General features: G+C 40.3%; 12 protein-coding genes across 20 annotated transcripts; 5 read left to right on the top strand and 7 right to left on the bottom strand.

The window, feature by feature from the left end:
- Positions 1-4,719: 4,719 nt before the first annotated feature.
- Positions 4,720-25,898, top strand: abcf3 (ATP binding cassette subfamily F member 3). The gene is given in 21 exon segments (NM_001127070.1): positions 4,720-4,816; positions 6,132-6,279; positions 8,219-8,298; positions 8,458-8,510; positions 9,111-9,208; positions 9,666-9,788; positions 9,905-10,171; positions 11,725-11,805; positions 11,925-11,984; positions 12,079-12,135; positions 12,219-12,241; positions 12,409-12,464; positions 13,270-13,470; positions 14,450-14,526; positions 14,793-14,837; positions 14,938-15,070; positions 17,162-17,250; positions 18,186-18,277; positions 24,718-24,850; positions 25,166-25,253; positions 25,366-25,898. Coding segments are annotated over 21 exon segments (2,136 nt in total). The 5' UTR covers positions 4,720-4,743; the 3' UTR covers positions 25,525-25,898.
- Positions 25,899-28,887: 2,989 nt separating this feature from the next.
- Positions 28,888-37,475, bottom strand: LOC100490020. Its single transcript, XM_002935153.5, has 2 exons — positions 36,835-37,475; positions 28,888-30,653 (listed from the first exon to the last, which is right to left on the bottom strand). The coding sequence occupies exon 2, from the start codon at positions 30,624-30,626 to the stop codon at positions 29,427-29,429; it is 1,200 nt and encodes a 399-aa protein (XP_002935199.3). The 5' UTR covers positions 30,627-30,653; positions 36,835-37,475; the 3' UTR covers positions 28,888-29,426.
- A 4,023-nt stretch (positions 37,476-41,498) lies between these two features.
- Positions 41,499-47,466, bottom strand: LOC101732574. 2 transcript variants are annotated; one of them, XM_012963367.3, is made up of 2 exons: positions 47,284-47,466; positions 41,499-44,119 (listed from the first exon to the last, which is right to left on the bottom strand). In XM_012963367.3, exon 2 carries the CDS (start codon positions 43,959-43,961, stop codon positions 41,730-41,732), a length of 2,232 nt encoding a protein of 743 aa, XP_012818821.2. In that variant the 5' UTR covers positions 43,962-44,119; positions 47,284-47,466; the 3' UTR covers positions 41,499-41,729. The 2 variants fall into 2 exon arrangements, with proteins under 2 accessions (XP_012818821.2, XP_004914452.2); XM_004914395.4 differs by having other exon boundaries at positions 41,499-44,040.
- Positions 47,467-51,598: 4,132 nt separating this feature from the next.
- Positions 51,599-90,173, top strand: ccdc150 (coiled-coil domain containing 150). Of its 3 annotated transcripts, none has more exons than XM_018094407.2 (28): positions 51,599-52,014; positions 53,316-53,464; positions 54,644-54,864; positions 57,152-57,330; positions 59,025-59,093; positions 59,913-60,029; positions 60,120-60,249; positions 61,489-61,532; positions 61,685-61,777; positions 62,311-62,418; positions 62,551-62,675; positions 63,449-63,626; positions 70,725-70,793; positions 73,290-73,382; positions 74,904-74,987; positions 75,622-75,729; positions 75,813-75,875; positions 76,043-76,171; positions 76,683-76,849; positions 78,146-78,239; positions 80,650-80,810; positions 81,781-81,907; positions 85,516-85,707; positions 87,102-87,170; positions 87,434-87,568; positions 87,661-87,747; positions 87,922-88,044; positions 89,068-90,173. In XM_018094407.2, the coding sequence occupies exons 2-28, from the start codon at positions 53,316-53,318 to the stop codon at positions 89,182-89,184; spliced, it is 3,231 nt and encodes a 1,076-aa protein (XP_017949896.2). In that variant the 5' UTR covers positions 51,599-52,014; the 3' UTR covers positions 89,185-90,173. The 3 variants fall into 3 exon arrangements, with proteins under 3 accessions (XP_017949896.2, XP_031758259.1, XP_031758258.1); XM_031902399.1 differs by lacking the exon at positions 51,599-52,014 and adding an exon at positions 52,941-53,033 and having other exon boundaries at positions 80,749-80,810; XM_031902398.1 differs by lacking the exon at positions 51,599-52,014 and adding an exon at positions 52,941-53,033.
- A 9,134-nt stretch (positions 90,174-99,307) lies between these two features.
- vwa5b2 (von Willebrand factor A domain containing 5B2) lies at positions 99,308-122,456 on the top strand. Of its 4 annotated transcripts, none has more exons than XM_012963369.3 (23): positions 99,308-99,805; positions 100,789-100,860; positions 103,191-103,336; positions 104,325-104,483; positions 106,708-106,939; positions 107,331-107,524; positions 108,201-108,332; positions 108,503-108,627; positions 109,379-109,552; positions 110,683-110,793; positions 111,066-111,268; positions 112,367-112,481; positions 112,569-112,754; positions 112,863-113,052; positions 114,797-115,092; positions 116,733-116,925; positions 117,122-117,457; positions 117,592-117,726; positions 117,828-117,926; positions 118,809-118,886; positions 121,258-121,315; positions 121,397-121,523; positions 121,608-122,456. In XM_012963369.3, exons 3-23 carry the CDS (start codon positions 103,198-103,200, stop codon positions 122,214-122,216), a joined length of 3,891 nt encoding a protein of 1,296 aa, XP_012818823.1. In that variant the 5' UTR covers positions 99,308-99,805; positions 100,789-100,860; positions 103,191-103,197; the 3' UTR covers positions 122,217-122,456. The 4 variants fall into 4 exon arrangements, with proteins under 4 accessions (XP_012818823.1, XP_031758022.1, XP_012818822.1 ...); XM_031902162.1 differs by having other exon boundaries at positions 99,308-99,829; positions 106,708-106,927; XM_012963368.3 differs by having other exon boundaries at positions 99,308-99,829.
- On the bottom strand, positions 122,381-129,886 carry alg3 (ALG3, alpha-1,3- mannosyltransferase). 3 transcript variants are annotated; one of them, NM_001113083.1, is made up of 9 exons: positions 129,528-129,744; positions 128,400-128,499; positions 127,485-127,632; positions 126,483-126,643; positions 125,622-125,742; positions 123,900-124,105; positions 123,624-123,700; positions 122,810-122,954; positions 122,381-122,726 (listed from the first exon to the last, which is right to left on the bottom strand). In NM_001113083.1, exons 1-9 carry the CDS (start codon positions 129,727-129,729, stop codon positions 122,546-122,548), a joined length of 1,341 nt encoding a protein of 446 aa, NP_001106554.1. In that variant the 5' UTR covers positions 129,730-129,744; the 3' UTR covers positions 122,381-122,545. The 3 variants fall into 3 exon arrangements, with proteins under 3 accessions (NP_001106554.1, XP_012818114.1, XP_031757344.1); XM_012962660.3 differs by lacking the exon at positions 129,528-129,744 and adding an exon at positions 129,358-129,447; XM_031901484.1 differs by lacking the exon at positions 122,381-122,726 and having other exon boundaries at positions 122,827-122,952; positions 129,528-129,886.
- Positions 129,887-134,288: 4,402 nt separating this feature from the next.
- On the bottom strand, positions 134,289-146,804 carry ttc16 (tetratricopeptide repeat domain 16). Its single transcript, XM_031902587.1, has 16 exons — positions 146,500-146,804; positions 145,858-146,159; positions 144,852-144,975; positions 144,478-144,631; positions 142,399-142,574; positions 141,225-141,315; positions 140,888-141,121; positions 140,465-140,565; positions 139,716-139,845; positions 139,192-139,406; positions 138,056-138,309; positions 137,238-137,379; positions 136,993-137,158; positions 136,264-136,397; positions 136,069-136,186; positions 134,289-134,551 (listed from the first exon to the last, which is right to left on the bottom strand). The coding sequence occupies exons 1-16, from the start codon at positions 146,592-146,594 to the stop codon at positions 134,414-134,416; spliced, it is 2,574 nt and encodes an 857-aa protein (XP_031758447.1). The 5' UTR covers positions 146,595-146,804; the 3' UTR covers positions 134,289-134,413.
- Positions 146,805-149,980: 3,176 nt separating this feature from the next.
- Positions 149,981-158,327, top strand: eef1akmt4 (EEF1A lysine methyltransferase 4). Its single transcript, XM_002935142.5, has 3 exons — positions 149,981-150,191; positions 152,043-152,326; positions 157,363-158,327. Exons 1-3 carry the CDS (start codon positions 150,047-150,049, stop codon positions 157,648-157,650), a joined length of 717 nt encoding a protein of 238 aa, XP_002935188.4. The 5' UTR covers positions 149,981-150,046; the 3' UTR covers positions 157,651-158,327.
- Positions 158,328-158,548: 221 nt separating this feature from the next.
- camk2n2 (calcium/calmodulin-dependent protein kinase II inhibitor 2) lies at positions 158,549-165,464 on the bottom strand. The gene is given in 2 exon segments (NM_001171604.1): positions 158,549-160,631; positions 164,856-165,464. Coding segments are annotated over 2 exon segments (240 nt in total). The 5' UTR covers positions 165,025-165,464; the 3' UTR covers positions 158,549-160,560.
- Positions 165,465-179,228: 13,764 nt separating this feature from the next.
- On the bottom strand, positions 179,229-184,229 carry mul1a (mitochondrial E3 ubiquitin protein ligase 1a). The gene is given in 5 exon segments (XM_031902527.1): positions 179,229-179,374; positions 179,377-179,663; positions 180,567-180,687; positions 183,297-183,384; positions 183,922-184,229. Coding segments are annotated over 5 exon segments (663 nt in total). The 5' UTR covers positions 184,036-184,229; the 3' UTR covers positions 179,229-179,321.
- Positions 184,230-185,590: 1,361 nt separating this feature from the next.
- Positions 185,591-215,274, bottom strand: ece2 (endothelin converting enzyme 2). The gene is made up of 19 exons (XM_002935143.5): positions 214,984-215,274; positions 213,344-213,430; positions 209,493-209,637; positions 206,684-206,899; positions 201,982-202,106; positions 200,880-201,026; positions 200,505-200,570; positions 200,108-200,296; positions 199,326-199,468; positions 198,987-199,101; positions 198,491-198,601; positions 198,248-198,346; positions 196,803-196,880; positions 194,516-194,619; positions 193,368-193,478; positions 192,446-192,513; positions 190,590-190,780; positions 188,607-188,702; positions 185,591-188,491 (listed from the first exon to the last, which is right to left on the bottom strand). The coding sequence occupies exons 1-19, from the start codon at positions 215,014-215,016 to the stop codon at positions 188,315-188,317; spliced, it is 2,301 nt and encodes a 766-aa protein (XP_002935189.1). The 5' UTR covers positions 215,017-215,274; the 3' UTR covers positions 185,591-188,314.
- A 9,610-nt stretch (positions 215,275-224,884) lies between these two features.
- Positions 224,885-237,723, top strand: psmd2 (proteasome 26S subunit, non-ATPase 2). The gene is given in 21 exon segments (NM_001015819.1): positions 224,885-225,003; positions 226,852-226,908; positions 227,063-227,227; positions 227,864-227,985; positions 229,748-229,972; positions 230,177-230,335; positions 230,431-230,575; positions 231,714-231,774; positions 232,023-232,169; positions 232,257-232,363; positions 232,854-232,981; positions 233,684-233,771; positions 233,976-234,138; positions 234,247-234,348; positions 234,459-234,592; positions 235,034-235,117; positions 235,755-235,923; positions 236,030-236,124; positions 236,209-236,335; positions 236,426-236,544; positions 237,413-237,723. Coding segments are annotated over 21 exon segments (2,694 nt in total). The 5' UTR covers positions 224,885-224,889; the 3' UTR covers positions 237,596-237,723.
- The last annotated feature ends 20,142 nt before the right edge of the window (positions 237,724-257,865 follow it).

Here is a 257,865-nt window from a genome sequence, read left to right as displayed (position 1 = left end):
CTTTCTGCTGCAGGTCTAGCCCTTGCTACCTCAGTTTACACATGAATTTTTATGGGAGGGGGAGCGGGAAAGGGGAGAAAGGAGAGAACTGCGCAGACACCGGGAAAGAAGGATTTTTCTGAGAGAGGAAGTCAGAACATGTTTACAAAAATAGGAGACAAGAAATGCTGTGTTTCTTTTCAAAGAGGACTCAATGCAGCTTTTCTGTAAGTGCCTTAGTTTTTACCTTTTCTCCTCCTTTAAGGGATGAGAGATGTTAAACTATGAAGTTGAAGTTTCAATCATGATGCATCATTTAATTTGAGTTACTAGCCAAGCTACCAGGAAATGTACTGCCCATTTAGAATAAATGGATTACATCTTGAATGTTTAGATTTAAAACCTCCTGAAGCTCTAAAAATTAGTAATCAGAATAAAAAGATCCGCTGTTTCTGGAACATAGCAGCATCCTTGCTTTTCCAAGAGTTGCAAAATATTATTGTAAATAACTTACTTAAGATACATTGCCAGATTCACTTGTTTGGGCCATTTTACACAATTTTTAATTAATTTATATTGTGAAGTTGATAAACTTAAATATGCTTTTCTAATGTGAAATGCTACATTTGGATTTACAACATCTTCAAACCCTATTTGTACCAGAATAAATTCTGCTCTAAATTCTGGCCATTCACACACCATTCACTTTGGGTTGAACATTGCTCACAAGGCCTAATAATATATCAGGGTATGGGTTCAATAGACATGTGTATGAAGGCATAGCAGATTGAATCTTAGACCCCCTTGCCTTCTTGTTTCACCCCTGGCCATTTATATCTCAAATTCTCTTACAGATGAAAATGTGTTATTAAATATATATATCTCATGCTAATGTGAGGTCCTACAACAGTATTGGGAGAGGATTTCCTTCAGTTGGCAAGAAATGCTCCATTAAAGGCTGCAGAAAAAGAAAAAATATATACTTTTGTTCAGGACACTACAGTCAGGACATGCATAAAGATTTTTAAAAACACAGTTCACAACTGCAAAATGTAAGTAGTTTCCAATAGCAACCCATCAAATAACAAACAAAATAAAAAACAAATTGTTGCAAGCCAAATATATGGAAATCAGTGGATAAATGAATTCCCCAATCTCTGTATTTAACAAAACATATCAAAACATAGACAAGTTAATGGTAAATACAATAAATATTTGTCCTAATTAAAGGAGAAAGAAAGGCATTTAAGCATTTTATTGCCAATAGATTAGTCACCATAATGCAAGCTACAAAACTATATTTATTCTGTAGAAAGCTTAATCACACATGAGTGAGTTAACAGCCCTAGAAGCAACCTGTGTTGAGGATAGCAGCTGCCATTTTAGCTCGGTCTCAGTAACTTCCATGCTGCAGCTCTGGCTGGGGAGAGGAGCAAGCAAACTAAGTGGACTTGTGCTGGTACCTGAAGGATATTTCTGAGGGAAGGAAGTCTGATACAGAAGAAAATGTGTACACAAAAGAAGATAATAAATCATGTGTTTCTTTTGAAAGAGGATTCAGAGCAGCTTTTCTTTGAGTGTTTATGGCTGTATTTATATAGACCTTACTGATAAAGCCTTAGTTTCCTTCTCCTTTAAAATGTGATTTCCCTCTAAAGATCCCTATCAACCTAAAGATATAATACAAACGGATACACAAAGGGGCTGATTTACTAATCCACGAATCCGAATGGGAAAAATTTGGATTGGAAAACGAACATTTTGCGACCTTTTTGTATTTTTTGCGACTTTTTCGTAGCCGTTACGACTTGCACGAATTGTCGTGACTTTTTCATAGCCATTGCAAATTTTGTGAATTGTCGCGACTTTTTCATAGCCATTATGACTTTCGTGAATTGTCGCGACTTTTTCGTATTGAGCGCTCGAAAAAGTCGCAAAATACCGATCATTATGAAAAAACGCATTCGGACGCTTTTCAGATGTTCGTGGATTAGTAAATGTGCCCCAAAGAGTAGGGAGTATTGAAAATGAACCATTATATCCTACATATTGTAACATATGAAGGAACATGGGTATCTCTGTGCCAGAAAGATGAGGGAGATCCCTCCTAAATAATAGCATTTGGCTCCACATATAAAATAGCTAACAAACTATTCCACATCTCATGAAGACAACAAACTATAAACATAAATATCTCCAAAAATCAAACTGTGGCAACATAACAGGGGCAAGTGAAATTTAACACCATTTCCTAAAGGGACAGCTCTTTACTTTGTTGTCTCCTCTCCATTTTCTCCTGATGACAATCCTTTCTTCTTTTCTTCAATCTCTTACCTTAATGCACCTCTCTATCCCCTTCTATTCCACTCCTAGAGCATAGGCAGATTTTCAATATAGCTAGGGGAGGCTAAGCTTCCCTAAACCTGCTTGGCTCTTTAAAAATATATTATAGAGATATTACAAACTGAAGGCATTGCAGAAATGAAGACTGATAAGGAGGATCTGCAGGCTGTAAACTTTACCTAAGAACCTCCCCAACTCTGAACTTTTGCTGTAGATTTCATCCCACTCTCACAGGTACTAGATTCTTTAAGCTGAATCACTAGCTGAAATTAAATAGCTGCTGTTATCTGGCATCTATAATATTGGAGTGCTTTACCTGTGAAGTAGGGTGCTAAACAGTAAAGCAACCATCTGCCACAATTCATGTGATATATCAGTAGAACAAGAAGTACTGTAGCACACCAGACAAAAGGAGTTAGTGCTTTAAAGGTGCTTTAATGGTTCCATATGTAGATGCACACGCCTTGTGAAGCACTAACTCCTTTTGTCTGGTGTGCTACAGTACTTCTTGTTCTACCAATTTATTAAGGTAAATCCAACCTTTTGGCTGTAGCCAAACAAATGCCATCTGAAACACTTCTTACTGTGTGACAAAATAGTGGAAAGGTGCCATATTTTCCAACTGTCCCACTTTTAGCGGGAATCATTATACCACTTTTAGCGGGACAATCCCGTTTTCCGCAGCCCATCCCGCTGTTCCGGAAAGTTTCTTAAAGGAAAACCATTTGTTATTTTGAATGCTTTAGAAGAAAATACCTGTTAAACTCGGCTTCCTGTCATTTGAAGTCAGGCTAGGCTCGATCAATCGATCGCCGCATAGTTGATGCATCTCCTGATACTTTCCCTGGCATCGCCATATCGCCTTTGTTCAAATGACAGGAAGCCAAGTTTTTTACAGGTATTTTATACTAAAGCATTCAAAATAACAAATGGTTTTCAGGATAGGACAGTTATTGGGGGAGGGTAGAATAGATTTTTTAGTTAAAATTTTTTAGTGTTACTTTTCCTTTAAATGTCCTGCAGCACCTTTAACTGTCCCACTTGCCTCTCGACTCCTTCTGTCCGCCTTACGAAAATCTGCAAAATGTGAGTGATGTAATGCAACGATTGACTTCGGGTCTTCCCGGCTCCTTCCGGCGCACACTGCAAAAGCCCGAAAAGAGAGTTTCTAGTGCCCTGGGAGAAGGTGCTGCTGTGTAGAGTCCCTGGTTGGATCTTTGATCACTGCTCTGTTCTTTATACCCTGGGTGAGCATACCCCCCCAGCTGTACTGCTTTTAGCGTTAACGTTATGTTAAATGGTTATTTAGAGTTTGCATTTATTTCTATACATTGATAAAGTAATGAATTTTAGTTAGTATATACTGTACATATATGTAAATATTGCTTTTTGACAGCTTGTCCCTTGAGCCACCATTTCACAATTGTACCACAACTGTACCACTTTTTCACAGGACATTCCCAATTTATGTATGTCATCCCGCAGTCCCAGTCAGTCAGTTATAAATGCCATGGTCCTGCTGCTCCCTCTTGCCCACATAATAATCGTGGCCACTGAGTCTGTCTAAAAAGGCTAGTGCTAATTTTGCATCTGATCTTGCCATTTCAACCATGGAAAAAGGCGGTCACTAAGTTGATGTGGTCGAAAAATTGCTGCACTACATGCGCCATATTTTTTTTGTCCTTCCTTCATTTTTCAAATGTTGGGAGGTATTTGGTGCAAGTATTGATACCGCAACCCACCAAAACCACATCTTGTTACTAATAAATACATAAGTGGCTGGACATAGTGATTGTGTACCTCACAAAGACCAAACACAGGGAAGCTTCAATCTCCCTCCCTATTTGCTCAAGAAATAACATAAACCATTGATATTGTATGATTAAAACAATAAGCATAAAGCATATTTTGCACAAGCCCTGTCGCATTCATGCTGAAAGGAGGTAGGGTTGCACCTTGCCTTTGACAACTCTGGGCAGGAGTGGTGTTATTGGCAGAGCCTATTTTGGATTCCAGTTCAGACTTGACTTACATGATCCCAAACTTAATCACATTATAGAATGTAGGCATTGCACATTACTCCCTGCCCCAGTTTTATGCATCTCTGGCACGGACGGAACAAAATCACAGCAAGTAATATCAGCTATTGGGAACCACGTCTCCTACTTTTCCAATGAAAGTTGCTGATGTTAAAAAGTATGGAAAACACGCAAGTCGAATTAATTTAAATCACAACTCTTTTTCCCACAATCCTAAGAACGACGCGTAATTAATGCCAGCGCAGCAGGCTTAACGCGCATGCGCCAAATATTCAGGATCAGCGCATGCTCAGTCACCATGGCGAACTGCAGACTCCTGTAGCCTTGCCGCTTCCGGTGAGTGGCAACTTCCTTTACGCAAGCGCGTTGCCGGCCGGCCAACATGGCGACCTTCGTGGACATTCTAAGGAATGAGTTCCCGCAGCTGGATGCAGAGCTGTTGCAATACGTAACAGGTTTGGACATGAGGTTTAAATGTTAGAGATGCCCTGGGGTAAACTGGGCAGCAAAGTGCCAAGTAGCTTGGCATCCGCATGTCTGAATGGACCGGTCTGTGTCTCTTATGGCATTTACTGATGCATTTGGTACCATTCGGGTATACTTAATAAAGTCTGGTCAGATGCCTTTATAAATAGACATTTCAGGCAATCTTTGCTTTTATGTCTTTTTTAATTTTTTGAGCCGGTCATTTCTTGTACTACTCCAATATCAAGTTTGTCTTCCTGGAATGATCAGTGCCAGCTAAATGTATCCAAATTGTAACTTGTCAGGTTTCTGTTCCTTAACTTTTTTTCTAGAGATTAGGGAAAGCTTGAGGATTGCTTCTAGTTTCTCTGTACACAGACCCTGTTTATATTGACAGAAGAAGACATTAAAGGAAAGCCGGTTAAAATATATGCTCATGTTTGCTCGGGGAACAAATAATTCATTTTGTTTTAATTTTTGGCAGCCAAGTAGATTGAGCCTTGTGGACTCTGTTACTCCCTTCTTCCACTCAACTTCAGTGTGGATACCTGCCCCTCATATTACAGACCAAAGGAGCCATATGTCTCTAGCTGTCCAAATACTCTTTTCATACAGTTCCCCTGCTGGTACAATGGCCCTGCACCCAGCATTTCATTATTAGTAGCTTGCAAAGCTGCCTCCTGTTCTGTGTCGATTCATTGCAAACTCCCCTATGCACCACCAACATTATTGTGCAGATGAACCCACATCTCCTGCTCTTTAATAGTTATGTTTGTTGTCACTGTTCTTTTCTCTACTAATATAATAAGGCATTATATTTAGCTATATTTGTTAGTGGGCAGTTCACAATTAAGTTTAAGTATGATGTAGACAGTGAGTGATATTATCAGACATTTTGCAGTTGCTCTTCATTTTTTTTTTTTTTGTAGTTTTTAGATTTAGATTTTTATTTAGCAGCTCTCCATTTTGGAATTTCAACAGCAGTTTGGTCTCTAGGGTCCATCATACCCATTAGCCAGGCAGCGGTTTGAATGGAAAACTGGAAAATGAATATGAGAGTTCTGAATGAAGAAAAGTAGTGGTCAGTGACCAATTGAAAAGTTGATAAGAATAAGGCAATATATAACATACTAAAAGTTAATTGAAAGGTGAAGGTGGAGGAAGTCTTTTTTTTAATCTTTAGGGTGAGGTGTTTTATTATAGACTTATTAATAAGATAGAATAGAAACATAAAGTGCTTATAGATACTTTTCCCCAAACTATAACATCCATATAGTGCTTTCTTTCTTTCATTTATTTTGCCAGATATCCTTGACAGTGGCCGTGCAGACTTTGAATCAGAGACTGATTTGTTTGAAGCTGTGGGTGAGCTGCTGCAGGATGTTTCCAGGGATACCAAGGATGATGATGATATCCGAGATATTTGTCAGCGCATATACAGAGCCATGCACCTGTGAGTTCAGCATGATATAAGGAGTATATTTTGTGTCAGAGGTGCAGTGTTGTTTGATAAGGAGGCAGTGGAATTGGCAGGGCTCACAGAAGAAATTGGAGCATAAAATTTCTTTTTTCTGCATAAGGGAAGGCTAAGCATGGAAATGGGGGCATATGAATAGGATTTTAATGGTTGAATGACAAGCACTAATATAGGAACTGAGTATCTATATGTACAAAGAGGGGATTAGGATTTCAACAGAAATGGAGAAACTTTTTAGGAATAAATGGAATAGTAAGAATATATGGTGTTCTTAGGCACTATTTACCTGGTTAGTCTGAGCATTTTGTCATCACTTGCTAAGTCAGTTTTTTTTTTTTTTTTTAAAGGTAAATTTTTAATTGGTTTTATAACATCACAAAACAATACAATACAAAACAGTGTTTAATATATTGACATTGGAACGGTGTTGAGTCAGGGTTAGGCCAATAAAAGCAAGGATACTATTGCTAGGCATTGCAGTTGTCACAGTGTAGGTGGCTGTGTTTAGTTCTTTCTGGTCAGTCATACTTAATATAAGGGGGTAAGCTATGTGTCCAGATTATCTTGGTTGTACCAGTTTCTCCAGAGCTTATCAAACTTATCATATGCACGCCTTGTTTCGTAGGTTAATTTAATAAGGGAAGCGCTCCATCCACCAGCCTTCTCCAGAATGTTAGGGAGCTGAGGGTGTCTCCCATCCAGCGTAGAACATGAGCGTGCGTAACCTAACTCTGGCCGCGTTGGTGGATAGTGTTTTGTCTGTGACTCCTAACAAGCAAGTTATTGGGTCTACTATTTGCGGTATACCCAGTTCACTTGCTAGTGTTTCCATTATTTTGGACCAGAATTAATGTATTGGGGGACAGGACCAAATCATGTGAAGGAAGTTGGGCCTGGGGGAATTACATCTTGGGCATAGGTCATCCTGTCTCCTCCCAAATCAGTTTGAGGGTTATGTAGGTTTGCTGCAGAAATTTGTACTGTATCAGCCTATCCTTTATTGAGATTAGGAAGTTATAGGCATTGTCTGTGACTTCCTCCCATTGTTCATGTTCTAGCTCTGGTATGTCCTGTGTCCAAAGACGATAGGCTTGATCAAAGGGTGGCTTAACTGTTTTCATAATCTCTTTATATAGCCTGGTTAGAAGTTTGGCTAGAGATGGGGAGAGAAGGATGTCCTCTAAGGTTACCGTGGTTATTGTGGGGGAAAGGGTGTGGAATTGTGAGTGAAAGGCGTGCCTAAGTTGGAGGTACCTATAGAATTGTATCTGCTGGCCCAAGGCTCTGTCTTGCAGGTCTTGGTATGTGGGAAACTGAGGACCAAGTGTGAGGTCGCCAAGTTTCTTAAAACCCAATCGTGGCCAATAGATGTAGTCTTGTAGTTCCTGTAGGTGGGGTAGGAGCGAGTTGGCCCAGAGTGGGAGTTGAGGTGCAAGAAGTGGCCAAGGATGGTGCAGAGTTTTCAAGGCTGTGGTCCATGCTTTGTGTGGGGTCAGTAGAGTATGTGGTAGGTTGGTCATATCTGTGTGGTGTCTATAGGGATAGGTACTCGCTGAGTCAGTTTAAATGGAAAGCTGTTATTAAAAGTGAAGGGTGGGATAATAATCCATGATCTGACATCAGTTTAGCAGGTATATGTATTGTTCATATGGAACATGCTTTCAAAATACAGTTCATTTAGCTTATTTAATGATTTCTGATACAGGTCAAATTTGTTTTTGCAGTAGTTATGCTATTAAAGGTAATGCATGGGCTAATTCCTTTTATACTTTGCTAACTTGGAATGAGAAACTGAATGTATAATTATCCTAGATTCTGATAAATTACAGAAACACGGATTCTGAACATAGCAGGGTATGACTGATGTTCTTGTTCATTTGATTTACCAGATGTTCCACTGTTTCATTTTACATAGGGAGAATCATCAGTTACCTGCACAGGACCAAGTCCTTCTGCAGGCCCCCATTCAGCTCTCCAAGATTTCTGACAGTTATGGTGAGAGAACAATAAGCATTGTATTCTTTTTCCTGATTTTATTCTGTTGAATCAATCTCCCTTACAGACTATTTAAAAAAATGTCTTAGTGTTGCTCATCCCTAAATTTAGGTGCCTATTTTTCTAATTGCTTATTATTTCTCTGTATTTTCTTTTTAGAGGTCGATGAAAAGATCCAGAATGTTATGTTGCTGAAGAAGGATCAATCATCGGTATGGTATTTCGTTCCTTGCTACCAAAAGACAAATTTTCACACAATGTGGGGGCCATAAAATGTGAATATTCTAAAGTTTAGTGGGGTTTGCAACTTTAGTAACAATGCTAACAATGTATTTCAGAGCACTAATTTTTGTTCATCAGTAAAGTTAGACCTTTAATGCCTTAGCCTTTGGGGGTAGCCAGTTTGTAGGCACCCCCACAAACTCTAATCTCTTACCTTATACCCCGTGTCAGTTCTCCTACTTCAAAATGTTCACCCTAGCCTCCCAGGTATCCCTTGCACACCTTAGTTAGAATTGATTAACAAATGTGCAGTACTAAACTTTTCTATGCTGTTGTCCCTCCAAGTCTGATTTCATGGGATACCTGGGAGTCTGTGGAAGGACAACAGTGGCATGCCCTGGAAAAACTACCATAGGCAGTGCACTTCTTAAAGGACAGTAGCCCCAGCCCAGCATAATAGATAAGTGACTGAGGCTTCTCTTATTTAGTTGGACACTTTATCGTTTTGTTTATATTCTGCCATAACTTTCTTTATATAAAGAAGGTATGTACTGATTTAGAGGTTTTGTGGTAATATCCTATATTCACAGACAGTGGATGTGAAGAGGCTGGAGAAAGCAGAAGCAAAATTGAAGTCTAAGCAAGAGAAACGGTCTGAGCGAGATTTACAAAAATCAACTGGAAATGTGTAAGTATGAGAAAAATTATAGGTCTGTTTTACATATATGGGCTTTGGTATTTTTTCAACCCAACTTAACTATGCAACAAACAAAACATAGATGTTAATTTTGATGTGTGGTCATCAGGTCTTTCCTGTCATTTTCCAACTTTTAGTAGACTGTTCAAACTAATTACTGATTTGTTGCCTTTGGCATCTGCACTTGTTCAGTTTACAATCCAAGTTGCACTTGTGCAATTTTCCACCCATATTTGTAAATCATCAACAATGTTGGGATTAAGAAAGAGACAATATACATAGTAGGGAGGGTTATTGAGGAATCAAAAAAAGTACACTTGGCAGAAATAAGAATAACAGAATAAAGGTGCAAAATGAAGAAAATGAAGTACATATGCTTGCTTACCTTATCTATTTCTGTAACCTGCTTAGTACTGTGGACTCATCATGGTGCGTTTCTCATTTCTAGGGTAATGGAGGAAGCCTCTGCCAGTCAAGCTGCAAGTAAGAAGGAGAACCGGATAGAATCTAGTGGAAAAAACAAATCATATGACATAAGGATTGAAAACTTTGATGTGTCATTTGGAGAAAGGTTGGTCTGAAGTCATAGCAATTACTGCAATATTACAAGCATATTATTTGGCCAACATCTTGCACTGTATCATACGTACATGTTAGTGACCCCATTTTTTTTTTTTTTTTTTGCAGAGTTTTGTTGACTGGAGCAGAGCTGCATTTGGCCACTGGCCGTCGATATGGATTGGTTGGGCGAAATGGTTTGGGTAAGACTACCCTGTTAAAAATGCTTGCAGGGCGCAGTCTTCGTGTCCCGTCACACATCAGCATCCTACACGTGGAACAGGAAGTGGCTGGTGATGAAACACCTGCATTACAGAGTGTTCTGGAGTGTGACACACTTCGGGAAAGACTTTTACAGGAGGAGAAGGAACTTAACACAAAGATTAGTGCAGGCAGGTAAGGCAACTTGAGATTATTAGTTAACAATGCATTTTAGGAAAGGTTCGCCCTTTTTTTTTAATTGTTTTATTTATGCATGTTTAATGGTTCATAATTGTAACTTGTACCATTCATTTATATAAATTGTTATAATAATCAGACTGTAATAACAAAGGGTCACAATTCTTTTATTAAAGTGAGTTTTTTTTTTCATATAGTTTCATCTTTAAAACTGTATTTGCTAGTTCAGAATAGTGTGGCCCGCGGATTTGGGCCAACCTCGGCAAACCATTTGCGGGTTGCGAGCAGGTTCGGGTTGAGCTCTTGTGCCCACGTCCTTACACTGCTGGCTTTCAGTTCTGGCTTCCGGCTCTAAAGACTCTTGTCCCCTGCCACTCTGCTTTTTTTGTGACATCATTGGCGAGGTGGCCATGGGTCTGTAAATAGAGGGGAGAAGCCGGGTCTGGTAGGGTTCAGGTTGGGAGCAGGTGTGGGTCAAGTTTTTCTCTATGTGCACTACTGCATAAGTAAAGTTGTAATTCACCTTTAAGTTACTTTTAGTATGTTATAGAATGGACAGTTCTTAGCAACTTTTCAACTGGTTTTCATTTTTTTTTTTTTGTTATTTGCCTTTTTCCAGCTTTCAAGTGGCGATTGCTGACCCTAGCAGTCAAAAATCTATTTTTTTTTAGACAAACAGGGATTGATTTGGCTCAGCACAACCCCACAAACGTCTGTTTTTACAATGCTGTTATTGAGTCTGTTTTGTAGAGCAGTCTTATGGAGCTACATTATGTGTATTGTACTGATTTGGTGCAGGGTGGTGCTATTTCTAGACATGCAACGGCTGTGGGACAAATGATGAAACAATGTTTTGTACGATTTTCAGACCATGAGTGGGCTTCGAATTATGAACCCCTGAAAACATTTTTTTTACCATGGCAATCGGTCGTTCGGACAGGTTCGAAATTTCTGCCGGATAACAATAATATCTATGAATGTATTGCATATCTGACAATATCCTTGGCTGACATAACTTTCGCACGAATGTCTGCCAATTATTAATGGACAAAACATCCTCAGATTTGTTACTTTTAGGAGTTTAATCCTACAGTTTCAGAATTCAGTGAATTCAGATTGATATCAAAGTATTTGTAATAATGCAACTAAAATATAAACATGTATAACCGGCTGTATCATATCTGGGAGAACGAGGGGGTTAATGTGTCCCTGTATGTACTTAATTGACCAATTGCAGTTGTCCATAGCAACCAATAATTAATTAGCTATAAGTCCACTTCAAGTTAAGAAAACCTAAGCAAAGATCTGATTGGTTGCTGTAGGTAAATACAGTGGTGCATTTCAGTACCTATGTTGGTAAATAGGCCCATTAATGTTATGATTATAGGTTTTATTTGTAAATCCAGTATGCTTTATGTTTTGTTTGTTAGACAAGCCTTATTGGATCTTTGTCCAACCAATGCTCATTACTTTCTTTTTGCACATTTAGGTATGAGTTACTTGCTTTCTTATCTTGAGGCTTCTAATGGAATTTCATATTGCATCCACAGGGGTGATGGATCAGAAAGTTTGCGTCTCTCTGAGATCTACAGCAAACTGGAAGAAATTGAAGCTGACAAAGCTCCAGCAAGGTTAGTTAATGTCTGTAAATCTTGTTGCGAATGAAACACACAAGTTTACATGTTCATTGTAAACTAAACCTTTCCTCCCTTGCCTTTTTTCTCTACCATCACCCCACCTATGTGCACAGAGCCTCTGTTATCCTTGCTGGTTTGGGATTCAAGCACTCGATGCAGCAGCAAATGACCAAGTGAGTAGATAAAACTGATTTAGAAGTTAAAGAAATGAGGTGACAGTTACAGTTATGCTTGCAGAACAGTTAATTACATGATTTTTCCCCTTAGGGAATTTTCTGGAGGGTGGCGCATGAGGTTGGCCTTGGCTCGGGCCCTCTTTGCCAGGTTGGTGTTGGTGGTTGTTATTGTTGAGATTTTATAGCTCCTACTATGTTTTTTAATGTATTTTTCTGTATTTCCCACATCAGGCCAGACCTCCTGTTGCTGGATGGTGAGTTTTCATTGAGCTATTCCTTTTGCACCCTCTCATCAGACTTTCATTTCACTTTACGCTCTTATTTCTATTGAGAAACCAAACTACTGTGGGCACATCTAATGCTGTGAAGCAGTGAGAGCTTGTTTTATTCGCTTGCAAAACTCTTATTTCTATTATCCTAGAACCGACAAACATGTTGGACGTGCGAGCCATCTTGTGGTTAGAGTGTTACCTTCAGGTGAGCTCTGTCTGTTATTTTTATCAATATAGACATCATATTAGATAATGGAGGACACCTGACACTGCAGGGCTTTGCTGCAATTAGTGTTTATTAGTGTTTTCACTACATGTTTCGGGCAAAGCCCTTTTTCAAGGGTTCACTTGAACACTAATTGCAGCAAAGCCTTGCAGTGTCAGGTGTCCTGCATTATCTAATATGATGTCTACATGCAATTAGTGCTACAACAGGAGCACAGGAGTGATAGCCTGCTTGAATGAGGTAGCTGAACTGGAATACTGGATTTGGAAAGATTTTGTTATTTTTATCAACCTGACTCTTAAACTACCTCAAAAACCCTTCTACAGTTTTTTTCGTCCAGCCACTACTGAATATTCCTGCACCGTAGCTCTGATTTACAAGTATGGGATCTAATATCTGGAATGCTAAGGGCTTGTGTATCTTTCCTTAATTCAAAGAAACATTTTTTAATCTACTAAAAATAATGTAAACAAATTAAAAAGTTATGCAAAAAAAATGTCAATTTGGTTAAATGGGACTTTACCAAAAATTGTATTCCTGTGTTATTGAGCTTTCTAAATAACTGGTTTCAGGATTAAAGATCACTAGAACAGTTTCCAAAATGTATCCGTGCACTAGACAGCAAATAATCACATATTTGCATTCATTATATAAAGTGTAGACTAAAAAGCTAATTGCTTTCCTGTCCCTAGCTAAATTTTTCACTTTGTCCCCAATTTCTTTCCCTATCACTTCTTGCTCTGTGTCTAAATTCTATCATCACTCTGGTGCCTGTTTCAAACAGACTTGGCCCTCTACAATCCTTGTTGTTTCCCATGACCGGAACTTCTTGAATGCTGTGGCCACCGATATAGTGCATCTGCACAGCCAGCGTCTGGAGGCTTACCGGGGAAACTTTGAGAGTTTTTTGAAAACCAAGGAAGAACGTCTTAAAAACCAGCAGCGGGAGTATGAGGCACAGCAGCAATACCGAGAACATATACAGGTAATGCTATGAAAATTTGCTATGAAAATTTCAGATACCAAAAGTCGTTTGAGGTAAATAGGTAAGATTTATTTGGCAAGTACCTGGGTTCTGAACAAAGCCAAGAGTCAGAACTACAGAACAAAGAGAGCACAGGGTTGTTATAGACTTTGTGACATAATAGCTTATGTCATAAAAAATGTATGGGCATAAGCTTTACCAGTGTATGAGCATAGAAAACAAGTAGCTGCTCTTTGCCAAATAGCTAAGGCTAGCCTGAAAACAGAGTCCATCCGAGTCTGGGGGGCCTGTGGGTAAAATACTTAACAAAAACATTTAGTAAGGTGATTTATAATCTTAAATAGATTAAATCTATCCTGCATTGGTAGGGGGTGACTCATTTGTACTGAAGTTGCGGCTCTCAATTATTCTACTGGGTAATTTTTTTGTTTTGCCCTTGATGTAAGGATACATGAACAGAGGCCATTTTTCCTAAGTGTTTAACTGATTGTTTAAGACCACCTGAATCCACAGAGTGATCAGGTCTTAGAATTGATAGTTCTGTTAGGTCCCTTTTTGGATCACCTTCTTTATTAGCAAGTAGAGAACTGTAGATTGGATATATGGAATCGACATACACTTATTTTTACACTTTGCAAACACTAATGGATAATTATTTTGAGTATAAATGAGCCCCTCTTGCCCTACCTACATCCTATGTCACAGGTTTACGCATAGAGAGGAGTTTATTATACAGAGGGTTTATCTGGGAAAAGTAACTTCATTAACAACCTGCTCCTCTATCCACAATTGCTCTGAGGGACCAAGTAAATGGGATCAAATTAAAGTGCTTTCTGTTTCACTGTTCTTTGCTTAATAGTGAAAAAATAAAATCCATAGATATTTTCAATTAAAACAATAGGCAGAATGCATTCATAACACAACCCCTATTTATGGTCTCATGTTGAAGTTTACAACAACAATGTTCTTTTCTGTGCAGGTTTTCATTGATCGTTTTCGATACAATGCAAACAGAGCCTCACAGGTTCAAAGTAAACTCAAACTTCTAGAGAAACTGTAAGTAATTTTACTCCATCTCTGTTCTGTTTATTAGGTCTCATACATGTGGATGCTTCTTTTGCTCAATAGCCATAACTATTTAAATTCACAGGCAACAACTGGAGGCTGAAACAGTATGTTTTCGGCAGCCTTCAGTCTGTCTGCAGCCGAGCAACTAAAATAGAACACAGACTCATAAGAAGCATTCATATGTAATGAGCCATTAGAGATGTATCTCAGACCACTTAATTTATGTCTTCTTTTCTGCCCTCTCCCCATAACAGACCAGAATTAAAGCCAGTAGAGAAAGATACAGAAGTGATATTAAGGTGAGACTTTGTCTTTCTGCTTTGAAGGCCTACATTACTTTTGTTTTTTGGGAGTTTTTTTATTTGGTCCTTATTTATATGCCTCTCCATTTTCTCCCAGGTTTCCTGATGGGTTTGAGAAGTTCTCTCCTCCTATCCTTCAGTTGGATGAAATTGGTTTCTGGTATTCCTCAGATCAGCCAGTCTTTAAGAATCTTTCTGTATCTGCAGACCTTGATTCTCGAATCTGCGTGGTGAGAACAGTTTGCAATAAACTCATAGTTTGGTAGGATAGGGCGTGGGATTATACACCACACATTGTTTGCCATATCCAGCATCTACTTGGTGCCTGGAAATCTACAGATGCTCACTATTAATATTTGTAAATATATAAGCATGCCACTTGGGTCACTCAGGAGAAAATTCCAAAGAGATTTGAACATGTAAACAGAAGTTCATGACAGGATCATATTCATCCCAGGTTATTAAATGAGCTTAGCTCTGTGATTGCCAAACCTCTTCACTTAATTTTTCAGGATTCACTGAGGTCTGGCGTAGTTCTGAATGACTGCCGAAGGGATCCCATTCTCAGCCTGAAAACTATAGGCCTGTTAGTCTGATATTAGCGGTAGGAAGCTTCTGGAAGGGGTAATAAGGGATTAAAGGATTCTTGAGTTTTTGCCAGCATGGTTTTATGCATAATTGATTGTGCCAGACTAATTTAATTGCCTTTTATGAGGAGGTGAGCAGGAATCTCAACTCTGGCATGGCAGTGGCTGTCATCTACTTGGACTTTGCTAAAGCATTTTTTAGACAGTACCACACAGAAAGTTAATGTTTAAATTAAGGAATATTGACCTAGAACATAATATTTGAACCTGGATAGAGAACTGGCTGGTAGAGAGATGAAAACATAATGTTGCGTCTTTATAGGTCCCTGGTAAGGCCTCACCTTGAATATGCAGTGCAGTTCTGGGCTCCAGTCCTTAAGACGGATATTAATGAGCTGGAGAGAGTGCAGAGACGTGCAACTAAACTGGTAAAGGGCATGAAAGATTTAAGCTATGAGGTTAGACTGTCGAGGTTGGGGTTGTTTTCTCTGGAAAAGAGGCGCTTGCGAGGGGACATGATTACTCTGTACAAGTACATTAGAGGGGATTATAGGCAGATAGGGGATGTTTTTTTCCCATAAAAATGATCAGCGCACCAGAGGCCTCCCTTTTAGATTAGAGGAACAGAACTTTTTTGAACCATTTGAAGCAGCGTAGGTGGTTTTTCACGGTGAGGGCAGTGAGGTTGTGGAATGTCCTTCCTAGTGATGTTGTGATGGCAGATTCTGTTAATGTCTTTAAGAGGGGCCTCAATGAATTCTTGATCCAAGGCTATAATACTGAAATCTACAAATAGTTTTGATGTTGGTATGTATAGGTTATGTAAAGGGCTTTGCTAAATTCACACCCCTTGGCATTTTTCATGTTTTGTTACATTCAAACCTGTAATTTAAATGGTTCTTAAATTCTTATTTTATGTGATGGATATGCACAAATTAGTCTAATTTGGTGCAGTGAAATGAGAAAAAAAAAAAAAAAATTATATATATATATATATATAATGAAAATTGGCATGGGCATACGTATTCATCCCGTTTTCCATGAAGCCCCTAAAAAGTTTTGGTACAACCAGTTACCTTCAAAAGTCATATAATAGTGAAATGAAGTCCACCTGTGTGCAATCCAAGTGTCACATGATCTGTCAGTATAAACACACCTCTTCTGAAAGGCCCTAGAGGCTTCAACACCACTAAGCAAGAGGCATCACACCATGAAGACCAAGGAGCTCTCCAAAGAAATCAGGGAAAAAGTTGTTGAGAACTACAAGTCAGGGTGCCAAGGGGATGAATACTTTAGCAAAGCATTGTATATTTGTGTATAGATAGGTCAGAATGGGTCTGTGTGTGTACACTGGAGTTTGCTTGGAAGGGTTGAACTTGATGGTCTTTTTTTGAACTCCCCCTTAAGTATGTATCTTTATATAGTGTATTTTCTGCAAGGTATAAAAGTACCACCACAAATGTCCCCCATAAACTCCAGGTGCTGCTTCCCTAATAGTGCTGGCGCAAATGAGTGCAGCAACACCTCCTTTATACAATATCTACCTATCTATCTGGGCACTACAGTAAAAAGCAGTGTGTAAAATTTGGGTGTTGTGAAGACACATGAGCTAAATCAATCACTGCATTAGTGCTTCACACATTCATATTGGCCTACTAATTAATCATATTAAACAGCTGTTACTATGCCCAGTATGATTCATGGAATGTTTTTTTTCCCCTGTTTGTTTTACAGGTGGGGGAGAATGGAGCTGGGAAATCAACTATGTTAAAGCTGCTTATGGGGGAACTGTCTCCAGTACAGGGAATTCGGAATGCACATAGGTAGGTAGGGTATTATACCCAAAAATCTATGATTTCTTAAACATTCTATTTGCGACTTAGTGGCCATAAGAAGCACTGCCTTAATTAAAGGAACTAGGGGTTAAACTGGCCTGTAACACCCCATATTACTGGTTTATAGGTCTTTTAGGAATCCAACAAAAAAGGCAAAGAGGGAAGGGGTTATTTAGAATTGGGGCTCATTTAGCCACCCTGGGTAAATTTACACCTGGCCAGTAACCAACAGCAACCAATTAAATGTTTGCTTTCATTGTTCTTACAGCAGACTGAAAATATCTAATCAGTGATTGGTTGCTATGAGTTAGGGCTCTGGCACACGGGGAGATTAGTCGCCCGCGACAAATCTCCCTGTTCGCGGGCGACTAATCTCCCCGAGTTGCCATCAGTTGCCATCCCACCGGCGAAAATGTAAGTCGCCGGTGGGATGGCACACGCGGCGCGATTTAGGCAAATCACCGAAAATGCCTCGCGAGGCAACTTCGGCGATTTGCCGAAATCGTCTGCGCAGCGTGTGCCATCCCACCGGTGTTTTACATTTTTGCAGGTGGGATGTCAATTCGGGGAGATTAGTCGCCCGCGAACAGAGAGATTTGTCGCAGGCGACTAATCTCCCTGTGTGCCAGAGCCCTTACTGCCCAACTGCAAATTTGCCAAGGCTTGATAAATGAATTCTTCTTCTTGGGGTATCTGTGTCCAGAGTGTATAAAAAAAATCATTCCTTGATTTCCAAAAGCTCTTCCTCCCACCCATGTGTTGACATCACTACTGACAATAGAAAGCTAAGAAAGAGTTTGTGCTGCTTTTGTGGATCATTCTTAAAGCAGACAGTGTTACAGGGCCTTGAATATAAATATATTTAAATTTGGGCTACAATTGATGTCACTCCCTGCCATTTTTAATCCCATATTTATTTTCAGGAATTTGAAGATTGGTTATTTTAGTCAGCATCATGTTGATCAGCTGGATCTGAACATCAGTGCTGTGGAGCTTCTAGCAAAGCGATTCTCTGGTATGGCTGCACATAACACTTACCACAACCCTTTATGCCCCTCTCTATTTTGCACACCCACCAACTAAATAACGTTTTCAGGTGAACCTTCTAATTTCTTTTGTCCATCTCTGTTACAAAATCTGATCAACCCTTTCTTTTTACCATCATAACAACGATACTCTTCCTGCACGTTCTATGTTCCTGCAGCTACAGTTTGTCTTGTATCTACATTGGCTTGCAAAAGTATTTAGAACCTTGACTAACTGTCTGTGAATGTACTAAAACACAGGATTTGTTAATTGGTAACATGAGAGAATGGGACAGGGGGGTGGATACTTTTATAAACACACACCTTTTACCTTCATTACAGAGTCACTTTAAAAATAAAAATATACCCCGAAGCAGAGAAGGCTAGATCATCCATTGCTGGCCATGGGTTTTTCAGCCATGATCATGATCAGCCTTATTTTTTGATAAATGATAAAATCTGCCTCTAGTTTTGGCCTCCTCTTCCATCTCATTACAGATGCCATAGGACGGTATTTAAAGCAGTGTAAAAAATGTAATATATAACTGATAATTTTCTTTGACTAGGCATTATTTGTATTTTTAATCACAATGATTCCTTTTAAGAATAATAGCACACACACAGGGCATCTTGTCACCTACATGAGATCATGTTTTGGGCAGGCACCCTTCCCCCACACTATCTTTGCATTAAAGAGAATTTGAATTGCTGTATCCTTACCAATAGTATTGCATTAGCACAAGAAAAGAATTCAGCAATGCCTCTTTCTCTTGCATCCTGGGGGACACAGGCACCATGGGGTTAAATCCCCTCCCATCAGGAGGCAGGACACTGTATAATTTTGGTTTCTCTCCCCTATATAACCTCTTCTCCCACCCAGGTACCTCAGTTTTTTTAGTGTCCTCGCAAACAGGAGGTTGGACAGAAGAGTCTCTAGGAGACACAACTTGAAAAGATTGCTACGGTTCAGGGCTTAGCCCTAACACCCGGGGTGGTACCTGAGGCAGCCTAGGCTGCACTCGCTGCGTCAGCCCCCTACGCTGGACGGCTCCTTGAGCCTGCTGCCTAGAAAAGGCAACGTACCCGACGGCCCTCCCTACAACGGGGGCCCACGGCACAAACCCGGGAATACAGAGGAGCATGAGGTCACCTCTAGTCTCCTCTAACCCTCCGCACCGATCACAGGTAGTGAGAGTGAACAGGGGTTACAGCCCCTCCTCACACACGGGAGATCCCAACCTCTCCCCCATACCTACACCTGGCAAGCGGAGGGTCAGGGTATCCTCCAGCAACCACCCCTACACTCTCACACGGCGCGCCTGCTATGGCGCAGCCGGCGAGAGAGTGAGGCAGAGTGAGCCCGGCGGGTAAATGGATGGTACGCGCCTTCCGCACCCTCAATAGCCGCAACGAGACTTCCGGCTGTACCGCCGGAAGTGCTCGCGGCTCACGTGACCTCCCCACATTCGCGCCCTCATTCGGCTCCTCCCCTTCCGGCATCCGACAGAGCGCGCGCTCGCGCAGACAGAACGCCCAGGTCTCTCGCCCTCCATCTCTCCTCTTCCCTCTACCAGGCAGATACGGTAAAAGGGTCACTAAGCCAACATGGCTGAGGGGTCAGGGGATGCACTATTCCTCAGAGGGGGAAAACAGGCGTCCAAAGTAACTTTCTTTGCATGTACTCAATGCAAGAAAAAGTTTAAGGTGGCACAAAAAGACCCAGTTTGTAAAGCTTGCACCACTGCTACCACAGATGCAGAGCAACCCACGCCACAATTAACAGACCAGGGGGAGAATGTACAGGCAGCACTACCCTCAACATCGGGCAATGTGGCTACAGAAGCCCCTGAGGCTCCGGCCTGGGCAGTTTCACTATCTAATTCCCTAGCTAATCTGCAGGGAATCCCACTATTAGCATCATCTCTGGATAAAATCCTAGACAAACTAGCATCACCTAATGTAGTTAAGAGCACAACTAAACGCAAGTGCCCATTACCTAATGACTCTACTGCACCCTCCTCACCTGAGTCCTACTCGGACCAGGAAGGGCTCAGCAAAGGGGAATTATCCCACTCCGCATCAGAGGGCGACTCTGCCTCAACCGCCCAGGACTCTGCCAGGTCACCAAATGACCTGATTGTGGCAGTCCTTCAGGCCCTTAACATTGAGGATGCTGACAAGGGGGCTAAGACCTCTAAGGGTCTATTCCGCAGAACGGCCTCACACGAAATAAATTTCCCAGCCCATGAACAACTCCAAGCCATCATCCAGGAGGAATGGAACCTCCCGGAACACAAGTTCCAAGTCACCCGAAAATTCTCAAAACTTTATCCCTTTCCAAAGGAGGATCTGGGAAAATGGAGCACCCCACCTCTAGTGGATGCTCCGGTATCGCGTTTGTCAAAAGCCACCGCCTTACCCGTTCCAGACGCATCTGCTTTTAAGGACGCCACCGACAAGAAACTGGAAGGCTTCCTTAAAGCTATCTTTACCTCTGCAGGTACAGCCTTTAGACCCATTCTTGCCATGGCATGGGTAAGTCGGGCTCTGGAAGTGTGGTCCGACGCCATCCTCACCGGTCTACAGAGCGAAACCGCCATCGAGGACGTTGAGTCCGTCGCACTACACATCCAAGAGGCGAGTTCCTTCCTCAGTGAGGCTTCACTGGACGCCCTGAAGCTGCTGGCCCGCACATCTGCTCTCTCAGTAGCCGCACGCCGCTCCCTGTGGCTTCGACTATGGTCGGCTGACCTTAGCTCAAAAAAGTCACTTACCTCTCTTCCCTCAAAAGGTTCCCGCCTTTTCGGTGAAGAACTAGAAAAAATTATCTCACAAGCAACGGGGGGCAAAAGTACACTGTTGCCCCAGCAAAAACCCAAGAGCAGACCCTCTACTACATCTTACAAGAGACAGCGCTTTTTTCGACGCGTTTCTCCAAAGGATCACCTCCATCCAGATCCTCCTCTTCTGCCAGAGGTGGGCCCACCTCCAGAGGCAGAACAACCTGGCAGTCTCGCAAGACATTTACCAAGAACTCTAACGAGAAGAGCTCCACAGAGGTTCTTCATGTCTCGGGTTCCCATAGAACCCCAAAAACAAACCGCCTTCTTATCCATCGTACAGGAACTGGCACGGGCCGGAGTAATAACTCCGGTTCCTCCACCTCAAAGGTTCCAAGGGTTCTACTCGAACCTCTTCGTGGTCCCCAAGAAAGACGGCTCATACCGTCCTATCTTGGACCTCAAACTTCTCAACAAATGGGTGTACTACCGACGATTCAAGATGGAATCACTGAGATCGGTAATCCGGGCACTAGAACCCCGGGAGTTCCTGACATCCCTGGACATGAAGGACGCATACCTTCATGTCCCAATCCATCCTCTTCACCAAAGGTTCCTGCGATTTGCTTACCACAATCACCACTACCAGTTTGCGGCCCTCCCCTTCGGCCTATCATCGGCCCCACGTATCTTCACGAAAATAATGGCCACCATGGCAGCCTTTCTCCGAGTCCGTGGGGTGTATATCACTCCATACTTGGACGACCTCTTGATCAAGGCGCCCTCACTGCACCAGGCACAAGAGGACCTGGACCTGTCCATCCGGGTCCTTCAGAGCTTCGGTTGGACGATCAACATGACCAAGTCATGCCTTTTCCCATCACAACGAATTCAGTTCCTCGGGCTTCTCCTCGACACCCACCTAGGGAGAATTCTCCTACCAGAGGAAAAGGTCCACAAGACACACTTGCTGGTCCGACAACTCAGATCTATCCCCAAACCATCCCTCAGGTTTGGCATGAAGGTTTTGGGGGTCATGGTCGCTTCCACAGAAGCGGTCCCATTTGCACAATTCCATCTGAGGCCCCTTCAAAGGACCATTATCTCAGAATGGCGACGACATCACCTTCTCAACCAGAGGATCTCCCTACCGACTCAGACGATCGACTCTCTGAATTGGTGGCTGACCCCACCTCACCTAACACAAGGAAGACCCTTTGCTGACCCGGACTGGCAAATCATCACAACCGATGCCAGTCTGTCGGGCTGGGGAGCCACCTTCCAGAATCTTTCGGCACAAGGCCTATGGACAACAGCGGAATCCAGACTGCCGATAAACATATTAGAGATCAGAGCCATTTTCAAAGCCCTGACCCACTGGGAAACCCGACTGACAGGACTAGCCATCAGAATCCAGTCCGACAACGCCACAGCCGTGGCGTACCTCAATCGCCAAGGGGGAACCAAGAGTGTGGCGGCAGCAGGCGAAATCAGCAAGATCCTTCGCTGGGCAGAGAACAACGTCCCACAGATCTCCGCAGTCCACATTCCCGGCCTTCTGAACTGGGAAGCGGACTATCTCAGTCGCTACAGACTAGACCCGACGGAATGGGAGCTGAATTCCGAGGTTTTCGACATTATAGCGAAACAATGGGGCACACCAGACTTAGACTTAATGGCGTCTCGCCACAACAAAAAGGTTCCACTATTCATCTCCAAGACCAGGGACCATCTAGCAGCAGGGGTGGATGCCCTGACTGCACCGTGGGGGGTCCCGCTGGCCTACGCCTTTCCCCCCCTTGCCATGCTACCACGCCTCATCAAGAGGATGAGGAAGGAGAGCGGCACGTTCATCATAATCGCTCCAAATTGGCCACGGAGGTCGTGGTTCACAGACCTGGTAAACCTCTCCATCGATCCGCCCATGGCACTTCCCGTTCGGGCAGACTTGCTTCACCAAGGCCCAATCCTCCACCACAACCCTCAAATGTTCCATTTGATGGCGTGGCATTTGAGACCGCTATTCTGACCCGGAAAGGGTTTTCGACAGGAGTGGCTCAGACTATGATTAGGGCCAGGAAGGCGGTATCCTCCAAGGTATACCATAGAATCTGGAACCTCTTCATCCACTGGTGCGCACAAAAGCAAGTAGTTTATCAGAGTGCAAACGTTCCTCTGATCCTCCAATTCCTGCAAGACGGCCTGGACAAGGGCTTGAGCCTAGGGTCCCTTAAAGTCCAGGTATCAGCCTTGTCCATCTTACTACAGAAGAAACTGGCAAGGCTAGGAGACGTAAGAACATTCTTACAGGGAGTAGCTCACCTGGCACCGGCCTGGAGACCCCCGGTGCCACCCTGGGACCTCAATCTCGTCTTGTCGGCACTCTTGGAGGCCCCCTTTGAACCTATCCACACCATTGAGCTCCCCTGGCTTACCTGGAAAGTAGTATTCCTCACGGCCATTTCTTCAGCAAGACGCACTGTCGTGCGACTCTCCTCACTTAATTTTCCACGAGGAAAAAGCAGTCCTGCGCACAGTTCCTTCCTTCCTACCGAAAGTGGTATCACCCTTTCACCTAAACGAGGAGATAGTTCTCCCTTCCTTCTGTAGCTCGCCCAAAAATCCCAAAGAAGCCAAACTACACAAACTAGATGTAGTTAGATCAATGAAAGTCTATGTAGACAGGACAGCTCACTTCCGCAAAACCAGGAATCTCTTCGTGATTCCGTCGGGCAGCCGTAAGGGCTGTTCAGCTTCTAAAGCCACAATTGCTCGCTGGATCAGGGTGACTGTTCGCCGGGCGTACATATCCCTGGGAAAAACACCCCCCTTCGGGATAAAAGCACATTCCACCAGAGCACTAGGGGCATCCTGGGCATGCAGGAACCGGGCTTCTGCGGAGCAGCTGTGCAAAGCGGCAACCTGGTCTTCCGCGCACACCTTTGCAAAATTCTATCGCTTCGATACCTTCGCCTCGGCCGAGGCAGCCTTCGGGCGTAAAGTTCTGCAGTCGGTAGTTCAAAGCTAGACTGCAATAAATTCTAGTTCAGTTTCCTCCCTCCCAGTGGGGACGGCTTTGGTATGTCCCCATGGTGCCTGTGTCCCCCAGGACGCAAGAGAAAAGGAGATTTATACTTACCGTTACATCCTTTTCTCTTAGTCCTATAGGGGACACAGGCCACCCTCCCTGGAAACTTAGGGATCATGCATACCTTCTCACTCAGCTGTGTTATAGCTTATAGTTATTAAGTTAAGAGCACTGTTTGCTCGGTCTTGTTACATAACTGAGGTACCTGGGTGGGGTAAGAGGTTATATAGGGGAGAGAAACCAAAATTATACAGTGTCCTGCCTCCTGATGGGAGGGGATTTAACCCCATGGTGCCTGTGTCCCCTATAGGACTAAGAGAAAAGGATGTAACGGTAAGTATAAATCTCCTTTTTCAATACAATGGTATTTTCAGTTGTTTTGGTGCCCCCTCTCCCTGCCTAAAAGGCCCAAACTGCCTCCGTGCCATTACATTAAAGCAAGATGGATTGATTAATTAATTAAGCAGTTGTCTAACATGAATTGTGGTGAAAATATGGATCACTCATGTTGCTTTTTCTGGTCTTCCATACTGCTTTGTTTTAATTACTCTGTGTCTTGTAGGTAAAACTGAGGAGGAATATCGCCACCAGCTGGGAAGTTATGGGATATCTGGCGAATTGGCAGTGAGACCAGTTGCTAGTCTTTCTGGGGGCCAGAAGAGCCGAGTGGCATTTGCACAAATGACCATGCCCTGGTGAGTTCATGTGCTCAATGAACATATTGCGAAATGGAACTTATTAATTATACAAGATTCTGGCTGTTTTCAGTGGAACATTTTGATGGAAAACTCAAAAGGATTTAAAGTTTATCAAACATTCCTGCACTTAATATCCATCTGTGTGTGAGTTGCTGCTCTGCTTTTTAGAGAAGCGTTTGCATAGACATTACTATTGTAGACATGCATAGCAGTTTCTTATTCTGTAGAATAAAATGGAATGCTTGTGTGCATATTCCTCTTCATTAAATTATTTTTCCTTTAAGAGTTCTTCCTCTCATGTTTTTCTTTTAGTCCCAACTTTTATATTTTGGATGAACCAACAAATCATTTGGATATGGAGACCATTGAAGCTTTGGGGAGAGCCTTGAACAAATTCAAGGTATTGTTCTTTTTGCACTTTAGCTTTCTATAGCAGAACTCCTTGTAATAAGCAGCTCCACTTGTCACTGGGCTCTGCCTCGTATCTCCTAATATTTTATTCTCTGTTACAGGGTGGAGTGATCTTGGTATCTCACGATGAACGTTTCATCAGACTCGTGTGCCAAGAACTCTGGGTTTGTGAAAACGGTGGTGTGACACGAATTGAAGGTGGCTTTGATGAGTACAGAAATATCTTACAAGAGCAGTTTCGCCGTGAGGGATTCCTATAGAGTGGACTCGGTGGGATCCTGGCCTTGCTGCTGTCTGCCTACCGAGCCCTATGCTGCGCCATGAGCGTTGCCATGGTAAAATGTTGGGGAGCAGAGGACTGAACGTTAAATGGAGCAAGTTGCTACATTGAACTCAGATACTCCAGCTGTTTGATCTGAGCCATTACTTGTGAGATATAAGGGACTGTATTTATTTTCAGACTTTAAAGAGGAATAACAAAAACAGCTGTTTGTAAGAAGTGATTCTGTTTTATGCAGTAAAGGCTGGGGCTGCTACCTTTGCTAATCACAGTGCTCTGTGTATCTGGTCCCTGCTACTGAAATGAATCTGAATACCAATCACATTTTTCATATAAAAGCTGCCCTTACATTAACAACACATTGCCTTTCTATATAATTATTATATTTTCTGTTTTAAATACATTTCTATTGTTATGCACAGATCTCCAGGTAATGTAAGCTCAGCTATTTCCCTGTCTTTGTTTTCTGCTGTGGCAACTAATGGCTTAACAAATGTTGTCACAATACTCAAATGGCTGCTTTATAATGTGTAAGTCCTGTTAAATTGGCCATAAAATTGAATATTTTATCCATTGAAACCTTCTAAATTTTTTAGCAAACTGTAGGTTACTATTGATTTTTAAAAGATGCCAGTTGTTAGTTAGCAGGATTGGATACACCCAGTACTTCATCATTAGACATTGTAACCAGCCAAATGAATTGTGGAACTATTGCCAAACACAGAGCACACAGCTTCCCTTAAGTTATTGACAGTGTTGAGAGATGTGAAACTAACATGTTGTAAATAAAGAGCGGAATCCCCCTTTCTGTCTTGTATCGAATTCCATCTAACCACCACACCATGTGTTTCCTGCACTAACTTCTCGATCTATATTGTAAGTGGAATATTTTAAATAAAACAGGGTTCCTTAGCTTTTTTCTCAAGAGGACCCAGATTAAATCTGGCAATTAGCTTTGCAACCCAAAATGCATTATTCACACTACAACATCCTTTGTGGGAAGATAATTCACCTTATTAAAAATTTCATGAAGGTCCAACATAAACAGTTAGGGACTCAAAATTGGGTCCCCACCCACAGGTCAGTTAAGAATCTCTAAAATAAACAGATGAATTATATGCTAATGTACATCTCATTTTATTTCATTACTTTGTATTATGAGACATAGGCTTGGGATACATGGACAGATATTGGCCTCAGGTTTATGATCACAGCCTGCAAGTTCTAGTTCCTCAACAGCTACATCAGCCCTTTAGGTGTGGGGCCCCAGTGTAATTTAATTGGTGACCCAAGGGTTTTGCCCACTAACTGTTCTTGAACTGTTTGCCAAACTTTAGTCTATTCCTTACACTTGTGTGTTTGGGCTTGTGGAGTCATTCCAAAGAGGAATTACTTCCTCAGTACATTAGTTGTTCCTTTTTAAGAACCACTTTTACCCAAGATTTATTTTGATAGTTATCAGCTTAGAGACTATTTCTGCAGGGAGCCTGCAAAAGAGTTACATTGTATGTAGCAGCATTATACCGATCAGCAGGAATTAATATACAGCTATGGGATCTGTTATCCAGAATGCTCTTTCTTTTTAAACATTTTATTGAAGTTTTGCAATAAACATATAGGATAAATAATGACAAATTATTTAATAATCGGTTGTACAACAATAGTCATGTTTGTCCTTCAAAAAGATAAGATATGAAGAAAATAGAATGCTTACAGAGAAACAAAATAAGTAATTTAAAAAGAGAAAAAAAACAAATTAACTATGCCCAGTGGATAAGCTATAAAAAGTAAAGAAAAATTACCATGTATTTTTAAAACATCCAGAATGCTCATTACCTGGATAAAGGGTTTTTCTTTATTTTGTATCTCTATACCTTATAAATCATTTCAACATTAAATAAACCAATAGGATTGTTCTACCTTCAAAAAGGATTAATTATATCATAGTTGGGACTGAGTACAATGAACTGTTTTATTATTAAAGAGAAAAGGGTAGAGGGAAATGACCTTTCCATAAATAGGAGCTTACTGGGTAATGGGTTTCCAGATAATGGATGCCATACCATTCAAAGTGCTGAAGTTACGATCAGACCTGACTCAAATAACTGGGATCCCAAGTGGGATGGGCTGAAGTAGCTGTGGGTCCCGCATTATATAGTGGTATCATTCCCTGTAGATGTTGAATCGGGGTCAGTGAGTCCATTTCAGTCACTAGTCACTGTGAGGTAGTGAATGCCATTAAGAAGGTTTTAGAATAGATTCTCACAGTAGTCAGATGGGAAGGTGTTTGCCCTAGGTAGTATATAGAAGGGGTAAAATAGTGGGCCAGTTACCCTTTGGTTGATGTAAGAAGATAAGAGTGAATGACTCCATAGAGCCTGAGGTCTGCTACCTCAGAGAGCAGTTAGCGATTTCTGTAAGCCCATATAGATACAGAATATCTTATAATTGGTAAAGACCAATACATGCATCTGAAACCCGCGCTCGAAGTACCACCCCTGAAGTTCAGAGAATCACACAAACATCAATCACAGAATCACAGGGTGCACTCTGGAACTTGCACATGCATATACTTACAATGATTTTAGCAGACTTAAAGTATGATGATTCAGACTAAGGAAAGATATATATATATATATATATATATATATATATATACAGGTATGGGACCCATTATCCAGAATGTTCAGGACCTGGAGTTTTACAGATAAAGGACCTTTCTGTAATTTGGATCTCCATACATTAAGTGCCCAAATCATAACAGGTCCTTACCTGATGGCAGATCCAGCTGTTTGTGCCTGTCACTGTTTATAGTTTTAGAGAGACCACTCAGTGTCTGTCCCCTGCTAAAGCACAGGTGTATGTCAGTCTGGTCTCACACACTGAGCTTTCTCTCCTATATCTGTTTTGTTTTCCCTATGAGTAAGGTTCTGTCCTTCCCAATTTTCAAACCTGTCACCTATCTACCAATATGCGTTAGGTCGGAGTTTTCAAAAAGAAACACACCTAAAAATAAAAGTCACTTAATCTTAAAGGAAAACAAAACCCATTTATATTTTATTTTATTACAGAGAGGCCTCCCTCCAAAGCATACTACACACAACAGCCAATAGTGCCCCATTTACCCCTGCCAGTTAAAGAAATGCAGTTGTACAGAAAGCTGGTGGCTGCTATCTCTGACAACTTTTCACATCTCTGGGGTCAATCAGCTACCAGGAGCAGGCGCATTTAAAGTCAGGACCCCTTCAAATAAGCATTTTGTTAATCGCCACAGATCTTGCAATAGAATGCCAACCTGTTTGCACTACTTTACACCTTATTAACAGGTGCAGGCAAAGGCAGCAATATAGGGGGTCATGTGAGGTGCAGTTCAGGGGGGGCCTCGGCAAGTTTTACACAGTAAAATAATGACTAATGATGTTTTTAATCTTCTGTACTATAAACATTTATTGATCAAAGGGGTATGAATGTATGTATATTTTTATTTATATAGCTACTACAATAAATTAATACAACAAACAGGTTCCCTGTCAACATGTAGACATATTAAAGGAGCAGTTCAGCTTTGATTTTACTTGACTGGCTCAGCAGAATGACACTGTTGCGCAGAGCACATATCACAAACAGAAAGAACAGCAATTTAGGGGACAATATTGAGCAAAACACAGAGTTATGGGAAAATGAGTGCATTCACTGAATAGCAGGTGCTTTATGTTGGGGAGCTGTTTTGTAGGAGCTAAAGCCATCGCTAACAAATCTGAGCTCAAATATATTCTTACCCATGTGTTGGGCAACTAACACTGGCAAATATCTCTTATAGTATGAAGTGATTGCGAGACGTTTGCTGAACAACACCCTGGATACAAACAATTACTGGTAAATCTACTCTTCAGCTGCCCTCACTGCTTTTCCATTAACTTCTTCTCTGTTGGCACTTTGCTTTTGTAACTTGGGGAGCACAGCCTCAATGTAGAATCTTTCTAACTTTGTCTCAGTGCTTTCCCAAAACTCAGGATTGAAATGCACAGGAACAATTGCTGTTTCCTTAGTTGTGTGCACCACAAAATCTGCATTTTTAAGCTGAGTAGCTGCCAGCTGGCACTGCACCTGTGTGTAATAGGCATGATCTTGCCGCAGCATGTACGAGTCTCCATTTAATTGAAGGCAAAAATTTCGATCTTCGCAAGCCTCACGTATTGTATGTTCTTTGTGTTTATACGGACACTTCACTTCCAAGAGGCGCAAGGTCTCCCCTGTGCACCCATCTTTCACTATCCCATCTGGGCTAGCTGCCAGCCAGTTCTTTGTGGGGTGTATGAACAGGCCACAGTCCTCCACCTTCACCTTTTTCCCATCTCTCTTTGATGCCAGCTTCTCATAAGCCAGTACAGCATTTTTCTCATTCTGAATGCCCCAGTACATGGCGGTTGTTTGTACTCTGGGCCCTGTTCCAAGAACTGCCTTCAGATAGGATTTGGGAATCTCCTCAGTTTTATGATTTGCAAATCTGCTATGTGATATCTGGTGTGCTATAGATGCTGTGATGCGGTTTTTGCGCCAATTGTGCCAATTCAAATTACTCCTCTGCCCACGGGTTTCTTTCTCTATTCGGTTTATATCTTCATTCAAGAACTTTGGATGTGGGTGAAACAAAGGTGACTCCCCTTGGTCTATGTCTTCCTCAGAGAGTAGTGGGTATCGACGAGATACAGGTGACTTCCCAGGAGTAATGGAGCTTGGATGGGGTTCTGATATGCACTTGTCCTTTCCAGCACTCAGTGCGGAGCCCACAGAGTTTTTCCCAGCTACTCCAGTTCTAGCACTAGCTCTGCCTTTGCCTGTGTTTGATTTACTACCTATCACAGCAGTGACTGGTGTTTTTGGCAGATTTGGAGAAGCACTGGCAAGTAATGTATTTGGTGTATTTCCAGCAGCTTTAGTTCCATACCTTGCTGTGCCTTGCTTTGATTTACTTGTACTTGGCAGCCTGGCAGGGGGTGCTTTGTGCATATGACTGCTGCTGTTCCTGGGAGATGCAGATTTAATTTCTGAAGTGTTCGGCTCATTTTCTGGAAGCCCCATTTTTTAATATTGAAGCAAAAAAAATAACTGTAAGGAAAAGAAGAGAGAAAATATTATTTCATCACAGCAACATAATTATCATATTAAGGGTATAAGGTCTCTGTCAATGATCTTATTCAAATCAAATTAAATCTGTTCAAATTAAATAGTTAGCTATCTGTAATATTTGGCTTTAAATGAGGTCACATGGTAGTGATGTCTATTAGTCAAACCTTTATGCTCTTGGTCAGTTCTGTCCAGTTTCTTAGGTATGTATTTATTTATATAGCACCACAGTTGTACACAGTGCTTTACAAGGTTTGAACACAAACAGGAGTACAAATATATTAAGTAATACAGTAACAATAGATAAATCAATGCTAAGTGCTAAGAGCTAATGATTTCAGTACACAGTTTGGAAGAGGTCCCTGTCCCAAGGAGCTTACATTCTATTTTGAAACAGAAACAAAAAGGGGGTGGGGTATAAGTACATAGAATAAGGGTGTGTTGCTGCAGAGGAAGGCAAGTGAAATGCTTCATTCAGTATGTGGCTTTTAAGGAGCTTAGAGAAAAGTGTTAGTGTGGGAGTTTTCCTGATGCAAGATGGTAGAGCATTCCAAAGGCGGGTGCAATCAGCAGGAAAAAAAATGTATGCACCACTTAGCAGTTGTGAACTGTATGGTCAGTAGATTGTCCTAAGTTGAGCACAAGGCCCAGGAGAGCGTGTATGGGGTGATAAGAGCTGATATATACACAGGAGCAAAAAAAATGAATGGCTCTAAAAGACAGGATAAGAATTTTGTATTTAATGCGCCACTTGACCGGAAGCCAGGAAACAGATTTTAGTAGTGAGGTGGAGGGGAGAGATTTAGATGAGGGAGTGATTATGCGGGCAGCAGCAGTGAGAATTCAGTGGGTAGAGATGTGATTCAGGGAGACCAGCCAGTATTATGTTGCAGTAGTCTATCTTGGAGAGTATTAGAGGCTGAACCAGTGTTTTAGTAGTGGAAGGGGCATATTTTTGCAGTGTTTTTTTTTTTTTTTTTTACAAAGAAGCAGCATGTTTGTGAGAGATCAGTCTAAGGGCTCTGGCACACAGGGAGATTAGTCGCCCGCAACAATGGGGTGGGATGGTATTTTGGGGAGATTAGTCGCCCGCGAACAGGGAGATTTGTCGCGGGCGACCAGGGCCGCCATCAGGGGGGCACAGGGGGTACAGTCGTCCCGGGCCCGGACGATTTTTTAAAAGGGGCCCAGCCATGCTAAAGTTTTCTTAGTAGCTCAGGCCCCCTTTAATCAGTTCCGGGCCCTGTCATTGGTGGTCAGCGGGTGATCCTATTGGTCGCACCCCGTGCGTACATGCACGTCAGTACGCACGGGGCGCAACCTTATAAAAGGGCCTGTCTTCTTTCGGCACTCAGAAGTGCAGAGGTGTTGTCCAGGAAGGACCTCGCCGGGGGAGTCCGAAGCCGCCGCCGCTGAAGACGCCAGAGGAGCCGAAGTAGACACGGAGGGCTGTGCTGTGCTGGCTACCAATGTACTGGGGGGGGCACTACTGGCTACCAATGCATTAGGGGGGCCCTGCTGGCTACCAATGTACTAGGGGGGCACTGCTGGCTACCAATGTACTAGGGGGGCACTGCTGGCTACCAATGTACTAGGGGGGGCACTGCTGGCTACCAATGCATTAGGGGGGCCCTACTGGCTACCAATGTACTGGGGGGGCACTGTTGGCTACCAATGTACTAGGGGGGGCACTGCTGGCTACCAATGCATTACGAGGGCCCTGCTGACTAACAATGTACTGGGGGGGGCACTGCTGGCTACCATGTATTAGGGGGGCCCTGATGGCTACCAATGTCTCATGTCTGTGAGTCCTTTGTACTGGTGGGAAGGGGGCCCAGAAAATTTTGTTGTGAGGGGCCCCGTGATTTCTGATGGTGGCCCTGCAGGCGACTAATCTCCCCGTGTGCCAGAGCCCTAAGGTGACACCCAGACACCTGCCTTGGGGGAGGGGATGTAGGGTGACATTTTCAACTGTAATGTTAAACAGCAGGAGGGGGGCAGGTTTTGGTTGGAATTTAAGTAGTTCAGTCTTGCACATATTAAGCTTAAGGTGGCAAGCAGCCATCCATGATGCAATGGCAGTAAGGCATCTCGTGATTTTTGCCTGAACAGCAGGGTTGAGATCAGGGCAGGAGAGGAAGATCTGTGTCATCGGCATAAAGGTGTTAGGAGAAGTAAAAAAATGTGATGAGGGCACCAAGAGAGTGAAGGGAAGAGAGAGGGAACGAGGCCCTAGGACAGACCCTTGGGGAACCCCAACAGGGAGATTAACAGGTGAAGGGGTAATCTCAGAAACTGTTACACTGAAGGTGCGCAATGAGACATAGGATGCCAACCATGATAAAGCAGAACCTCTGTTAACAGGCATTTGGAGATATTTTAAAAGAAGACAATAGTCAACTGTATCGAAATGCTGCAGAGAGATCCCAGTGTATTAGGATGGAATAGTGTCTCTGGTCCTTAGCAGCAAGGATATCATTGATGAACTTTGCTACAACTGTTTCAGTAGAGTGATCTGTGCAGAAACCTGACTGAAAGGGGTCAAGAAGATGGTTGGTTCAGCAACCACTCTGAGACAATCTGCTCAAGGAGCTTGGGCCGGAAAGGCAGGAATGAGATTGGATCAGTGGAGGGTTCTTGAGTATAGATGTGACAAAAGCATGTTTGAAGGTGGACAGAAATATACCAGTTGAGATAGAGGAGTTGAAAATGTGAGTTAGTGCAGGAACAACAGTGCAGGACAATCTTTTAAGAAGTGTGATGGAATAGGATCAAGAGAGCAGGTGGTGGCTGGGGAGGAGGACGGCAGCTTTGACACTTCATCTTCAGTCACTAGGTGGCAGGAGTCAAGGGTGCTTTATGAAGCTTTATACTGAGTAGGAGAAAGTCACATGAAGAGATGGGGGCTAATGCTTTTATGGATCAGGTCACTTTATTGATTGTGCTACAGTCTGGGGTTTGAGCAGTGAACTGAACAGAGAATAGAGGTGCCATGGGTTAGTTTTATGCATGATAATTAATTGGTAAAAGTAGGATTGTTTGGCCTGAAAAAGAGTTGAAGCAAGAGAGGATAAACTTGTAGTGAAGAAAGCGTGTGAGATTTTCTCCATTGTAATTCAGATGAGCGAGTACAGGAGTGAAGCGGGTGGGTGGTGCCATTTAACCAGGGTCTAGGATTTAAAGCTCGTTGTTGGTGTGGGAGGAGAGGGGCATGAAGATCCAGGGAGGAAGTCACAGCAGTGTTGTGGACAAAATAATCAGCATCAGAGGAGGAAGTGTGCAAGGAGAGTGAAAGATTGAGTGTGGATGCCGCGGATGGAAGTATAGAAGGGTAAAGCTTTCTCCGCAATACTCTTTTAGTGGTGGGAACAGGAGACATGTCATGAGAAAGTGAGAATGAGATTAGATGATGGACAGAGAGTGGAAAAAGAGATATTATGAATAGCAGGCAGGGTGCAGTGTTTGGTAGAGGAAGACGGGAGGCCCAGGATAGATTGGGATAGATTGGGCAGTAGATTACTGCCATCTGGAGTCTGATGGGGGAGTAGATATGAGAAGTATGTACAGTATGTATTTCAAAAGAGAAGATTGATAAGAAAGATGGAATTGAAGTGGTTTTGAATTTGCAGAGTAAGGAGAGAAGGAGATCAACTCATCCACCGCTGCCCTCTATGCATGGGTTTTGGGTAAAACAGAGGCCACCATAACAAAGAGCAGGGCAGAGTCTGAAGAGTGTAGCCAGGTTTCAGTTATAGCAAGCAGGCGAAGAGAGAGTGAGAAAAAGAGATTATGCATAGTAATTATTTTGTTAGAGAGCGTGGGCATTCCATAGTGCACAGGAGAAGGGGGGAGACATAAGATGTGGGAAACATGGGATTTGTACCAAGTTGCTACAGTTCCTCCTCTGTGGGCAGGAGCCTATAGTGGGGTATGGGTGGCAGCAGATAGGGATAGAGGAAGGCCCAGGATTGGGATTGATATCCCCTGAGACTAGAAGTAGGAGCAAGGTGAGATAGCGCAGATGAGAAAAAGGTCCGTAACCATTTGATTTCCTGGAGGCTGTATTAGATATGGTTAGTTTTTGAAGATAGGAAAGTAGCTCATGAGTAAATATATGTGGGGAGGCCGGAAAGGAATGGAAAAAATGCAGTAGATGAGACCTAGGGGGCTGTGTAAAGTGGTTGAGGTTCTGACCAGCCAAGTAAAGCAATAATAATTACACCGCACACATTAACAGCTCAGAAGGGTAACACAGTGACAGGCTAAAAAATCAGCAATTAAACTGTCAGGTGCAGAGCAGTTAACTCAGGTATGAAAGGCCATGATTTTCCCAGTCTACATGATACAGGGCTGAATGCTGGCAACATTTACTGTTTTTCACACCCATTTTAAGACAACCAATCTACTGTCTCTCATTTAAAATGCAGTCTGCTGGAACACCTGGGCCCCTACAAAGTTAAAGAATAATACCCAATATTTATATATATTTCTATATTTTTACTTTGATATTCTATCCTTTTCTACTCCTTGCATTGCTTAAATTTTAGTGCTTCTCTTTTCCTCCTTAGTGTCATTGTCCTCTTCCATTTTACCTTTCATACACACAGTTTTATTCTCAGACAACCCTCTCAAGTGTTCCTTAGAATTAATTTAAAGAACACAGAATAGTGAATATATCCTAAAGAAAACTGCTGTCTAATTTTTTACTACCTAGTCCCATAGGGATATCACATAGCTAGAAGAGTGAGGACAACCAGGACTGTGGTCTCTAATGAACCTTCCATATCTCCCAATTACAGTGGCTTATAAAACATACAAACCCAGATCACGTTAGTGATAGAGAAAGTTTAGTAGATTCTTAAAATTATAATAAGTGAATTAACCAGTAGAAAAGCCAAACGTTCACCTAGTATTCGAGTCTTTATCAAAGGTCTTTCATTTCATCCTAGTTTTGTTATAGTTCAACTACACCCCTCAAAAGGCATCTAGGTTCTTTAAATTTAAATTAATGCTGAGTAGGTAGAACTTTTTCTATTCTCTGATATTCTGTTGCTATATTTATCCTTCTTTTGCTGTTCCTATGTGCTCTCTTACTGTTACATTTGCCTCTTTTCTTTACTTTCCTCCTTTTTAAACTATAATTTCTATGTTAAAACTTATATCCCCACCTTGGCCTTTCATCCCATGCACCTTTTCCCATTTCTGTTTACTTTTGTCCCACTCTACTTGTTGTTATGCTCTGCCCCCTTTACTGTTCCCATCTTTTGTCCAGTTTTTTCTCTCTCCTCTTTAATTCCCCAAATTCCCCAAACAGCCTTCCGCCTCTGTTCCCTGATTTTAGCTGCAGTTGTGCTCCCTTACTTAGGTCACACAAATACAAACCATTCACTATGCAGGAGAAATAATAACTCTCATTCTGGCAGCCACTTGTTAGGAATCACAAAGTGCTTACTAGAAGTGCTAAGCGCTATTTCAGACAATGTTTGTTCATTAATAAACTAGTTATTAGTGCCCAGATTTCTTCTGAAAGTGTGAGAGGTATAGTTCAATTTGGAGACCCTTTACCTATGCCTGGAGTAGCCCACCTGATAGATAAAGTCACACGTAGCACTGCTCTAACTGGAGAGCAGCAGGTGTTACAAAATTCTGATATATAGTTAGGTAAGTATGGCATTACTGTTACTTTCAGGACGCAAAATGGGACAGGCTAAGGAATGCAGAAGCTTGTTGTGAGTCAGGGGATACAAAGCAGCATGATTGCCTGTGGCTGTCATGCCCAGACTAGCTGGATGGGGATACTGAATCAGCAAAGTGAGTCACCCAAATAAATATACAGCAACAAGCAGCCTGTAAGCATTCAGCACGCTCTCAAATCCAGCCCTGTACAAATGTTTACTTGATCCCTCCACATCTCTGCTGGTTTCAGAGTCTGGCTATAAGACCCCAATACATTGTTTACTTGTAGGTCTTGCCAGATTTTGTCATATCATGAACATGGGCTCAGCAGAAACATATCGAGTATAGTGATTGCTGCGGGACCTGGGGTATACAACACAAATGATCATGTATTTCTTCCAGTGTATATTCCATATAACATGTAAAAGGGCTATCTATTAACCTGTATTCTCATACATGGATTCTGTATCATAAAGTATTTCCTTACCTGCTGGCTGCTGTTTCTGTCTGTCTGTCGCTGTTGTTTTAGTTTCTCAGAGACCTCTGTCAGTCTGTCCGCTGCACAGGAACTGTGTCACTCCTGCCCCACACACTGAGCTTTCTGTTCTTGATATCACTTTCACTTCCCTGCTGTAAGATTTTGTCCCTCCCATGGTAAAGTTCTGTCCTTCCCTGTCACCCCCTCACCTCCTCCTCTGCTAGCGTGTGATCAACCACTTATGAATTTATTAGTATTGTTATGTGTTTGTGGTGGGTTGCCAAGGCAATGTTTGCATCTTTGCACTATTTTGTCACACAGTAACGGGTATTTCACATGGGATTTGTTTGGCTGCATTGAACAGCAAAAATGTTGGATTTTCTTAATAAATTGCTGATATTTTGTACTTGTCAGTGCGGTACTTGGACTACTATATACAGTATATTTATACTGTGATTGTTCCTAGATTGTGGTTATTTGGCTCTATGTATGTGGAGCCTAATGTTATTAGGGATCCCCCTCATCTTTTAGGCTAAGGCAACACAGGGCGAGTTAGTCGCCCCCCAATAGCAGACTAACCACTCTGAAATGGCTTTCCACAGGCAACAATTGGAGTTGCTGGGGGAAAGGCCTACGCATCGCTTCGGCTTTCAGAAGTCACACAAAGTTGCCCGCAGGGGGAAACTTTGCGCTACTGCAATAGAAGACCCACATTCATAGGTGGAGGGTGACTTCTTTGTTTGGGGAGGCTAAATAAGGGCCATACATATACTGACCTAAAGCTAATGTGAGACTTAGTGGATTCGCTGCTGGTGTAAAAAATTAACCTCCCAACTACCTCTTGCCATTCCCACTGACTTCCAGGCATACTGTGCAAAAGTGCGGGTGGGGGTGCTTTTTTTTACCCTAAAATGCTTAGGATGTAAACGTATTTATACATGCACTTCTGTGAGGGGTTCTCCATACATTTGTGTTTGTGATCAGTTAGCTTACAGGGGTTGATATTCTGAGACAATTTGCAATTGGTCCTCTTTTATTTAATGGCTTTTCAGATATTTACCTTTTTGTTCAGAAGGTCTCCATTTGGTATTTCAGCAGCTGTCTGGTTGCTAGGGTCTTATTTACCCAAGCAACCAGGTAGTGGTTTAAACAAGAGATGGGAATATGAATAGTTAAGGGGCCTACATAGAAAAATAAAATTGTACCCTCGCAGAGCAATCCTTTTTGGCTTTTGAAAGCTGGAAAGAGGCAGAAGAGAAAGGCAAATTATTCAAGAACTATGAAAACATAATAACATAATTATCAATATCAATTGCATCGTTGCTAGGAATAGGCCATTCTATAACATGCTAAAACTTAACTTAAATGTGAACCACCCCTTTAGATGTGTTTAAGTTAGTTTTATAGAGAGAGAGGCAGAAGAGAAAGGCAAATACAGTGAGTGTGTATTGTACCTGTGTATAGCACCTGTGTATAGTACCTGTGTATGGTACCTGTGTATAGTGCCTGTGTATAGCGCCTGTGTATAGCGCCTGTGTATAGCACCTATGTATTGTACCTGTGTATAGCGCCTGTGTATAGCGCCTGTGTATAGCGCCTGTGTATAGCGCCTGTGTATTGTACCTGTGTATAGTGCCTGTGTATAGTGCCTGTGTATAGCGCCTGTGTATAGCGCCTGTGTTTAGCGCCTGTGTATAGCGCCTGTGTATAGTACCTATGTATAGCACCTGTGTATAGTACCTGTGTATTGTAGATGTGTATAGTAGTTGTGTATAGCGCCTGTGCATAGCTCCTGTGTATAGCACCTGTGTATTGCACCTGTGTATAGTACCTGTGTATAGCACCTGTGTATAGTACCTGTGTATTGTACATGTGTATAGTACCTGTGTATAGTACCTGTGTATTGTATCTGTGTATAGTGCCTGTGTATTGTACCTGTGTATAGTGCCTGTGTATAGTAGCTGTGTATTGTACCTGTTTATTGTGCCTGTGTATTGTACCTGTGTATAATACCTGTATATAGTACCTGTGTATTGTACCTGTGTATAGTGCCTGTGTATAGTACCTGTGTATTGTACCTGTGTATAGTACCTGTATATTGTACCTGTGTATAGTACCTGTGTATAATGCCTGTGTATAGTACCTGTGTATAATGCCTGTGTATAGTACCTGTGTATAATGCCTGTGTATAGTACCTGTGTATAATGCCTGTGTATTGTACCTGTATATTGTACCTGTGTATAGTACCTGTGTATAATGCCTGTGTATTGTACCTGTGTATTGTACCTGTGTATAATGTCTGTGTATTGTACCTGTGTATAGTACCTGTGTATAATGCATGTGCATTGTACTTGTATATTGTACCTGTGTATTGTACCTGTGTATAGTACCTGTGTATAGTATCTGTGTATAGTACCTGTTTATTGTACCTGTGTATTGTACCTGTGTATAGTACCTATGTATAGTACCTGTGTATAGTGCCTGTGTATAGTACGGTACCTGTGTATAGTGCCTGTGTATAGTACCTGTGTATAGTACCTATGTATAGTATCTGTGGGACGGGGATGAAATCTGCAGCAAAAGTTGAGTTAGATAAAGTTTACAGCGTGCAGATTCTTATTAGTCTTCATTTCTGCAATGCCTTCAGTTTGTAATAGCTACCTAGCATCTGTGCCTTGATTGGTCAATTTTACTGTCTGTCAAGAAAGCTGTGCTCTGATTGGAGAATCTACAAGAAGAAAGATCCAATCAGATCACAGCAGAACCGGAGTTTGTGGGAACAGGAGAAGCTTTCAAGACAGTGCAGAAACAAGTGAGGTTTTTTTAAGGTGCCAAGCAGGTTTGGGGAAGCTTAGACTAGTTGGCCTATGTCACTGAAGCAGTGGGTGGATCCAGGAGTGTTCCGGTCCCTTGTGCCGCCCTGAGGTGGCCAGTGGAACTCGATCTCTGCAGAAGCAAAGTTTAGAAAAAAAATCTAAATTGTTTATACCAGCTGGTTAATTCCAACCGAGCGCTGGCACAAGGGTGTTTCTAGCAGCTGGTCAATGCTACAGTGTGGGTTAATCCGAGCACTAGTGATATCTTTCTGTGTTATTTCCTACAAGACAACAAGAATTTTTCTATGTATCCCGGTTTACTACATGGTATATGTCTGAGGAGCTAGTGGGGAGAAATCCTTTAATAACTCTAAATATAAGTGGATGTCTATAAATGCCCTGATTCATTCTTGGGTGAAATAGTAGGGGAAATGAGAATTCTTTAATATCTTGGGTAATTCAGTGTTTTCTATATGATTTTGGTTACTGGGGTGGATCAAAGAAATCATGTAGACACATCCTAATCTATGTAAGTAATCCTACCCAGATTATTTTGGCACATCTTATTGGTGCAAATTCAAAAAAAGCAAGCATGACATATTCTACATGCATTTTTTAATAAGACTAACATATCTAAAAAAAAAAACAAGTGTGGCTATCTGTTGCTGGTCTCTGCCACTGAGGACTATAGGATTAGAACTACAAAGTCTGGTTTACTTTCTGCCACAGATGTTTTCTGATTAAAACAAAAAGTATGTTCAGTTCCTAATCATTGCACTCATGTTAAGAGGGTATACCGCCCCTTTAATGGGTACTAACAGGCCCAGAGCAGCAATCTTTAGATTGGGATCAGACAAATGCCAGAGGGGCTGCTGTAAAATGCCATCTAAATAAATATAATAATAATAATATGAATAATATAAAAAAAATTCAATAAATCTCTATTTATTGGGTTTGGTAGGGGGCCGTTTGGGCCACTCTGTACGTGAAATGCTGGGGTCTACTAAGGTGGGTTCACATGGGAACTTATTAAGCCCTTAAATTGTGAAAATATTTGTACTTATTGCTTTTGCTTTATAATATATTCAGTTTCATGTTCACAAAAATAGGATATAGAAAATAACTTTTACCTTGGAATTAGGTGTTTAAGTGTCCTGTGTAGAGACCATGCACTTGTCATTATTTTACAGAGAGAGATTACACAATTGTTTCATCCAGATAGACTGTGAGACAGAACTGAACTCAGATCTATAAGACCTACAATACTAACTCAGCACTATCAGACAGCAGTACTAACCAATGAGCCACTTGTTCAAGCGGGGGGGGGGGGGGGGGGAATTAACCCAAGACATGCCATTATAATTACTAGTGAAAATGGACAATCTGCATAGTAACCCAAAAGGTGCCAGCATCATTGCTACAGAAAATGGATAATCAGCATATTAACCCAAGATGTGCCAGAATAATACAGATAATGGAAAATCTGCATATTAACCCCCAGAGGAGCCAGTATAATTACTAAATAAAATAGATAATGGGCATTTTAACCCCAGACATGCCAGAATAATTACTATGGAAAATGAATAGATAGATAAAAAATCTAAGATACCCATGTATTCCACAGTGAAGAGACTCCTCTTACCCCTATTTGCAGACACCCATGGAGTGTGCCTATCTATAATAGCGGGGTGCTGGTTGGCAGGTGCTAGGTTGACATATTTATTGGGCATGTATGTATGATGTGCCTGTGAGTCTGATATCTGGCTGAAAAGTGGCCATATATGAATTGGGAAGGCTTGAAGGACATGCAAACCCTACACTCTACAGACTACATCTTTAAAACCAAATAGCCCAATCTCAGGATATTAACAAAGGCAACTTTATTATGACACATACATACACAAATACAAATGATTATAATACCAAATATTAAATAAAGTGAATCCTTATTTTACCATCCGCCTAAATTTTTGTGGTCCCACCAATATATAATTCATAATTGAATTTCCTGAATTTATATTTTCCTTGGTTTTACAACTTTCTTCCCCCCCCTATTAAAACATAAAATGTGCATTCTACTGAAATGCATCATGAAAGTTCTTTGTGATGCTGGGACTTCATCTTGCAACCTCCACTCTTTAGTAGATAGGGTAAAACAATGTCTGTGTAGAATCTCTCTAGTTTTTTCTCTGCCTCTTCCAAGAAGTCAAAGTCAATCCATACTGGGACTATAGCAGTCTCCTTATTTGTATGCACTAGTAGCTCTGCATACACATTGTCTGTTATATCCATAAGGAATTGCAGCTGAGTGTAGTAGGCATGATCTTTGCGCAGGGTATAAATGTAACCTTCTTTTTTGAGACAAAAACAGCGATGCTTAGTAGCCTGTACCAGTGTACTATCTGGGTGTTTGTGTAAGCACTTTACTAGCAGTGGCCAGCTGTCTTTGCTGCCCCTGTTACTCACTGTTCTGCAGACTCCAGCCAACCAGCTCTTCTCTGAGTTGGTTAGAAAATCATAATCACTAACCTGAACTTTCTGATTGTCATTTTCTAATTTCAAGTTTTTATAAGTCTTTATGGCCTCCTCTTCCATACGCACAGCCCATGGCTGAGCTGTGCTCCAAATCTTAAAATCACAGTTTAGGAGCTTATTAAGCAGTGCTGGTGGCACACAGCTACTTGCATTCTTCACAAATGGGCTGTTGATAATCTCATGTACATTTGAGGCCATAATATGATTTCTGCATCTGTTACTACAAGTTGGTTTTACAATTTGACGATGTTGGTGGATCTTGTGGTGTCTAGATCTTCGATTAAAGGGTTTTATAAAGCTCCAAATAATTGGATAACTTTTCTTACACCTCCTCAATGGATGTGAATTGGATTGTCTATTTGGTGCTTCTTGTATGCTACGTATGTTTTGTGCCTGTCTGTGTTTTTTCTTTTTAGATTTTTTTCTTGGTTTGGTTTTTTTGGTTGGTGTAGTTTTTTTCTGGGAGGACAGGACATTTTTGCGTAGGGGAACAGTGGTCTTTTCAATAAGTGAATTGGCAGGCTTGGGCATGGCTGGTTTATGTAAATTTATTTTTACACACTCGGCATATGTGAGCGAGCCAAATTTTCTCTGGTTGCTTGGGGCAAAATAACTTTTTGTGCTTTTAGAAAGATATTGCTGAAGAGTCTGAGCAGATTTTGTCTTGACTGGTGGGGTAGGTTTGTCTATGACATGTTCTGTATTTTTGCTGTTGATCTCTCTGGTAGGTATGCTCTTCATGGATGTAGCTTCATTAACTGACAAGCCCAGGGAATATTTAGACCTTTTAGTATATGTATCAAATGTTATTTGGGAGTTTTGGACAGAAAAACCTGGAAGAGGTAGGCTAGATTTAATTTTAATTGGTGTGCTAGGTCTTTCTGCAGTTTTGCTCTTGGAGTGAATGGTAGGTTTGATCTTGGGTGTAGCTGTATTAAGTGCCAAGCCCAGGGACGATTTAGACTTGCATTTAGTGCCCTTGACAACTTTGTCTGTAACAGAATTACACTGAAGAAGTAGGGAAGATTCTACTTGGATTGCCAGGGAAGGTCCATCTGTGGCACTCTTTTTAGTTTTGCTCTTGGCACTTCTGGCAGGTGTAAGCTTGATGCTTCTTGTGTTTATAGAAACTCTTTCTTGGATGTGTGCAATAGAATTACTTCCGGTGTCTGGCAAAAGATTACCGTGAAGAGGTAAGCCAGATTCTGTCTGGACTTGTGGAATAGGTTTGCCAATGGCACATGCTGTAGGTTTTGTTTTTGAATTTTTAGCACATCTTCCCTTTGCTATTATTGCCTCCTTTTTAACCATATTAACTTGCAAGCTTTGTGAAAATTTGCTTTCAGTGTCTGTTGCAGGTACTGCAAGTTTGTTATTGAGGGTTTTGATGTGTTTGCTCTCCATGCAAGAAAATGTAGCAGTTTTTTTATGGGTGGAAGATTCTAGATAACAACTGTGGAATGATGAATCATACGGCAACCGTGCAGTGGGGGACTCTGAATGTTGAAAAGTAGACTGGTTTGTGCCAGGCATAAGTAATGGTAGGCTACCTGTATTCATTCGGAAAAAACTCCCTGTTGTCAGATGATATAAATATCCCATTTCATGGCAGTATAGGTTTATTGTTTCTAAACCAGATGGGTTTGTTTTAAATATCAGTGGTTCAACTAATTCTTGCTGGTATAGAGAGACTTCCCTCTGTGGATTTCTCTGGTTTGGGGCTATTAGGTTGTGGTTTAACTGGTCAGAAGGCGACCCATGTAGTGGTTGTGAGCTTAAATCCATGGTAATCACTTTATATTGATATCTCTCTTAAACTGTGCTGGGCCTCACAGGGGCTTTAGTTTCTTATATTTCATGATCTCTATAGAGATGAAGTTGGGGGAAAAGAAAAATATGATTATATTTGGTTTCAAGCAGAAGCCTAAATGAAAAGTTGAGTCCTATAAAAAAAAAGATGAAACAGTTGAAACACACATAAATAACAAAAGTTTATACCAGCTGAAAATTGTGCTTAGTGCAGGGAAATCCTATGTTGATTAAGACTTATGTTATCTCTCTTTTAGGGTCCAGTTCAGCCAATGACATCATGCCATGCACATACATCCCAACTGTGCCGATATTTACTGGACAGTCCCAATTTAAACAGCTCAGCATGCAGTCCCAAATTCTTTCTGAAAAGCCCCTCATTTTCCTTTAATCTCCTGCACTGAATGCTAAAAAAGATACAATGTTTCTCAAAATTAATTAACAAAGTAACTTTTGACAGAGAGCCCAGAAAAGTTAAAACGCTACACCTGCACTTAGATAAAATTGTAACTAATAAGCTAAACAGGTCTCCATATCTCCCAACATTTGAAAAGTAGAAGGAGGAATAAAAATGTCTGCCGCGCATAGAGCGGCAAAAATTGTTCAGGCCATGCCCCCAAAACAGGCCCATTTTACAAAACCACACCTGAAAAGCATAACACGCACAAAGTGCACCAGAAGACAGACACGGTGGCCACAATCATTTTATGACATATTGTGGCCCTAAGGATTTCATTATGCACTGTGGCACCTGTATATCATGACAGACATCGGTAGCCAGGGCCCCATAAAACATTGGTAGCCAGGTGTTACGTTTTGCATTGGTGCCAGAGCAGGGACCCCCTAAAACATTGCTAGCCAAGCCAGCCCAGGGCCCCCTAAAACACTGCTGGTTCTCCCCCAGTGTCCCCATACTATGGGCTGCTCCCCACTGCCGCATCCTCCATCTCCCCCCAACATCTTCCAGCTCCCTCCCAGCGTCCTCCAGCTCCATTCCAGCATCTTTCCCAGCATCCTCCAGCTCCCTCCCAGTGTCCTCCCCAACATCCTTCAGCTCCCCCCTAGTATCCTCCAGCTCCCCCCAGCGTCCTCCCCAACATCCTTCAGCTCCCCCCTAGTATCCCCAAGCTCCCACCAAGCGTCCTCCTCAACATACTTCAGCTCCCCCACAATGTCCTCCCCAGTTCCCTCCCAGTGTCCTCCCCAACATCCTTCAGCTCCCCCGGAACATCCTCCCCAGCTCCCCCTTAGCTTCCTCCAGCTCCCTCCCAGTGTCCTCCCCAACATCTTTCCGCTCCCCCCTAGTATCCTCTAGCTCCCCCCAGCGTCCTCCCCAACATCTTTCAGCTTCCCGGCAACGTCCTCCCCAGCGTCCCCCAGCTTCCTGCGGCTCTCCCTGCTCCTCCCACCACCCGCCTGCTTCCTCCGGCTGCGTCCCCTGGCTCTTCTTCTCCCTATAACGTCACACGTCTCTCGGGAACCGCTTCTTCTGCACCGCGGGACATTTACAAGTCAATCCGGGACAGCAGGACTTTGTGGCGAAAATCTGGACTGTCCCGCGTAAAGCGGGACAGTTGGGAGGTATGGGTCTCTTGGGGGAACTAAGACTTGCAGCTTAAAGGGCAATTTCACCTTTTTTAGAAAAACTGTAATAACACATAAAACAAGACTCTAAAAACCCCAGAAAGGTGTTCAAACTTTAAATAACCTGCCAAATTTTGTACAATGGAAGTGGTATATAGGGGGTGTGGTCGCAAAATGGGCGTGGTCAAAACATTTTGGCTGTATTTCTTTTTGTTCCTCTTTCCATTTTTCAAATGTTGGGAGGTATGCTTGCCCCCTTGGCCAATAGGTCACTTAGCCACTGGCTTTTTATAATAGAAACAATAGGAAATATGTTTTATGTAAAGGAGCTAGTAAAAACTTGGGTGGGTGTATAGTAAAGGAAGTGAAATATTCTTGGACAAGAAAAGGTAAATTTACTAGAGGGTACCAATATGTTGAGTTTCTTTTCTGTTTTTCCCTGGGGCAAATGCTTTTAGGGGAAAAAAGTAAAGTAAAAGTAACACAGAACAGCAAACTTGAGTATAAAAGTATGAGTGTATGCGAGTATGTGGATATGAGTGTATGACAGTTTGATAGTATAAGAATACAAGATTATAAGAGTATGAATTGATGAGGTTATTAGTATTAGAGTATAAGAATATGGAAGTATGAGTGCATAAAAGTATGCAAGTATAAGAGTATTTTTTTTTCTGATCTATCCTATTGGGTTTATTTAATGATTCAATTATTTCTAAGTAGATTTAAAGTATAGAGATCCAAATTACAGAAAGATCCCTTATCCAGAAAACCCCAGGTCTTCAGCATTCTGGATAACAGGTCCTATCCTGTAATATGTTTGCTTTTAAACAAGTGACCAGCAAATGTCACCTGCTGAGTGGTTAAGTAACTAGTACTGCTGTTTATAATACATAAGCATACATTAGAAAAACATATAGAAAATATAGCAATACATTAGAAAAACATGATGTTGCCCTAACAAATTAAGTATAAAAAAAATACTTTTTACTTCAGACACAGCATTCCCTGAAAGGAGTTATTGAAAGTTGTCGTAGCCCTAGAATCTGTACATGGTTGCCTAAGGCGCTTATCACTGCCCCCCTGCGTGCATGCATGGTGGCACAATGGGGTATTGGGTGGCTGTTGGGAAAGTGGTGCCTAAAAAATGCTAGTGGTGCCTAAAAATGTCAGTAGGACCTGCATTGCACACACCCAGTGCTCGAATTAGGGGTAGTAGACAGGCGGTATGTACCTAGAACCCCCTCGCTCTTGTACCTTAGGCACATGCCTTGTATGCCTACCCCTTGCTCTGACCCTGCTGCCAGGGCCCATAGACAAAAGGCAAAATGAGTACAGACTACTGTCTGGCTTTCATGAATACTGCAGGTATAACAGACCTATTTAACTTGTGAATCTCCCTGCTGATTTCAAACATCAACAGTGCCCCCCTAAGATCTCAGGTCCTGGATGAACACAAGTAATATTTATAAATAGTAAGACAGTAACTAAGACTGAAAAATTACAAATGTTTATTAACTTGTGCCCCTTGCCCAAATAATCCATGCCTTGCTCTTATCAGAGTGTCAGTGTTCCATTTCATGCAGTTAAAACACTTCTCTGATTACTGCTTCCTCTCCGTTACTATGTCCCATGCATTTATCCCCCCCATTTAGCTCATTGTTTGTGCCATTTCACATTCCTTCCCAATATAATTTGCTCATCTGATCTTTCTCACCGTTCACTGTTGCCTTCTCTTTAGTCTGCTTAGTTTACACTCAAATTTCTGTGGCTCTCTTTAGTTTCGTTTCCTTTTCTGTGACGCCACTGCTTACATTGATGTCTCCTCCTAGCTGCTATAAATACCCTGCAGCCTAGCAACATCGGTTTCTCCACTTACAATCTATTACATGAACTGAAATGACTGCAGCTTTACAGAGTTTATGCAATTTATACATGATTTAAAGGATAAAGCATAATAATAATAATACATGTTTCCATAAATGAAATGAGCAAGACACACAAGAGTTAACAAACGTTTGTTTATGCCAAAAAATCATTAACAATCATTTACTCCACTATTTTACAAATGTTTTTCACAAAAAGTTGAACTAATGCAATTTTACTAGTTTAGCACAATATTTCTGAATTTGTCCTTATTAACTCCAGCAAAACATTAGTTATTAACTCCAGAAACCTTACACCAAAGTCAGATTGATCTATGCTGTACTATAGCTGTTTCAGTGTGTTCCTGAATTCACTGGTTAACTGGTAACCCTACTGTAAGCTTTAATGGAACAATACGAGAAAGAAGCAAAGAAAAAATTTGAATCTGTATTAGAACTTGTTCCTATGCCAGGTGTGAACATAAAGGAGGAAAAGGATTGTAGCCGACCAAGTGCAGCGGTCACAGTGGGACGAGAATGTGACTGGAATAAGGACTGGCTGTTTACTGAGAAAAGTGGTGCAGATCACAGAGAAGAGTAAGGAGTCCGATTGTAAAAAGGAGCAAGTTTACCCTCTCAACTAAATTGTAATTTTCTCTTTTATCCTTAAGGTGCCCATACACCTTAAAGGAGAAGGAAAGGCAAAGTCACTTGGGGGTGCCAAAATGTTAGGCACCCCCAAGTGACTTCAATCGCCTACCTTTTACCCTGGGCTGGTGCCCCTGTTGGGAGAGAACAGCACCAGCCCGGGGTACCTGCAGCGCTTCCTCCTTCCTGTCTCGGCACACGCACATGCGCAGTAGAGTGAAAAGCCGAACTTTAACAGAGAAGTCTGCTTTTCACTTCACTGCGCATGCGATTGTCCGGGACATTTGGCAGCAGCGCGAGTAGGAAGGAGGAAGCGCTCTCGACAGGTACCCCAGGCTGGTGCTGTTTTCTCCTAACAAGGGCACCAGCCCGGGGTACAAGGTAGGCTATTTAAGTCACTTGGGGGTGCCTAACATTTTGGCACCCCCAAGTGACTGCCTTTCCTTCTCCTTTAAAGGAGAAGGAAAGTCAAAACCTATTAAGCACACTATTAAATAGTACTACTATTGCTGTGTAAAAATGATATATTTCTGGCTTGCCTAGAGAAAGATTTACAGAGATACACATACTAGAACCTACATACTTGTTTCAGTGAACGGTGCCGCTAAAAAGCACAAGCCAGCCCCCCCTCCGCTCCCCGCTCCTGCCACAAACTCTCCGCCGCTCGCCGCACCTGCCCCCCCTGCTCCCCCCACCTGCGTGTCACAGAGTTCTCCAATGCTGCATCACCATGGCAACGGGACGCTCCTGCTGTGTGCACATGCGTAGCCTACAGTAATAAGTCGCCAAGTCTGGAAGGAGCGATGCATTATGGGAATCTTCTTCCTGTTTGGCTTCTGATCTTCTGAACAGGTGAAATATGGGGAGACTTAAGGGCACTTTTGAGACAACTGAAGGTATGCCTGCAGCTTGAGATTAACTCTTTATTAGCCTTTCCTTCTCCTTTAAGATCCGCTCGCTTGGAGATGTCGCCAATTAAACGGATCTTCTCCCGATATCCCCCACCTACGGGTGGGAGATATCGGGAGAACCCAGGCTAATTTGATCGTTTGGCCCCAGGGATCGATTTACAATTATTGCTTGACTCACCCAGTGGTTGTACATCACTGCCTGCTGCTGACATAAGTGAAACTATGATGCTTAGCACAACTGGGATTGGTGATGTGGGTACTGTAGACATTGATGGGTGTTTGCTGTCCTTCAGCTGTTTATCCTTCCAGTTCTGACTTGTATTTTTTGCATACTTCTGTGTTTTTTACCTTCTTCATGCCAACCAACATTCTTTCTCAACTCTATTCCTAAAAAAGTAAGCTTGGCACATAATTAGACTCATGGTAGTGGACATTTTGGTGTTACGCCATTATATGACCATTGAAAAAAAACACACCTTTTCCACGTTTGGAATGGCACCGTCAGAAGCACAAAATTCATCATAAGACAGACACAGTGGCCCTCACAGTGCCCCCCAAGCCCACAACACCTGTGGTACCTGCATTTCAAGTCAGTAAGATCACTTCAGAAAAGGCAATTGAGCACTCCATTAACACCAGATATGCTAGTAATTTCACTGCAGAAACAGCCAATGAGCATGCCATTAACCCCAGACATGTCAGTAGAAGCACTGCATAAATGGATAGATTGAAGACATTACCTCACCTAAGCAAAATATCACAAACTCTTCTTCTTTTCCATTGCTGCTTTTCTCTCTCTGCCTAGCTGAAACTTTAGTAAAAAAAAAAAAAAAACCCAAAGTGAAACACATGACCATCTTTAATTTATTCCAATCAACCTGGGATCTGCAAGCATCATCGGCTGGCAGGTGAGAACCTTGTCTCAGGCGGCAAGGAGTGGCCAGTTACCAGGGCCCAGGGGCAGCAAAAAGCTGCCTCTGGTAACTTAAAGAGGCAAATTTGTTTTTTTTTTTACTACTACTGATGTGGCCCAACTGGACCCACTGCGACATTAAAGTTTTTAGTCCAGGATCGGAACAGCAGGTGGGGATGAGCTGTAAGGTCCCTTCAGACCCTGATGGTGGCGACCCCCCCCCCCACGCTATGAGGGCGTTAAAAAGTCATATTCATAAACATCCCCATCTTCCTTTTACTCATCATTATGCATGTAATGCTGCTGTGTACCATAGAAAGGTGGCTGAGCCTCTATGTATTCAGGATATACAGAGAATAGTCTCCTTTACAGGCTCTGTTGCCTTAGTGAAGGGACCGTAGTAGTGAAAAGGGTATCAGACTTAGATCTGTTCTTCCTGATCCAGGCCTGCTTTATGGGATCCACACCACTAGAGGTACAAGTCCTAAGGACTTTGTTTACTACCATGCTACTCGCCACAGTGGTGCATCATTATTTCTCTTGCTCTGCATTGAACCTGCCAATTCATTTGCTCCACCTTCTGCATTGTGAGTATTTTGTGCTTATTCCTGTGGATCACTTGTTTTGGACAATAAAACCAATTCTGTTTTGAGTTTGCTGCAAGAACCTTCTGGCATCTTATTTCTTATATTTGTGAGTTGTAGTTGCAGTAGTCCAATGTACCCCATGCTCTAACCCAGTGATCCCCAACCAGTGGCTCAGAAGTAACATGTTACTCACGACCCTCTTTGATGTTGCTCCCAGTGGCCTTAAAGTAGGTGCCAATTTTTACATTTCTGGCTTGGAGGCAAGTTTTGGAAGCACAGGGACACAGTTTTACTTCAAGCAGAGCTTCCTGCAGGCTAGCAATCCACATGGGGCTACCAAATAGCCAATCACAGTCCTTATTTGGTACCACCAAAGAACTTTTTTCATGCTTGTGTGGCTCACCAACACTTGCGAGCATGGCATATAAGTAAAAAGGTTGGGGATCCCTGCTCTAACCTAACTAGATGGACATGGTCTACTATATCCAAAAAGGGGTTACATGTAGTTTGATAATTATTAACATTTACACTTTTTTTTGTACAACAGGTTCACTTTGATTATAGCAGAGAGTGAGTGTTGTAGGACCCTGTAAGGAAGGACATGGCTTTTGAGCTACTGTGACTGTAGTAGCTTCCAAAGCAATGTAGGAACAAAGCTCTATTAGGGCTGATATGCGGGTAGGCAGGGGCCCCTCCTTCCTCCAGGAGTTACACAGTCTCTGGCAGCCCCCAGCCACCTGTTCAGGAACAATAGAAGCAGTGGAGGGGGGGTTTGTCTAGTAGAGGGAACAATTAGGGTGGGTTCGGGGGCTGGGTTTATCTATACAAGACGTCTGGGCTGACCTACTTACTGTTAACCCATATGGTGCTGAGGGATGGATGTAAATAAAATATAAACAGACTGATCTGAAAGGATAATAATTCATTAAACCAAGACAGACAGCACACTCAGTACTTAGCCAGAGCTGCTAATCCTCCAGCAAAATTAGCAACAGAATTGTTATTCCTACCTGGACAGCTAAAACTGCTAACGAATGGTGAAAACTACATTTCCCTTAAGGCTATGCGGTATCCGGGCGACCAATAATGTTATGGCTTTCCCAAGTGCTTCTCCTACTCAGGTTGCACATGCGCAGTGTAACATTCAACAGAGGAGGGCAGTTTAAAGGTAGTAACTAAAGCCATGTAGTTATGGTTACAACTTGAGGCTGGGTATAGTCTAATACCGATGAGAGAATATCTGAAAATATAATTATAATGAGCATATTGCTTTGAACAAAGCTGACAGGAAGGACTTAAACTGCACATGCTTTTATGGAACAATACGTGAGGGAAGCTAAAAGGAAATTGAATCTGAATGAAATCCAATCTGAATACAAGCAAAAAAGAAGCAAAGGATTGCAGCAGTCACAGTGGGACGCACGACAGGGAAAGGACCGGCTGTTTACTGATAGAATTGTTACAGAACATAGAGAAGATCAAGGAGTCTGATAACAGGTGCATGTCTACTCTCTCAACTAAACTGTAAGTTCACAGTTCTAGTACATAATTACATTATACTATATTAAACTATATTCATCAGAAGCATAAAGAGTATCTGTCTCTCTAAAAATATTTGTCTGTTGCAGTTCTGGTCCATAATTATATTTTTTTGGATCTGTTGCTGCTGCTCTATCTAGAATCTGAGATTTATGTTTGTGTGTACCCTGCACTAGTAAAAATAATGCACCTGCGTGTTTGCTTTGGATGCACTACTGTAGACTGTCCTCAGGAGCTCTAAAGTCTTTTTCTTCCCTAAGGGGTCCTACCTCAATCACTCTTTGCCTTAATTAAAATGTACCTTTCATAATTATACACATCAATTAGGATACATACTGTGCAGGCATTAAATACATGCTGGTTTATTGTACAACAACGGAAGTGTTGGTTTCAGCTGTGGGAGAGGTCAGCGCTGTGGGAGGGGTCAGCAGTAGTGATGTGCGGGTTGAAAAAAATTTGACCCACACCTGATCCTAATCTGCTCTCTAGCTACCTGCACCTTACCTGGGCTGCCTGCTATAGACTTCGGCATCCCAGGTTTACTAGCAGTGACAGGTGACATTCCCTTCAATGGCAGGCATTTCAAAAAAGTTTTTGAATCCCTGTTGGTGTAATTTCTGGTGTTCGGCGAGAGAGTGGTGCATATGCCCAATTCTCTAGACACGAGTGTGCTTTTGCTGTTGACGCAGGGCACTGAGAAAACCCTTGAGCTACATCCAGGTCCCAATGTGGCAGTAGCTTCAGGGTTCCCCTGTGCAGCAGCACTTGATTCAGAAAAGGAAGCAGGAGGAAGTTAGCGGCTGTTAGTGGAGTGAAACTATAGGCAGTGCAAGGAGCATATAATGTTTTATTTTATATGCAACTAATGTGGAGGAATTTGCCTTTGTTTTTTCCCCTTGCCCAAGTAGGAGTTTTGAGCAGACAAAAAAAAAAACTGAAAGCGCATGCCTGTGGACTATCATGCCCTGAAAACTGAGACTGTCCCACAAAAAGCAGGACAGTTGGTAAGTATGTCATAGAAGCAGAATTATGATGCCTATGACTGATGATAAGCCCCCTCAGAGAGTCCCAGTAGAGACTCCTGTGTGGTAGTGCAAATTGCTAAATTTGTAGGGTTGACATAAAGGCCAACAAAAATAGTAAACTATTGACACTATCCTCCACTATCCTGCATTATTAGTGTCTTTCGTTTACTATTTTTGTCCATCTAATGGTTAAAACAGGGATTGTTTTCAGGCCCATTGTACATTGCTCTTTTGTGTACTCTTGTGTTTTTTTCTTGACAGATGATGGATCGAACAGTGATCTCTCCTCTCAATATCCACCCCACAGCCCCTGAGACATTCTCTGTACTGCAGCAGAGAATGTGTGTGGCAGAAGAGCAGACAGAAGCATTAATTAGTGACTTGAGAGCACTTGGTGTTAGCAGTGAGAGGTCAGTGTCTGTCCTATAACAAGACCATAAAGTCAAACTCACTATATACTATATAGTTAATGTGTGGTTTTATCAGTACACTCTAAGTTCATTTGTAATTGTATAGGAAGGCTGATATATATAAAATACCCTTTATAAAGTTACTTAGAATTGGTTGATTTGTAACATACTAAAAAATTATTTAAAGAAGAATCTCACCTTTAAAGCTTTCTCACATTGGAGCTCATTTAACAAGAGTGGGCAAATTTGCCCATGGGCAGTAACCCATAGCAACCCATCAGTGATTACCTTTTTTCAGCCAGCTGCAGGTAGAACAATGAATGTAATAATTTGGTTGCCATGGATTACTGCCCATGGGCAAATTTGCCCACTGTTGATAAATTACCCCCATTGTCTTTTAAGGGCATGCTAACACGATATTCCTACCTGTCCTTATTCCTTTTAAAGGAACAGTAACACCAAAAAATGAAAGTGTATAAAAATAATTAATATATTATATACTATTGCTCTGCACTGGTAAAAGTTGTGTGTTTTCTTCATAAACACTACTACAGTTTATATAAATACCCTGCTGTGTAGCCATGGGGCAGCCATTTAAATTGAAAAAAGGAGAAAAGGCACAGGTTACTAAGCAGATAACAGATAAGTAGCATAGATTCCCATTGTATTGTACACAGTTTATCTGGTATCTTCTTATGTAACCTGTGCCTTTTCTCCTTTTTTCAATTTAAATGGCTGCCCCCATGGCTACACAGCAGCTATTTCTATTAACTACAGTAGTCTTTCTGAAGCAAACACGCAACTTTTACCAGTGCAGGGCAACAGTACATTATATTTTAATTATTTTAAAACATTTTTATTTTTTAGTGTTACTGTTCCTTTAAGTTACTAGCTCATTGAGAGAATTTCAGGCCCGCACATCACTAGTTTGTGCACAGTTTTTTGGCGTACTGCACAGTGCCAACACAGCCCTATTAGCAGCTTGGGTTACTATGCTGTTCTGTATGTTCTCAAAGAACAGAAGGTAGAGAATGAATGTAACTAGAATGATTTTCTAATAACATCCTAGGATACATAGGCAGCAGTTAAAATACATATTATGACACAGAAAAAGCAAGCTCAAAATAGCACAGTTCTTCCTTTTCACTTCAGCACTGCAGTGTATATTATTTGTTGCAGATTTGAGAGTAAAGACTTTGCAAATCAAAAGCCTGCTCACATCATGCGGCCAGTCAGTCCTCTAAAGGCAAGGTTAGCATTTACAGGGGACAATGATACATTGTGGAAGAACTGCGAGAATCTGGTAAATCGCATGTGCCATATTGAAAGCGTAATGCAGACACTAAAGCTCAGTGTCTTTCGAATGCAGACTGAGCTGAAACTGAATCCAAAGCACACAGGTAAGTAGTTATTTGTTTCCAATAACCACAAAAAGGTCAATGACAATTTTACAAATGCTTTGGGTTGAAAAACCCAACATACTGTTCTTCCACTTCAGTTTATTCTTCCGCTTTTTCTTCTTCTTCTTAACGCCCCCATTTTCTAAACACTACTCCTCCTACAGTTTTAGGGGTACAACACCCAAACTCTCCACACTTCTTTGTCCTCTAGGGGAGCAGGTTGCTTATGCTTTTCTAAGAGATCCCGGCCCCCGAATTTTTGTGAACACCCCAATTTTCCCCTTGACTTTGACAGGAAAGATTTTCAAACTGCTGCCACCCTTACAGCTTTGAAGCGACACCCCCCAAACTTGAATAACATAATCATGGGGTCACCCCAAACGAAACAGCGACATTTGTTGGATGACCCAAAGTGGGAGGGGCCAACAACAGCCAATCAAATTTCACCCATTGACTTTAATGGGGAAATTTAAACTGCTGCCACTCACACTTACAGCTTTGAGGCTGCACCTCCCAAACTTGAATCACATAGTCATGGGGTCAGCCTGAATGAAAATATGATGATTGTTGGATGCCCAAAAGAGGGCGGAGCTGGGATAAGCCAATCAGATTTTACCTATTGACTTGGCGGAAATTCAACCTGCTGCCATTCTCACAGTAATAACACCAGGGTCCCCAAACTTTGCAGAGTTAGGCACCAGGTAACTGCGGTTCAAGGTTAGAAAAAGTGGGCAGACCACCAACAGCCAATCAGATTTTACCTATTGACTTTCAATTGGGAAATTCAACCTGCTGCCATTCTCACAGTATTAACAACAGGGTTCCCAAACTTTTCACAGTTGGTCACTAGGGGACTGTAGTCCCACAATTTTTATGCCTGAGTCCCCAAACTTGCAAAGTTGGTCACTGGGGGACTGCAGTTCAAAAACTGCCACTAACAGCCAATCAGATTTCATCAATTGAATTTTATTGGTTTAAATTTAAAATGCTGTCATTCTCAAACTATTTATGCCAGGGTGCCCACTGTTTGTCACTGGGTGACTTTGACTCAAGGTTAGAAAAAGTGGGCACATCCACCAACCACCAATCACAATTTACCTACTGACTTTTATTGGTTTAAATTTAAACTGCTGCCTTTCTTTAACTATTAATCCTAAGGTCCCTAAACTTTGCAGAGTGAGTCACTGGGTAACTGTAGTTCCAGGTTAAAAAAAGTGGGCGGAGCCACCAACCGCCAATCAGATGGGGAAATTTAAATTGCTGCCATTCAAACACTATTAAAACCAGGGTCCCTAAACTATGCACAGTTTGTTCTCAAACTTCCCTTTCTAGTTCAACATGAGTTTAATGAATGGGGGCCTGGGCTGAACATACTTTTTGCCTATTGCTTTAATCATAAAAAACAGTCACAACAAAGGGCAAAGAGATTTGTTTCTAGTTTCAACTAGACAAGTAGCAAGTTTAAGACCACTTATTACATTACCCCTATATTTCAAAATTTCTCTCTAGTATTACAGTAATTACACTTTTTTATTTTACATTCTCCTTTAAATGCCATTTGGTAGAAGACTAAATATCTGGGTACTTCTTGATTTAAAGCAGGTTTAAATTTAGGTTTTCCATAATTTCTTATTGTGGATTAAAAAGAATTAATTTTCATAATTCGTCATAAATCACATGTGGGTGTGTGCTTTAATAAGCTGGCCAGATCACCCCTATAACTAGAAATGCTTATGTATAGAAAACCAAAGGAATAAGTAGAAAACACAAGAATGCATTAAAATAAATTAAAATCGAATTAGGGAATTTTAGATTATAAATCAGCCATTTCTTTCTGAGATCTGTAATCTTATGTGTACAGTATAGAGTGAAAGATGTACTTCCCGTTGTAAAATATGAGGATTTTCTATGTCGCCCTTATACAGGTGACATTTAATATCCTCACATTAAACAACAGGGGGTACATTAACTTTTTGTAATACACAATTTTGAGTTGTTTGCATGGCTCATGTCTCTTGTGAGTTATATATAATATATTGCACCAAACAGGCAATTAAGGGAATAAGTGGGTTATGTTATTATGAAATGCTTATTTATAAGAATATAGTGCAGAGATATTTTGTCAGTATTACTAAAAAGAGGATTATTTGAACCCGCCCCCCCTTTTATTTATGTGCTGGCATATTCAGTTTTCACGGATATTAACCATTATTGGGCAGAAGAAGGCATTCAATACGTAAATTAACTATACAATGGTCAATGTAGACATGAGCGCTGTCTTCCTTAGCTGAGCTGGAACAGCGACTGAATGAAGTTCAGGAGGAGCACTCTGAAGAAATAAGAGATGCACAGCTGGAAATCATGAGGCTACGGCAAAGACTTAGTAGTGAGACAGAGAAGCGGGAGAGAGAAGAGGCAGCGAAGGAGAGGCTGAGCGCTGCCCTGGAAATCGCAACAGCGACTAAGGTGGAGATTGTGTTACAGCCCCTGTGTACCATGCAAGGTTATTGCTAAGCTATGTGCTTGTGCTCACGCACACAAATTTTGATAAAAAAATTAATTAAAGGTAACAGCCATAATACAGGCACTGAGTTATCAAATGCAATAATCAAGATATGTGATGCCATTTCTCAAAAAAATTGTTGTGAGTTAAAAGGAGATGAAAAGGTAAAAATCACTGGGGGGTTCCCAAATCTTAGACACCGCCGGTGATTGTAATCATGTACCATTTACCCCAGGCTGGTGTTCCTGGTCCTGGAGAAAACCGCACAAGCCCAGGTAACTGCGAGCCAGCAATCCTGTTCCTTCTCTTTTCTAACCTCGGCATCCCGGGGCCCATGCATGCACAGCAGAGTGAAAAAGCCGGCTTTTTTGTTAAAGTTTGGATTTTCACTCTTCTGCGCTTGTGCAAGCAAGCGGCGCAAAGAAAGAAGAAGGAGGATGATTGCTGGCTTACAGCTACCCTGCAATAATCACACTGTTATTTTACATTCTCCTTTAAATGCCATTTTGCAGAAGACTAAATATCTGGGTTATTGATTTTAAGCAGGTTTAAATTAGATTGGCAGGTTTAAATTGATTTTAAGCAGGTTTAAATTAGATTGGCAGTTTTCACTTAAGGGCTCTGGTACACGGGGAGATTAGTCGCCCGCGGCAAAACTCCCTGCTCGCGGGCGACTAATCTCCCCGTGTACCAGAGCCCTAACAGGAGCATCAGCCTGGGATAAAAGGTAAGTGATTACAAGCACTAGGGGTGCCTAACATTTGGCAAACCCCCCAGTGATTTTTAACTTCCCTTCTCCTTTAAAGGGAAACTATACCCCCAAACAAAGTAGAACTCTATAAAATTATATTGCATAAAACAGCCCATATGTAAAACCCTGCTTCATCTAAATAAATAATTTGTCAAATATACTTGATGCTATTGGGTAATCACAATATGTTGTCTCAAACTAAAAGATATAAAAGAGCAATATTTACTGATATATATTCTAGTTTGGTAAGATTCTTTAATAGGTCACCTAATTATGATATAAACTTTCCAGTTACGTATTCATTCTGGGGGTATAGTTTCCTTAAAGCACATAGCATGTTATACACTGAATATAATTGCTGCACAGCTAGACAGATTATAGGGAAAATGTACAATTTGCCATTAGTACAATAATAATGTTGAAGCAGAAAAATGTCCCTATATTTTTTACAGAAAAAAAATTAAGGTGGCCATACACACTAAGATCCGCTCGCTTGGGGAGGTCGCCAAGAGAGTGGAGCTTCCCCCTATATCTTCACCTATGGGTGGGCGATATCGGGCTAATTAAATTAGAATGACGGGTATAGGCATCTGTCGGTTCGGGGACCGCATCAACGAGCCGATGCGGTCCCCGATCCAACTAAAAATCAAAGCTGTCCGATCGAGATCTGCCCGATTTCAGCCCAGATGTTGCCCAGGCATGCCTGTCGTTAGTGCCCATACACAGGCCGATAAGCTGCCAAATCGGTCTAAGGGACCGATATAGGCAACTAGAATCGGTCCATGTATGGCCACCTTTAAAGACAATTCAGACTGGGAAAATTAGGCAACATCTGTTCAGTCTGTCTGTTTACACTTTTTTCTTTCCATCTGTATTTATCATTGTACAATTTATCTTAATTCTCAGACTGATGTGTCAATAGCTGCTGAGGAGATGAAAGCTACAAAACTTCGTATGAACCAAAGACTGAGAGAGGTAAAATAATAAAAAAAAAAAAATTACATATATATTATAGCCATTAAAACACTTGTAGTTTTGTTGAAATACAAAAAAAACCCCATTTGTAGTTTAATATATTTTACTACATTTATTAGTTCCACTTTTGTGCAGCCTGAGCCATTTGGATCAGATTTTGATTTGGCACTTATACTGCTTTTATATGCAGGAATTTGTTATTAATAGGTGTTTTTCAGTCATTCAGAGTTGGGTGGGGTGACTGTTATCCTTTGGAGCAGTGTAAAAAAGTATTATTTTTTGTGTTTAAGAAGAGCATTTGTAAAATCATGAACACTTTCATAGCAATGAGTTGAAATTTTTAGATTATCGTTAATTATTGTGACACTGATGCAGTGTTCTGCTCTGAAAATTTTTACACTCGTCTTCTTTTGGCTCTTTGTTTTATTGGGCTTTTTTGGTTTAAGTCTCTGCACCATACACTTAAAACTGTGTCAATTATAATGCATAATACAATTATTTATAGCCCTTAATTTGTATTCCATTTAGATTAATCAAGGCAGGGCTGTGATAGGCTGCAAACCTTTAAAATGATATTGCCACAAACGTGCAGTGAAATTTTCTATACTGACTATGAAACATAAACTATATCTGTGTTACTAGGGGTTAAGTTATATCAAATTATCTTTTCAGACTTCTTTTCAGACAATGCTAGTGCCCTGTGGTCCTGTATGTCAGACGTAGAAAATAACTCTCTGTTTGGAAACATACAAAACTACCATTTATTTTAGTTGTAATGTATTTTATTGTCTTTTATGCTATCTTATGTTTTCCTTTTAGTTACAGGAGCAGCTTTCAGAGGAAATTGCTTTACGTTCTATATTAGAGGAGGAACAAGCAGTTATGCTGAAAAATGTGCATGACATGAAGCAAGTTGTGGAAGATGAACGAGCTCAGGTGAATGCAAGTGTGTTCGTATATCTGAGTGGTTTGTACTAATACTCTGTTGCTGTACTAATGCCTTCTGTATGTGCTACTGCATGGCAGGTGCAAGAACTCCAGCAGGACTGTCAGAAATTGCGCAGCGATGGGCAGGAAGTGAAACAAAGGCTGTATCAGCAGGAGGAGAAAATAGTCAAACTGGAACAATTAAAAATGCAGCTCCAGGAAGACCTAGGTGGGTAGCCAGTTGTGTTGTGTGTGTCCATATCATTCATTGTACAATTATTCATGATTTATACTGTGTATGCAAGTACACTGGTTATCAAATGGGTAGGAAGACAATGTAGGAATCAGTGGGTATCTATTATGCAAAATGCTTGGAACCTGGGGCTTCTGGATGTTGTTTACTGTAATTTGGATCAATGTATCAAATAGATTTTAATATGAAATAACCCGGATTGTTTTGCTACCAATATGAATTTATGCAAGCTTTAAATCAAGTACAAGGTACTTATTACTACAGCTATTATTAAAAAGGAAATAACTAAAAAAAAAATAGAATTGTTGGCTTACAATGGGAGTCTAATTTCAGTCTTTTTCCAACTAAGCACTCCCTGCAGCCATATATCTAAACTACTTCCACCTGCCACTCCCACCCCACTAACCTTTTGAGGGTAAAAACTCTTGTGAGAAGGGTACTCATAACTATTGTTTTTCTTTGCCTTTTTATTTTTGTATTGTTTTGTATCTGAACTTATGTCTTGCAACTTATTTCATCTTAATTGTTTTGATATATTGGATGCGTTTATATTATTATGCCTTGTTATGCGCTTAAAGGAGAAGGAAAGACTAATAAAGTTTTAATCTCAAGCTGCAGGCATACCTTCAGTTCTCTCAATAGTGCCCTTAAATCTCCCCATATTTCTCCCATTCAGATGATCAGAAGCCTCATAGGAAAAAAAAATGCTGAGCTCTGTAAAGAAAGTTCCCATAATGACATGCTCCTGAACCAAGACCGGTGTACATGCTCAGTTAGTAAGACTATGAGGAAGCTTCCTGTTGATTGGCTCAGATCACACATTCCTTAGGGGGGGAAGGGAGTTCTTAGCATTCTTGAGGGAGGGGGGAGCAGGAGAGAGGAGAGAGAAAGAAATCCTGTTTCTTTTGAAAGAGAACTCATTTCTGCGAGTGCTTATAGCTGTATTTACATAGACCTTTTTGATAAAGCTTACTTAGTTTTTACCTTTCCTTCTCCATTAAATTGGCCATGCATACTTCGTTATTGGCTGCTGACTTACCAATCTTGACTGATGCAAAAGCTTACTGGCCACTGCCATGGGCCAAAAACTGACCAAAGGCTGTATAACTGATGCCTGAAGTGAATCTCCCATTACTCTGTATAGTCCTGGAGTGGCGGTGGTGTCCTGTAAATAAATGATCATGACTGTAAATGTGTTGTCATTTCCTTCTCCAGAAAAAAGAGACTCTGTCATCAGCCAACTACTTGAGGAGGTGAAGGTAAAAAGACTGAAATTCTCAAAAGAAAAGTAGAAAGTTTGTGGAATTGTTTGCTTTTGTTGTAGCAACATATAAATATAAAAAAAATTTTTGGTCTGTGAAATGTGTTATTTGTTATTGCATGCATGCTATTTTATATCTTTTTATTGAAGAACAACCAGAAGTGTTGTGATGCACAGCAGGCTGAGCTTGCAGTAATAAAAGCTGATTCGGTGGCTCTACGGGAAGCAGCGGAAAAAGTTCAGGTACTGACAAAGTTCTCTCAAAATAAATAAATAAATACATTTGCAAGGTGTTACGCTTTTTATTGCACAAGAGACGGGTTTGTTATACAGACTATGCTTTTGTGTCTTGTGTGCAAAAATAAATTAAGGATTTGATGAAGCACAATAACAGATTAACAAGAACATTGATTGGGTTAAATGTAATTATTTTAACATAGAATTCAGGAGTTTAATGTACAGTATAAGTCTGCATCAACAAATTGACATAGAATATCATAGACTGGCGGTGTTAAAAAAAAAAAAAAAAAAAAGCTGCATCTTCCTTTCATTGGATTGTTGAGCTTTTAGCATATAGTTGTATGCAGGAGTGCACTTGTTTGAACTAGTGATGAAATTGAGCTCACAATTTGTTCTCTCTGTTTGGGTTGCAGTATATGCCCACATCAGCAATGTTTTTTTCCGATAACTAATTCTTGGTTTGATATACCTATACCATATATGCCTTTACAGTGTCTGTTTTGTGCTAATGGTATTCTTTTCCTGTCTTTAAACAGTCTTTGAACCAACAACTGGAAATCCAGTGCTCAGAACTCACAGCCGCCATGCAAACACTTACAACAGAGAATATCCAGCTTCAGGACAAACATGAGCAAGAAATCAAGGTTATTACACCACCCTGGAAAGGAGTATTAATTTGCCTTGTAATAAACAGTGTAACCTTGCTTCTTGTACTTCTACAAAATACCTATCTATTCTCTTTTTAACCTAGTCTTTTTTATGGTCTCTGTATACAGACACAAAAGGAGACTATGACCCTCAAAATGCAGGAACAGAAAGTGTTGCTGACTGCTGCCAAGAAAGCCCTAAAAGCAGAGGTTCGGGAGCTGCAGAATCACAGGACCCAACTTGAGAGAGAGTTGTATGTCTCTTGTCTTATATGCACCACCATTTGTTTATGTCAGTACATCTATATGTAAACCTTTTAGGGTGGTTGTATTTTGTAGTGCTCCCCAAACTAATTAATATTAGGATTTATATGAGGTGTAAACCCAAAAAATAAAATTTGGCTAATGAAAAATATTATAACTTTAAGCAACTTATATATAATGTAATTGCAATGTGGCTGCCCCTTGCTATTCTTTGCATTGTTGGTTCTGACTATTGAAAAAAAAAAAAAAAAAAAAAAATTAGTAGAAGCCAGCTGATTATCAGACATGTGAAAAACATAGAAGGCATTTTGGGAAATTGAGTCTTGGCTCGAGTAGAGCTTACTTCTAAATTGTTTTAAAAAAAATGAGAACCAGCAGAGCAGAAATGGATAGATGGATAGTGTTCTCAATTACATTTACAAACATCTTCAAAAACTTAAAACCTTTGATTTATCCATTTGGAAAAGTTGTTTGCAAGGCTTAAAATAAAAAAGTTAAAACAACACCAATCAGACTTCAGAAATCTTTTATAATACTATGAAAAGCAGTAGACTCTTGGTCACAGCTGGTTATGTCTTTTTAATCCAACCCCAATGTGCACTTAGGGGAATTTATGACAGCATGGCACCATTTGCCACTGATACTGGTGCCAATCTTATGTTAAGATGTTGATCTTTAACTCCAAAAGCAGTAGCACCTTGCCATTTTACATTCCTTCATTATCCCTATAATTGTTAACTGCAGTAATGCAATTCTCATATAGGGAAGTGCTTCGAGCTGACCACTCAGCATGTCAGAAGAAGGCAATACATGCAGAACAGAAAACAGCCACACAGAGGGAGTTGCAGGAGTCAACAATTGCCTGTCTGAGGGGTGACCTGGACTCAGCCCTGAAAGAAAAAATAAGTTTAGAGAATGAGAGGGATTCATTACAAGCTAAGGTATGGAGATGCTTACTGTGTCAAACTACAAATTGCTTTAACAATAGTGTTCAATCCAGATATTGGTTATCCCAGAAACTGCATGTGCAAACACTACACTCAGTAGTCAGTGAGTCTGTTTCTCAAGGCATCGTGTTTTTCTCTAGCTACAAATAAACCTGAATTTGTACAGCGTTAATTTTACCGCGTTGCGTTAATTCTCACCCAGAAATAATACTAACGCATGATTCACAAACACTTAGACACGCTAAATATCGCATTAGTCTGTGCGAAAATGAACACCTACTTGGAGCAGGCGGTAATTATAGAAAAGTACAGTTCATGAGCTTTTGGCAACACAATATGGACTTTGCAGTGTGATTTATTCAAGTATGCGTTGGCCCTAGAGCAGGGGTCGGGAAACTTTTTGTCTGAGAGAGCCATAAACACCACATATTTTAAAATGTAATTCCGTGAGAGCCATACAATATGTTTGGCCATGGATGCTGCGGGGCAAGGTAGGGTGGGTCGCAAGGATGTCGGATATGATGCAGAGGAGGATGTGGCCTGCACTCGGCGGATAGAAGATGTGTTATAAGGCTTAGAGCACGTCTTCTATCGGCCGATCGCAGGCCACGCCCCCCATTGTTTTTTTTATTAAAGATTTGGCAGCGAGCCAGATGCAGCCCTCAAAAGAGCCACATCTGGCTCCCAAGCCATAGGTTCCCTACCCCTGCCCTAGAGTAATGTAGCCTCCAGTTTGCAGGGAAAATGGTCATTTTCAAAAAAAGTAGTTTTAACGAATGTAATGGTGTGTATGGCTAATATGGCGTGCGCGCGATAAGTAGTGCATGTGCGTTAATTAGTGCGCGCAACAAGTAGCGTGCTGTGTTAATTAGCGCGCGTTGCGTCGAATACCGCACGGAAATAGTCTTCGTGACTTAAATAACACAAACAGCATCGCGTCTAAATTAACGCAAATATACTTTTAGTGAATCGTGCGTTAAAACACGCTAAAATGTTATAGCGCTAGTTTTATCGCACTTTAGTGAATTAACCCTTATGTGTGAGGTTGCACAGTTTCTGTATGTGGTTCTGTATCATAAGTAATGTAAACTAAAGCACATATATACCTAAGAGATTCTCAGACAGTATATTAATTTAAAGTATCCATTGTCTGTGTGTGTCTAGTGGTTCTAGCTAATTCTTGGATATGTCAAGAATTTGGGATATATTATTGTTATTTTGACAACTTTAATAACAGCCATTAAACTTGGGAGCAGAGTATTCCCACTGAAAATAAAATCATAGTGTTGCCATAATTGCCAAATTAGGCCTTTAATATTGCACCACATCAGGCCTAAGTAAATACTGTACTGTTCTAATGGCTTATTTATACCTGTAAATATGCTGCAGTAATACCTGCTGTTTGTGCAGCCTTTCTTGGCCCCCTTCTAGCAGTGAGCAGGGAGACCACTAGTGGTGTATGATGATGTATGATGTTTTTTTTATTTCCTTTAAAGGACAAGGAAAATCTATTAAGCACACTATTAAATAGTACTACTATTGCTATGTAAAAACGCTATATTTCTGGCTTGCCTAATGAAAGATCTACAGAGATACACCTGCTACATTCTATATACTTGTTTCAGTGAACGGCGCCGCCATCTTTAACAAGGGATGCCCACTCCCTTTCCTCACTGTCTCTACTGCGCATGCGTCCCCCGCTCCCCCCTGTGTCCTTCTGTGTCTCCCCCCCTCAGCTCACACACCAACTTGTCCAACTCAACTCATTGTCACCCCCCCTTGCTTTGCTCCGCTCCCCTCCCTGCTTGCCTCTCCCACCCCCCAGCACCTGCCTGCCGGCTGCATCCTCTTGTCACTGTCACCACCACCCTCCTCCACTCAGCTCCGCTTTGCTTCCCTCCCTGCTTCCCTGCCGCCATCTTGGTGATCAGCAAGCAGCACATGCACACTAGCACCCAGACTGGGATATTGGGGTACAAGGTTGGATTGGCCCCCAACAGGCACTGGATAAAAACCCAGTGGACCCTAGTCCTGTTGGGCCCCTTTTCGCCGGGAATGTTGGTGTCTGGGCCAGATTGCTGTTGACCAGTAATGAGTAGGGGCTAGAGAAGTAGTGCAGGGGGTGGACCCTTGATTCACTTTTTCCCCTCGAAGAAGGTATTTAGACCCTTACATCTCATTACAGAAGTGGAATTACACAGAAATATAGTATAGACAACATTAGAAAGCCCAGCTGGTCCTAAAAAAATGATGTATAGTTTTCCTAGGCAAAGTAAAATAACCCTTCAGGAAATGCCTCTAAAGTGAAATGGCATATGAAATGCAAAATCCTGCTGGTAAAATCATTATTCCAAGGCTCATGTAGATGTGGGACTGGGTTTGGTGGCACACTGACAGATTTACTAAGAGCTAAAGGCAAATTCATAAAAAAATGTCGGTAAAATGACAAAATCTGAAAACTGTCTGTTTAAAACACAAAGTCACAAAAGTGGAGATAGAGAATTGTGAATTAAGTGGTAAATCCGACAAATCTATCTCCACTTTTATTTTGTCTCAATATCATCACTTTTTGTGAATTCTTGTCATGCTGAAAGATGAAGTTCCTCCTCATGTTCAGCTTTCTAGCAGAAGCCTAAAGGTTTTGTGCCAATATTGACTGGTATTTTGAACTGGTCATAATTCCCTCTATCTTAACTAAGGCCCCAGTTCCAGCTGAAGAATAAGGCCCCAAAGCATGATGCTGCCACCACCATGTTTCACTGTGGGTATGGTGTTCTTTTGCTGATGTGCAGTATAGTTTTTGTGCCAAACATATTTTTTGGAATTATGGCCAAAAAGTTTAACCTTGGTTTCATCAGACCATAACACCTTTTCCCACATGCTTTTGGGAGACTTCAGATATGTTTTTGCAAATTGTAGCCTGGCTTGGATGTTTTTCTTCGTAAGAAAGGGCTTTCGTCTTGCCACTCTACCCCATAGCCCAGACATATGAAGAATACGGGAGATTGTTGTCTCATGTACCACACAGCCAGTACTTGCCAGATATTCCTGCTGCTCCTTTAGTGATGCTGTAGGCCTCTTGGTAGCCTCCCTGACCAGTTTTCTTCTCGTCTTTTTTTTATCAATTTTGGAGGGTCCAGTTCTTGGTAATGTCACTGTTGTGCCATATTTTCTCCACTTGATGATGACTGTCTTCACTGTGTTCCATGGTATATTTAATGCCTTGGAAATTCTTTTGTACCCTTCTCCTGACTGATATCTTTTAACAATGAGATCCCTCTGATGCTTTGGAAGCTCTCTGGGGACCATGGCTTTTGCTGTGGGATGCGACTAAAAAGATGTCAGGATCTATCGGCTGCATTTGATACGGTTGACCACTCCCTCCTAATGCAAATTCTGCATTCGATTGGTCTCCGTAGTCAGGCTGCATCCTGGATCTCTTCCTACCTCTCTAACCGTTCATTCACTGTCTCCTATGCTAACAAAATCTCATCTCTTAATGTGGGGGTACCCCAAGGCTCTGTACTTGGGCCGTTGTTGTTCTCCCTTTACACGCTGTCTTTGGGAGATCTTATCCGTTCATTTGGCTTCAAATACCATCTGTATGCTGATGATACCCAAATTTACTTTTTGACCCCTTCATTAACAGTTGAAAACTGAGACTCAAATCTCTAACTGCCTCCTGGCTATCTCCAATTGGATGAACCAACGCCACCTCAAACTGAACCTAACAAAAACTGAACTAATGATCTTTCCGCCTAAGCCTGGTCCTACTCCCCCTTTTTCTATCTCTATTGAAGGCACCCTCATCAACCCTGTCAATTCCATGCTTTGTTTGGGGGGTGATCTTTGACTCCAGTCTCTCCTTCTCTGACCAAACTAACACCACTGTCAAAACCTGTCACTTTTTCTTACGCAATATTGCCAAAATCCGGCCCTTTCTTTCTACTGTAACAGCTAGGCTGCTCATGCACGCGCTCATCCTATCCCGACTTGACTACTGTAACCTGCTGCTAACCGGCCTCCCTAACTCCCATCTTTCCCCCCTACAGTCTATATTAAACACCGCTGCCAGAATTCTCCTCCTCTCATCCAGGAGAGTTCAGGCCCTTCCCCTGCTAAAGGCCTTATCATGGCTTCCTGTTAAACAAAGAATAGTTTACAAACTCCTTCTCTTAACCTTCAAAGCCCTCCATTCCTCTGCTCCTCACTACATCTCTTCCCTGGTGTCTCCATACGTTCCTGGCCGACTCCTTCGTTCCTCGCAGAGCAACCGTTTGGTTGCGCCCCCCACTGCTACTGCGGTTTCCCGCCTTAAACCCTTCTGCCTTGCTGCCCCTTACATTTGGAATTCCCTCCCTGATGTCCTCCGGAGAGAATCCTCCCTCAGTCTTTTTAAAACTAAACTTAGAGACTAACTTTTGGAGCACTCACCCAGCACCTGATCTGGAAACTGGCACTTATACTGTAATGTCACCCACTGTGACCTATAGCACTTACATTTGCCCATTTGTGTCTGTTAGTTACACCTCCCATATAGATTGTAAGCTCTACGGGGCAGGGACCTCCTTCATCTTGTGTTTCTGACTCTTATTGCAACTGCACCTTGCATTTATTGTATTTATTGTTGTACTTTGTATTTATCCATTATCTTTTGTATTTATCCATTATCTTTAACCCCCTGTCTGTATTAATGAATTCTACTGTACAGCGCTGCGTACATAAGTAGCGCTTTATAAATAAAGATATACATACATACATACATACATACAAAGACCAGCTAGAGCAGCTGAACTTTATTTGGGGTTAATCAGAGGCACTTTAAATGATGGCAGGTGTATGCTGACTCCTATTTAACATGATTTGCTTAATTCTGAACACAGCTACATCCCCAGTTAGAAGAGGGTGTGCACACTTATGCAACCACATTATTTTAGTTTTTTTGGTTTTCTTCCCTCCACTGAAAAGATTTCAGTTTGTTTTTCAATCGAGTGGTACAGTTTATAGGTCACATTAAAGGTGGAAAAAGTTCTGAAATGATTTATCTTTGTCTCATTTTTGTACAGCACAGGAACCTGACATTTTACCAGAATTTTTATATCCACTGTATCTAATTAAGTTTGAGAAACTTCATATTTTTTTTTGGCGTTCAGTGCAGGAGATCAAAGGGAAATGAGGGACCTTACAACAAGAATCCGGATCAGCGGGCTGAGCTGTTAAAAACGTGACTGTCTGACGAAAATTGGGACAGTTGGGCTGTATGAGCTGCATGAACTGATAGTGCCTCCATGGGCTAATAGCATTGCTAGTACTGTCCTGAATTGTAGCAAGTGGGTAAACAGGCAAAACTGTTTATACTGCTCCATAGTAATTTAGGGTGACTTCAGGTATTTCTCTGCCAGCAAAAATACACCGGGGGAAAAACAGACCCATGTGCCATTAGCCTCAATTAACGTTTATAGTAAAGGATATATACATACAGTATGCACTTGTAAAATATGATACATTGATTTCTATGAAAACTAACTCCAAATCCTAAATACATTATACATTGAGGGGCAGAAGCAGTGGCACCCAAAATACATTGAATACAAGGTGAGTCAGGGGGCAGTGGCACCACAAATACATTAAATACAGTGAGAAGCAGAGTGAACGTTAGCCCCAAATACATTAAACACAATGAGAGGCAATAATTTCTGCCAGCATATAATTACACACCTTAGGGACCATTTAATGGCTATTTCCAACTGCTAATAAACTCCCAGAACAAACCCCCTGCCATGTTCACCTCCCACAGGCAGCATAGGGCAGGCAGAGTATGGCACACACAGGCAGCACTCTGCCTGTCCTATGCTGCCTGTGTCTGCCATACCCTCCCTGCCCTATGCTGCCTATGTGTGCCATACTCTGCCTGCCCTATGCTGCCTGTGTGTGCCATACTTTGCCTGCCCTACCCTGCCTGTGTGTGCCATACTCTGCCTGCCCTACGCTACCTGTGTGTACCATACTCTGCCTGCCCTACCCTGCATATGTGTGCCATACTCTGCCTGCCCTACCCTACCTGGGTGTGCCATACTTTAACTGCCCAAACTGCCTGTGTGTGCCATACTCTAAATGCCCTGTGCTGCCTGTGTGTTCCATACTCTGCCTGCCCTATCCTGCCTGTGTGTGCCATACTCTGCCTGCCCTACCCTGCCTGTGTGTGCCATACTCTGCCTGCCCTACCCTGCCTGTGTGTGCCATACTCTGCCTGCCCTACCCTGCCTGTGTGTGCCATACTCTGCCTGCCCTACCCTGCTTGTGTGTGCCATACCCTCCCTGCCCTATGCTGCCTGTGTGTGCCATACACTGCCTGCCCTACCCTGCCTGGGTGTGCCATACCCTCCCTGCCCTACCCTGCCTGGGTGTGCCATACCCTCCCTGCCCTATGCTGCCTTTGTGTGCCATACCCTCCCTGCCCTATGCTGCCTGTGTGTGCCATACCCTCCCTGCCCTATGCTGCCTATGTGCCATAATGTGCCTACCCTATGCTCCCTGTGTGTGCCATACACACAGGCAGCATAGTCCAGGCAGTACCTACAATGTCTGAGGTGTGAACAATGTGGATGATTACAGCCTGAGCCTGAGGTTTGAACAATGCAAGGATTAAAAGGTGTGAACAACACAGGGGATTACATTTTTAAACAATACAGAGGGATTACAGCCTGAATCTGAGGTGAAAACCATGCAGGGGGCCAGTTAAGATAAGTACTGATACCATTTAAAGCTTACTCATAGGTAAGAAATCAAAGCAGCCAGACAGGTGGGGGGGGGGCCACACAGAGGGGGCCCGCGGGCCACCAGTTGGACAGCACTGCATTATATAATATACCAGAGCCATGAATATCCTGTAAATTACATCTTTTTAAACAGCGCATAGTGATGTCATCAGTTACAATAGGTACTTAGTAATGTCATTTCTGTCACATGACTCACTGAAGCTTTTCATTTAACAGTAGCTACTTTTCAATCATAAAGGGGTGCATTATTCACTATATCATTGGTTTTACCATTTGTAAGCCAAATCCTCACTGACTCTCTTCCTTTTTGCAGCTGGGTAAAGCTCTAAATGAATTCAAAGAGAAGAAACAAAACCTAGAGGTTGAATTGGCTGAAAAAAAGGTAAAGTCTGAGGAACTGAGTAATTTATTCCTGACTAAACAGAGCAATCCTCTAAAGAGAGGCAGTTACCAGCAATGCAAAGGTAAAACCTGTAGATTTGCTTAGCTGCTTTCAGCCGATGACAGCATGTAAGTAGAACTGATAAACTGCTTATTTGGGTTAATTTATAGGTGTCTGTACCATGCTAAAGTGCAGCTGCACAGGTGCAAAACATGCCCTGCTGATCTTCAAAGCTGCTCTCTAAATAGAGAATTTTGTGTCAACCTTGTTTTGGTTTACACATGTGTACTCCTGCCTCAGTATAAACTATAACACTCAACTCCAGGGAAAACTAGCAGTGGTAGGATTTATAGACAATTGAATTTATAGGGGCTACTACCCCTCCCCTTTAGCTCCACCACCAGATTTCACAGCAAGTATCTGCCAATGGGTTGAGTGCTTCTATAAAAGCACCCAAGGGTGTCTGTACCCCTGAACATTACAGGTCTCTCTAAAAATATACCTTATAAAAGAGCTTATATGTAACAAGACAGTTTCATATTAAAAAAACTTTTTTCTATTAAAAAATATTTTTCTAATTGTGTGTGCCATTAGTAAATCCCATATTTAAAACACTGTAATTTTATACCTAAAATTGGTCCCTCCAACACTTTTGAGGCACTAGGGCTCATTTATCAACACTGAGCAGTAAACCATAGCAATAAAAAGTTGTTTTCACTGCTCTGCCTGCAGGTCACTGAAAAAAACCTTATAGGGTTACTGATTTTTTTGCAGTGTTGATGCATGAGCCCCTCTACATTCACACAAACCAAGGGCGCACACACATGCAAGGATCTGTCAGTCACTGAATGGCCAGAGCTGTATCTTTTACTTCCACATTTTTTCCTGTTACAGTTAAAACTTTAAAACCTACATTATTTCTTGTCAGAAAATCAGTAAGTGCTGTATAGAACATTACAAAATGGTGACTTAAGTTAATATATGTACAAGGGCTAAATGTCCTAATATGTTTATGCCTCTATGACTCTTTAATGGATAATATTTCATTAAAAGTTATCTGTTGAATATGGTTTTTGATCATCATAGTTCTCAATAGTTGTCATTTAAAAGAATACGTCATGGGAAAAAATGTTTTTTTTCAGTTAATAGAGATTCTCCAGCAGAATCCTGCATTGAAATCCATTTTTAAACAAGTGCAAACATATTTTTATGTTTAATTTTGAAATATTACATATGGCTATTCCTTATTTCCCAGGGTGCCACAACCATGTGAATTGTGTTCTGATAAACTTCAGTCACTCTTTACTGTTGCACTGCTGATATCAACCCCCTCACAAAACTTCACACATTGGCAGTGCACTCCAGTAAGTGCTGTCATGAAACGCGTAAGACCTCAAGCTGTGTTTTTTAGATGTGCAAATAAAGGTTGATCGATTTTAATACCAACTGTTGCGGCTTTTTATGCTGCCAATGTGTGAAGTTTTGTGACGAGATTTGTCCCCTGGCTACGGACTCGGGCAGGAGCACCCGGGTCAACAGGACTGTTTGGTAAGCATAATGCTTTCTTGTTTGGAAGTGGGTTCTCCCTGGCCGTGAGTTTTTTCACCTGAGGGCAGGGTCTGGGGCATGCTGAACCTGGACCAGAGGATTTAAGCGGTGAGCAGTTTTTGATATCAACCCCCTCCCTTTCCCCCCCATCAGCCCATTAGCAAAACAATGGGAAGGTAACAAGATAGTAGCTTCCATAAGATATCAGAATAGCACTCAATAATAAGAAATCTGGCTCATGACTTTGAGTAGGAGAAACAATAGCTTAACTGAAAGCAGTTCTAATGTGTAGCACTGGCTCTTTCTGGAAGCTCAGACTCAGGTACAATGCACTGCGATGGCTGCCTACACACCAATATTACAACTAAAAAAATGCATTAGTTGGTTCAAGAATAGAGTGAGTAGAGTGAATTATTTGCTGTGTAAACAGTGTGATTTAGAAATAAAAATTACTCCATAAAAATCAAGGCAGAATCCCTTTAAGGGCAATTGAACATATTTCATAATATTCTCTCATTTAAACCTAATGTATAACAAACTCTTTATATTTTTTGCTTAAAATATGGCTAACTCTAATGACAGAAAACTTGTGTTAAACATAAGTAGAGAAGTAAATGTTATAATATCAGTACTAGGTGTTGAGTTTAAGTTTATCTCTTGTGTGTAAATTAATTGATAATGTTAATTATGGGTAGTCTTGCATATTGTTCATGTAGTTGCAAACCCACAAAAACAACAGTGAGTAAAAGGTATGACACTTAAAAAACATGAATAAATCCCGTTGGATCATTGATTTTTGTGCTGCAAACATCTCAATTCCCAGTCCCTAAATTATTCTTCTGAGTAATTTATCTTAACCTACTGTGATCTATTATTGACCTTATCTGTATAATCGCTTACCACTGTGTTTTGGCTCTTACTCATAGTCATCTGTGTTTTTTGTTGTAGCTAGAGTTGGAATCTGTGCAAACCACATTGCTATCTCAGGAGCAAGAGAACAGGAAACTTCTGGATCGTACGGCAACACTTGAGCAGACTCAGGTAGTTTATACTCTGCAGTAGTCCCTGCTGTGGAAGAAAGCGGTCATATATGTTGTTTCTGGCCACTTTTCAGTCGTAAGTGACAGCATTTGCGTTGGACCTTGAGGTCCAACATATGCCCATTGCCATCTCTTGCTTCATAACAATGTTACAGATATCCTGCTACAATTATTAAGTTGCCATCTATAATTTGACTAAATCAGGCCTTCATTCTGTACTTCAAAGAATTAATAAAAAAAACCAAACTAGATCTGCTCAGTGGTGTAATGATATGCCACTGGGCCCCCCTGCAAAAAATCTTTGAAGGGGCCAACGCATAACGAAGCATACCCTCCCCCAAGGTGCTGTGGGCAGACACATGTGCATCTGCTAACACTGGCCACACAATCTTTCAGTGGATATAGAGGAAGCAAACTACGCAGTTCAGGCTCCCCTGCAGGACTGCTGGGTCTGCTTCCTCTACAGTTACACCACTGAATCTGCTACTGTCTGCTCCTGTGTGTAGCTCCGCTGACAGGCACAGTGCCTGCCTGAGTGCAGCTACACTCGGCAAAAGCATGCATTTTTGCGCTGATCTCTGCTCTGTGTAGCCGATGATGTTTTGGGATGCTTAGGACAGCCTCACAGTTTTGGAATCTATGCCCCTTAAAAAAAAAAAATTTTTGCCCATCCCTTTCAGCATATGTTTAATTCCACACTTAATCCCTTTCAGCATATGGTTAATTCCACACATAATGTTTTTCCCAGTAGTGGCCAAACTCCTATGTAAAGCTCCCAAATCAGAAATCCTTTAGTGCACTTTTTTTTGAGGAGTTGTTGCTGCTTCCACGGTCCGCCAGGCAGGCTAATACCAACTGCTTGTTCTACAAGCACCTATTTTTATATGTGAGATTGATTTATGTAAGACCGTAGCTTTATACCTGAACATAGCTGGATTAATGTATGAAGTTATAGGTGTATGTCACGTTTAATAGTAAATCGGCAGTGTACGAAAGGGAGTTTCTTAGCTGACATTCACTTGTGCTTTACTTTCACAAACAACCATTGATGATTTCCAGCTTATTAATATGGTAAAACAGTACTTTTGTGCAGTAGTTCCGGGTCCCCCCTGCAAAAAAATATTTGGAGGGGCCCATCGCATACAGAAAAAATAGGCTTACACAGCATTTATTGCACACAGTTCATGCTTAAGTCAGGATTAACAGAGTTTGCTTTTACTGATTAGATTGGTAACCAAGCCAGTAGTTGACATAACTATCTTGAAGGGAGCATATGAGTAATTATTTTATATAGTATCATCTGCCATCACCATTTTTATAAATCAGAATGTGAGAATGTATAAAATGAAAGATCATTCAGTCATGCTGCAGACAATGATCTGTACAACATATAAGTATAAAAGCAATATGCAACTCCATTTATTGGTATAATGTTAAAAGCAGATGTATATTACCACTTTAAGAAGACACCTCAGCTGCTCTGCTTCAGTGATATACATAATTATTATTTTTTTATCTCCAGAATGCTCAGAGTCAGGTTGAAGTGTTAATTCATGAACTGATGGACAGCAAAAATAAGCTGGCATATGAAAAAGGGAAATTACAGGTAAATGTGATCACCTTCTCTTGTAAAAAACTATAATAAAGGTTTGTTTTTGGAGATGTGTTTAGAAAAACTGTTTTTCAGTACAGAGCGATGAACTAGGTAAAAACTCATGGGCTAAGAATCATTTAACTGGGGTGAGCTTAGGGTTCTAATGCGCCCCCCCCCCCTCGCTTACCTTAACAGCGCCAGAGGGGGTCTGGGGGGCGCATTACTAATGTAGAGAGCGGAATTGCAGTCTCTGCACTAGCAGAGCCAAATTTCCATTTTAAAAACCTGAAATTTGGCTCTTAAAGTTACCAGAAGTGACTTTTTGCCGACCCTGGTAACTTTGGGGGCGCTGCTGTCTGAGGCATTATTCTCAACTCGCCTCATGGCAATAGCACCCCTGGTTCTAGCTGGCCAATGGTGTAGGTCATCCCTGGCTTGGACTGGTCTTAATATAATGATATGTGTGAGCGCAGAGGATACTTGATTTTGCCTTGTGTTTGTCTGTATGCACTGTCATACAGACAGTTGTTAGCCTCATTGCACCCCAACATAATAATTTTAAATTGTTCCCTTTTGCTGAAGTTACCATTTATATTCAGGTGTTTGTGTTCAGCTTACTTACCGTTATTAGTATGGCTTTCCACAGAGCACAGTAACACAGTTAAAGTCAGAGTTGCAATCTATCTGTGATGCCCAGTCAGAAAACTCTCAGCTCTGTAAGCTCAACACTGCTCTTGAAACAAAGTACACTCAGGTAATCCACACTTGTAAGACTTTTTAAAATTCTATTACCAAATATATTGATTGTTTGTAATGATGACTTTGGGATTTTCCCAGGTAAACAGAGATTTAGGCTCATGTCGAATTCAGCTGCAAAGGATGGAATCCAAACTCAAGCAGGTATTTTGGCCAAATACTAACATTTCCCTAGCTGCTGTGTGACAAGGTTGTCCAGATAATTTAAACCTTACAGTGCTCCTATGGAATTATGTATATCATATAACGTATGAAAACCCTGTTGTAATGGGCTCCAGTTCCTTATTTTTTTTATCCTACCCACATTTCAGACTCAAAGTTTTCTTCTGCGTAAGGAGAATGACTTTAAACTAGCTGTTAAGGCTAAAGACGAAGCACTGAAAGAGGAAAAAAAGCTAAGAACACTTTTAGAAGCTGCGGAAGAAAGAGAGAAGCAAAATGTAAGTAAAAAATCTTGGTATCTGTCATTTATGTCCTCCATAATATTTTTTATATATATTTACACTTATATTTATATGGATTGTTGTAATGTTGGGCTTAAGAAGTTCTATGTATGGGTGGCAAGGGAGTATAAGTAGTAAAATACTTTTTCAACTTAATTGTATCTTTCTTATTTAAAACACCTTGGTAATAACAGTAGATGGATTTATGGCTCCTTACAGTACAATAAGTCACACTGTTAGACCTTGAATAAATTAACCAAATAGTATTTTAGAAATATGGTTACACAGTAGTATACAGTGTAAACTGCCAGGCATTATCTAGAGAAATTACTGTATGTGATACACATCCCAAGCCAGGAGCACTCATGCTCTAGCTTTTCTTTCGTAACTAACTGGAACCACAGTGCCATGCAAACAATTAATTTATGGCGCTAGTGATTTATATTTAAATGATGCATTTGACCTAACTATTATATAGCTGATTTCTTCTTTCCTCTTATATATACAGAGAATATCTATGCAGCAGATTTGTGATATACGAGAGGAAAGGAACAGAATATCAAGTACACTGGAGAAAGTACTGTCTTCCCATACACAGCTTCAGCAAGACCTTGAGAAATTACAGACAGAACTTGGAAGGAAAGACTGTGAGATTGCAGGGCTGCTAAAGGATAGGTATTGTACCACTGTAGTTAATGTTAAGCTGGCCATACATGGGCAGATTTAAGAGTCGGCAGCTTATCTGCCCATGTATGGACCTTCCATCCTGAGATATCTCGACCAGATATCTGTTGGGCAGGTTAAAAAATCATATTGGGATGAGAACTGCAGCAAAGTACACTAGGATATCATTTAGATCACAAACTAATTGACCTTCACAAGTGGAGTTGCATGCAATTTCCCTGCAGTCAGTTACATGTACAACCACTTTCATTAAAGGTATTTGAGTAAAATGCTCCTTGCATTTCTGTATAGTTGTGATTGGCACCACTCTGTTTCTCCTGTCTTCCATTCTGAACTGAGAGCTGCTGAGACCATTGACATATGGGGAACCCTGGAGCTACCGCCACCTCCTGACCAGGAAGTAGCTCTAAGGTTTTCTTCATATTCAGTCTCAATAGGCACAGCCCACTTGCGCCTAAAGAATCCAAATAAGACATTACTCACATGCAGAACACCGGAAATCAAGCAACATGCAATTGCATCTAATTTGCAACAAATTGCACAAAATAATGTTTCCGAATCAGCTGCAGGTGCAGTAGGTGCAGTGCAGTAGTGCCAAGCGAGTCGCCCTTTGCGATCGCAATTATGCTGGAAATTCTTGGTGGGAAAACCCTTCACTGTGGGGAAAAAATGGCAATTGTGCCTTGTAGACTTGTCAGCTCCTTCCTCTTTTGTATACACAGTATTATATCCCAAAAAACCCTCTACCTATGGCTACAAAAAGCTGAACCAGTGAGACATGGGACTATTGTCTCATATCAAGTTTCTTGAGACAATACTAGTCTAGGCATGATTGGCTATTATTTCCCGGCCACAAATTAGAAACTTGAATTTTCTGGTACAAAAATAAATAAATAAATAAATAAATAAATAAAAATCACTTTTTTGTGCAATTCAGTGCATTTGGCAGAGTCACCATTTGGGTAGCTAGGAACATGGTTTCAGAGGAGCAAGGCAAGACAACCACCTGATTGGAAGACTTATAATGTCAGCTTTAGACAGGATTATGCTAAAGACAACAGTATAATGCCAACAAGTCCACTCAGGCCTCTTTTTGGGTGATTAAACACAAAAGTAATAAATAAATTATAAATAATCTGTTTCTTTAAGAGCAAAAAAATTTTACTTAGTCTGGCTTTACACAATGAAAAATATACAACTCATAACCTGTTAGAAAGGCTACATCTATCGTATTTGAATTCTTTCCTCATTCAATTTCTAGTTGCTTTTTCATATGCATCTTTTCAGAACCCAAAGTCAAAAAGAGATACAGAGACTACAAGCTGAACTTTCTGAGTGCCAAACCAGACTTCTCTCTATTGACATCCAACAACGTGGTCAGGTACATGGGGAAGATGTGTATGTTAAATCGAAACTTACATAACACAATTTTGCTGCAAATCTGGATTTTACACAGTGATCTAATTCTATCCCTATTCATCTTTAAGATACAGTGCAACAATGGATAAAACAATTTTTACAACATATATTCTTCTATAAAGCATAACTGCAGGCTGAATATTAACTCACAGTGAGGCTTATTTATCAACAATGGGCAATACTGCACCTGGGAAGTAACTTATGGCAATCAGGTGCTAATTCCAGCGTTCTCATGTTCATGCGCTACAAGGGAATGCTGAGAAAGTTGTTCTACTATATTCTGGGATTTAAAAACCACTTTTTAATTCAGAGATAAAATCCGTGCAGAGGTACTATCTAGCTCAAATAATCTTTCCTTTTACCCTCATCTTTTTCTTATTGTGGCTTCCAGTAACAGTTTTGTTGCATGAATGTTCACAAATAGGTTATGTCTCTCTTTCAAGTCTAATAGCCCTCTCAGTCTCCACTTTTACCTACTCCCCCCCACCACCAGGAAATTTTCTGCAGACACTTATGTTTCTATCCTCATGCTTTCTATTTTGTGTTATAAATAAAGAAAAAGATAGTAAAATGTCCTTCAGTAGTTAGTAATACATTTCACTGGTTCTCTGGAATATATTATTTGCTAGCTTAAAGTTGTCTTTTTACTACCACTTTGCACTAACCCCCACACCTCTTGCAATCACCTCCCTGTTTTGCAACACCTTTCCTGCTTATTCCGCTGCCAACTTTCCCTCTCCTTACCACTTGCCTGTAGATCCTGATTTGCAGGGCTACAGTTAGGGGAGGCAGCAGAGGTATTTGTTTAGGGTCCCAGCACCCTCCCCCCACCCCCGTCAAGCTTGGGTCCTAGGCACATGCATCTCCTGCCTACCCGTATTTCCAGCTTGGCTGTCATGCTTATCATGGAACACCAAAGTGCTGGCACAGAATGCACATTTATTTGAGGCAAGGTACAGCATGGAAAAAACAGGGAACTTTGCAACCTGCCCCATTTTTTGAAAATGAGCTAAATACCCGTATTGCTTAGTCCAATCCATTGGTGCAGTTACTTCATAATGAAGTTACTTATGACCCATGAAGATAATTTTTTTATGTTCCAAGATGCTCACATTACAATTGATTATTTTATTCACTTTGATTCTCCCTTGAATGGGTCTGTAATCTACATACATTTAGAAGGAATGCACTAGTTCAGATGACTCCTTACATGCTCCTTACATAAGGTTTTGTATAGCTAAACTGACACAGTGCACTGTACAACCTGTTTTTACCATATTGCTACACTTCAGAGGTGATTACTGCATTAGGATATTATTATGCTTGATTCCTACTAAATTCATTACCCTTAACTCCCTTACTACCCCTCCCTATTAAAGTCACCTTTTTATAAGCAATTATGAAGTACTTAATTTCACAGTGCTTAATTCAGCGGTTCTCAACCTGGGGGTCGCGACCCCTTTGGGGGTCGAATGACCCTTTCACAGGGGTCGCAACAGTCCCGGTTTTTACAGCGCGTCCCGCTGTCCCGGATTGTTCAATGAATGTCCCGCATTACGGAAATGCAGAACATTCATTAAACAATCCGGGACAGCGGGACGCACTGGCTGCAGCCGACCGCTCCGGCACCGTCTCTTCTTGCGGCTCCTGCTTCTTATTCGGCTCCTCGTACGGCGGCGACAGTTCCTTTTATAAGGTTGCGCCCGTGCGTACGTGTGACGTCACACGTACGCACGGGCGCAACCTTATAAAAGGTCCTGTCGCCGCCGTACAAGGAGCCGAATAAGGAGCAGGAGCCGCAAGAAGTCTGTGGGGGAATTTTCTATTGCAGGTACTCTCTATGGGGGCAATTGGGGGGGGTACTGTGTATGGGGGGCACTGTATGGGGGGACACTGTAAGGAGGGCTACTGTGTATGGGGGGGGCTCGGTGTATGGGGGGGGCTCGGTGTATGGGGGGGCTCTGTGTAAGGAGGGCTACTGTGTATGGGGGGCACTGTGTATGGGGGCATTGTGTATGGAGGGTACTTTCTATGGGGGCTACTGTCTGTGGGGCAATTGAGGGCATGGTCTATGGGGTCAATTGGGGGCACTGTCTATGGGGGGGTACTGTTTACGGGGGCAAATGAGGCACTGTGTATGGGGGGCACTGTATGGGGGTGCTGTCTATTGGGCCATCGTGGGTACTATTTTCAAAATGGGGTGTGGCAATTGGGGCGTGGCCACAAAGTGGGCGTGGTCACAAAAATTCGCGCACCAGGTCTTTTTTGTGGGGATCACCACAACATGAGGAAATGTATTAAAGGGTCGCGGCATTAGGAAGGTTGAGAACCACTGGCTTAATTTGTTTCCCTTTTTTAAATTTGTTGCTCAGCTGGAGTCTTTGCATCATGCAGTAGAGGCAGCTTGCAAAGATAATCGCACCCTTGCACATAGTCTGGACCAAGCTCTACAAGAGAATTTCATCTTACAGGGCCATGTGAAAGGACTGAAAAGGAAACTACAGAGTAAGATGGAAGAGATGGGCAGGTTAAGGTACATAAATCTCTGTAGCAAGAACATTTAAAGGAGAACTATATCCCTAAACAATGTAGATCTCTATAAAAAATATATTACATAAACAAAACTCATATGTAAAACCCCACTTCATCAAAATAAACCATTTTAGTAGAATGTGCTATTGGGTACTCCTAAATAGAAAATTGTCATTTTAAGAATCAAGGGCCAGTCTTTTGTTTTCATACAGCCCATAACTAAATGGTGGCTCAAGGGAAAGGATGTAAAAGGGTAATATTTACTAATATATATATAGTCCAGTTTGGTGAGATTCTTTAATAGGTCACTTAACATAATATAAACTATCTTTTGGTTAAGTATTTATTCTAGGGTATAGTTTTCCTTTAAGGAAAAATGCAAAATCAAGCTACATTAGACGATTGCAATGATTAAAAGTTTTTTTGGAAGTCATGTTATGGAATTGCCTTATGAGCAATGTGATGATAGGGCATTTGTTGGTTATTTGGAAAGCCAAAATCCACTGTGACCTACTTGTATTTTCATAGTGTTTTAAATTATTTAACTCAGAACCTTTACTTTTCCTTGCAAAGTGCTTCCACTTTTGGGTTTTGAAATCTGAGATCAACTATAATAAAAAAAAAGAGCAGGTCTAGGTGCTAAACTGTATCTAGAATCTAGGGACATACGACTTACATTATATTTGTCTATACTATGAAAAATACTTATGTTTTCAATGTTTAGAACTATAGATCTTGTTACAGAAGGGCAATTGCACGGAAAATGTCAAAAAGTTGATACTGGCCTGAAAAAAATATGTAAAAAATGCTGCACAGGAAACGAAAAGATTTCAAAATGTTGAAAAATGTCAGTTAGTACAAGAGAAAAATTGCCTGACAGTAAAATAGTGTTTTCAATGTCAGGTAATTTTTGGCAAACTCTATAATAAAGAACCTTTTAGGGTTACAGTATTTGTTTGCTTTTACTTCAGGGCTCACACTGAGGAAAGTGCCAGAGAAAAAGCGCATATATTTGAAGAGAAGGTGGCAGCCCTTAAAAAGCAGCACCAGATTAATCTTACAGCATTAAAAAGAGCATCACGGAAGGAGTTTACAGAGGTAAGTAGCAATAAAACCCCTGCAAGCTCTATGTGTATTGCAGGACAAGTGACCCAAGTAGATGCTGTAAGAAAGTGCAAGAGAAGGTTGGAATAAAAATATTATTTTTGGGCTTATGTCACATTTAGCACAATTAAAAAATTGCAATTCTAGGCAACTTTCAAATATACATTAATTACAGATTTTCAAGCTTCTACTGAAAACAGCATCTGTTTGCCCCTTTCTATTCTCTGCACTTTCAGTTCTAACGTTGTAGCAGAAGATAGCAGATTATTAAACCTGTGAAGAAGCATGCAGGGCTGGATTATGCTACATTGTTTCAAAGGAACCAAACCAGCAGTGCAAAAAGCAACAAAAATAATGCTTATATCTGCAATCATATTTATAAACAATAAATATAAAGAAACTGCAGTGGTTAAAAAAGTGTACTTACAACAGAAGTGCCTCTATTCTAATATCAGTCCTTTATTCACACTATGCAGACATGAAACAGTGCCTTTGTTCTGACTTAACATTCAAATAGAGTTACTGTGTATATATTGTGTCAAAATAAAAGTAAAAAGAACAAATAAGACAGCCCATTTGGCTATGTATAAATTGAGAAATTTTCACATGTAACCCCAAAGGACATATGTAATGAATCATTTGTAAAAATTTGCAAGCCTATCAAGAGAGTAAATAGATATACTGTAAATACAAGTTATAAAAAGTCATTTCAGGTATAGGACCCATTATCTGGAAACCCATTATCCAGAAAGCTCCAAATTACGGGAATGCAATATCTCCATTATAATCAAATAATTAAACTTTTAAATATGATTTCCTTTTTCTCTGCATCCCAACTAAGATAAAAACAATTCTTATTTGGTGAAAAGCAATCCTATTGGGTTTATTTAATGTTATAATGATTTTTAGTAACCCCAGGTCCCGAGCATTCTGGATAACAGGTCCCATACCTGTACTTTTATATGGACATGAAAAGTAGCATAATCATTTTGTGCTTGATTGGGCACTTACTTATAGGCTGACATATCACAAATGTGCCCATGGCAGAGGTGCCCTTTGTGCTTACACAAGATTCCCATATGCACACTGTACCCATCGAATCAGTGCCTCTCTTCTGACATAACACTCCCCTATGCCCACTGTATTTACTGAAGCAGTGCTTCTGTTCTGACATAGGATTCCCATATGCACACTGTATCCACTGTACAAAAACCTTCTTTTATGCAAATATGCTAATAATAGCAGCAGCAGCAGCAGCGCCTGTTCTGTCAAAACATTCTCCTATGCACACATGAACCTACACACTGCAGGAGCTCTCACAGATGCACTGTATATAGATCAGTTCCTGGATGAATCAAGACATATATTATTCAGAACATCCTACTACAGTTGGCCTCTAAAGAATTTGATCAACTGTATTTCTAACAGTCTGGACATTAAGGGGTTTATGAAAACATTTAGGGGCAGATTTACTAAAACTCTAACTTTTCCCATTTTTTTTCTTTTAAAAAAATTTGAATAAACGATTTTCCACCAATGTCTGACATTTACTAAAAAAGTACGTGCAGGAAAAAGTCGAAGACAAGTTGCAAAACTTTTTCTAATTGTTGCACTGAAACCTCTACTTTTTCAAATCATCGCATAAAAAATCACTACCCAAAAACCTCTAAAGTTTCGAACCAAACAAGGATGCTCCAAGGAAGGGAAGAGAAGAACAGGAGACCTTCCTCGCACACCCTTAGCTCTCCAGAAAATTTTTTTTGCGCTCGGTGCACACTGCTGGAGGAATCGGCACCCGCCCAGGACACAATAGCAACAAAAAAGCACTGGCACTCAGAGCTGCAGAACGGGACAAGTCCTTTAAAAATATTTTTGCAGAGGTGCAACGTTTCGGGGCAAAAGTAATTGCTTGATAAAGGGTTTACTTTGCCCTGAAACGTTGCACTTCCGCAATAAAGATTTTTAAAGGGCTTGTACCGCTCTGCAGCTCTGAGTGCTAGTGCTTTTTTGTTGCCAAGGAAGGGAAGAGACATCTGCCAGTGACTTCTACGTGATCTCGACAAGTTTTAGCTCTCAAATTGTCCGATTTGGATTTTTAGCCGTTTAGACAAGTAAATCTTGAAAAAGTTGTGACTTTTTTTCTGTGACTTTTAGGGGCACATTTACTAAGACACGAATTCGAATCCGAATTGGGAAAATTCCGATTGGAAAATGAACATTTTGCGACTTTTTCGTATTTTTTGCGAATTTTCGGCGCCTTTACGACTATGCGGAAATTGTCGCGACTTTTTCGTTACCAATACGATTTGTGCGAAAAAACGCGAGTTTTTCGTAGCCATTACGATGCGCTCTTATCTTGTCGCGACTTTTTTGTATTGAGTGCTCGTAAACGGCGGGCGAAACTTTCAGACTTAGCATGATTTTGGAAGCCTCCCATAGGACTCAATGGCACCCTGCAGCTCCAACCTGGCCCAAGAAAAGTCACCATACTGAAGCTTGAATGAATCCGAATCTTTCGTACTCGGCGCGAAAGCTGCGAAAAAGTCGCGACTTTTCGCGCAAGTATTAACGCTATGAAAAAAATCGCCAGATTTTGCACAACATTCGGAATGGCAACGAAAAAGTCGTGACAATTAGCCGAAAAATCGCAAAATACCGATCATTACGAAAAAAACGCAATCGGACGCATTCGGCCAGTTCGTGAGTAAGTAAATGGGCCCCTTAGGGGCTGATTTACTAAGACACGATTTCGAATCCGAATTGGAAAAATTCCGATTGGAAACGAACATTTTGCGACTTTTTCGGTAATTTTGCGATTTTTTCGTATTTTTTGCGATTTTTTCGGCGTCTTTACGATTTTTGCGTAAAAACGCGAGTTTTTCGTAGCCATTACGAAAGTTGAGCAAAGTCGCGATTTTTTCGTAGCGTTAACACTTGCGTGCAAAGTCGCGCCTTTTTCGTATCGTTAAAACTTAAAAGGCGCGACGTTTCGCGCAAGTTTTAACACTACAAAAAAAATCGCGACTTTGCGCAACTTTCGTAATGGCTACGAAAAACTTGCGTTTTTACGCAAAAATCGTAAAGACGCCGAAAAAAATCGCGAAAAACATTGCAAAATTACCGATCATTACGAAAAAAACGCAATCGGACGCATTCGGCCCGTTCGTGGGTTAGTAAATGTGCTAAAAAATCTGAATCGGAGAAAAAAAATCTGACCATTAGTAAATGGCCGCCAAAGTCATACATGGATATGTAAAATCTATATTGAGTTCTAACCCTAATGAATGGTGCACAATTTGATAGATATTTTAGGCCATACCTCCCAAATGTCCCGATTTCCGTGGGACAGGCCCCCTTTTTTTAGCAGCTCAACCTGCCGTCCCTAATTCTTACTGAAAAGTCCCTCATTTTCCCTCATTTGATCTCCTGCACTGAATGCTAAAAAAGATACAAACTAAATTAAAAAGTAGCTTTTGGCAGGGAGCCCAGAAATCATAACAAGCTACAATTGCACTTAGATACATTGTTTCTCAGAAAAGTGGTCCCAGATAATTTAAGCAGATTTATAGTAACTAATCATTTTTCTTCAAATGTCTCCATAGATAAGAAATGCCTTAGACAGCGCTACTGCAAAATCAGCAGAGCTTTCCCAAACAAACAGAGAACTTCGACATAGACAGTCTGCACTGGAAAAATCAGCAGTAGAACAGAAGGAGCAGATCCACAGCCTAAAAACAGAGCTATCATCTCACATAGAAATCAAGGCATGTCACAAACAGTCTGAAAAAATACAAGTAAGTTCAAAATGGGATTTCTGCATAAAATATAAAGTAAAGTAAAATATCTTCAAGATAAAATAAAAAAAAAGTGAGGAGCTGGACACGTAATTGACAGTAGGGAAAAAACAGATGTGAAACCTTATTGAAATCCGCTACCGATTGTTCACATACCTTGTTATTAGAGTTAGATGTTCAAAATAATCCGTGAATAAATCTCAAACATGCAGTGCATTCATGGTGACCTGCAAATATTTCTTAAAGGAAATGTAAACCCTCAAAACAGTTTTTTAAAAATGATTTAGCAATTAGGTTAGCAGCTCTCCAGTTTGGAATTTCAGCAATTTCCAATTTAATTAAGCAACTAGGCATTGATTTCAATAAGATATTCTAATATTCATTGGAGAGAGCCTGAACAGAAATATAAGTAATGAAGAGTAACAATAAAAGTGAATCCTCACTGAGAACTTGTTTTGGCTGTATATTTGAATCCTGAAAATAGGCAGAATAGGAAAAAAAATTGAGAAAATGGCATTCTATAACAATACAAAAACAACTTGATCTACATCTTTAAAGATGTTCCAGACAAACATATGTGAGTGTATATGAGAGGGATCTGTAGGTTCCCTCCCTTCAGCAAATGTTATATTTCAATACTAAAACGTTTTTTTAAACTGTCCCCTTCTTTGGGTTCTACTCACTGAATTATCTTAGAAACAGTTATCTCAAAAGTGCCTTTTTTCCTTGTTCTTTTAAACCTTTTGATTATTTTGTAAAGGGCAGAGTGATTACAGTTTCAATAACAGTTGTGAGACAGATGTTAAAAATGACACTCAGTAAGCAAATATCATTTGCTGAACATACTACTGGGCAAATCTGGTTACCTTTTGTTTACAGATCAAAGTACATCAGTGAACAACACCACTTTACATTATTCAGTATTCCTTAGTAAGTGTTGTGCCATCATGTTGAAAAGCACTAAAATACTTTTTTTTTCCCCTTGATAATGTTTCCCAGAAGTGTAGATTATTCTGTGAAGGTAAAAAATGGCACCAGTTATGCTGCTGTTTGAGAGCTGGGTTTTATTTAAGCTACCAACCTAAAATAGGATAGAAGAAATTTGCATTGTATAAGGGCTGAGGCACACCATGAGACCCCAGCTGTGTTCTCACCCCTCATTAACTTGAGACAGAAAAAAAGAATGTCATGCTGTTTAGGATGTGTCAGAGCAATATATTAGTGATATATTGAGATATTTATAATAATTTTAGTTTGTATACTAGAGTAATAAAAAAAGAGGTGCTGTACACTATTCTTTATAAAATGGATCCAGATGTGAACCTGAGCATTCTGTTCCTAAAAAGGTGCATTTTTTCCCCTTGTATTTATATGGCTTATTTTTTCTTTTTTAGGAGATGCAGACTCAACTGAAACACTTAGAACAAGTAAAGGAGGAATATGAGAAGCAGAATAAGGAACAGGTGGGTGAGAGAAGATCAATGAAAATATTTCCAGAAATTCCCAACAGTTACAACAATAATGCTTATGTCCACATTAATTAGATCAATTTAGGGCCTAAGCACCTATAATAAAGGGGATGTTGCAGTGACAATGCTGCCAGCATTCAGGAGTCTGAGAGCCGTGTGGTGTAATTAAGTGCGTGCAAAAGACCGGTGACATCGGTGAGCTTCTAAATAAGATAGAAACGTGTTTAAATCCATATTTTTGATCTCTGTTTCTGTAGGCCCAACGTATTCAAGGGTTTCTCGCTGAAGTGAGCAGTCTGCGGGCAGATTCTCAGAAAAAACAGGACTCTTTGCTGTGCAGTCATTTGGAGAAGGAGATGCAACTCAGAAAAGAGCTTGATGATAAGTGTGAGGTAATAATTGCAAACTTTTTATTATGCATCCATGCAAGTATGATGCATAGATTCTCTATTACACACACATTTTTTGTGACATTGTTTTCCAGGGACTGGAAGAGAAAGTGCGAGTACTGCAAGAGGAAAAAGAGATAATGAAGCAGAAACTGCGGGATGCTAGTGCTGAATCTGAACAAGTGAGTAGTATGTACATTCGAATATTACTTTGAATTGTTTAATGCTGTAATTTTATATCTGTACAGTGGTTTATATACTGTGGCTTAAACTCTCTCTATCATTATATGCTGTATCTAGGCTGTATATTTGTGAGGATGCCAATTTAGTCTCTCAGTATGTCTCCCTTACATTAGATCAGCCTTTATCTTGAAGAGGCTCGCAACTGGTTCCACTCCAGATTTAAGGAACAGCAGATGGAGCTTGTAAACAACAAACAGAAAAAGAGTAGCCAGCCTTTAATATGGGACACTGAAGAGGTAAGTGGATAGTACCATTTTTTTTCAGCATAAAGTAAATAACGCACAAAACATATGGGTTAAAACAGAGTTTTTAATACTTTCTGAAGTCAGATTTCCCCTTATTGGCACTTCAGCATTGTGTTAAGCCTGATATATAGGAACATAGTTGTAGCAGTGAATCTGCCATAGCATAAACACAATGTTCAGCTGCTGAGAGCAGGCAGAAGAAATGGGGCCCTGCCAGGTATCAGTCATTGCACATATATTTGATGTCAACTTCTAGCCATAAGACACATCAGAGGCCCTCTAGTGTTAATACATTCAGAACTGCACTCAGAGATATACATGTGTTGTATTCAACCAGAGAACTATGTGCATTTGAACTGTATTTAGAAAGAATTTTGGTTCCGGACCCGTATCTAATATCCATTTACATTATTAATATTATTTGCAGTTAATATAGAGCTTTTTACCCAGCTTTTTTTTTTGTGCTATAAATCAGAAAATAAGTTTTCCCTCTATCACTTCAACTAGTATCTTGCCAATATCCCCAAAGACAACCAGGAGTGGTTACCCATTTCCATGTTGTTCAAGGCTCTTCTTACTTTCTAGTTTCTCTGGTCTGCTGATGATAAATTAACAATGCAGACTTAGTTTTTATCACTAGTGGGCTGACTACATAAGATTAAATTATATGGGAAACAATGTCAAGAGACACCGGTGCTTCCATGCTGGTATATATGCCAGTGCATATATATCGTTTATAAAGCCTACTTCTTTGGAAACTTTAATAACTGTTCCCCATAAATGTTCCCTTCTGTTATTCTACACTACTTTTCATATCTATGGCACGCAAAACAGGAGTCATTTTGCGAAACAGATCTGATACTGTATATGAATGTCAACACTAAACTTTGTGTGGGGTAATTTGGTTTCTCTGGTAAAACATTGTATAAATGTAAAAAATTTACTTTTTACCAAAGAATGTATAAGGTTATGGCTGGTTGAATTTGATCTTAGAAACTTTTGTACCCCTATTAGGTAAAATTTACGGATCAGACTCTCGTCCCAGCCGTGAACCTTTGGAAGACCAAACAGGAGCTAAAACTGATGTCAAGATGTAATGTCACTGGAGTAAAACATGGAGAAAGTAACTAAAATTAAGGGACAATCATTGTATTATGCTTTTCTTTTAAAGGAACATAAAGCCAAAAATTAGCAACAAATGACATAGCCAGTGTAATATACTAAGGGCAAAACTACAAGATATAGAGAATAAAGGAAGTAGACAGTGAAAAGCTTAAAAAGAAAAAGGCAGTATATACCTGACTGGTGAATGTCATTTTTCAATATAAATATATTTTGTGCTATGTGTATTATATTCTTAGCTTCATTTACCTATTTTGTTGATGTCAGGATACGTTATTTGCCTGTATGACATGTTACGGGATATGGACTGGCAGCAATACAGAAAAACACTGATTATTAGCAAGAAGTTTGAAAAAGCATTTTTGGACCAAACAAATATTTTATTGCTCACTTTAACCCTTTAGCTGCCAGGATCTATGTTGCCTTAATATAAAGTGCCATTAATATAAATTTTACATTTCCACATTTCATTTAAATTAATAGAAAACTTGTTAGGCAAAGTGTGGCACCACAGTGCCTGTGGCCGCTGGCAGCCAAAGGGTTAGATCACCGACACTGCATTAGTTCGGTGTGTGGGAGGCTGCAGAAGTCACACAGTAGATAGAAATAAAGAGGATATTTAACCAGATCTCGGTTATTGTTTACATTTTGTCACATAATGTCTACTTTGAAAATGGAAATAACCTATATTTTGGCAATAGATTTTAACGTAATCTCAAACTAAGGCAAAGTGTAAATATCTGATTAGCTAATGCTAAATAATAATGACAATAGAAAAAATACTTATTGGTGTATATATATGTATATATTTTTTTTTTTTTTCAATTAGGTTAAATGTACCGTTTTTTATTTCAGTTCTATATATTTTGTGTGCTTTTGAGTATTTATAGATATTTTATTTATTATTTTACAGAATGTAAATGTAAATGTGCTAGTATTATTGGTTAGCAACCTTTTTTTATGTTGCTATACATTAAATATCAAGACTTTACAGATAAAATTGTGTGCCTATTTTCTACTGAACGAATTGTATTGATTTTCTAACAAAAACATTTTTTAAACATATACATATAGTTTTAGGTTATGTTAAACAAAGGATAAAACTTAGAACTCTTTTTAAATTCTAAAGGTGTTCTAAAATACAGTAGAGTTCAATTGTTGTTGTTGTGTCCCTTAAAATCGTAATCCTATTCAGGAATAGGATAGTCCATGCCAGTAACACACCTCTTTTGTCCAAATTAGTAATTGAACAAAATGGACTTATTAACAAAAAACAATGTCAATAGGTGACAGCTTCTAATGGCTATTAAGGCCTAATATGGTAATTAGGGTCATGAACATTGGGGGGAAATTATAGAAAAAGGCTGAGACACGCACTTATAGGGAAATTATATACTTTAATTTCAACCACAGTCATTTATTTCCATTGCACAGTGATTGGAAATAAAGAAATTATTTACATTATCTTAAAGTACGCAGATCCATGAATGGATATTTAATTCATTTTATCCAACACGCATACTATATACAGGGAAACTGTATAATAAAGCACATCCAATTCTCTGTGTTAAAAAAAGCAAAATGAGCCTGAAGCAAAATTAAATGATTATTACCCCTTCCTGAAAAGTCAAATTACAGCTTGTTTTTTTGCTTCAGGGGTGGCATTTGCTATCTACCTTTAGGCTGTAATCAAAGAATAGGGGGGTATATTAACTAAAGGGTGAATTTTCCATTCACCTAACTGTAAAAATGCATCTCAATTTGCCAGACATAGGGGCCTATTCATTACGAGTCCAAATACTAAAATTTGTATTTTTTCTAAGTTTTAGAACTGTGAGTATTTTCTACAATATTTTTGTTAATTTCCGCAACTTTTTCGTACTTTGCGACAATTTGTGTGACAAAATGGTATTTGTTGCAACGAGTATGAAAGTTTCATTATTCATTCAAGCTTTGGTATCATGACTTTCCTTGGGCCAGGCTGGGGCTGCAGAAAGCCATGGAGTCCTATGGGAGGCTTCCAAAAACATGCACTAAAGGTTCAAAGTCAGAAATTTTTTTGCGCTGTTTACAATCGTTCGGATACGAAAATTTCAGAACTTTAGGATTGTACCACAATCTTTTCGTAACTTTCGTGCTATTAGCGCACATCACAAATTATCGGATTTAATACGAATTTTTCCTATCGTGCTTTTAAATGTTTGAAATTTGGACTTTGATAAATGAGCCCCATAATTTCACAGCTATAGTTCATATTTAAGTAAGTATGCCATTGCAAATGCATTGTGGCAGAATTTTGGTTGTGAACATTTTCTAGCTAATTTTCTCCATACAGTTATAGTGGAGAAAACCCACAAGATAATCTATGCCATAGAGAAATGCCGTATGTTGGATATTAACAGTGAGAAGATAAGATAGAGAATCAGATGCTAAAGTGTCTACACTATCTTTATAATGGCAGTTTGCTAGCCTGAACCTGGTGAAATATCTTTTGACAAAACGATGAATAAGGAGTGTCAATTTTTCTTCCTGATTTCCTAAACATTTGATATCAACACATAATACTAATTGGAGCATTTTACTAAAATTAACTTTAGCTTAACTAAACTTTGTAAAAGAATGACAGCAAAGAATGCTAAAATAATTTGTAAATATATGGTTTTAAAGTTTAATCACAAAGGGAGTAATGATGTGCTGACAAAAGTGTAAAACATCATGCTGGTGCCCATTTTGGTTAAAGTAACTCCAAAAAATACAGCTGCACCTGAATCTAAAATGTAAAAGTGAGCTTGTTGCAGCCATTGCCTAATATTGCCTGAGTAACATACAGGTGCTATTTTAGAGCATATTAGCATTTGTAAGTAACAGATGATGGAAGAGAAGGGGGCAATGGAAATGTGTGCTACATTATAGCCTTATCCAGATGGTAAATAACTTAATCGCTCTCTCGTCACACATCCAACCTTAGATAGATGAACTTTGAGCACTCCATATCACCTAGGTAGCAAGAGTGCAAAAAGGAACATGGTGCAACAGGACTCAAGAGAGAAATGGAAAAGCATAATAGACATAAAACCATATTAGTGCAGGGAAAATAAACAGAAAGGTCTTTGTAAAACTATAAAGCTAGTGGTTAACCCTAAGCAGAATGCAATGAAGCCAAACACACAGGCAAGCATGATAAAGAGAACAGAGAAACTAGAAATGACAAATTAGTGCCTAACAGGTCACTTGTAATATTTAAATCCACTCCAGATTTTCATTGACCCTTATTACCCTATAAACATAAAATGGCATACATACGACTACAGAAAGTCATATCATTAATATAAATGCATGGTAGCAGCAGAGACTTTCACAGATGGTCTAAAAAGTTTTTAGCCCTCACTCTACTTTGCTGGTAAAAGGTATACTGTTTAGAAAATAGTGGCTTTAGTAAGTAAAGGTTAGCACACACGGCAGATTTAAGTTGCCGATTCGGGTCCTTCAGACAATTTCGGCAGCTTATCTGCCCTTTTATGGAGCCCTTTGATGGGCCTCCCTGATCAACATCTGGCCTAAAATAGTCTCTTTCAGGAGATTTTTTATATCTCCTTGTGTGCCATTTGGCCTTATAGGCCTGTGGAGATTGCTTTTACTTAGCTCAGTGCTGTCCAACTTCTGCGGTGCCCAGGGCCGGAATTTCTCTAGCATCCATAGTGGAGGTCCGCTAATGAAAGCTATTCTTGGCCACTCCCCTTTTTTTTAAACTGCACCCACTTCAAACCACACCCATGTTATCACAAGAGCTTTTAAGACCATGCCCACATTACCACATTAATGGTGGTAGCGCAGCTAAAACCCAAATGCTTGGTGCTCACTACTGGGATATCAACCTTCATTCATATGTGAAAGAATTCTATTATGTCATATTAAGACACACCCTTAAATCCATATGCCGCCTCCTCCTCCCCTGTGGATAGCACAGCAACCCCCAGCACAAAATTACACACCTTAGGGACCATTTAATGGCTATTTCCAACTGCTAACATCCCCTGCCAGGTTCATCTCCTCAGGCAGCATAGGGCAGGCAGAGTATGGCACACACAGGCAGTACTCGCCTGCCCTATGCTGCCTGTGTGTGCCATACCCTTCCTGCCCTATGCTTCCTGTGTGTGCCATAATCTACCTGCCCTATGCTGCCTGTGTGTGTCATACTCTGCCTGCCTTATGCTGCCTGTGTGTGCCATAATCTACCTGCCCTACCCTGCCTGTGTCATACAGAGTATGGCACACACAGGCAGTACTCAGCCTGCCCTATGCTGCCTGTGTGTGCCATACCCTTGCTGCCCTATGCTGCCTGTGTGTGCCATACTCTGCCTGCCTTATGCTGCCGTGTGTGCCATAATCAACCTGCCCTACCCTGCCTGTGTGCCATACTCTGCCTGTTCTATGCTGTCTGTATGTGCAATACTGTGCCTGCCCTACCCCACCTGTGTGTGCCATACTCTGCCTGCACTTAGCTACCCCAGTACAGGGGATTATATGTTTAAACAATACAGGGGGATTACAGCCTGAATCTGAGGTGTGAGCAATGCAGGGGGCTAGTTAATCTCAGTATTAATAACATTTAAAGCTTACACAAAGGTAAACCATCAAAGCAGCCAGACAAGTGGGGGGCCACACAGAGGGGGGTCGCAGGCCGCCAGTCGGACAGCACTAACTTAGCTCATTGGTATATTGAAGTGCCAAACTTCTCTTTAAGCCAAATTAATTATGAACATTACATGCCCCACTATTCTACCTGGCGAATTACATATGAGTTTTCAAAAGAGCTAAGCTTCAATCTGCCATCAGTTTACCCCAAAATACCTGCCTATCTGCCCAATTACATAGTGAAATAGTTATTTTGGGTGGAGGACTGGAATAAGTAAGTAAGATGGTGGTGCTGTGCCACCTTACTTTTTTTTCCTCCAGGCCAGTGATTTTTTCCTAAAAGGAGCACCACCTGGGGAACAACTAGAAAGGGCCTAACATGGGCAGTCCCTGACCCCCCCCCCCCCCAGAGAATTTGTTTCCTTGTCCTTTAATTTACAGCTGCTCAATGCACACAGATTGCTCTCCTTAATTAAAAAGCAGAATGATTCTCATGCTTGTGAAAAAGGTGTTCCTGAATGTCATTAATTTGAAATTCTGTTTCACATGGAATTAGCAGAGGTCCATGATAAACCAGGACACCTTGTTCTGCTCATGTGTTTGACCTCAGTGCTGCCAGAAGCAGTGATGTGCTTTAACTGAAGCTGGTAAATCACCATGTCTTTTTATTCATCCTGTAACTGGAGTCTTTCACCTGCCAGCAGATGTTCATCTTACTAAGAGGGACATTCAGGGAAATGAAGCAGGTGGAGGGGGTGCATTTATATTCTACAATTTAACCCTTTCTTATGCAATCCTGCATAAAAAAAGCATGTAACCAAATAATCAAGAAGCTATGCACTTGGCAATATAGATACAAAATTAAAAAGCTGAATGATGGTGCCAAGTGGCCTTTGTAAATCAATCACACAACAAACATGTAGCTGACTACTTCTAGCAGGTTGAAATGCAAGTTCACATACAAGTTCATGAAAACAGTGCTAGTAATACAATATAATAATCTTTTTGGACGCTGCCATACTGGTTGCTGTGATATGTCTATGTATAAAATATTTGCTATATACTTCATTAAAATGGCACCTAGCAGGTAAATTGTTTTCAAAATAGTGCCTTTTTAGCCTTGTTATATTTAAACATTGACGCTCTCAAATGTGGATATTTTAATATACACACAGCCCTCTCTAGTAGTGCTGCCATTGATGTGTTAGGTTTAGTAGTGCAGGGGCCCACCAATGAGATCTTTGCCTTGGTCATTAGTGGTGATAAATAAAAAATAAAATATAAATATTATATCCTTTTAACTCATTTTGTCAACAACTTAATGAATTTCAAACTAAGTATGAGTTGAGTCGGAAACAGTTAATTGCTTTTAACATTAGTACTGGTGGAACTAATAGCTAAACTACACAGGAAATGTTGTAGGATGGTGTTGGATAGACAGATGGCATCCTAGTTGGATGTAGTTGCACAGGTCAAAATATAATGGGACTGAAAAAAATCTGATGTATAAAATACATGGAAGCTTTGCCATCCAACACGACATGCCATTCGGAATGGAACGCTGCATCTGCATCCAATGAGATAAAATCTGATGCTGTCTGAAAGACTTTTACTTCTCATTGGATGTAGATACATGAACAAAACACCATTTGACTTTATCTGATCTGACCTACATTACAGCAAGAGAGAGGGAGGATCAGTTTTTGTAGCAACCAACAAAATATTATGAAAAGTGTGACCCATAAAATCTAATCAAAATCTCCAGAGTAGTTTAGCCTTAGGGCAGTGGCACACGGGGAGATTAGTAGCCTGCAATAAATTTTCGCTAGCGTGGGTGACTTATCTCCCCGAAATGCCATCCCACCAGCAAGTCAAGCAATGGCATAAGCACCACTTCAGTTTCCCAAAGTTGCCTGTCAAGGAGAGGACTTCGGAAAACTGAAGCGACACATATGTCATCCCACCGGCAATTTACATTCTTGCCGGTGGGATGACAGGGAGATTAGTCACCTGTGGTAGTGAAGATTTATCTCGAGTGACTAATTTCCCAGCGTACCACTGCCCTTAGAGCAAAACTACATGGGAAATTTTGTAGGATGGTGTCAGAACTCCCTCCCCACTCCAGCGCTAAAGTTGTAAGTGTGAAGTGGGAGAAGGGGACAGCATCCCCCAGAATCGGCACAAACAAAAAACTTTGGTACAATTTCCCTTGGACTGATTATAGTTTAAAATAAAAGAAATGCAAAGTTTGGTCTCTGTAAGGAAGCCACCCTTAAATTATTTGTCCAAACTAATAATTGAAATCACACTACAGCTGGTTGCCCAAAATGTGAAATGTTGGCCAATAGCTTTCATTAGTAAAAACATGGGAATTATTGGGGCCACATTTCAGTGCTGTTATCAGACTGATTACCTTGCAGGCCTCCAGCCCACACCCAAAAATGATATATATCTGAGGTAGTTCCCATTTACATGAGTTCATGTAGGATGATCAAACAATGTTTTGGGGTGAACCATAGCTTCCTTTCATCATTGTTTTTTCCCCTCCTTGCCTGTCAGTAAGTCAGGTGAGTATGACTAAAAAGATTTATTGTGAAAGATTCTTTGTTGTGCACAAAAATGCTATTTCAAGGAAAATAGGCCTTTTGTACGGCTAGTTTTATATTTGTTACAAAAAGCGACTTGTATTTCAAATCTACTGTCCAATTAAACATATCTGCTTTTTCTTTTCTGTTTGGGTGGAGGTCCAGGTATGGGATCCCTTATCCCGAAACCCGTTATTCAGAAAGTTTCGAATTACGGAAAGGCCATCTCCCATAGACTCCATTGTAATCGAATAATTCACATTTTTAAAAATGATTACCTTTTTCTCTGTAATAATAAAACAGTACCTTGTACTTTATCCCAACTTAGATATAATTAATCCTTATTGGAGGCAAAAAAGCCAATTGGGTTTATTCAATATTTAAATGATTTTTAGCAGATTTAAGTTATGAAGATCCAAATTACAGAAAGATCCCTTATCCGGAAAAAACCCAGGTCCTGAGCATTCTGGATAACAGGACCCATACCTGTACTGTGCATTGCAGCTCTGCTCTCTACTGACTAAAAGAACACCGCCATTCAATTACAACCTTGCATTCATAAATATGCTTCCCAAGCAACTTGCTTAGCACAGAATATCCTCAGAGACACTTTATGATAGCTTTAGCTTTCAGGAAGCCTAGTCTTTTCTAAAAGCATTTTGTACTGTGGGAAAATGTAGGAATGATTAATTAACTTATACAGATTAGGAACCATTGGGGGAACTACTGGGGGGGGGGGCTGCTGGACGATCACATCTGTGCAAATTTGGCACAAAAAACGTAACCCATTTAGGCTGATGTCACACGTTGCGTGTTTACGCTGCTTATTTTCTCAGCCTAAAGACGCTGCACAAGCCACACAGCCCCTGACTATGGCGTTTTTCAGCTTAGTGCTGGTGACGTAGCAAATCCCATTTCCATGGTGCTAACAGTGCGAAATAGTAAAAAACGCTACGTATTTCAGCTAGGTCTGGCAGCTGCCTTTGTGTATACATAGGAATAGCTTGCTGTGCAAATACTGGCCTATTTCGGCAAACGCTTGAAAAATCCGTGGTAAGGCGTTTTCTGGCGTATTTACGCATTGTGTGGTTTGTGAGTCTTTTCAAGTTATTTCTATGGATGATGATATTGTGTGTTTTTCAGCTGCCAAGAGAATTAGAAAATACGCAGCGTAAAAATGCCTCGTCTGGCATCAGCCTTAACATACCACTCCCTACCACCCTAATACATTTGTAGGCCTCCAGGCAACCCTTTTTTTTAAGAGATTTGATGTGGGGGACAGAGCAATGGTGCTAAAACTAAACATTTTCTAGGAGGTTTATGTTTAGAAGATAATACCTATGGTAAGGTGATCACATTTCTTGAAAATTCTGGGACACATCTAAAAAAATACATGATTGCAGTTTATTTAAAATGCAATAATAGAGCTGCCCTGTAACATGTATTTATTATGTCCCTGAATTTTTAAGAGATCTGGTTACCCCAACCCTTTTAGATACAACTCGTACTGAGAGATGAGGTAATAATGCAGGTGTTATATAATTAATGCATTTTTCTCCATTGCTACCACACCCAATTCAACAAAATCTGTGGATCTCCTGCAAGGAATCTCCTAGTGACCAGGATATAACTCACACATAACTTGGATTCTAACTAAAAAAGTTTCCCTTACTGTTAGCATCCCACCCCCTATTCCTTGTTTTATTCCAGCATTTCCGCTTGCCGAAAATATACGCCATATGCCTTGTGTGGCATCAGCCTAAACTGCATGAAGAAATGTATGTAAGGCTGATGCCAGACGTGGCGTAGGGCTGATATTTTCGGCAAGCGGAAAAAACGCTTGCCGAAAATACAGCCCTACGCCTGCTACTTGTGCCTGCACCCGAATGAATGAGATACGCTCTGGTGCAGGCACAAGTAGGCGATATACGCATGTAAACGCGAGACTTTGTGTTCTCTCGCATTTTCATGCGTATATTGGCTACATAGCGTATCTCATTCATTCGGGTGCAGGCACAAGTAGCAGGAGTAGGGCTGTATTTTCGCCAAGCGTTTTTCCGCTTGCCGAAAATATCAGCCCTACGCCACATCTGGCATCAGCCTAAGAGCTTTGAGTCTGTATAGAATAACCAGGTGTTAAGGTGCTGGCAGGTGCGAGAGATGATTTGTAGGAAATTAGCACATCAAGCAGCCCACAGTTCACATACATTCAGAAATGCATCACACAATTATTATTTCCATATGCTCAGAAATCACAATAAATGGCATTACCTTGCATTTGGCCTAACTGCACCTAGCAGTTCCACCCTAATAACCATTATAGCCAAAAGTCCTATAAATCAGCATTGTTCTTTTTTTTTTTTTTTTTTTATAAAAAAAGGTCCTGTCTGCATCCTTTAGTAACACACACGCTGGGACTTAATATACATACAAAAGTTTTATTGGAGCACAAACAGTGCTCTTCCTCAGTGACATTTATACATATAAACATTTTATATTGAGAGAATTATTAGAATCGTTTAGAAGCAGGAGTGGTAAACAGGAACATAACTGCCAATTAATGTGGAAACTGAGATCATAATATGAAGTCCCATAAATCAGCATTGTTCTTTTAAAAAAAAAAAAAAAAAAAAAAAAAAAGTCCTGTCTGCATCATTTAGTACCACACAAGCTGGGACTTAATATACATAAAAATGTTTTATTGGAGCACAAACAGTGCTCTTCCTAAAGGACATATATATATAACATTTTATATTGAGAGAATTCTTAGAATAGTTTAGAAGCAGGAGTGGTAAACAGGAACATAAATGCCAATTAATGGGGAAACTGAGTCAGAACATAATATGTAGCCTCTTTACCTCACACTAAGGCAGAGTCATTTTCAAACAAACACACATACACACTCTTGCACACACAGCATCATGTGACCAGGCGCTCAATTCGGGATGAAATTAAGGTAACAATTATCAGCACCGCTTCAGCTGTCAGACAGACCTGCAATGCTATCAGAATAGAGACATAGAATCAGCAGTTACTGAGATCTTAAACTGTTTTATGGAGACCCAGGGCACTTGCTCTTGCCCTGCCTAAGGGGAAAACTGCACGGGGGGGACAAGTGTTTTCCCCTGCGGACGCCTATACAGGAGAGTAAACCTGGGACTGAGATGCTCATTGCTCTTTGCGGTTCTCACTGCAGCTCAGTGGGAGGGTGAGAAGGAGGAGGCGGCAGGAGCAGCAGCACCCAGAGCACCCTGAGGGCAGGGAGAAAAAGACAGGAGAGATGAACCACCACACAAGAGAGTGCAAGACAAGTAAGCAGCAGGCAAGGAGCCCGTAGAAGACCGCACCCTCAGCAGAACACGACTGCAGTGCTGGCTGAGACCCAGATAAAGCGCGGAGGAGATCTGTAGGTGCGTGAGGGACATACATTTGTGGTTAGTACTTTCTCTAAATGTAATCATAAGCCTCAATCATGTACCTCTTACTTACCCCATGCTTGTTTTCTCTCTTTCATACCCTCATGTGTTTCTCTGTCTCCTGCTACTTCAGCAATTCCCATACTAATACCATGCATCTAGTGCAGGGTCATAGGTCATTGCCACACAGGAAGTGTCACTTGCAGTAAGTGTGTTACACAAGATGCCAAACTCATTATGGGCTCCCAAGTGAACTGCCACAGTTGTACCCCTAATGCAGATCTGTGTAAGTTCTCTCAGAGGCAAATCTGGCATTTAGGTAGATAAGAGCTTACTTTAAGTTTAGTGCCAGCTTCATTTTCTGAGGGAGAAGGAGGCAGACAATATATTTGCCCACAAACAGGTCTAGAATCCAAAGGACTGAATGCCACTTCTTAGGCAGGTGTACGTAAGTTCTGTCTGTCATAACTTTCTTACCTGTAGCCATGGGCATCCAGAGGCGAACACTTGGAGTTTCCCCCTCACACAGGACAGGAACAAGTGCCCCAGGTCCCCACAATGGAGTTTAAGATCTCTGTGACTGATTCTTTGCGTCTCTCCTGATAACATTGCAGGTCTCTCTGGCAGGGGCAGTGGGTCTGATACTTGAAACTCATGAATTGAGGCACAGCCTGCTCACATGGATTTTCATATAGTTGCCTTTTTAGACTGAAATGATTGTTTACTACTTGTATATCGGGTGTTAAAATGTAGTCCATTCTTCCTCTATTGTGTTTTCTGTTAAAAAGCTGTCTCTCCTCCAAAGGAGACTTTCTGTGTGTTGTAGTTCAACAGTATTCTGAGGATGTGGGGTGGGATATTTTTTTTTCTTGCATGCATTTATACTGATCTGTAGGCCTCTGGCTGTAATGGGTACTTGTGGGTGGAACAGCAGTTGGGCTGAATGCAATGTAATGTAATTTATTCTGCTTTCGTAGATCTTTGAGGCCCACCAGGTTCTGCCTGGAAGTCACACACTTCTGGGAGTTGTAGATCAGCAAAAGGCACAGGTAGGGCATTTTATATATTTTTTTCAGATTTAATGGCCCTATAGCAATGCAGGGTACTTTGTTGAGTACAGCTGAGCTGCAGACAATACAATGTAATAAATTCTGCTTTCTGTGGATCTGGGAATTGTAGGTATAAAATATACATATTAAACATTTACACTTACACATGGTATCTTTAAACTGATCGTGCATTTGGCCCAAGGCTGGTTGTGGTTACTGGAAGTAATTTCCTGAAAGGGACTGTATTAGATAATATATGTCATATTACTATAGCAAAGATTTACTGAGATGTATGTTTTTATACATTGTTTTTCCATGGGTTGGCCCATAATTGCATTTATACTGGTATTTTCAAGTGCATTGAGTTACAACTGATAGAGCTAATGTCAGACCAGGCTTATAGCATATATTTTTGGCAAGCTGAAAAACACTTGCCGAAAATAACACCATACGCCTCCTACCTGTGCCTGTACCTGAATGAATGGAATACGCTTGGGTGCAGGCACATGTAGGCGAAATACGAGATTTTGCATTCCCGAAAATATACGCCATACACTAAGTGTGGCATTAGCCTTAAGGAAGTCAAGATCATGTACCCAGAAGAGAGTTAAATCATAGCAGCTCTTTAGTCTTGGCAATGAGCAGTGTCTATACGCACTCTAGATAATAAGATGTCACAGAAGGGAATTGGGATTCAGCTTATAGTTAGGAAGGGAAAAAAATACATTTCAGTCTTGTAAAAGGAGATTCCACTCAGCGGAAGAATATTTTCAGGCCAGGTTGCCTTTCCAAAAACCAGGCCCCCACCCTTACCTGTTTCCACTGCCCATTTGTCCTCAGCAACAAAACCTTCCCCACCTCCCAACCCCCCTGCTCACAGCCCTCTCACCACTGCTTGCAGTGAAAGGCATAGGAGCAGGGAAGGCAGAATCATGAGTGCAGAGCATATGAAGGGGTAGACAAATACTGATATTAATTATAGTTTTATATTACTATTACCGCCTTATTAACCCATCTTCTCGAATAAGCGATATTTGGTTGAAATAGTTCTGTATAATAAACCTCTTTCTTTAGTTTCTTTCTTCATTTTAGGCTTACAGATTAGGAGGTGTTTATTAGACAGTGGGTTCACCTATGAGGGACATATCAATTTATAATTCTTCCTTCTGCCAAAATTGCTTAGTTAATCAGCAACATATACAATACTTTCGTATTTTTAATGCTACTATTCCTGTTAACCGGTGCACCAAAAAATTTTAGGGCTGATGGATTTCCCAGTTGGCAAATGAATAAATGTTCAATAAAATATATAATCGGAAATCATATCAGATTATTAGGAGGTAGATACTTTGCTTCATATTTTCTTGTTATTAAGCCATTTCACTGCAAATAATATGTTTTACTTGTGGCGGTCTGAAGCTTTTGCAAAAGGGGAGGCATTGTCAGGAGTTTGCTTGCCTGGGGTAGCACAGATTAGCCGTTGGTGACAAATCTCCTTGTATGCCATTGCCCTAAAGTATCTTCTTCATCTGAGATAATTGGGGACAGGCTTTTTCAGTGCTTAGATCCTGAAATTTGTTCCATTTAGAAAGAGTTGTTGTTTGAATAGGTAAAGATGTGTCCAGATAAATGATTAATCCTCTAGTAAACATGATTGGTTGCGTTGTACAGGTCCTGGAAACTTTCAGCTGGCATCACCAAGTAGCCCGGTGACCAGGGAATGACTGTATGAGATTCTGTAAGAGTGGATCCTTTTATTCAGGTGGAAGAAATTTGTGGATTTATGTGAGACTTGCAGGCACTGCATATTCAGGGCATCTTTTTTGTATGTGTGACTGAATTTGATGGAATCTGCTGTGTGTGAATGTGTGCAGTATTATTAGGACTAGTTCTTATTTTTGAGTGACTCAAACAAAAGGGTAACTATCTCAATAATTTTCTAACATTTTACATTTTTCCTTTTCCTCAAGGAGGGAACAATACATTATCTTGGGCCAGTTTGCTAAAAGCTGATAAGAAAGTGTGCTGTTATTGAATAAAATCTGACAAAAATTGCATGCCCTAATTCAGTGATGGAGTAGTACATTAGCGATCTTTGTGAGATTTTAAATATTATTAGTGATTTTTGGGACATTATTATTACTTTCGTAATTTTTTTTTAACACCCTTTATTGACACTGAAATAGAGGGAGTGTATTTAAAAAAAAAAGCTTTTAAAAGACTGCAGAGGTTTCTAACTTATGTGTAGGTTAAGACTGTTACAGTCCTCTAGCCTTTGATTTTTGCTTCTATGTGATTCTTTTGATCTGACTTGTCTCTCTTTCTTATAGTAGCAGCATGCCAGGTCTTTATAATGCCTTATCATGGGTTCAACTCCCTCTCGAGTCGTCCTCTGTAACTGCCTATGCCAATGGATACTGCATGGGTCTCAATGCCCACCTCACATATCTTAACCCAGGAAATGAAACTGTTCAAGGTATACATGTTGCTATTGTTTTACTTTGCCATTGATAACATGACCTACATTGTTTTAAGGACTGAATAAAGCATGTGAAAGACCTTGTACAAAAGGCTATAAGCCATAGCAAATATGTAAAATCCAGGATTTAAGGTGTATGTGTTAAAAGCTTTAGCCAATGTTTAGACAACTGAAATACCGTTTTTTTGCCCAGCGTTTGATATTACCTGGATCAGAATCAGGCCTGGACTTGGATTCAAAAATGGCCCTGGCATTTCAAGTACACAGAGGTTTAAATAGCCTCCCACCAGCCCACTTAATAGTGACTGTCTACTCTATGGCATCTTACAGCAGCACTTTTTGGCATTTGCCAGAATATGATGTTTGCTTTTAAATAAATGACAAGTAAATGCTACCTGCTGATGGGTTGCTGTAGGTAATACGGTTGCTGTAGGTAATAAGACATGTAGTAAACTTTGCACCTTTAATTGCATAATCTCTATTATTTTTAGGCTTTTGTTTTCTTTTAAATAAATCACTGGTGGTGAACCAACATGAATCCATACAGAATAGACAATGCATCATATACAATTAAATCCTTTTAGCCTAAACAAAAATTGAGATTCTGAATAATAAAGCAATGCAGCCCTGAAAAACTAAAGGATATATAATATATATACCTTGCAGCTTGCATCCACATGTCAATGGCATTTGGTTCTGTATAACCTAACCTGCAGCTGTCCAGCTGTGGTTGATTTACAATTAAATGTAGATGTTGATAAAATGAAGGGAGTTGCAGTTAAACTAAACTTGTCTGTCTGAACTGTTATATAGTATATATATATATATATATATATATATATATATATATATGTATATGTGTTATATAGTATATCCTTTGTACTTTAATCTACAAGGAACCCCTCTGATACTGGGACCCGGGTAAGACACCATCTCTTCCCCATAACCTCCTGTTCCATAAGTCTATCTGAATTCTCTCTTCTAGCTGTTTTTATATATCTGCTGGATGATGGAGAGGTGGTAACTAGCTTTGAGGCTGTGACTGGCAACCAAAAAGTACAAGCCCAGGTCCAAAGTCAAAGCCAAATGGAGGAATGCTGCACCAAGTTCCCTTGGGATTTTCTGCCTTGTTTTTGTCCCAATGGTGAGTCCTTTACCGTGAAGTCAGTACTGAGCAATGTAAATGTAAAAGTTCTTGCAAACATAGCTTTTTATTTTTCTTAAAGAACAGACAAAAGGAAGTAAAAATCTTTTCTTTCTTGGTCCCTAATGCTCTTATTAACCCAGGTGGGTCATTTGAAACTATTTAGGATAGGGTGGTAAGATTTTTTTTTTTTATTATTGTATACAAAAAAAAATCTTCTCTCTAAGCAGAACAAAGATTTGCCACTTATTGTCACTCCCATGTAGAGACTGACCTTTGCAACATTGTTTAAAAAGTAACAACCAGGAGTTCAGCAAATGACAGTTCAGTCAATAGCAATTCCATTTACAAATAACTTTTAAAGCGCTAAAAATTTGTAATAAATTCACATTGGAAAGTTGCTTAGAATTATGTTTTTTCTTATTAGGTAAAAATATTAGGTAAAATATTTTTGGGGTAGACATGTCCTTTAAATAAAAAAAAAAATAGGCTAGAAATGTTGTACATTTTTAGGCCAAGGCAACCACAGCCCTTTACCAGGGAAGATCTGTGCCTCCAAAGATGCCCCAGTAACTCCCCATCTTCTTTTCTGCTGATTTACTGTACAAGCTCTGTGCTGCTGTCAGTTACTGAGCTTAGGGACTGACTCAATATACTGTCAATACTGAAAATATACTGTGTATATAGAATATAAATGTAACAGTAGTAATTCATTCAGATTCACATTATATGGCAGCTCCAAAACCAATGCAATTAGCATCAGAATTTAATAATTAGTCCTGTAGCATCAGCTTATACGACAGGCCAGCATCATTTTCTGCTTGATATTTTGCGACAAAGCCCATTGAGCATGTGCACTGTCCCCCTACAGTTCTTACAGAATGCAAGATTGGAATCTCCTGTGACAACTGTAAAGACCTATATCATTACAACTCTAGATATGCTGAAACTTTAAGCTAGTGCAGTCAGTTTACTATATATAATATGACATTTCTAGCCATATTCAGCTTTAGGGTTTAGTTCTCATTTAAGGACATGACCTGGCGGATTGAAGTTGCACCTTTCACCCTCTAATTGATTCCCCTACCAGAGGTGGGCAGGCCCGGATTTGTGGAGAGGCCACAAAGGCCCAGGCCTAGGATGGCAGAAATGTAGGGGCGGCATGCCGCCCCGCCGCAACGGAATTTTTAAAGTTTTTTTCAATACGGAGCAGTGGGAACTTCTCCCCACTGCTCCGTATGGGGCTTTAAGTGTATGCGCATTGCGGGGGGCGGGGCCGATCAACGGGGGTGGCCTAGGGGTGCCCAGAAAACAAATCCGGCCCTGGAGGTGGGGGTTAATAGGGCCTGCATTCCGGTCAGGGAAAACAATCTTTTTTTTTAAAAAAAAAATACAGCTCCCACCATTGCTAGGCTGCCCGCACCGGAAGCTCCCTCCCGGTGGGGGCGGCCATGTTGTTTGCCACACATGCACATAATGAGTGCATCTCCCCGCTCCCTCATTATACACATGCACTTGATGTAGGAACAGTGGATGCGATTCACCCTCCTACATCACATGCATGTGCATAATGAGTGAGTTGTGGCACATTATGCGCATGCGAGTGCCACAACATGGCGTCTGCAGCCTAGCGCAGGTGGGGGCAATTTTTTTTTTAAAAAAAAGCTATTGTTTCCCTCTGCTGGAGTGTGACTGTATTAGCCTGCACCTTTGAGGGTGATAGGTACCCTTTAACTGACTGTGAAGGGGATAACAATGGATCAGCGTTGTAACTAGGTGGGGCAGGAGCTAACAATGGGGCTGCCTAATTTTAGCTACAAGGTCATGAAATACTGGCTGGGTGGCAACCCTTTTAGAGATAAAAGAGGAGACAATAGGATATGAGGGAAAAGAAAAAGGGGGCGCATAATAGGAGAAGTGGAGGTGGGAAAAATGTGTCTGGGGTCAAAGGGAAAAAAACAGTAGATAGAGGGAAAGAAAAAACAGATAAACAGAATGGGGCAGATAGAAAAGTAGATAGTTCAGATTAGCCAAAAGAACAAAGCTAAAATGACTCCTAATATGGCCCAAAACCTCTGTAAAAGCCCTATTCTCAATGTAGCCAGGAATCTCTGAGGAATGTTATCCAACTAACCTGCTTTTTGAATGTAACATCTTTTTTGTATTAATTGCTGTATCTGTTACCAACATGTGTTTTTTTTCTTTTGTTGCTATATTTCCTCAGGTCACCTTATCCTGGATTCAAATAGTGCACATAGTGTGTTTATTCTCAGTGTTGGAGAAGTTCCTCCTTCTGCAGCACTAAGTGTGTACCTTAGGAGCAGCAGAGAGCTAAAGACTCTTCCAAATGGAGCAGTGCGTGTGATCCTCAACTCCACACTCACACCCTTTGCCCCTTCTCCAGGGGTACCCAGTGAAGAGGGGGAGTGTCTGTGTGACGACAGGTTGTGCTTATGGTGATTGTGCGTTTTGTGTAAGGGGGACTGGATTGGCTTCCATGTGTGGTGTGTGCACTGTTATACGTGCTGGCACTGTACTGTATATCGGGATTATATTTAGTTGATGTGAAACATATTAGGGCTCATTTATGGATGCAGCCACAAGTGTGGTCACACTAAATTAGACACAAATGTTGCATTATTGATGCCACTTTCCGTGCAGCCACAATTACACTGGAATTAGTGAAATGCATTTTGTGTCCAAAAGTGCACTTTACATACTGTACTTGCAGACTAAATGAGCCTTATTGTGTTGGTTTTTACACATTTGCTTTGTGTTATTCAGTGAATGGGGACAGTAAGCTTTTGATAGTAACACACAGCGTGTATATACATTTTTGTGTTTCAGTCCAACCAGCTGTTTTGGTGGTGTAAGTGGAGCAGGAGGAAATCCATGGGCGTTGCTCAGTGAATCCCCTCCTCTGGTCCTGCCTTTACCCTCTGCAGGTTCTCTTGCTGGTGCTCTAGCTGAGCCAGCTACCAATGCACAGCGTTATCAATTCAGCTTTCGTCTCCAAGTACAAGGACCTTGTCTTCTGGCAGGTGATGAATGTTGTTGTTGGGTTCTAGGTCTTTTTGAATAGTACAGAATGATAATGCATAACATTTAGAAACTGATCTTTGTTTGTAAATAAATAGTAAGCCAACTTAGGATGGACTGTGTGAACTGATAGATGGTCAGCTGAAGCTGATACAAGAAGCTTATCAAGGACAAATGATGTTGAGTGCTCCTAGAAACAAAATCCTTTCTGCACTGACAAAAATTGCCCTATTCTCTTCTTGTACAGCCAACGTAAAAGGTGAACATCACAATGGCAAGAATGAGGCAAGAATTGAAAGCATAAAATCAGTACAGTTTAACTGAGGCCCATGTGTTGTGTCCCTTCTAGGCATTTTAGTCCCTAAACATTTGGTGTATTGGGAATTTAACACACCATGGAAAAATGTTTGATTGGCATGTTCTAAGAAGTAATTGATGTTTGCCTGTACACATAAGATTGAAGCAATAACTTAACAGACAGAAGTCAGGAGCAGTAAGCAGTGTGTGTTGTAAGTGACCACAGCAACTTTCTCTCTGTTGATTTTTAAAAAATGGTAGGAACAGCAGGAATGTCATTGACTTAATATCAACTCAAGATTACAGTTTTCCTTTAGAAAGACATTAGATAAAGTTATCCGCTTAGGGTAGTACTAACAAAATGGCTTGTTCCCCTTTTAGGAATAGAAAGTACTTCTCATGCTCTCCGTGCTGATGCTAGTCCATTTGCTGTGTCAGCCTCTTCTGTTTGGATCAGTTTGGCAGAAGAACATGACTGTAACCGAGCTTTGGAAATAATCCTGCATCCTAGTGGTGAGATATTGGTACATCTGGTTTAAGGTGATGTAGTTTGAGGAAAATATGAATTACATGTTAACAGGAGCAAGGTCACAAAATAAAATGGTTTTATTTTATTTACGTACACAATACAACGTATTGAGGTTTGTGAGAGAATATATTATGGCATTATTTTTGTATTTTAGAACCATACATTCCTCACTTATGTTTGGAGAGAGGCAAAAAAAGTTTCTCTCAATACAAAATGCAGATAAGAGAGAGAGGAGACTTCATAAGGGCAGTTAAGAAATCTAGTGACCCAGAAAGACAGGTAAGTAACTAAACATCTTATTCATAATGATACTAATAATATTGTTTGTTGATCTTGTTACAGCAAATTATAGCAAGTCACAAGGAGACAGTGGTAGACAGAGTAGCCCCAGCAGATACCTAGAGGATGTAGGACTAATGGTGCACATTGCTTATACTGCTGAAAAAATGAATGAGCACAGTCTACACACACAGGGCAGATTCTCATCCATTCCTGTAACTACACATAAGGAATCGGTGTGAATTGGATTGCCAGTGGAGAAAACACAATGGGAGTATTAACATTGGAGCAAACCTCAAAGGTGATTTCAACATCAACAATTAGATCTCCTACAAGTTAGAAAACAAAAGCAAAAATCTGATTGGTTGCTATGAGTAACATCACCAGTGATGTTTGTCTCCACTGTTAATAAACACACCCTGTAGTGTGCCATTGGGAATATGGAGGGTCTAGTGGGCGTTCATACCTTCACATATTTTTAAAATATTTACATATAACTATATGTGCCCAAGTATGTTTGGATTTTAGGGGACCAAAAAAATACAGTGGGCCCATTAACCTTTATAATGCCACTGGCAAATGTATGGCAGAATCAACTGACACTATATGAGGGAAGGCATTTGTTTGTGGATTTCAACAATGTGTTTGAGTATGATATCAATCCAAATGTTTATTGTTGTCTAGTTTTGCATTTATAGAGACATTTATACAGAAACCATTGTTTTTCTGCATACCTTCTGCCTTGTCACAGGTCAGCTTTGTAAGGAGACGCTTCCACAAAGATCTCCATTTTACCCCAGTCTTGATGTTGAACTTCTGCCCTGACCTTACTGCCCTCAGCTCATTAATCTATGACCTCCCTACTATAACCAGAGAAGTCATTTTCCTTGTTTATCACTCAGGGGAGCTTTCGCATAATGTCCGGGTAAGACATTATATCTATTTGTAGAATGTCATTTGTAGAATCTTCCCACATAGCTAAATTTCAAATTTACTTTTATGTAAGGATAAACAGAATCCACAATTTTAGGAGTCAACTGAATATGTTATCCTCCACATAATTCTAACCTAAATCCTAAATTTATTTTTGCATATGCAAAATATCTAATTCTTCGTGGGGGGGGGGGGGGGGGAATAAGCACAAAAAATTAACATTATAACTTTAAAAAAAAAAGTAATCTGATAAATATGGTTTGGATTCACTTTGGCCAGGCCATAACTTAAAATCCAAATCCTAGTTTGCGTTCGGTCAAATCACAAAAAGAATTGAATCTGGTATTCAGTGAATCCCTACCTTTATGTCGCAATTGGAAGCAAGTTAAATACCTACCATTCTGTTATTACATACTCTAAACTGAAACTTGATACGGAATGTGATTGCTATAGTCCAGGGATCCCCAACCTTTTATACCCATGAGCCACTTTCAAATGGAAAAAGTGTTGGGGAGCAACACAAGATTGAAAATGGTTCCTGGTGGTGCCAATAAGAGCAATAATTGGCTATTTAATATGGACTGGCAGCCTACACAAGGCTCTGTTTGGCATTATACCAAGTTTTTATGCAACCAAAACTTGCCTCCAAGCCAGAGATTCAAAAATAAGCACCTACTTTGAGGCCACTGGGAGCAACATCCAAGTGGTTGGTGAGCAATTGCTCACGAGCCACTGGTTGGGCATCACTGCTATAGTCGGTGACCTTGTTACTCATGTAACATGCTGACTAGAGTAAGGATAGAGTTGTAATGTTGTTATTTTTTCTGACATTTTCTTTCTGGTCCTGTCCTAGTCAGTTTCTTTGCTAACTTTCAAACAAATGCCTGGGTCAGTGAGCCTAGCAAAAAGATAGCATATTGAATACCAAACAGGAGAGCTTTTGAGCAAAAAGTTTTTTTTCAATTTAAAAAATTAAACACAAAAAGGAAATGCAAGTTTGCCTAGAATATCGTTGTCTTCACCAAATTGCCTTTATTATGTCCTCCACTACTTAATTATTTTCTGTGTTTTTTGTGCACCTTGTTCTTATATGTTCTTTTTTTCTCCCTCAAACTACTGTAGGATGCTCTCTTGCTGGCTGTTAGGAGTTTACCTGCACGTACTTTGCTGAATCTGGGAAGTGGCACATGTGACAGCATAACCCTGTTTCCGACCAGCAGGCAGTGTAGCAATGTGAGTGGGTGGCAGGGTTTAGGGAGGAGCTTCAAGGGATTCTGGGTACTCTGCTCTACTGACTGCAAAGGACTCTGGGGACTTGGTGAGCTTTTTCAGTATTGGTCATTTAGCACATTGGACAACTTCTTATGTTGTCTCTCTAATTTTATACCTTTTCCTATTGCTAAAAGTGCCATTATCCTGTTTCTTCCATAATAAGGTGGAGGAAATATCCTGTGATTAGTGATATTGTAAAAGCACTTCTAAGATAATAATTTCCTGTTTTGTAGGAGTCATTGGAGGCAGCTTATGATCATATTAAGAATGGACAACTCAGTTGCAGTTCAAGTAACTTGGTGACTGTTCTGGGCCATATCCTGTCTCTTCCAGTGCATCGTGGATACCCACGGCAGCTCTTTCTCTTCACTGACACATCTCCAAGGTGTCCTGAAAGAGCCATTGAGCTTTTGTGTCACCATTCAAAGACTACAAGGTTAGAGCTTTTTATGGAGAACTCTATTTTGATGTGTATCTAGTTGTTACTATTGTTATTCCAGGAAGAATCGTAAAAAAAAAAAAAAAAACGTATTTCCTGTGGTCTGCATAGAGCCTTAACCTTCTTTGCCAAGAGAAGTATTAATAAACTGTACAGAGCTTTAAAAAGTTAACATGTTTTTACAAGTTAACAAACTGTCTTTGTATAAACAGAGTTTAGTTTTCATAATATTGCCTTATTAATCTTTTTTTTTTTTTTTTTAGTACACTGTACCAGGTTATATTTTATTCATTTATTGAACTCCAGGATCTCAATTACTATGTGTTATAAAATTAAGTGTGTTTTCTGAAAATTTTAATATGGCGTGAAGTTATAGTTTAAAATGACACTGTACTGGTGCTTAAAGTTCTTCTCCAATAAATGAGCAGAACTGGGAGGAGAGCCTAACAATTTGTAATAGCAACCAGGGACAGATGTATATTGAATTGGATCATACATCAACTACAGTATATATCCCCCTCAATACCTTTCTTGTGTGTACCTGTCTTGTAATCTAAATAACTTGAGTCATCCTAAATGTGTAGGAAAAAATTACTGTTTGCACCCATATGCTCTTGGCTTGTCCACAAATATCTTGCTTTTGGAATAGAGTGATGGCTTATACACAAGACAAATTAAGCTTTCCTTAGAAAATGTCTGCTGACCCAACTTAACTCGGCCATGCAAGTTAATAAAATTATTATTATTAAACCTTTTATAATATTAATTATTATATTATTAATTATTATATTGTTGTGCGGGACTTGCTGGCACTATGTTAAATAATGATGATGATGTTGGCAACAATGATTAATACACTGTTTGTAATATGAAGCTGTAGATTCTTATCTTTCTCATTGTGGACAAGTAAAGCAGAATTACACAGCACTAAGTATGAAATTTGGAATTTATTTCTTCATTTTCTTCCTCAAGCAATTTGTACCTGGTGGAGACATACCTGCTTATGGGGTATACATCAGAGGGAACAGAGGACATATGAAAAGAATATTATTTAATTCACTTCACAAGTTATGTTTCTCCCTCTTGGGTCTACAGGGTGTTTGGTTTTGGTCTTGGTGTCAAAGCTGGCCATATATTTCTTGAAGAAGCAGCCAGAGTGAGTAGTGGTACGGTGGAGCTGCTAAGTGAGGGGGAAAGACTGCATCCCAAGGTAAGCTTCTCATGGTCCTACTCTTAGATGTATGTTTTGTTTTTTTGCCTGACTCAGTTAAGATAGTGTTTTTTGTTTTTCTTTTAGGTGATTAAATCATTAAAGAAGGCGCTGGAGCCAGCTCTGAGCGATATCACTATAGATTGGTACATGCCAGATACTATGGAGGCATTGCTGACACCTAATGAAATTGCTCCACTTTACCATGGGGACTCTCTTATTAGTTATTGTGCTTTGTATCACACAGCCAGCTTCCGTGGCAAGAGGGACATGGTGAGGTCATTACTTTATGATCTGAATTTTTATGTGTTGCCACTATCTGTGGATATCTGATACTTTTTCAGTTTGTGATACTTCCCTACCTGTGCATTTTTGTTCCAGAGAAAGAGTGCCAGGTGTGGCTCTTTTAGCTCAGTCTTTGAGTCCCAGGAAGATTCCCAGGCCCCAGGGAGCACAGACACAAGCTGTCTAAATCCACCCTCAGGTGCTGATGATATGGGTCGTGCCCTACAGGAGATTTCCCAGGAAATATCTTTGGAGTTTTCAGCATGCAGTGAGAAGCCAGATATAAGTTAGTAGAAATTTTTAGTAACCGTTGTAAGCATGTTTTTCTTCTGCTAACAGCATTGTGTTTTAACAACCTGTTACACAAAAACATTCATATTTTATGGTTAGTAGTCACATTTTTTCATTCTAAACTTAACACAGTGAAAACAAACAAGCTGTGTATAATACAATTATTTTAGTATATGAGTCAAAATGCATTCATGGCTTTCTACAGAACTAAAGTTTGAAACACCTTTATTAAACAAATTATGACATAGGAAATTACAAAGTTTATTTGTAGGTGCTAAATGAACAGATAGAGACTAGAAATGATTAAAGAAGCGTAACTTTGTCCTTTAACAACTCAGAAGTCTAAAAAAAAAAGTCTTTCAAGTGTTTTTCCACCATCTTCTATGCCATTATGAGCCAAGGGCAACAAACACTGGAAATCTTCCCATGTGTAATTGCTCTTAAAAGCCAAGGAAATTGTAAATTACTAAGGGGGATGCCAATTTGTTAAGCACCACCCAGTGATTATAATTGCTTACCTCCCACTGGGCCAGCTCTGCTGAACAAAGCATCAGGCCCCAGAATACTGAGCTCTGCTCTGAAATCTTGCCTCAGGGATCCCTTGCAGCTGCCCCAGGCTGTGTGCATGACAGTAGAGTAAAAGTTTGATTTTACTTTACAAGTTCAATTTTACTCTGTTGCCCATGCACAGGGCCCAAGGTGCCATAATATTTAATAGAATAGTCCCAGACCTATACTGTTTTCAGTAAAGAGGAGTGCTGCCCCACAGTGTGGGGTTATAATGGAGGAGTTTCTAACAAATTGCCACCTCCTAGTGATTTACCTTTTCCCTGCCCTTTAAATTGTGAAGATTTGCCATATGCCCAAGCAGTGTGGCTTTTGCAAATCCATATTTTCTGCTTATGCAAATTAAATGCTGTGTTTAAGGATCTAACAGTTATACTCCATTTACTTTATTGCACCAATTTTCTGTAAAGTATTACTGGGTCCCCTTATAGTTGTAGCTTTGCCTAAGCAACCAGGGTCAGATTGGGGTGTCCAGGGCCCATCGGGACTGCCACCTGACCCCAGTTGCAATATCAAATCCCCTTTCTTTTCACCGTATATGGCATTTTCTCCTTGTGGCTGCAAGGGAGTTGCACTGGCGCCTGCAGTTAGCAGAGAGGGCAGGCCTAGGCCGCAGGGGCTACTGGGCCCACAGGGTTTTTTCACAGTCTGACCCTGTAAGCAACAACTCTTTCAGTAGCAGGCTGTTCCTAGCAACTGTCCAATGAGCTGCTATAATCCAGTTACAAAAAGCCAGAAGAGGCATATCTTGGAAGATAATATACTGTAAGGTTATGCAGGGGTAGGCCAAGCTGGCCAGGTGCCCTAGGCAACTTGGGCACTCACCTCGCCCCCCCCATGCCCACACACAAACTAATGCACTTACCCCCGTGTGCATGCCCACACCATTGGGGTGGGTAAGGACAGTGCAGAGACAAGTATCAGCAGCAGGGGCAAGACAGCTAGGATTGTACCCTAGGCAGGTGCCTCTTCTGCTAATCCTTAGTTCTGGCCCTGAAATTATGCCATGATATGTATTACACTGAGCTAAGTATAGTAAAATTTAAAGTTGTAGATTCCCTGTTAGTGTTGGTGTTAGTGTTGTACAAGTGGTTAACTTTGAGTTTTAACTCAGTGCTTTTGTCACTAATGAGAGCAGCACTTAAATATTGTACTTTATCTTATTTCATTAGGTGAAGATTCTTTCAGTGACATCAGGAAACGCATTGTGCGTTCATCATATGTAAAGGATCAGTATGTCCTCACCCATTGCTCTATCAGTACTGAGCCAACTCATGTCCAGACCCACCCCTCCATCAGCAGTGATCCCACTAATACCCCTACTCGTGGCTCTACTAGCAGTGAATCTGTGGGATCCCATGATGCTAATGGACACTGCATTTCAGCCGTGACCTCACAACAAGGACAGAAGACTGTGTCCGAGGTGGCAGGAATTCATCCTATCCGAGATCTTGCGTCTTCCAGTAAGGTAAAAGTAATATTAATCTAGGAACATCTGTTCACCGCATTAGGATTAACGCAAAAATTTGTTTACAACGTAATTTACCAATATTATTAGTATTAATTTTAATCCTGCACTTACTGACAAGCAAGAAGCTGTCGCAGTAAAACTGTTCTAACAAATAAATGGGATTATTTGCAGCCACTATCTTGGCTTTCCAGTTACTGCTTGTTCTGCCAGGATAAATGCAATCACTGCTTGAGGCAGCTTTGCATTTTTTACTGCAATGTGAGGTCAGTAATGTCTTTGCTTTTCTAGAAAATGTGATTTAGGATGGGGCCTGGGTGTTGGTATTAAACTTCCTCAAAGAGAAAGTTCACCTTTTTATGTTATTGATAAACCTGTTCTAAGCAACATTTTCATTGGTCTTTATTATTTATTATACGTCTGTTTTTAAATGAGTCATTTCCTATTCTCCACCAGAGTAACTAGGGAACTAAAAAAGCTGGTGCACCCCTATTAGAACACGTGTCATTCAAATGCTGTTTATACAATATTAAAATGTAATTTTAAGGTAAATAATCCTATAACTGTTTAAAGGGATATTGTCATCACATATTTATCCCCTTTTATTATAAAGTAGTTTCATTCTCTATCACATATTAACAGTGTTTTTATTTTGTCACATAATAGCTTCAGACGTCATATAACTATACATAGTATAAGTTATATAGTATAAGTTCTGTGCTTCTATATACTAAGGCTAAGGATAGACATTAGCCTGTGTGCAGCTACATGGAGTGGATATTAGTGCAAAGATGCAGACCTTTGCTTTTTTACGCTGATATCTGCTTTGTGTAGCTGCACACAGAAAAATACATTGCCATCCAAATCCATTAGAATCAATGCATTTAGTTTATGGAATAGTGGTGCATATTTATATAACACTGAAAGGGCTTTTTACCACAGTTTCCCATTGGAGAACTCTAAAAACTAAGTACAATTAAACAGTGTGAAAAGTTTCAAAAACACAAACACATCTCAGCTCATTGTACACCAAAACCCCTGAAAAGGATACATGTACCCTTCAAACGACACTCCAGTTAAATCTTTAAAATGCCATTGTCACATTTTAAAGCAGCATGATAGCTCAATTCTATCAAGTTTAAGGTGCTGGATAAAGTGCCACTTGAAACATTGCATCAGCTATTAAGCTGCCCTGAAATGTGACAATTAAATAGTACAAACCTTTGGATTTTCCTTGTGGAAAATGGTGGGTAATTATCTGAAATTCCAGAAATATATATATATATATATATTTTTTTTTTTACACAGGTATACACAGACTAAAGCAAACCATGATAGCCTGTCTCTGTAATCCTTGGAACCACTCCTTTAGGCTAACCTCTACCCCACCACACAATTATTGCTTGAAAAGGGTGACTAATCTATTTTCAGGCCTTTGGGTTCAGGCAGTTCCTAAAGGAATCAATGGGAGATTCTGAGCATTTTTTGTTCAACTACAAAATGCTTTGAATTAGTTCATGTGCCCTTAGAGTAACAAAGTGTATTAGGAGTAGTTATTAGGAGTATTGGCAGGAGTAATAATTTCTAGAAAAAGTGAGCTGCTGAGCATATCTTTTTTTTTTTTTTTTTTTTTTACTTAGGCACCAGGAACCCAGAGCTCTGAAGAACTAATCAAAAGGAAGGCACTGATGCAGGCCACCATGTCTGGTCGCAGTTTCTCGTCTCCCCATGGGGAACTGGATATGCTGCGGCTGCGTTCTGTCTTGGACAAGGTTTCTCAAAGCAGGGAGCCAGATGGGCGCTGCGCACGTGGAGAAAGCTTAATGGATTCCTGTAAGGGGGGATCCATCGTGGGAAAACGATAGTTGAAAAGGAGTTTTGTGTGCTTGCCAGAGAGATGCTGCATGTCATGGTGATGCCATCTGAAAGTTCTTTTATAATGCCTCAGTATTAGATATCTTGAATTTTTACAGTACTGGATCAATAGATATGTTCCAATTTCATATCTCTCCCTTGTTTTCCACTTCAGGTCATCTCCTTACCCCTTCCCAGTTGGACTGGGACATGTTGGTTGATGCTCAGTATCTGTTTTCTGCTTCTCCTGCTGCAGAAGAAAACAGTGTGATATCTAAAGCAAGCACTGACACTGTATGGCAGTGCAGGGCTGTGATACGTGGCCTTTTAGGAAACAAGAGCCACTCTTGGGAGGCCTCAATAAGTCTGCTCTCACTTATGCACTCTAATGAAGAGGAATCGAATGGTCCCTATGTGGTAGATTCTGAATTTGATTTGCATCATCTGGCTGCACAGTCTGTCATTAAAGATAATGAGGATACAGCATGGAGAGTGTGTGACATTGAACATGGTAAGAACTCTGAGAAATATGATTGGTTAGTATCACAGCATTAAGCTATGAACAGATTTGTTTACATAATTATATGAAATAGAAATTAAAACATATAATACCACCACTGTTTCCTATTTCCCCTTTATAATTAGGGTCTTCTCGTAGATATCGCCTGAAAGCCATACAGACCAGCAAATCATGCTCTCAAATTTCCACATTTACTAACCATGTGTCTGTAGATCTTGCTACCCATGATGTTGTTTCGGAGCACATAAAAGTATGTAGAGGTAAGGAGGGTTTAAAACCAAAGTTTGAGCAGTAAAGCAGATTATATGAGTCTTTATTTAAGAAGAGAGGACAGGAGTTCAGCAGTGTGTTTTTCCCATAGGTTGGCAAAATAATAGAACCCACAGCACAAACCTGGCTAATTTGCATGAAGGAGAAAACAGAAGCTCAGAAAACATAGATGAAGTCCTCATGGCTTCAGGTAAACCTTTGCTTTCATATGTACCCACATTTGCAGAAACTGTTTATCAGTCCTCAACATCAGATTGGAGGAAATAAATCTCCAATAACCATTCTTTGGCAGATCGACTTATATGTTGAGACGTCTTGAGCTCCATTTTACAAACACATACTTTGATATTTTCCTGCAGAATTCATCATTCCATCAAAGATTGCAAGCTGTGCCCAAAACACTGAAAGCAAAGCAGACCCAAACCATTACACTACCACTATCATGTTTCACAGTTTATATAAGGTTCTTATGCAGAAATGCAGCATTTGCCTTTCTTAAACATAATGGTATCAAACATCAACATTCTTCTGGATGAAACTGTAGATGGGCAAAAACAGGGCTGAAACTAGTGTTAGGCAGAAGAGGCACCTGCCTAGGGCACAACCATGAGGAGGTGCTAGGCAGGTACTTCTCCTGCCTACCCCCAGTCTGAGCCCTTCTTGTTGTTGCGCAGTGGGGGCAATGACCCCTCGCAATGGCAGTATACATGCACACTTACTGGGGGGGAGGGAGGTTGCAGTGGCGAGGTGGCCGACTGGGTTGCCTAGGATATTTATGGCTTTCTTCTTGCAACCCTGCCATGCACACCATTGTAGTTCAGTATTCTACTGATGGTGGCATGTGAACACACCCATTAGCCAATGCAAGAGAGGCTTTTAATTCCTTAGACATAAGCTGCAGTATACCATTCTTGCAAATGCACCTAATGTGGACCAGAAATTATGGAATAAATTTCATTTTTTTCACAAAAGGGGTTGCTGGTCTGGTCATTTTCTTTCTTTCTCTCTATTGTAATTTTTTTTTAATTTTTTTCTAAATTTTTTTCAATGTTATGCCTCTTTTTTTCCCCAGATGACACTGCAGATTTCCCATCATCCCCACAGAGCCTAATCTCCACCAGTGGTTCGGTAAAACAGCGTAGTCAGGAAGGTAGGTTCAGTGGTACTTTTAGGAATGCATTTTCCTTTTTAAGTTTTAAACTAGCTACAGTATATACCATTTGCCATTCCAGCAGATCTTTGACAGATTTGAGCATCACACACTGGACCACATTAGAGTGCTGCATGTATAGTAAAAGAAGACAAAAACTGAGAGATTACAAAAATGTAAGAATAGCCCAAACGAGCATAAAATAACAAACTCCTTTTGGGTATATGCATGGTATAATATTCAAGAAGCATTATCTCCTCATGTTCAAAGTTAAGTAAAAATGACTTAACCAAATTACAGAAAAAGCTACTGGACCTCATATTCTGAGAGCTGTACCTGGTATCCTTTGCCAGCTTCTCTGTAATTTAGGTAAGTAAAGTTATTCATATTAATTTTCAACTTCAATGGGAGTATATTATGCTTCTTTTATATTATACCATGGATAGACCCAGAGGAGTTTATTTTATGACTATTTGGGCTGTTACTATATTCTGTGGTCTAGCATTCAGTTAGGTTTTTTTTCTCGTTTTACTATAAATGCAGCACAATGTTGGGTTGTGGGGAAATTAAAATCTAGTCTGAGGTATATACAGATATGGGACATGGGGTTTTCCCAACGTGTGGTCTTTCTGTAATTTAGATCTTCATACCTTAAGTCTACTGAAAAAAATATTTAAACATTAATTGAACCCAATAGGATTGTTTTGCCATCCAATAACTATTAATTATATCTTAGTTAGGATCAAATACAAGGTACTGTTTTATTATTACAGAGAAAAGGGAAATCATTTAAAACATTTAAATTTTTTGCTTATAATGGAGTCTATTAGAGATTGCCTTTCCATAATTCAGAACTTTCTGAATAACGGGTTGCATATCTTTAACTATTGTGTTCTAAAAGATACCCTTCCTTGTTTATACATATATAAAGTCGGTAGCCAGTGGCATAACTGCAATTCAACAGACTCCATGGATGTGGGGGGCCCAGACTGCAGGGTTTGCTGCACTGTTCCCTCTAAGCGGTGCACTCGTACACAAAAACTTGTGGTGAGCACAAAGAATTTTGTGTAACAATACATTCTTTTCTATCTTATTCTGATATGTGTACACCAGTTTTTTGTTTTTTAAAGTGTGCGCACAGCCAAGAAGAATTAGAGTGAATATTGGGTATGGTTTTCCCCCTCACCGATGCAATACGATTTGCCACCCACTTAGGGATAAACTCACAGTATACTGTACTGCATATATACAGTAGAATATAAAAGTCACAATACAATTAGTAATTCAGATTATCATTAGATGATTGCTCAGGGACCAATGCATTCTGCATCAGAATTGAATAATAAGCCCTGTAACATCAGTTTATATGACAGGCCAGCCTCATTTTCTGATTGATAATTTGCAATGAACCCTAAGCTTCTCAGAGCACACTATGGGGCTTTCCTGAACATGTACATTATAATCATGGACTCTGGGATTAACCTGTATGTCAATGACAATGCAAGACAAGGGGATCTACTTGTAAGTAGGTTAAATGCATGTAGGACAATGCTGGTGAGTCAATTTTTGGTGCCTTCAGGTCTATGAAAGCCAATAATGATTATTTGCTACTTTTCTTATTTTGTTTTTGTGCCTGTGCTCCTTTTACGTCTGGGTGCTTGCCACTCCACCAGTACTACTTTTTGTTGTTATCAACTAAAACAATGTCAATGACAGGTGGGGGAAACAATATGGGGGTGATAGATGCCCTTTAAGGATATATAACATTGGCAGTACTATTTTTTTAGGTTATGTTTATAGACACTGGTATTAGAGATACACAGGTGCCTATTTAATAAAGGGTGAATGTAACTATTTGGAGTATTTTCACCAAAATTTCAAATTTGCCATTACATCAGCCATTCACTACAAGTTTTAGTGAATTACCTTCACATTGGGGAACATTTACATCTTTTTGCCAAGTTAAAATCCCAAAGTGTGAAACTTCAATGGCATATTAAAGTAAATATGCAGTTATTATACAAGGAGAAAAGTTTCACTTTCGCAAATATTCCCCTTGTAGTCAGTGCAGCATTCTAGCTGGATTGTCTCTATTAAAATGGAATCACTTTGCAATCAGTGCCATCCAGCAATTTGCATTTATTGGAATTAGCCCCAATTCTCAAATGATCTGGTTACCTTAGTTAACTGCTGCCTGTGCTGAAAAATAGAGGTATAACTGTTTGGGATGGATGCAAAAAAGGTTTATGTATTATTAGTGAGCCCTTGCAGTTGTTTCTGTTACAAAGTATATAGTTCTAGTGTACTGCTGTAAGCAGCTATTGCCTAGAGGTTAAGGAAACATAGTTTAATGATGCATCATGTATTTTAGGTCAAATTCTCCATGCCTTTGGCTCTCAGAAACCATCAGAATCATCGCTGAGTTCCAGGTAACAAGCCACACACCAATCCCTTTCTCTGCTACGTATGGTAAAATTTTCCTTTTTATTAACTTATACTCCACCCCATAGGATCAGCAATGGAAAAAGAAAAATCCGAAGTATTTCTGGAAAACTTTCGCCCCTGAAACCATTATGCCTAAGTGAGAGGGAGAAGGAGAGAAGCGAAGAGTCTGGGTTTCAGGACTATCTGCCAATGGTAAAAATGTGGTTTTGACATTTCTTTTGGCCCTTTACACCTTTGCTCTCTTACTGATTATGTTGTCCTTACCCCTTTCCACAGATTAGCTTGCAGTCCCCAGAAGGATACTTCACACTAAACAGCAATTTCTCCAGTATGGTTAAAATTTCTCTTGAGCGCCTGCTGCGTGCCTCACCCTATAGCTGCCACCGTGGTAGCTTAAGTCCAGTGTCTGAACCAAGCCTTCTAGAGCAGGGGCACTTCCTTAAAGGAGGAATGGGAACCTACAAGGGGGGTTCCCAACCACAGGTTCCCACTGCACAAGGTCCATCCTTTATTCCTGCACATGCTACATCATGCCCTGAGGCACTGTGTCAGCAGGCAGACAGTGGACGTGGATCTGAAACAGACCCATGTGAAACATCCCCATGCCCTTCAGAGGTTTGCACTGATATGGACACTGACCTAGAGGGTTGCTCCTGGGCCACTGCCGTGGCATTAGCATGGCTAGAACATTGCTCTGCAGGATTTTTTACTGAATGGGAGGTACTAGCTGCAAAAGCAGAGGTATGGTTAAGAGCACAGGTTTTGCCAGATGGGCTACAGCTCTCTGCATTAAAAGGAGCTGCCCGCCAGCTTTTCATCTTGCTCCGTCATTGGGATGAGAATCTCAACCTGAATATGCTGTGCTACAAGCCAGGTAATGTTTAAATGCCAAATTGTGCCAATAAAAGCTTTATATTAACACAATGCATTTTTCTTCCTGTGTTACAAGAGGTGCAGACTAGGAGAAGTAAAAGAAAATTGATCTAGAAAACTATACATGTGCAAGTAAAGCTTTAACCTGTTGCATATAATTTCTTTCTAATTTGCAATTAGAGACACTATCCTTATTTATTAGGAAAAAAGACAATACCTCTCGCACAAAAAAATAAATCATTCTTATATGTACCACTTTTCTTTGATTTGCTTTAACATTGTGTTTGGAACTGCAAAACGGTGTGGTTTTCTGCAGGATGGCTGCAATTCAATAGGAATACTTAGTCCTTTCTCTTGGTAGGTGTATGCGTTGTGGGACGAGGGGCCCATGTCTCATCGGGCGGAACACCAAACCATAAATGCAAGAGAATTGCTCCATGACACAGATGGAGTGTGCCTGAGCTGAGTGCAGTGGAGGGAAATGTATTCCAAGACAGTTCAATCAGGCCAAGAATCAAAATCCTGAAAGGCAACAACAGGTGACACAGGGTTAGATATTTTCTTAGATAAACCCAATAACCCTTCACCCTTTCCCCAGTGCATACTTAGCAAGTCCTGGAAGTATTCTGGTGCCAGTGCACCACAGGAGATATGGTAGTGAGTGAAAATACCACACGTAGAACTGATAGTGCAGAGAGCGACTAAACATTACTCCTAGAAAGTTACTGGAGAACAGCACAAATATTATCTCTGGCAAGGAGTCAAGGTAATGGCAGATATTAAAAGGAAGATGATATCTAAAGATATGTTTGTTATAAAATCCATTATCCACTGTAGTGGATTGTACTTGCAGGAAGTCAATAAATGTTCTTATTAAATATTTTATATACCAGGGGTGGAGTTCCAAATATACGTGCATGTAACTTTACCAATAAACAGACTCTCAGAACTTCACTGAGCTACTAAATTAATTCTTATATAGTGGTTCATGCGGCTGATTTATAAAGATTTTGCAAATTTTATGGAGCGTTTACAATATGCATTTAATACTTTTCTGAAAGTTAGAATCCGGACAGCTGCTGAGCTGTGTTGTTGTGCACTACCTACCCATTAAACAGAACGTCATACTACTGCACAAAGCAGCCAAACACATTCTTAAACACAGGTATTGAATTTTGTATTTGTGTCAATTCATTATAAATAAATCAGACCCTATGCCTTCTAATGAAGCCCCTTACAAAAAAAAAAAAATTCTGTTACAAGTCCTGAGTATTGTAGGAATAGTCAAGGTGCAAACAGTGATCCAATTGTAGCTTTGGCCACAGGATGCAATAAATAGTTATTTACATTCCTGTATAACTGGACAAATTAAACAGCTTGTGTATATGGGATCTAGAGGCCTGCTTTCTCAAAGGATACTATTTGCTGTTAGCCTGTGTGATGAAGGTTTCCTCTGTGCTGGATCCTTCAGTAGCGCTAAGAGACTTTGTCCAGATCTGTTAAAAAACAGAAAAAATTATTACATAAAATATGAGTTCAATTTTGTCCACATGAGGGCTGACTATATGTTATCTTCATAAGCCATACTATATTCAAATATCATACAGAGTTCTGCTTTGTTATCTGGGTGTGGGTCAAAGAAATTCTACAACCATGCATTACAATAACCTTATGTAAAGAGAGCATTTGACTCACCGGGGCCAACGGTGCACACAAAACAGCAGAAGGGTTGCAAGGTGAGCTGTAAGCAGTGCCAGATGAAATGCTCGATGCTGAAACACAAACTCTGGAAGGAAACGCCAATTCACTGTCCACTGAAAGAGAAATTGCCTTCCAAAATCAAAGGAGCGGATAAGGTAACCAGTGGGATTTTCCAGTAGGAATGGGAGGCCCAATAACACCTACAAAACACAGGAAAGATGATAAGAACCATGTATTTTATTTAAATAACACAACAGGAAAGGTATAGGTTAAATATGCATTTTCATATTATACAAAACCAGATAGCAATATAGAACAATACCCACCTTTATATTACATCCTATATCTATTACCCCTGAAATCTAGACTAAAACATAAAACACATATCCATATGCCTCAACTGGGCTATATTAATCATTCAACCTGCATTGCATCTGCCCTACAACAGTTCATAACCATAATCGGTCATTATTTCCTTGTTTTTCGTGTTTCAGTCCCAGCAAGCAGGAAGAAATTTACATTTCAGGTTCAGAAAAAAGGCAGTATACAATGGTACAATATCAATGTTATGATAATACTAAAATTCTAGGGATAAATTAGGTTTCTGTTAGTGCTTTGCAAGACTAAATCTGAGCTCATAATATCATGTAACTTTAAAGCAGCAGAAAACACTTTTTTATCACAGTCGGGATCCAGTTCAGTATTCCCCAAATCTACTGCAGAAGAATTGAGCAAAATCCAAAAATTATCCACTTGTTCCTGTTTGTCAGGTGAATGTCCTCTTTTACACCTACTCCACTTTGACACCAATTCCTTTGAGGTTTTCATGCAATACGCCTGCTATTGCCCTTTTTGGCAGAAACAACCTCAAGTAGGTGTGTTATAATTGTCTTCTCTCAATCTTTTTTTCCTTGGTGGATTTACTGGAATGTTTAGGGTCATTTTCTGTAGAGCTTTTAACTTCTGACAGATGGTCTGACATTATCCGCAAGCACCCTTAAAGGGGAACTATCATGAGATGATTGTAAACTGCCCATGCCCTGATGCAACAAACCTAATCCCAAACCATGACATTTCCACCACCATGATTTACAGTTGCTGTCGGTTTCTTCTGGTGAAATACTGTCTGTCCAGAGCACATATTTAATAAGAGGCACAAAGTTTGCCAAATTGCAGTAACATATGGCAACCAATAAGATGTTTGTTTTTAAATAGGTGACCAGTAAACACTACCTACTAATAGGTTGCTATGGGTTACTGCTCCTGGACAAACTTAGTGCCTTTTATTACATAGGCATTCAGTGGCAACTTGTAGTTTTGCCCTGATGTTATTTGTAGACAGCAAGGGTTTCCTCCTGTCACACCTCCCATGTAGATTTAAATTGTGCAGCATTTTCTAATGGTAGCTTCACTACGAATCAATAGGGGAGAAAGTTACCTCTAGGTCCTGTGAGAAAATTTTGGGGTTCAGATACTTTTTTTCAGCATCATTGTGTTCTGCTCTTGGCCTCAATTTGCTGGGACTGTCTGGCTTGGGCAAGCTGGCATTTATTACAAATCTTCTCCACTTGTAAATGATCTCCGGACAGTGGAATAATTGATGTCAAATTGTTTGACAATCATTTTTAATTCCTCCTCAGACTCACCGGAATCTATAACCATCTATATATTCATACATAGATCACACTATTTCTTTGAGGGTGGATAAGCACTTACCTGAAGTACTGCACAAATGCAAAGTTTGGGGATGGAGTGCAGTAGGCCAAACCGGCAGAGCAGAAGATAAAGCAATCCAGGAGCCAGCAACAGCACATTCATCTTAACTGACACAGCCAGACTGTAGAAAAGAAAGGAAGGAATATGTAGTAAGAGTGCATGTTGATGAAGTATTTTAGAAATATTGCAAATGACAGCAAAGTTCTGCACAAGAAAAAAATTGATATTAGACTGGGGTGATCTGTTTTTATGTAAAGGCCAGTGGTGTTCTCTACTGTCCAGTCAACGACTAGTGCTTGCTAAGATCATCATTGCATCCTGCGCAATTGCAGGATGACTCTGCCTAGGGCACCCGTCAGGATTGGTGTGGAATGGGCATTCTTCATAAGTACACCTTTATAGTAAAACACCTTAGTTTTCTAAGAAACATATACTGCCCACAACAGGATATAAAGATATTTGTAGTCACTGTGTAGTTATGGGATATAAAAGCTGCACCATATCTTTATATGGTTATGGCAATCCTTAATGACTTCTAATATCCTTTTATGTAACTGGCAATTATCTGTGAAAGTAACGCTTTATATACAATGTTCTAGATTTTCATTATCTCACTCAGTTGACTTTGTTGTGATGACAATGAATTAAATTGACTTCAGGATGTCCCAAATGGGAACAAACCAAACAATAACACTGCACCTTCAAAAACTACAGGAACTAGGACAGGACCAATGTGTGGGTTAAATATTATGATTTATTCATTCTGTCCATTAGCATATTAAAGTAATTGCTATTCACATCCCACCCCTCACAATCAAAATATACCATTTCACCCATGTTAAGTGCATTGTTCAGTTTTACCTATAGAAGAAGCATGCCGAATTCCAGTGATCCTGCAGCAGGAGGTTGATAGAGAAGAAAAGGATAACCATTGCCACAGGGTCATTAAAGAGCCGCAGTAAGAAGATAGAGTGCACTCTGTAGGAGGCACAGCACATGAAAAAAAACACATAGGGGGGCACCTGTTAAAAAAAAAAATATATATATATATATATATGTTATTTATTAGAATAAACCATATGAGCAACAGTATTTTGTATGTACATTGCGCACCTTTACTACTGGATGGCATATGAGCAAAGGTTAGGCAAGAATCATTTGGACAAAGGGAGTTATAGATGCCATATTGTTTTCTATACATGTGTGGGGGATACATGAAAGTACTGCACACTGCACAATAAATCACCAGACCGTAGGATTTGTGGCCACTTGTGTTGCAAAAATGCAGTGTTTTGTTGTCTTATAGTGGTGCATAAGAATCTTGAAAATCCTGTAACATATAGCCTTATAATACACAAGAACTGGTAAATAAGTCTGGTAAATAATATCCTTATAAATGGTTTTAAGTGATGTCATTTGTCACATGACTCACTAAAACGTATATATATTATACATATTGAACTCTTTGGTGACTACAGGGGTACATTATTCACTGTATAATTCATGCTTAGTGATGTCATCAGATACAACCTGTGATGCAATTTGTGTCATGGTTCACAAAAACTTTAGTATTATAAAAAATAAAGTTGATGCTGTTGTAAAGTATTAGTAAGCATGTAAGTAGTCACCTCTAAGTTCTATGATCTTTATAACTGCACTTGTGGTCTGTGTATTGGCAACTTCTAATATCCTTATATTTTACAAATAGGAGATGTGTGTGTGACGTTTAATCCAATAAACACACTCATACGTTATATGGAAAAAAGAATATAGATCCTACTTTCCCTTTAATATACTACTACACATATGCACAACAGGATTGTTTTTACATATCTGAAATGTTGTCTTTGTAACAATGTGCACCTTCTTGGTGACGACGTAGATACGGAACACAAAGAACAGTGTTAGAAGATAAAGGGCAGCAAAGATGTACTGAGCCAGGCGAATGTTGCTACCTTGTTCTGTTAGGTAGTAAAATATACTGAAAATATATACGAATCCTGCAGGATACCTGTTAGGCAAAACACAAGAACACTGGGAATTAATATGTTCTTTATACTGACGCTGTAAGCACCAACTGTCTTAAAATAAAGACAGTCCAAAATTAAGTACCATATATACTCGAGTAGAAGCCGAGTTTTCCAGCCCTCAAAATGTGCTAAAAAAAGGAACCCTCTGCTTATACTCGAGTCAAGTAGTAAGGGCAGCGCCGGATTATTTTTCCGACCGGTGCATCCGGCGTGCACGCACGACGGATGGGCCGGTCGGACAAGCAATCCGTATATAAAGGCATAGAGAAATAATCACATTGGATTTTTTTGCACTCTGCTCAATTGTGAAGCAATAACCTCCTCCAACATGGATTTTCTGATAGAAATATTTAATACATAAGTGTTCTGGAGATATATTAATTGACTATAATACATATTATTGCTCTTAATCTGCAGCTACCAACATTATATATTTATGTAGAATTCACAGGGGGCCACACCGAGTGTCCTTTTATTACATATTTAATTATTGAAACTTAGCAGTAGCGGTTGCATATCTCACCCAAGGCTTATACTCGAGTCAATAAATTTTTCCAGTTTTCTTAGGTAAAATTAGGTACCTCGGCTTATATTCGGAACCGCTTATACTTGAGTATAGACGGTAATGCTTATAGGAGAATGAGGGTACTGTCTGACAGGAGTTTTATTCATCTGCACTTCCTATCCGCCTTAGTACTTTCTAAGCTGAACAATATTTAGTACCCCAACTGCCATGTGACATACTTACACAAGGGGTCCAGTCTCCCCCTTTAACTGGGTATAATCATATGTGCCATTCAACACACCCTCAACTTCATCCATGTAAGCTTTCCAGTCGATCTCAGTGTCTGGGCACAGAAGAAGAGTTAGATTAACCACCAATACCATGAGCTAGAAGCAACTCCCCCAAATCTGTCATTATGAATACTTGAGCACCTACAAAAGACCTTGGGTACATACGGTTAATGCAGTAACTAGTCATATATACCCAGGATGCTTAGGGCCTATCCAAATCTACATAAGGTACATTTACTATACATCATATGCCACACCCTTTAAAAGGGAATGTTGACACTTATGATGATGAGAGCTACTTGTGAGTCAGAGCAGAGATTCAGGTTTGTTTATTCTATATTTTTACAAATATAAATAAATGCAATTTTCAGTGTATGCTCCTCACTTCAGATACCTTGTGTCCCAGGTCAAAATAAAGTCCAATAAATTACTCCAAAGTGCCCTCTTCTGCTTTAGACTTAGCGATGAGGTCTTGTTTGTTCTATATACCAGTGATCCCCAACCAGTGGCTCAGAAGTAACATGTTGCTCACCACCCCCAATGATGTTGCTCTCAGTGGCCTCAAAGTAGGTGCCCATTTTTAACTTTCTGGCTTGAGGGCAAGTTTTGGAAGCAGAGAGACAATTCTACTCCAAGCAGGCTAGCCCATATGGGGCTACCAAATAACCAACCCTTATTTGGTACCACCAAAGAACTTTTTTCATGGTTGTGTGGCTCACCAACACTTTTTAAATCTGAGTGTTGCTCACAAGCAAAAAATGGTTGGGATCCCTGCTATATACTGACCTCCCTTATCTGCAAGGGAACATAAAGGTACAGCAGGAGACTGGGAAGCTGCTGGGACAATTGGCGGTATAGCGGTTTAGTCGAAGTAAATGGGGGGTCTCTGAGCCTCTAAGCCAAACTCCTACCTTGAACTTGTCTCCACATTAGTCACTCCTCCTCAACTTATTAACGCATACTTAATATTAGGAAGCTACCTGCAGCTCTTAGTGGCCTGTATTTCCCGGCATCCCCTGCCGGCAACAAAGTGACGCTTCTGAAGTGTAATAAGAACCTGTTCCACCCCTTTCTAACTCACAGGGGACTCTCTGGATGACCCAGTGGGTGACCCCCACCTCCGCCAAGCACAGGAAGACACCGAGCAACGCGGTGTGCCGGGGGTCCGTCAGTAGCTGCTGTTTGTTTTGCCAGGCCCCCTTCAAAGCGTCAGTCAGTGCCCGGGTCCCGGGAAGCCTGCCGGCAGCAGCACCTTTCTTTCGAACGCCACTAGCCGGTGCCATGCTTGACAACGTGTCCTCCGCCTTTAGGGCCGTACGGAAACATGAAGCTGCACAGATGGGGCCGGCCTGTTATCTATTCCGGGTTATGTGGTTGGAAGGGCTATGCTGGCAACCTCAGACATCTATACACGAGTGCTAATAAATGGGGAAAGGTACTTTACACCACTATCAGGGCTATGAAACCTATCCACAAATTCTCTGTAGTCGCACTTGTGCTTTATAACTGACCAGTTACAGCTCTTCACACTTGCAGGTTTTATTTTAAATATACTTTATTCTTTCTGTTGGACATTGTATTAATTAAAATTGCCTAGACACCTGCCTGTCTAACTTCCAACTCAAAACCAAGAGGATTATTCAATTAAAGGAGCAAAGCTCGCTACTGCAGGCCTTTAATTGCGACATTGGTCCTCCATATATTGCTAATGTGACCTCTAATTTTCTTTGACTGGGTGTTGGGATTTGTTTCCATTCAGTCACAAGAGAATTGGTGAGGTTGGGAACTAATGTTAGGCTCTCATTTTTTTCTGATCAGTTTAAATCTCCACACATTTGGTGCATTTTGGTTTCTAAAATGCTCTATATCTATCCTGTTGTACTATAAATGTTCTGGAAGGCTAATATTAAACAAGTATGTAAATTGTCTCATATATTAACCACACAGTTAATAATGTCATCATCCTTGTATCTACTGTCTTCTGCCCCGTGTTCTGTGTGTGCTGACATGCACAGCATAGACCTTTAGGGCAGTGGCACAGGGGGAGATTAGTCGCCCCCCAACAAATCTTTGTTGTCACAGGCGACTAATCTTCCCTCAATGTCATCCCACCGGCTAGAATGTAAATCGCCAGTGGGATGGCATACCTGTCACTGCGATTTCTGGAAGTCACCCGACGTTGCCTTGAGAGGAAACTTTCTCTGAAGGCGACTTCGGCAAATCACGGCACCGCGTATGCCATCCCACCGGCGATTTACATTTTAGCCAGTGGGATGGCATTGTGGGGAGATTAGTCACCTGCAACAACAGAGATTGGCGACTTTCTCCAATTATATGGCAGGATTGTAAAGACTTAGATCCCAAAATGTAGTTATAAAGCTAACCAATCTCGGTTTCATGGTATATGACTCAGTAGTAGAGCAATATCTCTTCGGTAAAACACTCCTAATGAAGTTATCAAAGTATAGTTATCTCCAGCAGGCAAAGCAACAAATAAATGCTATGTATCAGCTCACTATAGATTTGTTAGGAAATAAACCGAACAAGTTATGTATGAGCCTGCTTATTTCTATATGGTGCTGAAATTATTAGTGAGATATTCAAAGGATATGGTCACTGATACATGTTCATAGAATAGGATGCTTACCACTTTCATTATATGTGGCTTGGAAAAACAATATGGATTATCAATTAACTAGAGAAACTGTCATTAATGAGAGGTAATGACAGCAAAGGTCACTATTAAAGGAGAAGTAAAGGCTAGTAAAGAGTTAATCTCAATCTGCAGGCATACCTTTAGTTGTCTCAATAGTGCCCTTAAAGAGGACCTGTCACCCAGACATAAAAAGCTGTATAATAAAAGTACTTTTCAAATTAAACAAGAAACTCAAATTCATTTTTATATTAACATATCCAAACCCATTACAAAGGCATTTAAAAATCCCAGCTGTCAATCATATATTGCCTGCCCTGCCTCTATGCCTAAGGCAGACAAGTACTTTAACTTTCAATTCAGCTCTCACTTTCCCCCTCCCTCCTAACCATCTAATTGTGTAGCCAGTGCATGGGTCTGAGCATCTGGTCCCCCATTCTGGCACATACACAAGACTTTGGGGTGATACAAAGCTTGCCTTAATAACAGTGTCCACAAAATGGCACCTGCCTATTTGCTGTGATTGTTTAATTCCAGGACTGACGGAAACAAGATTTATATTACTTATATAGTGTAAGTGAAGTTTATTTTGCTTAACAAACACAATAGAAAAGAATTTCGAATTATTTCTTAGGGTGACAGGTCCCCTTTAAGTCTCCCCATCTGAGATCTGAAGCCAAACAGGAAGAAAAAACACTGAGCTGTGTAAAGAAAGTTCCCATAATGCCTCACTCCTGCACAGACATGCAGACCTAGTGAACATGCTCAGTTAGTAAAACTATGGGGCCCATTTACTTACTCACGAACGGGCCGAATGCGTCCGATTGCGTTTTTTTCGTAATGATCGGTATTTTGCGATTTTTTCGGAAAATTATCGCGACTTTTTCGTTACCAATACGATTTTTGCAGAAAAACGCGAGTTTTTCGTAGCCATTCCGAAAGTTGCAATTTTTTCGTAGCGTTAAAACTTGCGCAAAAAGTTGTGATTTTTTCGTAGTGTTAAAACTTGCGCAAAACGTCGCGCCTTTTAAGTTTTAACGCTACGAAAAAAGCGCAACTTTTCGCGCAAGTTTTAACGCTACGAAAAAATCGCAACTTTCGGAATGGCTACGAAAAACTCGCGTTTTTTCGCGCAAATCGTATTGGTAACGAAAAAGTCGCGATAATTTCCGAAAAGTCGTAAAGGCGCCGAAAAAATCGCAAAATGTTCGTTTTCCAATTGGAATTTTTCCAATTCGGTCGGAATTCGTGTCTTAGTAAATCAGCCCCTATGAGTCAGCTTCCTGCTGATTGGCTCAGATCCACATTCCTAAGGGGGGGAGTGAGTTCTTAGCATTCTTGAGGGAGGGGGGAGCAGGAGATAGCAGAAAGCTGCGTGTCTGTGGCACAGGAATTACAAACACAACTAAACTTTTTTCAGAGAACTCAGTGCAGCGTTTCTGTGAGTGCTTAGTAAAAACTAAGCTTACTTAGTTTTTACCTTTCTTTCTCCTTTAAACGTGGTCTGCTTATATGTATGAGATTTGAAACAGGCCTTAGATTAACCATACTTTGGATGGTGGCCTCTCGTCCTTGGGGTTTTCGGTTGAGTAGCTTTGTAACAGAGTAAATAGCCTCAGGCAATATGTAGATTCTGGCAAATGCCAGAGAGGATGCTGTGTGATGCCATACAGACAGTCACTATTTATTGGGCCATTAGCTTCTCTTAAAATACCAGGTCCTATTTCAAATATCAGTTCAGACCTGAGATTAATCACTGCTTGATAGCGTTCGGCTAAATCACTGTGGTTATTATCGGCCAAAAGCAATCTGGTGCTGCAGTGTGTAAAGATTATAGGGCACAGGACTTGGCAGATACACAGGGCTCCTGTTTGCCTTTCATCTACTGGGGGCCGAAGATAAATATTATTGTTATATATCAACAGAAGTCCAGAAACTTCTCTATCATCTTTTATCTAATTTCTTCTTTGGTACTGGAAGGAACTACAGAAAGAGAGCCCCTGCCTTTCCTGCATGAGTAGAAGTCCAGTGGGCCCCTGACTGTAATCAGTTTCAGCAGGGTATAGAACTAGATATGTGTGAATAAAAGGTTCCATTGCATAGTTTTATATCAATTAAATAAGGTTTGTATGCAATATGCAGTAGAGTAGGTAATGCACACCTCCAGATGGACTGGACCCTGGTTTCCTACCAGCTTGATATCGCTAATATCTATGGCAACATTTAATATACTGATTTAGATATGCTCTGATATGTAATACAAGAAGATACAATATTTGCCCATGTGCAGTAACAAATTTGTTAGGCACCTCTAGCGTATAACTGAGTCTGTTTGCCTATGTCATTGCAAGGGAGAAATTAACCAATGACTTTCAATTTATGCAACTGGTTCAAGCAACCAACTGGTGCACAATCGACCAGTGAAATGGTCCAATAGGAATAAAGCAAGGGCAAAGCCTGGATGTGAATATCTAAGCATATCGGAAGTTCTCGGTGTGCCTGGGTAAAAATAGGCCACTCCCACCTCTTCAGAAAACTGATAAGAAAGACAGAAGAAAGGCAGATTTAACAGGTACAAAAATTAACTTTTACAGTGGCCTTTTTACTTTTTATTGAAAATTGATTTTCTAACACACTGAGAGCATTGGTGGTGGTTTAATAAGATTTGGACATTGAAGATGAACAACCCCTTTAAATCTGCCCATGTATGGTCTTGTTTAAGGTTACAAAGCAAATTATAATTGGTGTATGCTACAGTTGGACAGTTGGATAATTGGTCTTGCTTTAAACCTAAGCCTAACATAATACATTTGGAAGGCATATTGGCTACTGATGAAATTTACTTACTCTCAGGCCAAAGCTGTTCCTTTCAGTGCAAATACATGGAAATACAGATGACTTTGCTTGCCTATAAAACAAGGGCAGAGAGACTATTTGATGCTTACAGGTATCTCTTGTCCCTATGAAAGTTGGCTTGCCATGTGGATTTCCATAATAAATGTACTAAAAATGTACTAAACAGTGAGTTAGATATCACTTTCACCATTTAAAACTGAGCCAAAAAAACCCTGCCTTCTGAGATCCCACCTGCCTTCTTAGATCCCACAGGAATGCTGGCTCAATCCAAGGTGTAATATATTAAACAAGTCACTGTGGTGGAAGATTATATAAGGATAGACAAATGCCTTGTATAATAAACTAATATTTTAATCATCAACAGTTTATGGTCATTTCCTTTTTAAACCCATATCATGTTTTAGGAAATGGTAAGTACAGTAAGGAATTGTGATCCTTCTCCATTCAGCCAATATGTGTCACTCTAAAACTAAATGTCTTCCAAGTGTGTGAAGCCTATGTGTTCTTATTTCTGGGCCAACTTTTTTTCGTAAATGTAGGCTGTGGGACTGGAACCGGCCTGTTGAATTCAGCACTTCTTGGATATCAGAGTTATACTGAAATAAAGCATATAACAACTTCTTGAGTTCAATGAAAACAAAGCCAAAGCAAAAAACAAGGAGAATCAATTATAAACTTAGCTTTTTTATAGTACCAGTAAACTATTACAAGTTAAAATAAAAAATGTGCTTTGCCTTTATTATTTACAAACTGCAGGAAAACATAGATCACTATGTGGGTCAGTTCTAGTTTATCGTGGTTAGAGATTAGAAGAAGAATTGGAAGATATTGGAGCTCACTTATGCAGTGAGGTTCAGCCATGGCAAATATCACTCAATTAAAAAGATTCAGCTGAATCCTAGGACTTTCCCCCGCAAAATTCAGCACTGGTGTTTGGCAAATACTACAGGGCAGATTTATCAAAGTGTGAAATTAGAGTTCACCACAAAAAAATCACCCACTTTCCATTTATCCCTATGGGAATTTTAAAAGTATATTTATCAATGGGAGAAAGTTAGACTTTACCATCTGATAAATACGGTTCTAAAAATCTCATAGGATCCAATAAAAAGTGAGTAGGTTTTTCTGTGATGAGCTCTAATCTAACATTTTGATTAATCTGCCCCAAAGTGTTAACATTTCAAAGGTGCCTAGCCATTTCCCACAGACACCGTTGCCTTGAACATGTGGTAGGGAGAAAGTAGCTAAGGAAGAAACTGAACAGGTGAATAAAGCTAACCATGTACAGGTATGGGATCCATTATCCGGAAAGCCAGTCTCCCATAGACTCCATTTTAATCAAATAATTCAGATTTTTAAAAATGATTTTCCTTTTTATTTGTAAAAATAAAATGGTAACTTGTACTTGATCCCAACTAAGTTATAATTAATCCTTACTGGATTCAAAATAATCCTATTGGGTTTAATTACTGTTTTATTGATCTTTTAGTAGACTTAAAGGAGAAGGAAAGGTAAAAACTAAGTATGCTTTATCAGAAAGGTCTATGTAAATACAGCCATAAGCACTCACAGAAACGCTGCCCTGACTTCTCTGAAAAAAGATTAGTTGCGTCTGTTTTCCTCTGCCAGAGACACGCAGCTTTCTGTTCTCTGCTCTCTCCTGCTCCCCCTCCCTCAAGAATGCTAAGAGCTCACTCCCCCCCCTTAGGAATGTGGATCTGAGCCAATCAGCAGGAAGCTGACTCAAAGTCTTACTAACTGAGCATGTTCTTTTGGTCTGTGCAGGAGTGAGGCATTATGGGAACTTTTTTTACACAGCTCAGCGTTTTTTCTCCCTGTTTGGCTTCAGATCTTCTGAACAGGAGAAATATGGGGAGACTTAAGGGCACTATTGAGAGAACTAAAGGTATGCCTGCAGTTTGAGATTAACTCTTTACTAGCCTTTCCTTCTGCTTTAAGGTATGAAAATCCAAATTACAGAAAGACCTCTTATCTAGAATACCCTTGGTCCCAAGCATTTTGGATAATGGGTCCTATACCTGTACCAGTTTAGTATATTTGAGTGTTCCTGGTATGCAAACTGCCAGTAGCTATCAATATGGCCACATCTTACCGTTCTCCAAGATTGAATCAATTCTGCCATTAGTTGCTGGTCACTCAGACATGTATTAATCTTTGCTTCTAAATTCTTGGTTCCAGTAATGTCAACCTCAGGCTTCCCAAAGGAATAGCTGCAGGAGAGAAAAAGTGTAGTGAATTCATCCTATTTAAAAATGTTCAGCTTTTATATGTATTTTTTTTTACTCACATGTGTTCTCTCCAGCCCATTGGAAGTTCTCTCAGGCTTCTGTGCAACACACACTGGGCAGCATCAGCTAGTTTGCTCCTTAGAATCTCCTCCAAAGATTTGCCTGGAAAAAACTTCATCACAGTCAGTAGCGCCTGTTGGGGAACACATAGCACATTTTGAGCCTTTTTTCTGTTTGCTGGGATAGCACTGGAATAGAAATGAGCTCAAAATGGTGTCACTGTAGCATCTGGTGGGAATATATGCTTTGTGAACATAACATACTGAAAATATATGTTTTACCTTTTCTTTTAGGTAAAAATATCAATATTTTCATATTTTATTAGTTATAAAGGACTAATAGATAGTTGTTTTTTTTGTTTGTTTGTTCACACTTGCTACCACCCCTGTAATCAGTCCAGTTAGTTTAAATTGACTTAATGAGCTCTACATATACAGCTCCCATACCCAGAATTTTCCCTAATTAAAAAATTATTTCAGCACATGTCCTAATTATTGAGCTCATGTTTAACAGCACACACAAGGGGTGAGGCAATTATCACTCAAAAATCTGGCTAATCTGTTGTGAGAGTTCTGTTCCCCTGCTGAGTAGGAAAATAATCAGGTGACAAAACACTTGATATCAACCCGTGTGCCAATGCCCTTAGAGACACAACTGGAAAATGTACAAATAGTCCCAAGAAAATCAGCACGCCATAACCAAAAATATTATTTGCTATTTTGTCTTACCTCATTACTATTGGGGTGCAAAATAATAGAGATGACAGCATCCATCTGGGCATCAGTGGTTTTCTGCATATAGTGCCTAACCTGAGATCTGTGTAGGAATAGCTGTGGCAGGAGAGGTTGGTGCTTGATTGCTTCAGAGAAGTGAAACTCTGCTTGCTGGTACTGCCTGTTGGAGCATAGTATTATGGTGCCATGAATGGCTGCTAAGTATTTATGTATTCCTCAAACCAATGAACACTGCTCACCTGGACTGCTGAGCTTTAAGCCCTAATTCATTCAGAAGCTTGGCAATACGAGTTTGAATACCCCAATTAGTGCTGTCCAGCTCCAAAGCCTGCTCATAATCTGCAAGGGCAAAAGACAGCTCCCCAAGCTGGAAAAAGCAGTCTGTGGTAAAAAAGAGATGCAAACTAATGATTAAAGCAGTAATTGGCCAGTTATATAATGGAGTCACAAAGAATTGTTCTTGCTAGTGGTAGAGGATTAACCAGCCCTTCTTTCACTATTCTATAAAATAAATACACCAAGTAAATTAATCAGATAAGCCTTTTTTTAGAGTCTGTAGAATCTCCCACAAATAATAATGACTAAACCGCACCACCACTTCGAAGTGCACAATGGTACAATATCCTATGACTGTTTGTACCTTATAAAGTCTGTTCTGAAATTCTGTTGCTTTGATCTCTTAGGGCCCCTTCAGTCTTGGAAAGCAATGTGATGGAAAATGAGTTTCCCCTACTGGCCACAGACAGTAGCAACAAAAAACAGCAAGGCAGCTCCATGGTTATTTGAAAGCAAGATCTAGCTTGTGCGCAATATGTAAGCATTGCATTGTTGAAATGCTCCTTCAAAGGGGAAGTGCACTATTATCAAAAGTTTTTTAATATCATTAAATAAATCATAGTTACCATTTTTTACACACAGTAGCCAATCTATATGAGTGTGCCAGAATGTACACATTTTGAGAACGTTACAGCCAACCAGCCCTCACTCTTCAGCACCACCCCACTCCTTACTACCGCACCCATAATAATTAGGAATAGCTATCACAGCCTCTACTCACCGCCTCTATTAACATAAAGCTCCTTCTTGTTTTGTTCTCCCTTCAGAGCCTTGTTCAGTAGTAGAACCCCTTCCTGATAAAAGCCTTTTGTGTAACAGTGCACAGCAAAGTCATTATAGGTGAAATGGAGTTGCAACTCAGCTTCAGAGTGTAACTGCATTTGCAAAGGATCCTGCGCATCACACAAATTTATTGCCATAACAAGGTCATCAACAGCAGAGCTAAAGTCCTTAAGCCTTCTGTACATTGTGCCCCTGCCAAGAAAAAATTAGGAACAGGACAATGTGAAGTAAAGCTCTCATATAACCATTACTGGACATTATCCTATATAACCAGCTATAGAAAGAAAATATTCAAAATAATGTGCACATGGTCCTTCCAGCTTCTATTATTGTTATATTAATAAAATTGTTGTAAGGCCTTGCTCAGTAACTAGCTACCATTGAATGTGAAACCTTACAGCTGGGCTTAGGAATGTATACATAATACACATAGGGGTATATTTATAATGCTGTGTAAAAAGTGGAGTGAAGCATTACTGGTGATGTTGCCCAGGGCAACCAATCAGCAATTAGATTTCAACAGTAGGGAAACCAAAGCAAAGCATCTGATTGACTGCTAAAAGCAAAATCACCAGTAATATTTCACTCCACTTTTTACACAGCATGATAAATATACCCCATAGAATACTTAGGGGCAGATTTATCATAATGTGAGATTAGAGCTCACTGCAGAAAAATTCACCCAATGTTTATTTATTCCTAAGGGAATTTAAAAAGTATATTTATCAAATGGTGAACTTTATTTTCTACCCATTTATAAATATGTTTTTATAAATCCTAAAGGGATAAATCAAAACTGGGTGATTTTTTCTGTGATCAACTCTAATCTCATATTTTGATAAATCTGCCCTGTAATGTCCCAACATACAGTTTGTTTTTTTTAAAAAAAACTTAAAGCTAAAAAAGCTTAATTTTATTAAAGTATCAATTTAATTCCATCACTGCTGCAGCCCCAGGTGTAGACAAATTAATCACTTAGTTCTACATGCTGTAAAATAAGATAAAAACTGTATATTGTCCCTTATCTATTGCTGTAATTTCATAATGTTTAATTGTGTCACAAATATGTGTTACCTGAATAGATGATACTCAGCTGAAGATGGACTGTATTCTAAGGCAATGCATATTTTCTTGAGTGCTTTGTGGAAATGTCCTTGGACTGCATGCTTGATGGCTTTCACTTTTGCTTCCTCTGCCTTGGCCATCAGCTTTTCTTGCATGGTGCAAGCTACAGGATGCTGTGGGTCCAGTAACAGGGCACTCTGTAAGTCTTGATAGCACACTGATGCCTGGCAGTGACAGGAGGAAACCCTGCTTATAAATGGTTCATATTACATCCACCAAAACATGCAACAGAACATAACAGATAGGAACTCATCATAGGATACTGAAATCAACAAGTGGCTGTTGCACTTGACGTGAAATTCATTTTAACAGGACTTCACCTCCACCTAAGAAGCTCTATTTACTGGTTTTCTAGGAGAGGGGGGAAATATGGAACCAGAATGCCTTTCTTTCTTTCCTAAAGGTTTTGGAAGCATACAGACTATTTCTCTTAAATAACACAGAATCTTTACACACACTAAAAAATATCAGACCTGGTTTAAGTAATCATAAAGCCTTGCACGAACAATATACAGGTCAGGATTTCCTTGTTCCTCTTCCAGCCACTTAGTAACCAAGCGGATAGACTCTGCATATCTTCCAAGAGCAGCAAGGCAGGAGATACTATAGGGAGAAAAAGTTTCAATACTATACTTATTATTATTAGTATTCTTTCCCTATATAGCATAGACATATTCTGCAGCACTATACATCAGTCCCTGTTCCAACAGAGCATACAATCTATTGTCCACATTGCTTTTACTTATACTATGGTCAATGTTATCAGGAGCCAATTGACCTGCTTGTATATTTTTGGTGTGTGGGAGGAAACTGGAATACCCAGAGTAATCCCATGCAACCACAGGGAGATCATATCAACTCCTTGCAGATATCAAAGATTTGAGCAGGAGCAGTTTGTAGTAATGGTTACACCTTAAATATAAGTTGCACTGCAGATGCACAAGAGTTCCACCCATGTAACTCATTTCTCTGACCCGAAAGCCAGCCTCTTCCTAGTGCCCTAAACATAAAAAAGAAGCATTGTTGTGCTGTGAACAATGACCCCTGACAACCAGACAGCATTTCAGTTAAAGGACGGGAAATATCTTTTTCCATAAAAAATAAAGTTCCCTTTATTACATACTAAAAATTTATTTAAAGGCCAAAACCTCATTAACCTTTATAAAGATCTGGATTACAATAATGAATATTCTTCAGCTCATAACCAGGTATGAAGTCTCACCTGCATAGGTGACACTGTTTATTCAATGGCTGAAGCTCAGAGCTGCGGGTAAAATATTCCAGTGCATCCAGATAGCACTCCCGCTCAAACAGGCACTGTCCCTGTAAGGCAATCACAGCTATATCATACAAACAGTCTGAATTCTTATTCATTATAACTATTATATACAGTATATTTAACTTCCATACTGAATATTCTGATTTTTACTTGAAGCATACAGGAAAACATGAAGCACTCAGTGCTGGGCCTAGAGGGTAGGGCACCCAAGACAAGCCTCTGCCCCAAATAGTCATGTAACCAAACATTTAGAAGGATAGAAATATTAGTAGATATTTATATATTAGTTTGTGTAAACAAAGGCTGTACTGGAGCAATCAAACAGCCCTAAGTGGCAAATACACAAGACTATTACCTGTTTCTCACCTGCAGGTAAAATATAAAGGCCAGTAATTTAGTGTACTCTTCCCTTGGTTGTGTAATTGAGCAGGCCTTCTGTACATTTAGTGCTGCAGACTGAAAGTCACAAAGTTGGAGAAAAGCCTCTGATCTCTTTATGTAGAGTTCAGCCTGCAGGGGTGTAAGATTAAACTCTACGATTAACCACAAAGAAGAAGAATGAATAACTGCATGTTTTGTAAATTGCTGAGTGTCCAACCACTGCAAATAAGATAAACAAGATTTACAAAATTTTAGATTGTAAACTATTATGAACAGGGCCCTCTGATTCTACTTTTATTCTATAATTTTTGGCTTCTCCTACCTTCTCTGGATTTAAGTTAATTGCTTTTGAGAATGAGACAACTGCGTTTTCATATTCCTGAGTAGACATGAACTTGAGACCGCGTTCATGGCTGCAAGAAAACGGGGATACAATGACATAATCAGTTACTCAAGAGCTAGTCAAGTCTATATAAAAAGAATGTGCATTGCCCATATATAAATCATTAATCTGGTAATAGAATAGAGGGGACATAGATATAAGGGGGCTTGGAACTTTCCATTTCAGAAAATCTGTATTTGTGCAGATGTATTTAAATATAGGGGCATATTTAGCCAAGTGTATGGCATTTATCTCTTCATTATTATCAATGGCTGAAAGTGAGGGTCACCTTTGATAAACAAGGCCCTAAAAATTTCATACAAATGAACAGAGAGTGGTGAAGAGTCAATCTGGTGATCTGCGGTAATAAATATATGCCCCATAGTGAGAGCTTCCGTTTTCATTGAGACATTCTCCTTTGAATCTTGCTGTTTTCTGTCGATGACGAATACTTCAATCAAGTCAAGAAATACTGAAGAACCTGTTCACCAATGTATATATAACAGTGTACATGCAGCATATACAAATAAGTAATGTTTTGAGAAACCAGTACCAGTTTTTATACTGAGCTGATAGACCCTAGTTAATGGGAATCTTCACTTCAGTATCGGTTTTTAATTCTTGATGTGTTTTTTTCTCCACCTCTAAGCCTAATGGCTTTTCTCCACTTGCGTTTTTTCCACAAGTGGAGAAAAGCAAATGTGCACACATCTGGTCATGCACATCTCTGCCCTGAAAGGCATAGCATTGCCGATGAGCAAACAAATGTGAAACTCTGCATTTTTCCGATATATACTCCATGTCTGCATAACAGCTAGCGTCATGCCTGTCAGGGCAGAGACAAGCAGGAGCAGATGGGAGTACATAGTGCTTTTCTTTATTTGCAGAAAAAATGCAAGCAGCAAAAAACTGAGGCACAGCACTGTGCCATTAGCCTAGGAGTTCATGAACATGGGACATTTAAGAGCATACTATTAATAGTTGTACCAGATAAACCAAAAGCCAGTTGTTATATCAAATCACAGAATGAAAGGACCTTCATGTAAGCAGAAAAATATGGAAATGCTAAAAAAATAATAACAAAACCCCAACATCAAAAAAGAAGTTTACTTACTGCTGCGTGACCTTTTCTTGAACAACGTCATTGAAAGAAATAGGTTGATGCTTCAAATGTTTATACTCCATATTTAAGAAAATCTGACTTGAACCAAATATCTTCTGGTAAGTTTTCTTTTGGGCTTCCTGGATCTTCTCTTCACTCGCCGAATTGGAAAATAGTTGCCCATGGACCTGGTGTAGGTAAAACACAGTAAGGAATCTTTATAATGATTGTTGAGAAACAATAATATAATATAATAATAACATTATATACACCCTGCAACTGTTACAAAATACTGAAGATGCCTAAGTTCTTACCCTCAAATACAGGGAGCCATAAACAGGGAATTATATGTATAAATTTGGAACAGAATATAATTTAAAAATAAGTATGCTACAATTAGAATAAAAGGTTGTTTTGATGCTTTGTTTTTGTACTCTGTGACGGTTAGCTAAAATATCTAATCCTAGATACTTCCATATGGTCACTCTAGTCTATGAACATAAGTTGGGCAGAAGGGGTTAATTTATTTTATTTTCTCCACACATTACCCCTTTACATACAGTAGGGAGGACCACTATCAGAAATTTTGGGGCCCCATACAAGTTATTTATATAGGGACCCTCATGAACACCAGTGCACAGTACCAAAATCTTTGGATTTTGCTAGGACAAAAGGTTAAACTTGTTGGATATTTTTTTTCAACCATAGCTACTATGATACTGTACAATCATTTTACTGAAAAGCAGGGGTGTAAGTATAAAGGGAACATACCTTGCAACTGTTATATATAAAATGTTAATACAACTAGTTAAAATTATTTATTAATGAACTAATAAGTCAGTCAGATCATTAGGGGGCAGTGGAATTTAGGAGAACTATACCCCCGGGCGCTAAAACCCCTCTTACCTATCACTGCCTTGACCCCCCTCATCTCTCCCTTATCGCATAGTTCCTAAGTTTAATAACTGTCCCTATCGCTAAGTCCTAGCTAAAACCACAGAGAAGAGCAGCAGCGTACCTGGCCGACATCTTCTTAGCAACTGAAGACACTTCGGGTCTCTCCGCCGATACTGACCCTGCTTGCACATGCGCAGTTTAAGCAGATTTCCTGCTACCAACAACTGCGCATGTGCAAGCAGGGTTTGTATCAGCAGAGAGACCTGAAGGGTCTTCAGTTGCTAAGAAGATGTTGGTCAGGTACGCTGCTGTGCTACTCTGCGGTTTCAGCTAGGGGTTAGCGGTAGCGACTTAGGAACTATGCGATAAGGGAGAGGTGAGGGGGGGTCAAGGCAGTGATAGGTAAGGGGGCTTTTAGCACCCGAGGGTATTGTTCTCCTTTAAGTTTTTAATTCAATGGTGGTCAGTGGAGTCTGACCCTGCTGCCCCTGCAAGCTTCTCTGCAGTCTTTAGCTTGATATGTAAGTTGGGGTCCCCATACACATGAAGATTCACTCGCTTGGCGAGATCGCCAAGCGAGCGGATCTTCACCCGATATCCCCACCTACAGGGTGGGCAATATCGGGGAATGTGTAGGCTAATCGATCATTTGGCCCTGGGGTAAAACGATCCAATTATATTGGCTGCAATGGGGCAGTCGGTTCGGGACTGCATCAACAAGCCAATGCGGTCCCTGATCCGTCTACATTTTTAAACCTGCCCGATCGAGGTCTGGCCGATTTCAGGCCAGATATCGGTCAGGCAGTCCCGGCGGTAATGCCCATACATGGGCCAATTAGCTGCCGAATCAGTCTAAGGGACCGATATCTTTACGTAAGCTAACACTTCTGTGTATGTTACATATGTTTCTAGGCAAGTCATTGCAGTTTTTGTAAAATTAACGTGCGTAAGTTTTAATGAAGGATTTCACCGGGCCAAGGATAACAGTCCCACCTTTCCCCCTGTCATACAGACTGCTTACCAAAAGTTCAGCCCACTCACTCACTCTAATTATCATTCTGATTAACTGAACAACAACTGAATTCTAAAATGATGTGTTAATTTGAAAAATGTGATTTTCCATTATCTGCTTGTGTAATGTGCACATGATGTGGCAAATTTAAGCAAAACATTGACATCTTGTAAAAAGTTTACCTCAGGTACACCGGAATTGTATCTTCCTGGTTCTAGCCTTCTGGGTTTGGATGGCACCACACTATTCATAACTTGTTTAGACTCCGGCCCTAAGTCTTCTGTTTGATAAAAGGGTCCAGTGTCAAAACCATTTAGTACAGGTGATACAGGTTGTCTGTAACAGAGAATCATATTGTTAATATTCGTGCCCTGAACCCACTTCAAAGTTATATGATGAGGTATGTATCCACAGAAACAAAAAAAAGTATATTTTTTAATAATCTCCATTCCTATGGGTACAGATCCTTTGTGCATTGCTGAAATGGAAAACACATAAATAGATGCGGACCATCGTGTGTACAAGCCACTGCGTTCCCTAAATATGTGACACTGACCTGTCTTGGGCCAGGAGAGTAGTCTTCTTCTCAAGCTGTTTTGCTCTCTCCCCCAACAAGGCAAATTTGGCCATAAGCTCTTCTTTCTGCACCTTAAACTCCTCTAACAATGTTAGCTTCTCCACTTCAATGAAGAAAAAAGAGTTTAAGTTATATACCTGTTGAAAGGGACAGTGTGCTGACCACACATGTATTTTGTAGCTTGAAAATGGGGTGACCACAGCCCAACTCCATTCATTGGGGTTCAGTTCAGCAGAGCATAAAGTTGACACACAAAGCTTCTAATAGCAGCTACTTGTAGAGGCTACAGAAACAGACAATTCTGATCATTTACTGACAATTGTCTCTATGTGTGTTTTAGCAGAGGCAATTCTCAGTATTGTCTATGGCAGGGTATTTTTGGCGTTTAGTAGCCATGACAAGCAGCTGCTACTAAGTAACTCTGTGTGTCTTTGCTCTAAGCTGTAATAAGAGAGGGAGAAAAGAAACAGGAGTGAGATGTATTGAATAAGCCTAGTTTATATTTGGCTTGAGGCCATACAAAAACACTTACTGGCTTCTGCTCATGACCACTTTTTAAAAATGTAATCTTTTGGCTAGAAGGGCATTAGATACAAGTCTTTGTGCAGTGGTAGCGTTGCATGCCAATGTAACGGAGGGCAAAATTTTCAACCACGAGGTGTCATGTAGGTGGCAGGCCCAGGGGTAGTTGCATTCCCTCCCTTGGTAGTTAAGCCAATGCCTTTGTGGGATGAAAAGCTAGGCAGCTATTGTGCAAATAGTATAATATGCTGGAACACAAAGAAACAGCAAATGCAGAATGGACTGTAGAGCTTTTTCAGTTTCGTGCTTTTGGTAATGATTTTAAATGTAGACCCAAAAGGGGTAAGAATACATGTTCAATTCCATCCTGTGCTGAACGGGTATCTATAGAATGAATAAACTGCCCAGGCAACTAACATTACCACACCTAATACTACAAAATATTCTATTTTCTTTTACTTACTGCTGGATTCCAAGGTTAGTGACGTGGGGTGACTGTTACCTAGCAGCATGTTCACTGAGTTTAACCGTGCTTTAATTTCCTCCAAATCATGTAGAACTTCTACCAGCTGGGCTTCATACACATCCTTCTCTGTATCCTTAGTCTGCTGGACACCTGAGAGCTGGTCAGCAAGTCCATCCATGCGTTGGCTAAGCATTTCCACTAAAAAGGACAATATTTTTATATTGTCGTTTGACAGTTGCCCATGCTGAGATTCGTCCAGTTGCATTTTAACACGAGTTTCATCCCATTTACTCTGGTACCTAACAATAGTTTAGAAGGAGGGTAAATATGACTAAATAATACTTAAAAAACTAGTGTCACTTTATAGTATAAAAAGAACTATATAAAGTTTATAGTATGTTTTGCTATAGCTGAGGGAGGTATTTTCATCTCCATATACTCGTATCATTGGCCTTTTTGAAACTAACAACCTGTTGCAGTTCCATTTAATCTATTAATCTAAACCGGGAAAGATACCAAAAATGAAAGCACTGGCACATATAAATACAGATTAGCTCTGCAGGTAGCGTCCATCTCCCAGCACCAGGCCCAGTAGAATGACATGATAATAACGCCACATTAGGGTCCATGGGAACGCACCGCTGCAATGGCCCCTTTAGCTCTATACTCTGGTCCGGAATATGCTCCACTGCCTCCCCCTGCTTTATCTTGGAGCTGGAGCAGCGCTTCCCCATGCTGATTCTACGGGGCGGCCCAACCCTGCTCTGTGCTCCGAGGTCCAGATAAAAGCTGCGCACCCCATCAAGCTTGGCAAGTTTACAGCGTCCTGTTGCTAAGCAACAAGGATCGCTAGTCACAGCTGCAGAGCTACAGGCGGAGCTTCTGCCGAAGTGAGCGGCGGAGTGATTCTTGCAACCTAGGTGGCGAGCAGGCGGTGATTCCCTGCGGTATCTTCCGATTAGCTCCTTATTGCTCCACCTCCACAAATATGGGGACTCTGCAGTGGATAGTTAGCGCCTCTTCCTCCTAGCCTCCTAGGACTGTGGGGGAGAGGAATGTGTGTTACATTTATTATGTTTTTATAATGAGTAAACTACCCGCTATTGTAAAATTTAGGGATATATGGAGTAATGGAGCTCCGATGCGATATATGATATCCTCGTATTTTACAACAGGGGGTACTTTATTTATTATAATATACAAGTTCCAGTGAGTTATGTGACAGAAATTGCACCCTTAATCTCCGATTATAACTGATGACAGCACTAAGCACCGTAAATTACAGGATTTCATGGCTCTGGGGTATTATAAGTGTATAAAATTATGCTGCTTGTAATGTGTGCTTTCATCTGTACAGTTCAAGTAAATGATATGCAGCCACTTTGGCCCAAGCACAAACAGCCCATAGGTCATTGTTGTATGCAGTGATCTGGGAGGTGTGGTCTACAATTGGTCTGCTATCAATGGTATTGTGGTAAAGTTCACAAAAACCCTGAAGCTGCAGTTAAACATAGTACAGTTTTATGTATCAGTACAACCAAGTGACTCTGTAACCTACTACAGGGGGTGCCAGGGTCATAACTGCTCTCTAGCTACCCCAGGATGTGATGGGTAGAACAGGTTGCAATGGGTGGTGTGGGCTTTTATGAGCACAAAAAGCCATTTTCCACTTAAATACTGCACTTTGAATAAATATGCATTTTAACTTTTAGACTTCTGATTACATTTACTGTCTATTGTTTGATTTTTTTTGTACATCTTTAATGAGCGTTATTTTGCGATATATTGTCTTTGGACTCCATGTTTGTTTAGTAATTATAACACAGGATTGCACTGCAGTCATCTCTTCCATCTGTGATATTTTTGACTTGTGACAAGTATGTTGTGCAGACACACCATAAGTGCTTGGGGAATGGGTAGGTGACTGCATGTAGGACACAAAAGTGAATGGAAAGTGTCTAACTGTATTTAGAGCCCAGAACAGAGAACCAACACAGGTCTTTTAGAAATATTAAGAGAGGATATATATTTGGGCTTTGGAACGACCTGGACCATTTAAGGGGATATGCTCATGGTTTCACAGCTTTTTAGCTCCCGATTTCTTGTACTCTTACCATACCTATTATAAATTATGTTTATAAATATGTTAAATATGTTTTTGATCATGCACCCTAAAATATTTCTGTGTCTTGTTATTACTGTGGTACAATCTGTTTCTGAGTAAGCCAGACAACTGTCCACCCTACTCTACTAATCATGTGTAATGAAATTGTATCTAATTATGTGATAACAAACATAAAATGTCAATGTTAAACAGCTCGGAAACTAAAAAAAAAAAAAAAATAATGTAAATTGCAGTAGTGCTAAGAAAAACTGCTTGAGCAATTTTACATTTTTTTGAATGGTTTATGTATGCTTTAATAGACTCACTAATTCTAAATGTGTTACTCTCACCTACTGCACACACAAATATATTTACAATGATCCATTTTGTATGTAATAGGATATTATCCAATAAGTACATTCTCCAATACACCTTTCACTCCTTCTTCTCCCTCCATGCAATTTGACCAGTTGTCAGGGCTGTGTCTCCTACGTCTCTGGGCAGGCCTACATCATGCTCCTTGTCTCATCCTCAAAAAATAAATCCATTCTCTGAGAATTATGTTGTCAGTCCTCCTCCCATGTCACCCTAACACTTAAAGAAACACTAAACATAACCCTAAAAAATGGAACCTAAGAGTTAGAGTAAGGGTAAGACCAAGGGTTATGGATGATGCAAGATGGCAGACAGAGCATGAAGGAAGGAGTGAGTATGAGGTGGGTGGCTGACAGTGAATGCAGGAGGCCTGACCATAGGGAAGGGGTGCAAAGCCCTGACTGATTCAGATTGCAGGGTGAATGCATAACGGGTGCCAATGTGTGCATAAGATTCACACAAATATGTACTAATAACTCTGACCTGGCACATTAAAAAGGCGAATGTGGATGCCCTAATATGTATGCTGTAATAAGGCTGGTGAAAATAATACACACAGAGCACTACAAGTAAAGCAATTGGTAGCCTGCTGGGCCTGGCCAACCAGTGGGCCTGGACTACCAACAGGCACCCATATGATGCTACAGGGATAAAGCCCTGGGTTTCTTCCTTGAAAGTTTTACAGTTTTTTATGCATAGGGATTGCACGTCTTTTACAGGCTGTTTGTGCCTCTGCCTACTTAAAGGGATACTGTCATGATTTTTATGGTGTACTTTTTATTTGTAAAGTACACTGTTTACATAGCAAATAATTCACTCTACCATTTAATATTTTATTCTTGAACCAACAAATGTATTTTTTTTTAGTTGTAATATTGGTGTGTATGCAGGCATCTCAGTGCATGGTACCTGAGCTTTAACAGAAAGCTAGCGCTACACATTAGAACTGCTTTCAGATAACCTATTGTTTCTCCTACTCCCATGTAACTGCAGGAGTCCCAAGCCAGACCTGGATTTCTTACTATTGGGTGCTATTCTGTTATCTTCTGGGAGCTGCTATCTTGCTCCATTCCCATTGTTCTGCTGATCTGCTGCTGGGGGGGGGGGAAGGGAGGGGGTGATATCACTCCAACTGCAGCTCAGCAGTAAAGTGTGACTGAAGTTTATCAGATCACAGGTCACATGGCTGTGGCACCCTGGGAAATGAAGAATACCACTAGCCCCATGTGAAATTTTAAAACTAAATATAAAAAGTGTTTCAATGCAGGATTCTGCGTTTTGAAGAAAAAAACTGTTTTCCCATGACAGTATTCCTTTAAAGTGCCTGGATCCCACTAGGTGGAGACACCATGCCAAGTTATAGCAGGAATCCAGTTTTTGGCCTAAGCGCTGCAGCACTAGAGAACAGGGCATTACTGGCGCCCCCTGCGGGCGATAGCTCTATGTATGTACATTTCTACAGCAATATGCGCAGTAAAGGGTTTGCTTAAACCAACATTGTATTGCGTATTAATATATCTCTGTTACAATTACAAATGCCCGACTGACATTATGCTACGAAACCACATTGCAATTACGCAAACTCTATATGAACGCCTATGTAAGCAGGTCGCTTGTGTGCGCACAGGCACATGGGTAAGGAGCAACTTCCCCCCCTCCTCCCTGGCGGCCGAGCGCTCAGCACCGAGGAAGCTACACGTGTCCCGGATGTACAAGGAATCTAGCTACTGGGATGCCCGGTACCGGGAGGAGCGGGCTCTGCCAAACGGCTATGATTGGTTTGGGCGATACCGGGAATTTAGGGAACTTTTCATAAGGGAGCTGCAGCCCGGGGCCCGAGGGCTAGTACTCGGTACTGCTATATACACCTTTCATCTTAAGGCTTTATCAGTGTATCTCGTAGCTGGCGGTTTTAGTGTTCAAGAAATAACAGAAAATCATATCGGCTAGATTAATGTTTAGTACTCTATTCACTAAACTCGTGCTGAATAAAGGGTGTAGCCTATATTTACTTAGTGCCTTAGTGTATCCCTGCATTGTGATCCCAGGATCGGCTGAGCATGATCTGTTGAAATAGCTGATTTTTTTTTTTTTTAAATATTTTTATATTTATTTTCAGAATACAATGAAAAAAAAAGGATAATAACATCCAAATATAGAAAAGAAAATTAAAAAGGAAAGACAGAAAAAAAGCAGTTTTAGATCTCCACATATCACATACATATACAGTATATATGAGTGCGCATCTCATCAATAATGCTAAGATCATATAACAGAAGTTGACCTGATATAAAATAAGAACATATAACACATGTTAACATATGCAGCCGCCTACTGATATCATTCTCTTCCACAAACCAGTCTTACCCCTTTAACCCTGACCTTATCCCCTCCTACACCATTCTTTCCAAGGGGGGAAATGGCTGATTAAAGATATCACTCACTACAGCTTGCGTGTGTGTTTGGACGTTTACAAACGTGTAAAGGAATATCTGCACAACAGGTATTTCCTACTGACCCTTTTTTACTTTGAGTCGCAACTGCAAAATGCCCCTTGAGCCACAGGCAAAAGGGCAACACAGGCACCATGTCATGCCCTTGGTGTATTGTAATGCCCCTTGTTTCAGGAGCAAACTGCTTATTGCGGTATGTGGGCAGTAATTTAGGGTGTCCCGGTGAGTTCACCCAGAAAAGCTGTAATAAACAGCCTTTCTTGTCATCAAATGTTTAGCCAGTTTTGAGGATCAGAGTATCTGTGTCCCCCAACAAGCTATTAATGGTGTGAGGACAGACATTTAACAGGGTTTCAGATGGTGCACATTTCTGGGAAAGTAGCAAGACTAAATGTAAACCTCAACGAGCATGCCTCATGCTACACTCAATGATTAAATATAGCATAGGAATTATATAAATACCACTGTAGCAAGATGAAACATCTTAATTAAAGCCTAAACCCAGCAGTAATTAAATTGTCTACAAAAACACTACAAATTGTATACACAATATAGCCCCCCATGGAGCTAGGCACATTCATACGTCAGCTGTGGTGCATGTGAATGCAACAATTGCCCCATATCTGAAGAGCTGAGAGAGGCAATCCCTGTATTAACTGTTATAGGGCCAGCTTAGCAAACGCAGATACAGTGAGCTCTAGCTCTATAACACGCTGACTGAAATACCTCTCTGTGGCTTAGAGGGTTCACTCATTTAACTGCACCTGAATAGTTAGGGTGAAGACACACGGAGCTTCTAGTAGCAGCTACTCTTTTACTGCTACTGAACTACAGAAAATACCCTGCCATAGACAATACTGAGAATTGCCTTTGCTAAAACACACGTAAAAACAATTATCAGTAAATGATCAGCATTGTCTATTTTAGTAGCCACGACCCTTAGGGTGAAGACACATGGAGCTTAGTAGCAGCTACTTGTCGCATCTACTAAACACCAGAAAATACCCTGCCATAGACAGTACTGAGAATTGCCTCTGCTAAAACACACATAGTGACAATTATCAGTAAATGATCAGCATTGTCTGTTTCTGTAGCCATGACAAGTAGCTGCTACTAGTAGCTCCATGTGTCTTCACCCTTACACTTTTTTTTAACTACTCATTGTTAAGTTAGAGGGTTTTCATACTGTGTCTGTAACATAAAGCCTTAATGTGAATATGTGTCTCCACATTCTTTGTCTTCTATTGCAGGGTGTGGCACAAGTTCTCTTAGCATGGATCTTTATGAGGAGGGTATATGTCCACTTGTAAGCATTGATTACTCTCCCATATGCATTAAGGAGATGGCAGAGAAGCATGCTGGGTGCCATGGAATGAGTTGGCTTGTTATGGATGCTCGGAAGCTTCAGTTTGCTGATGGGAGCTTTGACTTTGTCATTGAAAAGGGGACTCTGGATGCCATGATGGTGGGGGAGAGAGACCCCTGGAGAGTTACATCTGAGGCGATTGCCCTGATTGATGAAGTATTAAGTGAGGTACTTATTACTATTCAGCTCACTAAGACATTGCTACTGTGTGTATGTTGAGATTTTCTGTTTTCATTAACATGTAATGCCCCACAATCCCCGTATCTTTAGATGCAGAAATGAGTTGCCTATGTTGAGACCATGTCTAAAGCAATTACAGCTGCCTTCAGGTTATCTTTATGACATATCTTTATGTAAAAGAAACAATTGATGATTCGTTGGTTCATGATGTCACATAATATAGGTATGATGCACAGACAGTAATATAAGGTACATACGGTTTCAGAAGTTATGGGCACAAGTGTTGTTTACATAAGTTTACCTTCTCTTTCTTTTTTTTTACCAAGAATAACATGCTCTTCACCTTTTTTCTTTTTCTTCTGGTACTATCTCATTTTGGTAAGTATCTGACTACTGTGTCTTTTTCTTTTATTCCATACAATGTAAATACAGTACATTTCAGTACATTCCCTCTCGCCAGATGCTGCCAGTACAAGCTTGTCCATAACGTCTCCACTTTTTGCAATAGCGAGCCTTTAGTAACAGGCAGGGCACATAGACATGTGGGGGAATACCCTACATATATTATTCGGCAGGTAAAGACTAAAAGGGCACCTATAACCCTAAAATTGCTTCCACCACCGCTAGTTGGGGAAGACAATATTCTTTTTTTTTTTTTTTTTAAAACAAATAACCTCCTACAGTGTTACCCCACAACTTGCTAACCATGCACATGTGTGTCACGTAAGAAGGTTAGTTGCATCCATCTATGTCACATGCATGTGCATAATGAGCCATCATGGAGTCTTGCTAATTATGTGCATGCACACTAAATAACATGGCCGCCCGCACTGAGCGCTCCCTCCTGGTGCGTGCGGCCTAGCACCGTTGGGGACTGTTTCTTTTAAAAAAAAACAACCAGAGTGTGGGCTCTATTAGTCGCACCTTTGGAGGGGGAAGCAAATTTAGGGTGATAGGTGTCCTTTAATGTTATATTAGACTGGGTTCCCTGCCCATTTTTGAACATTTTTCTTGCTTATTCCATATACATGGTATGGTACTTTTTGATATTTATTTCTCTTAGGCTAGTCCATACAGGGCTAATCTTCAGCCTGTAGAAAAACGCAGGCCGAGAATCAGCCCCTATGCTGGCACCAGCCTCCTACCTTGCCTGCTAACCGGAAGCATTGTATCTGCGCCCAGGTGCAGGCACACACAGTGGATATCGGCAAAAATTAAGAGAGTTTGAACTTCGCAGCATATATATCCGGGCATCTGCCTGCACATGGGCTGACACAATGATTCCGGGTGCAGGCAAGGTAGTAGGCTGATTCCAGTGCAGGGACTGATTCTCGGCCTGCGTTTTTTAAACGCAAAAATCAGCCCTGATTGGCACTAGCCTTAGAAAGGCTTACTCCTTATCTGTCTTGCTCATCTGCTTATGTTCCTTGTTTGTTTCAGATGAATGTGGTCCTTTCTTTTCAGTCCTCTCTGTATCCTTGCCTTGTAATTATTATTCTTAGAAATGCTTTCTTTAATCCCCAACCCCTTCTACCTCCCCTCAATTTTAGGTCTCTTGCTTTATTTCTTGACTTATTTTAATTCAGTGCTTTTGTCTTCTGAGTAAATAATTTATTTTTCCCTGCACCATTCATTAAAGGGAAACTCCACCCAAACACAACTTGTTTTTAAAAAAAGAACATAATTTCAAGCAACTTTGCTATATACATCAATTGAAAAGTATTTAGCCTTTTCATGATTTTTAATGTAATAATATGGTTTGGAACAGTTACCTAAGCCTGGCCCCCAGTTCCCCTGCTGATCTGACTAGTTTGAGACAAATCCTACAATGCCATGCACACGTGATGTCAATAAGGAAAGTAACATCCCAGTGCAATGCATTGTGGGTTATGTAGTTCCTGCATGCTGCCTGTAAGCTGTGGAAAAGTTGGTACAATTTGTAACATCCCCTGCCAGGATTTCAAATGATGCAGAAAGAAAATGGTTTTGCAGCTGGTTTTCAGCAAATAAAAATGGTATTTATTCAAACGTTTTGAAGGAACAGATTACAGTGATAGGTGTATTAGGGGTTTCTGTGTGGGGCTCTTTAACAAATTTTGGTCTGAAAGCCGAAGTTCCCCTTTAACTTTCTTTAGACTAATGGCAGATGGGTTGTTTACTCTGGTGGCATATAAACAGCAGTGCGAAAAATGCTGCTCTGCTACTTTTTGCCTCCTGAATGTGTGCACGCTGACAGGCATAGCCCATCAGCGCACACACACAAGCAGATTTCCTTGTGGAAATGCTAAAGTATGGTTTGTTATTGGCTGCTTTGTATGTAAATTTGTACATTGGTAGTGCCTGTCAGCACACACTCTCTGCCATTATCCTCTTGTCCTAAAGTATATTTATAGCTTTTTTATTGAGATTAATGTATGCAGATTTTGTAATGGAATACTCTAATATTACCTGCTTTGTCTATTTTTTTTATAAATCTCTTCTAAGATTTATCTGTTTCAAAACAAAAGTACCAGCATGAGCATGACACACGGATTATTTATTGAAGAAGAATTAAACCCCTTAATAACACTTGAGTACCATGCTACCCTTGCCCCACAGCACTGTCCACCCCCCATTCTTTTGCAGCTGCCATTTCTGAACACTTAACTTCCTTTCTATCTGGCAGTGATCTAGCGCTGGCATCAAAAGTAGTGCATTAGGTACGGCAATCTGGTGGCCAGAAGCACACACTCTGTTTTTGTAATGAGGTATGGGGAAGCGGGGTTTATTGGGTGGTGTGGTTTGGGGTAGACCTCTGTTCACACCTTGATATTCATGCATTAAAGGAGAAGTGAAGGTAAAATCACTGGTGGGCGCCAAATGGTTTGTTTTATTCTTCAATGGTCCCAAGCTGGCACATGCAGCAAAGTGAATAAGCTGACTTTTCACTTAAAGTTCAGCTTTTCAATCTACTGCACACGTGCACCAGTTGCAAAGAAGAGAGTAGATTTCTCTGTGGTGTTTGCTCAAAAGTACCCAGGGCCAGTACAGAAGTAGCTATTAGCACTAGCCTAAGATATCGAGTAAATGAATATAATCACTGGGCAGTGCCTAACACCTTTCCTTCTTTAAGATGATACATTTTGAAGCAGGAAAGAATTGTATTGACCTATGTATGGCTTTTGCTTTTTTTTGTCAGGGTCACAGACCAAAGCAACCAAAATTCAGAACTATTGTGAGGGATCAGTCTGTTATTCTTATCTTTATGTTCAGGCCTTCTACTTTTCACTTTCAACCCTGACTTAAAAAATATAAATAATTATGAAACCACAAATAATAAAGACTTTGATGATTCATTCAGAAACGATTCTCTTCATCATAATGATCATAATCATTGTATAGTCCTATAGAGAGCCATGAATAGTATTTGAACCCTGTTTATTATCCAGTGTAAGAACTAAAATTATTGTATTCTGCACTGCTGACTTGTTATTAGCTCTGTAATCACATGATTTTTTGCCCTATCACGCTTAAATGGTTGCCCCTATGATCACACATTGTGTAACCAGCTTCTTAATGTGAACTACATCTTTAAAGAGCACTTTTTCATATGTAACAACTCAGAATTCTATTTTTTCCTAGATAAAATACGTCATGCAAGCACAAACATTTTTTTCTTTATTCAGATGTCGGTCGTACGTTTAAATGCAACAATCTGAAACTAACATTCAGACTGAAATTGTATGATAAAGCCCTTAAAATTACCTCTTGTATCGGTTATGGGTTGCTTTTATGTTACTCTGTATGTCCAATGTATAAATAGATGTTAATAATAATAAAATACAAATCAGGATGTTCTGAACATGAAATAGTTGGCAGACACCATCAAAAGTGACTTCCATTGTAGGTCCCCCAAGGATACCCAATACATGTGCAGATTTTTTCGTTAGCGGATCAAAATTTTCTAACCTGAGCAATCGACTAAACGACCGATCGCCATTGTACGAAATTTATCGGGCCCATAATTCGGAGCTTAAACATGGTCTGATAATCCTACAAAACTAGGTTTCGTACAATTTTATCGGTATGTGTATGGCCAACTTTAGGCTAATGTCTGACGGAATGATTTAGTCACCCTTGATAGATCTCTGCTACCATGGGCAACTAACTGCTCCAAAACATCAATCTGACTTTTCGAAGTTTCCTCCTGCAGGCAACTTTGCGCAACTTCAGAAAGCCAAAGCAATGCAAAGACCTTTCCACATGCCACTCCTATTGTTACCGGTGGAAAGGCATTTCAGAGCAGTTAGTTGCCCGCCGTAGCAGAGATCTATCGCGGGCAACTAACTTGCTCTGTCAGACATTAAACAAATTCACATGTTAAATTTTGGATATTAAAATTTATTTTAAAGCAGTAGTCCAAGCAATTTTGTAATTTGTGCAATAGAATTTGTCACTTATTTGTTTTATCCTTTTTGAGAGTACGTCATTCTTCCTACAGCCATAGTTATATCTCATCAGTTATTTTATTAGCTTTGGCCACTCCCATTCATCTTTTTTTTTGTTATCTTTACCTCTGCCTGCAAACCATCTACCTTTTTCTCTCTTTCTTTTATCCACCACACTTCTTGGTCCTTTGCTTTTTATTGTGACTCTTCCTCATCCCATATACTTTCCTTACATTTAGATATATTGTTGTACCTCTTTCTACTTTGATATTGTAACAATTAGGCACTGCCCCACCAGGCAGAAAAAATTTTGGGGAGGTGAGGCACGCACAACAAACCCTCATACGCCCCCCACTGCTGGCACCCTCCACTTGTGTCCTTGGCAGCTTATGCAGAGGTAGGAGAGCGGGATTTTCTTAGCTATAGAGGAAATGGAACGAACGGTCCAGGCCCCCCTGTGCCCCCCCTCTATAGTTAAACCAGTGATATTGTAGCAGTTTATCTTTATCCACTTCACAGAATGTGAGTAAACTTATAATGATACATTTATATTTATCTTTAACGTACCAGTCTAAAATTCTCTTTTTTGTTTTGCAGGTTAGCAGAGTGCTCTCCCCAAATGGATGCTTCATCTCTGTGACCTTTTCCCCCCCTCATTTTCGGACACGTCACTATGCTCAGCCATCCTATAGCTGGTCTGTATCGTGTAACACCTACGGCAGTGACTTTCATTATTTCCTATACACCATGCGCAAAGGGGAGAAACTAACAGCTCAGGACTTAGAGCGGGGTCAGAGTCTGCATAACCCATATATTTCACCAGTGCACCTTCCGACACTTTCTGAGAAAGATGATGAGGACTTCTTAAGAAATATCCAGATCTGACCATCGCTGCTCTGATATCTATTTTTTTAAATGCACTGCATAAAAAAAAAGCTTAAATGCTTGCTGTCAGTAGACTGTAAATCCTATGAGGTGGCTGTCAAGATTCTTGCTGCAGAATTCAAAGCAATGGGGTGGAATTGAAATAAGTGAAATTGTGATTATTTTCTTATTGTGAAACTTACTTAAGTATTTTTACTGGCCATATTAAATACAATCTACTTGTTCCTTAAAAAAAATGTGTGTATATATTTATATTTATATATATATATATATATATATATATATATATGAGGGTCAGCATATAACATTATTTCTTTACATATGTAGATTTTCTTCTGTCCTTTTCTCTGGAATATGCAATATGGAATTTTCTATTCATGTACTATGAATATGGATATGCACTAAAGGAATATGAGGTGCACAGAAGACTGCCCCCATGCTCACAAACATGGGGGAAGATGCTGAATTTGGCCTGATATATATTTTTTTAATATGCAAAATGTATTTCAGTGCACTAGGTTGCTACATTAGTAGTATCAGAGACACTTCTAGATAATGGCCTCGGGGACCGTACTTCATAAAAAGGCAACTATACTGCAATAAATGTCACCAAGTGAAATACATGTTATTGTACATGACCCTGTATTCAGCTGATTAGGTAACCTTATATGAACTTACCTTTTATAAAGTGTTTCATTTGTACACGTAGCTGATACCATCTTAGGCTGCACTAGATTTGTCATGGTGCATTCCAATACAAATAAGTCTATAAAGCTTCCGAACAGGGTGGTATCATAAATGTTAGTTGTGCCACATCCAGCTCGTAGGCCTCCAGTTGAACAGTGTGGCTTAGGATGGTCAGTGGTTTTCCATTTGACATAAGCAGCATCAACCCACCTGGTGATCATTACGTTTATTTATTCACCAAATACAGTGGAAATGTTGTTAATATACAATGAGTCATTCTCAGAATGGCACAGCATTGCTTTATTGGAATCAAAATATGATATATTATTATTGAATCTAAAGTCCATGCAGAAAATTCAAGAAGCTTTTCAAAAAAGAAAGTACAAAATTAAAAACACAACCATTATGTCCCATAAAAGAGGCGGTTAAGAGCTGTTATCTCACATTCAGAGACCACATAGATTTTTCCGGATCATTCTCCAGATGCATTCACAGTATAAGATTTCAGAATGTTATCAAATATTCTGGCCATTTGAGCCCTTTGTTCCATACAGGCCATAGCATGATTTCCAGCAGGAATGGAGGTGCCATCACCAGGCTATATAACATGCCATCTCACCAAGTGCTCATGTGTAAACTGCCATTTTAATGTCTGTTCTCCAAAATGCCTCTAGATGAGAGGATCTGCTTTGCAAATGCTGGTGAAATGTCTGTACAGTTAAGTGTGGGATAAGGAACATCAGCATTTACAAATAATGCATTCATTCAGAGCCAGGCAGCAAAAGCACAGAGGAAAATGCCACATATTATCTGTTGCACAAGGATGCAAGAGTGATACATGAGGGAGCTGCTAGTGTAGGCAGAAATCTTTGCAATCATATACAAGGATGATAGAGGAAGCAATAGTCAAAGCTTTGCACTCTAGAGAAAATTATTATGGAATGCTTATTTCCTGTAAACTGTGCAGAAATGTACCTACGACAAGCCAATGGTGTATATATATATATATATATATATATATATACACACACACATCTGGTATTATATAAAAAAAAAAAAAAAAAAGCTTATGTGGCCATCCATTGAAAAGACCTAATACATAAAGCAAGCTGCATAACAGTGTATGCTACCAGCACAGAATGGAGAAAAAGCTGAGACAGTGAGTCACAGTAGGTGGTGCCTGCATGTTATATGAGCACCCAGTAATGGCACCTCCTTGTGACTGCCCATCACCTCATCAAACCTGCTGAAAATATCTCAGCGTCCAGGAGGTGGCTGCATCTCTGATGTGAGTTTACACAGTCACCAGCATATTTCAGAATACATATTATTAACAAAGATTTATTTATAAAAATACAAATGTAGGGAGTCCTGTTAAAAAGGAGCGTGCTGGGTAGGGGATGAAATCGGAAGCTCATGCAAGAGATGGAGCAAATAAAGTCTTTTTTTTCTTGCTTGGTTTTTAGACAGCAAAGGGACGGCCTGTGCCTGCTCTGCGCCCTCCAGCTGCTCTGCTTCCGACCTGCTGGTATCTTGTACATGTGGGTAAGATGAAGTGAAGGGAATGCATTTACCCAGTCAATGTCCCACAATTGGAAAGATGCTGGTACATGGGTGATGTGGGGGAGACATGGTATAAATTATCACAATAAAGACTCTATATATGTATATATATAGACAGACACATATCTATATATATAGATATGTTAATGAGCAGGTGTATTCCTTGTGGGTCCATTTACACACAAAGATTATTATTACTTGACTACAGACAATTCATTGTCAAATGATAAAGTGCATTTCTATCAGCCTACAGACCCCTGGAGTGTACACTGAGGCAGGAGGCAGCACCTGGCAATAGCTGGAGTCGACAGGCACAGACTCCATGGTGCTCCAGTCTACAAGTACCTTCTTGGCATAGGGGCAAATGCTGGGGGTTGGCTATAACATGGACTTAGATTCATCACTGCCCCCAAAGCCCAGGATGAAAGACCATGAGAAGTTACAGAGAAAGGTGCTGAAATGGACAGCTCCCCATTCATGTGGTGGGGAGCCTGATGGCACCGTCAAGAGACCTGCAGAGGGTCTGGATCAAGGTGGAGGGTGGAGATTTGCCAGCAGCCTCAAAGCCTTTCCTTCTTCTCCATGTCCACAAACATGCACAGCCAAAAGTGCTTACAAATCAGGGAGGAGAGTGTGCGCCGAAGAGCAACCACTTCCACCTTATACTCCGGAGGGAGACTTGTCCGACACCCCCTTCAGCACCTCGTCTATTCTGTCATCTTCAATAACAACTGAGGAAAGGGAGAGAAAAGGCATCAGGAAGCTACAGCAGAGAGCACCACAAGAACTTAGGAAATACTGCTGTCAAGGTTAGATGGACAGAGTGGCAAATTAAAAGAAGAATAAAAATGAAAAGATTTATGTAAGAGGTGGAGGAAACAATGGGGGAAATTCACAAAAGTGTCAGTAAGTACACAGTTCTCAAAGTGTCGGTTGCCAAATTGTAAAAATCTTGTAAGCACAACAAATTCACAGAATGTATCTCACAGTTTTATGGATTTTAATTTGCATTGTTAAGCTGAATAGCATTATAAACTTCACTGTGTTTACAAAAACTTGTCATAAAATGGTATTGTAATGGTCAGCTGCATACTACCTGCAGTGTATACACCTCTACAACCACAGCAGTGCACATTTTTCTCTATTTAGTACCAGATTCCAGAACAACCCACATAAAACCTTTCAGAAGATCAGAACCATGGACAGCTCCAGCAGTAATGTGCTCCAGCCCTGGTAGTGTAATAATAAGCATGACATTATGCTTGTCTGGAAAAAAGATGGACTGTATCTCTGAGTTGTCAGAACTTTATAAAGCATTTAATACTAATGTGCTGTTTGTTTGGCAGTGGGAATATTGTTGTTTTGTCATTGTAGACTTATGGTTTTTTTCATACAACTAAATGTAATACAAATAAAAGTATATAACTGGTATTTTGTATTGTTACAGCAGTGTTTTGCAAGACTGTATATACTAAGTATATACTCACACTTGATGATTGTGTTAGTGCATTAATGTTCATATGGATCAGAGCTTGTATTTTGCCCTGACAATCCAGATTTGATCTTGCAGTGGAATCCTATATCCCCACTACCCCACTGTAAAAGCCCATTTGTGTCTGTTAGTTACCCCTCCCATATAGATTGTAAGCTCTACGGGGCAGGGACCTCCTTCATCTTGTGTTTCTGACTCTTATTGCAACTGCACCTTGTATTTATTGTTGTACTTTGTATTTATCCATTATCTTTTGTATTTATCCATTATCTTTAAGCCCCTGTCTGTATTAATGAATTCTACTGTACAGCGCTGCGTACATAAGTAGCGCTTTATAAATAAAGATATACATACATACATGGTCAGCATTTTCTTTAGCTAGTAGACAATACAAACCATGTCTTTTTTTGGGGAAGATTTTTTTTTGGGTGGGGTAATCAAACCATCAGACTGGTAGGGCCCAGAGATAGAATTCCACTGCAAGAACAAATCTGCATTGCCCCCTTCCTTACTTTTGGGGTTATAAAGAGATAAAGGAGTCCAAATGAGCAGAAATCAAAACAACACAACAAGTAGAAACCAACAAATTACATCAACTAGCTGAAAGGGAAGAATGGGGTGAACAGCCTGATTTGTTATTACCTATAGCACTACAGTCTAAATCCTATATATAGTAAGAGATATAATAAGGGAGTTACCCAGATGAGGGACTAAAGGAAATTGACATTACATACAGGAGATACTATGAGTGTGCCAGCAACAGTATAAAAGAATAAAGCTTTTACATCCTATCCACATTTCTGCTGAAACACATGTAAAATTTTTCTGAAACTTTTTTTTATAGTCTGTGGTTTATTCATTATCTTTACCTCCTGGTGTTATTCATTTCTGACTTAACTACACAAAATCATCTGCCATACCAGACTTTTCTTTGTAAACAAGGCCATGTCCCTTGATACAGTATTTCAACAAAGGGTGCTCTCTGGTGTGACTTGCATTCAATCACAGGGGAGTACCTACATTTATTTAGAGCTGCTCTATATATACATACCTACCTGTGTGTTTCACAACTACATCTATCTGGAAAAATAATAAAGACATGCACAAAGTATCTTATTTGGGTGTTGGACCACTGCAAGCTAGGGGAACACATTCACTGTATTTTAGCATAGGATTTAAAAGTGCCTAAATCACTACTGGAGGAAAGAGACTCTTTTTCTTACATGGAAAACTCTTATCAGTTGTTCATTTCTTCATGCCAGAAAGTCCTGTCACAGGCACCACACAAAGAACCTTTTTATAGCTGGTATAGGTAAATAATTATTCTGGTTCCACTCTGATCAGAAGTCCCCAAGATTCATTCATGGTGGAAACAAATAAAAAAGCTTTGAGGCTTTGTTTGGAGTTTAGCACACATACCACTTCTCTTGTTAAGAATGGGTGAAGATGACGCATCTGACTATATGCCCATTTTACCCTGCTCTGTATATCACTGCCAGTGTTCTTTGCTCTCACTTTGGGTAATAAGGTGATTTTTCACTGGAACCGAACCAAATAAATCCCTATTCCCATAGTCCTACAGAGATATCACTTGATGATCCCTTCTGCTCACACCCTACATACAGATATACAGTTGGGCTACCAGTGTATATTATCTGCGTGCTGGGTATAAAAGTTGAATTGCCATAAATGCCTTTGGTTGGTGATGTCTTTCCCTTAGAATGTCATGACAGCATCATCTTAGCAGTTGCCCCTACTCAAATATCAAAAAAGTTCAGCGATGTTTCTCATTGTAGTTTTACTAAATTGGCCCCAAATACCATTCCTCTATAAAAAAAAAAAAAATCACTGCAAATACCACTTGCTATGATAACGAAGATATTTGCCATGCGGGACTGCCCAAAATGTTCATACATGTCCTTCAGCAGCAATTCAGAAACCACCTGTGTGGAAGCATCTACTTCCCATATATATCAAATACTGTGGTCTGGTGTTTCATTTATTTATCATTTGTACAGTTTTCTCTATACATGGGATCATGTCTGTAACCAGTGCATCTGCATGTCCCTTTGTTTCTCTCCCTACATATCTGTAAAACTGTGCCTATGTCCGCATAACTGAAGAGCAACCATAGCATCTAAACATATTGTTCAGAGATGCCATTTTCAAGTACTGTCTCTTGAGATGGAATTCTCATTAGCCTAGAGGTTTATAACATTCTAGAATTCATTTTAATTCTGGTATTTGAAAATTCATGATTGTTTCATTCTTCTAGTGAAATATGTAAAGGGAGATTGTGTTGAAATGAAAAGGCTGAAATCCAGTGGCACAATAATTATGTTGCTAGTAGTGGCAGAGCTGGCAGTATTACATATCTGTATACCTACACACATGGCATCTGAAATGAATTGAGGGTACATACCCTACATGTGTATAGAAATAAATCAATGCAATTTCCAATATCATTTCCAGTTGTGCAACATGTGCACTAAATATTATGATTGTATCTCTATGACTGTGGCACTTCTTTATCTCTGCCTGCATTTAGGGCATGCCTGATTGCCAGAACATCTCTGCAAGCTCTTTTATCCCATCAACAATTTCTAGAAATCAGCTTTTTCCAGTCTTGCAGAACATGTATATTTAGCACTGGGCATCTTCTATGGTATAAGAGAGGCTCTAGTATCTACACTGCAAGAACTGCAGTCCAACAAATGGCTGCAGGTATATGATGTATTTATTTACATCTGGGTAGTGTGCAGGTAGTTATTAGTACTCATGTTTATACAGTGTGTAGCACATCTGGATTACCATTGTTTGTCTGCTGTGGCTGCGTGGGTTTTGTAAATGGTAAGCAGCATACAGGTAGCAAAGCATCCATGCCAATCCATCCAGAACACACGCATGTACATAAGGGGCAAACACACACACATTTACTCTTTAAGTCGCACAAAGTCAAGAGTAGGGCTATAGGCATACTGCACTGCTGTCATATAAGTCAGTGAAAGAGCCTCCATGGAAGAGAAAACAAGACAGAGGAGCTGGGGAAGGGAGGGAGGATGCGCAAGGGGAAAGCAGGAATGAGAGAGAAACAGAAGAGAAATGACTGAAAGGTTAGGCAGAAAAGACAGCAAACAGTGACAGATACACAGTCAGATGATGGAGAGAACAGAAGGACTAGTAGGAGAAGGACATATAGGTAAATTAAGAGGGATGAATTCAGATAAGAAAACCAGAGAATATTTCCGAGGGCTGGATGGAGGGATGAATGATTGTACGATAAGAATAAAGGCAATGGGTGCTGAGGGAAGGAATGAGACGCCAGGTACACAAGTGATTGAAGAGGGTCATTGGGGAGGAGGGCATTGAGGGGGAGTTGAGAAAGGTCAGGCTGTAGGCATGGGGATGTACATGAATGAATGGGTGTACAGAAATATGTGCTAATAACGTGCATTCTCCTCACCTCTCTTGGCTCTTCCAATCTGCCCCAGTTTGGGGGGTCTTTTCTGCTGGTTGCCCCCAAAGAAGGAGCTTGTGTCTTGTAGGCGACAGCTGAAAGAGATTTGCCCGACATCGCCATCAGAACCATAATGCCCCATCTTCTCATCACTGTAGGGTAGGATTTCAGACATATTAGCAGCACCGAAGGGGTCCAAGAAAACCTGGCGTCTTTGGATAGATCTGGGGGTATTCGCTCTGATGAAATGAAGGGGGGGGATCCCAAGCGTTGACGATAATGGCGAATTGGTAAAAAGATGGATGGTTGGCACACAGAACAGAGAGCGATCTCCTGGCTCCAGCCGACTGGGAAGCACCGGGGTGGGCACTGAGCAATACCAGGGGACCCTGAAGGAAACAGCAACAAGACGGTGGCTCCCAGCTCTATGTAGAGGTTTGGGGAAAGCTAGAGAATTCTACATCATAAGGAGAAGCAATGGCAGGATGACGTCATGCGCGGGGGGGGAGGTGTGACATCAGGAGGCGAGTGCGGAATAACAATGACACTGCAGCAAAACAAGGAATCAACTTCACGGAAAGGAACCCAGGAGAACTGGAGCGGGCGGGTGGTTCCTGAGGAGATAAAATATACACGGGGTAGGGTGAGGGCAGAGTAGGGACTCATGTAGTGCTGGGTCATGGGGGGGGGAGGAGTTATTGGCTGCGAAGCAGGACAGGATCCTTATTGTTTGAGTGAATGATGTAATTCCCCTGGGTCCATGTGATGCCAAACAGCCCCAGTGCCCCAGAGGGATGCTACTTGGTGGTTTTCTGCTTGATTTATCCACTCTATGTCTAGTGTCTAGTGTTTAGACCTGCCGGGAGCATTTGTGTAACAATAGCCGGAGGGCCATTCTACAATGCTGCAAATACATTCTGATACCAGTCAGCAGGGGACGGGTCTGTCATTGTGATGATGGAAGGTGCTGGGCTGTAGTAATGTCCAGTCTAACATCCTACTAATCACCATTGGTGGCACGGCAAGGACTCAGTTCAGCATAACTCCCATCACCACCATAGGGGTCCTGAATAAGTTCAGCTTTTACACAACATCTAGGTGTATCACTTTCCCTATGGGCTGGAGAATTCTAAGTTCTTAATTGGAAAGCCCTCTGTTGGTATTGAGACATGTCATTTTAGATCGAGTGTCCAGATACTTTTGGGCATTTATTGAAGCATAGTTAACATTAACTCAAAAGACTTTTTTTAACACATATGTCCTTGCAAAGAAAAACCATCTTGCGTCCCCAATACCGGTCCATAACTAAACTAAGTTGAAGGCCAATGTGCTAATGTCTCTTTATGGGCCAGTTGCTACAATAATAGGGCTTAAGTGTTTGGCGAACAGTTCCCTTTTTGAGCCCATAAAGACCAAATTTTTCCAGTGTTTTTTTGGACAGTACTTGTCTTTGTTCAGTTGTTTCTTTTTTAATTCAAATTGTAGTCATGTGAAACAGTAAAACATAGTGCTAAGCTTTATTAACTCAGATAAGCTTTATTAAGTTCTAACTAAACTAATCCTAACTAGGAAAATTTCCCATGCTTCAATAATATCAAACATTTTGAAGTTGAAACAAAAATTTTGTAAAAAACAGGAGGAAATGAGTAGTATGAAGAAGTCTGTTAAGCTGAAATGAGCTTGATGTACTGCTCTGCAGATTTTATGGTCACTTTAGATCTGCCTCGTCTTGAATGAACTCTCCCTAGCCTATATTGTACATCCCCCTTTGTAACTCAACCTATCTCAAGGCTGATGCTGAAATAATTATGTAGAACTCAGGAGAATAATTTGACCTATGTCTGATCCTTTGACATTGTTAGTAACAGCTGGATTATTCATATATTCTGTTTTTTATAAATTATCCAATGGCGGTGTGCTCTTGTGCACCATGCTATAGACAGCTGTGGGTTAAAGTTATAATTAGTGTAAGGAAGAGGGAAAGAAGTGACAAGAAACATAATAGGAATGTAAAATACTGTAGAGGGAGGGATAAATGTGGAGTAACATTAGGTGACTCATTAAACAGTTGATTGCTTTGTTTGTATCACATTAAGGTGTTTTACCCATTACTGTGTTCTGCCACACATACATTGGCATCCAGACACAGTTACTCATTCCCAACAGTAATTATTGGCAGATGCACAAAAGATCGACTAAAGAAATGACTGAAAAACAAACACTGACACATTGAATTGCTGTACCCTGGCAGACACTAATAGCTGGATACATATGGAACCTTTTGTAATCATCGGTAGATGTATTTCAGCACTGGGGACAGCACAAAAATGCAAAACAGAATGTAGGACTACATAAGACTGTTATTGTGCAGAGTGATGCAGTTCTATGGAGTCAGGGTTTGATGCAGAATGTACATATGTGTAGTTTTATTTACATAGTGCTACAAGTGTATACAAATCTGTAAAGCAGAACAATATAAGGCATATAGTGAAGTAAAAAGGAACAGTGGGCTTTGTAAGTTATTAGAAAAGCATCCTGGCTGAGGATAGATGTCCTCATTCTTGTGCAAACCCGAAGGAATTCTGGGAAGAAAGCCTGAGATTTCCAGTATTGATCCGAAATTTAAGAACAATTTTGGGCTTCTTTTCCAAAACTCCTTCTGCATTGCATACGAATGAGGACATCTCTCCTTAGCCAGGATGCCTTTTTAGTGGATTCCCTTCCATGGCTCTGCCATGTTCTGGTTGGGGGGTTATGCTTGGCACTGGTGGGGGCAAAAAATGGTCTGTGCTTGGGAATCCAATCAGCCTACTGCCCTGGCTGTGCTTAAAAACCTAGGGGGTGAGGTCCAGCTTCAACGGTATTTCATTAAAATGGAACTTATAGGAACAACCCTGGCATTCCTTCCCAGAATTTCTTCTGTTAAGTAATCAAAAGAAGCTGTTGAAGAGATAGTAGTTTGGGAGGTCAGTTTATAGTAAGTAGGCGAGACTGGATGAGTGCATGGATAAGCATATCAGTATTAAATGCCCTGGAGCAGGTATGGGACCTGTTATCCAGAATTCTTGGGACCTAGGGTTTACCAGATAATGAATATTTCCATAATTTGGATCTCTATACCGTAAGTCTGCTTAAAAATAATTTAAGCATTAATTAAACCCAATAGGATTGTTTTGCCTCCAATAAGGATTCATTATATCTTAGATAGGATAATATACAAGGTACTGTTTTATTATTACAGAGGAATGGACAATCATTTTTAAAAAGCTGAATTATTTGATTAAAATGGAGTCTATGAGAGATGGGCTTCTGTAATTCAAAGCTTTCTGGATAATGGGTTTCCCGATAATGGATCCCATACCTGTACTTAAAATTAAGGTAATGAAGTCACTATTGATCAACTAAATTGTTCACAGAAAAGTTCATACAGTATGTTCTTTATAATTATAATCTGTATTTTAGCCACTTGGCTTCCCTGAAAGTACAGTAGAACCTCAGCACCAATAGGTAAGGAGAATGTACCTTTTGTTGGCTCTTCCCTCTCCTCCAAAGCAAAGTGCCCACACTACCTGCCTTTTTTGTCTAACCCATGGCATGTTGTGGTGTGCAAACTTAGACAGACCCACCGACTTGTTTCACCTACAACAAAAATTGGGCAGATCTATTATCCAGAATGCTTGGGACCTGGGGTTTTCCGGAAGAGTGGTCTTTCCATAACTTGGATCGCCGTAACTTAAGCCTGCTAAAAATTATTTAAACATTAGATAAATCATTTGATTTTTAAAAAAGAAATTGTTACATTGAGCTTTCTCAGCTGATTAAAGTGAGGGTCAGCTTTTTAAAGGGAATGTTTTATCCAAACGTTATAGCAGATAAAAGGTCTGATGGTGGGACCCCCAGTACTGGTGGGTCCTGGGAAAATACCTCTTTTGCCTATTTATTAAAATGTCCCTGGGTTCAGCATTTGACTGAATCCGAAAATTATAGATTTGGTATATCCTTAAAAAAATATTTGTCATAGGGGACAAAATGGTATAAACTATCATGTAGAGATGTAGGTGAAATCAATATCTATAAGAAGAGGCATGAAGTGTAGAAAAAACAACTAAAATAAATATAAAAGAGTAACAGGAAGAACTACTTACCAGTTTTTTTACTGTTCTTGCTGGGAAAAGTGATACAACTATTCACATAGATCCTTATAATTAAGGATCTTAATTTAAAGGCCACTCAGATTTTCTGCAGATCTGTGACACCTACAGGGAAATACCTGTACGGGATAGCATTTATGGTATTGGTCATTATTGCATATGAGAATTGCTAAGGCATTGACCCTGTAATGAAAGGTGACATTTATGGCCACTATACAGTAATGTCCCCCAGGGACATTATGCCACACCCTAAGACTATTAGGCCACACCCCTTCTTGGTGCTTGTAATAGGATCATAACCAGGGTTATATCTCAGGAGCCTGCAAATACTTTGGCACATTAAATCATGCCCTTACCAAACTATGCCCTCAAATAGCCCACCCTGCCACATACAGACACAGTAATTCCTGGTATACCAGCATCAAATGGCAGTGATCCCTGGTATCAAATGGAACAGCTACCCCACCATCACATATATTGTTGCCACCTCTTCTGGCCCGTACAATGATGTGAGGGGTAAGTGCATTGCTGGTAAATTTGTAATTCTGCTTCTGGTGTTGGCTGTTATTTTACTGACTAGGCCTTTGAAATACAGGCTAAGTGGCAACGCTACACAGCACAGTGACCCACAGCATCAAATGTCAAAATGAACCCATAGCATCTTATTACACAGCTACCCCAGCATCAAATGGCACAGTTAGTCCCTCAGTGAGGGAGAGAGGGGACTGTTGTCCTGGGCCAGGTCAAATTATGATTTTATGTTAACTGGATAACTTACATATAAGCTTAAGTTAAAACCTACACAATTTACATAAAAACCACGACTTGCCAAGAAACCTACATAACTTACATTAAAGCTTAACTCACAATGCAGGGCAGCTTGACAGGAAGGCCTGAAGGTGACCACCAATAATTAAAAAAATTAAGGCAAATGTTCCCCAATGAACAATTTATATGACCTACTTATTATTGAGTAACATCAGCTGTTTAAATTGTGATCTGTTTTTTAAAAATCTAATTATTTTACTGAATTATATAAGCTACCTCCTAAGTGAACTTTTCAGCAGTGGAATAACTAGTTTTTGGGCCCCACATCAAGTTCCACAGGGGCCCATACAGTCCCAGGCCCTTTGCAGATCTTGCTTGTCAGTAAAATGATTTGTGGGTTTGTATCATAGCAGCTGTGGCTGAAAAAAAAATCCATCAAGTTGAACCTTCTGTCCTAGCAAAACTTACCTACCTGCAAGTTGATCTTTTGTGTAGTGCATACAAGGGTCCAAAATTGTGTCCTATGCACTTTTGAAATCTTACCCAAGCTGCAATTTTCTCAAGTATTCCTCTTCATTTCTCATTGCCCTCATAATTTCTCCTTTAAACAAGCTAACAGTCCAAGAGTGTAGTCTACAGTCAAATGGTTCATAGTCTGACATCACTGACAGAATGAACAACCAGAAAAGGCCTGAAATATAATACTTCAGATGTAGCATTCGCCCTGTTCTTAGCCTGCACAGAAAAATATAGTATATGTGTAAGTTTTAACCTGCATTAAACATAATCCAGCAAGAAAAAAAAGTGTAACGTCAAAGTGTTTACATGTAGGAAGCCTGGGACTTTTTGGCAAGCAACCCAGTTAGTGGGTGCACAAAGCATACGATAAACTCATGTCACTTCAAGGCTGGTCACAGCCGATGCAACAGCATTATCTTGCAGCTGTAAATTGTTGGTATTTTGCATAAATCATAACAAGATGTGTCAGCTTGTACGTCATAATGTTTGTGTTCCACACAGTACTCACAGATGAACACAATTATATTACACATACAGTGACTAAACCTATTGTGGTGGAATGAGTCCTAAACCACTTTTCAAGCGTTACAGAAGGGAGTAGTAGTGCAGCTCTCTATATATGCCTATATGCAAGTATTCTCTTCTTTATGTACCTTTGTACTCCTATGCTCACTGCAGAGGTTGTTTTGATGTAAGGAAAACATAACTATTAGGACACAGCTTGAATGATATGGGGTTTCTACCTGTCTGACATCTATCCTATAATATTGATTTCTTTTGAATAAGGTTTATGTAGATATCTGTACTTTAATCCTAAGCACTTTCATAATGTATAAATACCCCTGCTCTGAGAAAGGTGAGCTCTTGCTGTGTATTATGTATGAAATTACAGCCATTGGGGAAGTGTTAATAATTCTGCAACTGAGCAAGGAAATAGAGATTGATGAGGAATATAATAATGTTATCTGAAAGTACTTGGGAGAACCATGCTGGAAGACAGGGGAAAGAACGGAGGGGGGGAAGAAAAGTGGAGGGAGAAGGGGGCTGGGCTGTAGAAGAGAGAGTGAGAGAGCGTGGGTGTAAAATAGCGAAAAGGAAAAAGAATATGAAAAGGAGGAGGTGAGAATGAGAGAAGGTGAAAATTGAAAGGGAAGGGGAATCATAAAAAATAAGAGCTGCTGAGATTTGGAAAAGAATATAAATGCAAGAGAAGGAAAATAAGGCAGAAGTTATTGAAAAATATAATCTAATAAAAATACATACTTAAGCAAAGGGAAAAAGGCACCAGTGAATAAGAAGGCATGCTCCAGTCTCTTAGGGCACGAAAGAGGCACAGTTGAGAGTGCTTCAATCCCTGGTTTAACTGATACCGATATTGTGCAAGAGTCAAAGTGTACCATTTATTCTAAATAGAGATTGTTGTTGAGCTTCTTTGAGACATGGTACATAGATGGTATTATGCCACCAAATACTATTACAATTACGTATAGATTTATTTATTACCCCAAGCAATTATTAGACCTCTGTATATTAAATCATGGGAGAGGGAATTAAGATGAACTATAACTAACACGAATGGTGCAAATTATGAGACAAGAGAGACTCAAATTACATGATTCTTCTCTAAGGAGGTTATAGAATGCTCTTTTGGTGGTACAGGTACATCACACCTTATAGCACACACACATCAGATCTTGATAAGAGTTGTTTTAATGGATGCTCAATGCTGGGAATTATGGCTCATATTTAGTGGTCTTGTCCACAAGCCACTAGATTCTGCATAAGAGCGTATAACCTGATATATACTATTTTGAATGGTAAGCTAAAGAAATACCTGTATGCTGCATTGATGAGAGCACCACTGGAGCACAACTAATACAAGAAGGAGACTAATAAATAGCTACTAGACAGGTTTGGCGAGGCCTGGAAGCCTCCTTTTATAAATTATAATTTACTTAAACTGAAGATGAGTTTGATCTTTGTAAATAGAACCTGAGCAGACAGATATCTGCTGTTCCTCAAGGTGTGGCAACCCTGGTTTACTTATGGGTTTGAAGGAATCCTTCCTCCTCACCTACAATCTATGTAATTTCTCCAGAGAGTAGAGTTGAATTTTCTCACCTGTATTGCTTATGGTTATTTGGTTATATGTCTTATGTTTAATTTTGTTCCCTTCTTCTTCTATTCTATATGTTCTTGAATCCTTGAACTGAAATTGTTGACATCATTATCAGGGTAATGAATAAAACTTGCTATCAATATCAGAATGGCACAAGACTAGTATGGAAATGTTTAATAAGGCATTTATATACAACTACTATTCGTGACACATAGTTATTAATTTTGCTTAATTTTTTTTGAAACAATAACAGAAAAAAAAATAGAGATTGTTGTCCAACTTTCCAGACTTGGTGCTCATTAAATAAATAAAACTAAAAAAAAAATACAAATAATAAATAGAACTCCTATACTAACTTCTCCATGGGACTAAATGCTAACGAGCAAACAGTAATCAACACTGAAGTGCAGTAAGAATACTAAAACCAAATGTGATTAGTTGCAGTGGCTTTACACTAGTGCAGTAACCCTGATATAAAGAAGCTCTTAAGCCCAATGCAGAAATAGAATGTTTGCAAAATGCTGTCTACTTAGCAGTATTTGCATATCAGAGTTCTGTTTTGGCTCATAATAAATTCCTTATTGTTGCCACATGAAAGTTCCATCATTACATGTACATAGAAGGCACAGAAGTTAGAGCTGTAAATAGGCACTATTGCCCTGTAGCAGAAGTTATATAGCAGATAGAATAAGAATGAGATGGCAAGAGGAATATTCTTTATCAGTGTAGGCCAATCTGCAGCCCTTTCGCTGTTCAACGTTCAGCCGCCACCGCCACTCTATAGTAGCTGAAGGTTGAACATGCCTGTTGTATTTAAATAGAGTAGCCCTGCAAAGTCTGTTATGCCCCTATTCACACCTGAGCAAAGTGACCACTTAATGGGGCAGTTTACCACCTTGTATAAAACCCCTTCAATGAATAGGCCTTGTGCTGAACATACTCTTTTTTTCCCAATGTATAACTACTAGTTGATGAAACCTTATTGGCTTCACATAGCAGCTCTTGATTTCTGTAAGGGGTGGACATCTTAAAGGGGCAGGATACCACCAGGTAATTAGATTACCAGTCTATAAACCCCCTTCAACCTTTTTTGTGATTGTTTTGTTAACAGGAGTACATTATGCATGGGAGTATCTGTGCTCTGGTAATCGAGTTGTCTACATAAAAGAGTCAAACTAGAAGAATGGCCTTCTAAATCACCAGCTGTAGATATTAACCTATATACTGTATATATTAAGTTCCAGGAACACATGTGTATGCTGCTGGCCTGAAAGTCTGACTTTGGGACTTTAATAGATATGTTAAAGCATGCCTGTCCAACTGTAGCAACAAGATTTTTTCCATACCTGTACAGAGGCAAGCACACAGGTATTGGTTTGTTATCCGGAAACCCATTATCCAGAAAGCTCCGAATTACAGGAAGGCCCACAGAGTTTATTTTAAGCTAATAATTCACAATTTTACAAATGATTTTCTTTTTCTCTTTAATAATAACACAGTGCCTTGTATATGATGGTAACTAAGCTGCATAAATTCATAATAACGGCAAAACAATCCTATTGGGTTTATTTGATGTTTAACTTATTTTTTAGGGAACAAAGTAAAATCCCCAGGTCCCAAATATTCTGGATAACAGGTCCCATACTAGCACAATTTAGTGAGTGCATGGATCCAGCACTATGGATGTTATTAAAGTGTGCTGGTAGTCTATCCAATTTTTTGGTTTGATACGCAGTACATTAAGACTATTAATCCAAATGTATGTTGGTACTGTACTTATATTATGCAGTGATGCTTGAAAGTTTTTGAACCCTATACAGTTTTCTATATTTTTATATGATTGCGACCTAAAACATCTAATTTTAAACATGTGCTAAAAGTAGATAAAGAAAACCTAGTTAAACAAACAAAACAAAAATTATTATATTTGGTCATGTATTTATTGAACAAATTATCCAATAATATTTGGTGTGACCCCCTTGTGCAGCAATAACTGCAACTAAATGTTTGATCAGTCAGATATACCACTCTATATATATACAGGTATAGGACCCATTATCCAGACTGCCCAGGACCAAGGGTATTCTAGATAAGGGGTCTTTCCGTAATTTGGCTCTCCATACCATAAGTCTACAAAAAATCAATAAAACATTAATTAAACCTAATAGGATTGTTTCGCATCCAATAAGGATTATTAATATCTTAGTTGGGATCAATTACATGTACTGTTTTATTACTACAGAGAAAAAGGAAATCAATTTTAAAATTCTGAATTATTTTATTAAAACGGAGTCTATGGGAGACGGGCTTTCTGTAATGCGGAGCTTTCTGGATAATGGGTTTCCAGATAACCGATCCTATACCTGTATAATGTAGTACTGGCAACAGTACATGAAAGATTGTTTAGCCATATATATGCTGGAACTATGCTTGAATTATAAAATAAATATGTAATACTGGCATGGGACTGTGCTATTCATTTCCTTGTAATAATATTGTCATTTTCATGGTATAACTATAAGGCTGGGGTTAACTCTTGCACAATACAAACTGAAATGTTATGTGTCTTCAGCTGTTAAAGCTGTTTTCCTGAAACCTCTTCTGTGCAACTGTCTCTAAGGACCCCATACTGTAAAACACCAGCTGAGGGGGAAGAAAGCCGAGTTAACAGGCTTTGGGGGGAGCAATGTGAAACAGAGGGTGGTGGGTATGATGTGTGGCAGTATGACACAGTTTGGGGGATGGGTGTGCGGGATGCATCTCTGCCTACTGTTTCCATAGCAATCCTCATCTTACTCTCAGATCAGTACTGGATTACCATGGAAACAGAAAAACTTTCCCTGTTCTATATCTATCTATGAGTAACAAAATCAGAAAGGACTGGGAAAAACTGCGGCACTTATGTGACCAAAAATCAAACAGCTGATAGTTTAGGTGGCTTCAGTTTTTTTTTTCAGCGGCTCTAGTGAGTATATATTACTGTTGAGGAATTTAATAGGAATTGAAACTTGATAGTAATCCCAAGATGAAAGTCAGTATAGGACTGGCCAGACCGGGACGAGTTTGACGTAGTTGGCCAGTTTAAAAATATTGCAGTATATGTACACACAATCCCTGTTTTGTTTAAAAGGAGGCTATTCTTAGTAGCCCATATATTTAAATAATGGGTGAGTGCAGAGGAACTCTTTTCTTTCTCTTTTGTGGTCACAGCCTCATTGCACCCCGCCTAATGGTTTCGTTTATACAGGGGCAGTGGCCAGCTCCGTGTTGTAGTTCACATAATTTCCAGCTAAGTCAGGTGGCGGTGAGCAAAAAAATAAGACAACCAATTTGGAGTGTTAACTTTGGAAAGCAAGTTGCAGGTAAAGCTTAGTCCCTGTGTAAAATGTATAATGAAGCTGTAATGAATTAGATGAAAGTGAGTGTAGGACTGGCCAGACCTAGGATGACTTTGACGTAGCTGGCCAACTTGAATATATTGCATATGGACAAACACAAAATTAATTCCCCCCTTTTTTTAAAGGGGTGGGCATTTAAGGTAGCTTAATGCACAGAATGTCTTTAAGGAGAAGGAAAGTCATTTTGGCATTTTTCTGCCAATAGATTTGCCACATTAGGGCCACCTAGAACAATATATTTTGGCTGCAGAAACAATTACCATACCTGAGTAAAGAGCCATAGAAGCTTTCTCCATTTCCTAAAGATAGCAGCTGCCATTTTAACATTTTAAGTAGCTTCCTTCCTGCAGTCTAGCCGTTATATCTCAGATCCCACACTCCTAAGGGAGGGGGAGGGAGTTCTTAGCATTCTTGTAGGAGGGGGAGCAGGAGTGGGAAGAGAGGACAAAACTGTGCAGACTCTGGCCACAGAATTAAGGATGTTTCTGAGAGAGGAAGTCAGACACTGGAACATCATGTTTACAAATAAAGAGACAAGAAATCCTGTGTTTCTTTTGATAGAGGACCTTTAATGTCCTTAGCATTTTGATTATGGGTGAGTGCAGAGGACTCTTGTCTTTATCAGTAATCCCAAGGTACATCTTTGTCTTTGAAGAATATTGCTTTATAATACACAAAAGCCCATAAATATCTTATAAATAGTGCTTAGTGAGGATATTAGAAGTCACCTCAGAGTTCCATGCCCTGTATAAAAGCACTTGTCCTGCAGCCATGAGCTTTTATTCAGTCATAAAACTCCAGTGTGACATAATATTCTTATAATTTACAAATGAAGGTACAATATTTACTATATTTTACAGCCACTTCTGCAAAAAAAATTATAAACCTACAAAGCTAATTTGCTGGAATTCTTTTTTAAATGCAGTATTTTAACTGGAACTGATACAGCCAAAACATTGTCTTATGGGGGGAAAAAAGATTTCAGAGTTTTTATATTTGTGATTCAGGGTTTATTTCTCTTTTTGAATGGTTCAATTTGAAAAAAAAAATACTGTATTGTTTTGCCCAGTTCTATTGTTTGATACAGTGCCACCAACTGCATACTTGGGGATGGCCAGTTACTGTAGTCAAGATACAAAATGTTTCCAGGTTGACTTGTACTAAAATTATTAGGTTATATTAAGCCATTTAGGCAACATGGGTGTCATAAAAATCAATGGAGTACCATGTCTACCTAGCACACAAGCATTCAGTTGGACAGCAAATATTTGCATACAAAATAAAAAAGGAGCATGCACGACATAAACTGAACTGGTCTCGGCTTCCAGGGCACATGCTTCTTGTTCATAATTACTGCTGCAGAGCCTGGGCCCAAAATGCAACATAGTGGCCACCAATTCGCAATTGCAGGTCTATCAAACCAACATTCTTTTCTCCCAATTATTTTATGGAAGGCACATAAATACATGTACAGAGTAAAGTGGTCAGATCCTCATTATCATTTATTTATATAGCACCAGCAAGTTATGCAGCACTTTACAGTCATTTATAACAAACAGGGTCTTAAATAAGTTAACATATTACAGAATAAAAATGGGATCAGAGGACCCTGCTCACTATATAAAGTTCAGATGTTTTCTGGCTCACTGCTCTCATTGTGCAACCTCCATGGTTCCTTCACTGAATTTTGTTGGCTACCTTCCTGGTACACATATATATTTTCAAGGAACTATGTATTGGTTGGTTACTGGGGTAGAAATTACACTTTACATGCATAGGCAACCCCTCTTCTCTTGCCAGCCAGGTCCCGTCTTTTCTGGGGTCTATTGTAGTGTCAGTCCTCAGTACACCACAGAAACGTTGGGCCTAGGAGTTGCTACCCTTTTTTATTGCGACATGGCTCACTAATCTAAATGTCCCCTGTAAATATGTGCAAACACAACATCTATATATGATCCATAGCAGTGCTAGTGCCATTGTTCATGGAGAATATTCAAATAATATGGGGCAGAAAGAAATAATCCTAAATGGTTTCAATTTTCATTCCTCTTTTTGTAAATCACCCATTCTTTTAACTAAATCCTTAAACTATTTAATGGTTATAAGGCTCACAAACCCAAGTAAAGAATTCAGGATCCAGAAAACGTGTGCTTCATTCTAAAATTCATTAACCCTTTAATAATGCCCTCACACCCTATTATCAGTTTACCAGAAATGAAAGATAACTCCTCATTGTAAATAGAGTATATATACATAGGATGTTGGATATGTACAGTAAGGGCAATTACAGTTAATAATCTTAAATATTTTATATTGCTATTTTAGGAAATTAAATACTGCATGAGTATATCTTGTAATCAGACTATTCTCACACTGAATGATTTATTTCAACTGCATGGGAAAATATTGAAGTGCAGACTGCATAGTGCAGAGTGCATTACAGTTTACAGTGAATGCAACCACCAGAGTACATCAGTTAAATTCTATTGGTCTAGAGCAGTGATCCCCAATCAGTGGTTCATGAGCAACTTGTTGCTCCCCAACCCCTTGGATGTTGCTCCCAGTGGCCTTAAAGCAGGTGTTTATGTTTGTATTCCTGGATTGTTGGCAAGTTTTGGAAGCATAAAAACCAGGTGTATTGCCTAACAGAGCCTCATTTAGGCTACCAGTCCACATAGAAGCTACCAAATAGCCAATCACAGCCCTTATTTGGCACCCTCATTAACATTTTTAATGCTTGTGTTGCTCCACTCTTTTTGCATTTGAGTGTGGCTCACGGGTAAAAAAGTTCTAGAGAGACACAGTGGGGGTCATTTATAAACACTGGGCAAATTTGCACCTGGGCAGTAACCCATGGCAACCAATAAGATGTTTGTTTTCATTGTTCTACCTGCAGCTGACTGACAAAAGCTAATCATTGATTGGCTGCTATGTGTAACAGCCCAGATGCAAATTCCCCAGTGTTTATAAATGACCCCCAGTGACAAGTAAACATTGCTAAAATTAATTCAGTTAGTATGATTGCACAGCTGCCCTCAAAAACATGTCACCTATATAGTCCACTCAATCATAGACAAAAAGAAGTATATTGCAGGATAAGTGGCCACTGTTACACTGAGAACACTGGTACACCCAAACACAAAGTCAGACCTGATAAAGAGGGACCACTCTGTTTATGTAGCCTCTACACATAGGGCATGAGGGTGTGGGCAAAGCCTGGTAGCACAGGAAGCAGCAGCATACATGTCCACATGGAAGAATTACACATTCCCGTGGCTGAGAAATGCAGACCACACACGTTCTCTCAGGGGATTCAGTTTCTTCTATAAGGGAATGCTCCTCCCTGTGGTCTTCACCACTCCAACTTTCCTCTGTTTTGTGGTTGTTGTTGTACCTGCGGTAAGCTCTATACAGAGTGATAAAGAGGAAGGAAAGCCCCAGTACACCACAGAAAATTGCTGCTTTCTTCCAAAAACCAGCTATAGATTCCTGTTGGTCTAAGACTGCCTCATATCCATCAAGGGAGAGGAAGTATACGGATCCATCCTGGGGTAGATGTAATGTCAACATTCCCTGTGGGTCAAGCTCAAGCCGACCTATTCCTGTTAAAACTGCTCCCACAGGAAGTATTTCTTCAGTCTCCAGCAGGCCTGTGGGCTTTTCCCCACTTAAGTAGTGTCTAAATACCTCCCCAAATCCCGGAGATGGGATGTGAAACTCCTCATGAACAGTTTCCAGACATAGCCCAGTAGCATTAAGTGGTTTTGAGATGAGAACAGAATCCCCACTTCCCTCAAGTGGGCTCAGCTGAAAAGGAATGGCATCCACTTGTTCATGAATTACTTGCTTACTCTCACTCCTGTGGGTTGACAGAAATATTTGCAGATATTAATGAAAATAACTACTGAAGAAACAAGTCAAACCTATTACAGAACAATTACTAATGCAGAAGGTACATATGCACTAAATTCCAGATAATTTACCAAAAATGAAAATTTAAATAAAAAAAGATTTTTCTGTGACTTTATCCAAAACATTAACAACACTCAGCTAGTGAGGTTCTTACACTGATATTGGCATCAGTTTAAATACTCTTCCTATATAATTACTTTTACATAGTTATTTAAAGAGAGACATATTGTGCAAAAAAATCAAAATGTGCCAGTGCATTTTACTCCTTAGAAAAGTTGTGTTTCAGGCCTCATATACAGAAGTCAGCTTTATTTGTTTTGATAATGTCTCCATAGGGGCAGATGTGAAATTTTGAAATGTGAAACTGAAGCTCACCACAAAAAAAAAATTCAAATGCTTCTTATTATTTTCCATGGCATTTTTAGAAGCGTATTTATCAAATGGTGACTTCTAATTTTAACCCACTGATATATATCTTTCCAAAAATCCCATAGGAATGAATAGAAAGTGGTTTCGTTTTTCTGCGGTGAGCTCCAATTTTACACTTAGATAAATCTGCCCTTTGGTGTTTTCTAGCAAACAACAAAGTAAGAAAATGGCAGCTACTGTGTTAAGTAACTTCCTATAGTCACATTGTGATAACATTTTCCTAAAGAACAAATCAAAACCAGGTTCCATACTATTTAATGCACACACAATACAAGCTATTCTGAAACCACAAATTCACGAATTTCATCCAGAAACCAACTTTTTATCCACAACACATCCTTAACCCTTCTAAAAAAGACATAAGATAACAATAAGCAATGTCATGTAGGCTACATCAATACAATTTTTGCTTATGTCTCACCAGCTTCTTGTCAGGCTGTTCCACAACAAGCGATGTTCTGTCACCTGGTACCTTTGTATTACAGCCTGAAGATGTGGCTTGAAATGGCTTTTTAGAGCTTCATTAACTGCTTGCACTTTACCTAAGGAATATAGACAGTGTTGCATTTAGCATTATAACATGTCAAAGATAAACTTTTGCCCGTTCAATTTATCTGTGATACGGCTTCATACTGATCTAGTATAGGGATATTCATCCAATTCTACTGCAGGTCAGCCAGCTGGACAGAGTACAATTTTGCAACACCATACGTTGGCCTTGTGTATTATATTAGCCAGCACTTAATTATTGCTAGCTAGGGCGCCCACACACAAACCAATGAGCACATTGTTCAGCTGGAAATCAAAGAGTTGTATAAAACATGGCTTTTGTGTGGACAGCTTTAGGCTTGTAACAGATTGCAAAACTTCCCCAAAGGGAATAAACAGCAAACTTTGCCAATTTCTGCACCATGTATTAATGTTAGCTGGCAGAATAAATTATATTGCACAATTTTCTGGTGGAATACGACCAGACAAACTAAATAGTTTTCATCATTGCTACTATTACTGATGAGCAAACAATTTGCATAATTCTGCCAACACACTAATAAACTTTTTGAGGCTCATGATCCAGTTGGTCACAAACGCTCCTCCTTGACTGGGTAAAGCTATAGCATTACCTGACGACTATGAGATGGTTAGTGTTGTGAAATGACATGAAGTGACTAAAATAGGGACCAGATAAAAATTCTAGCCTTTATAATACATCCTGAAATACAGTTATTGCATAATCTGTGATAAAAAAAAAATTGTAGCATTGAGTTGTCTTGAGCTTTGCTTGGTTAAACACTAAATGGCTGAATCCCGCAAAAAGCGCTGGAATTTATCCAAAGCCTAAACCTAATCCTGGATTTAGTGCAGTCCTATAGTAAACAGATCTGTAACTAGTTTTTGTTGGCATTTTAAAGTTATATTGTACTAACAGCTAAGGTATTTTAAATAATAAAGTTAAAGTCTGTTTCAGGTCTGAACCTACTTGCTGTATAGGATTAGGAATATATCTAGGAGAAAATGTAAATGTGTGCCTCTGTAGAAGAACATACAATCAGTAACTGAGTTACTTACATATCTGCAGGAGTGTATATTTATAAATATAATGTAATAAGATATAGGATCTTTCAACTGTGCAGAACTGTGTTTTCACTATACTGAAGGTAGGTAACACGGTGAACAACTTGCAGGGAATCTATTAAAGTTCATCACACCATTTTGGGAACTGAAATATTCAAGACAAATCTGTGTTTACAACTTGCTTGATGCTTTCATTTTGTATTTAACTCAATAACACACACATCATCTATGTTTATACAGTATATCTCCGGAACCTAGTATAATTACAAAGACTATATTCCCTGCACCACTTGGTAGTGCAACATCTTGTAATGTTGCAGGGTGTCTTGAACTTTTTCTATTTGTGTTATCTGCATTATCAAACTACCGAACTACCAAAGCTCCTTATAATTAAAAAATGTTTCACATAACAAAAGCATATCTCTTATTGCTGAAAGAATAAATATATACATCATCTAACAATAATTAGAAGGCGACTGATCCCTCAGTAAGCATACTAGGCAGTACTTAGGCCTATACCTTACAATCACACATGGGTAGGATAATATGTAAATACTATTTTAGTGTATCGGCAAGCCAAGCAACTGTATTGCCATATATACAATATAATAGGTATGCAGCTCTGTTTTAATGGACTACCTGCTATGCATCATAATAAAAACAATATTGGTCAAGAGATTTGTAACCAAGCAAGCCTTTGGAATTATCACTATATCACACAAAGGAAAGACTTGACATTCAGTTGGTGTTATTAAAACAAAGAAAAGAGTCATCTCTTCCCCAGCAGAATCTCTGGATGTTTATTCCTTGTAACATGTAAACAGTGCTGTCTATCTCCAAAAAAAAACTAATTTAACAAGAATTTGATAAATGTGGAAGGTCCATGAGACACAGTGACACATAATGGATGCCATCAAGTATAGCATGTTACTGGTTATGAATGAAGACCTATGGGATTGGAAATATTTCATAGTCTGCAGCAACTACTACTGGACAGTGTTTCATTCTAGTTATGGGATGTTTACAAACATACTTTGAGGGGCTAGGGCCTGGTTGTTATGGAGGGCAAATGGATAAAATTGGAAGCCCTTCCACTCAGGATAGCAGCACAAGGAAAAACACCTTTAAGGATAGCTGCATAGACATTACACTATACACGCACACCAAGACACAGTAAGTTAGTATAGTCAGAACTAATAAGCCTTGTATGCTTCTTACTATGAGATTTAAATTGTGTGTTAACTTATAATTATACGTATTAGTTATAATATTATAATTTAATGTACAATTTTGTGCACACTGGGTTTTAGAATAGTTTCTTTCAATACAATAATTGTGGTACGAATGTACGCAGGCTGCCCAATGTGTATAACTACAGAAGAACCAATGTTAACAACATGGTTTGTAGATGTGGTCAATGCACTTTATGTCATTACACTGTATCTAGTTTTTTCTTTTGGTATGTTGATAAGTGTACAAACTTGTAACACTGGATATGTTTTCCCTGTTCCTGATTATTTTGACTGCATATTTTTTTATAGACTGAAGCTACTTTAAGAAGGCTGGTACTATAAATTACCTTCCAATACCACGTAGCCCAGCTCCCGATTCTCAGAGTGCTCGAGTAGTTTTTTCAGGTCACTGTCAAACTGAAGCCTTTGAGCAGACTGAAAGAGTAAGCAATAACGATAAGTGGGGAATAAAATAAATGTATATTAACATGCAAGACGCATTATGGTACATGTAAGCCATCATTAAATAGATTGGAAGACACAGTTACAGCATGTTCACAGGTACTATACCTGCATAAAATAGCATACAAATAACAGCTTTTCCACATAATTTTCAAGCGGCAACTGGACTATATACCTGAATTGTACTCAACAAAAATGTTAAGATGAAAATAAACAGCATGATATTTACTTTGTTTTTTTATACAGCAATGCCTGGTGGTTAGGAAGTAATGTATGGTGTACTTAACTGCTTGTGTTTTTTATTAATATTACATATCATAGATTCCAGCCTCATGCATTCCATTCTAAGTGGTTTTCATATAAAAAAAAATGTAAGCTGCGAATGTGCTATTTTTTTTAATGAGAAATGGACTTGCAAAAATTATTTTTCAGGTACATTTTAGATAAGAGCAAACTCTTTTGCCAACTTTCCCAGTCTCCCCATTTTTTGCCAATCAGTCACATGATTACCTGGATGCGCCTCACTGCTGCCCGCTGGCACCGGTATAAATAGTAGAAGAGACTGGTTAGGGCACAACTAGATCCCACGCACAGCGTGTCCACAACTGAGAGCTCCATGCTCATACCACCTTGAAAAGCTGGCAATGAGGGCAAACATTTAGCGCTTTTTACAATCTTGCCCACAATTACGGGAAGAATTTAAAACCCAGGAACTAAGACAGTATATAAATACCCATATTACCCGGCATCCACCGGGCGTAGAACTTGTCAAGGGCTTAAGAGAGGACACTACATCTCCCATCGTGCACTGGCGCTACGAACTATATTTCCCGAAACCCCTTGCGCAACTTCCTGTAGAAAAGCCTTGTTTCCTAGTGTAGTTTGGAATTCTTGGTTTCGGAACGTGTAGTTAAGGTAGTATTCTGCTTACTTCATGTAGAAGCAAGTGACAGGAATAAAATAATTATTCTTTAGAGAAGTAAGGCAAATATGTTATCAGTTTTAATTGTATTTTGTGCGCGCATATGTTAACCCTAAGTTTGACAACTCTGACTTTAAGATGGAGACACAGAGCCGGAAGCCTTGGCATTAGTAGTTCTACGTTTGTTCTGCAACCTTTGTGCCTTTTTAAAAAACATGGGGCAAAGCTCAAAAACAGCTAAACATTAAAAACTAATGATAAGTACTCCTCTTTTACATCCTCATTAGAAGCCAGGCAAAAGGAACGTTTTCCTAAGCCAAGCCAGATGGGGGGTATGTATTATGACCTTAGCAGCACATGTATGATAAGTACTGTATGTAGCACTCTGATAGCTAAAATAACCTACCCCAATGGTACCAAGAGGAGTGTCAGCCCAGTGAAAAAAATAAGCAATTTTATTAACTTAGCGATGCACCCCAGTCTATTTGACTTGTACTTGTCCTTAACTAGTTAGCTATTTCTAATATATAGCCCTTAGTATATAATTCACTGTTTTTCACTACTGTATATCTGCCTTGCTCTTAATCACTATAAACTTTGAGGGGCTCATTAAATCAGAAGGTACACCATGCGTAACTGCTACACAGCTATTCACTCATTTTGCTTTTGGCAGCTCTGTGTTTGTGAGGGGTGGGTGTTGGTAGGCACCTGCCCAGTTTTCAGAGGGCTGTGTGGGTGAAAATTGCCTGGCCAGTTTTCCAAACTAGGAAAGCCAGACAGGACTCTATTAGCCTGATGTAGGATTGGCCAATCGCCATTCACCACATCATAACTCTGCTTGACATCACCACCTGACCCCTAAACTCTTGTGCTCCTTCCCCCCCCCCCCTTCCCAACTGTATTAGTCCAGTTGCATTGAAGAATAGAGTGCACAAATCACTTGCACGATGAACAATGGTAATAACGACAGCCAATTTAAAAATATTCAGTACAACTGAGCATCACATGCAGTAGTTTTGGTGAATTGGATACAATTGTGGTAGGCATCATCCCACTGCCACCACAATGATGCCAGAATTCTTGGGAAAACTGCTGCATTGTGAGAAAAAGAAAAAATCTCAATAATGCTCAAAATTGCACAAAATTGTTCACTTCACTTGTGGGCCTACATGTGCCCTGATGTGCTGCTCCTGGTTTCACGATTACTGATGTTGGAGCAAAGTCTAAGTTAAATGTGGCAATAAGGAGAAATACAGACAGATTCTGCTGAGTTTATTAGACATGTAAAAATAAAACATTTCTACATTACACAACATGGAAAAGCAACAAGCAACCAGGTTAAGTTATATTACTTAAGGAGCAGAAGACAGTTCCCATCTATCTACCCAGTATAAACAGTGGTAGGTGACATTTTTCTGTACATTTCCCACAGTGTGAAACTGGCCAAAATAGATGGGACCGGGTAAGACTCCTTGAGATTAAAGAGCACTGAGTGATATCTCACAGGTCTTGCAATGTTTCCATTTCACCCATGTCTTTTTTACAGTATAAACACAGATTGACATTTCAAAATCCAAAAGATCCACTGAAGTCTGCACTTAACCCCATTTGCTAATTAATGTGTTCAGAATAGAGATCTTATAAGCATGACATATTTAGCTGAGAAAAATGGAGGTTAGGTCACAGAACATCAGTCTTCCCAGGTTAAATGCTTGTGCTGATAATTCAAGCTGCTTTCATGATGACACCAGACAGTGCTAGTAGTCACATGCTTAGTGCTGTCTCCTGAGTTAATTCATTTTACCTATCATAACAGCACAAAAGTGTAAGGACTGATGCAGCAAATATCACAGTGTGTGAGGTAGGTGTAGGGAGTGGGCAACAAAGCTACAAATACCAATCATCTGATTCTGGAAATGCATATAGGACTCACCCCAGCACTCCCTTTTGCATGGGATGGCACTATCAGTCTACAGAACCTTAACATGTAATGTACTTTATATGGCTAAACCATAGCATGTTGTACTATTTAACTGACTATCAATAGGTTACCTCTTAATTATCTGACTGTGCCATGATTTCTGTTATCCACCAGGCTTCTGACTGTTCAGTACAACTCACTTGTCAGAGCAGTGGATTGTTTGAGGAGCGCAGATGAAGGCCTCTTCAAACCATATTAAATAAAAAAGTACATTCAAACCAGTACTGTAAATCATTCTACTTTAGAATTTTAGGCTGTCAATTGGCAGTGCAGGTATTGGTTACATTTTCTAAGCAACACATCAGTTTTCCCTTTAAATGGCAGTGATAAATGGATTTCTGCCCTAATGATCATATGATCATATGTGTGACACTGAGCAGGGCTGGCCATTTACTTACTGTCACTTAATGCTGGAAATTAAGGCAGGTTGTTATACTTCATTTTCTGTTTGTCTTCCTCTTGTGGGGCTGGGGTTGTCTTTCTTTAGAAGATCCACTCCAATCTTTCATCATCAGTATATCTATATTTTACACATGATCACACCAAAGCCACTTCCAAAGAAAAAAACTGGCATACATGGAAATCTTTTTTTTTTTTGGGGGGGGGGGGGGGGTCACAATAAGTGTGGGAGCAATTATAAAGGATATCACAAAATGGTTGATGTCCATGAACAGCATAGCAGAACCCTGTGTGATATTAGCATGTTACAGTCCCAGAAGCAAGATGCCAGCTTGATATATGTTCCAAACAGTGCAAAGAAGCCTTGTGGTGGGGGGGGTTAATCATACCTCCCAGTGTAGGCACCCCCCAAAACAGCAAACGGTCATGAGTATGGTGAGGCAGAACTGACAGAGCCAGCAACATTAGCACACAGTATTCTGCACTAACCAGGCAATAAAAATACTGCACTCACAGCAATTTTTATCTTTTCCCAAGCATTCAGCAGACTTACAATTTCCCACTTACAGTAATTCTTACCCTCGACATTTAGCACTACATACTCACAAACACACAGGATTCATTAAGGCAGTGCATCACTTAAATTGGCACAAATGACATGGTTGCCACTAATCTTTTTGGGAATCTATATGTGTGCATTTTAAAATAAGGGTTGATGTCTGTGTATCAGTAAGCTATTAAAAGTACTCTGTGCTGTAGTTGAAATAGCATAAAGCTGTGACAGGTTGCTGATATATGCTGGTACATACAGAGAATATAAGAGGCATTTTATATAGGCATTTTATTTGTGATATACATTAGGTTATATAACAGCTGTGCTGTTCTACAACAATTGTACAGCACCAATTGTGGAAATCCCACTATCTTTTTTTTTTTGTTTTACTTTAGGTGTACTTATAGGTCCATCAGCAGGCCTGTTTGTACACACCTTTGTACAGTCACATCCCAAACCACTTATGAAATTTGCCCAAACATATCTTCATCTTCTAATCAATTTATAAGCCACAGAGCCATAGCCATTTTATCATAAGTGAAATGCTATATTTTCCCCCACCCAAAGTCTAGATCACAAAGCTAGCATTTCAACAGTTCAGTAAGTCAAAAAGAACCCCTACAATTCTGGGCCCACAAAACATGAGTTATGATGCCCTACTAGTATAACTGTTACTAATTTTGCATAAAGTACTATATTTATGCTAAATTAGTAACATTAATTTGTGATCAATCTGCACTGGCATGATTGTGTATAGATCATGACATCCAACATTCAGACCCTACACAGTACTTCCAGAGCTGAAATGTTGGCATACATTCACCATACATTATAAGGACTGTTGCTTGCTTACACCTAACCATCTATAGCTGGCACTTTAATACCAGACACACTCTGCAAGTGTTCTGATATTAGCTTAAGTGAAGAGCTTGGTCTGCCTCTCCCAATTCACACAGTACAACATTCATCACCTTCAGAAAATGCATTTATTCACACTCTGTACATTCATGCAGCATACATACACACATGATCATGCAAGCAATGCCTTTTACCACACATCACAGTGTTTTCCAGGATTCATGGGAGTGCCTTTGGGACAGTTAAAATGTTCTGCAAAGTCCTTGGAGTTTGACAGAGTCCCAATGACCCTGAATTTAGCTGGGCTGTGGGGATCTGTAACCAGCCCTTCATGGGAGCTCTCAGGCGTGCGCACAGAGCACCATACCTGCAGAGAAATGTTGAGTGAGTAGTATGTAATATATATGACTAACTTGTTTATATTATTCATTGTGCTCACAAGCAGTGGAAATATGGCTCTCTAAAGGTGGCAGCCTTATTACCTGTGCAAATCCCACAAAGAAGAGCTGGTTGTTGGTAAGTCCAACTCCTGGCAGCTGTTTTTCCTCACCATGCTTAACCAGCCAAGATTTATAGGCCTAAAAACCAAAGAAAAAAATATGAAACAGTTGCTGTAATGCAGCACGCACTAATATTTAAATTGGTATATACCATATAGCATGTACCTACTTATCATATTGGGTGATATATAACAGATTAAAGGAAAACTATACCCTCTATAAAAATATAAAACCCTGCTTCATATAAATAAACCATTTTCATAAATATATACTTTTTTTAGTAGTTTGTTCCAATGGATAATTCTAAATAGAAAATTGGCATTCTAAAAATTAAGGGTCGCCTCCTGGGATCATATAATTCACGGTGCACACAAACTATCCAAGAGCACACATACATGTGATGATGTTAGGTCACATCATTGAATTAATGGACAAAGTTCTGGCTTTTACTCCCACACTTCTTCCTGGTACAGTTATAGCTATATTATTTCCTGTCAGGTGATCTCTGAGGGAGCACACAGACCGTCACAAAATAGTGGCTCAAGGGAAAAGATGTAAAAGGGCAATATTTACTGATATATATATTCTAGTTTAGCAAGATTCTTTAATAGGCCACTTAATATGATATAAACTATCTACTGGTTAAGTATTTATTCTGGGGATATAGTTTTCCATTAAGTACTGTAGTAGAGTGTGCTAAGCTTGAGTCTTTGTTGATGGGGAGATGTGTCCAGCATTGTGATTGGTAGAGTGAGTGTGGGGAGGAGGAACTAAATTTGGAGGAGGACACAGCCAAAAAACCCAAAACAAAGGTAACAGATTACAAAAAACCCTTTCTTTTAATACAGTATTACTACATAGGCTGGATTATATCAAAATAATAATGTCATACACAGGTCTATGGAATAAGTAGGCAGGCAAAGGTAGCAGAAATACTTTGAGAGGACTAATCAAGCTTTGTTCCCAGCCTTGCAACTTCTGCATTATTTTTTTAAACATGAAAAGCATAGCTAAACTAGATAAACTGTATACATTGTATTTCTGTCTTACCATAGCTCTAAAAAGCAACTAGATTAATCCCTGTTTTGGATTTTACATGGCGCATTTAGTAGATGCCAGACAAATACGATCCACAAATGATGCCATTCTGTGTAAGAATTACACAGGTGTTTGAGCCACAGACATACAGTCTGTTAGGCAAGTTACTAATTCAAAACAACTCAATTCAAAACAAGTGTTGAGCCCATCAAGCTAAATAACATTTGTCAGTGAGTCCCCCAAAGTCCTATGGATAGACGGGATGCCCAATCAAACAATTGCAATTGAAAATGTTTTTGCACTAACTCCTGAATCTCTATTGTAAATATTGCACTAGTCAGTTCTTCTCCAGGTCTGTTAATAAGCTGGGTCATGGGGTCTTCTTCCCCTATAGCTGTGAAAGGTGATAGAAATCGTCCTCTTCCCAGCCATTTTCCTACCTGCGGCAAGGGTCCAGGGGAAGCTGGTGGGCAAGGGGATGCTAGTGGGGGTGGGTGGGAGTTCTGGGTAGGAATCACTGTGTGCTGGGCCCCTCTGAAATTTTTTTGCGGGAGGGACTGGCATTGTCAAGTGATGCCACTTAGGATCTGAATAGGATCTGTACAATGAAAAACACAGAACCGGCACACGAAATTCATCTACAGGTTGATCCCCTGTGTTTATTATGTTAAACAGACTGCACACAATGTTTCAGGGGCATGCCTGACGAAGAGGCACACCACAAAATATTGTGTGCAGCCTGTTTAACACAATTATTGCAGGGGATCACCCTGTGGATGAGCAATTCAGTGTTCCAGTCCTATGTATTCCAGGTGGGTGCCAATCCCACTCAGGAATGAGCACTGGAGTATAACTATACAGAGAGGTTGGGTGTGCCTGTGGGTTCTCTAAACTATCTGCACGATGAACCATAACACTACCACTTACATGATATGCTGCCTTCAGGCCACCGTTGTCTGCAATATTCTCCCCAAGGGTTTGCCTTCCATTCACACGTTCTCCATTTACGGTGTAGGAGTTGTATTGATTAACCATACACTCTGTACGATTTTTGAATGCCTCCAAAGATGAATTCTGCCACCAAGGACGTAAATTCCCATCCTCATCATATTCCCGACCTGAGTTAATGATGTATCATGGAAAAATAAATCTTTTGCATAGATATGGCATCTATTATCCGGAATACTTGGGACCTGGGGTTGTTTGGATCACCATACCTTAAAGGACATGTAAATCCTACATTTGCCTACAATGTATATCAGTTGGGCAGGTCTCCCCCACCCAAATGGCATCATTTGTACTGCATATATCCCCTCCGCTTGCCAGAACCATCACATTTTCCTAAAGCAAATAGCAGCTTTCACCCAGTGGCCATTTTTCCTCTGATACATAATTGGATACATTTAAATCTGCAAACAGCATACACATACACACACACACACACACACACACAGACCCTTATTCAGTATACATTTCATCAAGAATACAGACTCACACAGGCACAACTGTCTCTGATAAAAGCTCTGCTTTGTTTGAACTGAGCTCAGGAGAGTTGGTTGGGAGAAAAGATGACAGCTAGAGTTGAGTTTCTATGGGAACCAGCAATGCCATTTCTTCACTGGCTGCTAGACTGGAGGGCATGTTTAGTAATCTGAGCTTAGAACAACTAAGCATGTCTGGCAAGCCAGAAGTCAAAGCAAGTTCCTGAGGGGGAGGGCGAGTGGGTTACAGGAGGAGAAGGAAATCTAAGTGATTAAGGGGATGTTGCAGCCTTACTATTTTAAAGAAGCTGTTCACTGATTACATTTTTGTGTGTGGGGTTTACATGTCCTTTAAATTGGGTAAACATCATTTAAAGGAGACATTTTATATAAAGTTCATATTCAGTTATAATATTCATCCTCCCTCAAAATGTGAAATGATGCAGAAAGAACAAGGTTTTGAAAGCATTTTACCTCCTAAAACTGCCATTATATGAGAGCTGCACACACAAGCTCTCCAGTCTCAAGCCAAAGCCAAATGAGCCATGGGCGTGTTGCTTCAGTCTCCCACAGGAACTGGTCACAGCACTGACTGACAGGCTTTACTCAGCAGCAGGGAAACCCCTCCCTCCTTCTGTGTCTCTGCTTGTGCTGCTGCCAGGGGAGGGGAGGGGGGGAAGAGGAGCTTGTAGGACTGTCTGTGACATCGCTAAGCCCCGCCCACTCTATGCATATTCACTTCACTTTAAGTAGGTATGAGGGCCAGTGGCTCTGAGCAGTATACTGAAGAGTCTAAACCGGAAGCTGGCATAAGGTCTGGGTAGAGCACAGTTTTCAAGCAGTTATGGACATATTTGAACCCAAAGGTATTAAAATAAAAGCACTTCCTTCTATTAAAGAGTTTTTTACATGGTTTAGTGCACTGTAAAAATTTATGCTATATATCCCCTTTAAATATAAAATAAACCTATTAGAATAGTTTTGTCGCATGTGTCAGTTTGCCAGACTGTGTTTGACTGTTTGAGCAGTCAAATACCTTTCTGTTTAATAGGGTGGAAAGGCTCATCAGCAGCATTAAGCATTAAGCAATCCATATTCTTAGTCTCCAATGAAAATGTCATTAAGGAAATAAGGATTTGAACAATCATACAAGGTGGAAAACTCAGCTTCTGTGCAAAAATAAATAGTTAAATCTTAGCAGAAATGATCATTAGTGTAAGGTGAAATTTACAAAGCTATGATGATTTTATCACAGTTTTGTGTATAATTTACTTCAGTATAGAGTATAGAGTTAATGCTTACCCTGATCATCGAAGGCATGGGTTAGTTCATGTCCCATCACAACACCAATGCCTCCAAAATTTAGAGCCCTGAAAAAAGAAAGAACTGACAGAATTGAATACAAGAGGCATTGTATGTTGTTTCTAAAACTACATACAGGTATGGGACCTGTTATCCAGAATGCTTGGGACCTGGGGTTTTCTGGTAAGGGGTCTTTCTGTAATTTGGATCTCCATAACTTAAGTCTGCTAAAAATCATTTAAATATTGAATGAATCCAATAGGCTTGTTTTGCGTTCAATAAGGATTTATTATATCTTAGCTGGGATCAAGTACAAGGTACTGTTTTTATTATTACAGAAAAAAAAGGAAATCATTTTAAAAAATTAGAATTATTTGCTTATAATGGAGTCTATGGGAGATGGCCTTTCCAGTAATTCAGACCTTTCTGGATAATGGGTTTCTGGATAAGGGATCCAAAACTTGTACTATAAAAATAGTCAGTAATTAGATGTTTTCTGTATTGAGGTTGAAATCTATACAGGCTTTGAACTGTGGTAAAGTCAAGTACAGGTATAGGACCCGTTATCCAGAATGCTCGGGACGAAGACCCTTGTCTTTCTGTAATTTGGAACTCCATACTTTGTCTATTAAAATCAATAAAACATTAATTAAACCCAATAGGATTGGTTTGCATCCAATAAGGATTATTTATATCTTAGTTGGGATAAATTACAAGGTACTGTTTTATTTCTACAGAGAAAAAGGAAATCAGTTTTAAAATTCTGAATTATTTTATTAAAATGAAGTCTATGGGAGACAGGCTTTCCATAATTCAGAGCTTTCTGGATAACAGGTTTCCAGATAAGGGATCCCATACCTGTACCTGTGTGCCTTTTGCTTACATTTTTGGGTGTGAGCTTTACAGTATAAAATGTTCTTACTTTGGGTGAGTTGGAGCATAGAATGGAGCTTGAAGGATTCCTGCTGGAAATACAATTTCATTCTTGTTGGGCAGATAATAGGCATTTACTGTCTGAGGTGTCATACTCCATCTACAGACAAACAAGAAATGGAAAGTGAAGTCATAAACAGAAGTTGTGACAAAACAGCATTTTTATTCTGCAAGAAAATGTATTAATTCTGGTATGTGTTGTCTATACTTAAGATGGCTATACATGTAAAAATCTGAATATTTGTTGCAGCCACCCAGGTGCTAGACCAAATCTTGATGATCTGAACATTTTGTACCCAGATTTCTAATTTATCTGATAGATATTGGGACAATTTTCTGACAGATGGAAGTCCAATACTTACCTTAAAGTGTATACCACTTCCTATAACTAAGCTATTGCGCAAAATTGTATGTAAATTGCAACATTTGGTTTCATGTATAGCCAGTCTGCATTAACCCTTCCAGCCAAGTAAGGTAAGTTTTCCCAGATATATGTATCTAGCCCCAAGTTCTCTTGTGAGAGCTATGCCCTATTTGGATTCTTCACACAGGCTAAACTGAGCATCGTAACAAAATGGCTTCCCACAGGCAGAACTGGCCCTACTACAGTTTAGAGCCTTATCGGTCCAAATGATGCTCTGTCTGGAATTAGCACTGATTGGTCCAATTTAAGCTGATCCCTTTCTGGCCTACAAAGCTGGTTTCCAAAAAGTCAAATGTTGCTAGTCTTTATAGAGGAGATCAAAGGGCACCAGTCCAGACTTTGCCCTGCCAAAATCCTAAAGACTGTGCAACTGCAACCACAGTAATTGAATGTACATGCTCCAGTAACTAGCAGCAGTACCTGGCACCCCTGGCATATCAAAGTGCAGCCTGGAGTGCACAGAAACTTTAGTAGGTAGCACTGCGTAAGAAATGGCATCTTACACAATTTTATCTAAGCTGTTTTTTAAGCTGATGGACTGGGTCATTTTTTTAACCACTTCATAAGAACCAGAAAGTTGGAAGGACTCTTACTTTTTGCCCTATTTAGTGCAAGGAATAAAATAAAACAAAGAATGTGTGCAATTATCTTTATATACCAGTAGGTTAGTCTGTAGACTGTATGTAAAGTAAAGATAAAAAATGTTGTCTTACTGCTCCCGATTTGGAGGTTTCCTTAGCTGCTCAGCCATCAGTTTTGCCGAGAAGTTGTAGAAATTTAGCATGTTCTGGAAGAATGCATCCTCCGACACCTCAAACTGGAAAGAAGAAATAAGCAAATGGAGAGGGTAAAGACAAGAGTAGTGGGGTGTAAATGCATTAAAAAGGATTTAATGCATTTAAAGTTTCTAAAACTTGAATTTTTAAGATTTAATAAGTGCAAAAAAAGGAAAATTCAGGCACCTAAAAACTGACAAAGTTATGTAGTAGTCAATGTGCATTGTAATAGCAAAATTATGTAGTTCAATTTTTACATTTTCAAGTTCAAAAAGTTTTCAAGTTGGAAGGCTCATTGAAAATGATGGGTAGAATATGATTTCCCTGTGTTTGAGTTTTTTTTTTGCGTTTTTTTTAAATAATCCTTTTTATTGTTTTGTATTTAACATAATTAAAAAACAAAACAAGTGGGTAAGTAACATAGGGTGCTACATAAGATTTATAGATATTGTAGATATTTTTAAAAGGTGATTTAGATACTAATACAGGATTGATAGGCCATTGAGCAGTGAACCTGTGCTTAAATGCTAGTAATACAGCCAGACTTTTGTAATTAAAGTACTGTAATCATCTCTTATTTGATAAAATGTTTTTGTTACCAGTGCCGGGAGACTGGTGTGCGCTCTTACCTTCAGGCGCACCGGTCCCCGGACTTGTCAGCTTCAGTACTCATTTTGCAACATCAGTAGATGCACTGGTGTCACTTTGGCGCCAAATTCAACTTTGGCTGAATCTTTGCTGCCTGCCCTTGACCTTTTGCCTGACTCTGACATTGCCTCTGCCTGATCCCTTTTGTACCGCAATTCTGTATCGACCTTGGCAGTGTATAGAAGTCCTGTCTTCCCCGCAGCTGAAAGCCAAGAGCCTCAAAAGGGTGTCAGTGAAGACCGGGGCTCTTCTATTTCACCTAAAAGGTTGGTACTAACAGTCTATGGGCTTCCTCATACTACACTCCATAACAGTTGTAAATATTTTGCACCCCATTTCTTTGCCAAACTTCCTGTTAAGTCTGGGTTTATGAAATGGTGATCTTATGAACTTAGTCCAGCTTCAGTACTCATTCCGCAACATCAGCAGATGCACTGGCGTCACTTTGGTGCCAAATTCAACTTTAGCTGAATCTTTGCTGCCTGCCCTTGACCTTTTGCCTGACTCTGACATTGCCTCTGTCTGACCCCTTTTGTACCGCAATTCTGTATCAACCTTGGCAGTGTATAGAAGTCCTGTCTTCCCCGCAGCAGAAAGCCAAGAGCCTCAAAAGGGCGTCAGTGAAGACTGGGGCTCTTCTATTTCACCTAAAAGGTTGGTACTAACAGTCTATGGGCTTCCTTATACTACACTCCATAACAGTTGTAAATATTTTGCCCCCCATTTCTTTGCCAAACTTCCTGTTAAGTCTGGATTTATGAAATGGTGAACTTATCAAGGTAGTCCAGACACAAAATATTGTACCAGGTAAAGCAAAGTGACATACAAAGCTATTTAGGGCTTTCAAAAATGTATGTGGAGGGACCAACTCCCTTCCCCAACCAGTGCTGTATTTAGGTTGGTGCCACCAAACTGCCCCCATGTAGCAGAAGTGACATCACACACACGGCTACACGTGACATTACTTCCACAACACCTGCTGTCACCTTCACCACAAGTGACATCACATCTACAAGCTAGCACAGGTAGCATCCGGCAGCGGCTGGGGAGGATTTAATTTTTTTTTTTTTTAAATGATAAATTATTTAGGCACTCGAGGGCCACCCCCTAAAGCTGCTGCCCTAGGCACAGGGTGCTTATATATAAATACAGCCCTGTCTCCAAAAAGCACTGAGAATATCACAACTTACACCAGAAGATGCTGCAGCTGGCATGCAAGGTAATACGCTCTACAATAAGGCAAAGCAACTCCAATTTGTAGTAAAGTAAGCTGCATGGCCCAGTAGAAGAGATTGCCGTTTATTAACAAATAAGCGCACATTTGAGATTCAAGAGTTTTTTCAAATTAGAAAGACTCGAAAATTTGATTTTTGATGAATCTGCCTCCCTGTGTGATATTAGCCTAAAGCCCATGATATGTACCCTGTCCACTGAGTCCCTCACATTTTTAGCTTACATAAATCTTTATATCTTTTATTGAACCAAAAACATTTTTCTACTACTACAGTAAATATAACATTAAGTTATTGTACTCTGTTTCCCTTTTATTTTTTTCATGTGTCCATTATCTCCTTACCCCATCATACACCTCATCCAGTTCTTTAGTATCCAGAATAAAGTCAGGAAATCCAATCATATCATATATGGCATCTGCCTAAAAAAAGAAAAATATTAGGACCATATTCCATGATTCTGTTTATAATATATGATGTTTTTAAATACCGCCCCCCCCCCAAACACAGAGAAGTGGTCATTTGTTTCGAACCCCCAACCCCAGTGACGATTCTTTAAAATTCTAACTGCCCTGGGATCCCTTCCTGCAGAGTTTGCTGATACCATATTCTACCAGGTATACCTTGAGCCACCCCGAGTAGGTTCATGTTCCATGACAGAACTTACTTACTGTACTGCCTGAGTCAGTTTATTTTTTAAGGAAGAAGCCCACCCAGGGTAACAGGTCAGCAATTATAGTCACTGGTGGGTTCCTTACAAACTGGTGTTATCAGTGACTTTATTTCTTTTTTTCTCTCATATGATATACCAGTAACTATGATTTATAGTTAATGGTCATAAGACGTTAATGTGGGAACTGAGCATATGAATAGTAACCTAGTAAGTTAGGTTGAAAAAAAGACGTACGTCCATCACTATGGACAATAAGTTTTTTATTGTATCTTGCTATGTAGGCAATGAGAAGCTTACAGACATTAGAGAACTTGGTTCTTGCTAGCTCTTGTAAGCAGGGCTGGATATGATGGACGTATGCTCATTGGCCCAACATCACTCACACCATGTTGACCCCTATGCTTGCAAATTACCCCCCACCTGTGCTGCACGCATTACCATGCCATTAGATACCAAACAGCATTATTGGGGACTGGGCAACTTGACAGCTACTTGCATCCCAACAAATCAGTCCCCATGCAGATGCAGCCAGGGTGCCATGCCACTCATAATTATGCCACCCAAGGCCTGAGCATTTGTAGCTTGCTTGAAAGCAGTTTGTAATGGGACTATGCAAGGTTATAAGGAAGGTTATGACCAATCAAAGCTAGTCGAGTTGAAAACTACATACTAAGGGGCAGATTTATTAAAATGTGAGATTAGAGCTCATCAAAAATTACCCACTTCCTGTTCATTCCTATGAGATGTCTAGAAGCACATTTAGCAATGGGTGAAAAGTTCACTAACTGATAAATACGCTTCTAGAAATCCTATAAGAATAAATAGAAAATGGGTGAATTTTTCTGTGGTGAGCTGTAATCTCATATTATGATAAATCTGCCCCTAAGTCAATAATGCCTTAACAAAAATTAAAAGTAATTCTACATTAAACTCCTATTAAACTCCTATTAATTAATGGTTATTTCTATTAGCCCTTGACTTGAAATTATTGGTTTTTAGTAAGCTCGATTTTACAGTTGTTACAGTTACAGTTTGCCTTGATACACTTTTTCTTTATTATAAATATTCTTAGTACATCTACCTATGAATATAGCACATGTACTGTACCATACCTACCTTTTCTTTAGCAGCCCTCCTTGTCTTCTCATCCATCCATGTTAGGCCACCCAAAGTTAACTCAAATGCATCTCGTATCTCTGAGATCATTTGCTCTGCCTTGAGAGAGAAGGGGTCAAGAATAGACAAAATAGGTGGGCCTAGATAGACAACATAGATGGCCATAGATATTCATAGACAACATTGAGCTTATGTATTATTCCACAGATAGAATGTTTCCACCTACACCCCTCTGGCACTCACAATGTTTTTGCTGTTCTTGTCGAATGTAGACTTGACAAAGAGAGATCCTAGAGCAAATCCAAGAGTGTCATCTGTGTTAGACAAACAGGTCTGCCAGCGGGGAGTACAAGACTAAAAAAGACAAAATGTAGAAAAGAAAGATGACACTCTTATACAATGAGAATACAAAGAGAAGAAAAGTAAGGGTGGGAGTAAGTGATAAAGTTGTAATTCTAGGAGACAAATTAAAACATTTGCATGAATAAAATAAGTAAATAGTCAAAAGATAAATCAAGTTAACAGCCTATGCTTTTTGGTTGACAGATATAAGTTAACCATAGCAACCAAACAGTAATTAGTTAAGATCAATCTACCATGTGGTAAAAAACAAAAACAAATATCTTACTGAGTTATATAGGTTATTGCACAGGTGTAGTAAAACTCCTATGTTGGTAAATAAACTCTGTTGTTGGGGGAAAGTTTTCAAACAGACAATGGGATTCTATAGTTACATTACCTTTTTTGCCCCATAAAGTGACTCGAGGAGCTTGTCCTGAGCTTTCTCAAATCGGGAATCAAGACTGGATGACATCTTTTGCACCAAATTCCATACCAAGTAATTATTCAGAAGCCTGCAGAGCAGTACAGATGTAGAATATGACCACTTAGTCAAATATACTAGCTAAGAATAGTATCTGAACATCCATAATAGTATTCTCTCTTTCATTAAAGCATCATCATCATCCCTAGGACTACTACAATGTAAATGTTAACAAATGCATCAATACTGTTTCTTTGTGGCATTTGTGCCTAACCTTACTCTCAAAGAACAGACTGTGTACTTTTTAAGGCTTACATAGGGTCAGTGTTGTTCACAAGTTCAGACACTTGCTGCAGATACTCTTTGCCATATACAACCACTGGTTCTGTGTCATTCAAATCCAGGGGAGATAAAGCAAAAGTCAAATAATCCATCCAATCAAAAGCAGGCGCCAGACTCTGCAAAGATACAAAAATTACATGAACCAGAAAGAAAATCTTGCTATGCATGTTGTATCTGTAGTATATATCTATTTATAATAAATACCTTGTAAATGTCATTCACAATTAGAAGAAATATTAAAACATAGCGGGGCTAATAAAGAGTTAATCTCAAGCTGCAGGCATACCTTCAGTTGTCTCAATAGTGCCCTTAAGTCTCCCCATATTTCACCTGTTCAGACGATCTGAAGCCAAACAGGAAGAAAAAACGCTGAGCTGTGTTAAGAAAATTCCCATAATGCCTCACTCCTGCACAGACATGCAGACCAAGGGAACATGCTCAGTTTGTAAGACTATGAGTCAGCTTCCTGCTGATTGGCTCAGATCCACATTCCTAAGTGGGGGAGTGATTTCTTAGCATTCATGAGGGAGGAGCAGGAGAGAGGAGACAGCAGAGAGCTGCGTGTCTCTGGCACATGAATTACAGACACAACAAATCTTTTGACAGAGAAGTCAGTGCAGTGTTTCTGTGAGTGCTTATGGCTGTATTTACATAGACCTTTCTGATAAAGCTTACTTAGTTTTTACCTTTCTTTCTCCTTTAATGCAAAAATTTTATTGGTTGCCATGAGTAGGTTTAAAAAACAAGGTTCTTACCTGCAGTTCACTGATTGTCATACGATTGTAAATTTTCTCTTCATCTCTCCTTTCATCTTGTGGAACTGTAAGATTTGCTAGCAATGTTTCAAACTCCAGAATCTGTGTCATCTGCATGTCTACAGAGCCTGGGCTTCCCCCAAGGAGTTCTCCCACACTCACCATGTACTGCAGATAGGCATCCAAGACCTAGAGACAGAGTCCCAAAACATTATTACTGCTTTTCAATGAGAATCCATGCTATATTTTTAGTTTAGAATAGATTTTTAATGTTCAGGGAAGTAATGCAGGATTTAGTAAAGCTTCTCCCATCAGCTTCTTATCAGACGCAGTAAAATACAAAACTAAAATAATTGTTAGATTTATATACAGTGGCATGGGTAACAGTATGTCTTACCTTCCCATTAGCTGTTTTGTTCAGATAGTAATCTCTGGAAGGGAGAAAAAGCCCAGACTGATCCACCTAAAAAGAAAGGACATAAAATAAAAATAACTCCCTATTGTCTTTTTGCCCCCTCTTACTTCCATGCTGTACCGCACCTTAATTTTCAAAAAACGTATAATTCCACTGCCACAAGTTTGAGTAGCAATCTCTCTTCATCAGCACGGCTTCTTAAAATCCCACACTTCCTTTAAGTTTCCTTCTACCTACACCCAGTGTATTTCTTTATGTATATAAATTACTTCCTTCCTCCGTTTGTCTGTAATATTCTCCAGCTCTAGTCTCCCATGAAAGATAAACATTGTTAGCTATTTGCTAGTGTTTCATTACCTGGATTATATTGCTGTTGGAGCTCTTGGAGTCTGCACTAACAAAAACACTGAAGAAAGGGGTTGCCCGATATGTTCCTGAGACAGTCTTCAAAACACTCATAAAGTTTTCACCTCGCCAGTTGCCAGAGATATTCCATCCACCAATCTTAGAGAAAAGATAGCAACAATATGTTGTTCTAATCCACTTAAAGGGGAAGAAAGGGCAACCAGTACTATGCCTACTTATATAAATGCAGAGCACCAACTTTAACCAAAGTTATTTAAAATGATTCAATAATTTTTTGGTGTTACTGGTGCACAAAAGAAAATGAATATGCTGCTGGATTTAGATTTTGGGCTAATACATACAAAGAATTGCTTATGCTCAGTACAATATACTTGCACATACCCAGCTTGATTAACAATTTAATGTACCAATGTATGTTTCATAAAATGTTAAGTAAAGCATAAGGGCGTCAGTTACACCATACAGCCTTATTTATCATTTAGCATTATTGGAGTTATTCAAATTAATGTTAAAAGAAAATACTGTTTTTTCTACCAAGGAAAAAATAAAGTATGCTCAAGAGATCCAAATGTGTCTCTTCGGTGACCAATGTACCAAAAAGCATACTAAAATAGATGCTTGGCTTTACCAATTAAAGACTATTAAACAAAGCTTCTGCCCGCATCTGCCCACAAACTTTCTAAATACTATTAATTAATTTTAATGGTGGTGTTTTTGTCATTTCTTTGAGTCTTCTTCTTTGGGCCCCCCTTATCTTATACAGGGACCCTTTACAAATACTTAAACATTTATCATAACAGCACTGTAAATTTAATGTCATTGTCAAGTAGGTTACAGAAAGCCAGAATTTATGTCACTTTGTAATTTACATAAATTGTTTCTAATGATTTTATGATTCAGTGACTCTTCTCTTGCAGGTTTACAACTAGAAAGCGGCTTCAGTCCTGTGGCTAAAGGAACGGTGGCCATAAAAATGCCTATTCAGAAAGACTGTGTATTAATTTGTTCTATAGTCTGTTGTGCTATAGTCTGCTGTGGTTTCTATCAGGAGTGAGTTAATAGATGGCAACTCTCAGTACTGACTGTGTCTCACCTTCTCAATGAGGTCTGTAAGAGGCTTCTGTCGCAGCTCTTCAATTCTCTGTTCTTTCAGACAGGAGAGATAGAAGCGCTGTGTCTTCATCTCAGCCTCACTGCTGGAATTAAATGTTGCATTCTCTGCAAGAAAGGAAGCAAAAGTCAGCTTGGGCCAATAATTTGCCTATTCTTGTGCCCTTAGGTTTTAGGCTTTTAATTGTATGGTAGTGATAATACAATAACTTTAAATAAAGAAACACATTCTTCAAACAACATCACAGTTCTTCAGTTTCTCAGTTGTAAAAAATATATATATGCACTGATTTTTTCAACAGTGGGGCTGATTTACCCTGATAGTTGCTAAACTGCAGTTCAGTTGGCTGTAGCAACCAATCAGTAGTGCTTAATGGTCCATTACTAATCAGTTTAGATGTACACTACAGCGTGCAATAATAAAATTCCATGGGGTTGATTCACTAAAGTGCGATAAATTTTATCGCACGTTTTTTTGTGTTAAAAAAGACGCGACAATTAGCGCGTGATTCACAACAGTATTACAGCGTGCGTTAAGTCGCATATCGCATGCGTTAAATTTTGCGCTACCGCATGCGTTAATTTTAACGCATGCGTTAATTTGCGCGCAGAAATGAATATGAACGCATGATTCACAAACACTAAGGCGCGCTAAATATCGCATTAGTCTATGCGAAAATTAACACCTACTTCAGGCAGGCGATAATTATAGAAAAGTACAGTTAATGAGTTTTTGGCAATAAAATATGGACTTACAGTGTTATTTATTCAAGTATGTGTTTTTTTACAAAATTTTACTATAGTATTGGCATGTATGGCTAACATGGCGTTCATATTCGCTACTATAGCGGTGAATATTTAGTCGCCACAATATATGCTACTATAGCGGTGAATATCTAGTCGCCACAATATTCGCTACTATAGCGGTGAATATTTAGACACAAATACAATACTATGTATATTTTGGCGACTCTTTTGTCGCGACTTTGTAATCTCGTGACTTGCGGCCATTTTGTAGCAACTTTGTAATCTCGTGACATGTGCGACTTGCGGGCATTTTGTGTCATTGAGCCTGCTGTATGAGACTGAGACATCATGCCTGGGGTTTCTGATCTGCTACCAGGGAAGAGGCACTACATTGTGACCTTTTTCCTGCGCTCAGGATATGATAGTCTGCCGCTGGGGCCCTTAGGGGTCCATGAGAGGAAGAGGGCAATCCTGCGCAACCTCAAAGACGGGTTGCGCGCCAGGTTTGCCCTTGATGTGGACCTCCGCATGCTCCAGCGGTCGGACCTGAAGCGCAGGAATTCAGATCTGATCGCTGAAATAGCGGAAAGTAATTATTGTACTTTATTATGCTTTTACAGAATACGTTCAGTAAAAGATTTAGCAAGTAATTTGAACTAAAAGTACAAATGTAAGAAATGTCAGGGATGACGAAAGTTCCTGTGAGGAACTGAAACGTTGGTCACAATAAACCTCTGAATATTATTTCTCATCTTCGTGACTACTTGTGAAAATCCTGGGTGCCTGTCTAGATTTTGTTTTGCACAGGCACCCAGGTATTAATGTTCCTTATGGTGTGCAGCTTCCCAGCACTTCGTATTGTATATATATATATACATCTATTTTCAAATACATATGCATAAATACGTTTAAAGCAGGGGGAAGCAGCATGGAGCGGCCCATAGTATGAGTCATTTGGGGAAGGACCACGAATGTTTTAGGGGGCTATGAGGGTTCACAGGGGGAGGGGCCATTGGGGGTGTGGGAGGAGGGGGGCCCAAAAAATGTTGTTGTGAGGGGCCCCGTTATTTATGATGGTGTATGAATGTATATATATATATATGTATAATATATTACACAAAATAACATCTTGAAATACTATCTCACAGAACTTCAGCTGGATGTAGCGCCTCATCTCGAGGCCCAACCCCAGGCCCCCCAGGCTGCAGAGGCTCTCCAGGCCCCCGAGGCCCCACAGCCACCCGAGGCCCACCAGGCTCCAGAGGCCCCAGAGTCCCCCGAGGCCCCGGACACACCCCAGGCCCAGGACACCCCCCCCTTGATTTCTCCCCCAGTTTCCCCCCAGGCCCTTGAGTTCTCCCCCCAGGCCCCAGACTCTCCCCAGGCCAAGCGCTGGGCACCAGGTCCTCCTGCGGACGACGGACCATCACGCCGGACCGAAGATGTGGGGACCCAAACAACACCTGGGTGGACTGACCCCACACTTCGGTCAATGCAGGAGGACCTGGATACCATCAAGGCCCAGCCCAGTTGGCCGAGCTGCAAAGGGACATGCGGGAACTCAAGGGCAGCAAGCCCTAAGTTTTTTTTTTTTTTATAGCATTTTAAAATATTTTATTGTTAAGATTAAAGTTTTTAGTTTTCTACTTTTGAACTGGTTAATGTCTAATAATTTTGCCTTCCTTGATATGGTATTCTATACTTTAATGTAGTTTCTCCTACACTCTTACATTTATCAGTAACAGCATCAATATGCTTTATGGTTTAAATTTTTGCAAATATTCTGCCAACAATTTTGTCTTTAGCCCATTTTGCTGAATAGTAAAGCTTGCGTTAATTAATACATAGCGTATTTTCTGGCAAGTGTGATAACTGCCAATCAAATGTTTTGTTGCCAGAATAATTGCAATATTATATTTGTCCCCGTTTAATAAAGTGCCCATAACATATTTGCCATTTATTCTGTGTCTAAAATCTCCCACTTAATTTAAGCCACTTTAGTAAATGGACCCCTAAGTATTTGGCTTAATATTCTTAAATGCCCCTCCCCCCCCATTTTATTATCTCTAGCACTTCTTTTTTTTTGTTACTTATATTTTTATTGTTTTTTTTTTTTTTTTTGCAAATAAACATTTATACAGCAACTCTCTAGCACTTCTGTGCTCTCCCAGGGCAAATGCGCAAAATGTCGCCAATTTTATGCAGCCGCGTGCGTAATGTCGCGTCAATTAGCGCGCATGCGAAAGCTATCGCACTTGCGATAATTAGCGCGCACGCGAAAAATACCGCGCTGTGCGTGCGTTACTTAACGCGCATATACTTTTCACAACTAAAATATCGCATGCAGTATCGCGCGTAAATTAGCGCAAGTGTGCTTATAGTGAATCGTTTAGACGCGATAAAATTTTTAACGCACGCTATAAATAGCGCACGTTAAAATGCACTTTAGTGAATCAGCCTTCATGTCTTATGCAGCAGAATTTTTTTTAACAATTTTTGAAGTTCATAGGGTGATATCTAAGGCCTTGTTATATTTGCCTTTGTGGTAGCAAGCAATATCTTAAGCAATGCCTTGCCAACTTTTGGTAGTGCCTAAGGCAAGTTACCCTCAATTGGCACCCAACCTCCTCCAGACTACGAGTATAAGGTAGTGTAAGACCCTCACCCCAGCCTCACGTTCATTTACCTTTGTGCCAGCATTCTTTTCTCTTACTGCGGAGTGCCTTTTAAAGCACCATGTTTTCCCCCCAGGGCCCAAAACAAACTTGAGGTAGGCAAAGGAACATACCTATGCATGTGCTTCTTCTGCCTACCCCTAGCCCTGATCTTAAGTGATCTGTAAGAGGTCTGAGTGGAGTGGAAGCATCTTAAAGGAAAACTATACCCCCAGAATGAATACTTAACCAACAGAGTTTATATCACATTAAGTGGCCTTTAAAAGAATCTCACCAAACTGGCATATATATATATCAGTAAATATTGCCCTTTTACATCCTTTCCCTTGAGCCACCATTTAGTGATGGGCTGTGTGCTTCCTCAGAGACCACTTGACAGAAAATAATGCAGCTCTGCTTGTAAGAAGTGTAGAAGCAAAAAACAGAACTCTGTCCATTAATTGACTGATGGGGCCTAGCATGTATGTGTGCCTTGGCTTGTGGAGCAATTAGAAAGTGCCCCCAATTGCCCCATAGACAGTGCCCCCAATTGCCCCATAGACAGTAGCCCCCATAGAAAGTACCCGCCATACACAATGCCCCCATAGAAAGTGCCCCCAATTGCCCCCATAGACAGTACCCCCCATACACAGTGCCCCCTTCACACACAGTGCTCCTTCTTCTTCTGTGGCTCTGCTCCTTATGCGGCTCCTTGTGCGGCAGTGAAAGGCCCTTTTATAAGGTTGCGCCCCGTGCGTACGTGTGATGTCAAAACACACAGGGTGCAACCTTATAAAAGGGCCTGTTGCCGCTGCATAAGGAGCCGCATAAGGAGCAGAGACGCACAAGGAGCAGGAGCACCCGGCTCCAGCCAGCGCATCCCGCTGTCCCGGATAGTTCAATGAATGTCTTGCATTTCTGTAATCTATGTGCTATAAAAACCGGGACAGTCCCACGGAAAGCGAGACAGTTGGGGGGTATGCTTAAAAAAAGCATAGGAGTGCCCAATAGCACATACTACTAAAAAGTATATTTTTATGAAAATGGTTTATTTAAATGAAGCAGGATTTTACATATCAGCTTGTTTATTCAATATATTTACATTGTTTGGGGTATAGTTTTCCTTTAATATGTAAGAATGTTTGGGTACAGCCCCATACTAAAGCATCTGACTTATTTATACCTGTTGTAATAATGTAACACACAATAGTCATTCAGCTATTTAATTGGATCCAACATTACCTATTTAATTGGATGCATTATTGGATTTACTATTTTTCTCACCTAGTATGTGTTTCAGAATTGCCTGGTTCTGGTCCCAGATGCTGTTAAATGTGTTCCATCTTGACCGGCCATCAGGCAATGGGTTCCTTCTCATCCAACCTCCACAAGAATACTGGTAGAAATCCTGACATGGATCTATTCCCCTATCTAGAGAATCCAAAATGCGGCCAGCCACAGAAACACAGGCCTCAGAGAGACACAGTGAGCGAGATCTATCTAAGAGACAGAAACAGAGAAGACAGAGAGATAAGACAGAAGTAGAAAGTAAAGATGCATCTACAAACCACAAGCAATCCAATCCTATTTTCTCTGAGCATCATTTGTAGGCAACAAAAGATGTTTTCAGCCTTTACACTTACATCCAAGCTATGGCTGGGCAAAGATAAGGGCAGGTGCACATGAAGAGTATCATCTGCTTTCCTCCACCTGTGTTTTTCACTCTGGTGGAGGAAAGCATATCCGCTATTATGCACTTCTTCTGTAGCTTTATTCATAGGCATGGCATTTGCCTGTGTGAAGAGACATGGATATTTCCACAAGAATGCATACTTTTGTGTTTCTTGCCAATATCTGCTCTGTGTAACTGATGATCCTCTTTGTTTGCCCCTGCCCTAAAAGAATATTTTCTTAACCACTGCTCACTATACATGGCACAATAGATTCAATACTTTACTTGTCTGCTGATAGCCAGTTTTTTTTTCAAGTGCTTTTGCCACAAACTATATATTGCTGGTATAAATGTGTCAAAATTAATTATAATAAACCATTATAATGTCCCTTAAGGTACCCTAGCCCAGAATTGCTGTGCTGTCACTCATAGTGAAAGGCAAGTGAAACAGTATTATTAGTAGATTAGGGGAGACTGCTGCTCTTGTACTTCTCCAGTCAAATCAATATGCAACTCATTTACTTTCAGTAGATTCTTGTGGATTTATCAGAAAAAACATTGTTTTGTTATCTAACAAAGAATATACTTCTTTAATGGTGGTGGGATGGCTAATATCCAGTAGCTGCAGACTGCATCATGAAGAAAGTAGTAAAAGTTTGGGAACAGGGCAAAGCTAGAGTAATCTCAAGCAAATAGCGCTGTGATTGCCAAGCCTCTTCGCTTAATTTTTGAGGATTCATTGAGCTTTGGCATAGTGCTGAGAGACTGGCGAATTGCTAATGTGGTGCCGTTATTTAAAAAGGGATCCCGTTCTCAGCTTGAAAACTATAGGCCTGTTAGTAGTAGGAAAGCTTTTCGAAGGGGTAATAAAGGACAGGGTACTTGAATACATTGCAGTATGGTTTTATGCGTAACAGATCTTGCCAGACTAATTTAGTCGCCTTTTATGAGAATGTGAGCGGCAACTTTGATGCTGGGATGGCAGTTGATGTCATCTACTTGGACTTTGCTAAAGTGTTTGATACAGTACCTCACAGAAGGTTAATGATCAAATTGAGGAATATTGACCTAGAACATAATATTTGTAATTAGATAGAGAACTGGCTGAAGGATAGATTACAAAGAGTGGTGGTAAATGGAACATTTTCTAATTGGACCAGTGTTGTTAGAAGAGTACTGCAGGGGTCAGTCCTTGGTCCTTTGCTTTTTAACTTGTTTATTAATGACCTGGAGGTGGGCATAGAGAGTACTGTTTCTATTTTTGCTGACAACACTAAATTGTGCAAAACTATAAGTTTCATGCAGGATGCTGCCACTTCGCAGAGCGATTTGGCAAGGTTGGAAAACTGCGCAGCAAACTGGAAAATGAGGTTCAATGTGGACAGTGCAGTCTTGGGCTCCAGTCCTTAAGAAGGGTATTAATGAGCTGGAGAGAGTGCAGAGACTGCAAATAAACTGGTAAAGGGGATGGAAGATTTAAGCTATGAGGTTAGACTGTCGAGATTGGGGTTGTTTTCTCTGGAAAAGAGGCACTTGTGAGGAGACATGATTACTCTTTACAAATACATAAGAGGGGATTATAGGTAGATAGCGGGTGTTCTTTTTTTCCCATAAAAACAATCAATGCACCAGAGGCCACCCCATTAGATTAGTGGAACGGAGCTTCCATTTGAAGCAGCGTAGGTGGTTTTTCACAGTGAGGGCAGTGAGGTTGTGGAATGCCCTTCCCAGTGATGTTGTAATGGCAGATTCTTTTAATGCCTTGAACAAGCATAGTATCCAAGGCCATTGTTATACTAATATCTACAGTTAGTATTAATGTTTGTATATATAGTTTATGTATGTGATAGTATAGATTGGTAAGTGTGGGTTGTGTGTGTTGGGTTTACTTGGATAGGTTGGACTTGATGGAATCTGGTCTTTTTTCAACCCTATGTAACTATGTAAATTTTAAAAGGCATGGAGTCCCTGGTGGAAATCAGTACTTTAGGCTGTGGTTGAAAACTTCACCAACACCTCCCAGTAATTGTGAATGGTACCACTGTTGTTAAGGACTGTGGTTAATATTTTGGAACTGATTGCTTTTACTATATGTAAATGTGATATATAACTAGCAATAAACCATTGCTGTTGATAATGTGTATTTTTGCTAAATGTGTATTTTGTTACAAAAACCAAATTCAAAAACGCCTTAAAAAAAGAGAATAAAAAGTTTGGAAAGTGGGCAATCAATACACATGCATATATTATTTTCAGCTAATAATATATTGGTAGAAAAAATACACTAATTTCGGGCTTGCAAAGCACTCCCAAAAAAGTGGGGAAAAAAGACTAAAACTGTGAAGGTGAAAAGATTGTAGATGATCTTAGAGACAAAGCTGAAATAAGAGACATAACTGAAAAACAGAAACTGTTTAGTACCTGTCATCTGTTGTACCCCAAGAGCAATAAGACTTCCCAGAAGCAGAACCCCAAGAACTGCACTCAGTGCCCCAAGGAGAACCTCTGGTTGAGACCTTCCACCCAAGGCACCAAGGATATGCCCTCTTCCCTTCCGGAAACCCACCTAAAGGGAAAAAAATACTGCATTTATAAATAAAAGGGTAAGATAATAGTTACACGTAAGGCATGTGAATAACAAAGATGAATTGCTTGGCTATACAATACAGATGTGTTTCTGTTACTGAAAAAAGCCTCATAAAAATAATAAAAATATATAAAACACCTAGGAAAAAAGCTATATTTAAAGGCATTCTGCACAGTGTAATGGGATCAATACAGATATCCTTTTCAGTAAAAGGCATAGAGGATGTTAAACTCTTTCTTCTGTAATTCTGTAAACTTGCTGTAACTATAAAATATATATTCCTATTTACATTTTTTAAGTGTTGTGATTTTAAGTGTTTATCCCCCACCTAAAGGGGGTAGGGCCACCATCAAAAATTTTGGGGCCACACACAAGTGCGCAGTACCAAAATTATCTAGCTGTGGGGCCCAATAACTAGTTGTTCATAAAAATAAGTCAGTACTTTAATTGGAGGGAATTTATACATAAGTACCATAAGTTTCTTTGAAAGTAACGTAAGTTTTTGCATAAGTTATGAAAATTGCATAAGCATAGGGGCCCAATCATGTTGCTGTGGGGCCCAATAACTAGTCAGTAGCAGTTCATAAAAATAGTATAAATAATTAATGGGCTAATAAGTCAGTATTTTAATTAGGTCAGCGGAAATTATGTTAAAGTTACAAAAGTTTCTTTGCATAAGTTATGTAAATTGTGTAAGTGTAGGGGCCCAATTATGTTGCTGTAGGGCCCAATAACCAGTAATTCCCCTGCTGCAAAGTTCATGTAAAAGACGCTGATATAATTCAGTAGGTAGATTCCAATGTAAACAATTGGTGTTACTCTATAATAAGCAGTTCATATAAATAGTTAAAATGAATAATTAAAGGACAAGGAAAGGCTAAGTCACTTGGGGGTGCCAAAATGTTAGGCACCCCCAAGTGACTTTATTTGCTTACCTTGTACCCCTGTTAGGAGAAAACAGCACCAGCCCAGGGTACCTGTAGCGGAGCGCTTCCTTCTTCGTTTTGCAAGGACTACACGACAGGCGCATGCGCAGTAGAGTGAAAAGCCGACTTCTCTGTTAAAGTTCGGCTTTTCACTCTACTGTGCATGCGCGCGAGCGAAGACAGAAGGAGGAAGCGCTACAGGTGCCCCGGGTGCTGGTGCTGTTCTCTCCCAACAGGGGCACCAGCCCGAGATAAAAGGTAGGCGATTTAAGTCACTTGGGGGTGCCTAACATTTTGGCACCCCCAAGTGGCTTTGCCTTTCCTTCTCCTTTAATGTGCTAATGAGTCAGTCAGTTCATTGGGGGCAGTGGAATTTACCTTAAGTTTTCTAATCATTGGTCAGTGGAGTTTGTCCCTGAAAAGTTTCTCTGTAATATTTTGCTTGATATGCAAGTTACCTAAATTTCTAGGTAAGTTATGTTATTTTCCAAGCAGTTCTTGCGAAAGTTACACAAATTGCATTTTGGCGTAACTTTATGCATAACTTACGCAACTTCTGTAACTTTTGCAACGCAACCGGGCCCCCTTACAAAAGAGGATTTCATGGGCCCCGGCACAATTGTACCCCCTCTCCCCCCTGATGGCGGCCCTGACAGGGGGTAAAGCACCACTGTCTGATATTCTGAAGTCTAATGTAGAGTTTTAATCAAAGTTGTTGCATCTGCACATTATAGGGCTCATGTATGTCAGCAAGGGCAGTGAGCAAACTGCAATTTTGTAAGAAATTGTCATTTTTTTCCCCACAATGCAGCATTGTTTTCCCAGAATTCTGTCATTGTGGTCACAAAGGGGCAATTCTCTTGAAGCAATTTCCATGTGCCTACCGTAAGTGCATCTGATTCACCAAAATGAACACACTTGCACGTGCGCTGCCTCATAAATTCAATGCAAATGCACAGAAGTCCTTCTGGCATAATTTCTGGTGTTTGTCATGCAAATTACATCTGTGCCTGATTCTTAAGGTGCGAGTGTGCTGCGTCTATCGATTCTGGGAAGGGAATCATGGAGCTACTGCCTGGTCCAGAGGTGATGGTAGCTTCAGGGTTCCGCTGCGTCAACAGACGAAGTGCCGCCCAATTCAGAATGGATGGCAGGAAGGACTGATTGCCACCGAGCGCAACCATATGGTTGCAATGAGTGTAACTGCACTTTTCCTCAGAGACTTCAGGGAGGAAAGTCTCTGAGGATGTGTCAATATAGATTGATTGGTTGCGGTCCTTGCATCAACCAGGAGTGCACTGCTGCAGTGTGTTCTTACCTTAAAATAAAAGTCTGACGTAAATTAGCCCTTATGTGTAGTGCATTACCTCCTCCTTTAAAAGGGGGATGCCCATAAGATTTTTCTCTACCAGAAGATGGTGATCAGTAGGTTGCACAAACAGCTCCATTAGATCCCCCTTCAGTGTACATTCCATTAAAAGGGGGGTTCACCTTTATGTTAACTTTTGGTGTGCTATAGCATATCCTATTCATTTCAGCTTTGCAATTCATTATTATCAATTAATTATTTCGTTTTTATAGTTTTTAAATTTTTTGCCTTCCACTTCAACATCCTTCCAGCTTTCAAATGGGGTCACTAACCCCAGCAGGCAAAAACTATTGTGATCTTACAATTATGTATGTATGTATTTATTTATATAGCTTTATTAATAAATGTTAATCATAATAATAATAATAGCTCCACAACTGTATGCAGTGCATTACCAGGTGTGAATACAAACAGAGATATAGTTATATTACGTTATATAGTAACAATAGATAAATCAATGTTTAGGAGCTAAGTGCTTTCAATAAGCAGTTTGGATAAGGTCCCTGCCCCAAGAAGCTTACAATCTATTAGGAAGAAGAGAATAAAGAAAAAAAGGGGGGTGGGGTATAAGAGCATAGTGAAGTGCTTCATATGGTAGGTGCAGAGCTGTCAACCCACCCTATTTCTTCACGATTCCCCCATTTTCCCATCCACCAGCAGAATTCTCCTGATTTTTCTCTCAATGTCCTCTGGTGAATTTTGGGCACGCATGCGCAGTAAGTGTTTCGTGACATCAATTGATACATTTGCGCATGGGTATAATTTTTCGGCTTGAGCTGTGACTTTGCACATGTACTTGAAATCACGCAAGGCCCAGAAGAGAGTGTATGGGGTGATAAGAGTACTTTTATTATTTTTGTTACCTTTTATTACTTATCTCTTTATTCAGTCCCACTCCTATTCTTATTCCAGTCTCTCATTTAAACCTCTGCCTCTGCCTGGTTGCTAAAGTGGCAACCATATAGTGGATGAAATTCCAAACTCGAAAGCTAAATAACTAAAAACCTACAAAAAACTGAAATCCAACTGCAAATTTTCATTAGCATGAACATTATACTAAAAGTTCATTTAAACGTGAACAACCCCTTTAAGATTTTTGAAAAAATGACTTGATATATTTGAATTGCTCATATGTGTGCCACATTTAAGGTGGTCAAAATGCACCCAGCTAAAAAAGAGCCACATGTGCCATCAGCCTTAACTTCACTAAAAGTACACCCTGCTGTGACAAAGATGAGGCATACGTGGATTAATCCAAATGACAACTGATACTGCACAAAACAACTTTACACTAAACCTTAAGAAAAAAAGTAAATCCAGGTATTACACACAGATATTGGTAAACGTATAGCACTGAGAGGACATGCTTTTTTTCACACAAAAATCTCACCTCAACAGTGTCAGGGGATGTAGCTCCCTCTCCTGTGGGTTCTGGAACATCCTCATCATGAAATGTAGCACGTTTGTAGTCAGACATCTGAGGGCAAAGCAGTAAATAAGCAGCTGTGGACACTGACTGGAAGCTCTTGATACTGGGCAGGGTCAGACTGGCCTGCCAAAACACTAAAAAATGTTCCTGTGGGGCCCAACCGAAACATTTCCATAAAACCTTTCCTATTTTTACCATAGGCCAATAAAAAATCACTTACTACCTCTACTGTTTGTGGTGGTGGGCTCTCAGGATCTCTAATGGGACACTGATACTGAAATAAAATGTGTGTATATTTATCAATGAAAATCATGTGCACTTAATGTAAATGTAAATGTATGTGCCAGTGAGTATAATTACAGGTGTCATTGTGATTTATCTACCATAACTTTACCTTCATGTAAAGTCGTACTTTGTTTAATTTAAGTTTAAATCAATCTTACACTGAAATAAGTCATTAAAACGATTATTTTTTAATGGTTTTTGTTTGCTATAGACTCATGGTTTACTTTGATAACAGTTTCCATTAAGTGTTAAGAATTTAAGTGTGATGACACTGTTCACTGTGCATACAGGGCTTTCCCTCTCTATCTATTAATAAATCGGAGATACCATATTACATGACAACATTTGTATTCCATAAAGACTTTCAAATATAACAGCACCCTTTATTGGTTAACAACAGTTAGTGTTGCACTGCTTGAGTCCATAAAAACATATTGCAAATTTCACCAGTGGCAAATACAGTGGCAAATACAGATATATAGTGGATGAAATTCACTGTATATATATACAGATATATAAACATTACAGTCAATTTACAGATAAACGAATGTAAAAAAATAATTAACACTGTTGTAAGTAGTGTATACCCAGGATTCAGCTGATTCAGCCAAATCCAAAACCTTAAAGTCAAGTGACTTTTAAACCTCTGTTCAACTTGAAAAAAATCTTTTTTTTTTTTACAGATAATGGTGTTTTATTCTTCTCAGATGTTAATATGCAATATGCACTTTCCTGTTTTAATTTCCAGTGTCAATGAATATGGTTTATTGGCGAGTAACAGGTTGAATTAACAACTGGAAGGAACACTGGAAGCCAAAGAAATTAGACCCTCAAAATGTCATTAGGGTCTGAAACCTGCAGACTCACAATTTTAGAAGCATATCAGATGGTGCTTAGAGTTCATGTGTGGATTTATATATAATAATGTTATATGTGTGTGTGTATATATACACCACCAAATGCATACAAATACACAGATACAAACAAATCAAGTGTATTGCCTACCCATGACTCTGTGTTAGCAGTGTGTATATGTATGCCTATTTATTTGTTATGCAGCTCCTGTAGCACTAAATATCTGACTAAATTCGCCTCTCTCCCCACCGGTGTGCATACGAGTGTAAATAATATCCTAAGTATTAGCTCAGAGTAAGGAAACTGATCGGTATTCTCCACAGATTTGACATATGAGTATAAACTGCCACCGTGACACGCCCTCGGTTTATTAGTGCATACACTGTGGTGTGTGTCAGGATTTGTTGTGTACTCAATTGAAATAATGTCTATGTATATACGGCTCGGTGGGTGACACTCACGCTGTTGCTCAGGTTCTGAAGCGCAACGTTCATCGTGGTGAGGATAAAGAAGCAGCAGCAGCAGCAACAGCAGCATCTACATGAGCAGAGCCAGAAGATCCCAAGCCATGCGCAGGAGCCCTGGGACGAAGCGCCCGCTGTCCATCCCCGACTCAACCCTGAGATCCTAGGCAGCCCTGGCAAATTGCAGGGAGATAAGGCCTGGGAGAGGGGGAGGGAAAGGCAAAGGAGGGGGAGCCAGGCTGGGGCTTCTAGCTCGAAACGCGCTGGTTACCATGACAAAACCCTATTGTATCCTTTAACAGGAAGGACAGGGGAGCATCAGATGTTGAGGGAGGGAGACTAGCAGCGTGGATAAATACGCACAGGGGAAGAAATGATGGTAAAGGCGAAGGAAGCCTGATAGGGGAAAGGGGTTAAAATGCAGAGAGATTCATTGGCTTAGGGTTAACTACTCATATCCAGCAGGTTGGGCTACGTTCCCACAGCCAGCAGGTTAATGTTTATACAGAGCATGGTAATAATGCTAACAATATTAGCAAGCAGTACTAACCATGTAGTGATTGGGATTTCAGTAGTTATACAACATCAAAATACATTCATATTTTTCACCTGTATTCAGTGTGTTGGGTCAGTCTCTGGTTTGTGACTCTGTCCTAGAGTTGCTAACATACTGAGCCATTGTGGTTATGTGTTAGTAAGGAACAGCCACAGTATGTATGTATTGTTTATTACACAGCTAAAATGATCTGATTATCTTCCATTTGAGTGTTTTAGATCCAGCTTGCCAATATTCTGTGAATTTGGCATACCTTTTAAGATCACCCAATAGTGCCAAACCTCTTAAACATCAACAATGTTTCATCATCTAATGGAAAGGCTTTCTAGAAGAGTAGATAATAAGAGTAGATGGTAAAAACTGTTTAAGCTGCAGAGGGATAATTTTATATTAATACCTTTGGTTTAAAATGAGATGTTGGACTTACAGGCATCCACATACTTTTGGCCATATTGCAGTTAGATTTTGCACTGATGTTGCCAAATCATCTCACAGGTTTGCAGCTGGGTTGAGGTCAGGGCTTTGTGCTGGCCAGTCAATTCCTCCCCCTCCAGTGATGTTAAAGAGAGACACAGTGGGCACGGGTGTATAGGACAGCATGCCAAGTCCAATTGGTTTTTTGTTGGGTGTGGTTTGAATTTGTCAACATGCGCATTGCTAAAGTGTATATATATATATATATATATATATATATATATATATATATATATATATATATATATATATATGACTTTTAATTACAAAGTGGCAATTTATGAGCATTAACAAAAAGGTATTCCGTTGATCACTGTAAGCAGCTAGGAATAAAGCACTTTGTTTTTTGCAACAGCTTTTGCTTCTGTTGTATTTGGTGAGTAATAAGTAACCACCTTTTCTGCAACTTCAAATTCTGTTCCACTATGTCCACAACCCATGCCCAAAACATGGCTATTGTGGGGCCCAGACGATGTGAATAAATGATCCCAGGCTCACCTAGATTATTAAGGATAGATTGTCTGGCAGAAAGCCCATGGAGTGAATGTATGCAGATGGTTCTGTGAATGGTGTGATATAAAGGATGGGTAACATAATTTCAGCGATCCATATAGAGGTGTAGCATGTCACATTTGGCAGTCCTTTTATTTATTATAGAATACATGCAATATACAAGTTGTTTTGTTCAAGGGTACCTTAAAGCACCTTCCATTTAATTTTGATTCCCCTTTATTATACATTTTGGGGCAGAATTATTAAAATGTGAGATTAGAGTTGACCACAGAAAAATTCACCCACTAATCTCACATTTTGATAAATCTGCTCCTTAAAGAATGTTTTGTCAGGGGTTTTGAAATCACAAAGGTAAGCTCTTTTAGTACCCTGGCAGACCTGCCAACTCTCCCTATTTTACTATAAGTTACACGATTTTTGGGCTCCCTCCCCTGGTCTTCCATCACTATTGAGCATTCCCCCATTTTCTATCTGCGGGAAAAATCCAATGTAGGCACGCACAAAACCTTTCAGAGGAGCAATGTGGGCATACGCAATGCTGAATCTGTGGCTTTGGGAGTGATTGCACAGGCGCGAGACATCACTTTTGTTAACATTACTTCCAAGCAGGAAAATGTTAGCAGCAACACGTGCTGCATTTCCCCCTATCAAAGACTATTAAATGTTGACAGCTCTACCCTGGGATGAATACCATCTGGTCCTGGACCTTTGTTTACTCTGACACTTTCTAGTCTCTTGAATTTCCTCCTGAGTGACCCATCCATCAATAGTTATATTATTAGAATTACCTCTAAAAGGAAGCCTCTATTAGCTGGTTCCTTAGTTGTGTAGACAGATGAAAAATAACAGTTCAAAAACTGCACTTTTCCCCTGCTCTCATCAACCAGTTGACCACCCCCTGATAATAAGGTTCCAACCTTTCTTGCATTATTTTGTTACTGTTTACTTAAAAAATACTATTGGATTCATTTTACTCTTTGGTACATTTCCATTGTTATTCTTTATTTTAGCTTGTCTAATAGTGTTTTGCATGCTTCATTGACCTTGTACCTAATAAAAGCCTTAGCTGTCCCAGCTAACTTGAACGTTTTGACTTACCAACCTCAGCACTAACCATGTGTGATATTATTTAAGATTTAGATGCCTTTAAGGGTTAATACTGCTATACATATAACCACGTACAGTCTAAGAACCCCAAACAAACTGGACCAACATTTCAACATCCATTGGGGCACCATGCACTTTCCCACAGTCAGGCATGTATCTAGGCACCCCACACATACCAAGGGACCCCACATACTGCGCCAAATGCACCTGCAGCAATAAACCTATACAAATTGTCTGATCACCTCCCCACAGTCAGGCATATACAGTACCTTGGGACCATACACACAAGGGACTTTATTCACTGCCCCAATCCCCACATTCAGACCCATACACACTGCTTTTGCCCAGTCAAGACCAAGGCCACAGACATATCAAGGGGCACCATACACTGCACCAAGACCCTTTGCAGCCACCTCCCCAGTCAGGAATATCCTTTGGGTCCACACACACGTCCCAGTATGTCATACACATACGTAGGAGCCCTACACACTGCTTACCTGACCAGGGAACTAGCACTTATATTGTAATGTCACCCACTGTGACCTACAGCACTTATATTTGCCTATTTGTGTCTGTAAGTTACCCTCCCATATAGATTGTAAGCTCTCCGGGGCAGGGACCTCCATCCTTTTGTGTCTTTGACTCTTAACTTACTGCAACTGTATCTTGTATTTATTTGTGCTTATTGTAATACTTTGTATTTATCTATTTTAATACCCCTGTTTATATTAATGTATTCTACTGTACAGCGCTGCATACATAAGTAGCGCTTTATAAAGTTATACATACATACATACATACTCCCCTCCCAGTCAGATATTTACATAGGGACCCTATACACTGCCTCAAGGCATACCCAGCGGCCCCGCACAATACACCAAAAAAAAATTGTTCATACAAATATTACTGCTTTAACCACCACCCATACAGCCAAATCCTATTTTAGTCTTTAAGCTGTACAAGGGCCCTTATAACTACCCTCCATCCAGGGCCACAGGCATGAACTTTGGAAATGCAGGCAGGCACTCCGGATCACCAAGAAAAAGTTTCAAAGCAGCTAAATTAAAGTAAAAATGTAGGATTACAAGAAACCTTTCAGAGAAAAGGAGAATGGTATCCACCATTAGGCACATTAAAGATATTTAAACATTTTTCAGGGAAAAGGAGAATAGTATCCACCATTAGGCACATTACAGAGTAATTAAACATAACAGGAAATGTCGTATTCAAAATTTAAAGGCATGCTTAGAGGCCCCCGCACACTGCTTTACCTCACCACAGTTAGGGGTATTTTTATCATGCTGTGTAAAAAGTGGAGTGAAGCATTACCGGTAAAGTTGCTCAGGGCAACCAATCAGCAATTAAATTTCAACAGTTAGAAAATCAAAGCATCTGATAAACAACATCACCGGTGATGTTTTACTCCACTTTTTACACAGCATGATAAATATACCCCTAAGACAAATAACTAGGGGCCCTAACACCACCCCCAGGCCATACACATACTTAGGGGCCCTGCAAACCACCTTACAATATTCGCATTATATACAGGGGTGCCAGTACCCACTACTTGTCCCTGTATATAATGTGGGCACGCTATTCACACTATATACAGAGGCAAGTAGTGGGTACTGGCACATAAGCACATTAAATACAGTGACATGTATATGGTACTGGCACATAAGCACATTATATACAGTGCCATGTAGTGGGTACTGGCACATAAGCACAATATATACAGTGCCATGTAGTGGGTACTGGCACATAAGCACATTATATACAGTGCCATGTAGTGGGTACTGGCACATGAGCACATTATATACAGTGCCATGTAGTGGGTACTGGCACATGAGCACATTAAATACAGTGACATGTAGTGGGTACTGGCATATAAGCACATTACATACAGTGCCATGTAGTTGGTACTGGCACATAAGCACATTATTTACAGTGACATGTAGTGGGTACTGGCACATAAGCACATTTTATACAGTGCCATGTAGTGGGTACTGGCATATAAGCACATTACATACAGTGACATGTAGTGGGTACTGGCACATAAGCACATTATATACAGTGAGATGTAGTTGGTACTGGCACATAAGCACATTATATACAGTGACATGTAGTGGGTACTGGCGCACAAGCACATTTTAAACAGTGCCATGTAGTGAGTACTGGCGCATAAGCACATTATATACAGTGCCATGTAGTGGGTACTGGCACATAAGCACATTATATACAGTGCCATGTAGTGGGTACTGGCACATAAGCACATTATATACAGTGCCATGTAGTGGGTACTGGCACATGAGCACATTAAATACAGTGACATGTAGTGGGTACTGGCATATAAGCACATTACATACAGTGCCATGTAGTTGGTACTGGCACATAAGCACATTATTTACAGTGACATGTAGTGGGTACTGGCGCATAAGCACATTTTATTCAGTGCCATGTAGTGGGTACTGGCGCATAAGCACATTATATACAGTGCCATGTAGTGGGTACTGGCACATAAGCACATTATATACAGTGCCATGTAGTGGGTACTGGCACATAAGCACATTTTATACAGTGCCATGTAGTGGGTACTGGCACATAAGCACATTTTATACAGTGATATGTAGTGGGTACTGGAACATAAGCACATTACATACAGCAGGGATCCCCAACCTTTCTTACTCGTGAGCCACTGTCAGATGTAAAAAGATTTGGAGAGCAACACAAGCAGCATAAAAGTTCATGGAGGAGCCAAATAAGGGCTAAAGGTGGCCGTACACGAGCAGATCCGCTCGCTTGGCGATGTTGCCAAGCGAGCGGATCTTCCCCCGATATCCCCACCTACGGGTGGGCGATATCGGGGAGCATTTAGGTAAAAAAAAAAATAATCCGATCGTTTGGCCCTGGGGCCAAACGATCGGATTATGTGGGCGGCAATGGGGCAGTCGGATCGGGGACCGCATCAATTTTCTAACCTGGCCGATCGAGATCTGGCCAATTTCAGGCCAGATATCGGTCGGCCAGGCCGCTCTGCTCTCCCCATACACGGGCCAATTAGCTGCCGAATCGGTCCAAGGGACCGATATCGGCAGCTATAGTCGGCCCGTGTATGGGGACCTTAAGATTGGCTATTAGGCAGCCTCTATGCACACTATCAGCTTACACTATCAGCTTATTTGGGAGTAAATCTTGTTTTTATTCAACCAAAACATGCCCCCAAGTCAGGAATTCAAAAATAACTCCCTGGTTTGGGGACACTGAGAGCAACATCCAAGGGGTTGGTGAGCAACATGTTGCCCCCGAGCCACTGGTTGGGGATCACTGACATACAGTGACATGTAGTGGGTACTGGCACATAAGCACATTACATACAGTGACATGTAGTGGGTACTGGCACATAAGCACATTTTATACAGTGCCATGTAGTGGGTACTGGCACATAAGCACATTTTATACAGTGATATGTAGTGGGTACTGGAACATAAGCACATTACATACAGCAGGGATCCCCAACCTTTCTTACTCGTGAGCCACTGTCAGATGTAAAAAGATTTGGAGAGCAACACAAGCAGCATAAAAGTTCATGGAGGAGCCAAATAAGGGCTAAAGGTGGCCGTACACGAGCAGATCCGCTCGCTTGGCGATGTTGCCAAGCGAGCGGATCTTCCCCCGATATCCCCACCTACGGTTGGGCGATATCGGGGAGCATTTAGGTAAAAAAAAAAATAATCCGATCGTTTGGCCCTGGGGCCAAACGATCGGATTATGTGGGCGGCAATGGGGCAGTCGGATCGGGGACCGCATCAATTTTCTAACCTGGCCGATCGAGATCTGGCCAATTTCAGGCCAGATATCGGTCGGCCAGGCCGCTCTGCTCTCCCCATACACGGGCCAATTAGCTGCCGAATCGGTCCAAGGGACCGATATCGGCAGCTATAGTCGGCCCGTGTATGGGGACCTTAAGATTGGCTATTAGGCAGCCTCTATGCACACTATCAGCTTACACTATCAGCTTATTTGGGAGTAAATCTTGTTTTTATTCAACCAAAACATGCCCCCAAGTCAGGAATTCAAAAATAACTCCCTGGTTTGGGGACACTGAGAGCAACATCCAAGGGGTTGGTGAGCAACATGTTGCCCCCGAGCCACTGGTTGGGGATCACTGACATACAGTGACATGTAGTGGGTACTGGCACATAAGCACATTACATACAGTGACATGTAGTGGGTACTGGCACATAAGCACATTTTATACAGTGCCATGTAGTGGGTACTGGCACATAAGCACATTTTATACAGTGATATGTAGTGGGTACTGGAACATAAGCACATTACATACAGCAGGGATCCCCAACCTTTCTTACTCGTGAGCCACTGTCAGATGTAAAAAGATTTGGAGAGCAACACAAGCAGCATAAAAGTTCATGGAGGAGCCAAATAAGGGCTAAAGGTGGCCGTACACGAGCAGATCCGCTCGCTTGGCGATGTTGCCAAGCGAGCGGATCTTCCCCCGATATCCCCACCTACGGTTGGGCGATATCGGGGAGCATTTAGGTAAAAAAAAAAATAATCCGATCGTTTGGCCCTGGGGCCAAACGATCGGATTATGTGGGCGGCAATGGGGCAGTCGGATCGGGGACCGCATCAATTTTCTAACCTGGCCGATCGAGATCTGGCCAATTTCAGGCCAGATATCGGTCGGCCAGGCCGCTCTGCTCTCCCCATACACGGGCCAATTAGCTGCCGAATCGGTCCAAGGGACCGATATCGGCAGCTATAGTCGGCCCGTGTATGGGGACCTTAAGATTGGCTATTAGGCAGCCTCTATGCACACTATCAGCTTACACTATCAGCTTATTTGGGAGTAAATCTTGTTTTTATTCAACCAAAACATGCCCCCAAGTCAGGAATTCAAAAATAACTCCCTGGTTTGGGGACACTGAGAGCAACATCCAAGGGGTTGGTGAGCAACATGTTGCCCCCGAGCCACTGGTTGGGGATCACTGACATACAGTGGGTACTGGCATATAAGCACATTACATACAGTGACATGTAGTGGGTACTGGCACATAAGCACATTTTATACAGTGCCATGTAGTGGGTACTGGCACATAAGCACATTTTATACAGTGATATGTAGTGGGTACTGGAACATAAGCACATTACATACAGCAGGGATCCCCAACCTTTCTTACTCGTGAGCCACTGTCAGATGTAAAAAGATTTGGAGAGCAACACAAGCAGCATAAAAGTTCATGGAGGAGCCAAATAAGGGCTAAAGGTGGCCGTACACGAGCAGATCCGCTCGCTTGGCGATGTTGCCAAGCGAGCGGATCTTCCCCCGATATCCCCACCTACGGGTGGGTGATATCGGGGAGCATTTAGGTAAAAAAAAAAATAATCCGATCGTTTGGCCCTGGGGCCAAACGATCGGATTATGTGGGCGGCAATGGGGCAGTCGGATCGGGGACCGCATCAATTTTCTAACCTGGCCGATCGAGATCTGGCCAATTTCAGGCCAGATATCGGTCGGCCAGGCCGCTCTGCTCTCCCCATACACGGGCCAATTAGCTGCCGAATCGGTCCAAGGGACCGATATCGGCAGCTATAGTCGGCCCGTGTATGGGGACCTTAAGATTGGCTATTAGGCAGCCTCTATGCACACTATCAGCTTACACTATCAGCTTATTTGGGAGTAAATCTTGTTTTTATTCAACCAAAACATGCCCCCAAGTCAGGAATTCAAAAATAACTCCCTGGTTTGGGGACACTGAGAGCAACATCCAAGGGGTTGGTGAGCAACATGTTGCCCCCGAGCCACTGGTTGGGGATCACTGACATACAGTGACATGTAGTGGGTACTGGCACATAAGCACATTACATACAGTGACATGTAGTGGGTACTGGAACATAAGCACATTACATACAGTGACATGTAGTGGGTAGTGGCACATAAGCACATTACATACAGTGACATGTAGTGGATACTGGAACATAAGCACATTACATACAGTGACATGTAATGGGTACTGGCACATAAGCATATTATATACAGTGACATGTAGTGGGTACTGGCACATAAGCATATTATATACAGTGACATGTAGTGGGTACTGGCACATAAGCACATTACATAGTGAGATGCAGCAGGTATCCAAGTAAACTATATACAGTGGGCAGTGATACCCCACAAAAATTATACACAAAAAAGGCAGTGGGGACTGGCACCCTAAGCACATTATATGCAAAGCAAAGGATAATGGAACCCAAGACACCCCATGTACATACCTCCCAACATTTGAAAAATGCAGAGGGACAATACGAAATGCAGCGCGTACGCGTCAAAAAAGTTTTGACCACGCCAATTTTGTGACTACACCCAACCCCTGTCACCACTCCCCCGCCTGCAGGTGTCCCTCCCCTGACGCGTTTCACTTATGAGCGATCAGAGGAGGACATCGGGCAGTGGCTGAGGCCCCTGTTGTGGGGGAGGGGGGGTAGTGGGCACGGCTGGTGGGAGCCCCTGGGGCGTCAGCACTGGTGGACCCTTCACCCCCCAATCCCACCCTGACCACACCCCCTAAATACCACTCCCATTTTTCAAAATTTGCCAGGTTATGTAGTTTGAACACATTTTAGGGGTTTTGGAGTTTTGTTTTATGTTATTACAGTTTTGCTGATGACATTGAAATTGCCCTTTAAAATGCAAGTCTCAATTCCCCCAAAAGACTTGTTGCATTGAGTATTTGGGCTCTCTGCCAAAAGCGTACTTATCTAATTAAGTTTGAGAAACGTTGTATCTTTTTTTGCATTCGGTGCGGGAAATCAAATGGAAAGGAGTGATTTTTCAATAAGACAGCGGGACTGTGGGCTATGTTGTTAAAATCGGGACTATCCCGCGAAAACGTATAATTTTCTTCTGGTATTCATTTACCTACTACTGATACATAATATATATAACATTATCCAACCCTGACTTATTTCACCTCTGTTTCTCTCTCATTTGCATCTATTGTGCAAGCGCGAAACTGCAATATCAATATGTAATTACATGCTTTGGAATTTATACTAAGTGACGCCGCCGCCATACACCACATGCAAACGACGTCACTGGAGGACGGATCGCCGCTTGGAACAAACCACAGCCGACAACAAACGCATCTCTGCGTCTGACATCTTTACGGAGTGACGGCGGCTGCGATGATTGGTAGCAGATTGTGCGCCTGCGTAGTAGAGCATTCATGACCATGGAGGAACAGAGCCGTAATCAGCAAGCTTTACAGACCGGCAAGGGGAAAGACAAGGAAGCCGGTGGCGAACAGCGGGACGCGGCGAAGGATAAAAAGGAGGACCAGGAACTGGTGAGGAAATGGGACCGAGCACCCTGTATCGCTTAGTCGGCGAGAGCAGGAGAGCAAAGCCCGTTGTGACAGGGCCACAATGGGAGAGCTGAGTCACTGGGCCGGTGTAGGAAGAAAAATGAGTTGGGAGAAATCAATGTTTTAGAACTGTTCCAACATACAGGGGTTTCCAGAGTTATCTCAGCAACCACCATCTTTACAGCTAAGGCAACGGCCCTGTTTCCAGAGCTTAGAAGCTGTTCTGTACATACCTGCGGCAGACATCATTGTTTTTGAATTACATCTCTCAGCACTCTCTGACCGACAGGGAAGCGACAAATAGTCTGCACATGGATGCTTGAATCATTTAGGATTCCGGTAGAAATAACACTGAGTTGATAAAAGAAACCTAATAATTTAGAAACTATACAAAAAATACAAATATAATAAAGACCAATGCAATAAGGCAGTGCTGTCCAATAGCTGAAATACCAAGCTAAAGAGCTGCTAAACAAAAAGCTAAATAACTGAAATGGCATAAAATGAAAGACCAGGTGCATATTGACTTGAAATATCCATTTGGAACATTTACTGTAAGCTTTATTAAAAAGGGCATACTTCCCATCTGTTCTTAGTAAGAAAAACAAAAAACCATTGCTTGTTAGTTGAGCTTCCCCAAAAAAAAAATCTTAGTATTTTGGTTACAGTTGCTATCCTGACGTAGGATAACCCAGAAACATTTAGTAATTGATATATGTTTATGTTGGTGGGTAGTAATGGGGCCAAAACTTTGACTGTGAATTGGTGTGTTTAGTATGGAGATAAGAATTGCTTATGCAAATAGGAACATTTTTCTAATTGTGTAATATATCTGATAAGTTTGTATGTAAATAAATAATGGTTCACCTGCACCATATTTTCATTTTGTTTATTTGCTGCTAGTAGATGCAATCATTCTACTTCTAGAAGCATCTAGCAACAAATGCTGTTAATGCATTTTGTAAATGCTACATAAAGCAGTTTGATTAACATAGTCCTCTCAGCAATGCAGCAGCAATTAAAAACCCTTCCTTTTCCACCCTGTAGTAATGACTTTGATTGCCATCCAAAGCAATACCACAGCACTTCACATTTGGTAGAGCCAGAAAGTGGCTGGCAAAAGTTTTTGGCTTTTTGATCAGTGCAAGTGACACTGATGGAGTTAGCCACAATTGAAGCTATAAGAAATACTGCCTAATTCAGAGAAAAGATTTTACTTGAAGTTACAAAATCTAAACATACGAATGCTTGAGTCTGTTGTCACAGAAAATAAGAGTACTTTTAAAGGACAGGTCAACCCCACATATATTTTTTTCTAATAAAAAAAATCCTAATTCTAAGCAACTTTGCAATATACATTCATTACAAATTTGTAATGGTTTATAAGTTATTTGTATATATAATTGCTATTAAAAGCAGTGTTTGTCTATCTTTTTCTATTCTCTGCCCTGGGGGCTCTGACTTTTGATACAATGTAACATAATCCAGCAGACTGATAGACTTCCAAGAGAATGACCTTTGCAACATTGTTATAAACAGGAGTTCAGCAAATGCTGTTTTCAATAGCAATTACATTACATTTTTTAAATACATTTATATTGGAAAGTTGCTTAGAATTATGTTTTCTTTTATAAGGCAAAAATTGTTTTTATTTTTTTTTTGGTTGATGTCCTTTAAGGCTTAAGTACAAAGCAGAATTGGATAATTGTATGATTAACATAACTTCCTGAATATAACTGCCATGTCACAGCCCTCTTCTAACTGACAATTGCTTTGAACTTGCCATTTTTGATGTGCTTGATACTTATCTATCTAAATGTTCTTTCCTAGTCTGAAGAGGACAAGCAACTGCAAGATGAGCTGGAAATGCTTGTGGAGCGACTCGGGGTAAGTCCCAGTTTTGATAATGTTTATGTAGAATTAATTGTAACCAGTAAAATCTCTGAAAGCCAGTGCCCATTTTACTAGTATAAGCTTTGTTTTCTGTTTTGCTGCTGTTTTTTTGGATACATTTCCTTTTTTACAATGATAATTTCTACAGGAAAAAGACAGCTCACTTTATAGGCCAGCCCTGGAGGAATTACGAAGGCAAATCCGCTCCTCCACTACCTCCATGACATCTGTTCCCAAGCCCCTTAAGTTTCTGCGGCCACATTATGGAAAACTAAAAGAGATCTATGAGAATATGGCACCTGGGGAGAACAAGGTTAGTAGAAAAGGAACAATATCCCATCCTTGCTGTGTATCATGTTATTGATGTTCTTAATTTACTTTTAAAGAACTCACTGTTAACATTAGCTCAAATTATTGCCTGCTAGGGTAACTTTGAGTATGAGTACTTAGGCTGTTCGCAGAATCTCATCTGTATATGCATATTAGGACTGTTTCTTCTGCAATTTTATGTGTTCCTATAATACTTTATGAATTTACATTTTACTCCTTAGGGCAATAGCATACAATGTGTTTTGACCATAGTAGCCCTCTCAGGGAAGCCACATTGAAAAAAAGATAGTAAAATTTAAATAATGGCACAAAATGGGGTTCCTCAGTTACGTCTCTTATATAAATTCTTGGCAAAGCTGTTTTCACCCCTACTGTATGATGATCGCTTATTGCTAGGCAGTAGAGTCAGTACCAGTGGGCCACCGTGTACCTTTGAGCAAAATTTGGATTTTCTAATTAGGAGCAGTAACTTATAGTTGTGACTTTAAGATAATTTCATAAAGGGAGTCCAAGTATTTTGACAAGATTGCTTACCTGTTTCATATAAATCTGATATGACAGCATATTATTGAGTGTTTTATTTACAGCTTTATTTAAAGTCTCCAAAATCTTTTTCCAGCAATTTGCTGCAGATATAATTTCTGTCCTTGCCATGACTATGAGCAGTGAGCGCGAATGTCTGAAGTACAGATTACTGGGATCACAAGAGGAACTGGCATCATGGGGACATGAGTATGTCAGGTGAGTGAGAGGAGGGAATGCAAATGTTGCTATTTAATGCTAAAAGTGTTCAGAGAGCTGAATATTGATAATGCTCTTTAGAAATTTGGAATAGATGTACAGGATCATGATAAAAGGAACTTTCATTTAGTTTTCCTACCCAACTACCTTACCTGTTTAGATAGTAAAAGCTTCAGCAAACCCCCTTACATCTATCAATAGGTCCTTTGTCCCCTCAGACATAAAACGGTAAGGAGGGTCTTGTGTGTGTGTGTGTGTGTGTGTGTATATATATATATATATATATATATATATATATATATATATATATATATATAATATATATATATAATATATATATATATATAATATATATATATATATATATATATATATATATATATATATATATATATATATATATATATATATATATATAATATATTTTATTTATTTGTGGGTATTTAATCAAATGGCAGAAGTGACAGTACCTTTTTCATATAAAGAGACAACGATACCCAGTATAACTTCAAGGAGAAATATGTTTGTGCATTATTTACAGTAGAGTGTAAATGTACCATGTAAGGCAGGGTACATTTCTATTTAATACAATAACTTAAAAAAGATTCACAAATCAACAAATCATGCTTCTTTAAGGAGAAGGAAAGGCAAAGCCAAAATGTTAGGCACCCCCAAGTGACTTAAATCGCCTACCTTTTACCCCGGGCTGGTGGCCCTGTTCGGAGAGAACAGCACCAGCTCGGGGTAGCTGCAGAGCTTCCTCCTTCCAGCTTCGCTCGTGCGCGCACATGCGCAGTAGAGTGAAAAAGCCGAACTTTAACAGACAAGTCGGCTTTTCACTTTAATGCGCATGCGCCGTTCACGGGAATTTGCCAGCAAAACGAAGCAGGAAGGAGGAAGCGCTCTCTACAGGTACCCCGGGCTGGTGCTGTTTTCTCCTAACGGGCACCAGCCTGGGGTACAAGGTAAGCAATTAAAGTCACTTGGGGGTGCCTAACATTTTGGCACCTCCAAGTGACTTAGCCTTTCCTTGTCCTTTAAACCAGAACAAACTGGTCAGTTGGCAGTATGATTATCAAGGACACCTGATCTTGAAGTTCCTCAGGCATTATTAAATTTAAATATAATGTAGAGAGTAATATTCTGAAACTATTTGCAATTGGTCTTCATTTTTTATTTGTAGTTTTCATTATAGTTTTAATTATTTATTAGTTTTTCAAAAATTGTTCAGCAACTGAGTTTGGCATTATAATGGCTGGTTATCTGGTTGCTAGGGTCCAAATTATCTTAGCAACCAGGGAGTGGTTTGAATGAGAGACTGATATATGAATAGGAGAGGGACTAAAAAGTAATAACAATAAAACTGTAGCCTCACAGAGCAATAGTTTTTGGCTGCGTGGGTCAGTGACCATTTGAAAGCTACAAATAGTATAAAAGATAAATGAAGACCAATTGAAAAGTTGCTTAGAATTGTTCATTCTATAACATACTAAAAGTTAAAGGTGAACCACCCCTTTAAGGTAATGTAATTCAAATATTTTACCCATATTCTGTATGCATTTCTCCTCAGCTAGTTCAACTTTTCCTAATCAGACCCAACACCTGTCTTGAGTAGACAAAGCCCTTGTTTTTCTTTATATGTGCTTTGTCCTGAGCATACTTGAATAGAACTACCTTTTCTTAGTGGTTTTTACTGTTTCTGTGCCACATAATAAAAATATATATGAACTTCTGTTTTTCATATTTGTTTTTCCTTTATCAGGCATTTGGCTGGTGAGGTTGCAAAGGAATGGCAGGAAGTGGAAGAAGGAGATAAGTCTCAAAAAGATACATTGCTAACCCTGGTGAAGGAAATTGTCCCCTATAACATGGCACACAATGCAGAACATGAGGCATGTGACCTGCTGATGGAGATTGAGCAGATGGACATGCTGGAGAAATACATTGATGATAATGCATATGCTAAAGTTTGTCTATATTTGACAAGGTGATTCTTTTTTTTTCTTTTAGTAGAATTATGTCCTTGAAGAAAATCTTGTCATACTAACCTAAAGTAAAATGTAAATCTAACCTCTGTATGATGTAGCTGTACCTTTCAGTTATGTTGTACTGTGAACAATATTTGCTTTATTGATAAAACATAATATGGATTGAATGACAAAATCTTACATGATGTCTAACTTTCCGATAGCTGCGTGAGTTATGTCCCTGAACCAGAAAACTCTGCTCTTCTGCGCTGTGCACTGTCTATCTTTCGCAAGTTCAACCGTTATCCAGAGGCACTCCGTCTTGCTCTTGTTCTCAATGATATGGAACTTGTAGAGGATATATTTACCTCATGCAAAGATGTGTAAGTGATTAATATCTTGAGTCACAATAGTATGCTTAAATCTCTGCAAGGCTTTTACTTTATTATACAAATGATTTATAAAATATCCTCTACAGGGTGGTACAGAAACAGATGTCCTTTATGTTAGGCCGCCACGGAGTGTATCTGGCTCTTAATGAAGATGTGGAGGAATATGAAGATTTAACTGAAATAATGTCCAATGTGCAACTCAATAGCAACTTTCTGGCTTTGGCGCGAGAGGTCAGTAATGAAAACCAGAAAGAGTTTTTTGTATTGTTTTATGAACACCCTGCCCATCTTTAAGTTCATTCTTTGTCACAGGTTAGGGCAGCTCCACCCTGTCAGATTTGTATATATTTATGTGGGTGGTCTGGTATCCTGACACAACATATGTTCCATGTTTAACACTTTACTGGCTGGGTTATTAAACTCCTGGAAAAAGCTGATTTGAATTAATGTAAACAAAATGCTGCATTTATAATTGTTATTAGTGGAAATCCTTTGGTGTCATCTTTTAATTTGTAAAGCTGAATTCTTTGGTGTAAACAACAAGGAAAATAAATATTTCTTAGTGTTTCGAAATTGCAGTGCAAAATACCATAAAGCCTGGAAAGCCAAATCTGATCCAGTAGCCATGTGATCCCACATGCAGCTGAAATAAGCAATAATTCTTAAACTGAGGAAGTTAGTAGGAATTTTTTATTGTTAAATGATTGTGTACATGTATTTAACCCTTTTAATGCCATGGTTATTTGAGTTGCTACTTAAATGCAGGAGCCATAGACTCTACTTCATGTGGCACTTAAAGAAGCAATGGGTGCATTTTTTGTGCTTGTTCATTCCAGCACTTGTTTACCTTTTACAGGTTTTTAGTTGTATAATAAAGGAACTGTAACACTAAATAATGAAAGTTTTTTAAAGTCATTAAAATATAATGTTCTGCTGCCCTGCACTGGTTAAAGATCTGTGTTTCTTTTAGAAAGACTACTATAGTTTATATAAATAAGCTGCTGCGTAGCCATGGGTCAGCCATCCAAGATGGTAATGGTGAGAAAAGGAACAGGTTACTTAGCCGATAACAACGGTTCTGTAAAATAAAATTATGTTTTACAAAGCTTATCTATTAACTTCTATGTAACCAGTGCCATGTAGCCCTATTTCAGTTTGAACAGCTACCCACCTGGCACAGTGCAGGGCGGCAGTACATAATTTAATTACCTTCATGCAATTCATTTTTTGGTGCTACTATTCTGTTAAGATATTGAAATTTTCTGGTGCACGATGCATAGTTAGTTCCATTTTTTTTTCTTTTTGCATAGTAGCTACTTGTTGAGTATATAGAGTTGAACTGCGAATTAATACTACTTTTCTCTGTCAGCTTGATATTATGGAGCCCAAAGTGCCGGATGATATCTACAAAACACACCTGGAAAATAACAGTAAGTTGAATTGGTTTTCAGTAGGTACATTGAATGTATTTAAGAAGTCAGGGCCATTAGAAATTATTGATGAATTTGTAGTTTTATGGGACCTGTTATTCTTAACTTAAAGAATAGGATTTAATCTGAATTCCATTAATTAATGATTATTGGATATAATCCTGCACCTTTTTTTAAATAATTTAATTTAGATTTTAGGTGTTACTGGTCATTTTAATTATGCTGCATTTATTTATTTTTTTCCAAAGGATTTGGGGGCAGCGGGTCACAAGTTGATTCAGCTCGCATGAATCTAGCTTCTTCTTTTGTGAATGGCTTTGTGAATGCAGCCTTTGGGCAAGACAAGCTTCTAACAGATGATGGAAACAAGTGGTTGTATAAAAACAAGGATCATGGTGAGCATGGAGCTCTGTCAACACTAATGGTTTTGTACTGCAATTATAGTTTTCACTTTGAAACTAATACACACATTTTGCACACAGGGATGCTTAGTGCTGCAGCCTCTCTGGGAATGATTCTTTTATGGGATGTGGATGGTGGTCTGACTCAGATTGACAAATACCTGTATTCTTCTGAGGATTACATCAAGGTAACTGTTAGCTATGGATTATCAGTTTCACTAAATGCAGTTGTGTTTATGCATTCTTATAATATATAAATGCTACAGTATCATCCAACCAAATATGTTAGCCAGTGAACCTTCCTACTAATATAAAATTTAAAAGCAGTTTATATTCCCATTTTTCTTTGAAACCCTTTTTGTTGTAAAGACTTAAATACATTTTTGATTTTTGGCACAGCTTTTTTTTTTATATAGAGCAGCTTGTTTATATAAACTAGTATTCTTTCTGATTCAAACATGAAGCTTTTACCAGCGTAGGGCACAGTACATAATTAATTACTTTGATACACTTTATTTTATTTTTTGGTGTTACTGTTCCTTTAATATTCTGGTTCGGTTTTTAAAAACAGTTGAGAGCAAAAGCTAAATAATTCTAGTACAAACTATTGCATTGTTAACAAACATGGATTTGTACAGTGCAGTCTTCTCACAATAACACTCTTTATACAACATTTAGTCTGGAGCACTCTTGGCCTGTGGAATTGTGAACTCTGGTGTAAGAAATGAGTGTGATCCTGCTCTTGCACTTCTGTCTGACTATGTCCTGCACAATAGCAACACTATGAGGATAGGAGCAATATTTGGGTAAGTACGGAATCTAGCTTTTTGTGACTGTGCAATATGGCTTAATAAGTGCCAGTAAAGACACTTGCTTTCTACGTGCAGGATTTTATGTGAGAATGGGATTTCTGGCAATCCAGTCTTTTATGACTGGCAACAACCAATACTGAGGTTTAGGTTTTTACAGTTTGGCTGGTGTTCTTTTTTCTGGACTACAGCTTCCAGCAAGCTTTGAAGCAAGTCCTGGGGTTTGTGGTCCAGCAAAATCAGAAAACCTTAGGTCAGGGATCCCCAGCCTTTCATACTCGCGAGTCACATTTAAATGGAAAAAGTGTTGGGGGGCAACACAAGCATGAAAAAGTTTCCTGGGTGTGCCAATAAGAGCTATAATTGGCTACTTAATAGCCCCTATATGTACTGGCAACCTACATAAGGCTCTGTTTGGCATTATACTTGTTTTTTATGCAGCCAAAGCTTGCCTACTTACCAGGAATTCAAAAATGAGAAATTACTTTGAGGCCACTGGGAGCAACATCCAAGGGGTTGGTGAGCAACATGTTGCTCACGAACCGCTGGTTGGGAAACACTGCCTTAAGTTATAAAGTTTACTGTGTAACCAGGACAGCTTTAACTTATTTGTTATTTAAAAAAAGATAAACAGGGATTTGAATGAACCGTTTTAAGCTTATTCATTCTTGACTCCATCAACTGAACTCTTACTTACAGGTTGGGTCTTGCATATGCTGGTTCAAATCGTGAGGATGTTTTGACCCTCTTGCTTCCTGTGATGGGGGATTCAAAGTCTAGTATGGAGGTAAGAGGACTATATTATGTTAAACAAAAATGAAGATGAAAGAAACATCTGGATATTATACTGTTATATACTCTTGACATATAGACAACATGTATAGAAATGCTACTTGTGTTGCACATGATGCAAGGAGTAAAAAGCTGCAAGTAATGAGAACAACTTTTTTGTGTAGTAGCGACAAAAGGTCTATCCTGTAATTCATTGCAGGTTGTTGGAGTGACAGCCCTTGCCTGTGGGATGATAGCTGTTGGATCTTGCAATGGGGATGTTACATCCACAATTCTACAAACAATCATGGAGAAATCTGAGCAGGAGCTAAAAGATACATTTGCTCGCTGGCTGCCTCTGGGCCTAGGACTGAATCACTTAGGTAAGCAAACAGAATAAATAATTATGATAAAAGTAGCAAAGTAGATAATCTGCTTTTTGAATTTTGTTAAAAGATTTTTTAAGTGTTATCCTATACTTTTTTTCCTAGGAAAGGGTGAAGCAATTGAAGCAATTCTTGCAGCACTGGAGGTGGTGCCTGAGCCATTCAGAAGCTTTGCCAACACACTGGTTGATATCTGTGCCTATGCCGGTCAGTTCAGAGCATGTCTGAAAAGTTGAAGGACTGGGAGTTTTTGTGTTTGTTTTTTTTTTTTTTTAATTACTTTTGGAAGTAACCCTTTTTTTTCCCCCTCCTACTAGGATCTGGGAATGTCTTAAAAGTGCAGCAACTTCTCCATATCTGCAGTGAACACTACGACTCGAAAGAGAAAGACGAGGAAAAGAAAGATAAGAAGGACAAGAAGGAAAGTGCTGCTGACATGGGGTCACACCAGGTGCCTTTTTATCATTCCCACTCTCCCATCCTTTTTTGTATTTGTCTTTGAATATGCTTGTAATCTAGTGATTGAATAAAGAAGCAACTGGATTGTTATTTTATTAAATTAGAGTGATTACTGTCATGCTTTACTGCTTACCCTTGTACAACCTTTGGTTGTTTTAAATATCAATCATTCTGTATATTTGTATGCTTGTGTTTATGTGTAATATATATGATCATGAATGTGTATACATACATCATTATTTTAATATACCTTGGAAGCACACAACAGAGTTACTGCATCCTATGCTTTCACAATTGGTAAATAATTAATTAAAAAGCATGTAATATTTCTTACTGGTAAATTACTGGAGTAGAAAATATTAGGTCATTGACTACAGGTCTTTTCCTTTTCAAATAACCCTTTGCACTAAAAAGTATGCTTTCTTTTCTATAGGGTGTAGCTGTCCTTGGCATTGCCCTCATTGCCATGGGTGAGGAGATTGGTTCAGAGATGGCTCTGCGCACTTTTGGACACTTGGTAATATAGGTTTTGTTCTAACATAACCCTTGCTTGTAGTATATACCTGCACAGTGTGATATGGTGCAGTTTTTATTATTTCAGCAAAGCTTTTCAATAACTAATGTAGCTTTGTCACATACACCTCATAGGCAATACCATTTTAAGGCATTTTCAAATTAGGCAATATCATAAATACATTGCTTATTGTGTGAAAAAACTTGTAGCTTTAAAACAAGGGTATTGTAAATGTAATATATTTAAATGGCTATCTATAAAGATATTAATAAAGTTTTTGGACTATAAGGTCCCTTCTTGCACTTATTTGGTGAACACCGGTTTCCTTCTCTACATATTTGCATTTGTACAAAAGGCAGTAAGCTGATAACTGCTTGCCTTTACAGATGCATTCTTTAATTTACAGTTGCTTCATTAATCAGTAGGGTACATCTCCTCGTATTTATAAATGCACGTATGCAGAGTGAATATGCTGTATTTGCAATAGTTTGCTTTTCATAGGTTCAGCAAAAAACAAAAGTAGATAAGTCTTGTTTATAGAAGATACTTTCCACTGAGTGATGTACATAAAGGTGGCTTAATCTGTTACTTTTTTCTCACCGTTTCTTGTTTAATCTTTTTGCAATTTTTTCTGGTTCAGCTCAGGTATGGAGAGCCCACATTAAGGCGTGCAGTACCTTTGGCTCTTGCTCTTATCTCTGTTTCAAATCCAAGGCTCAACATCTTGGACACACTCAGCAAGTTTTCTCATGATGCTGATCCTGAAGTTTCCTACAATTCTATTTTTGCTATGGGAATGGTGGGCAGTGGTAAGATTATTCCCATTTCAGCTGTTTTCTCTCTTTATGTAATATTAAATTTATCTAGATAGGTAAACAAGTGAACAATTATTTTCCCTTCTTAATTCTCTAATAGGCACTAATAATGCTCGTCTGGCTGCCATGCTCAGGCAACTGGCACAATATCATGCCAAGGACCCTAATAATTTGTTCATGGTGAGGTTAGCACAGGTATGTACTAGTTTAACTGTTTAATTCAAGCAATGTGCATAATGTGTTCTGTGCTCATTTTAAAGGTAATGTTTTTCTCATTAGGGACTTACACATCTGGGAAAAGGAACACTCACACTTTGTCCATATCACAGTGATCGACAGCTAATGAGCCAGGTGGCAGTGGCTGGACTGTTGACTGTTCTTGTATCTTTCTTGGATGTCAGAAATAGTACGTGTGGCAGTACACTTTAGGGAATCATTCCAACAAATTCCTTTGATCTCTGGTGGTGATAATATATGCATGTTTTTTTTTTTCCAGTTGTTTTGGGAAAATCACATTATGTACTCTATGGCTTAGTTGCTGCAATGCAGCCACGCATGTTGGTCACATTTGATGAGGAGCTGAGGCCTTTGCCTGTTTCTGTGCGGGTGGGACAGGTAAGTCTCTGAACTTGCTGTAAAATACCTAGGCCCATAGTGTTCATGTTTCCTGGCTGAATTAACTGTGTATATGGAATTTTAATGTCATGCTTTACATTTAACTAAGAATTCTGAGGGCTAGATAGGTCGATAAATAATAAATATCTAATTATCTTTAATGTGAATGTGAATAGGAGAATGGGAGTGTTCCTGTTTGTTTTTATCTATGCTTTGTGTATGCATCTCTTCTAATTCATTAACAGAGGTATGTCACAGACTTTGATAAAGAGTATAATAATATCTTCTAATTATATGAGTTCTTATTTTTTGTCTGTGGCTTGCCTGCACATTGCTGTGACCTGTAGCTGCCATCAGACATTTCAGTATCCAAGCTGTACTTCACTAATTTATGGGTTGATGCTCTAAGGCAAAATTATGCCAAGCTATTACAAATACCTAGTGGTTCTAGTAGGGGCTAAGTCTGAGTTTTTCCCTTTTAATGATCAACTGGGAAAAGATGGCAAATATGTTGCTTCAAAAAATTTTTCGCATGAACCACACCTGAACTATGCTTTTTTTGCTTGTAGTAAACCTGACATGAAAACTTGTCACAAACTCATCACAAAAGACTTATTTTCTCTGTGAATTGCATATTATGATTGCTACAGTGTAGTGCATTATGACCCCTGGACCCTCTTATTGGTGCAACTTAAAGCAGTAAAGGGGAAACATCAATACTAAATGAATCACAAGTGCATAATGTTAGAATATCAGCCCCTGCTAAGGTCATCCAAAATGACTTGATCTTAACATATAAGCCTATATACCTATTCTTGTTGCTAGTGTGCTTCTATATAAACTGACATTGTTGTATTTCTTTTTATAGGCAGTGGATGTTGTGGGTCAAGCAGGAAAGCCCAAGACCATCACTGGGTTCCAGACGCACACAACCCCTGTATTACTTGCCCATGGTGAGCGGGCGGAGCTGGCCACTGAAGAGTATCTGCCAGTAACACCCATACTGGAAGGTTTTGTTATCCTTCGCAAGAATCCAAACTATGATGTTTAGTGTTGATATTTTGGGGGAGAAGGTCTGCATCATGTGGGGTTTGTGACTCAAACTGTGTTTTCCTTTTTGTTACTGTATATCTTATTAAATAATTTCACAGCCATGCTCGAAGTATGGATTAAGAACAATCTTTGTTGTGCCCTCTTACTAAAAGAAACATTTCTCATAGTGCTGAAAAAGTACACAAAACAGCCAAGTCATTAGAGTCTTTAATTAGGTTATTCAAAGCACTTCCAGCAGGAATCTTTTGGCTGAGGGGGATCCCGGTAGTAATAATACACTAGATTTTTATATACGGTATATGGTCTTTCTTCCTTCATTACATATGATTGCAACCATGGTAATAACTACCATAACACTGAATGCTTTCATCTGATTAGAACTGCATAAAGAGCATACAAAGACACAGTAACAGATAGCAAGTGAAGAGAATGACGAACCAGCTACACCTTGAGATTATAGAGCTTAATAGCTTGAACTGCAGCCATTTGCCCAAGGTACAACACTTGAGTGGTGGGTGCTTATCAGATGCCATTTAAAGAAGAAGGAAAGGCTAATAAAGAGTTGATCTCAAGCTGCAGGCATACCTTCAGTTCTCTCAATAGTGTCCTTAAGTCTCCCCATATTTCACCTGTTCAGATGATCAGAAGCCAAACCGGAAGAAAAATGCTGAGCTGTGTAAAGAAAGTTCCCATAATGCCACGCTCCTGCACAGAGACCCAGACCAGTGTACATGCTCAGTTTGTAAGACTATGAGGAAGCTTCCTGCTGATTGGCTCAGATCCACATTCCTAGGGGGGGGGGAGGGAGTTCTTAGCATTCTTGAGGGAGGGGGGAGGAGAGAGAGAGCTGCATGTCTCTGGCAGAGGGAAACAAACACAACAAATCTTTTGACAGAGAACTTGGTGCAGCGTTTCTGTGAGTACTTATAGCTGTATTTACATAGACCTTTCTGATAAAGCTTACTTAGTTTTTACCTTTCTTTCTCCTTTAAAATCCTTTCCACTGTAGCTGCAATGTCTGTTTCACAGTCAATCTATAATCAAAATCGAAGGAATGCTAAGAAGTTTAAATATTGCAGTGGGCACATGTATAGTCAATTTAAACAGGAAATAGGTGCCATTCTCATACAGGAAGTAGCTGTTATGAATAAACTTTGCTTAGCCAGTGCATTGGAGTTAGGGTGGTAAAAGGAAAATGGTCATTTTCAGAACAGTAGTATGGCTAACGTGTATGGCTAACATGGCGTGCGTTTTTCGCACGTGGCGATAATTTGTGCACGCTGCGTTAATTAGCGCACGAAAATAGTCTTCGCAACTTAATGCAAATGGCATCGCGTCTAAATTAACACAAGTATCCTTTTAGTGAATCGTGCATTAAGACACAATAAAAATTTTAACGCATGCTATAAATAGCGCTCGTTTTAATGCACCTTAGTGAATCAACCCTTATGAGATGCATAGCACTACATGTTTCGGACCGCTGGGGTCCTTCCTCTGGTGCAGTATACTGGTGCAGTAATACTGCACCAGAGAAAGGACCCCAGCGGTCCGAAACATGTAGTGCTATGCATCTCTGAACTAATAAACAACACAGAACGCATTTGGCTCTCCAGTGGATTCTTTTATTTCTACATGGTACCAATTTGTAGACCTGGCGAAACCTACACCATTGTGATTGAGCCTCCTCACTGAATTTCACATTTTGTGGCACACCAGCTGTATTTTCCTTTGAATCAACCCTTAGGTGTTTTTAGGGTAATCTTGTCAGCATTTTCTTGCTCAAAAGTGACAGTGCTTCAAAGCATTGCTGTTCGACTTATTACATGTAGTGGGCTGATTATTTCTCACACAGCATTTCTGAGAGCCAGATTATACTGAAATATCACACAATGAAGTCTATAGAGCTCTTAAACAGAGTGGGGGTCCATAAAAATCCTTTGGAGGGCCACATCTGGCCCGTGGGCCTTCAGTTGGACAGCCCTGCTATAAAGCAATGTCATTAAAATACAAAACCAAGATATATTTCAACAATAAAGTGGACTCTTCATTATTAAAGCATGATTTTCAGAAGTAGAAGACTGAAGAAGACATTTTGTAGGCTTGGCTTATGTAACTATGGTAATTATCCAAACATATTAAGTAATGCATAAAAAAAGGTAATTGTAAGGATGTTGCATCTGCCAACAAATAGGTATTCAACCGCACAGCCCTTAGATCAGGCTTGATGCATCAATCCTCGCAAGGCACACCGCTGAACCATACAATACAATCCAAATATAGAGGAGAGCACCATAAATCAGAATTCTGCTAAAATGCTATTTATTTCAGACCAAAACACACAACATGTTTCGGGCAATGTGTGACGCCCTTTATCAAGTGTAATGTAAAATTGCATCTGCCCAGTGAATAAGTTTGAGATTTTTTGTTCTGCTGCAGAGCTCTTTCTGAGAGTTCTAGACAGACAGCAGAAACATTTGTACAAATATAAAATCATATTAAAATAATGAACACCTACTTGCCAAACAAGTTTCTAGAATCACTGCAGATTAGTTATATTTTTTCAATAGATATTGACAGTTCCCCCTTCAGTTCCAAACTAGAAAGGAAGTTTGAGAACAAACTGGTTTAAAAAACGTGGTCACTGAATGAAATCTGATTGGCTGTTGTTGGCTCCACCCAGTTTTTCTAACCTTGGACAACAGTTCTATTGTAAAAACCACTGTGGACCCTGGTTTTAATAGTGTCTGAATGGCAGCAATTTATTTTTCTCTACTGGAAGTCAATGAGTGACATCTGATTGGCAGTTGGAGGGTGTGCCCCCTTTTTTCTAACCTTGAGTCAAAGTCACCCAGTGACAAACTGGGCACCCTGGCATAAATAGTGTACTTTTCCTATTTTTGAACTGCAGTCCCCCAGTGACCAACCCCGCAAAGTTTGTGGACTCTGGCATAAAAATTGTGGGGCTGACAGCATTTTATATTTCACCATCGAAAGTAAATAGGTGAAATGTGATTGGCTGTTGGTGTCTCCGAACACTTTTTCTTACTTTGAACCGCAATACCGAGTGACTAACTTTGGAAAGTTTAACAACTCTACAATTAATACTTAAATAATGGAATCAGTTTAAATATAAACCAATGAAATTTAATGGGTGGAAACGGTTAATTGGCTGTTGGTGGCTCCACCCACTTTTCCTAAACTTTAACCTTCGTCTCCCAGTGACAAACTGTGAAAAGTTTGGGGACACTGGCATTAAACTTATGAGAATGGCAGCAGTTAAAATTCCCCACTGAAATCAATTAAGGAAATGAGATTGGCTATTGGTGGCTCCGCCCACTTTTTCTAACCTTGAATACGTAGTCACCAAGTGACGGACTGTGCAAAGATTGGGAACCCTGACATAAATAGTTTGAGAAAGGCAGCAGTATAAATATAAACCAATGAAATTCAATTGGTAAAATCTAATTGCCTGTTGGTGGCTCTACCAACTTTTTCTAACCTTTAACCTTATTCCCCCAGTGGCCAATTGTGAAAAGTTTGGGGACATTGGCATTAAATGTGTGAGAATGGCAGCACTTGAAATTTTCCCATTAAAATCAATGAAATATATCTGATTGGCTAGCTGTGGCTCCACCCATTTTTTTTTCAAACCTTGAATTATTGTCACCCAGTGAGTAACTCTGCAAAGTTTGGGGACTCTGGCGTAAATAGTATAAGAATGGCAGCATTTTAAATTTAAACCATAAAAAAATCAATAGATGAAATCTGATTGGCTGCTGGTGGCCCCACCCACTTTTTTTTCAAACCTAAAAATGCAGTCCCCTAGTGACCAACTGTAAGTTTGGGGATCCTGGTGTTAATACTGTGAGGATGGCAGCAGGTTGAATTTCCTCATTGAAAGTCAATAGGTAAAATCTGATTGGCTGTTGTAACATTGTCATTTTCTTCACCTCCTATATGTCAGCACATATGGGTTACCTCCTTGCAGGATGAGCAAGGACTATGAATAAGAATGTACCTCCATTCTCCCCCAGTGCTCCATGTTGTTTTTTTTTTTTTTGTCCTACCTTGCTGCAGATAGGGAGTATTTCTCCTGTGGTAGGGGTTCCTCAACTGCGGCTTTTAGATGTCTGGAGATGTCTCTGAAGACCATAAGGGGAGTTACCGGAGTGGTAGTTTTCTCCAGGGAAAGATTCTTCGAGTTTTCTATCCAAGATGGAGAAAAGATACCATCCAGACATGTTATATAGCTGTTGATTTATTTTACCACAAATTTCATTAAAGCCCACTTGTTTTCATACAAACAATCTTGTATTTTCTAACATGATAAAAATGCACTTAAACTTTCCTGGAACCATCACATCTGCCAGCACAATTTGTTTCACAGAATTCCTCAGTGTCTCTGTCTCGGAACAAAAAATCATAGTTTTTGTTTGGACCTTATATTCACATACAATTATCCTATTTATTGTGGCATAATGTTTCTGAAGTCAACAAGCCTTACAAGTCAGCCTTCCTAACAAAAATCCTCTGTTTCCTCTACAACTTTTGTATTAGAGACCAAACCTGTACTGCATACTCTAAATGGGGCCTTGTGCTTTATAAAGGGGCAGAAAGGCACCCCTCCCACTGGCACCCTTGTCTACTACAGACTAGCATTTCTTGCTGCAACTGTATTACCCACAAGTATTTCTTCTTCTGACATTAATACAAGTGCCATTAGATCAGTGGTTTTGCATCCTAGATTGAGCTGAAAGCCCATCCCATTGTGGCCCTCCTTCCTTTAGGACAATGTTCCAGGCACATAAGGCATTGTTATCAGTCATCCTTACATTGTTCTAGGAGTAAGCAGTATAGAACTCCAAATTGCATCCTACTTTGCTAGGGTTCTTCAAATGCATTACCTACATTAATAATTCTCAGCAGCCACCTAAACACTCAGGTTGACAGTTTTCTAGCTTTCTCCAAGAAAGAAGGCCCAATACGAAACATTGTATGTAAACTTTTGTGCCCCGTAAAAAGAAATACAGAGAAGCCACAAAAGAAATGTATGCAGTGCATGTAGCATTTAATCTGCGCAAATTATATTATTAAACCAATAATGACCAGCGAAAGAAAAAAGGGCAGAAATTAGGGGTAAGCAGAAGAGGCATGTGCCTAGGGAGCAATAGAGGTGGAGCTGCTAGGCACTTACCTCTAGTGCAGTGATCGCACAACACATCGCCACTCAGCACCTCCATACTGCTTTGTCAAGCCACTCCTCCCCAGCTTCTCAGCTCACTATGGCAGAGGGAGTGATTGGGAGCATGCCTAGGGTGTCGCATAGATTTGGCCTGGTTTTGGTGTCCTGAGAGACTGTGACAGTAACCCTGTAATGTTTTATGAAACCAGGGTCGGACTGGGGGGTGTAGGGCCCACCGGGGCTACCGCCCCAGGGGCCCTGCAGGTGTCCCCTAACCCCCCCACAGGGGCTTCCCTAAACCCCCTCGCAGGGCCGCCCACCCAACATCCTACCCCCGAGCGCGTAAATTTAACACGTCAGGGGAGGAGAGGTCGGGCAGGGGGAGCGCTGCAAGAGTCGGGTCAGGTCCAGTCCGATCCTGTATGAAACATTGTGCCAGATACCGGCTCTGCATAGAAATCAAATCTTTTTCTGCCCACGGAATGGTAATTCCTCTAGTAGCATGTGATGTTATTGTTGCTGAAATGGTATTTTACACGGACCTGATGCCATAGAGAACATCTTTTTTGCTTTTAATCACGACTCAGACCATTTCTCCCTCAGACCCTTTAATGCAGAACCATCTTCCACAGGAAACATAGTTAGAAAGCCTATTCATGGCTATATTTACCTTTGGAGTGCAAAAATAAAAAATGATTGGTGAACTTTGTATAAAATACTTGCGAAAAAAAGCTTTAGTTCCTAGTTGTTGCTCTGTGCTGCAACCAAATACAATTGTAGAAATCCAAAAAATAGGAAAAAAGCTTCAGCAGGTTTACTGCAAAACATTTATTGTGGGTAGTGGTAACACTGTTACAGTGTTACCACTACCCACAATAAATGTTTTGCAGTAAACCTGCTGAAGCTTTTTTCCTATTTTTTGGATTTCTACAATAACCTTTGGAGTGGTAATCTTCAGAAGTATATTTAATTTGCTCAGAAAGGTTCCCAAAGAGCTGAATCAGCATCTTAGATATGTGCTTGATACTTTCTACTGCAGAGTCAATATCTCAGGAATTTTGATTCTGAACTGCACAGCACCTTGCAGGCACCATACTAGAAGCCAAAAAAAGGTCTGCTCAAACAAGTGTAAGGGCCCTAACAATGGGTTCAATATGTTGTAGGGAATCTAACTGGTTAGGGCATTCCTGACAGAGAAAGCCCTTATTTTCTGAAGCTAGTGTTTGTAATATAATAGCATACTGACCAGCTGTCTGGCTGGACTGGACTGGTGGCTAAGGGAAGATGAGAGGTTGCTACAATAATTACCATATTTACCAATGACCTTATTAAAGGAAGAAATAAATTATGCAACAATGATGAATGTTAGATGGGTGTCCATATTCTCCTTAAATGCAGTTTACTTTCAAATGTTCATGTTTAGAGCTACTGCCTCAACTGCATTGTAAATCCCATATATAAATTACATTAATGGATGTAACCTATTGCCCGGACTGGCAATCTGTGTATTCTAGCAAATGCCAGAGGAGCTGCTGTAAGATGCCATAGACAGTCACTATTTAGTGGGCTGGTGGGGACTTTTTGGACCTCTTTGTACTTGAAATTCCAGGGCCTATTTTGAAGCCTAATTTGGTTCTGGTTAAAAGATAGCATCTGAAAGAATAAGTAAATCTTTTTTCTTCTATCAGTAAAATAGAAGAAACAAAGCATCCCACTGAGAAAGCACTGCTACTCTAAAATTTAATTCACCTTTCCCAGTCAGCTCACATGAATGACTTTGTAGAACATAACAACATCAGTAAGCTGTGAGCTTCTTGGCTTATTATCTTCCAGCTTTCCCTGCTATGACTATATTCCCATGATACAAGAAACACATGATCCCTCCTCTCATTTAAAGAATAAGTAAACCTTTTTTTTTCTATTAGTAAAATTACTCTAAACAGCCTCCAGAATTACCTACCTTTGTCCCAGCATTCTCTCTGACCTGGTACCTCAGTTAGAAGTTAATCGTTTTTCTTCCTTGTGAAGAGTGAAGCCCCGCCCCCTCTTCCTGTTCAGGTCTCTCATAAAAAAAAAAAACCTGCTATTGCACAGACTGGCTCCTGCTGCCTCCAGGTCGACTACAGGTAGTGGAATTGAAGAATGAGCTGAACAGGAATTGGGGGCGGGGCTTCACTCTGCACAAGGAAGCAAAGAAAAAAACGATCAACTTCTAACTGAGGCACCAGGTCAGAGAGAATGCTGGAACAAAGGTAGGTAATTCTCGAGGCTGTTTAGAGTAATTTTACTAATAGAAAAAAAAAGGTTTACTTATTCTTTAAATGAGAGGAGGGATCATGTGTTTCTTGTATCATGGGAATATAGTCATAGCAGGGAAAGCTGGAAGATAATAAGCCAAGAAGCTCACAGCTTACTGATGTTGTTATGTTCTACAAAGTCATTCATGTGAGCTGACTGGGAAAGGTGAATTAAATTTTAGAGTAGCAGTGCTTTCTCAGTGGGATGCTTTGTCTTTTTGACAAAAAGGTTACAGTAGCTTTCCCTTTCCTTATACTTGGGCTTCAGCTGTAATTGACATCTCTCACTGGGTTGAGAGAATAGTTCTGTTCTATTATGATGGTGCTGTGCATCAATTCTGGCATTCCAGAGGCTTCCATAAAGCTAATCACACACAGGGAGATTTGATGCCCATGGTTAAATCTGCACTATCGTAGGTGACAAATCTCCCCTCGTGAAGAAACTTTGGGCACCTTAGAAAAATTAAGCACCATGTATGTTTTCCACCAGCAATTTAATTTACTGCCAGTAAGAAAGCATTTTGGGAAGATTTGGCAGCCACAGTTGGGCAGATTTAACTGCAGGCAACAGATATTCCTGCAACGACATACCTCACCCCTCACCTTTTAATTAATATTTCCCCCACTGTATGTCCTAATTATAATCACATATGCACATGGTTTGGGCCTCGCCCAAGGTACAACTGATCTGGAACACTGTAGTGGAGGAATGTTCTGACATATCATACCAATATGGAACCCCTGCCTATATTTCTCAGTCAGGTGGAAGTTATATCACAATGTCAAAAATATTGAGCCCTTTAGTCAATTCTATTTAAATTAATTGACACGCTAATAATGGAGTCTATGGGAAATGTCCTCTTCATAATTATAATTTGACATTTTCTGGATAACAGATTCCATACCTGTATTAATTAAAAATTCAACAGGGGCCCTCACAATGGAACAAGGGATTACAACAGTGGTCACTTATATCCCTCTTTATCAATTAATGTAATCCAAAGAGGTTGCCTAACAAAGTATCAAACTGTGTGGGGAGAATGGCTATCCAAACACGTTTTGGCCTAGAAGCAAATTGTATTTACTGTATCTTCTGGGTCATATCGCCATTCAACGTTCCCCATTTCCTGTAGCTTCCCCCACCATTTCCCTCCCAGTACCCTTTCACTCCTCTTTTCACATGGACAAACACAAATTAATTTGTTTTATTTTCTTTAGTTTACTTATGATTTGCCATTTGTTATTTTGTAAAATTATAGATATAACCCCAAGGGTCAGCTGGATATTAATATGTATTTAACAGTGATGACATTCACCCGGGCGAAAATTCCATTCGGTCCTGGCAATGGTAAATACTGTAGATAAATAACTACACATTTCAAGCCTATTTATAGTGCATGAATTAGTGCAAAATAACACAGTACCATACATCCTTTTCAGGTATCCTCTCCTGAGGAATTCCAGGTACAATGGTAAGCTGTGAAAGAAAAATACGGCACAGAACATTTGAACTGTTTTGTTACTTGTTTCTGTAAACCATGAACCATGAATCACCTCCCGGACCCATAAACAGGGGTGCTCAGGCACATATTTACACATGGGATCATCCTGCTGCTCTCAGGTGTCTCAGGCGCATGCTTGGTTGTAAAGAAAAGTTAGTGCAACACTCAGTTAACTCTTTCACTGCACTGAATGGCCCCACCCAAGCCAACTTTATTAAGTCTATTCCTGTCCCACCCTAACCCAGTGTTCGTGACTATCCTGCACGCACTCCGTAGGGTGTAGATAAAGCAATGGATCCCACCTGAAGAGGCAGGATTGAGGCAGAGAAGGCTCAGCAGTCTTTTTTATGGAGCCAACTATGTATAGTCTCTCCTAAAGTGGTAGAGAGTTCCAAACAGGTGAAAAGTGAACAAGTCCATCTCTGTGGCCAAAGCAGGGGTCACACCCTAGGTATCTCTAACAGGGGGAGTCTCTAGGTGTGCCCTAGAATGTGGTGGGTGTCCCCATTAACTTTTAGGGGCAAATCCCACCTTCCACCCGGGGAAAAACCTCATCAGAGAGGAGCAATCCGGCATGGGGTTTTCAATGGAGGCTGCAGTCAATGTGGCCGCATAAGAAATATAATAAGCCTAATGTTGTCACGATCTCCCTGAGGAGGTGCCGTGGAGTACCAGGAAGTTGGGAGCCTGAAGACTGGGTAACCCGGAGTGTAACCATATACCACAGAACTGGTGTCAGAGGCCATGATGATTAGGGAAAGGAACTTTAATGAACGTAGTGAAGTAGGTAATAGTGCAGACAATGGATATACGCACACTTGAATAGTTGAAACGGCAGGCAGAGATGAAATCCAATTCAGGCCAAAGGTCAGTGCTAGCAGCAAATAAGCGAAGTCGAGGACAGGCCAAGGTCAGAACCAGGGAATCAGAACAGAACAAGGAAGGGCACCAGAGAACAGGAACAGGGCAAGGGCACGAACAAGACTCAGAATCTGGAGCTTGAAACCAGAAGGGGGTAACAAGAATAAACACAGGAACAAGTAACACAGCGGCAGGGTCACAGGAAAGAGCTTAATGACCAAGCAAGGGGCAATGGTCAGGGACAGGCTAATAAAGGGTCAAGATTAGAAGATGGGAAACACATGAGGAAAATGAGGTGGGCGGAGGAAAGGGAGCAGACAGAAAAGTAGAAGAAAGACAAGAGAATCAGACAGAATCGGCCCAAAATGCCTCCAGTGGCTCAGGAGGTAAATGCATGTTGCCAGGAACACATCAAGCCATGTTCGAATCCCAACTGATCCTGACAGATATGGCTTGTTGGTCTTCCCTCCTCCAGTAAGATCCATCCATAATGAGAAATCCTGGTCCTCCTGGTACTTGCCACAGGACCTGACACGATGCTTGAGTATGGTTCGGCCAAACCACCACTCCCGGGCCACGTTGAATAAGTAGTCAACATCCTGATGTCTGCGGGTGGTATTTTGATGTAGGAGGCCTCCAAATCCCAAGCCTTCTTCGGCGGATGAGCTCTCCATACAACCATTCATCCAGGTGCTTTTCGACCTCGTCATACACCCACTCTGGGGCGTAGGGCATGTAGAATTCCCATTTTTCATACACCTGGGTGTTAATGAGGCGTTGCACCCTGGAGACGGTGTGGAGTGCGGTGTTTGTCAGGATTTGCTTGCCCTGGACCAACCCAGCAGGATTCGTCCTCACTGAAGGCATACGGTTGCGGCGGAATACAAGGCCACTCTGGTGGAAGACTCTGAGATCCCCCAGCAGGGCAAGATGGCACAGTGGCAGCAGGGTATAAATCCTCACTCTCAGATGAGCTGGATGAGGAAAGCAATATATCCTCTGATGACTCTTCAGGAGAGAGTGCTGGGGTGGTAGCGCAGCAGGTGCAGGCGTTGCAGGCCTAGGTGGTTCTGGGGCAATACTGGCCTCCATCACTGAGGAAGGGCCTTTTAGCTCGGGCCCCCTTTAATCGAGTCCGAGCCCTATCACTGCTGGCGTCCTCCGCTATGTCCTGCTGTTTCCCGCTACATCTGCGCTTATATAAGGTTGCGCCCCGTGCGTATTGACGTCACACACACGGGGCGCAACCTTTATAAAAGCGCAGATGTAGCAGATAGCAGCGGGACATAGCGGTGGACGTCAAGGAAGCCGGAGGACGCAGGTGAACTGGAGGAATCCAGACCATGGCTGGTCCGACACATATGTCTACAACTCCAAGCATCCCCCACAGATCACAAGTGTAATTATTAAGGCTGATTTAACAGCCACAAAATATATATACATCAGCCTGGGAGATAACTATGGGTACTAGCGTAAGCACCAAACAAGCGATTGCCCTGGAGGAAGCAGCAGGGTGCTGGGGGGGGGGAGCAGGAGGATGCTTGGGGGGGGCCTGGGGGAAGCAGGAGGATGCTTGGGGGGCCCTGGAGGGTGCTTGGGGGGCCCGGGAGGATGCTGGGGGGGATCCGCAGGACGCGGGAGGAAGGAGTAAGCAGCGGGGAGCGGGCCATAGTATGAGTAATTTGGGGAAGGACCACCAATGTTTTAGGGAGCCCTGGCTACCAATGTTTTAGGGGGGCCCTGGCTACCAATGTTTTAGGGGGGCCCTGGCTACCAATGTTTTAGGGGGGCCCTGGCTACCAATGTTTTAGGGGGCCCTGGCTACCAATGTCTGTGTGTCCTTTGTATTGATGGGAGGGGTCACTGGGGGAGGGGCCATTGGGGGCGTGGGAGGAGGGGGGGCCTAGAAAATTTATTTGTGAGGGGCCCCGTGATTTCTGATGGTGGCCCTGCAGGAGAAGTCCGTCTCTATCAAAGCTTATGGCACAAAACGGCCGCCGTGACGTATGTCCCGGGCAAAAAAAGTGCGCCAAAAGCTTTCTTGTTGAGTGACAGCTCCTGCGGCCAATAGGAGTGACGGGAGGAACCTTCAAGCCCCGAACCCACGGCCAATTACAGTTGAGAATTTACGATCAGTGCTGCTGGCACCTTTTTCCTATTGAGATATACACAACAGCTCACTGCCCTCAAGGTAATGGCTTCGTTCCTTTTTAAAATGACAAAACACGTTGAGCGTCAAGTGTAACACTTATTTGGCTATGAAATGGTTAAAACCAGACTAGTAGCATGGGTTACATGAGACTCCCTTTCTTAGGATGAGCCTTTGCTTAGGTGGAAGATACCTGAACAGAGCTGGGGGTTTAGTTGAACTACAACTCACTGTAGCTGTGTAGTGCAAGTGCAGGAAATATGGACAGCAGAAAGGTTCTTGTAATTAACTATAATACAAGTTTATTGTCCAAGACACAGTTGCAAGCAGGGTTATCAATACTCACAGATAGGCAGAGGTAGATGTAAAGTAATAGTGCACTCTGAGGAAGAAGAGAGGTTCTGCTCCCAGGCTCAATGGAGCTTTGCACTGGAAAACAGAGGCAGCCTAAAGAGGAAGTCACACCTCCTTGCCTGACACTATATCAGTCTGCAAGGGGTGTGAACAACCTTACTAACCAATAGGGAATAGTTACCCTAGTTATTTGCCCAATAACATTTTAGATGTGAAGAGGTAGGGTTGTTAAGCCATAGGGAGCTTAACCCTATGGGTCCCTACAATGGTTTAGTAAAAACAATTGTTAAAAATAAAAGAAATTTCACAAACACAAACTTGTATGTCCTTAAACAAAGTACTAATCTTTTATTAGCCAAAGGTTTATGTATCAGCCATTCCTAATTGAAACACCAGCACTGACGACTTCCATGATCCTAGAGTCTCATGATGGTGACTGCAGTAGCTGTAGAAATGTAGAGAACAGAACAATATAAAAAATATTCTGAATTAACTCTTTGACTATATACTGTACAAATGAGGAATTTTTAACGTAAGGGCTAACAACCCAAATTGGGTCACCATGCTGTTTGTGGTGGATCTCCATGATCCTATTTCATATAGTGAAATGGATGACAAAGCTGACTCCAAGGAATTATTTTAATAGAAACAGATAAGCAAGCTTTAATTGCAAAGGACACGAGAACAGTGCAGAGTGGCCACCATAATATGATAACAGTCTGGTGGCTGTTTAACACAGTAGTTTAGAGCTGCAAGTCTGATACAACCATTCTAAAACCTTTTTATTTGCATTCAGAAATCATTTAAGATACCATGCAGGTGGTGAAATGCAAAGTAGAAACAACAACTGAAGAGGTGGGAAGCACAAGCCATTAGAGAGTAGAGCAGGAGGTGATTGAGTACAAGTTGATCCAGGGACTGGTCTGTTTGCCATCTTGGAGTCAGGAAGGAATTTTTCCCCTTCTGCAGCAAATTACAGAGGCTTCAGAAGGGGGTTTTCGCCTTCCTCTAGATCAGTGCTGTCCAACTGGCGGCCCGCGACCCCCCTCTGTGTGGCCCCCCACCTGTCTAGCTGCTTTGATGGCTTACTCTTGTGTAAACTCTAAATGGTATCAGTACTGAGATTAACTGCCCCCCCTGCATGGTTCTCACCTCAGATTCAGGCTGTAATCAGGCTGTATTGTTTAAAAATGTAATCCCCTGTGTTGTTCACACCTTTTAATCTCTGCATTGTTCACCCCCTGCATTGTTCACACCTCAGGCTCAGGGTGTAATCTCCCACATTGTTCACCTCTTCACACCTCAGAGCAGTAGAAACCCACAAATAAACCCTGCACACTACAAAAAGAACATATACTGAAGTGGTACTGCAATTAAAAAGTTTTTGTTAATAAATAGTGTAACACTTGTTTGGCTTAATAGGGGTATTATACCAGGCTAGTTGGGCACTTAGAGCATGGGTTACATTCAACCCCCTTTCCCAGGAATGGGCCTCCGCTATATGGGAACTATGTCAGGCTAGATGAGGTAGTTGAACTACAACTCACACTGGTGTTGTGTAATATAATAAGTGATTGGACGCCAGGAGCTCTTGCAGTTAACTGAATGATACTTTATTTGGACAAGGCACATATAGAATAGTGCATCAGGGTATATACTCACAGTCACAGCAGTATAGAACTTGGTCACAGAAAACACAGCAGAAGTGACACTCAAGGTAACAGTATAGCCCACTTGGAGGATATGCAGAGTATTAGCTGTATGCCAGGAATGGATGCCCTTTACTGGAACGGATCCCCTCCAGCCAACTATGGTTCAGGGTAAGGAACTGCCTGAATCCTGCGTCTTAACTGTGGTCCCTACAGCAAGGCATACAAAGCCTGGGTTAGACTAAACCCTTACAGTCTCCTTTGATGGGGCTAGTGCTGCCCTTACTAAATAAGCTATCTATGCTCACCACTCCTAGAGGGTGCTATTACATATGACTGACTGTGCTGGCTTTATCTCATTCACGGGGCCCTGTCCCCGACTTACAAATCAGCAGTTCTCTTTACTGGGGCCTAATTGCCTCAGGCTCAGTGACATGAAGCCTCAGGACAACAATAGCCAAAGAGGAAGACACTTCCTTGTGCCAGACACTATATAGTCTGCACAAGGGGAGTGTTCAACCTGGGCTAAACCTATAGGGGGTAGCCTAATACTGTAATCTGAGTGTAGAGGGCTCTGCCCTATTACAACACAGATAACATAAAGGTAGGGGATAACACCATAGGGAACTTAACCCTATGGGTCCCTACATTCACCCGGGGGAAGAATCCATTCCGACCCGGCAATGGTAAATAACAATAAGTACACTTTTCAAGCAATAACAGTAGTGCATTGAGTTAGTGCAAAAATACAGTACCCATACATCCGTTTCTGATACCCTCTCCTGAGGAGTATCTGGTACATTGGATATCTGCAAGGAAAAGATTAGGCACATACAGCAACTTGTATTGAATCATATACACTTTGAGTGTCCTATAGGATCACTCCAGTGCAACATGGGAATTCTCCTGAGGTACAGGTTCCCAGGCACCATCTTAGCTGTAACAGATTTTGGATTTAAACTAAATATTAACTGTTTCGTTGCTAGTTACGTTACTGTAAACCATATACAATCATGAGTGTCATAATAGATCACTCAGGCACTTTACTTATAGATCCATGACATACCATCTGACTCTGCAACAGAGGTATGACAGGCACAATACTTAGAGCAAATCTTGAGTCACCTTCCTGACCACTACAGGGGTGCTCAGGCACACACTTAAGAGATCCTTTATATACCACCTGTAACCTGCAACAGGGGTATAACAGATACACTTACACATGGGAACGATCCTGCCTTCATTCAGGTGTCCCAGGTACTTTAGCTTAAAGAGAAAAAGGTTAGTGCAAACAATAGTTAACTCTTTAGACATTCATGGCCCCACCCAAGCCAACTTTATTAGTCCATTGCTTCCCACCCTAGCCCAGTGTTCATGAATCTCCCGTCATGCACTTCGTAGGTGTGGATTACTGCAATGGGTCCTCCCTGTGAGGTTGAGGTAGAAGTTGTAGTGAGGTGGGGGCTCAGTAGTCCTTTTAGAGCCAACTATGTACAACTAAAAGTTATTGTCTCAGTAGTGCCTCCCTTAGGAGGAGAACCATTTCACATACTGAACTAACTGAAGGAAGTGATCTCTGCATGCTCAAAAACGTGAGTTCAGAGTGGGGAAATTTTCCCAAATGCAAAATTTTCGGGTACTGGCCAGACGCTCAGTCCCTACAGAAATGAAATTTACAGTGCCCAGCCGGTGCCACTGTGGAATACTCACGGACGTACCCCAAATCTCTTCAGGGTCTCCTCGTAGGAAAGGTAGTAAGAAGGATGAGGCTTGTCAATCCTTCCCCCTCCGGGGAGTTGAGCATTCATGCTGAAGAACTTGTCTTCATGAAATTTGCCGCAACTTTTAACGAAGTGTTTAAGGATGGTTCTCCCATACCACCACTCGTGCATCATGTTTCCTACGAACTCTACATCACGGCCGCGTCGCTCGGCGTCACTGTGGAATACTCCCTCAGTGCCAATCTCTGCGCGCCTGATGATTTCTCCATACAACCATTCTTGTACCTTTTTCTCTACCTCGTCAAAAACCCACTCTGGGGCATATGGCATACAAAAACCCCAGAGGTCCATTACACGGGTATTTATCATCCTCTGTACCCTGGACACTGAACGCATCTTTGCTGGGTCTCCCCGTCCTGGCAAAACCCAAAAGGCTTGATTTAGGCCTGGCACGGCCCCTCTAAGTGGTACAGTAGGCAATGACAAGACCGGCTCCGCTGGAGGCTGGTCAGGTACTGGTGGTGTAGGCATTGGTGTGGGTGATGGTTTATCTACCCAAATTGTAGTGGTCCCATCAGTGGCCCAATCTGTAGGCTCCTCTGAAGGACTCTCTGTGGGTGGAGAGGAAGGCTTGTTGGCTACAGCCCGTACTCTACCCCTCCCCCTAGCAACAGCCTTACGATCCAGCATTACTGGAGGCTCCTCCCCCGAGCTGGTTCCACGAGGGCTATCCTTAACACCTCCCATGGGTGGAGAAATAGGCTCCTCTTTTATGGCCTTGGCAGAAAGAACACTACGTGCTGGTGAGGATGCTGGTGTGAAAGGCTCCGCCTCCGCGGAGAGATCTGACTGCACAGACAGTTTGCTTATTCCCAATATCATGGGGCCAGGCAGTGGGCGACCCCTAGGGGGCCTTGTTTCCTGGTATGGGCCAATCCAGCAGCCATAATAACATAAACTGCAGTGGCTCTGGAAATTCTTTACCTCCTCTATGAGGGTAGTGCCACACCTGCCACAGAATGGTACAGTCACCCTTTCTCCCTCACCATTTAATCTCTCCCCAAATGTACCCACCCATACGTAGCGGGCACCTGCGTCTATCACTGGGGGGTCTCTGAGGGTGAAAGCTTTTGTTTTGTCCTCATCAAGAACCTCCCAGCCATCCCAGCCTTTATCTGCCATTTCTGGGGTAGACGTTGGGTAAAAGTTAAGCACAATTGACCTGGCCGCAGCCGCTGGCTCAGGTAATACTGGCACAAATAGAACAACAACCCGCTCCAAAGAGAGCCGCCCCACTATGTGGCTTGGCTGGGCGCGGTGGCAAACAGTGTCCTTATGCTCAGCCGCAGCCGCGGTCTGAGCTGAAAATTTGCACAAAAAGGTTATGCTGGGGTACCCCCGTATGATCCCTCGCAGCCGCGTAGGGCGGTGTAGTACCCGAAATTCGGCACAAAATATTTATGGCCGGCCGCACTGTTTAGGCCGCCCCACTATGTGGCTTGGCTTGTGCGGTAATTTACAAACAGTCCCCCTCCTTGGAGAATCTTACCCGCAGCCGCGGTATAACTGAAGAGTGAGGCACTGTTGCTGAGTTGCGCAGCCGCGCTGGTACTCAGTGTTGCTTTGTGAAGAGGTAGCCCTTGTCCCTAATGCAGCCGCAAGAGGTCTCTAGGCACAGTAGTGAGGAGCTAGCTTGCACGCGTCCGCTCTCTACAAAGTCTCTTCACAAAATGGCGGCGGTGACGTGCGTCCGGGAGCCGCCCTTGGAGATCTCGCGTCTAATCTTCACGCGAGACTCCCCCTTCGCGCCAAATACCTCCCGCGTCACTCAGAAAGTGCGCAAAAACAGCAGAGGGTGATTGACAGCGCAGGGCAACCAATGGGAAACGGTCTAAGAGCTCCAAAAGAACCGAACCCACGGCCAATTACAATTCAGATTTTTCAATGCAGGCTAGCCTTTTTGCCTGTCAGCGAATTTAGAAGCACAATTTACACACAGTGTTTTCCAGCCCCACAATTACGTTGGGCGCCAAAATGTAACACTTGTTTGGCTTAATAGGGGTATTATACCAGGCTAGTTGGGCACTTAGAGCATGGGTTACATTCAACCCCCTTTCCCAGGAATGGGCCTCCGCTATATGGGAGCTATGTCAGGCTAGATGAGGTAGTTGAACTACAACTCACACTGGTGTTGTGTAATATAATAAGTGATTGGACGCCAGGAGCTCTTGCAGTTAACTGAATGATACTTTATTTGGACAAGGCACATATAGAATAGTGCATCAGGGTATATACTCACAGTCACAGCAGTATAGAACTTGGTCACAGAAAACACAGCAGAAGTGACACTCAAGGTAACAGTATAGCCCACTTGGAGGATATGCAGAGTATTAGCTGTATGCCAGGAATGGATGCCCTTTACTGGAACGGATCCCCTCCAGCCAACTATGGTTCAGGGTAAGGAACTGCCTGAATCCTGCGTCTTAACTGTGGTCCCTACAGCAAGGCATACAAAGCCTGGGTTAGACTAAACCCTTACAGTCTCCTTTGATGGGGCTAGTGCTGCCCTTACTAAATAAGCTATCTATGCTCACCACTCCTAGAGGGTGCTATTACATATGACTGACTGTGCTGGCTTTATCTCATTCACGGGGCCCTGTCCCCGACTTACAAATCAGCAGTTCTCTTTACTGGGGCCTAATTGCCTCAGGCTCAGTGACATCAAGCCTCAGGACAACAATAGCCAAAGAGGAAGACACTTCCTTGTGCCAGACACTATATAGTCTGCACAAGGGGAGTGGTCAACCTGGGCTAAACCTATAGGGGGTAGCCTAATACTGTAATCTGAGTGTAGAGGGCTCTGCCCTATTACAACACAGATAACATAAAGGTAGGGGATAACACCATAGGGAACTTAACCCTATGGGTCCCTACAATAGTTATTGTGCAGACTGTAGGAGCAGTGCCAGCATTGTGTCACTGTAGGTTGCCTGTGTGTGCCATCACTGGGCAGGGTAGGGCAGGCTGAGTATGGCACATACAGGCAGGGTAGGGCAGGAAGAGTATGGCACATACAGGCAGGGTAGGGCAGGCAGAGTATGGCACATACAGGCAGGGTAGGGCAGGCAGAGTATGGCACATACAGGCAGGGTAGGGAAGGCAGAGTATGGCACACACAGGCAGGGTAGGGAAGGCAGAGTATGGCACACACAGGCAGGGTAGGGAAGGCAGAGTTCGGCACACACAGGCAGGGTAGGGCAGGCAGAGTATGGCAGGCTTTTGCTGTACCATTGCGTATGGTCATGTGATAACATGGGTGTGGTTTCAAGTAGGTGCGGTTTAAAAAGGGGAGTGGTCAAAACTGGCTTCCATTATCGGCCCTCCACCACGTAGGTCGGAAAAATTCCGGCCCTCGGTACCACAGAAGTTGGACAGCACTGCTCTAGATCAATTAGCAGTTAGGCAGGTTAAATACAGGCATAAAAGGTTGAACTTAATGGTTGTGTGCCTATTTTCAACCTAACTTATTATGTTACTATGAATAGATAGAAGAATGGAACTCTATGGAAGGGGAGTTACTTGGAAAAATAATAACTGCCTTTTATTATCTCAGAGACAGCCTAATAATATCAAAGATGGACACAACAAACTCCTTCTTTACCAGCATTTAAGCCAATTGAATCAAATTTTAAACATGATTCGGTTGGAGGCACTGTTGAAAAATATAAAACATCAATATTATCAATAATTTTCTGAAGGGTGGGAGAGTTTTATTAACACATTAGATCGCACCAACAGCAAGCATTTTTAAAATGCTTCCAATACGCCACATACTATAAAGCAAGTATTTGTTGAATGACCTCCAGTTATAACTTTTAAATGTCACTTTATGATGTATGTATATATACCTATAGATATAACATTATTTGTATAAGCAGTGCAGCACATTTTTACAGTACATTAACAGTACAGACGGTGAGTAAACACTGCAATAGATTAAAGGGTAGAAATATTATGGATTGATTATTCTTGTTCCCTGATGCAAATCATATATGGGGAGAAGGGATCTATATTCTATAAAGTTTTAGCATTGAAAATGACACAAAGGTCCCAAGTGCTGAGACACAGGAGAAAGAGGTTTGATGACACATTGGGTTTCTGTCATGTACTGTATTTTTTTACAATAAATGTTTTACTCTGTAATGATGTGAACAGTCAAACTGGATGCAGAACATAATAATACATGTTGCTCTGTAAATTTCTTTGCTATGTGTCATCAGCAATAAAATTAATAATAACAAATAATGGAATTTATTTTATTGATGCCAACCTCTGAGTAATCAGTACCTAAACTGCTGACCCACACCATTCATTTATTTGCTCTGAGACTTCCTTGTAAATCAAGCCTGAATACAGAGGGGTCCCTACAGATTCCTGTTATTGTTCATTACTCGTACAACACTGCACACAAGGTTGGGGCAAGTGGGGTAAAGGCTACTGTTATATCAGTGATGCAGTTCAGTAATGCAGGCAGGTTGTTAACAGTTGACCAT

The sequence above is a fragment of the Xenopus tropicalis genome, chromosome 5 (genome assembly GCF_000004195.4).
Source record: "Xenopus tropicalis strain Nigerian chromosome 5, UCB_Xtro_10.0, whole genome shotgun sequence".
Lineage (NCBI taxonomy): Eukaryota > Metazoa > Chordata > Amphibia > Anura > Pipidae > Xenopus > Xenopus tropicalis.
This window is presented reverse-complemented; position numbering and strand designations above follow the sequence as displayed.

What these genes read in the sequence shown, in the direction of transcription:
- LOC101732574 (XM_012963367.3), bottom strand. Translation starts at nt 43,961, where the DNA reads ATGGATTTAAGCTCACAACCACTACATGGGTCGCCTTCTGACCAGTTA.
- LOC100490020 (XM_002935153.5), bottom strand. Translation starts at nt 30,626, where the DNA reads ATGGGGCTTCCAGAAAATGAGCCGAACACTTCAGAAATTAAATCTGCA.
- alg3 (NM_001113083.1), bottom strand. Translation starts at nt 129,729, where the DNA reads ATGGCACCGGCTAGTGGCGTTCGAAAGAAAGGTGCTGCTGCCGGCAGG. An exon ending in TCGGCATGCTTCTTCTATAG is followed by an intron (nt 125,743 to 126,482) that starts GTAAAACTGAAC and finishes TCTTTTCTACAG; the next exon opens with TCTGGCTGTGTCAGTTAAGA. An exon ending in TGTGTGCACCGTTGGCCCCG is followed by an intron (nt 123,701 to 123,899) that starts GTGAGTCAAATG and finishes GTTTTTTAACAG; the next exon opens with ATCTGGACAAAGTCTCTTAG.
- vwa5b2 (XM_012963369.3), top strand. Translation starts at nt 103,198, where the DNA reads ATGCCAGGTCTTTATAATGCCTTATCATGGGTTCAACTCCCTCTCGAG. An exon ending in GACGACAGGTTGTGCTTATG is followed by an intron (nt 106,940 to 107,330) that starts GTGATTGTGCGT and finishes TTTGTGTTTCAG; the next exon opens with TCCAACCAGCTGTTTTGGTG. An exon ending in AATAATCCTGCATCCTAGTG is followed by an intron (nt 108,333 to 108,502) that starts GTGAGATATTGG and finishes TTTGTATTTTAG; the next exon opens with AACCATACATTCCTCACTTA.
- eef1akmt4 (XM_002935142.5), top strand. Translation starts at nt 150,047, where the DNA reads ATGTACAAGGAATCTAGCTACTGGGATGCCCGGTACCGGGAGGAGCGG. An exon ending in GGCCCGAGGGCTAGTACTCG is followed by an intron (nt 150,192 to 152,042) that starts GTACTGCTATAT and finishes CTTCTATTGCAG; the next exon opens with GGTGTGGCACAAGTTCTCTT. An exon ending in TTGATGAAGTATTAAGTGAG is followed by an intron (nt 152,327 to 157,362) that starts GTACTTATTACT and finishes TTTGTTTTGCAG; the next exon opens with GTTAGCAGAGTGCTCTCCCC.
- ece2 (XM_002935143.5), bottom strand. Translation starts at nt 215,016, where the DNA reads ATGAACGTTGCGCTTCAGAACCTGAGCAACAGC. An exon ending in AATTCTGAAACACATACTAG is followed by an intron (nt 202,107 to 206,683) that starts GTGAGAAAAATA and finishes CCTTTCTTGCAG; the next exon opens with AGAATGCAACATTTAATTCC. An exon ending in TATGCTCCAACTCACCCAAA is followed by an intron (nt 192,514 to 193,367) that starts GTAAGAACATTT and finishes TTCTTTTTTCAG; the next exon opens with GGCTCTAAATTTTGGAGGCA.
- ttc16 (XM_031902587.1), bottom strand. Translation starts at nt 146,594, where the DNA reads ATGGGGAAGCGCTGCTCCAGCTCCAAGATAAAGCAGGGGGAGGCAGTG. An exon ending in CAAGAAAAGGTCACGCAGCA is followed by an intron (nt 141,316 to 142,398) that starts GTAAGTAAACTT and finishes GTTTTCTTGCAG; the next exon opens with CCATGAACGCGGTCTCAAGT. An exon ending in GCTGAGTATCATCTATTCAG is followed by an intron (nt 138,310 to 139,191) that starts GTAACACATATT and finishes TTTTCTTGGCAG; the next exon opens with GGGCACAATGTACAGAAGGC.
- ccdc150 (XM_031902398.1), top strand. Translation starts at nt 52,974, where the DNA reads ATGCCTGTGGACTATCATGCCCTGAAAACTGAGACTGTCCCACAAAAA. An exon ending in GGGATTCATTACAAGCTAAG is followed by an intron (nt 63,627 to 70,724) that starts GTATGGAGATGC and finishes TCCTTTTTGCAG; the next exon opens with CTGGGTAAAGCTCTAAATGA. An exon ending in AAGAAAGAGAGAAGCAAAAT is followed by an intron (nt 76,172 to 76,682) that starts GTAAGTAAAAAA and finishes TTATATATACAG; the next exon opens with AGAATATCTATGCAGCAGAT.